This window comes from Thalassophryne amazonica, chromosome 4, assembly GCF_902500255.1.
Source record: "Thalassophryne amazonica chromosome 4, fThaAma1.1, whole genome shotgun sequence".
NCBI classification, from domain to species: domain Eukaryota; kingdom Metazoa; phylum Chordata; class Actinopteri; order Batrachoidiformes; family Batrachoididae; genus Thalassophryne; species Thalassophryne amazonica.
In genome coordinates, this window is record NC_047106.1 from 21,706,281 (window position 1) to 21,938,054 (window position 231,774).

The 231,774-nt window shown below is 41.2% G+C and overlaps 9 protein-coding genes and 1 pseudogene across 12 annotated transcripts; 5 read left to right on the forward strand and 5 right to left on the reverse strand.

The window, feature by feature from the left end:
• Positions 1-10,844: 10,844 nt before the first annotated feature.
• Positions 10,845-16,811, forward strand: LOC117508878 (annotated as a pseudogene).
• A 4,891-nt stretch (positions 16,812-21,702) lies between these two features.
• LOC117509498 (ribonucleoside-diphosphate reductase large subunit) lies at positions 21,703-29,401 on the reverse strand. The gene is made up of 4 exons (XM_034169216.1): positions 29,240-29,401; positions 23,354-25,335; positions 22,470-22,658; positions 21,703-22,390 (listed from the first exon to the last, which is right to left on the reverse strand). The coding sequence occupies exons 1-4, from the start codon at positions 29,256-29,258 to the stop codon at positions 22,205-22,207; spliced, it is 2,376 nt and encodes a 791-aa protein (XP_034025107.1). The 5' UTR covers positions 29,259-29,401; the 3' UTR covers positions 21,703-22,204.
• A 5,882-nt stretch (positions 29,402-35,283) lies between these two features.
• qpctla (glutaminyl-peptide cyclotransferase-like a) lies at positions 35,284-48,942 on the forward strand. The gene is made up of 7 exons (XM_034169217.1): positions 35,284-36,192; positions 38,280-38,426; positions 38,512-38,805; positions 39,282-39,443; positions 47,074-47,173; positions 47,263-47,379; positions 48,536-48,942. The coding sequence occupies exons 1-7, from the start codon at positions 35,977-35,979 to the stop codon at positions 48,679-48,681; spliced, it is 1,182 nt and encodes a 393-aa protein (XP_034025108.1). The 5' UTR covers positions 35,284-35,976; the 3' UTR covers positions 48,682-48,942.
• Positions 48,943-51,988: 3,046 nt separating this feature from the next.
• six9 (SIX homeobox 9) lies at positions 51,989-55,349 on the reverse strand. The gene is made up of 3 exons (XM_034169218.1): positions 54,937-55,349; positions 54,013-54,182; positions 51,989-52,416 (listed from the first exon to the last, which is right to left on the reverse strand). The coding sequence occupies exons 1-3, from the start codon at positions 55,330-55,332 to the stop codon at positions 52,263-52,265; spliced, it is 720 nt and encodes a 239-aa protein (XP_034025109.1). The 5' UTR covers positions 55,333-55,349; the 3' UTR covers positions 51,989-52,262.
• A 333-nt stretch (positions 55,350-55,682) lies between these two features.
• Positions 55,683-73,926, reverse strand: six5 (SIX homeobox 5). The gene is made up of 3 exons (XM_034169219.1): positions 73,247-73,926; positions 68,234-69,750; positions 55,683-60,364 (listed from the first exon to the last, which is right to left on the reverse strand). Exons 1-3 carry the CDS (start codon positions 73,924-73,926, stop codon positions 59,688-59,690), a joined length of 2,874 nt encoding a protein of 957 aa, XP_034025110.1. The 3' UTR covers positions 55,683-59,687.
• A 4,332-nt stretch (positions 73,927-78,258) lies between these two features.
• tbcb (tubulin folding cofactor B) lies at positions 78,259-87,315 on the forward strand. 2 transcript variants are annotated; one of them, XM_034169221.1, is made up of 7 exons: positions 78,259-78,408; positions 78,785-78,949; positions 79,156-79,299; positions 81,789-81,885; positions 84,445-84,636; positions 85,433-85,505; positions 85,589-87,315. In XM_034169221.1, the coding sequence occupies exons 2-7, from the start codon at positions 78,830-78,832 to the stop codon at positions 85,701-85,703; spliced, it is 741 nt and encodes a 246-aa protein (XP_034025112.1). In that variant the 5' UTR covers positions 78,259-78,408; positions 78,785-78,829; the 3' UTR covers positions 85,704-87,315. The 2 variants fall into 2 exon arrangements, with proteins under 2 accessions (XP_034025112.1, XP_034025113.1); XM_034169222.1 differs by having other exon boundaries at positions 78,286-78,347.
• A 4,316-nt stretch (positions 87,316-91,631) lies between these two features.
• On the forward strand, positions 91,632-130,338 carry clptm1 (CLPTM1 regulator of GABA type A receptor forward trafficking). The gene is made up of 14 exons (XM_034169220.1): positions 91,632-91,741; positions 103,515-103,657; positions 104,916-105,039; positions 105,141-105,299; positions 105,438-105,555; positions 105,651-105,736; positions 107,717-107,837; positions 107,974-108,218; positions 108,583-108,676; positions 116,250-116,440; positions 118,995-119,090; positions 119,904-120,039; positions 126,832-126,999; positions 129,393-130,338. The coding sequence occupies exons 1-14, from the start codon at positions 91,691-91,693 to the stop codon at positions 129,572-129,574; spliced, it is 1,914 nt and encodes a 637-aa protein (XP_034025111.1). The 5' UTR covers positions 91,632-91,690; the 3' UTR covers positions 129,575-130,338.
• Positions 130,339-135,056: 4,718 nt separating this feature from the next.
• On the forward strand, positions 135,057-167,768 carry relb (v-rel avian reticuloendotheliosis viral oncogene homolog B). Of its 2 annotated transcripts, XM_034169224.1 has the most exons (11): positions 135,057-135,334; positions 135,473-135,493; positions 136,533-136,702; positions 150,098-150,418; positions 152,414-152,580; positions 154,116-154,207; positions 157,139-157,270; positions 157,379-157,483; positions 159,572-159,787; positions 159,969-160,034; positions 167,014-167,768. In XM_034169224.1, exons 1-11 carry the CDS (start codon positions 135,301-135,303, stop codon positions 167,469-167,471), a joined length of 1,782 nt encoding a protein of 593 aa, XP_034025115.1. In that variant the 5' UTR covers positions 135,057-135,300; the 3' UTR covers positions 167,472-167,768. The 2 variants fall into 2 exon arrangements, with proteins under 2 accessions (XP_034025115.1, XP_034025116.1); XM_034169225.1 differs by lacking the exons at positions 135,057-135,334; positions 135,473-135,493; positions 136,533-136,702 and adding an exon at positions 144,702-145,094.
• mrpl28 (mitochondrial ribosomal protein L28) lies at positions 157,133-196,112 on the reverse strand. 2 transcript variants are annotated; one of them, XR_004560418.1, is made up of 7 exons: positions 195,978-196,112; positions 194,120-194,425; positions 193,723-193,875; positions 193,495-193,629; positions 193,289-193,375; positions 190,501-190,646; positions 157,133-157,259 (listed from the first exon to the last, which is right to left on the reverse strand). XR_004560418.1 is itself a non-coding variant. In XM_034169227.1 (6 exons), the coding sequence occupies exons 2-6, from the start codon at positions 194,402-194,404 to the stop codon at positions 190,554-190,556; spliced, it is 753 nt and encodes a 250-aa protein (XP_034025118.1). In that variant the 5' UTR covers positions 194,405-194,425; positions 195,978-196,112; the 3' UTR covers positions 190,242-190,553. The 2 variants fall into 2 exon arrangements, 1 of the variants encoding a protein (XP_034025118.1); XM_034169227.1 differs by lacking the exon at positions 157,133-157,259 and having other exon boundaries at positions 190,242-190,646.
• A 2,398-nt stretch (positions 196,113-198,510) lies between these two features.
• On the reverse strand, positions 198,511-212,789 carry LOC117509506. The gene is made up of 7 exons (XM_034169226.1): positions 212,620-212,789; positions 209,097-209,333; positions 208,730-208,996; positions 206,393-206,713; positions 200,436-200,686; positions 200,152-200,339; positions 198,511-200,033 (listed from the first exon to the last, which is right to left on the reverse strand). The coding sequence occupies exons 1-7, from the start codon at positions 212,675-212,677 to the stop codon at positions 199,730-199,732; spliced, it is 1,626 nt and encodes a 541-aa protein (XP_034025117.1). The 5' UTR covers positions 212,678-212,789; the 3' UTR covers positions 198,511-199,729.
• Positions 212,790-231,774: the final 18,985 nt, after the last annotated feature.

The following is a 231,774-nucleotide window of genomic DNA, read 5'->3' on the forward strand; positions in this document are numbered from 1 at the left end:
TCACAATTATTACAATATTCGCCAATCGTGATTATTTTTCATATTCGCGAATATTTTTCATAATCGCGATTACCGTGAAATACTTATTTTATCCACAAAGTTGCATTAACGACTCAGAATCTGACGTCATCATGCTGCAGCAGCTGCATGCAGCCTCGCTGCCTCACTCGCTCCATTTCCTCTCGTCTTGGTCGGATGGTTAGCAAGGCTCGGAGCGTGAGGAGGTTCTGGTTCCAAAGCCACGTACCACGGCACTGCTGTGGATGCATTTCGGTTTTAAGTAGGGCTGCCACGACTAGTTGACTAGTCACGACTACGCTGACAATTGAAATCGTTAACAACTAATTTAGTAGTTGACGAGTCATTTATTTTATTTAAGTCTTTGTTTTTCCTCTCAATTCATAGTTTTAGGCAGCCGTCCTGCCATCATTTGGACGTTCAAATTTTGTATAAGACGGCCGATTAAAACAGTGGCCGTTTTATTCAAAGCCATTAAAAATGGATAGTTTACCGAAGGAGCTGTGTGTATGTGTGTGTGTGTGTGTGCGTGCACGCACAGAGTCAACTCGCTACAGACTGCGATGGAGGGAGCAGGTGAGGGAATGAGATTCCTGAACGGAGGCACGAGATGTTACTTTCTGCTGTGATCCATCAGCGCGGAGCAGAGAGAGAGGATTTTAACCCGAGTGAACATGTTAAAAAATAAAGACAACAACAACAAAAAAACCAAGCCATGGAGCTGCCTTTACTCTCTGTACTTTCTCTACACGTGTGGTTCTGATGGCACCGACCTGTTCACACCATGTGCGCATCGTATATTGAATTTATGAGATCATGAGATGAAATAAACGGTCAAATATCCTTAAAAAATGAGAATATATAAATGAACTGAGCAAAAATTACACACACACGGGTTTAAAAAACCCTGCAGTGGAGATGCTGTGCAGTGATGTTCAGAGGCACAGATCACAAAAAGCTGAACTTTAACAGCTGTTTATTTTCCAAAGGTATGTATTTGTTCAGTCTTGAGCTTAATGTAGTGTTCAAGGACAAAACGTGACTGATGAGGAAAAAATGGATGACTTCATCACACTAAAATGAACTGGAGTCAGAATAAAAATACAAGCTGCTGATTTCTGTTGTTTTTCAAAGTTATTATAAGCTGCAGCTATATGTTTTAATTATTTCAAAGTGAGTTACCTCTTATTTCATTCTGATTTATTTATACAAAAAAAAAAAAAAACATGGGGAGTCTAATCAGCCTGCAATGTTTTAAGTTTATATCAGTTTTCCTGAACATGTCCAGGTGTTTTTTCCTTCTTTATAAGAGTGGCAGTTCTGCGTCATGCTGTTTGGGTTCTGCAATGCACCGGCTACATTTGAGCGACTGATGGAGAGGGTGCTGGCCAACGTGCCCCGGAGTCGTTGTGTGGTGTACCTCGATGACCTCCTGGTGCATGCCACTGACTTTGACAGAGCTCTGTTGAACCTGGGAGAGGTCTTTGCTGCCATCCGCCAGGCTGGGTTGCGGCTGAACCCAGCAAAGTGTCGCCTACTATCCAAGGAGACGGAGTTCCTGGGCCATGTTGTCAGTGCTCAAGGTGTTGCTACAAACCCAACAAAGGTGGTTGCGGTCCGAGATTGGCCAACACCTGCAAATGTCAGCAAGTTGCGGAGCTTCCTGGGACTGGCTTCGTACTACCGGCGGTTCTTTCGAGACTTTGCCACCATCGCCAGTCCACTACACCGCCTCACTGACAAGGGCCAGCCCTTCCAATGGGATGACAACCGTGCAGCAGCCTACACCCGACTCAAAACAGCCCTCAGTGAAACTCCGGTCTTGGCATATCCCAATGCTCAGCAGCCGTTCATTGTGGACACAGACGCCAGCAACGTGGGCATTGGAGCTGTCCTCTCTCAGCAGGGGGAAGGTGGAGAACGTGTGGTGGTCTACATCAGTTGAGCACTAAGCCAGGCCAAAAAGAACTACTGTGTCACCCGCCATGAGCTACTGGCAGTAGTCCTGGCACTGCGGCAGTTTCGGCCATATCTGCATGGGAGCCATTTCCTCCTCCGCACCGACTATGCCTCACTCACCTGGCTCCTGACCTTCAAGAACCCCCGAAGGCCAGGTGGCCCGCTGGCTGGAAGCCCTCCAGGGTTATGACTTTGAGATCCAGCATCGGGCCAGACGGCTTCATGGTAACGCTGATGCTCTCTCACGCAGTCCATGCGCAGCCATGGAGTGTCGGTACTGCTGCCAGCAGGAAGAACGGAGCCAGCTGGTGCAGAGGATGATGAATGCCTCTCCCATCAATGACGGGGAGGAATGCTCATACTGACCACTGAGCAGCTGAAGGAACAGCAGGAGGCTGATGTGACCCTAGCACTGGTGAAGGGCTGGTAGGAGGCAGGGCGGCGCCCTGAGTAGGCAGAGGAGTCAGCCCTGGCTCCTGAAGCGAAAGCTTATCACTCCCAGTAGGGCACCTTTGAAGTCCATAGTGGAGTGATGTATCGCAGGTGGCAGGCACCCAAGAGAGGGAATGACCTCCTGCAGCTGCTGGTCCCCCGGGCCCTACGTCTCCAAGTTCTTCAAGTTGTCCATGGCTCAGTGGGGACGGGACACTATGGGAATGCCAAAACGCTGCACCGCCTTTGGGGCAGGTTTTATTGGCCTGGCTGTCGACGAGACGTGGAGTTGCACGTATACTGCTGTGATGCCTGCACTGCCCAGAAGGGACCGAACCAGCGCTCCCATGCCCCATTGCAACACTACTTAGTGGGGGCCCCAATGGAGAGGGTAGGAGTGGACATTCTTGGCCCCTTTCCAGTCACTGACTCTGGCAACCACTGTATTCTAGTGGCCATGGACTACTTCACAAAGTGGCCAGAGGCATATGCGGTCCCAAATCAGAGTGCCACTACCATAGCAGCAAAACTGGTGGAGGAGATGTTCACCCATTTTGGGGTTCCTGATGAGCTCCACAGCAACCAGGGACGCAACTTTGAGTCCCAGGTTTTCGGCGAGGTCTGTCGGAGGTTAGGAGTGAGCAAAACAAGGACAACTCCACTCCACCCGCAAAGTGACGGGTTGGTGGAGCGGTTCAACCGCACCTTAGCCACCCAGCCCGCCATTCTCACCAGCCAACATCAGAAGTACTGGGATTGCCACTTGCCCCTGGTCTTATGGTCTTACCGGTCCACTGTCCAGGAATCTAGCCAGTGTACACCTGCTGCGCTCATGTTTGGGAGAGAGCTCCGAACACCGGTGGATTTGGTGTTTGATGCCCCGCCGGAACCTGAGGTCGCAGGGGGGAAGGAGATGGACTACTTTCACAGACTGAGGGAGCATCTGCACGCGGTGCATGACTACACCTGCCAGGTCCAAGCAAACTCCGGAATCCGGCAGAAGAGAGCCTACGACACCCGTTGCAGAGGACAGGCCTTTGCACCAGGAGACAAGGTGTGGGTGTACTGTCCTGTCCGCAAAAAGGGGATTTCCCCCAAGCTTCACAGCAACTGGCAGGGGCCGGGTGAGGTGGTGGACCGCTTATCCAAAGTGGTGTATCGGGTACGGATGCCTGGCAAGGGATGCCTAGTGGTGCTGCACCAGGACAGGCTCTCCCCATACCGCGCCCTTGTGCTGCCCACCATGAATAAGGAGGACGATGGCAGCACTCCATGTCCTGACCAATGTGACCCTTCACTAATCGCGATTATGTATGGACCTGGCTGGCCCACTCGCCGTCGGAGGCGGCCTGGACACTTGCGGGACTTTGTATTGGGTGATGGGGTCGCCGAGGACAACTGACCCCCTCAGGTGGGGGCAATGTAGCGATCGCCGGGCCGGTTGCTGAATCTGTTCACTGTAATGCTGCAGAGCATCATGGGAGTACGCGGTTTGGGGGTTTTAAAGCACTGTTTTTGTCTTTCATAGTTAGTTTAATAGTGTGGTTGGAGTTATTGATTTAGTGTGTTCAATTGCCCAGTTAGGTTAGTCAAGTTTAGTTAAGTGTTCTGTTGTCACCATAAGCAAAAAGTGTATTACGTTTGATGTTTTCCTCTATTTCCATGTTATGAGTTGAACAAAAATAAAGCAACACCTCCTGGTGGCAGAATGCAGCAAAAGTTCCAATAGTCTCATTCTTCCACACTGCTCGCCACAATATATTGCTAACACAAGCTAAGCTAGAGAGTTAAAATTTCAAAATAGCTAAATTAAGTCTACCCCTGGCAAAAATTATGGAATCGCTGGCCTCGGAGGATGTTCATTCAGTTGTTTAATTTTGTAGAAAAAAAGCATATCACAGACATGAAACAAAACTAAAGTCATTTCAAATGGCAACTTTCTGGCTTTAAGAAACACTATAAGAAATCAGGAAGAAAAATTGTGGCAGTCAGTAACGGTTATTTTTTTAGACCAAGCAGAGGGAAAAAAATATGGAATCACTCAATTCTGAAGAAAAAATTATGGAATCATGAAAAACAAAAGAACGCTCCAACACAACACTAGTATTTTGTTGCACCACCTCTGGCTTTTATAATAGTTTGCAGTCTCTGAGGCATGGACTTAATGAGTGACAAACAGTACTCTTCATCAATCTGGCTCCAACTTTCTCTGATTGCTGTTGCCAGATCAGCTTTGCAGGTTGGAGCCTTGTCATGGACCATTTTCTTCAACTTCCACCAAAGATTTTCAATTGGATTAAGATCCGAACTATTTGCAGGCCATGACATTGACCCTATGTGTCTTTTTGCAAGGAATGTTTTCACAGTTTTCACTCTATGGCAAGATGCATTATCATCTTGAAAAATGATTTCATCATCCCCAAACATCCTTTCAATTGATGGGATAAGAAAAGTGTCCAAAATATCAACGTAAACTTGTGGATTTATTGATGATGTGATGACAGCCATCTCCCCAGTGCTTTTACCTGACATGCAGCCCCATATCATCAATGACTGTGGAAATATACATGTTACATGTTCAGGCAGTCATCTTTATAAATCTCATTGGAACGGCACCAAACAAAAGTTCCAGCATCATCACCTTGCCCAGTGCAGATTTGAGATTCATCACTGAATATGACTTTCATCCAGTCATCCACAGTCCACGATTGCTTTTCCTTAGCCCATTGTAACCTTGTTTTTTTCTGTTTAGGTGTTAATGATGGCTTTCGTTTAGCTTTTCTGTATGTAAATCCCATTTCCTTTAGGCGGTTTCTTACAGTTCGGTCACAGACGTTGACTCCAGTTTCCTCCCATTCGTTCCTCATTTGTTTTGTTGTGCATTTTTGATTTTTGAGACATATTGCTTTAAGTTTTCTGTCTTGACGCTTTGATGTCTTCGTTGGTCTACCAGTATGTTTGCCTTTAACAACATTCCCATGTTGTTTGTATTTGGTCCAGAGTTTAGACACAGCTGACTGTGAACAACCAGCATCTTTTGCAACATTGCGTGATGATTTACCCTCTTTTAAGAGTTTGATAATCCTCTCCTTTGTTTCAATTGACATCTCTCGTGTTGGAGCCATGATTCATGTCAGTCCACTTGGTGCAACAGCTCTCCAAGGTGTGATCACTCCTTTTTAGATGCAAACTAACGAGCAGATCTGATTTGATGCAGGTGTTAGTTTTGGAGATGAAAATTTACAGGGTGATTCCATAATTTTTTTCCTCAGAATTGAGTGAGTCCATATACGAGGGCTGTCAATAAAGTATAGGTCCTTTTTATTTTTTTCAAAAACTATATGGATTTCATTCATATGTTTTTACGTCAGACATGCTTGAACCCTCGTGCGCATGCGTGAGTTTTTCCACGCCTGTCGGTGACGTCATTCGCCTGTGAGCACTCCTTGTGGAAGGAGTCGTCCAGCCCCTCATCGGAATTCCTTTGTCTGAGAAGTTGCTGAGAGACTGGCGCTTTGTTTGATCAAAATTTTTTCTAAACCTGTGAGACACATCGAAGTGGACACGGTTCGAAAAATTAAGCTGGTTTTCCGTGAAAATTTTAACGGCTGATGAGAGATTTTGAGGTGATACTGTCGCTTTAAGGACTTCCCACGGAGTGAGACGTCGTGCAACGCTCTCGGGCGCCGTCGTCAGTTTATTCCACTGTTAAAGGGCCGCACGTCGGGACGCAGCCGGCGCGGTGCAGCGGCACAGGAAAAACACCTCCGCGTTGATAACCATTTGTAAAGTCCAGGCGGCTTTTGATGGCTTTCAGTGGAGTGAGCATATGAGAAATTGTTTAACAGCTGGACATGTTCCAACTTGTCCTCAAGGCTTCCAACAGAGGTGTTTTTCCTGTGGCGGAGCGTCGCAGCGGCTGCGAGCCGACGCTGCAATCCGTCCGCACGTCTTGCATTAAAAAATCTCCTTTAACAGCGGAATATCTGGATAAAATGCTGAAACTGACTTCTTCTGAAACGTCTCTGTTCTCTCACGACGTCCTGGATCAATAGAGCCTGAAATGTGGAGGTTTTCAGTTTGAAACAGGTTGACGACGGCGCCTGAGAGTGCTGCACGATGTCTCGCTCTGTGGGAAGTCCTTAAAGCGACAGTATCACCTCAAAATCTCTCATCAGCTGTTAAAATTTTCACCGAAAACCAGCTTAATTTTTCGAACCGTGTCCACTTCGATGTGTCTCACAGGTTTAGAAAAAATTTTGATCAAACAAAGCGCCAGTCTCTCAGCAACTTCTCAGACAAAGGAATTCCGACGAGGGGCTGGACGACTCCTCCCACAAGGAGTGCTCACAGGTGAATGACGTCACCGACAGGCGTGGAAAAACTCACGCATGCGCATGAGGGTTCAAGCATGTCTGACGTAAAAACATATGAATGAAATCCATACAGTTTTTGAAAAAAATAAAAAAGGACCTATACTTTATTGACAGACTTCGTATTTTTCCCTCTGCTTGGTCTAAAAAAGTAACCGTTACCGACTGCCACAATTTTGTTTTTCCTGATTTCTTATAGTGTTTCTTAAAGCCAGAAAGTTGCCATTTGAAATGACTTTAGTTTTGTGTCATGTCTGAGATCTGCTTTTTTTCTACAAAATTAAACAACTGAATGAACATCCTCCGAGGCCGTTGATTCCATAATTATTGCCAGGGTTGTATAAGCAACATACTTAGGTACAAATTTTTGAAGCTACTCACCACAAAACTCACGAATTGCACCGTTCGAGGCTACAAAATCCCCGGTAAGTCCTGCAAACCCTCTTCTCGCTCCTCACAGATGGCTTACGGTTATTATAGTTTTATTAAAACAATATCACTATCTAAATGATAAAGTCTCTGCAGATGAAGAACTACATTTCCGGGTGTACGTTTGTTTTATACGTTGGTTCACACCGACTGAAAGAGGTTGTTTCCACTTTTAAGAAACTTGGTGCATTTTTCGTCTTTGGAGTCTGCAGCAGTAAGAATGGAGCGCCTTTCAGCGGACACTCTACCAAGTCTCGGCTCCATGGAAGAGGAGCTTCGTTATCATCTTCAGGTATTTTATTAACATTTCACTGTAACTTAAATAAAGACGTTTCTGCGGCTCAGAGCACCTGATGTTTTACACACGTAAATACTGAATGTTTAAAGTGGTATTTTTTACGCTGAACTTTCAGTAATACTGTGTGTTTGTTACCTTTCACTTAGTATTCACAAGGTAAACAAGTTTTTATGCTGTTTTTGTGTGATATTTATACAAGGAACGTGTGTTATTTATGCACAATGACGTGTAAACATTTTATTAACTAAACCAGTTCAAACCAAAAAATTTTACTGCAACAAACTGATGGATCTGTTGATAACCTGAAGGTTAGTTAATGTTTTGTTGATAAAATGTCAAAGTATGTAAATGAATATATTTTGTGTTCCTTGAACAGCTCTCCCAAATTAAAATGTTAGTTTATTAAAAATTTAAATATTAAATTACTGCATGCTGCCCATTCTTCCAGCATGGGTTGGAACCTCTACCCAGCCAATGCCAGGATTTCAGCAAATAATCATATATATATATATAGAGAGAGAGAGAGAGAGAGAGAGAGAGAGAGAGAGAGAGAGAGAGAGAGACTCATTATCTTATCATTTTTTGGTTAAATCCTGGCATTGACTGGGTAGAGGTTCCGACCCATGCTGGGAGAATGGGCAGCATGCAGTAATTTAAATGTAAAATTGTTGAAATAAAATATCTGAAGGGTCTGTTCACATATTGGCTATTCTTCCATCACTTCCAATTGCGCATGCAGGGAGCAATGCAAGTCAGGACCTATTGACTGTTCTTCTGGCACTAATGATTGCTTATGTGTGGCACCCCAATACGAGTCGGGACGTCTACCACGCTCCCGCACTCCCAGTTGCTCATATGCAGTGTGCCTATCACCAGTTACTACCTCTAGCACAAACCACCTAATCTTCCAGTGCTCAAGATTGCTCAGATGCAGCTGGCTCAATATCAGTCACATTTACTGTGGGCCCAGTACAGCACCAGACTGCTTCCATACATTGGCTATGCTTCCTGAGCTTGAACTGCCAGTGGGTCATAATGTCGACGAGATGTTGCCTGTTCTTCCAGCATTTGTGATTGCTCATATGCAGCAGCCCAGTATGGGTCGGGATTTATACCACTTGCTGCCTATTCTTCTGACATTTTCAATTGCACGTGTGCAGCCTCCCAGTACACGTGGGACTTCTTCCACATACTACCTGTTCTTCTGGTGCTTCAGTTTGCTTATCCACAGTGGGTTCAGTACTTGTCAGGCCTCGACCTCATATTGTTCCAGCACTTACCACTGCACATGCAGGAGGGTTCAGGACATCTAACACATGACAATTCTTCCTGCATTTCTGATTTCACCTGTGCTGTAGGGTTACTGAGGTCACAGGAATTTATCACATCCCCCCATTTGTTCAGAACTTCCAGTTATGTGTACAGTAAACCCAATATGGGTTTGGACCTCTGTTACATACCCACTAATCCTGCACATTAATTTGGCAGCTGCATAAATTCAGAGCAATGGTTTTGAGAAAGGTCTGCATCACTATCAAAACTGAATCAACCAGTCAATCCACCAATCAGTCATCTCTCCACATGATCTCATCAAAATTCAGCCTTCTCTTTTGATATATCGGTAAGTGCACAATCAGGTGTTACCATTTTAATAATGCAATGTTACCAACCTATATCTCATAAAATAATGCCATTAGGGACATTAGAAGCTATTGCTAAGGACCCTTGGGCATACCTTTATCTCTGCCCTGCTTTTTACAGTTTGGAAATGCATAAAAAACCTCAAAAATGGTGAATATATGGTGAAAAAAAAAAGCAATTTTTTTGCATGTTACCTCATTTCATGTGAAATTTGCTCATTATGTAATAAAGATGATATTTATCCTCTCGAACCTTTCAAAGAACTACACCAATCAGTGACATTCCCAGTATTTCTCTGGTCATGACACAAGTTACGGAATCAAAATATCTTCACTTGGAGCCAAGCAGCAGTCATTTGAGTAAAATAATAGGTTTGTAACCAGAATCCAAATTTGTCAATTCATTTGTGAAAACACTATGTTCTAAACATAAATCTTTTGATTTCATAATTCCTGTTTATTAGATTTGACACCTAAATGGATCCCCTACAAAACAGTGCTAGTAATTTGTTTCAGTTTTATTGCTGGAACTTCTGGGAAATTCACATAATCAGGGATGTGGATGTCCCCCAAAATATTGTAGTCTTCATAGTAGCATACTCACAGAGAGGCAACACTAGGTGCAGGAATGATACCAATATATTTCAGTAGAGTGTCTTTGTCTCAACCATGATCTAGAAATTGGAAGTGATATATTTTTTTTTTTAGTACCTCAAGAATGACAATTTGTGCCAAATGTAGTCTCCGTAGAGCCTTGTAGTCTCCGTAGTAGTAGCTCTATAGTGGAATCACTTGTAAAACTATGATGGAGGTTTTACAGCAGAAATTTTGGTCCAGTCTTTTGACTCACATTATAGGACACAGAAATAACACCATTTCAATGCTTTGGTGTGTAACTTTTTTGGAATAAAAGGGTTCTTCACAAACCTAATGTAGTCTCTGTAGTACCTGTTTTTGTTCACAAGGATCAAGCACTCAGTCTGTCACAGAAAAAAATCTAAATGGCATTTGCTCATGAAATTCTGCATGAAGATCCCTTGGGATGTTATCATTGTGAAACAAACTATTAAGCATTATACTGAATTTCATTTTTCGCCAAAAGTGAAACACTAGTGGTACACCTGATAGTGCAATTACCGATATATGTTTTTGAAGTAATCAAGATATCAGGGGTGATCACTTCACTTCAACATTTCCAGCACTGATAATAATTGACAGATACAGCACTACATTTACTGGATTACAGTTTCTCTGCTGGATTACTGCTCATGACGAGGCAGCACTCATGTTATCAAAAGATTTTGGTGAACTATTTTGTCATTATATTAAATACTTTGGACACATACTTCTTAAAATGGAAAATGTCATTCACATACTGTGAATTCTGTTTAACCTATAACCACTGTTTTCTTGTAGAGCATCTGCACAGCACCACCAGACAGTCGAGCTGTGTTTTTGAGCCTGTCAGGGTCTTATAAGGGTTTTCCTTCTCAGCAGCGACCATCATCACCCAGCATGAGTTTTTCAGAGAGCAACCATGAAGGTATTTTATTTGTATCTGTGTGCATCTTTGCTGTCCACACGCAGTGTCATGGACTGAGATTACCCCTGTACCAGATTTGTATACTCACTATTTGAGCATGCGTGAGAAAAAGAGAGTTTGTTCTGTACTGAGTTTACCCCTTTCTCGGGAAGATGCAAGTCCACGTCTTCATCGTGTTGACCCGCTGGCTGAGCAGGTCCAGATGGAGAAGCTGGAAAAGCTGCAGCAGGACTATGTCAGGATCACACACCTGCAGACACGCACAGGTAAACTAAGTCATGTTGTCATCAAAAGTGGTGAATATGAACTTCATCTGGATTCTATACAATAACATTTTTTAATATTTTAATTCTGAGCAAAAAGTGTTTCTGAATAAAATTAAACAAACTCAGTATTTCATAAACTTAGTGGAAATATTTATTTGTAACAAAGGAATTAGTCCATGAACCAGTCTTCAATTTTGATGTAATCGGGACCACTTTAGGGGAATAAAGGACACTTAGAGGCTCAGTGTACCATGACCTACCCAAAAATGTATGATAGCCATCCCAAGGTGGCAGCTGTAGCCAGGTAGGGGTCAATGAAGGGTTACACAGAGGTCAAAATTTAACAATGATTGAAACCGTTACCCTGGACCAGCTCTACACGCTCCATCGGGTGCTCGAGGGTTCATGGGAGTTCGCCCAACCAGTCCACATGTGTTTTGTGGATCTGGAGAAGGCGTTCGACCGTGTCCCTTGGGGCACCCTGTGGGGAGTGCTCCGGGAGTACGGGGTCCGGGGTCCTTTGCTAAGGGCTATCCGGTCCCTGTACGACCGCAGCAGGAGCTTGGTTCGCATTGCCGGTAGTAAGTCAAACCTGTTTCCAGTGCACGTTGGCCTCCGCCAGGGCTGCCCTTTGTCACTGGTTCTGTTCATTATTTTTATGGACAGAATTTCTAGGTGCAGCCAGGGTGTAGAGGGGGTCTGGTTTGGGAACCACAGAATCTCGTCTCTGCTGTTTGCGGACGATGTGGTTCTGTTGGCTTCGTCAAATCAGGACCTTCAGCGTGCACTGGGGCGGTTTGCAGGCGAGTGTGAGGCATCCGGGATGAAAATCAGCACCTCCAAATCCGAGGCCATGGTTCTCGACCGGGAAAAAGTGCTTTGCCCTCTTCAAGTCGGTGGAGTGTCCTTGCCTCAAGTGGAGGAGTTTAAGTATCTCGGAGTCTTGTTCACGAGTGAGGGATGGATGGAGCGTGAGATCGATAGACGGATCAGTGCAGCGTCTGCAGTGATGCGGTCGCTGCATCAGACCGTCGTGGTGAAGAGAGAGCTGAGTAGGGGGGCAAAGCTCTCGATTTACCGATCGATCTACGTTCCGATCCTCACCTATGGTCATGAGATTTGGCTCATGACCGAAAGAACGAGATTGCGGGTACAAGCGGCCGAGATGAGTTTCCTCCGCAGGGTGGCTGGGCGCTCCCTTAGAGATAGCGTGAGGAGCTTGGTCACTCGGGAGGAGCTCGGAGTCGAGCCGCTGCTCCTCCACGTCGAAAGGAGTCAGTTGAGGTGGCTCTGGCATCTTTTCCAGATGCCCCCTGGACGCCTCGCTGGAGAGGTGTTCCGGGCATGTCCCATTGGGAGGAGGCCCTGGGGAAGACCCAGGACACGCTGGAAGGATTACATCTCTCGGCTGGCTTGGGAACACCTTGGGGTTCCCCCGGAGGAGCTGGGGGAGGTGTGTGTGGATCGGGAGGTCTGGGCGGCTTTGCTTGAGGTGCTGCCCCCACGACCCGACTCCGGATAAAGTGGAAGAAAATGGATGGATGGATGGATGAAACCATTACCATATTTTTCTGTGGCTGTTTTGGAGAAACTGGGCATCAGCTTTGTCTGTTGCTTCAACAATTTAGTTTCTTAGTCGAGTGACATAAAGAACTTTGTTTAAAAAAAAGACGTGAAATTTCAGCTGCAGTGTGTCAGAAGAAACAGTGGGGACTAAAGCGTAGATTTATTTTTTAGCTAATACCACTGTACTATGAATCAGTGGACAAAAGTTACCTCGTACTTAGTTTGTCCAGACACAGGCCCAGAGTTGTCCCTGGTGTTGTGGAAGCTTCCCTCACCTGTCTGTTTTGCTTACCAAAGCTGTGTTGGAAAAAAAACACAAAATGACCACACAGCTTCTGTCCTTTTTACAATATTTGTTTGACATAATGCAGTTTCTGATAGTGAATCCAGTTGTTAAATAGTGATATGACACACATTCACGTCTACATTTCCAATTACGTTTTAGGCAAAGATTCGTGAGCTGCAGATGAAATTGCACGAGGAGGAGCACCACAGAAATCTGATGCGGGATCAGATGAACCAGGTGAGCACTTTTAGTGTTTTAATTTCACTTTGTGCCATACAGGAAGAACAGTGTATTGCTTTAAATTTATTTTTCATCTTGAATGGTGAGTACAAGCAAATGCACAGTAAATGTGTCTTATTTTTTTCAGTTATGCACGGGTTTGGAGGCCGATTGGCTCCTTCTGCAGTCCAGATCACCGCCTTTAACCACGACACAACCCAAAGAAAAGAAGTCCAATACAAAGGTAGAAACTTCACGTTTTCTCTTAAAGCTGGTTTAACTAGACTTTCAGAAAGTTTTCAGACTTTTCCACTTTGTCTTATGCCAGAATAGTTTAAATTTGTTTATTACTTTTCTTCAGAGCTCACCCCCCCCCCCCCCCCCCAAAAAAAAAAATCCTATTTCTAAACTTTTCAGGCAGTTCCTGAAAAGTCTGATAAGTAATTGTATAAACAAAATATAAGAACTATCATTAAAATAAATCACTTTCATGGGCAGTTTTCTTTAGATAAATCAGGGGATGGATTCATTTGTAGACATTGCTGTATTTTCCAGATTTTAAGTCGCACTTGAGTATTAGTAACATCTCTCTAAACATGTACCATGAAGAGTGCAAAAAATACATAAGTCAAATTTATTTTTAAAATGTGCTCCTGCTTCATGCAACAAAAAAATCAGAATTAATTTAATGTGTGCATTACCTATATCATAACCATCATACAGCAAACAGAAGCTAACAGGCTAATTCATGTTATTGCACGAGGCACAGAACAGATGAAAACATCTGTTCAGAACTGAACATGTGCACATTTACCTCACTAAATGTAATTAAATGTTTTAAACTCCTGTATGTTTTCAAAACCAAGTACTTGACATTTCCTTCAGTGTCCTGCTCGTTGTTTGTTCCATCTGTCCAACACAGCCAAAACAAGTGGAGCGTTTGGCAGTATGAAGGTTAGATTTTTTTCCCTTTATTCAAGAACGTGGTCTCTCTGTTTGAGAGCATGATTTATTAATTTCTATCATTCTCTGAGACCCAGCACATCCTTCTCTTTAAGATGTTCTTGTTTTATGGTGGTTGGAATCCAGCTTAATGGTTTATTATCGCCACAGTCTGCTCTGGAGGGTGAATCACAGTTGATTTTTTTTTTTTTTTTTCAGAAATTCGTACCTCAGCAGACGTCATCTGTGAAGCCACACTACCGACTTAACCGGAGAGATGTGGATTTCGTTGTTGGAATGGTAATGTGGACATGCATCACTTTGTAGTGTTTCAAACAGAGTAATATAATTTTTATTTCTACTCAATCTGACTCATTCGCTCTCTGACCCAACTTCAGTCTGCAGGCTGCAGCCACCCAGTCAGAGAAAACATCCCATCAATTTTATCTTCCCTCAGGAAAGCACCAGCAGCTTCTCTCCAGAAAACAAGTGCTGAACACCCCTGAGATGTCTGATCACGGACATTCCAACAAATCCTCCTCTGGAACTGATAAGCTCTCAGAATTACTACAAGCCCTGCGGGAAGAACAGCAGCTCATGAGCAGGTAAGTCTCATTCAAACATGATGAGAAGTTTCTCAGATGTCACACGTTGTTATGCTGCCCACTAGTGGTTGCACGACTTCATAATTTCAAAGTCAACAATTGCATCATGAAAGTAGAGAAGAGGACAACTTATGTTCCGCAGGGAAACACGACATCCAGACCATTTTATGAAGTTTGTAGTTTGGAATATTGTCCTTTCTCCAGTTTGATCAGTCCTTTGTAATGTCTGTGGTCCAGTTGTCGAGGACTCCACACTTGAACCCACACTTTATTTTTCCAGTGTCATCAGCCAGTTATTAACAAACGTAGTCTCCTTTTTCCCCTTTTGTAAAAAAGCCACATGTTCACACGTGCTGAAAAACACACAACAGATATGCTGATTATAACGACATTACGCATCCTGTTGGCTTTTCCAGTGTTACACCGAAATATGGATATTCACACACACACACACACACACACACACACACACACACACACACACACACACACACACACACACACACACACACACACACACACACACCTCCCCAGAAACACTGGAAAAAATTTCAGTGTTCTCAGTTATCCAATTTGACGACACGCCGTCCTCCATCATGACTGTTGTAGCAGTAATATTATAACTGCTAATTTGAAACTAATTATTTACTTTTGTATGTGATACATTTGCATTCTTTTCATATTCGTTAAGTTTCCAGTATTGCAGTTTTGGAAAAGACGAGACATTTTCCATCTTACCTACAGCAACCAGCTGGGATAACTTTCCTGCTCCATAAAAATAGCAACAATGCTCGAATACGTTACTGCGTGCGTCCATATTGTTTTTAGAGTTTGTTAAGTGATCACACATTTTTCAGAACTCAGAAGTTCTCACATTCATTTTTCTGAGTTTCCAGTTGTTTTGAACGCAGCATTATTCATCAAACTCTAATTTAGCTGCTAACTGTTAGCACCTGTGCCAGGCGCCACTGCGCACCAGTACAGAGTAACAGGAAGTGAAAGGCACTGACGCGAGGTGTTTAAAGTCTCACAGACGAATGCTGCATTCAGGCACGTAGAACATTTGCAAATCTGACCAATCGCAGCAGTGGATATTGCAAACGTTCTGCCTGAGTGCAGTCTGGGAGCGAGTCTCCCCGGTGTCGCAGACCGACAGGTCCCCCCCTAAAAACATGGTCCACCCTGCCTTCACTGTGCATGTGTCATTTTGAACCACAGCAGCACATCTGAGACTGACTCTCTACATCCAAAACAATCAAAGGGAATAATGTGATTATTAACCATCGGATGACAAGATAAAACCTCTTAAATCATTATAAAGTCAGTTTAAAGCAGTAACAAGGTGATAATCGGTGAACTCTGGCTGACACTCTGAAATGATGTCGGCGCAGCAGCAGCTCGTCTGCTGTGGTTCTCTGATCGTTTCCTCCGTCTTTTATTATGAAATCATGCTGAATTTATGTGGAAATGACTGTTGTACAAAAGCTTCAGATATCTGTTGCTGAGATAGATGATGACTGGAGTGCAGTTTAAAGCAGTAACAAGGTGATAATCTGTGAATTGTAGCTGATGCTCAGAAGTGACGCATGCGCAGTGAAGGCAGGGCAAACCGATTTTTAGGGGAGACCGTTTGGTCGGTGACACCGGCATTACCGCTCTGTGCAGCAGGCACGACTGTCATCGACACGTGATCAGTGACAAGTCGAGGTCAGTTGCACAGCAGCAAGTTTGACTTGTTATAATGTCAATGACATTTTGTTTGCACGACGAGTTCACGAGGCAGCTGGAAGAGAGCATGTCGAAAGAGGAGAGAAAAGCTCTTTACAGGGAGCAGGAAAGGCTGCTGCTGGAAATGGAGAAGAAGGGAGACCAGATCGGTAAACTCTACCAACATCAAAGACAGGTTAGTGTTCACGTTAAACACGCACACGTTCTTGCACCTGACCCTTATTTTCAGTCTCCTTTACATTTTTTGCTCTTTCTTCAAGGTTAAACGTGTCCAGAAAGAGGCCAAGACTCAGAAGGGTCGTGGACACGAGGAGAGAAGGGCTACGACAGCGGCCCCTAGAGGTCACCCTGCTGAACAGCTCAAACCCAGACCAGGAGAACTCAGCAGGAGGAATTTGGGGCTGTTGAGGGACTTGAAGGCAGTGCAGGCTTCACTAAAGACCTGAGCCTCTGTGCACCTTCAGCAGTAAAAGATGGCGTTTCTTCTGCAGTCCCTCGAATGATGGTCAACAAACGTAGCTGATTTTTAAATACTGATGAACTTTTGTGCCGTTTAATAAAAAAGCTGGTTTGTTATCTTCTGGTTTGTTATCTGGCTTGCGTCTACTGGTGGTTGGCTCTCACTGCGGTATTGTATCACTTCCTGTTCCCCCCTGGCAGATCCCGAGCAGCCGGGAAAGCAGGCTGACTGGGTGACTGTGAGGAGGAAGCGTAGCCCTAAACAGAAGCCCCGTGTACACCGCCAACCCGTTTACATTTCTAACCGTTTTTCCCCACTCGGCGACACACCCGCCGAGGATCAAACTCTGGTTATTGGCGACTCTGTTTTGAGAAATGTGAAGTTAGCGACACCAGCAACCATAGTCAATTGTCTTCCAGGGGCCAGAGCAGGTGACATTGAAGGAAATTTGAAACTGCTGGCTAAGGCTAAGCGTAAATTTGGTAAGATTGTAATTCACGTCGGCAGTAATGACACCCGGTTACGCCAATCGGAGGTCACTAAAATTAACATTGAATCGGTGTGTAACTTTGCAAAAACAATGTCGGACTCTGTAGTTTTCTCTGGGCCCCTCCCCAATCAGACCGGGAGTGACATGTTTAGCCGCATGTTCTCCTTGAATTGCTGGCTGTCTGAGTGGTGTCCAAAAAATGAGGTGGGCTTCATAGATAATTGGTTCTGTGCTAGGACCAATTTTATTGACTTTATACATGCTTCCCTTAGGCAGTATTATTAGACGGCATTGCTTAAATTTTCATTGTTACGCAGATGATACCCAGCTTTATCTATCCATGAAGCCAGAGGACACACACCAATTAGCTAAACTGCAGGATTGTCTTACAGACATAAAGACATGGATGACCTCTAATTTCCTGCTTTTAAACTCAGATAAAACTGAAGTTATTGTACTTGGCCCCACAAATCTTAGAAACATGGTGTCTAACCAGATCCTTACTCTGGATGGCATTACCCTGACCTCTAGTAATACTGTGAGAAATCTTGGAGTCATTTTTGATCAGGATATGTCATTCAAAGCGCATATTAAACAAATATGTAGGACTGCTTTTTTGCATTTACGCAATATCTCTAAAATTAGAAAGGTCTTGTCTCAGAGTGATGCTGAAAAACTAATTCATGCATTTATTTCCTCTAGGCTGGACTATTGTAATTCATTATTATCAGGTTGTCCTAAAAGTTCCCTAAAAAGCCTTCAGTTAATTCAAAATGCTGCAGCTAGAGTACTAACGGGGACTAGAAGGAGAGAGCATATCTCACCCATATTGGCCTCTCTTCATTGGCTTCCTGTTAATTCTAGAATAGAATTGAAAATTCTTCTTCTTACTTATAAGGTTTTGAATAATCAGGTCCCATCTTATCTTAGGGACCTCGTAGTACCATATCACCCCAATAGAGCGCTTCGCTCTCAGACTGCAGGCTTACTTGTAGTTCCTAGGGTTTGTAAGAGTAGAATGGGAGGCAGAGCCTTCAGCTTTCAGGCTCCTCTCCTGTGGAACCAGCTCCCAATTCAGATCAGGGAGACAGACACCCTCTCTACTTTTAAGATTAGGCTTAAAACTTTCCTTTTTGCTAAAGCTTATAGTTAGGGCTGGATCAGGTGACCCTGAACCATCCCTTAGTTATGCTGCTATAGACGTAGACTGCTGGGGGGTTCCCATGATGCACTGTTTCTTTCTCTTTTTGCTCTGTATGCACCACTCTGCATTTAATCATTAGTGATTAATCTCTGCTCCCCTCCACAGCATGTCTTTTTCCTGGTTCTCTCCCTCAGCCCCAACCAGTCCCAGCAGAAGACTGCCCCTCCCTGAGCCTGGTTCTGCTGGAGGTTTCTTCCTGTTAAAAGGGAGTTTTTCCTTCCCACTGTAGCCAAGTGCTTGCTCATAGGGGGTCGTTTTGACCGTTGGGGTTTTACATAATTATTGTATGGCCTTGCCTTACAATATAAAGCGCCTTGGGGCAACTGTTTGTTGTGATTTGGCGCTATATAAAAAAAAAAAACGATTGATATCAGATGTTTTGGTTTTTTTTTTTTTTGGCTATTGTGACAAGGTGGTGCTGTGACCCTCCATCACAGATTTTGCAATTATGGAAGATTCAACTTAAAGCACTTTCTTCTCAAACATTTTATCAGGTAAAACTGTTCAAAGTGAAAAATTAAAGAAAATCAGTGCAGCACAGGTTTTGTTGGTGGTGTCATATTCACATTGTGGATCTTCAGATTCATCTCATGACCAGTTGATGGGGTTCTGACCCACAGGTTGGGAGCCATTTCATGTCTTTATAACTTTCACAAACTTGTATATAATAAAATCTTCATGGATCGCCAGTTTGAAGTTGATCAAAGTTTCTACCAGCAGATGGCAGCATTTCTGAGGGTGAAGCTCTTGTTAAAAGGACACAAATAATGACTGAGTGCTGCACTGGGGAAAGACAAACTCGTGAAGAAGAATCCAAAGCTTCATGAGGCTTAACTTCAACAGGATGATGTTCAGCTGCACTGGAGCTGAAGAAGTTGCTGTAATGACAGTTTATGAGTAATGTGGATGCATTTAATGAGCTTCAAAAATGTATTTTAAATCAAGTCATGTTTAGTAACTAAAGTTGCATACATGTATTTTTAAAAAATGACATTTTTAACAGGTGGTAATCTGCCAAAAGGTACAGCTGAGATGCAAGCCTAGATTTAATGTTTTGGTGAAATAGAACCCTATACCACTTCATCATGAAGCTGTATAACTGGGAATACAAAATGCAAAACACACTGCACAATTTCTCCAATCACAGCCAGAGAAGCCTGTAACTTCTTCTGGGTTGTCTGGGTGGCTTTCCTCACTCTTCTCCTTCTTGCACAGTCACTGAATTTTTGAGAACTGTCTACTCCACGCAGATTTACCAGTGTCATACTGTTTTATATTTCTTCAAAACTGATGTAAATAAAGTTCAAGACATATTCAGTGACTTGGAAATGTTCATGTGTCCATCCACTGACCTGTCTGAAGAAAACTGGCAATTTAACTCATTTACAGGTATTATACCAAAGGGGCTGATTACTTATGCGACCCATCATCTTGGCTTTTATATTTTTAATTAATTTATATCAAATTGCAGCGATTTACTTTGAGTCAAAGGAAAGTAATTTGAGATTTTTATATTGAGAAGCCTGATTTACTTTTTCTATTTGAAATGCCATAAACAAATTGTGTGAAATACCAAGAGGTATGAATACTTTTGTAAGCCACTGTATGTGTGTATCCACGTACACAGATGTCTTGTCACTACAAATGTGCTGTCTGGTTACAAGAACAGCATTTGTAGATTTAGAAGTGTTTGTCACTAGATGACATGGTGGTTTAATGGTTAGCACTGATGCCTCACAGGAAGGTGGTCATGGGATCGCTTCCCGCCCTTTCTGCATGTTCTCATGTCTGTGTGGATTTCTTCCCACAAAAACATGCTTATTTAGGGTCTGCTTTCTCTGCCCCTCACCAAGGCAGTCTCTACATCAGTGCAGTGAATCCTTTCTGGATGCACTGTATAGAAGTTATTTTCAGATCTCTCCTGTTCTGGAGGACTGGGGCCAAAAAAAAAAAACCAAAACTCAGAACTGTGCAATAATTTGACTTTGTAAATACTGATCAACTACAATGATGGTTCTAACATCACTGTAGGGATTGGCTCTTTTCTTTGACAGTCAGTCAAACTGAATGTTTTGTAACATTGATGATAAAGTTTTTCTGCAGTTTTCAGGAAAGTTTGTGCTGATAGATACATGGACTTCCTCAGTGCCAAGTCAGGATGACGGGAGGAGAAAGGACTGATGAGGAATGCTGTCTGAACACCAGGTTACCTACAAAGTTTAGAATTGAGACGCTGAGATTTGACCAACTCTCTCCAAGATGCTGAGCAGCACAAAGCCAGAATGGTAAATGGACTGCATTTATATAGCACTTTTCCATCTGCAGACGACAAAGCCCTTTACAATAATGCCTCACACTCACCCTGATGTGGGGGTGCTGCCATACAAGGTGCTCGCTACACACTAGGCGCAACTATAGGATTAAGGACCTTGCCCAAGAGCCCTTATTGATTTTCCAGCCAGGCTGGGATTTGAACCAAGGATCCTCTGGTCTCAAGCCCAATACATAACCACTAGACCATCACCTCCCCTAATAGAATGTCCAGCTTCATGTTCACAACCCCTACACAGGGTCGGCACACACCAAAACTAGTAAGATCTAGTCACACTGCGACAGGATGAGTGAACCAATTTGTACAGAATGAAATTTGTCTGGTGGCAAATGTCTCCCAGTCTCCAGTGGATTTGGGGCTAATGGAATGAGTGGAAACCCACAGAATGCAGGTGTGCAGTGCTGCCGGGCAAGAACCTCTAGAAACAACTCATAAAACTGTCTACCAGACATCCACTGACAAGCTATGACTAAGTACAGGACAAAACTGCAAACATGCAACCAGCAGGAAAATTCGCAGTCTGATGTCCGCTCAAAGAGTTGAAAACACATTTCCAATGGACAGCCGAAAATTAACACATCTAAGGAATGAGGATTTTTAATGGGACAAGAACTGATCAGTTACTCATTTCCACAATCTGTCACAGTGTGACTTAAGACTAGAAAATAATTCAGTATTTTTTGCTTCCCAACTTTAATTTGCACGCATTAACAGTTTGACTTTTAATGCGGGTCGCCACAGTGGATCCACGGTGTAATTTGGCTCAGGTTTTACACAGGATGTCCTTCCTGATGACTCCAGTTCCACATCAAGTCGAACACAGTTCCTGGTCTTTCTTCCCGAGTGGTCTCCCAGCCAAGTAAGTATTCGTTAGGACGCCTGAAGCCATTATCAATAAAAACCGACACTGGCCTCAGTTAAAAAAACAAGTTTATTAGTTTTCACATCTCATCAGAAACAGGGCCTCCATGGAGGTTAAAAAATAGCAGTTACACATCTGGTAGACACCAAAGTAAAAGTAAATGATTTAACAGAGAGGAGTTGTCAAACCGAACCTGTGCCCCCCCCCCAAAAAAGGCCAGAAGACTAATTCGCAAAATTTTTCTGCCTATAAAGAGTCTGGAAGGGACGCTTTAAAAAACGCTCTGGAATTAAAAGAGTGAAGCGCTGAAAATACTTGTGCAAATTACCTTGAAAAGAGGAGTGAACGTGGCAGAGGGCCGCGCGCCACAGAGTGCTTCTGTTTCCTGCAACAAATACGGCGTCTCTACTGAACAACATTAAAACTCTTCCACACATTCAGCAGAGAATAATCCTGGAACTATCGCCGCAAAAGCATCTGCTGAAGTCGCACCATGTCTGTGACGACCTGACACCAACATGTCCCCGCCCAACGAGCAACCAGCGTCCACGCTTACGAGCCGCACATCATGCACTCGTCTCTGTTCTCCAGCGAACAAACCATGGCGGCGGTGTTGCGCTTTTTGACCTCCTGCGCCTCTTTCAGCACTTCCTTGTTCAGCGCTTCCTTGTTCAGCGTGAACTTGATGGGGTTGGCAGCCGGTTTGGTCCGCAGGTAGTACATCCCCGTCTTCAGCCCCTGGAGTCAGAGCAAGAGAGAAACGTTCAGCAGCCAGTTTTATAGCCTTCAGGTGACCATTCAGACGTTCTTTACTTACTTGTTTCCAGCCAAAGAAGTGCATGCTGGTCAGTTTGCCATAGTTGGGCTCGGAGATGTGGATGTTCAATGACTGACTTTGGTCGATAAATGCCCCACGGTCTGCCGCCATCTTGAGTACGGTCTTCTGGGAGATTTCCCACACAGTTTTATACAGCTGCTTCAGATCGGTCGGAATCCCGTTAATATCCTGGAAAAAATTAAACATCAAACACCAAACTCAAACTAGAACAATCTTGTTCTTCACAAATGACCAGGGCTGGTATGATTTAACTCAACTGATTTAAATCATGATTTGACTTGCTGGAATATATATATACACACATATACATACACACACACCCCAACAAAATATGAAATCAGTACCAATAACGGTACTTGTACATGTTGTATATGCACCTTTATGTTTTAACATGTCAATAAAGATTATAACTAATATTATTTGTGTAGTCTCAAAAGCCGATTTAAATAAATAAATCACGATTTGTTAGGAAATAAACAGCACTGCAAATGACTGCCATCATTAAAATCATACACACTCCAGCAGCATGCCAATTTTGCAAAAATTCCTACTTCAACATCTTGAGCAACTCGGTGCAGGTGAAGCATTGATTGACTCAGATGAGAGCAAGTCACATGACAAAAATTCAACCAATCATGACTATGTTTGAGTTCTCTCCCAGCCATGATCAGCCATCTCCATACAGGTGCAGTGAAAAAAGTGAAACCACAGTGAATAAAATGTGACAGAAAAAATATATAAAGCCAAGAATTAATTTGGTGTCAGAGAGTTGAAGAAAAAAAATGTTGGCATGTTAAACGATTAAACAGTAATGAGCCTCAAGTCATTTCTGTTTAAAAGCTTCCACTTCTATCTTTGCTTACTTGGATGGATCCATTGTGCTCGATCAGCTGGTTCTTCATCTCCTCATTCCACAGCCCCCTCTCAGTCAGGTCTTTCAGGAGGTGGGGATTCACTATCTGGAACTCTCCGGAGAGGACCCGGCGGGTGTAGATGTTGCTGGTGTACGCTTCGATTGACTCGTTGTTGCCAAGAATCTGGGCGGTGGAAGCTGTGGGCATCGGAGCCAGCAGCAGACTGTTCCTCACACCCTGCTGGGCAATTTTCTCCTTCAGCAGCTTCCAATCCCACAGGTCCGTGGGTGTCTTCCCCCACATGTCGTACTGAAGGATCCCCTTGCTGACTGGACAGCCCGGATACGTCTCATAGGGGCCGTGCTCAGCAGCCAGCTCGCAGCTCGCCTCCAAAGCAGCGTAGTAGATGGTCTCAAAAATATGAGTGTTCAGCAGCTGCGCCTCAGGGCTTTCAAAGGGGTACCGCATCAGGATGAAGGCATCTGCCAAACCTTGAACACCGATCCCGATCGGTCTATGGCGTGTGTTTGAGAGTCGAGCTTCAGGTACTGGGTAGTAGTTAATGTCAATAATCTTGTTCAGGTTTCTGACAATTACTTTGGTAACATAAGCTAGCTTTTTAAAGTCATAAGTCCGCTCAGGGGTGACATACATGTTGAGCGCGATGGATGCCAGGTTGCACACTGCCACCTCATCATGGCTGCTGTATTCCACAATTTCTGTGCACAGATTGCTGCATTTGATGGTTCCTAGATTCTGCTGGTTGCTCTTCCTGTTGCAGGCATCTTTGTACAGCATGTAGGGTGTGCCAGTTTCTGTTTGGGACTCAATAATGGCATACCACAACTGCTGAGCTTTAACCACACGTTTGACCCTGCCCTCCTTCTCGTATCTGGTGTAGAGCTCCTCAAACTCCTCCCCCCAGCACTCATCCAGTCCTGGGCAGTCATGTGGGCACATCAGAGACCAGTCTTGGTTGCTCTCCACTCTCTTCATGAAAAGGTCAGGAATCCACAAGGCATAGAAAAGATCTCGGGCCCTTTGCTCTTCCTTCCCAGTGTTCTTTTTCAGCTCCAGGAAGTCGAAGACATCAAAGTGCCATGGCTCCAAGTACATGGCGAAGGCGCCGGGTCGCTTGTTCCCACCTTGGTCGACGTAGCGTGCCGTATTATTGTACACTCGTAGCATAGGTACCAGCCCATTTGAGTTGCCGTTGGTACCAGCGATGTAGCTCCCTGTCGCTCTGATGCAGCTGACCGCCACACCGATTCCTCCTGCAGATTTGGAGATCAACGCGCACTGCTTCAGGGTGTCATAAATTCCTTCAATGCTGTCATCTTTCATCGCCAGCAAGAAGCAGCTGGACAGCTGTGGGCTGTTGGTTCCTGCGTTGAAGAGTGTTGGCGATGCGTGAGTGAACCACTTCTCTGAAAGCAAGTTGTAGGTTTCAATGGCTGCATCGATGTCTTTTTCGTGGATTCCAACAGCTACTCTCATGAGCATGTGCTGCGGTCGTTCTGCCACTTTCCCATTGACCTTCAACAGGTAGGACCGCTCCAGGGTCTTGAAACCGAAGAAGTTGTAGGAGAAATCTCGATCGTAAATGATGGCTGAGTTGAGGCGGTCCTTGTTCTCCAAGACAATGTGGAGAGTCTCCTTAGAAATCATGGGAGAGTGGCGCCTATTCAAGGGATTCACATAGTTATACAGATCCTCCATCACGTCGCTGAACACCTTCTTCGTCTCTTTGTGCAGGTTTGAGACAGCGATTCGTGCAGCAAGGATGGCATAATCAGGATGCTTAGTTGTGAGAGTGGCGGCGATTTCTGCTGCTAACGTGTCGAGTTCCACGGTGGTGACGCCGCTGTACAGACCCTGGATCACCTTCATCGTAATCTGAGCCGGATCCACAAAGTCTGAGTTTAGCCCGTAGCAAAGCTTCTGGATGCGAGAGGTGATTTTATCAAACATGACGCGCTCTTGGCGTCCATCTGAAAAAGAAGAAATTGTAAATTCACCCAGACACCACTCAGGATGATCAATAAAACAAAGTTGGTGTATGGCATCTAATTTGGTAATCCCTTGCTCTTCCATGGAGTTGGTAAGGTCATCACACATACTGTGACACCACCAGGCCTTATGGATGACACAGGTGTGCTAAATTGATACTACACTCGTGCTGCAGTTTTTCCGCTTCTTATACAAGGATGGCATTACGTCAAACGAGGCACAAAATTCGTGGGCAACCGTGATCTTTTCCTCCCAGTTTGCCGCAGTTATAGACCACGGCCTTAAATGAGAACAGGACCGGAAACGGTAAGGACAAGTCAAAACCTCCAGACACTGCACATAAAGCTTGAAAAGGGAAAGAGTTCAAAGCCTTGTTCTGTTCTTATGCAATTTCTTAAAAGTATTAGTTTTTTTTATACCTTGAGTTAAATCTGAAATTGTAACAATATTCACAATCAGGACCCAAAATTTAACGTAACACCTGCAAACTATGATTCACGTTAAACCGCTCTCCGTGATATAAGTGTTTTCATAGTACAGTAATTAATTTATTAGTGAAATATAACTGTATAAAGTACATAAAAAGCACATATGATGAGTGCGACTGACGCACAGGGGCTAAAATCGTATAATCGATTGACTATCAAATCAATCAAGCATTTTAAGTAAAAAAAAAAAAAAAAACTTATTTCAGCTGCTTAGATCTTTCTGCTTTTCCCTTTATTCACTCCAGTGTCACCATAGCAGAGCCAACATGAACCTGCATGTTGATCTGGCACAGGGTTTACACCGGATGCCCTTCCTGTCACAAAATGGAGAATGGGCTAGAGCGGTTTTGAACCAAGAACCTTCCACTCTGGAAACAAGCTCAATAACAGCTTGGAACCACGCTGCCAATTTTATTTTGAAGTGGCTACGGGTACATACGAGGTCTATTAGAAGAGTATCCGACCTTATTATTTTTTTCAAAAACCATATGGATTTGAATCACGTGATTGCGTCAGCCAAGCTTGAACCTCCGTGCGCATGTGAGTTTTTTCACGCCTGTCGGTTGCGTCATTCGCCTGTGAGCATGCTTTGAGTGAGGAGTGGTCCACCCCTCTCGTCGTTTTTTTCATTGTTTAGGAATGGCTCAGACTGCCGCTTTGCTTGATCAAAATTTTTTCAGAAACTGTGAGGGACATCCAAGTGGACACCATTAGAGAAATTCAGATGGGTTTTGGTGAAAATTTTATGGGCTTCAAAGAGATTACGGAGTGTTACTGTCGCTTTAAGGACGGCCCAGAGCGACTGGTGGTGCGCCGCACTCCGAAGCCGCCATCGACAGGCTGAGCGACCATTTCATTTATAAACGGATGGCTGTATGGATCTGTGACCATCGTGTGCAATTTCTCTGGTTATCACAAGAGCTGGACATCAACCATTTTCTGGCAGATTTCACTTTTAACGAGATTTTGTCATGGAAAGCCGAGCGGAGGCTTTGCGCATCGTGATGGATTTGCTACTGGAGCGAGACAAAACCACCTCCGTTTTGGTCTCACAGGACAGCTTTGAGATGGCGTTCAGACAGCTGTCGGTTTTTCCATCGAGTGATTAGCCTCCACTCTTTCCATGACAAAAACTCCTGTAACAGTGGAATGTGCCATTCATTTCCAAACTGGACGCTGTGTTTTATCCGGGATGTCATCTGGCTAGCACAGGAATTGTGAAAAGACGGACATCAGCACTTTTTCGGCACACAGACAGACGTGCGGAGGAATTCCGCACGTCGCAAAGCAACGCCGTGATGAAGCCTCACAGGACATGTTCTGGCATGTCCAGGCACATTCACAATTTCTCGGATAATCACTCGATGGAAAAACCACAGACAGCTGTCTGAACGCCATCTCAAAGTCGTCCTGTGAGACCAAAACGGAGGTGGTTTTGTCTCGCTCCAGGAGCGAATCCATCGTGACGCGCGAAGCCTCCACTCGGCTTTCCATGACAAAATCGCTTGTTAAAAGTGAAATCTGCCGGAAAATGGTTGATGTCCAGCTCTTGTGATAACCAGAGAAATTGCACACGATGGTCACGGATCCATACAGCCATCCGTTTAGAAATTAAATGGTCGCTCAGCCTGTCGATGGCGGCTTCGGAGCGCAGCACACCACCAGTCGCTCTGGGCCGTCCTTAAAGTGACAGTAACACTCCGTAATCTCTTTGAAGCCCATAAAATTTTCACCAAAAACCATCTGAATTTCTCAAATGATGTCCACTTTGATGTCCCTCACAGTTTCTGAAAAAATTTTGATCAAGCAAAGCAGCAGTCTGAGCCATTCCTAAACAATGAAAAAAAAAAAAAAGACAAGAGGGATGGACCACTCCTCACTCAAAGCCTGCTCACAGGCGAATGACGCAACCGACAGGCATGAAAAAACTCACGCATGCGCACGAAGGTTCACGCTTGGCTGACGCAATCACACGTGATTCAAATCCATATGGTTTTTGATAAAAATAAGGTTGGATACTTTTCTAATAGACCTCGTACATCCGTATCTTCTGCGGAACTGCTAAAGGTACGGAGCCGCACTGTGTTGAACACAGCAGAAGCTGTAGCAGGACGCCTCAGCTCAGCAGCTTGAACAGCGCACATCCGTGTAACTTTGAATACGGATATTTGGGAATGTGTGTGTCATAATACTTTCCTGACATAATTTAATGTAAATTAATTTTACTGGCTCGATATCCAAGTCAAAATGGCATTTTAACACGTATTTTGCGAGCATTTTTTTTGAGTGTGTGCAGTCGCAAATCCCCACTGAAAATGCATTAACATCCGGGTACTTCATCAATATTTTGCCCGGTTAGGAGACGTCATGTCGCTGTCCATGAAGGGACGTTTTCGTTTAGTGTGCAGCATTGGGAGTGTGCTCTCTAGTGCTCATATAAAGCTCCATGGGTTCACTGACGATATGGACAATGTACGGATGAGTTTTGAAGCCTTGCCAGACCTTTAGCCACATATGGTACAGACATATTTGTGCATTCTGATTGGTCGGTAAGAGACCTTCCCTATCTTTAAAATGGTCTCTGGAAATACGGGTCTGTACCCGTAGCCACTGCCATTTTATTTAACTTCTTAAAAGTGAATATTTTCTGGTTTATTGTATGAGCCATTTCCCTCCTATCTAGCTGAATATCTTTGGGCTCTGAATAACACTGAAGGACAAATTTCACCAGATTTTCTTTCTTTTTACATTTTATGGACTTAAATTAGAGTAAATAATAGATTATGAAAATAATCATAAATTGCAGCCCTACATGCAACTAAAATCTGTAAAAAACCAAAACAAGAATAATAATTTATTAAATTATGCTGGACACAAAAAAAAAATATTCTAACTACCTTTGAGATTCATATTATTGTTTGTCCAAAACTAAAATAAATCCAGCATCAACTGTCAAGTGCTTCATATCAGCTACTATTTTATACGCCTCTAAAACTTAAATAAATCACAACAACCACCACCTTTTTATTCGTGTTTTCCAGTGTTGTCAACTTTACAGATTCCTAAACTATAAAATTGACAACAAAATCTACTTTGGACCTTTTCCAACATCTCTCGTTGTTTTTCATGCTTGTACACACTATTGGAGATGAAGACGAGCAAGTTTTACACAAAATCAGAAAATGGGTAAACTTAGCCGTAGCTATGTGTTTTAAAGAATGACTGCTAACTAGGGACCAAAATCCCCAAATCATTCTCATCTATAACATCATGTAACTTTCCATCCATTTTACACTGAAAACGTGGGATTTTTACTCTTGGCTCTAGCCTTAGCTTAGCTTCCAAAGAGGCTAGTCGAGGCTGGAGGCCTGATTTAAAGATGCTATAAAACGCTCACCTCGCTTAATCACGTGCATGTCGGCGACGTCAGATGAAACTTGGCCACTGAGAAAATACGTTTGACTTTTCCACAGGACACAAAGCCGCTCCTGGTCACAAACCCGGTACCACCTTGAAGCACAACGCGCGCAAAACTCCCGAAACTCCCGCTAACGTCGCATTTGTACGGAAAACGTCACAGATGGAAACCGAGACGGACAGGCCTTTAAACCAATCAAAAGCTAAAGCGCACGGGACTAATGTCACACGAGCCAATCACACCAGTCTTAAGAACAGCTTCCGTTTTTGTTTATTTTTTTCACAGACAAATATCTGGCGGGAGAGACGTTAGCTAAGTTTAACCAACCCATCATTGTGTAACAAAAAAAAAAAAAAAAAAAAAAAAGATAATAATACAATGACTGGTATTTTTTTAACCACAATGTGGACAACAATGTAAATAAGTTTTATGCTTTATTATGCAATGGTTTATGTATTATGTGCATGTGTACTTTTATTGCCAACTAAATCTAATCTAATAGTTGTGTTTTTCTTTGTATCACATTTTTTATTCCTCTGTTACACTTACTTGTAAATACATTTTTAAAGTCATAAAACAACAGAAAACATGCTGGTGGGTGTTACAGAACAATCAGAGACAATTTCAATGAATTAAAAATAAACTAATTTTATTGAAATGTGATTTGATTGTGTAAAACAAGTCAACCCAACCATGCAGAGTACAAATTGAATTTCCATACCGGATTGGTCGAGGCCAAAAAAACGACTGCCACTAATAGCAGGAGGTGGTAATGGTAGAAAATATTTTTTTTTTTTCAAATGTGCTTACATCCACTTCAGAGATTGTGCATTGTGTAATTTGGGAGATATTTCATATAGGAAGTGGGTGTCTACCATGACAAAAAAAAAAAAACACCCCATGCAAAAAAGAAAACTGCAATATATACTGTAATTTTAATATCTTTCAAAATATTAGAATGTAATTGTTTTGACTTCATGATTAGTTTTGATGAACCCTGCATTGAACACAACATTCAAGTTTATGATATATAATGCTCCTGACTTAGTAGTACTTGATTTAGAGAAGTCACAAAAGCTACATAAGTACTGATATTATTACAGTGATCATGCAATTACACATGCAATTTCAAGTCACAGGCATGGCAAGTTGTAGTAAATCAAGTGTCATGGCCAAGCCAAAAAAAATCTCAGGCTAAAGAATGTGATAAAACCTTTGACAGTGGTTTATGTTTTAAAAGTTTTTGAAGAGCATGGCCTCCTCCTAAGTTCTGTTATTCACACAGTGTGACTGAAATAAAAACCTTTGTGAAAGAATTGTGTTTATAAAGTTTTTGAAGAGCATGGACAAACTTTACACATAGTGGAATAGCCAGATAATTGAAAATAGACCATACTTTGTTACATTCAAGGGGTGGGGGGTTATTTTCAAGATACAGGATTAATTTTGATGCCAAAATGCTGGTATTAATATTGTGAATCATTTCCCAAGTGGATGTATTGAAATTCTGACTTGTGATTTTACCACCTCCTGCTACCACTAATGTTGTTGCCCAACAGGGTGCCAGCAGAAATTGGGGTACCACTGGGTGAAGAAGAAGAGGAGGAGGAAAACGTGTCCGGAGACAGCGGGAGAAGAGGAAAACTAGAAAGGTGGGAGTGAGAGTCGAGACTTTGAATGTTGGCATTATGACGGATAAAGGGAGAGAGCTGGCTGACATGTTGGAGAGGAGAAAGGCAGACATACTGTGTATGCAAGAGACCAAGTGGAAGGGAAGTAAGCCCAGGAGCATAAGTGGTGGGTTCAAGTTGTTGTATCATGGTGTGGATAGGAAGAGAAATGGTGTTGGGGTCATTTTAAAGGGAGGTTAAGCGAGTGTCCGACAGGGTGATCAGTGTGAAGATGGAAATTGAAGGGGTGATAATACAATAACATGCTTTTGGAGGGCAGTATGCATTTTCAGAGGTCCAACGTCCATGTCCAGTTGCCCAAAATGACCGATATTCGCCCGAGTTAGACGAGGGCAAATACGACAACTGCATGTTATTTGCATTATTATCACTTACTGAGATATACAACACGTGGAATCACATTAACAATATTTAATGTCATTTCAAAATGCAAGACACCTAGCAAACGCATACATAAAAAGTCGGCTCACTTTAACTTTTGTCGTGTTGGCTGGTACAGCGCCACTCTCCAAATTTGGCAGGGTGTCCTCATCAAGCTGGCTGCTTTGGCTGCTGTTCATTGTCGTATTATCCATGATAAAATCCTCCGGAATATCCATATTGGGACCAACACACACTTCTCGCCTTTTCATGTTATCGTTTGTGGACGGTTCTTGGGTTGCGCATGATATGACGTCATCACTTTATGCACAGCAGGCCGGTATTGGGATACCCGCCCGTTACTGCGGGCAGGTATAGACGGGTAGCATAAATGTAAATCTATGCTACCAGCCCAGCAACGCTTCAGTAAGTGACAAAAATGATGAATATCATCAGTGCTTATGCCCCACAGGTAAGCTGGGAGGTGAAGGAGAAAGAAGATTTCTGGAGTGCATTAATGGAATCAGTTGAGGAGATTACAAACGCCATAGACCACAAATTACATTCAGTTGGAATATTTATAGACCTTAAAAAGGCTTTTGATACAATCAATCATGACATATTAATCAATAAACTTGAACAATATGGGATTAGGGGGTTGGTGTTGCACTGGGTGAGAAGCTACTTAAGTAACAGAAAACAGTTTGTGAAGTTGGGGGAATATACCTCATCATGCTTGGACAATGCTTGTGGCGTCCTACAGGGGTCAGTATTGGGTCCAAAACTGTTTCTAATTTATATAAATGATATTGTCAATGTTTCCAAAATATTAAAATTAGTATTATTTGCAGATGACACAAGCATTTTTTGTTCAGGGGGGGATTTGCAGGAGTTACTAAGGAGGATCAGTATAGAAATGGGAAAATTGAAAATATGGTTTGACAGAAACAAATTATCATTAAACTTAAGTAAAACAAAATACATGCTATTTGGCTATTGTAATACAGACATACAGGTTCAGTTACAAGTCGAGGGGGTAGATATTGAAAGGGTACATGAAAATAAGTTTCTGGGAGTTTCTAAGATAAACTGGAAGACTCATATAAAACATATACAAAGTAAACTGTCAAGAAGCATTTCAGTTCTAAACAAAGCGAAACATATTCTGGACCACAACTCACTCCGCATTCTTTACTGCTCACTGGTTTTACCATATTTACAGTACTGTGCAGAGGTATGGGGTAATACTTATAAAGGTACAACACAATCACTATCAGTAATGCAGAAAAGAGCTATAAGAATTATTCATAATACTGGCTATAGAGATCATACAAATCCACTATTTTTACAATCCAAATTCTTAAAATTCACAGACTTGGTTCATTTTCAAACAGTACAAATTGTGTATAAAGCAATAAACAATTTACTTCCAGCAAATATTAAAAATATGTTTTTTAACAGATCAGGGGATTGCAGTCTGAGGGGGAAATTTAATTTAAAGCATCAGTGGGCAGGAACAACATTAAAAGGTTTCTGTATTTCTGTCTGTGGGGTGAGGATGTGGAACAGATTGGGAGTGGGGCTCAAGCAATGTCCAAGCATGAACCAGTTCAAACAGCGGTACAAAAATCTGTTTTTTTCTAGGTATAGGGAGGAGGAAGGGTAATGAGGGTTAGGGTGTTTTTGTTTTTTGCTTCGGCTTGTAAATATATAGTATTTTGTATGTAAGTAGGTATGTGTAGGTGTATATTTATGTTTGTGTATATATATATATATATATATATATATATATATATATATATATATATATATATATATATATATTGATATCGGTTTAGATGTGTAGGAATCTATGTGTATATGTGGCAAAGGGTATCACTGGTTGTGGGGAAGAAGGGGTAGGGAAAAATAAGCTGATGCTTCACCCTACCCGTTTTCGGACATGTTGGGTACACAGTAGGAACTTTTTTGTTGTTGTCTTCACTGATCTATCTTGTAATTGTTGTTGTATCAAATGTTCGAAATAAACAGTTTTCATTCATTCATTCATTCATTCATTCATTCAACTTCACTCATCAGTCACATTACCTGCTGATGTTGTTGGTAGAGAGGGGAGGAAAAAAAAAAACTGCCATTTTTACATCCTCTTTGTCCTTCACTGAACCAGTTTCGGCCTGTTGCTTGGAACAGACTGAATTCCACAAGTTCTCATTCTCTTTCAAAAACCCACTTCACATTAGCATCCTGGTTTAGGCATTAGAAGTACAAATACTACACCTCAAAATATTCTAATTAAATTAACAAGAAATGTTGTGTGGGCCGCCAGAAGAGGAGGTACTGCTGGCCCACCACCAGAGGGCGCCCTGCCCGAAGTGCGGGCTTCGGGCACGAGAGGGCGCTGCCACCACGCAGGAGCCACCGGAGTGACAGCTGTCACTCGTCACCCTTACCAGCTGTCACTCATCACCACTCATCATCATCAACCATCCCATAAAAGCCAGACAACATCTCCACCTCACTGCCGAGATATCGTCTACCTCTAAAGTAATACCTCTGCCGTGATTGTGCCGTGCGCACATTACTTTTCTATTCTGTGATATTGTTTCAGGAGACTACTCACTGTTGTCGTCTGGCGGAGTGGTGACAAAGTGAAGAGCGTTCACTTGTCACACCGAACTGCAGAGACAACCGGAGTTGAACTGTGTTGTAGGTGGAGGTGTTGTTCCTACCTGGAAAGAAATACTTGCTGACTATTTACTGGGTGTGTTTTCACACACTCATTACATCTGTTTTTCTGCTTCCTGCCAGCAGTACCAGATCCAGCATCTGAAGACGGTGGCCACCTGGGGACTCAGGACTTGGCGTCTCCAGTGTGTTTCCAGATCCAGTGGCAGTGGAAATCGTGTGGGGTCCAGCTCTTCTCTGGACGGTGCTCTCCTATCCTCGAGCCTGCCCACATGTCATCTTCGTATAATTGTCTGTAATCCAAATTCTGGTTCTATCTGTATTCCGTTGTGCACATTTACAACAGTAAATTATTTATTGGCTCATCCATTGTCCGGTTCCTTTGCGCCCCCTGTTGTGGGTCCGTGTCCCTACACTTTCCCAACAAGAATAGCATTCTTCATCGATAATAACCAATTATTATTGGGGGGGGGGGGGGGGTTAGCTGTTCAACTAACTGGGTGATTTTGTTTTCAGTGCTGCTGCTTTGTCATCACAGAGGTTTGGCCAATTCTGTTTTACTGCTGCAGACAGGAAGTGAAACGTGTAAAACTGCTGCCTACAGCTCATGTTTTAATGGATGTACTGGATTATTACACCAAAGATCTGGGTCTCTAAACCCTGCACACATCTCTCCCTGCTCAGCATAGATCTAATTATCTGGATCTGGCGTGTGCTGGGTCTGGATTGGCTAAACACATTTGATAAAATCAGCTGTGGAAGAGATGGCAAACATGCAGGGCACCACTCTGGAGGAGCACAGCTGGACAGATGTAGACCAAAAGTAAGAAGAGAGGTCAGTTCTCTGACCAGTTCTCCACTTGAACAGACATTTCTGGATGGTGTTTTTGTTGATGCAGCTTGAGATTCCTTAACCAGGCAAATCAGGCCAACCAGGCCATCACAGCAGAGCTCTGGAGTTGCCGATCTGTTTTTAAATCCTGGGTGATTTCTCTTACCAGACACTGGAAGGGCAACTTGCAGTCGACATTACCGACCTCTGTGTCAAAACAACGAGACACAGTAACAGTTTCTTTCCACAGGTCATCACACTGATGAATAATTTAACCTGCCAAAAAACTCACCAGATGTTTTACGTACAACTTCAGTCTTTTTGTCTGTTTCTTGTTTGCCCACATTTTTTTGCACATTTTATTTTATTTGCACATTTTTACTGTGAATTATTCTGTTCACTGTATTTTGATGCATATGCCCATACAGAGAGTGTACAGCCCAAACCGGAGTCAAATTTCTTGTATTCTTGTTGATACTTGGCGAATAAATTCTGATGAAATGAGAGCAGCTATGAAGACGATGAAGAGTGGAAAGGCAGTTGGTCCAGATGACATTCCAGTGCAGGCATGGAAACGTCTGGTTTCTATTGTTGAGAACAAGGGTAATGTGCAGAGCTGTAGTAACTACAGAGGCAGAAAGTTGATCAGCCACAACATGAAGTTATGGGGAAGAGTATCAGAATGAGACATTCTCTTAAATCCGAAGAATATAGTTGCTGGCTGTGACTGGGACTGATTCCTGTTGGGAATAATCCTTACAAGCATCTTTCCCGACGCAGAGAGCAGTGGAATACCCAATCCGGGCCATCATCCTTTCAGTCCACCAGATGGCGACAGTGCACTCCAACCTTTTGGGAAAACTTTACATTTTTTTTCACCAAAGAAGAGGTGCAGCTACTGACCTGACGCGCTAAAATATTTTTTCTTTTTAATTTTTTTGTTTTTAAAGTGCTTCTTTTTGCTCAAATGTGACGACTTTTCTTCGCGAGCGGTGTGTCGCGGTTCTCCCGCCCCGTGACTGTTTGTCGGACAGAAAGCGGTCGCGATGTGAATCAATGGCGCTTTAAAAACACCGAGTCTAAGGTTTATAAGTTCCGCCGTCGTGTCGTTCGGCTTTGAACACGCAGCGTGAATCAGTGTGGCGGTCATGTCCCGGTCCAGCCGGCGGTACAAGCCTCTTCAGGCGGGCAGTGGCTCCTGCTCCGGCTGTGACCGGCGGAGGATGCCCCGAGCCCGTGTTCTGCTGCTGTGTCTGCTCGGGGTTCTGGTTCTGGCGGTGGTTCTGGGGATCTACCTGTCCAACGACGCCATCAGCGGCGGACCCGTCAGCCGCATGCCTGCTGCAGACCTGAGCAGAGACAGGGTGAGAGTTTTTGGCACAGTAGATGTGGTTTGGGGTTTGATCATTATGACCCGTTATAACGTGCGTTAATGTTGACGGCTGTTCTTTGCACTGCGCGTTAAACCTGGTCTGCAAAACTTTTATTGATTTAATTTATTTTTTTTAAACATGTATCATGATGCCATGAAAAACTGATCTATTGCAGAAAAAATACATGTATTTTAAAATACACAAATAGGAAACGTGTACATAAGTTGTTTCTTTAAAGCGAAACATTTATCACAAATTGCTTTCTACATCATTAGTGTGAACAGCAATGCAGTTATGCATATCGGGATACTATGGAATCGCATTGAGTGTATCTGATATGTACAGACGGTTGCCCAGTTCCGGATCACCTTTTTTAAAGCCCCGTTATAACGGAGCCATAATGCAACTGAGTATCCTTTATTGTGTATTGTTGTATTGGGCATTTAGATGTTATCTCGCTGAAAAAGTCTGGATGGGGTAGCCCTTCTATGTAAAGTGTGAAGCCACATTATGTGTGGTGCAAATATTTGCCATAAATGGATCACTTTGCCCGGTTCTGGATCACGACACTGTCACTTTGGGGGCATTCCTGGCATCTGGCTGGAGCCCTTTAATGCAGAATGATACACAGTGTGCCCGAGAATGTGTTTTGAACACACAATGATATAAATTATACTTATTAAATGAGAATTTACTTAGTTTCGAAAGGCACTGTTATACGTATTTACAAGCAAAAAATGAAGTGTGGAGATGAGATTTCTCCCGAATTAAAAAGTAAAAGCCCCCACATTCATGCCCATTCGTGATGTTGAGATGAGCCCCAAAGTACACATGGCTCACAAGTACTGACACGAGGCTGCTGCTTCAGTGATCCACAACCGGCAAATTTTTGCGTCGGAGATAAATGCGTGCAGCAATTAAACAGCAAGACATAACACACTGACATTTTCTACCCAATTAAGTAAGTATTTTTCCACTCTAGAATCAGTGACACTGAATGGCTAACTCACCTTTGCTACTTAATAGAGATCGTCACTTTCACACTTGCAGGAATGAGTGAGTCAGAAAATGCGCGCACACCACCGAGACTGGGATGTTTTGATTCCTCTGCTGATCACAAGGACGGCTGGAACCGGTCGAGCTTGTGGTTGTTTGTAGACAAAACATCAGTCTTTCCATTGGTACCAAGTATAAGCTTATTCACGCTGATTACGAGAAACGGCGGTGCAAATACTACAGCAGTGATGTGGAACCGGCAATGATACGGAACTGGGCAAGTGACTGTATCCTATCATGGAGCTATAGTGTATAATATATAGTGTAATTGTAATTCTTTATCCGTTCCAAACACTGGAACACGCCATTTATAAATAAGTCTGAATTTCTGCTGGGAAAAAAGTTTGCACAACCCAACCAGTCAAGTTTTCAGAGTCTTTAGAATTGTTTTTCTCAAGAGCCCTCACCAGTCATCATCCTGTTGGACTTGTCTGTGGTGTCTGACACTGTTACCGCCACATTCTTATGTTGACATGTTTTGCAGCTGGAGTGCTCATGAATCTTTCAAAGTGGATTTGATTCATAACCTCTTTGGGCGATTGTCAGCATATCCTATACCGATAAACTTCACAGTTTGTTTGTTGGGGTACTTCAAGGGTTAGTGCTTGGTCCCCTTGCTTTTCCTGTATAGGTGTATACAGCAGCTCTAGCTATCCTTTTTTTTTTATTTTATTCTCTCACCTCAGAGTGGTACTTGAAGAAGATGTCCTGAAGAAACCTCAAAGTGTTCCTCATTGTTGAAGTACTGAAGCTACAGCACATATTGTCTTAACAGTTTTGCAGGATTTCATGCATGCAGGTATAATATTTGTGTTTAATAGAAGAACTGAACTATGAGTTTGGAATTGAAAATCTTAGTATTATTGTCTTGGGCAGCAGCTGTTCTTACAGATGATTGCTTTTCATTGTGGTGAATCTGTCCTAAGGTCAAAGAAGATCACCAACAGTCGTTTTCTCTTGCATTTCTATCTGCTGCTGTTGCCACGTTTGACTTTTCTTTGTTCATCTTTTCTATTTTCCAGTTGTCCCACAAACCCACTAAGTCTTCTACAGCACAAATTCGCCGTCTGGCATCTTTGGTGGACGGGACTCGTTTATGGGAAACTCACTTGAGGCCCATCCTCATCGAGAGGCTCCCTGGAACACAGGGCAGCTTCACCGTACAGCAGGTGTGTTGAAAATGACTGCCGGGCTGTTGATGCGTTTTCTTATTTTCTTCCATATTTTTCATCTCCTGTATCTGTTTCACTTCAGCACATCAGGTCCACACTGTCTTCACTCTCTGCTGGCTGGACTGTTGATCTAGATTCCTTCCAGTCACCAACCCCTCGTGGTCAGGTCACTTTCACCAACATCATTGCAGCTCTGGCCCCGTCTGCCCCACGCAGGTTGGTCCTCGCCTGCCATTACGACTCCAAGGCCCTGCCTCCAGACTCCCGGGCCCCAGGGAAGGTATTTCTGGGGGCCAGCGACTCTGCAGTGCCCTGTGCTATGATCCTTGAGCTCGTCACTTCTCTGGATGCTCAGCTTCGATCATTGAAACATCACGTACGAGACTGATTTTATTACTTTAATAGATGTGATGGCACTCAGAATTCACATTGTTTAGTTATTTAAGATGAAGTTTGAAGCACCAGATAGAAGCAGCACGCACAGATGATGCTGGCAGATTATTTTTATCTGTCATGTTTTTACCTTCATAAGCTGCTCTGAATCCTGAGCTCTGACAGAAGTCTGGGTTGCTAACTGGATAAGTTTCTCTCACTTTTCCGCTCTTTCTGTGCTTCTGCCTCGGCTGCAGCACGGGGTAGAAAACGCTGACTGCAGCCTCCTGTTTTGAATCATCTGTATATAGCACTAACTCTCCAGAGGCTGTGATGTATGTAGTTAGCAAAACACACACACACACACACACACACACACACTGCGTCAACACTGCAGGAAGACTAACTGGCTTCAGTCGCTGCATTTAGAACATTGACTTTGAATTTTGAGTCTCTCGTCTCTCATTCTTTTCTTCATAGAAACTTCCAGTATCTCTCCAGCTCGTATTTTTCGATGGCGAGGAGTCTTTTGAGGAATGGACAGACACAGACTCGTTGTATGGGTCCCGTCACTTGGCTGAGCGAATGGCGAACACGCCTCACCCTGCAGGCTCCACACACACCAGCATGCTGCAGGCCGTGGTGAGGAAACCATCCATTCTGTGTTCGCTGGGGTACACATTCTTCGCAGTCAAATAGCCTTTTTGGTGGGGGGGAGGCACCATTTGCCACATGGGGCTTGCACAGCAAAAATGTGGATGAGTGGGTGCGTGAGTGGCATTTCATCTTGTACATCCCCGATTTAAAATGGCACTTAATGAGGACAAACGGATCCAAATCTGGTGAACTTTGCACCAAATCAAAGATCGGCACTATTTAACCACTCTGTAAGTCTGATACGTGGAAACCGATGACGTCCCAACACATCCCCATTATACAATGTCTATTAGAAAAGTATCCAACATTATTTTTTTTAAAAACCATATGGATTTGAATCACGTGTGATTGCGTCAGCCAAGCTTGAACCCTCGTGCGCATGCATGAGTTTTTTCATGCCTGTCGGTTGCGTCATTCGCCTGTGAGCAGGCGTTGAGTGAGGAGTGGTCCACCCCTCTCGTCTATTTTTTATTGCGAATAAATGTCTGAACGATTTGGAGCTTTGCTGCATCAATTTTTTTCCAGAAACTGTGAGAGACCTCCAGTTGGACACCGTTCGAAAAATTAATATGGCTTTCAGGGACGATTTTATGGGGATTAAACAGATTACGGAGTGTTATTGCCGCTTTAAGGACGGCCCACAACTCCTGAGAGCGCAGCGCGCTCCCAGCCCCCATCGACAGGCTGACACCCCGCTGGAACAACCAGATCATTTCCAACGTGAAAGCGTTGTTGATCCGGGACCTCGTTTGACTTTCACAAAAAGGCAGAAGATGTGGATATCAGCACTTTTTCGGCACATTCCACTGTTACAGGAGTCTTTTTCATGGAAAAAGAAGCGGAGGGACGCACCACCGTGCCGCTCATGGCGCGGCACAAAACCACCTCGGTGTTAGTCTCTCAGGACGGCTTTCAGATGGATTTCAGACGGATTCCGGTTGCTTTTCTGTCGTGTGAATATCCGAGAAATTGAGCTTGAGCTGGACATGCCCCAACATGTCCTGTGAGGCTTCATCACGGCGTTTCTTTGCGCCGAGCGGCTGCACCGCACGTCTGTCTTAATGTGCCGAAAAAGTGCTGATGTCCACGTCTTTTCACAATTCCTGTGCTAGTCAGATGACATACCGGATCAAGACAGCGTCCAGTTTAAAAATGAACGGCACATTTCACTGTTACAGGAGTTTTTGTCATGGAAAGAGAAGCGGCTCCACCGCGCATCGCGGCGGAGCTGCATGGCGCAAAGAAACGCTGTGATGAAGCCTCACAGGACATGTTGGGGCATGTGCAGCTCATGCATAATCACAATCGGATATTCACACGACTGGAAAGCAACCGGAATCCGTCTGAAATCCATCTCAAAGCTGTCCTGAGAGACCAACACCGAGGTGGTTTTGTGCCGCTTCCCTCTGCTTCTTTTTCCATTTAAAAAAAACTCCTGTAACGGTGGAATGTGCCGAAAAAGTGCAGATGTCCACATCTTCTGCCTTTTTGTGAAAGTCAGACGACGTCCCGGATCAACAAAGCTTTCACGTTGAAAATGATATGGTTATTCCAGCGGGGTGTCAGCCTGTTGATGGGGGCTGGGAGTGCGCCGCGCTCTCAGGAGTTGTGGGCTGTCCTTAAAGCGGCAGTAACACTCCGTAATCTGTTTAATCCCCATAAAATCGTCCCTGAAAGCCATATTAATTTTTTGAACGGTGTCCACCTGGAGGTCTCTCACAGTTTCTGGAAAAAAAATTGATGCAGCAAAGATCCAAATCGTTCAGACATTTATTCGCAATAAAAAATAGACTAGAGGGGTGGACCACACCTCACTCAAAGCCTGCTCACAGGCGAATGACGCAACAGACAGGCATGAAAAAAGTCACACATGCGCATGAGGGTTCAAGCTTGTCTGACGCAATCACACGTGATTCAAATCCATATGGTTTTTTAAAAAATAATAAGGTCGGATACTTTTCTAATAGACCTCGTATATTAAAAGTATTTTCATTAGGGGTAAATATTTGAAAAAAAAATCTGTCTCTGATATTTGAAAAAAAAAAAAGCCCATGAAAGTTTGCCGAATTTCTGCATCAGACTTAGAGTTGTTAATTAGCGCTGACCGTCAAAGAAGCAACTTCGTTTAGCATATGTAATATCCCATAGTGTGCCTAGATAGAGTGGCGTCAACTCAGAACATGACACCATTTTGGTTCCAAATGCACTGAGCTACTGAATGAAACTTTAATGTTTCCAGCGGGTTTTTTTTTTTTTATCATTTAACCACATACAGCAACACATCATGATACAGGTGCTATCAAAATAAATGTAAAAATAGTTAAGATATCAAATTTACAATTTATGATGATTAATTAATTCAAAGCCTGATTTATGCAGATGACGTGTGACAGTTAAAAGTTTTCCGTCTCTGGATTATGCTTTATTCTGAACTAATTTGACCCTCAACAAGCTTTTGTTTCTACAATCATCACCTCTAAATCAAAGGTAAGCTGAACAGTTTTCTCTTTTATCGACTTCATGCTGTAAAGTTGCAGACTTTTCTGATCCATTTGTAATCAGCGTGCGCACTGCAAATACTATTATGATGGCAGATGAAGGATTGAAAGCAGAAAATGTGTGACTGATTTAAAGTAGACCTGCATTGAAATAAATGCAGTCAGATCTTTGGGCCAAAAAATGATATTTACACATAAGATCCTTCTGAATGTAGCAAAGGAAATCTGCAAGCCCAGATCTGTCATTCAACGGAGAAATCTTCATTTAAAAAATGACAAATTTACAGCTAAAATTTGGCCCTCCGCAAAACTGTCATCATATCCAGGATGTTGCCGAGACGTCAGAGAGAAGACCCTATCACAGCATGCATTGCACGAGCCAACTGTAATTTTATGGATTTATGTCAGTTTGCATCTCGTCCAAAAGCACCTTTTTATTGTCTTATACGGAAGGATCAACTTTTTTAAAACTTCATATTGTCTTGCGGTATGTTTGGTGAGTACACATTTCTTTTATTTTTCTCAGAAAATTATTTTTGGGGACTTTTTCATACGCCCATTTGATTGAGTGGTGTCGCATTGAAAATCTTTTAGCCTCCGGTGTTACCATTGCGGGCCAAGTCATTAAAAAGATACAAACCTCTCTCAGTGGCCACGGAGCTCTGCGGCTGCGGTTACCGAGACCGTGTGGCGCTGCGGATTTTTCCGCAAGAAGTATATCCTTGCGGGCTGCCGGAGCGTTCCGCATCAAAACAGCGAGCGTAGTCTCTGGACTTGTTGCCAAGTTGGCCGCACCTCCATTCAGTAGACAGGGAGGTGGTACCGGAGTTGGCCGCAGCTCTGCACATCAGACACGGGGGCGGTGTGAGTGGCCCCCTGCGGCGTTTACCGAGCCGGCAGACTCGGTAAGCGTATTGGAGGCAGTGAGAGCAAGGCGTAAGGGTCGGGGAAGACCGTTGCCCGCTGTCGATGTCGCTGCTGATCTGAGCATGCAGAGCTGTATCTCGCTTTCATTGCAGCTTACTTTTGGATGTTGAAACCAGGATGTGTATAACAGTAACATTACTAACAAATAAAATCAATTTCAATTGAGAAATAGCTAGTATTGCATTCACTCAGCATGCGGGATCGGACTGAAGGCGTTAGCACTCAGTCTTCTCCCTCACATCACGGCAATGTCCCGGATGTACAAACAGTTTTTGCAGGGCCAAATTTTAGCTGCAAATTTGTCATTTTTAAACGAAGATTTCTCCACTGAATTGCAAATTTGGGCTTGCAGAATTACTTTACTGCATTCATAAGGGTCTTAGAAATACATATCAGCTATTTCTTTCTGAGATCTGACCACATTTATTTCAATGCAGGTCTACTTTAACAGGTGCACGTCAGGCTTCAGGTCCCAGTCTTTGGTGCTTTCACTGTGCCGCCTGCAACCTGAGACGAGTCTGAGCACGGTGTGAAAAAAAAATAGTCAGACTTTTAATCACGGCAATGACTCTGGTCCCACATTTTATCTGATGTGAGCGAAAATCCGTTGTACAAAATCCGTTATATGCGATGTTTATTACATGGAAAACAATACAAAAAGTTTGGGACTTGTTTTTGTCCGGTGACTGCGAATATCTGGTTTATACAATGACAGTTTAGGTGAGTTTTACTGTACATGGGACAGAACAATAAATTTACCTCTCAAAACTTTATAAATAAAATAGCTGGATTTACATGCAGAGAGATTAACAGTGAACGCTATTTTGAACCCGAGATGGCACCATGAGTCACGTGACCAATTTTTTTCCACTCCATGTCGCCACTCTATCAGGGCACACTAATATCCCATAGACATGTCTACCACCTGCTGGGTGGTTCAGGAATGTGCATCTGTATCAAAATATGAAATTAATATTTGAAGGCTACAGTCAGTTTAATTTCAATTTATTTTCATTTATGGGTGATTCTTAGACTACGGGCACTTATTATGTCCTTTGATCATATTGTATGAAAAACAGAAAAAAGGGGAAATTTCACACTTTTATAGTTATCTTTACAATGAAAGTGTGTTAAGAAATTTGTTCTAGTAGTCTACGATGACTTTTTCACCTTTTTTCAGCATCATTATATGCAAATATTGCCGTTTTGTGCTTGTCCCACACCCAGACTTTTGATCTTCAATGATAAAAATGAATGGTAAAGAAACATTTTTTCTAATGTTTTAAAATATCTCTGAATAAAATATCAGTAAAATAATCAAAACATAATTGGGGTATTCAATGTCATACAACTGTTGTGCTTTGTTTAAACAAAATGTAGTTGTCCCACACTATTGCCATAATTTCCACCGCAACAATGTAATGTCCCTTTAAACAGTTTGTATGAAAGATTGTTTGGGTAGTTTCTATGGAGATAAACAGTGACATCAGAGCACATGTATATAGTGCCAAATCACAACAAACAGTTGCCCCAAGGCGCTTTATATTGTAAAGCAATGGTGTGGTGGAAATTACATTTACAAGGCCAATAGTGCCCGTAGTTAAAGAATCACCCTTATATAGCGATAAATCACAAGAGTTGCCTCAAAGCGCTTCACACAGGTAAGGTCTAACCTTACCAACCCCCAGAGCAACAGTGGTAAGGAAAAACTCCCTCTGAGGAAGAAACCTCAAGCAGACCAGACTCAAAGGGGTGACCCTCTGCTTGGGCCATGCTACAAACATAAATTACAGAACAATTCACGGACGAATATACAAGAAATGCTATTGGCGCACAGGACAGGAGGATCGCCAACATGAATACAACTCCCATCTCTGGATGGAGCTGCACCTTAAACAGAGACAACAACAAAAAAAAAACAGAATCAGGCATCAGAGACAAAAAAATACTGTATAATTTGCCAGCATTAAACAGAGAAATACTAAGGTGATCGCCGGCCACTAGCCCTAAACTTCACTAAAAGACCCAGAATTTAGATAAAGTTGAGGCCGCGGCATGCTCCAATTACTAATAAATGAATTAAAAGAGTAAAAAGCATAAAACAAAACTGTACCAGTATGCTAGCCATATGAAAGGGAAAATAAGTGCGTCTTAAGTCTGGACTTGAAAGTCTCCACAGAATCTGACTGTTTTATTGATGCAGCAAGATCATTCCACAGAACAGGGGCACAATAAGAGAAAGCTCTATGACCCGCAGACTTCTTATTCACCTTAGGAACACAAAGTAGTCCTGCACCCTGAGAACGTAAAGCCCGGGCCGGTACGTAAGGTTTAATTAGGTCATCTAGGTAGGGAGGTGCCAGTCCATGAATAATTTTAAAGGTTAGTAGCAGAACCTTAAAATCTGCTCGCACTGGGATGAGAAGCCAGTGAAGGGATGCCAAAATGGGTGTAATGTGGTCGAACTTTCTGCTTAGTGTCAAAAGTCTGGCTGCAGCATTTTGAACCAATTGGAGACCCCTAATGCTAGACTGCATTGAATGCATGGATCAGGGTCTCGGCATCAGCCATAGACAAGATGGGACGAATCTTCACTATATTTCGCAGGTGGAAGAAAGCAGTTCTAGTAATATTTCTAATGTGGAGGCCAAAGGACAACGAAGGATCAAAAATTACCCCAAGGTTCCTCACTTTCAGTGTGATGTATGACACACGAGCCGAGGCTGAGTGTTAACTGGTCAAATTGATGCCGATGTCTCACTGGACCAAGAACCATCATTTCAGTCTTATCAGAGTTTAAAAGTAGGACGTTTTTCGAGACATCCAACGTCTCACTGCTGCAAGGCAATTTTCTAAGGATTTTATGTGAACGAGATTACCAGCAGTTATCGGCATGTATAACTGAGTATCATCTGCATAGCAGTGAAAGTCAATGCAGCATCTGTATGTGGACTAGCATGTATGTACAGATGCCAATTTTGAACCTTCAAAGCATTATTGAGGCAACCATTGTTTCAAAAATGTTTTAAAACTTTTCAGAACTTCTACTTTGTCTCCTTGGTCACATTAGCTACAAGTGACAGAGGCAAAGTGACCAGCTGCCATTTTCAATCAAGCAAGCTGTTGCTATGTCATCATCTAGGCGGGGCCAAAATACACGATAAGTCTATTATGTAAATTCTGAGCGAGGTGACATGGGAATGGCCAAAATTCATGAAAGCAGTATGACTGCAGTGTGACATACAACGGTTGCTCGCTGAAACAGAATAATCCAAGATGGCAGAATATACGCCAAAACAGCTGTATTTCTGTATAAATCCAATATGTTTATTTTTCTTTCCCTCTTTTGTAAAAGCTAGCAATAAATAAACAAATGCTGTTTTTGTCAGCAGATAACTCCTCTGCAATAATTTACGGAAGTGTTAGCATAGAGCAATGTCACCGTGAAACGGTTTACTGAAACAAATCAATGGTACTTTGGTTCCAGCAAGCAGTCAAACTCAGAGGAAAAGCTGATAGTGACTGTTTCCCCATACTTTGTAATCTCTTGTTAAACATTGTGTACAATGATGCCATGAACCATAAGCTAACCACAAGTTAACATCCACCAACCGACAAACACCAACTGTGTCTTCATTTGTAGCTGATCTGACCGCAAGGTTAAATCTGTCCACAGCCTCTTATCTTGTCAGTGCCTCATCATGCTGGTTCTATGATTGATGTTTCAAAATGCACTTTTAAAGCTCATGTCAAACCCCATGAGGCTTTTAATTAGATTAGATAGAACTTTATTAATCCATTGGGAAGGCTACCTCAGGGAAATTGAGGTTCCAGCAGCATTGTATAGCAGCACACAGGGTAAGAAGCACACAGAGTATCAAAAGTAAAAGTGAAAAACAATTTACAAAATGTAAATACAAATATAAATACCAGAAATACTGCTCACCACTGGCTACTACTGTTCCTCTCCTTCCCATCCTCTGTCTTCCTGTTACTCCTCCTCCCCGAGTGAGGAGTTGTACAGACTGATGGCCAAAGGGACAAAGGAATGGAGGGACAAAAATGTGTTTCGATATTATCTTTGAAATTGAAATTGTCGTTATTAATGTACCATAATGTCATGTATACTCAATATGTGTCAGCATTTGTAGCTTGTGTCATCTCTGTTTTGACTCTGAACTCCATTCTAGGATCTCTTGGTGCTGCTTGACCTGCTCGGTGGTCCTGATCCTCTGATTGTGAATCATTTTGATAACACAGATCGATGGTTTGGCTGTCTCATTGATGCAGGTAAACATGGCTGCAAGTGACTTAAAAAAAAATAAATTTCAGTCTGTGGCTGTTGTGCACCTTTAACGCTGACTTCGCCTGACTCACAGAGAAACGACTGCATCGATTGGGTCTGTTGGCGTCCCACCCCTCAGAGCAGACCTACTTCAGGAAGGACGTGTATCTCGGACCTGTCCAGGATGACCACATCCCCTTCCTACATAAAGGTTAGTTAAAATAAAACAGTTGCTTTAGGTGAGATAACACTAGTTTATTTAGACAACACATTACATGTCATAGTAGTGATCAAAGCAAAAACAAACAAATGCCATTGATCTTACATCATTAAGCAAATGGTGACCTAGGGCAGTGATTTTCAACCTTTTTTGAGCCGCGGCACCCTTTTTATATTTACAAAATCCTGCGGCACACCACCAACCAAAATAATACTATAATTCTATTACCTCTGGTTTTGCGCAAAACCCAATTATCGCAATGGAAAATCGATACAGAAAACACAGCATTTCGAAAATCCTCAAGCATTTTGTGCTCTGATCTCTCAAGAGTTTTTTTAGACGTGTCGACACTTTTGTTCAGAATAATCTGTCACCCTAATATTCACGGAGCGCAGAGGCTGCCTTCAGCGAACCCAGTTGTGAGCGAGAAGGCCCAAGTCTGACCACGGTGACATCAACGGAGGTCAGGCCGCCTTCCCTGCACACCTCCACAGCCAACGCGGTTTCTCCTTCCCCAGAGGAGCCATGCTCCGTGAGCAGCTGAGATTCAGGCTGTAGTCAGCAACCTGTAACCATGGAGACGCACAACGCTATGTGCAAGTATGTCTATTATACTATAGTACAGCGCTTTGCTACCATCTACTGGAATAAAAGAGCATTACATCATCTGCCACACTATTACAGTACATACACCCGATAATGGTGATATTTGATAATTGCCCACGGCACCCCTGACAATCGATCATGGCACCCTAGGGTGCCGTGGCACCCCGGTTGAGAATCACTGACCTAGTGGACATGACCAGGTACTACAGTTTGCAATTTAATGCACCACTTTATTGGACTTTGCTTTATGCAACCTCACCTATTTTTTTTCCTACCCTTTACTATGCTTTTATTAGGTTCATTTTAACCTAAAAGTATTTTGAAAAACAAGATTTGGTCTTGGAAAAAGTATTTTTCCAAAAACAGGTCTTTTTTCAGGTCAGTGTGGTAATCGGCACAAATGTCCTGGTGTGTACACTGAGTATAAACGCACCATATTCATGGACAGCTCGGTGCTCCGTCTGTCATCAAGAAGTATTTAAGACAAGTGCCAGCAGAATACCGTCATTCTTATGACACTCTTCCACTTCCACTTGCACAGGTGTGCCTGTGCTCCATGTCATTGCCACGCCCTTCCCGCAGTTTTGGCACACGTTGGATGACACGGAGGAGAACATGCACCGTCCCACTGTGGAAAACCTCACCAAGATCCTCGCCGTGTTCCTGGCAGAATATTTAGGCTTCTGAACACCAAAAAACAGCAGCCTTGGTGGACGTCTGCGCTTAGCGCCCACACGGCGGTCATCTGATGACCTCTGATTACCTCTGCACACTTTCATCCTGCACTGGACTCTTTAAAGGAAGTGATGGTAACGCAGCCGCACGTGGAACCCGGATTAAATGAAGGTGATTGAGGTCTGACTTGGAGCTCACGGACTCGTCCCCGTGGAGTCATTTGCATGAATGTCGATACGAAGAGTCTTAATTAGTGCCGGCTAATTAACACACTATCTGAAGAACAGTTGACACAAGTATCTGTAAATTTAAATGCACTCTTTAATTTTATTTTTATTTTTTTATTTTTTGCTTTATTCCTGTGGAGGAGAGAAAAAAAATATCAAGCCATTATCCTTTACTTCTTTAATCTGATAGAGATGGACCAGTGTGTTTGGAAAGACACTGTTGTCTGTAAAAGGCGGTCTCTGGGAGCAGAAATGGTGGCGACGTCTGTGAATAATCCCGTTGGCCTTACAACCTGCTGTAATTCATACTTAGCTATCAGTTTTATAACTGAGCTGCACATGTGAAGTCAGTTTAATGCCACGATTTGACTGGAAATCCAGTAGTCACCGGGCCAATGTGGGCATACGTGCGCAACACACACACACACACACACACACACACACACACACACACACACACACACACACACAGCTCTATGAACCCTATATTTTCCTAAAGCCTTAGAGTGTCCCGTTACTGAAATCAGTGTTAACATTGATCATTTTGGGATGCACTACCTGTTTTCACACCACAAATAGACATACCCCATAATAGCCATTTTTCGTAAGGCAAAAAACACCAAAATTCTTCACTGAGATATATTAGGTTACAGGTTATGCAAATCTTGTAGTTCAGATGCAACGACACAACAGCAATGTCTGCAATGTCCTGTGACACTCAGGCTGCTGTAAAAACACTACAGGACTGTCTGAATGATGTACAAGTCTGGAACCTTAACAAAAACAAAACTGAGATTTTAGTGTTCGGGCAAAGTAACCCTCTACAAGGACAAGACAGTGTTATTGGTCCTCTGTCCACCTTTTGCCACCCTTTTGTAAAAAACCTAGGGGTGATGGTTGTCCCAATGTTCAAATTTGATAAGCACATCAGTTCTGTCATCCGGGCCAGCTTCTTTCAGCTGAGGACTCTTTCCAAAATTAAATCTTATCTTACTTGAGCTGATTTTGAAAGAGCTATCCATGCATTTGTAGCGTCATGTTTGGATTACTGTAATGCTGTGTATGTTGGGCTGGACCAGCGCTCCCTGCAGCACCTACAGAGTGTACAAAATGCTGCAGCCTGCCTTTTGACTAAAACAAAGAGGCATGAGCACGTCACCCCTGTGCTCTGCACCTTACACTGGCTCCATGTTGGTATTCGTGTCAAATATAAAGTTCTGCTATTTGTTTTTAAGTGCTTGCACTGTATTGGCCCAACATATCTGAGTGAGCTCCTGCAGCCGTACACTCCACCGAGAGCTCTGAGGTCAGCTGATCAGCTCCTCCTGGCTGTCCCTAAAGCCAGGCTGAAATCCAGAGGTGATAGAGCCTTTTCTGTGGCAGCGCCCCGACTCTGAAACAGTCTTCCCCTGTCTGTCAGGTCCTCAGAGTCTGTAGGGCAGTTTAAGTCTAGACTGAAAACTCACCTCTTCTAAGTGGTGTATGCCTTGGTTTGCTATTTTGTTCTGTATTTTTAGATTTGTTATTCCTTTCTCCTTGTAAATATTTTAGTTATTGTATAGTTATTGCTGCTATTGTGAAGCATTTTGGTCAACTGCAGTTTTTAAATGTGCTATATAAATGAACTTGAATGTCTAAAGTTTTCTCAGTGTAAAACAATATTAATATGTTGACGTATTTGAATATATTGCCTCTTTTTAATAAAACAAATAGGGGTACTCCGTAATCGTCTGATTTTGTACAGTTTCAGATATTTTTGTGATGCTGCGAATCTAACAATTTGCAATTGATTATTTTTTCCAGACAGTTAAGACTTCAAATGATAGTTTAACTTGGTATGAAATAGACTGTTAACAATACGCTTTGTTTTTTTTCCAAATTACACAATGAAAAAGTCTAATACAAGACCACAGACCTCCAAAGAGACTGTCCCTCCTTCACAGCGCAAAAAACATTCAGAAAACAACCCATTATGCATTGTGCATATAAATTAAATTTCATATCATGAATTCTATTGCATGTTATACATATTTGCAGGGAGTCATATTTTTCTACATAAGAAAAAACTATTTTGATAAGAATGAAACCGGACAGTTATGGAGTACCTCTATTTGTTTAATTAAAAAGAGGTTATATATTCAAATCAACATTTTAACATTGTTTTACACTAAGAATACTTTAGACATTGCTGTTGCATCTGAACTACAATAATATTTCCATGACCTGTAACCTTATACACCTCAGTGAAGAATTTTGGTGATTTTTGCCTTAAGAAAAATGGCTGTTATGGGGTATGTCTATTTGTGGTGTGAAAACAGGTAGTGCATCCCAAAATTTTCAGTGCTAACATTCAATTTCATTCATGGGACACTCTAAGCCTTCAGAAAAATATAGGTTCATAGAGTTCTGTAGTGTGTGTTGGGGGGGGCGTATACCCATGTTGGCTCGCAGACTATAGTTGTCTGTCGTCATCTGCAATAAAGCTACTAGTGATTTATGTAGGGTTTGATTAAATTCTGTGAAGTAAAAAACAAGAATTCTGTGACATTGAGATACTTAAATTTAAATACTTAAATTATCAGTTCCATATTTAGTTTTGGTGAAAACAGTTTGGCAATATTGTGTTTAAAAGAAGGAATGTTAAAAAGTCTTAAAAATGACGTAGAACCATCTCTCAAGTATTTAGTCCAGCCACTGATGTGCAGCGTCTGTGTTCAGTCCTACAGCATCGGCAAAATCAGGTTTTTGAAGATAAACAGCTTTTGTTTTAGTCGAGTGTATAAACTTCATGTCATCATGCTGTAATTGGAGAAATGTTTCTGTGTTTGTTTTTGTTGCATTACTCCCAGATGCTCAGGTTGGTTTCCACAAAACTTGCTTGTGTACATGTTGGTTGATCTCAGATTTGCCCTTCAGGGGTTTGTTTTAGCAAAGATCAAGGTCATTGGGGTCAAATATAAAATTGTTTTTTAGTTTTCTTTCTGTCCATTTATTCCTTTAACCCTCCCAGAGCTGATTTCCACCGAACTTGATGTGTGGGTGATGGTTAACCTGAAAGGGTTTATTTTGGTCAAGGTCAAAATTCTGATTTCTTTTTGTGTGTTTTTGTTTTTGTTGTTCCCCCCCCCCACTCTGATGTGCACCAAACATGGCACACATGTAGGTCAGTTCTAGAATTTCCGAGAAAGGTCAAATTTGCCAAAAGTCTGTTGGCCTGCTGCTCCCACATACTTGTACTGATTTCTACCAGACTTGCTTTGTCGCTCTTAAATTAGTTATTTAAAAAATTATTTTTGACAAAGGTCTGTGAACTTGGTTTTCAATTTGATATGGATCAGATAAACCAGAAACTCAGATCAGGCCTCGTCACATGTGTCGTAAAGGAGGTGGTGATGGATGAGTCAGGTGAGGAGGTGAACTTCGAGGGTAGTAAAGATCAGGGCTGCCTGGAGGTGAAAGGTCATCTTCATGTGGTGGGAGGATTTCTCTCAAAGTTCCTCTGAAACCAGCTGTTTGGAAACTGAACAGATGAGAATTAGAAAAAATGGAAGAAAGAAAACAAACAAACACCTGTTATTGATGATTTATCCAGGAGAGGGCAGTGTTTCTCAATTTAGGAAGGCAGTAGACAGTTTAAACCAGTGGCCTTTTGACCCCTCAAGGGATAAGAGCTGTGTGCGACCTTTGCTCTGGATCATCCGTGGGTTACACTTTGTAAAGGAAGTTTATCATCAACATATTTGTTTTGTTTTCAATGGAAAGTTTTACTGATACTGTGTCAGAGCGTGTGGTGTTAAAATTTGTTTTGTAAAAGTTTGATTTGCAAGTCTGGAAAAAACTTAACATTATTTATTTGTGTAACTACTCTGCCAGAAGTGAATGTTCTTGTGATCACATTAGAATTTTTAAGTGTTCACTTAATCCAAACTTGGCAGGTACATTGGGTCTATGGATTGAAAGAAGTGATTTGATTTTGATCATGAACAGTCAGCAATCAAGGTCAGAGTTCAGGAGCAAGTATAGCGACAGTTTTGTTTTTTTTGTAATTTTCCTTCTGTACACGACCACAATGTAATTGAAATGACATAATCTAGATGTGTTTGTAAGTGTAGACTTTAACCTTTCATATAAATGGTTGAACAGAAATGTTACATTAGCCATTTAGTAATTGCAGCCATTTTATGCTGAGCACTTCCATTTTCTGGGGCCATATGTAATTGGATGAATGATTATTGTTCATGCAAATCATCACTTTTACAGACTTGTTTTCGTTAGTTAGATCAGGGGATGGATATATAAACATATGCGAGTCACTGAGTGTGTCTTGGACTTTATTTGCATCAATCATGAAGGAATACAATCAGTGTGGTTCTGTATGGTAAATCTATCTGGTGTAAGTGGTTCTCAAAAACTGACAGACTACAAGGAAGAGACTGATGAGGGAAGCCACCAAGACAACAATGACTATTCTGAAGGAGTTATTGGCTACTGTGGCTATGATTGGAGAACTTGCATAGTGGAACTTGTGTCTGTTACACCACTTTCATGATAAAGTGGAATAGAGAAGTATTTCCAATACATAAAAAAGAACAAACCTAGGTTTGTTTTTCTCATGTGCATTTTGACAAGTGCCAAATTTAACATCTTTTTAAGAAAGCCCTTCTCTGTGCCACTACATGAAGCACTATACCTCCCAATGACAGGCAGACTTATCACGGGTGTCTTGGTGGCTTCCCTCACTTCTGGCACAGTTACTCCGTTTTTGAGGACCGCCTGCTCAAGGTCAATTTACCATACAGTACCACCACAAGATCAGTGTTATCTGGACACACCCCAAACTGTCCTTTTGGACAGCCTCACATGGTTTAATGAAAATCATTTACTACATTTTTGCATCCACAAGATGTGTAGAAACATAATGTGGATAATGATACTTGTGTGCATGATATTCACAGGTACCCACAGAAAGCTGGATCCTCACGTAACCCTCGGCCACCTTAAACAAAGTCTGTAGCTGAACTTTTTATTACGGGTGGCAGGTTGTAATGAGTTCTGTTCTGGCAGTATTTGTTAAGTAGTAAAGCATTCAACAAGAAAGTTCTGTCCTATCACTAACCTTGTTGACGTGGTAACGGCAGTGGTTCGGTCTCTCTGCCGGCGGTTTTTAAACCAATTGCTAACCTGTGTGGTGGTCAGACCAGTGGCAGCTGCGAGCTCTCGTTTCTCCAGTGTCGAGGGATATGGATTGCGATGGTACCACTGTCTGAGTATCATCCGTGATTTTTCCTGTTAATGCATCGGCTAACGTCAAATTTGTATGGCAAACATAGAGAGTAGAGCCTTTATCATCATTGTACATACATACATACAGTGAAATGTGTCCTCTGCATTTAACCCATCCTAATTAGTTAGGCACAATCCAACCACTAGGAGCAGTGACCAGCCACAGTCTGGTGCCCGGGGACTATCGATGTAGAGACACTGCCTTGGTCAGGGGCAGAGAAACAAGCAGACCCTAAATAAGCATGTTTTGATTGTGGGAGGAGACTCACATAGACACGGTGAGAACATGCAAACTCCACACAGAAAGGGCAGGAAGCGATCCCACGCCCTGCTTGCTGTAAGGCACCAGTGCTAACCGCTAAGCCACCATGGTACATACACCAATATGTCACTGCCTGAGAACCAAATGGTTGTCTGTCCACTTTTTTATTGTTTTAATTGAAATAGTTTAAAATTTTGGATTAGTGGTTGGCATTGTTGCCTCACAGCGAGAAGGTCCCAGGTTTGTGTCCAACCTGGTCCTTTCTGTTTGGGGGTTTAGGTTCCCTCCAGGTGCTCTGGTCTCCTCCCATTTCCACAGACATGCAGGTTTGGTGAAGTGGTGACTAAAACTGACCCTAATGTGTCGGTCTGTGTCAGCCGTGGGATAGACTCCAGCTTGGTGTATTACCAGTAGATGGAGCATGGGGAGTTGGAGACCCTGCAGGATAGTGGTTCTATTTTGGAAACTTAAAATTTGTGGAAGGACTTTGCCTACCTTAAAACAGTAGCTGGTCTCCTCTCCATCCCAGATGGTGTCCGGTAGAGGGAACCTTCGTCTTACGCGGTATTTTCCCACAGCTCCCAGGGGTCTTCCCCTCTGCATTTCAGCCTCCATGTAGTGGGCTCGGAGCCAGAGCTGCTGCAGGAGCGAGTGGCTACGTGTGGAGAAGGGGAAGCCCTCCAGCAGGGTGTAGAGGTCAGAGAAACACCCCTGGTGGAAGGCCACCGCCGCTTTGGCCTTCAGCACGCTCTCCAAGTCCCCGGGGCAGGAGCAGGATGAGGTGAGCAAAGCAGGAGGCAGAGTGCAGAGGAAGCCGGCGAGATGTTCCACGCATCCGCTCTGCAGGAGGACCTCGCACACGCATGCAACCTGCTCCGCTGTGAAGATCATCGCCAAATGAAGACTGTGAAGTTGCTCCCTTACTGGAATCTGTGCTGGAAGGAGCAGCAGCCTAGAGGTTTGTGTTTGGTTGCATTTATCATTACTCATCATGCTCTGGCAGAACCAAATCCCAGGTAACCTGAGAACATAAGGGTTATAACACACCCAAACGCAGCCTTCATTCTCTTGTGCAAATACCTGTGCTGTCGTTCAATCAGAGGGAAATCATGAACTCAAACTTCATTTGAATAAAATTTTCCTGCACAGAAGCAAAAGCCAGTGACAAACTTTGCAGGCGACGATACTAGTAACAAAACAGGACGCAGGAGGGTGAAGATTAAAACCTCATACACGCCAAAGAATTTTGTAAATGTATTTTATTACAATATCACATGATATAAAAAATAGAATGCATTTCAATACAAACAAAAAGAGGAAACAAAAACCGAGTGACAAAACGACCCCTTTGAAAAATAAAGTCAAACAGAATACATTGTCTTTGGTTTGAGCTGGAGTCATGCCTGTTACATGTCGAGTAAAAGTACAAACGCATCCGGCTACAACAATACGGGTACAAATGTGCAAGAGCCCACATGGGCTTCAATGTTTACATACTTTGGTAAGAAATGGCTCATACAAACAAATGCGGGCGACCACATTTTACACGTTGGAAAAAGTTTTCCCTTTATCCCAGAAAGTTTATATGATGATAAAACTATTACAACTGTTTTATCAAAGCGGTTTCATATCCTAAGAAAAGGCCATCGGGAACAAATGCCCAAATTAAATTGTAACCGGGGACGACTTTTCTCAAACAATCACGACCTGAATACTCGTAGTCTGAGACTGCAAACCTCAGTTTGCACAAAACTGTGACCTTCGAAAAGCATCATTTCCTATGTCCGTCTTTTACAAGAACTCATCCGACGAGGCAACTGAATGATACATGCTTTAAATAGATGCAACGTATGAAAAAGACACACTAATAAAAACACAAAGGACATCACTGTTACTAGACGTTGCACTGTACTTTTTTGTACCAATGAGGTTTGACCGCTGCATGTGTTATGACAGTATAAAGTTCATTTACATTTAAATTGGTAGGATAATGCTTAGACCATCTCTTGGCTTAGCGGTTCAACTCGCTGTCAGGTGAGATTACATAGGTCCAAACATAAAAAAAAAAATTCATATAGAAAAGGAGCCCTGGTGCTGTCATAACACAGCAGCGCAACGTAAACATATACATAAATGAAATGTGCAAAATATACAAAAACGAGAAGACAGACCAATGCATCCAGGACTGTCACGTTGTCTTTGGTGATCAAACTGATAGAGAAATAAGAGCGAGAGGAACAATGAATCCTTACGGAGTGAAATCAGAATTTTGGGTGAATATATATACAATTATAAAATGTAGGTTAAGTGAAAACATAAAAAAGCACACTAAAATAAGGCACATATAATTGTAAAGGAAAAGTAATGTAAAAGGTGCAGTGGGTAACCAAGTGGGATCACGGCAAAGGATTTAGTGTAGCGTACTATTGTGCTTCCTGTGTTTCAAAGGTTAAAAATTAAAAATCTCCCAAATGAACTGGCTTTTAACATCAGCCCTTATAGTGTCCCATAAAGAACATTACATATATTGCATAGAGTATACGCCTATAATTCTAATGAAGGGCAACAAAAACTGAACATATTTATGTTATACAGCTTAGTATTAGGGATGAGAATCGAGAACAACTTCCAGACTTTTCGATCCATCAGAATTGCATGCTTCATGACAAGTCTCTGCGCTTGCACTGGTTCTGTGCTTTGCCACATCCACAATAGTGCGTAACGGCCTTGGGTCATCGATGGCAAACATTTCAACAAACATCAATTCCATCCACACCTCTTAATTAAATTCAGTTTCTTTTTTATACAGCTCCAAATAACAATACGTCACCCAGAGGTGACTAGGTGGTAACACCTATCGAAAGTATCCATCCATTTGCCTCAGCAAAGTGAAATGCACACGTCCCCTTGGCCTTCTCCAATCTGCTGGGGTCAACACTGAGGCATCTATGTGATGGATCATACCCAGGGAAACACACCACATGGTCAAAATGTTCTAGCTAACATTCCCTCACTATGCAAGTAATCCTCTGCCAAGTAACCGTTCGTTTGACACAAAGTCAGTGGGACCCAAAGATCCTCTGAAGAGACCTAGCACCCAAGACATCAAATCATTTGCACCAGCACCCTAAAGATTTAGACCTTTGTTCCCCTGCAAAGATATTGGGAGTTACCATAAGTTTTTCCAATCTTAAAGGCTAAGTGAATGTCTCTACAAGTTGAGGAATTTCATCGCTTTCAGATACACTTCCAATGGCTGAGTCCAGGAAGGAATTTATAGAACTTATCATAGTCTTGACCCAAGACAATTGTGGGTCTCACACATTATCAATTCCTCTCATCAATGATATGATGTTTTTAATGAGATTTGCACGTTGCAGAAGCTTGTGCATCCTGATGTCAAACTCTGCATCTAGCAACAAGGGAAATAGCTGCATGGACCTTGAAAAATTGGGTAAGTCTACATTTTTCCACTTGGGAAAACTATCAGAAGTTAATAAAGAATTGGACCGTTAAGTACATTCAATAATGGCATCGATATGTATAAAATCTTATCTAATCCCATCTATACTAAGATGGAGCTTTAACTAGTATGGATTAAAAAAAATTGTTCCATTTGAGAAGAATACATTCTGTGGCTGAGTTCTGGAATTCTGGTTGTAAAGCAAAATAAACCAAATTCCTTTGGTTTATCAGTTTTGTTTATGTAGTGGAACTGCTGCTGCAAACTGAACTTTGTCGAAGTTAAAAAAAAAAAAGTGATTATGAGGCATTACTAAAAGCACATGTGGTATTAAGTGAAACCTTCACTGTATGGCCTTCACTAATAATCACTGCATCAGTTTGTAAGATGATAAAATAGTAGCTGAATGACCCATGTAGCTCTGCTAATATGTAGTTAGGCCCATGTACAATTTTGACACTGACAAAGTGGAGAGTTTAGCCATTTATTGTGGCATATTTGAGTTAAGTGAAAGAAAATATGAATATGAGCTCACAGTGTGGAATGTTAGCTTTAATTTGAAGGTAATTAGACAAATATTTAAATCCAGTGATGAGCACAGTTCAGCTAATCAGCTAACAGCTAATAAGTGAAGCTAACTTTTTCTTTTGTGGATTAGCTTGTTAGCTAACTTTTAAAACCAATCAGCTTCAAATAACTTCACTACTGCTAATTTTAAATCAGATAGCTGTTTTTTTTTTTTAATAAAGTTTAAGATTAAACATAAACTCTAAAGTCAAACATATTAGTTCTTGTTGGAGTTTACACACTAATCCAATAAGTGAAATCGACACATCACATGAAGGCAACAAGCCTTCCATATTTACGCTTCAACATATTCAAATTTCAGCTGTTTAGATCGGTTTTTCGGGGGGGGAGACGCTAAATTCATATTAGAAACGTTAGCAGTTTCACAGTTAACTTTTGAGTTAGCAGATTAGCAGTTAACAAAGCTAACTTTTAGTTTAGCTGTGCCCACCACTGAGAAAAAAAAACTTGTCAATCTCAAAACATGAATGCAACTGTAAAACTCAGTGAGATTTATGTCAAAAGCAACATAAACCTTTCAAGGTGGCAACATATTTCATGTGAGCAAGCTCATGTGGAAACTTTTTTTTCAGAATCACAATTTTAAATAATTCACATCATAATTTGATATTGACAATTTTACAAGATTTTTGGCAGTAAGATTGTTTTTGCTCTTGTTATTAGATTATATAGATAGATTATATAGAACTTTATTGGTCCCTTGGGAAGACTCCCTCAGGGATATTGAGGGTTGATTGTTATCCAGTTGTCATCGATATTCTCATTTATTATCCATCTATAATAATGTAAATAAAATAAAAAAATGGGCCTTGATGAAAAAAAGGAATAAAAAAAAAAAAAAAAAAGGCACCACACCTATTGCTGTCACTGCAATTCTGCCCAATCAGTACATCAGCTTGGCATGGCTGTCCAAGCGTTGGAGTTGAAAAGAGATTTACTGTACTCTACCCAGAGTTTTTGTCATCAAAGTGGGGACTTCTGTCTCTCAAACCTATTTAAAGAGACTGTCTGACAGCATGTTGCAACCTTTATTCAGCCAAAGATCATCCTGTTACGAAAATGTCAGAGCCTAATCATTTTTGTGTGTGTGTATGCAAATAAAATTAGTTAAAACTAAAATGAGCTCTCAGAGCATGGCCATAACCTTCCACTCATTTGTTTTCAAAGAAATGGGATTGCCAAACACCAATAGAATCTACAAGCCAAGGTCATCATCCACAGGGACGGATTGGAGCTGAGTAAGAATCTTTGGATCTCCATCCATCTCCTCTGGATTGCCGAGTGGGGAACTAGGCTCAACATCTTGCTCTGGAGAAGTGCTCCCCAGAAGCAATGACTCCCCTCCAGGTAGACCTAACAGAGCCGGGTCTACGGGTAGGTCCCCCTTCCCGCGGACATCAAACAGACTGGCCGAAGTGGACAGGGGTACTGGGCTCCAACCTGGCTGGGATAACTGTGCACTGGGTGTCACTCCGCCATACATGGGACTCAAGGTGAGCATGCTTTCTGGAGTGAGAGTGTTTGGTGTTGTGAGGGCGACTGAATGGTCCAGCACGTGAGGTGAATGGACGGCATGCGTTTGGGGACTTGTAATCCCAGGTTCTGGAGCACAGTACAGTGGAGAGGAGTTGATGAAGTTCAGAGGAGATGATGCAAGGCCACTGGAAGTCAGTACTGAGGTGGTTGAAGGTTGGGAGGCTGCAGGGGGGGTGGAAGGGGTGAGAACAGGAGTCACTCCATTGGCAGTGATGGGTAAACCCTCGGAGACTGGTTTCAGGGGTACACTGGTGAGTTGGATGCCTGCTGGGATGGTCAAAATCAGCTTGCCTTGCTGGACACTCAGGTAAGGGCTTCCACTGAAGAGAATGTTGCCTACAGTAGGGATAAAGTACACATTAAAAGGTGCAACAATTTTATCTGAACTGGAGCATAATCAGCAACATAGCGACCATTTATTTTTCTACTCCACCTCAGAGACAACTGAATTTTTATGAACAAGTAATAAACTATAAACATTTGTTTGGCCGATATCTTTTTGCACCTAGGGACTGATCAGTTCCAAACTTAGTCTGTATACGTATACCCAAGAAATATTTTAAAGTGAGGTTTGCTGTTCTATTGGGGCAGATTTGTGTAAAATATCACTACAATTGTATGTTTTATGGTAAAAACACCAATTTTTGCACATACATCGTTTGGTATATCACAAAAAAATTACACCACACCAAGATCAATTTTTCCTCAGGTTTTTTTTTTAAATCAATGTAGTTGTGGTTGGAATTGGTTGGATTCAGTGTGTAAGACAATAGTAAATGACACTTGTGTCTGTGTGGCATATAGTAATAAAAACAGAGCATTCTGAATATATTTGGCAGCAATCCTGGATTGTGTTATTTATTATCCTCAAAGGAAAAAAAAACTGAGCGTGGCATATGTAATTTATTATTAGTAAACTCTAAAGTTTTTGCATATTTTGTTTTACTTTTCATAGTAGCAACTGCTTTGGTGTTTTGTTAAATTTCTTCAGCAACTTCAAACTAAATCAAAATTTGGATATTACTACGCTTTTGTATAACAATATAACATAATTCCTGAGATTGTGTATATGATACACTCACTGACCAGCCACTTTATTAGGTACACCTGTTCAACTGCTTGTTACCACAAATGGCTAATCAGCCAATCACATGGCAGCAGCTCAATGCATTTAGGCATCTAGACGTGGTGAAGACGACTTGCTGAAGTTCAAACCGAGCATTAGAATCAGGAAGAAAAGGGATTTAAGTGTCTTTGTATATGGCATGGCTGTTGGTGGCAGATGGGCTGGTCTGAATATTTCAGAAACTGTTGATCTACTGGAATTTTCACATACAACCATCTCTAGGACTTACAGAGAACGGTCCAAAACAGAGAAGATATCCAGTGAGTGGCAGTTGTGTGGAGTAAAATGCCTTGTTGATGTCAGAGGAGAATGAGCAGACAAGTTGAATAGGCGACTGCATGACGCTGTACCAACATCTCTGAGAAAATGTTTCCAACACCTTGTTAAATCTGTGCTATGGAGAAGTACGGCAATTCTGAAGGTAAAAGGGGATCTAACCTGGTACGAGCAAGGTGGACCTAATAAAGTGGCTGGTGAGTGTATGTGTAATTATATTACTAACTCACTGATTATGGCTACCAATTTGCAGACCTGGGTTTGATGAAGTAGTGTCTCACTAAATGGTAAATGGACTGCATTTATATAGCGCTTTTCCATCTGCATCAGACGCTCAAAGCACTTTACAATAAGGCCTCACATTCACCCCGATGTCAGGGTGCTGCCACACAAGGCGCTCACTACACACTGGGAGCAACTAGGGGATTAAGGACCTTGCCCAAGGGCCCTTAATGATTTTATGGTCAGGCTGGGATTTGAAACAAGGATCCTCTGGTCTCAAGCCCAACACTTAACCACTAGACTATCACCTCCCCTCACTAAAGTGTTTCAGTCTCGTATACTTTCTCTAACATGCCGTCATAACCTTTCTGTGCCGTAGGGTGAGACGGCACAAATGTGTGAAATCTGCAGTAGAACTGGAGTGAAATCTGAGAGCCGTGTGTTTGTATTAGGAATGTAACCAAGTATCGTGATAATTGCATTGTGAAACCTGTATTGAATCGTATCTTTTTAAAGCTACAGCACCTCGCTTTACGACAGTAGTTTCAAATTGCACAAAATTTTTACCTTGGAAAAAATTTTCAAGGTCAAAGTCCTGTCAGAAATGGTTTTTAAGTTAAATTATATGTGATGAAATGTCAGGAGTATGTATTTAGTTCATGCACTTGAATCAAAGTTTTTTTTGTGGTGTCAGTTTTTTTCCCCCCATCTTTTTAAGTTTCTCAATTCTTTTTTCAGATAATTTTCACAGAACATTGGTGATCGTTGCTATGCACAATTTGTCATTGTTTTTTTTCCCACTTGGTTTCCAACTTATAACTGGAAGACAAACAGGCAAATAATTGGAACCTTCATCTAATTTTGGTGCTGTAGGTAAATCCATAACAGAAAAAATGAGTGACTGAGGCACTTTTGATTAGGTTCTGTGTAGGCTCTCAGTTGTCCAGGTGGTTTCCATAGTAGAGAAACTTGAATCTTCGACTGGACTGGGTTGGTTGACGCGAGGACGTTTCGCTTCAAATCGCAGAAGCTTCCTCAGCTAAAATTCTTGCTCTGGTGGTCTGACTTCTGTCTTGACTCTTGTAGAGAAAAATAATCAAGGAGTCACAAAAGCTGGAGTTTTAAACCTAACCAGACCCCTCCTACCGAGAGGCAGACTGCTATAGGCTGGTGACTAAACAATAGCTCTAATTAGCACCTATTGTGCTCTAGTTAACACCCTCCTAATGACAGGGCAGCTGTCCCTCTCCTGATGGCTCCCTTGACGACTCTGCTGATGACGTGAATGACTCATTACCATGAACAAAAGACTGAAACTGCTTTGACCTGAGTACCTCATTGTAAACAGGGGATAAAGCGAACAGCGATCAGGATGCTTCAACACAGAGCCCTACAGGTGCCCACAACTGCAGAGGGAAGGGCTAAAAGAACAACAACTTGTCCGGAAAGCCCTCACAGTATGTGGGTACCCACGATGGTTCCTGGACAAAGTGCAGAAGTCCCAGAGAACAAAGAGACCAGATAGACAGGAGACGGAGACAAAAAGAAGAGGAGTGTCTCTCCCTTATTTAGCAGGAGTAGGGGAAAAACTACAGAGGATCTTCAGACAGCACAAAATCCCAGTTTACTTTAAACCGGTTAACACCTTGAGACAGAAATTAGTTCACCCTAAGGACAGGATCCCTAGTTACAAACAGAGCAATGTAGTGTATTCTATCAGATGTCAGGAAAACTGTAACGAACACTACATAGGTGAGACTAAGCAACCTTTACACAAAAGGCTATACCAGCACCGCAGAGAGGTCGCCAGTGGACCTCAGTCTGCAGTTCATCTCCACCTTAAAGACACGAACCACACGTTTGAGGACAAGGAAGTTAAAATATTAGCCAGAGAGAAGAAATGGTTTGAGAGAGGGGTGAAGGAGGCATTCTTTGTGAAACGTTTGAAACCCAGCCTTAACCGGGGAGGGGGTCTGAGACACGCTTTATCCCCTGTTTACAATGGGGTACTCGGGTCAAAGCAGTTTCAGTCTTTTGTTCATGGTAATGAGTCATTCACGTCATCAGCAGAGTCGTCAAGGGAGCCATCAGGAGAGGGACAGCTGCCCTGTCATTAGGAGGGTGTTAACTAGAGCACAATAGGTGCTAATTAGAGCTATTTTTTAGTCACCAGCCTATAGCAGTCTGCCTCTCGGTAAGAGAGGTCTGGTTAGGTTTAAAACTCCAGCTTTTGTGACTTCTTGATTATTCTTCTCTACAAGAGTCAAGACAGAAGTCAGACCACCAGAGCAAGAATTTCAGCTAAGGAAGCTTCTGCAATTTGAAGCAAAACGTCCTTGCGTCAAGCAACCCAGTCCAGTCGAAGATTGAAGCTTCTCTACTATTTTGATTGAGATATAATGCAAAATGCACAGCAAATGGGCTTTTCAATATTAAATTCAAATGTCCACAAAATCCACAATCCGGATCAGATCTGGATCAAACTTTGTGATAGTGCCAGTTTGCACCTCACTTTCAAATATGAGAGTGATTGGGGCACGTTTGATTAAGATACAATGTATAATATACATTAAATAGGGTTTCAATGTTAAATTTAAATGGCCACAAAATCTGTAATCTGGATCAGATCTGGATCAACTTTGTCAGTCGATAAAGGATACCATCCTACATAATGCTCTCAAATAAAAGAAAGAAAGAAATGTGATCCTTTTGACAGAGTTATGAATTTTTGAAAAATCATTCAATGTTAAAGAAAGGGATTTTTCCTGACATTGAAAATGGAATCAGTTCTTGCCTATCAGGATATGAATCTTCAGTAAAAATGTCATAATGATATATGAAAAATTGTGGGCTCCAGGTTGTTCACAAACAGACAAACAAACAGGAGCAAAAACATTAGGCTACCTGCTCCAACTTCGTTGGCGGAGGTAATAATACCTCTTGAAGAAGAATCATAACTTTATACTTAAACTTTATAACTTAAACTTTATAAAATACACAAATAGGAAATAAAGATTATAATTTATACTTCTGAATAATGTTTCTTTAAAGTTAGAACAGTCACCAGATTAATGTCTACATAATTAGTGTGAACAGTGATGTAATTATGTATCGTGATAGCTGTATCATCATGATATGTATCGTATCGTGGAGGTAGTGTATTGTTACACCCCCAGTTTGTATGCAGGTGACTGCATAGAAAATCCACCAAACATTCTGAAGCAATTGTTACTCAATTTACAGTATGCTCTCATTTTATTATTGTTACGCACAGTTCTTAATCACTGACAGTAGAATAACAATTACAAAACTCCTGTACAGACAACAGCATCGGCTGATCAGTTCTTTATCATTCATGCTTTCATCAGCTCCAGACGTGATTATTGTAATGCACTTTATTCTGGCATTAAATCAGTATTCTGTTGCACGTCTCCAATTGGTGCAGAATGCTGCTGCTCGTCTTTTAACAAACACTTTTAGACGTGGGCATATTACGCCCGTCCTGTCCTCACTTCACTGGCTTCCAGTTTGTTTTAGAATTGATTTTAAGATTTTAATGTTTGCTTTTAATGCTATTTATGACCTTGCACCTCCCTACTTGTCTGAAATTTTAACTTTGCGCACTTACAGTAGGACATTACGGGTGTCTGGCCAGCTTCACTTAAATGTTCCAAGGTCAAGATATAAACGCTGGGGTGACCATGCTTTTGCGGTAGCTGGCCCCAGACTATGGAAGAAGCTACCTCTTGAGTTACGTACTATTCCTGACCTAGCACTTTTTAAATCTAAGTTAAAGACTTATTTATTTAAATTGGCTTTTAACACCTAGTGGGGAGGTGAGATGTTCTGTTTTTACTTGCTGTTGTAAAATTTTATTGTATATGTGTTTTATTTTTGTGAATTTGTGTTTTTAACGTTAAACATTTTGGACACCAGTCAGTGCTGTAAAGCGCTCTATAAATAAATGTTGATTGATGATCTCTCTGTCTGCTTTAAACTATGTAGCAATGCCTCCTAGTGTGGTATAACCCCTCCTTGGGCAACACACTTCCTCTGCATTGTCCCAGTCCAGCCAGCTGTAATGTGGAAGTAACCTTTGGGAGACGAGCACACAATCCACCGGGAGTCATAGACTCTCCTCTGCTTCACTCTGCTGGGGATAAGTACCACTGTCGCCAACGTAATGGTCCCCCCTAAAAATTGGTCCACCCTGCCTTCACTACGCATGATCAGAGCACCACAACAGCATGTCTGAGTCTGACTCTCTACACCCAAAGCGATCAAAGGGAATAATGTGATTATTAACAAACAGATGACAAAGTAAAACCTCTTAAATCATTGTAAAGTCAGTTTTAAGCAGAAACGAGGTGATAATTGGTGAATCGCTGCTGACGCTCTGAAATGACAAATGCACGGTGAAGGCAGGGCGGGCCGATTTTTAGCGGGGAACGTTTGGTTGGTGACACCGGCACCAGTGGGCCTCAGGGCCTACATACCACTGACTAAAGACTACCATTCTATGTTGTTGGACAATACACTTTATCTGCATTGTCCCAGTCCACCCAGCTGAAAATGGGTACCACCCTTGGGTGGAGATGTAATCTGCTGTTGAGTGGCATCCCATCCCAGAGAAGTCATCCATGTCACGCAGTGATATCCAGAGATAAACACAGCACCAAATCATGCCTCAGGACCTATATAAGACTTAATCTGAGACCACTGAGGTGCACCACAGAAGGCCACAGGAAGTCTTCCCTACCTGTGGCAATTCCTCCCCTTCTGCAGGATGAATACGAGGTCTATTAGAAAAGAAACCGACCTTTTTATTTTTTTCGAAAACTATATGGATTTGAATCACGTGCGATTACATCAGACAAGCTTGAACCCTCGTGCGCATGCGTGAGTTTTTTCACGCCTGTCGGTTGCGTCATTCGCCTGTGAGCAGGCTTTGAGTGAGGAGTGGTCCACCCCTCCCGTCTATTTTTTCATTGTTTAGAAATGGCTCAGAGACTGCCGCTTTGCTTGATCAAAATGTTTTCATAAACTGTGAGGCACATCCGAGTGGACACCATTCGAGAAATTCAGCTGGTTTTCGGTGAAAATTTTAAGGGCTGATGAGAGATTATGGAGTGTTACTGTCGCTTTAAGGACAACCCACAGAGCCGGAGGGCGCGCCGCGCTCCGAGCCACCGTCGTCAGCCTGTTTCGAGCTGAAAACTTCCAAATTTAAGGCTCTGTTGATCCAGGACATCGTGAGAGAACAGAGAAGTTTCAGAAGAGGTCGGGATCAGCAGTTTATCCGGACATTCCACTGTTAAAGGAGATTTTGTAATGAAAGATGTGTGGACGGATTCACGCGTCGGCAGGCAGCCGCTCATGGCCCGGCGCCACAGAGAAACACCTCCGTGTTGATAACCATTCGTAAAATTCAGGCGGCTTTCGATGGTTTTCAGTCGAGTGAGTATCCGAGAAATTGTTTAACAGCTGGGCATGTTCAAACTTGTTCCGTAACGCTTCCAATGGAGGTGTTTCTCTGTGGCGCCGGGCCATGAGCGGCTGCCTGCCGACGCGCGAATCCGTCCGCACGTCTTTCATTACAAAATCTCCTTTAACAGTGGAATGTCCGGATAAACTGCTGATCCCGACCTCTTCTGAAACTTCTCTGTTCTCTCACGACGTCCTGGGTCAACAGAGGCTTAAATTTGGAAGTTTTCAGCTCGAAACAGGCTGACGACGGCGGCTCGGAGCGCGGCGCACCCTCCGGCTCCATGGGTTGTCCTTAAAGCGACAGTAACACTCCATAATCTCTCATCAGCCCTTAAAATTTTCACCGAGAACCAGCTGAATTTCTCAAATGGTGTCCAATTGGATGTGCCTCACAGTTTATGAAAAAATTTTGATCAAGCAAAGCGGCAGTCTCTGAGCCATTCCTAAACAATGAAAAAATAGACGGGAGGGGTGGACCACTCCTCACTCAAAGCCTGCCCACAGGCGAATGACGCAACCGACAGGCGTGAAAAAACTCTTGCATGCCCAAGAAGGTTCAAGGTTGTCTGATGTAATCGCACGTGATTCAAATCCATATAGTTTTTGAAAAAAATAATAAGGTCGGATACTTTTCTAATAGACCTCGTATGTAATGAACAGAGTTATTCAGTTACGCAATATTTGTGAACATCTTGCACAAATGTTTTCAAATGTTTTTTGCATAAATTTATTGTACGTATTGTATAAAAAATAAAGTTCTGTTTCTGTTCGGTACTCTGGCAAAATAATTTCCTTCGGGATAATAAAGTTAATCTTGTTCTTAATTTATATTATGCTATCACGCCATTATTACTTACTGAAATTAGAATGACAATTACAAAACTCCAGTAGGGTGGGTTAACTTGATACTTTTAGCTAGGGTAGTAACCAGCTATTGCTCTCTCTTTTTGTTATCAACTCTATAGCGGTGTCTCCTACTGTGGTACAGCCACACTTGGGGAGTTATCCAGTAACAGGCAAATAAATCATGCCCAAAATGTCACCCCCTTCCAATATGGCAGAAATACTGAGAAACAATAACAAAAGCAGTGTACCTGGAGAGGCCGTTGGAAGCTGAATGATCCCAGAATTAAGAAGCTGCATAGCAGGAGCCATGTTGGCTGGAGAAGACAAACTCTGAATTGGTCTGAGCTGGTTTATCCTGAGAGGTCCTGGAGTTACTGCTCCAGCTCCAGGAGCTGATGTCAGGAGCTGTAGGGGAACTCCAGCAGAGGGAACGGAGAGAGAAGAACTGGCAGGTACCACTTGTGGGAAAGACACAGTCGAAGAAGTCTGGATGGAGGAGACTGGCACCAGCTGAGGCACAGAGAGGGGGACCAACTGCGATGGAATGGTGGCTTTAGTCTGGGGCACTGGGACGACCTGTGTTGGTGATGTGATGGAGATAATCTGCGGGCCCTGTGAGGGGTTGGTTTTAGTTGTTGGGTTTGTGGGATCAGTTCCCAGTCGGTGTGTAATTTCCTGTGGAAATGGACTGTTGTCGCCCTGTGAGATGGAGACAACTGTTGCCGAACCTTCAGCTTGAGTCGCTAAAGCATCCTGCCCCTGATGCTGCTGAGGGAGCTGCTGGATGAGTCTGTGTGGGCTTTGGAATTGAGGAGATGCTTGGCGAGGTGGAGATGAAAGTGAGGACACAGGAACCAACTGAGGGCACTGGGCTCCTGAAGAGTGCTGGACCAGCTGGGACACTGGTATACCCTGGATGGACGGCACCACCTGAGGCAGTGAAAAGACCTGAGGGCTGGAGGTAACCATGGAGCTAGATGGGTTTACCTGGGAGCTAGCAGTGGCCAAAACAACATACTCCCCTTGTTGTCTGGACAGAGAAACATCAGAACTGGAAATATTCATGGCTCCAGATGCCACAGAGGATTGGATGGTGAGGGATTCTTGGCATTGAGCATTTTGTGTTAAGACTAAAGAAGGGAGACTGGTCGGGGAGGACAGAGTAGGGGAAGAGGGGGATAGAGATGAGGATGAGGAGGCTAGTGTCTGGCTGCTGCCCTCTGATTTAATCACTACATCTTCAGGAATAAAATTCAGAGCACCATCACCCTCTGTCTTGCATTCCAGAGGAAGAGAAATAACTGAAGGGGAGGCTGAGACATGTGAAGAGTTACTGCTGAGAATCCCCACTGGAACACAGCCACGTTTGACCTCTAAGCCCGAAACTTCTCGCTCCGCCACAGTCTCGCCCTGCTGTTGCATTCCAATACCTGGTTTGGTTATGACTTGAGCCCCACTGAGTATCAAAGGCGAGTTTCCTGCAACAGGACTCAGTGTGACTGTCTGACAATCACCCAAGTTTAGCCCATTGATTATGACGCCAGCACCAGCGCTGGAGATCAGAGGGTTTCCGTTGAGCAGCAACGGCTGAGAGGTTGTGAGGAAACCACCGGACCCGTTGAGGATGAGCTGGCTTCCCGTGCTACAGGGGAGGGTAGAGAGAGAGATAATCGAAGCAGTTGATCCAGCAGCCTCCTCCGACTTTTCAGGAGTATCGTCCATGGTGCTCGTCTCGTCCTCCGTGCTGTGGTTTCCATCAGATTCACTTAAATTGAAGATTAACAGATTATATTAAAATGGCATGTAACAGAGTTTGACAGCAGCTTAAATCTCATTTTACCATCAATCATCATTAACATACACTGAAAAAAGAACCAACTTACAAAGTTGGTTCAGTTGGTAACATCTACATTAATTAAGTTAAATTAATAAGTTAGATCAACACTAACTTACAAACTTAAGTTCACTCTAACTTACAAACTTAAGTTCAAACAACTTAATTCATTTAGATGTTACCAACTGAAACAATTAATTTAAGTTAGCTCAACTATTCAGTACTTTAACATTTCCCAACATCCCCTGGTGGCCCCCTGCGCTTCCCAGAATGCACCACGGCACCAGCAGAGTTCTGGCGTCTCACATATAAACATGGGTAGCGAGGATGTGGATGGCGTTGATTCAGTGAGTTCACGGGCGATTATGATGATGACACGTTCTCCCAAGTTCAGAGGATTATCTAGAGGAGGTGTAACACCTGTGATGGACTTCTGCCGTGCACCGATGTTGTCTTGTTGTCCATACTTCATGAGGTTTGTTTACATTGTGCCCTGAACTGGAACTCTGCTGAAACTGATCTCTCGTGTGAGTCACGGACCGCCAGACGGCGCGAGATTCACAACTGCGAAACAGTGAATTCTCTTTTTTTCAGTGTAAGACGACACGTTTTAAATTATGTGCACTCAGTACAGCAATAACCCAAACCTTTGAAGCACTAAATAGAGCACCATCGTCTAGTGCAGGGGTGGGCAAATAATTTTTACAAGGGGCCACATAGGGAACCTGAATTATGTCCGAGGGCCACACCATTGATAACTCGGCTGTCTCCCATTACAAATTTTTACAAAAAATGACCTATTTAATAGCTTTTATAGGTAATTTTTATTATTGTAATAATATGTAAATATTTAAATATACCTAAATAAACCTCGCTAATGATTTGCAACACACAAGCTTGACATTTTTAATATATGTAATAATAATCACAGACCTCATGAGGGCCGGACAGAGACATGCAAAGGGCCGCATGTGGCCCCCCGGCCGCAGTTTGCCCAGGTCTGGTCTAGTGGATGGACTGAACTACAAATGCTTTTAGAGGAACCAAGGACAGACAGCTCTGTCTACCCATATTTCTATTCATCTATTGTCAAATCCAGGGAAAGGCCACGGGGCCTATGCAGGACTGACTTATAAGACTTCGACTGATGGAGACATTCACATAGCCATTGGTTGTAACACAAAAATAAAATCAATAAATAAAATTCTGCCTTAGATAATCACATTGAACGACAGCCAATTATATTTTATAAAATGAAGATAAATGAGGAGTTAACTGTCATTGTATTAAAACACGGTGATTGGACTGTTTTTGAACAAGTTCAGACCTCTGCTCAGGTCCAACAAGCTTTTGGATCTCTGTCTCGATTTGATTTTTCAGGGAATAGAACCAAAGACCATCTGGCCACAATCCTGCTGCTATAACCTCAAGGCCATCACCTAAAATCTTCAAAACATTAATAGAATACAAGAAGGATTCTGCACTGTTGTTCATACAGTATATATGGTGTGTATACATACACACATTACCAGCCAAAGGTTTGACACACTTGTCCATTCAATATATATAAAAGAAAATTTGGCAGGGGGCTGTAACTGATGATTATTTTAAATATGTGATTAATTCTTGACTATTTTATCATGATTAAAATAGTATTTTAAATCAAATTTAAATAATGATCTAAAAATACAATTTAACAAATACATAAAAATGGCAACTTTGTAAATTAAAAAAAACTATTTCAAAAATTTTTCTGTATAAATTTCAAAGAATTTATTTTAGTTATAAGATCACTTATAACTATAAAATGACTGATTTGCTTCCTGACTAATTTAAATTATAAATCAAATATTTGTGTGGTCTATAAAACATCAGCATATAATTTATTGAAATATCTTACTGTACATCTGCACACCAATCATATGGTTTTGCAGAGCCCCATCCCACTACATTATATTTATATAGCAGTAAACATACTCTTACCTATTTGACTCTTTACTTCTTAAAGATGTAATTTTTCCTTTTCTTTATTATTTTTGTTATGCACCAATAACACCAGATCAAATTCCTTGTACGTGAGAACTTACTTGGCAATAAATTTGATTTTGATTCTGATTTAATGAACTCATTTTTAATTTCCAAATTAATTTTTTAAACTATACCTTTTAAAAACTAGATTGATTTATTGACAGGCATATATTGTGTTAATTAATAATGCATTATTATTTTAAAATGATATTGTAATTTTTGCATTAATAATAGTATTTATTTCGAGAGCCCTTTAAGTAGAAAATTTTACAAAGTGCTTAACATAAGATAAAAACTGTTCATATAAAATATGTAGTAGAAATACATATTAAAAACAGCAGATATAATTAAGACCAGTAATAAAACTAATGATAAACCAAAGAAAATAAATACGTTTTAAGACTTATCTTGTAAACTCATCTATATTATAAATGACGGCTAGACTAGACCTCAATTGTATTTTGCGAATCTAAATAAAAAATTACGATGATAAAGTACACCTATGGATAGACAATCACGAGATCCTGTAATATAATCTTGATTACTCGCCTTTGATCCTAAATAATGAACTTTGATCCTGATCTTCTGAATCTTGGGGGAGGTGATGGCCTAGTGGTTAAGGTGTTGGGCTTGAGTCCAGAAGATCATGGGTTCAAATCCCTGCCTGACTGGAAACTCACTAAGGGCCCTTGGGCAAGGCCTTTAATCCTCTATTGCTCCCGGTGTGTAGTGAGTGCCTTGTATTGCAGCACCCTGACATCGGGGTGAATGTGAGGCATTATTGTAAAGCGCTTTGAGCGTCTGATACAGATGGAAAAGCGCTATATAAATGCAGTCCATTTACCATTTATCTTGATTATTCATCTATGACCAGTAAACTCTAGATTCTGATTGCTTTGAGCCTAAAATCAGGATCAAATAAATCCAGATCGAAGACAGGAAGCAGCCCTTGATCTGCACCAAAATATAATGGGTTTCCTTGACCCAAGCAAGACCTATTGCTCCACCAAATTTCATTGATATCCTGCTCACAGACAGAAAAAAATGGAAAAATGGAAGTAAACAGATTCTGTCTTTTGCTGGTGCAAGCAGGTGGTCCAGACTGACAGACTACTCAAACCCTCCAGTCTGACCATAAGAACTTTGGGCCACGAGGCTTCACGTTCAGCAGCTCTGCAGCAGAGATTGAGGTGCAGGGTTTCAGGAAACTTGAGCCATATTGGACGCCTGGATCTCACATTTCATAACAAAGCAACATGCTGTGGACCAAGTCTCACTCGGGCCTGTGCGTCTTCTGACTGCACACGCTTTCATGCAGTTTGGTACTTTTTCTAGTTCTGGACCGGTCTGGACCTGCTGGAAGCAGCAGATCACCAGGCGTGCTGCTGGCACAACTTGCCTTTTGCTCTGGGTTCCAGACGGCGTTCTGTCCCTCTGCCTGCGGTTCTTGAACCAGTTGCTGACCTGCGTGAGGGACAGTCCTGTGACTTTGGCCAGGTTCTTCTTCTCGTCTGGACTGGGGTACCTGTTGCTCTTGTAGCACTCCTTCAGGGCGTTTCTGGACTTCTCTTTGAAGCAGTAAACCGTCTCCTCTCCGTCCCAGATGGTTTTGGGCAGCGGGAACTTCTTCCTCAGCCGGTACTTGTCCACGGCTCCCAGGCTGCGGCCCCGGGACCTCTCCGCCTCCTTGTAGCGGGCTTTCAGGTACAGGTCCTGCAGGAACCCATGGTTCGACGGGTGGAAGTCGTGGCTCTGCAGGATGGCGTACAGCTCGCTGAATTCTTCCCGGTGGAAAGCCACCAGTGCCTGGGCCTTCAGCAGGGTCTCGTTGCCACGTAGCAGCTCAGACGAAGGAGGTATGGTGGAGAGAAACCTCCACAGACGGTCCACATTGCCCGCCTGCAGGAGGGCCTCGCACAGACACGAGACCTGGTCGGTGGAAAAACTCAGAGCCGACTTCTGGAAACTTTGGAGCAACTCTTCCGAAATTTGATCTTTGTCCCCTTGGTGCTCGGCTGCGATGGGCTCCTCTGGACTGTTCTCAGACTGTTCTGTAGACTCCAAAGACAAGGAAGCCATTTTTACTTTAACTTTTTTTTTTTTTTTTTTTCCTCTCAGTAGTTCCTCCTCCCACCGCGGCGCTCGCTGCTCTTCTCCAGCCGACGACTCGTCAAAGTCGGCTTCATCTGTCAGCGATCACGCCTCTATTCTTTAGTTTAAACGTCTTCCAGTCGGTAAACGTCTTGGTGGTGTGAAAGAAAATCAAATGCATTTTTATTTTTCAACGTTTGTTTGCATTTCGGTCGGCGTTAGATAGAGCGATAAGGACGAGCAAGGGCGTAGCCAGAAGGGGGGTGACGGGTGCCTATCAAGCCGTAAACTTCTTTGTTTACAAGCCTTTGGAACTCAAAAATATTGCAGTTCTCTTGACTGGCCGCTTGAGGTTAGTTCCAAAACGGACCACATAACCATAGGACTCCATTTTAAAATGTCCAACTTAAAGCAGAAATAAACATGGCTGATCTTTTTTTTTTTTTTTTACTAACCTTAAGACGTTTTAAGCCATAAAGTTTTGTACATTTGCAGGTGTAGTTACTTTGTACTTTGTACTTACCTGGAATTATATGGCTTGTTCTGTGGCAAAACATTCTAACTGACCTTTTAAGACATCAGTGCAATAACCATACTGAGTAAAACGCTCATTCTTGAGGCTTCAACCTTTTTCACTTGGAGTCACCACACCAGATGTTTCATGGTGGGTGCGATTCCTGGCACAACTCCACAGTACTTGGAAAGGTCTGAATCAGATTTCCTGTTGCTCTGGAAATAAGTGCACCAACTGCTTGGCCGCCGTGCTGCCCATCATACTATATAATATATATAATAGTATATAACTACTCATATTTTTTAAAGTCCATACAGTGACAAATTAGGCACACTCAATGAGGGTTATCATGAAATATTAATTAACATATACAAAACAGCTCATAGCTTGTGATGCAACGGTTTTCTTTACAATATACATTTTGCAATGTGGACTTAATTAAATTCATAAACTTTGTTGACATTTAAAATGTGTGGTTTTTTTGTTTGTTTTTTACATGTTGGGACCCTAACAGGTCGAATAGAAGCCACATTAAATTCTCAGTCTTTTGAACAGAAATAAACATGTTTACAGCTTGGTACAAAAAGTGGTTTTGGTCTCTGTACCTAATTTACCCATTCATGTCATCTGTACGGGGTTTCAGTTTTTCTTTCTGTTATTTATCTATTTTTTTGTTTAAGCTGTTTGATGCCAATCATATGTTTTAATACCCATGCTTAAGCTATCCATTATGAAAACCATTGTCCAGAACATAACATGTAAGAACCAAAGTTAGCCTGTTAGCCTTAGCGTCACTTGTGTTCAGTCTTCATTCGTCCCACGCAGGTTAGGCTGCCCTTACCAAAAAGTAGCACATGCAAGTATGTTTCAAGTATACTTCCAGTATACTTTTTATATACTTAACAATACTATTTTTTGGTAAGGGTGGGCTTTCCCAAATTCACCTCTTTACCCATTTATGGGTATACTAAGGGGATAGTTAAGCACTGCCATGGTACCAACATCCAAAGTAATGTCACGGAAGGTTTTCCCATACACACATATATAGATATATATATACGAGGTCTGTTAGAAAAGTATTGGACCTTTTTATTTTTTTCAAAAACCATATGGATTTGAATCATGTGTGATTGCATCAGCCAAGCTTGAACCTTCGTGCGCATGCGTGAGTTTTTTCACGCCTGTCGGTTGTGTCATTCGCCTGTGAGCAGGCTTTGAGTGAGCACTGGTCCACCCCTCTCGTCGTTAAGGAAATGGCGGAATGATTTGGAGTTTTGCTGCATCAATTTTTTCCTGAAACTGTGAGAGACCTCCAGGTGGACACCATTCGGAAAATTAATATGGCTTTCAGGGACGATTTTATGAGGATTACACAGATTAAGGAGTGCTCCAGCTGGTTTAAAGACCGCCCACAGCGTCTGAGAGCGACAGGCTCAAACCCCGCTGAAACAACCAGATCATTTCCAGCGTGAAGCTTTGTTGATCCGGGACGTCGTCTGACTTTCACAAAAAGGCAGAAGGCGTGGACATCAGCACTTTTTCAGCACATTCCAATGTTACAGGAGTTTTTTTCATGGAAAAAGAAGCAGATGAATGTGCCACCGTGCCGCTCATGGCGCGGGACAAAACCACCTCCGTGTTGGTCTCTCAGGACGGCTTTCAGGTGGCTTCCGGTTGCTTTTCAGTCGTGTGAATATCCGAGAAATTGAGCATGAGCTGGACATGCCCCAACATGTCCTGTGAGGCTTCATCATGGCGTTGCTTTGTGCCATACGGCTCTGCCACGACGCGCGGGATTCCTCCACTCCTCTTTCCATGACAAAAACTCCTGGAACAGTGGAATGTGCCGTTCATTTCTAAACTGGACGCTGTCTTGATCCGGTATGTCGTCTGACTAGCACGGGAATTGTGGAAGACGTGTATATCAGCACTTTTTCGGCACATTGAGACAGACGTGCGGAGGAATCCCGCGCGTCGCGGTACAATAAACATGCTGTCTAATCAGCATCTTGATATCCCACACCTATGAGGTGGCATGGATTATCTCGGCAAAGGAGAAGTGCTCACTAACACAAATTTAGACAGATTTGTGACCAATGTTTGAAAAAAAAATAGGTTTTTAGTGCATATAGTGTAGCAAGTTGAAGATTGAAAAGACTTTCCCGCTAGCTTGGCTAATGGGGAATTCCACTTTGGCTAACCTGGTAGAGCCCTGGTCTTCAGTGCAGCCAGTCTGGGGTTCAATCCCACCTCTGACCTGGCCACAAAGGTCCTATGGTCACAATAGAAAATCTTTGAGTTCAGCTCATGAAAAATAGGAGAAAAAAACAGAAGTGTTGCATTTATATTTTTCAGTGTAGGAAACCAGGCTTGTCTACATTAATGCATAGTTGTTTAGCACCATTTTCTATTATTTCCCCTTGTTTTGTTTTTTTATATGACCCAAGTAGACTGTGAGATGGAGAAACGTTCAAAGGAAAGTAATAAGTACAGTAGGATGGACAGCCTAGTTCAGCAGTACTTTAATATGACATACATATGACATATTCCACCTTAGAATTGGAATTTTCATGTAGCTACTTAACTTCCAGTTCTGTGCTTGGTGGTTTCATTACCCCAGCAGACTGGTTTAGGTTAGGTTTTGATATGACTTAGATATACCTTTGTATACTGGCATATTTCCACCTTAGAATTGTCTCCATATTCATCAGTCAATCATAAAAAGACTCTTAGATCATTTAGTTGTCTTTACTGTGGAACTGCTAGCAATGTTGCTCACACTGGTCGAGAGAGGAGGTGAAGTTCAGTCACCATGTCATCTCTTCAGATTCAGTGGTAAAATGGTAAATGGACTGTATATATATGCATTTATATATACAAAGAACATCTGCTGCAGATGCTCAAAGTGCTTTACAATAATGCCTCACATTCACCCCAATGTCAGGGTGCTGCCACACAAGGTGCTCACTACACACCGGGAGCAACTAGGGGATTAAGGACCTTGCCTAAGGTCCCTTAGTCATTTTCCTGTCAGGCTGGGATTTGAACCAAGGATCCTCTGGTCTCAAGCCCAACGCTTTAACCACTAAACCATCACCTCCCCTATGGCAGCATTAATCAACATTTCAAATGGCAATTCTGTTTGCAGGCCAGACCTGATCAGTGAGATTCTTCAAAGCTTATTTAAACTACAACAACAGAATATTTCAGTATGTTTCATGTTGGTTCCATCTCATTTTGAAACTGAGAGTAACAAAGCAGATCAGCAAATGCAGCTCTGAAATCAGGAATACAGATCAACATTCCACTTAGTAAATCTGAAGTCATAACAGTCATCAAGACAGAAATGTACAACAAAGCATGACAGAAGCAATGGCACAGGGAATCTAAGGGTCGGTTTTAAAATAAAATTTAGGGACAAGTTGTATCAAGGAGATGAGGGAGACGGAATTGCAGGGAAAAAGAAGTCATCTCATATACATGTATAGGTCATACAAGTTTAAATCAAACTCTCGACATCATTGGAAAACTTGATCAGGTGATCACTTGGTCAGTGTTTGAGATGCAACAGAAGGGAGACTGTCGAGCACGTGTTACTGGATTGACAAACATATAACAGACAAAGAAAAATTCTGTTAGAGATGTCAAAGCGCTTGGACAGACCACTTTAACACCTCGGGGATTATTATTATTATTATTATTTTTACACTTACACCACTTGCTTGGAGACATGTAATTATTAGACTCCGTTAGTGCTCCACACCTAAACAGTTGGTGGCGGTAATGCACCGTGTCGGTTTGCAAACCGCCAATAAACTTGACAGAAGAAGAAGTCACGCTGGAGGAAGGCGCAGAAAGTGTCGTTGTAACGTTTGGCGTTAGCTTGTGTACGAAGGTGATGACAGTTTTTCATTAAACTTATTAATAAATAATAACGAAGGCAAGCATACGGATTTGTAAGTAACTTTTCTGCTTGGCGATGGATTGTTGTGTGTGCAAGGTGTTTGTGGCCCAGCTCACTGAGCTAGCATGCTACGACATGATGTGGGCGTTGTCTTCACGTTGCACGTCGTAAAAAAAGTGCAGGATTATTTGTTTTATAATGTCAGATGTTATTAATAATCCTGCAACAGCAAGTCCATTTGACTTGACTCGACGACAGTTAAAGAGTTCATCAAATAAATAATGTTTATTGAATTTACACCAAATTCTTTTTTTTGTACATGTACAGTGTATAAACTATACATACATTCACACACACACACACACGTGTGTGTGTTTGGTGATAGTACAAGATATCAATATAAAGCTTGGTGTTATCATTTCCCACAGGTCTACTTATTTCAGTGTCCCAGCTGTGCCGTGACAACCTGCATAATGGAGAATGGGGTGACCGTTGTGACGCATGCTTTCGTGGATGTGCGTCTGACAAGTACTGTTTCCTCATTTGAAGTACAGCGGCGGTACAACAGAGGGCTTACTATAGCAGACCTGAAGGTGGGTCTCACACAACTGTACGTTAGATATTATTATTACTGTTTGATTTATATAATTGTCATCAGTTGTTACAAATTGCTGCACGAGAATGTTGTGTCCACATCCCAAACAACACATTTGCATTTTTTTTCCCCTCTAAACTTAGTCCATTGTCAATTGTCAGGCTTTTGTTTTATTATCTGCAATACTGTTTCTGGTGCATCTAGAGAAATTTGGAGATGATTGTTGGTGCCAATGCTTCTTCCATGGACCTGGAATTGTTCAGCGTCACTGATAATTTTGTACAGAGGCTTGATGACAATGAAGCCTTGCTGGGTTCCTATCCAGTGGACGATAACTGCAGGATTCACGTATGTATGCACTCTTTTTTGAGGCGCTCACATTATGGCACATTTTCATAACTTTTCTATTACAAGAAGAAGTAAGTCCTGTATAGGCCCTGAGGCCTCTTGGCAAAGGTGCTTCTTTCTAGATTCTGTAGCGCAATGCAGTTAGTCTATGACCTACACTGCATAGGATACCAGTCCGATGCAAGGTACTTCTCCAGGCAAGGCCAGTACCCATTTACAGCTGGGTGTACTGAGACCATGTAGATGAAGTATCTTGTCCAAGGACACAGATGAAACAGGTAGTATGACTGGGAATCAAATCCAGGTCTTCATATTGGTAGCTCAAGTTCTTACCTACTACTTATCTTACCTTCTTACTGAACCACTGCATGGGTGGATGGTGGCACATTTTTGTCTGATGCTGCCAACTCCTTCACCTGTTCTTTAGTTGTAATCCTGAGGTCTTAATGAACCTTTAGAAGAAATTCCTGGGTATTAAATTGGGCCGCCTTCCTCAATGATATAAATCCTTTATGGTCCCAAGCTTATTATATTTTTGTGTATTAGGTTGTATAGTTGCTGGTGAGCTTGAGATGCTGCTAAGGAGAAACCAGATTCAAGGATCTCCACAATTGTCCTTCAGAAGCTTTGTCTTAATTCTTCTGATTTTTTTCTTCCTCCTTTTAAGTTATATCATAGGTAGTTTAGTGGGATATGGATTACCTTTATGTAGACCCGAGTTTGATTCCCTGGTCAGGCTACCTGTCTGTGTCCTTGGACAAGACACTTCATCTGCATAGTCTCAGTCCTCTCAATTGTAAGTGGGTACTGGCCTTGGCTAGGAACGTGACCTGCGTCGGACTGGCATCCTGTACAGTGGAAGTCAACGAGTCATTTCCTTCACACTAGAGGAGGGTAACTCCATCTTTATTGAGTGAAAGTCCTGCCATTTATTGCTTCTACCTGTGCACCTTAATAGATGATTTCACTGATTAGCTCATCTACCTGCCTGAAGAGTTGAACTTATTAAAATCAGCTGGTTTATCAGGTGGATAGAACAAATGTGTTAGGACTTGTACTCACTGGATCTGGTGTTTTCCGCATCTGCCGGTGAGCCACTGAAGATCTGACATAGTGAAGAATAACTAAAATAAATCTTGTAGCAGATAAAATTCCAACTGACTTAACGACTGCATTTACATAGCCAGCAATAATCCAATAATTACCTCTGCCAACAAAGTTAGCGGAGGTTATGTTTTTGCCCCATTTGTTTGTTGGTCTGTTTGTGAACAGCCTGGAGCCCACAATTTTTCATATCATTATGAAATTTTTACTGGAGTTTCACATCCTGATAGGCAATAACTGATTCAGTTTTCAAGGTCAAACATCAAAGTCATTAAAAAGCTTGGAAAACTCAACTATCTTTAACACTGAAGGAATTTTCAAAAATTCACGAGTGTCAAAAAAGATCAAATTTCTTTCATATTCTTTCAATGAATGTAGCGCCTTGGTAGATATGGGTGGATCTTCAGGTATTCAACACCCCCTTTACTTCTAATCTCATCTGTGAATGATTTTTATTTAATTATGTAGACATCTGTGTTGCACTGGCCTTCCTTTACATGTTTGGTCCTGACAGGGTTTCACTGGATTGTTGTGGCTGGCAGAATCACAGAGAACTTCCCCTTTTCTACTTGTATGCTATGTGCTGTTTTTAGACATATTACTCAGAGTAGAATCTCTTTTTTTTGTTATTGTTGTTTGTTTGTTTTGTGATACATATTTACATATTATGAAGGCCTGGCTTCAGTCATGAAACATTTCTATTTCATGACAGTTGTTTCTTTTTTTTTACATTGGAGACATAAATGTGTCAGGGGCCTTATCCTCAATAGCATTTGACAATAAGATAATACTGACCAAAAGGATGTACTCACTTCCTTTTATGACCTATAATAAGCATGTTACAGAAATACTATAATATTTCAGATCATGAGGGATAATTAATCCTCAAGAAATGCATGTAATATAAAAATATTTAAAAAAAAGATAAACTTGAAACAAAGTGCTGTTTGTGTTTCGTAATAAATCAACTCTTTGTTGATGTTTTTGAAACTAGAAGTAAGTCCAGTACAGTCCCTGCGGTCCAATGAGCTGGTGTGTGTCCTCGGACACTATTGAGAAAAGTGGATGAGAGTCTGACTCCCTGTGGATGTGATGCCAGTCCAAGGCAGGTTACTTCCCTAACCAAGGCCTAACCCAACCCATCGACAGCTGGTTTGGACTGGAACAGTGCAGATCAAGTGTCTTGTCCAAGGACACAGATGGGTAGCCTGAGGCACAAACCTGGATTCAAGCCCTGGATTGTATTTTGGTAGTTCCATCTAGGAGGATGAAAAAATATTAATTTATACATGCATTTGTTTGCACCGTGATAATGTGGGGCGTTAGATTTTAAACGTTTGTTTATATAGTGTATATACACACTCTAAACATAATTTATTGCACAGGTTATTGATCGAAGTGGAGCGCTGTCTGGGGAGTACAGTGATGTTTCCAAAGTGGAGAAGTTTGAAATATCAGATGATGCTTATGAGCAGAGAACAGGTAAACTCTGGCACACTCCTGTTTTACTCTCATTTATATGTTTACAGAAATTGAAAACATTAAAGGTAGTCCTTGATTTGATTCATCAGCAGAATAGCATCAGAATAGCCTTTATTTGCCAAGACGGATGGAGACACACATTTATCAGAAACATGATTGTATGGCTCATAGATCATGCATACATACAGTAGTGTTCAGAATAATAGTAGTGCTATGTGACTAAAAAGATTAATCCAGGTTTTGAGTATATTTCTTATTGTTACCTGGGAAACAAGGTACCAGTAGATTCAGTAGATTCTCACAAATCCAACAAGACCAAGCGTTCATGATATGCACACTCTTAAGGCTATGAAATTGGGCTATTACTAAAAAAAAAAGTAGAAAAGGGGGTGTTCACAGTAATAGTAGCATCTGCCGTTGACGCTACAAACTCAAACCTATTATGTCCAAACTGCTTTTTTAGCAATCCTGTGAATCACTAAACTAGTATTTAGTTGTATAACCACAGTTTTTCATGATTTCTTCACATCTGCGAGGCATTAATTTTGTTGGTGTGGAACCAAGATTTTGCATGTTTACTAGTGTGCTTGGGGTCATTGTCTTGTTGAAACACCCATTTCAAGGGCATGTCATCTTAAGCATAAGGCAACATGATCTCTTCAAGTATTTTGACATATCCAAACTGATCCATGATACCTCCTATGTGATATATAGGCCCAACACCATAGTAGGAGAAACATGCCCATATCATGATGCTTGCACCACCATGCTTCACTGTCTTCACTGTGAACTGTGGCGGAAATTCAGAGTTTGGGGGTCGTCTCACAAACTGTCTGCGGCCCTTGGACCCAAAAAGAACAATTTTACTCTGATCAGTCCACAAAATATTCCTCCATTTCTCTTTAGGCCAGTTGATATGTTCTTTGGCAAATTGTAACCTCTTCTGCACGTCTTTTATTTAACAGAGGGACTTTGCGGGGGATTCTTGCAAATAAATTAGCTTCACACTGGCGTCTTCTAACTGTCACAGCACTTACAGGTAACTCCAGACTTTGATCATCCTGGAGCTGATCAATGGGTGAGCCTTTGCCATTCTGGTTATTCTTCTATCCATTTTGATGGTTGTTTTCCATTTTCTTCCATGCGTTTTTTTTTTTTTTTTTCCATTTTAAAGCATTGGAGATCATTGTAGATGAACAGCCTATAATTTTTTTGCACCTGCGTATACGTTTTCCCCTCTCCAATCAACTTTTTAATCAAACTACGCTGTTCTTCAGAACAATGTCTTGAACGTCCCATTTTCCTCAAGCTTTCAAAGAGAAAAGCATGTTCAACAGGTGCTGGCTTCATCCTTAAATAGGGGACACCTGATTCACATCTGTTTGTTCCACAAAATTGACCAACTCACTGACTGAATGCCACACTACTATTATTGTGAACACCCCCTTTTCTACTTTTTTTTTTTTTTTTTTACTAATAGCCCAATTTCATAGCCTTAAGAGTGTGCATATCATGAAAGCTTGGTCTTGTTGGATTTGTGAGAATCTACTGAATCTACTGGTACATTGTTTCCCATGAAACAATAAGAAATATACTCAAAACCTGGATTAATCTTTTTAGTCACATAGCATTACTATTATTCTGAACACTACTGTATATACACACATACAAGCTGGAGCTGTTGCCCCCGTGACCCTATCCCGGATAAGGGGATGAAGATGTATGTATGATTAGATGGAGATGTGCGTTTATCATAAAAAAGATCAGACGGAGACGTTTTTATCATTTTAAAAAAAATGATCAGATGGAGTTGCATTTTAGAATCAATTTTAAGATTTTGTTTGTTTTGAAAGCGATTAATGGCCTTACCCCTTCTTATCTGAAATTCTAACTCTGCACTTACAGAAGTGCGCTGCAGTCATCTGGTCAACTTTGTAAGTACCCAGATCAAAATATAAATTTTGGAGTGATCGTGCTTTTATGGTAGCTGGCCTCAAACTGTGGAACAAGTTATCCCCGATTTACGCAGTATTTCTGACTTCGCACATAAATCAAAGCTCAATGTTTATTTAAAGTGGCTTTTAATACCTTGTGGCATTGACATGTTTTGCTTTTATATGTATTTTTTATTCTATTGTATGTTTGCTTTCTTCCTTGTGAATTTTATCTCTTGATTGAATTGTAAAGCACATTTTTAAGGGAGGTGACGGTCTAGTGGTTAAGTGTTGGGCTTGAGACCAGAGGATCCTCTGTTCAAATCCCTGCCTGACTTGAAAATCACTAAGGGCTCTTGGGCAAGGTTCTTCATCCCCTAGTTGCTCCTGGTGTGTAGTGGGCGCCTTGCATGGCAGCACCCTGACATCGGGGTGAATGTGAGGTACTATTGTTGTAAAGCGCTTTGAGTGTCTGATGCAGATGGAAAAGCACTATATAAATACCATTTGGTCACCTTGTGGCTGCTGTAAAGGGCTATATAAATAAATGTTGATTGAAATGTAAAGAACTTTCAGGAGTTTAAAGAATTCTGTTTTGACCACAGTCTTACCTGCTTCCCTGCAGAATCAGCAAGGTCATTCCTAAAGAAACAAGGTTTAGGCCGCTTCAATGAGGAAGAAATGGCCAAGAAGCAAGCTGAGCAAGCTGATCGGGAAAACAAACAGAAAGCTGCTGCTGATGCTATCACTGTTGGCAGCCGATGCCAAGTGCAGGTTGCAGGACAGCCCACAAAGCTCGGCACAGTTATGTATGTAGGTAAGTGTGTACAAAGATAAGTGGGTTTACCGTACCTTGATAAATTCAAGAGCTACATCATCAACAACATTTGAGTTTATCCTTTCCAACAAGTTTTATGAACTTTTTTTTTTAGTTGGGAATAACTGACTCATTTGTGTGTAACTTGAACTCATAATCCAGAAGAGGATAGACACTTGCAGTTATAGACAGAGCGAGATGCTCTATGTCAGGGGTGGGCAACTTGTTCCAGAAAGGGCCAAGAGGGTGCAGGTTTTCTTTGCAGCCACTGACTCCACCAGGTGATTTCACTGATTATCACTTTGAACAGATGGAATCAGTTAATCAGTGGAATCAGTGGCTGCAAAGAAAACCTGTACCCTCTTGGCCCTTTCTGGAACAAGTTGCCCACCCCTGCTCTATGTGGTCTAAAAGTTCATAGAGTGGGGAAACCTAGTATATGATTTTGAATATCAATTTTGTAATAGATTGGAAAAGGTGTTCATAAGTTAGTAAACATGACATACACATATGTCGATGGAGCACAATTCTGTATCCTCTGTCTCGTGTGTGTGTGTGTGTGTGTGTGTGTGTGTGTGGGGGGGGGGGGGGGGGGGGGGTCTGGTGACTGATGCATACTGTGTGGTTTTGGAAAGCTCCACCACAAGTATTACGTAACTGCTGCCCTCTTCTGTTGGTTGGTGGAAATATTTAACTTTTTTTTTTACTTACTTCCCATTTAATCATTTCTATGCAAATGATGTGAATTTATTACAAAGACAGAGTACCCAGTCTAAGTAACACTCACTGATTGCAGGTACCACAGACTTCAAATCTGGCTACTGGGTGGGTGTGAAGTATGACGAGCCCCTCGGGAAACATGATGGAAGGTAAAACCACTGTCAATTCCCATTGACCAGTTTGCCTAAATTTCCAATTGACCATGTTTTTTGTGTATGAATTCTCTCTGCAGTGTTCAGGGGAAGCGATACTTTGAATGTCAGAACAAATATGGCGCATTTGTGAAGCCGCTGAATGTGACTGTGGGAGATTTTCCCGAGGAGGACTACGGTCTGGATGAGATTTAAGACTGTATGATTTTCCACAGGCTTCGAGTTTGACTGCTTTCTACCGCTATATTTGAGCATTAAACTGTTGTACACTTGTAGCCAGATTATGGGAATTCATTTGTAAGCAGTGATTTTTCTTTTACATTCAGGGGGGAAAGAAACAAACAGATGTTGGGGGTGGCACTGATTGATTGAACTTGTGGCCTGGTATGCACATTGAAACACAAAAAATCCCCCAATTGTTCCAACCCTTTAATCTTATAATTTCAAACTTTCAAAGGGTGGAAGACGAATTTAAGATGTAAACTTCTTACCTGAATAAGACTTATATTGCAAATAATATCAGGAATGCTCTCACGAAAGCAGAAATAAAAAAATAAATCTGGGAACTAATTTTAATCTTCATTAAAGTCAAATCAGTCTGTGCCTCTCTGATCCTATAGTTCTGTACTGAATAAACACATTACGTAGAATTCTGCTGTGTCGAAGGAGAGCTTTGATGGTTGTATCAAAGTAGCTAAGACACAAGCTTTGAATTAATAAAACTTCACTGACTGTTCTGTTGTTTCCAACAAGTTTGTAGTTTTGGGGTTTTCGTGTTTGGGGCGGCCCTCTGTTAAAGACTGAATCCATCAATCATATTTCCCCACATGTTGTGGGTTTGTAAGTAGGAGAATGAAAGATTTTTTGTTATTTTGGTGCTTGTTAGCATTTTTTTTTTCATGTCCACTTCCAAGCAAATATTTGCATTTTTGTTTTTTCTTCCCAACTTTCTTTTCAATTTCTCAGTAGTGGTTTTTCCACTGGGAACTCGTTACATTTACATAAATCTGCTGAAAACAGCCACCATTTCTGTGCATTTTCTTCATCAGAGCCCACATTTCAAACAGGTTTCCGAAACCAGTTGAGCTATGTAAAGCAATGAGAAAACCTCAGACCAGTACAAATGCTGTGTGAGTCTGATGTACTTAAATCTGACACAAATAGGTGATAATTAGATCCAATTCCAGATACAGGAGAATACCCACCTGTTCTCAGAATTTAGAGTTTTGAGGAAAAATTTTGAGTAAATTGTTGGAGTTGTAATTGGAGCAGCCGATCTGCTCTGTGTAAGTCTGATCCCATCAGATCTCAGAAGCTAAGCAGTGTGGGATCTAGTAGTACTTGGATGGGAGACCTCTTTGGAACACCAGTGGCTGTGTGTGTTTCTCCAGGTAAAACTGGAGTTGCGTCAGGAAGGGCATCCGGCGTAAAACTTGTGCCAACTACCTGTGCAGATCTAGCTGTATCCGCTGTGGCAACCCCGAATGCAAAACGGGAGCAGGCGAATAGACAACAGTTGGCGTTATAATTGGAAGAAAAATCACTTTTGATCCACAGTAGCATCGCTATCTTGTGGCTCAGCGGTGCTATTCTTTTTGAGTAGATGGAAACTTTGCGATTCTTTACATTTCACCCTATCCAAACAGATTTAACTTTGTTTATAGTATATACGACCATTGCATTATTTGTTTTCCGAGTGGATGTAAAATTTAAGTTCCTACATTATTCACTGACTGAAATTATTTTGTTATAAGTGAACTGAAAGCTGCCCTGTTTACATTAAAACTATCAAACTGTTCTAAAAATCTTATTTGGCATTGTTTTTTTTTCCTCGCGGATCTTTCTCCTCTGTGTTTAAAGTCTTACAGTGAATGAGTTTTATTTGTGGACAATTGGGTTGTACAGTCAAGGCCATAAATAATTGGACAGTGACAGTTTCTGTAATTGTGCCACTGTACACCACCACAATGATGACAATGGAGTTGAAATGAAACAATGAAAATGTTCTTGTATAGTAGATTAACTTTGATTCAAAGGGTTGAAGCAAAGCAATCTTTATAAATTTCCAGAGCCCATAAGTAATTGGACAACATAACGTAATCATTTTCATAAAAATCTTAATTTTTTACATCAAGTCTTCTTTAAACAAGCTAAGGGATGGATATATGAACATTTCTGGGTGATTGAATATATCTTGTACTTAATTTACATAAATCATTGAGAAATACAAACGGTAGAGGACTGTGTGGTACATTAGTGTTCAGAATAATAGTAGTGCTATGTGACTAAAAAGATTAATCCAGGTTTTGAGTATATTTCTTATTGTTAATACGTGGGAAATAATGTACCAGTAGATTCTCACAAATCCAACAAGACCAAGCATTCATGATATGCACACTCTTAAGGCTATGAAATTGGGCTATTAGTAAAAAAAAAAAAAAAAAAAGTAGAAAAGGGGGTGTTCACAATAATAGTGTGGCATTCAGTCAGTGAGTTGGTCAAATTTGTGGAACAAACAGGTGTGAATCACTAAACTAGTATTTAGTTGTATAACCAGTTTTTCATGATTTCTTCACATCTGCGAGGCATTAATTTTTTGGTTTGGAACCAAGATTTTGCTTGTTTACTCTCTTCAAGTATTCTGACATATCCAAACTGATCCATGATACCTGGTATGCGATATATAGGCCCAACACCATAGTAGGAGAAACAAGCCCATATCATGATGCTTGCACCACCATGCTTCACTGTCTTCACTGTGAACTGTGGCTTGAATTTAGAGTTTGGGGGTCATCTCACAAACTATCTGCAGCCCTTGGACCCAAAAAGAACAATTTTACTCTCATCAGTCCACAAAATATTCCTCCATTTCTCTAGGCCAGTTGATGTGTTCTTTGGCAAATTGTAACCTCTTCTGCACGTCTAGCAGTCATTGAGTGAGAGTTGAGGTACACCCTGGACAGGATGGGACCACATACAGAGTTCTACACATTCCCATACACACACTTTTTGACCTTGTTTTGAGTTCACAAGTACATTTTTAAATGTTAACCTTTGCCTGCTGGAACTACATGCTCAGTTTCCACGTCCTGGGATTCAAACAGGGGACCCCTCACTCTCGAGGCCAGTGCATAACACTTTGACGATTGCACACCATGTGAGAGCATGCATGAAGGAAAATAATTATATATATATATATATATATATATATATATATATATATATATACGAGGTCTGTCCATAAAGTATAGGTCCTTTTTATTTTTTTCAAAAACTATATGGATTTCATTCATATGTTTTTATGTCAGACATGCTTGAACCCTCATGCGCATGCGTGAGTTTTTCCACGCCTGTCGGTGACGTCATTCGCCTGTGAGCACTCCTTGTGGGAGGAGTCGTCCAGCCCCTCGTCGGAATTCCTTTGTCTGAGAAGTTGCTGAGAGACTGGCGCTTTGTTTGATCGAAATTTTTTCTAAACCTGTGAGACACATCGAAGTGGACATGGTTCGAAAAATTAAGCTGGTTTTCAGCGAAAATTTTAACAGCTGATGAGAGATTTTTAGGTGATACTGTCGCTTTAAGGACTTCCCACAGTGCGAGACGTCGCACAGCGCTCTCAGGCAGCGTCGTCAGCCTGTTTCAAGCTGAAAACCTCCACATTTCAGGCTCTATTGATCCAGGATGTCGTGAGAGAACAGAGAAGTTTCAGAAGAAGTCGGTTTCAGCATTTTATCCGGATATTCCACTGTTAAAGGAGTTTTAATGAAAGACGTGCGGATGGGTCCGCGCGTCGGCTCGCAGCCGCCGCGACGCTCCGCCACAGGAAAAACACCTCTGTTGGAAGCCTTAAGGACAAGTTGGAACATGTCCAGCTGTTAAACAATTTCTCATATACTCACTCCACTGAAAGCCATCAAAAGCCGCCTGTATTTTACAAATGGTTATCAACACGGAGGTGTTTTTCCTGTGCCGCCGCTCCGCGCCGGCTGCGTCCCGACGCGCGGACCCGTCCGCACGTCTTTCATTAAAAAAATCTCCTTTAACAGTGGAATATCCGGATAAAATGCTGAAACCGACTTCTTCTGAAACTTCTCTGTTCTCTCACGACGTCCTGGATCAATAGAGCCTGAAATGTGGAGGTTTTCAGCTTGAAACAGGCTGATGACGCCGCCTGAGAAAGCAGCGCGACGTCTCGCACCGTGGGAAGTCCTTAAAGCGACAGTGTCACCTCAAAACCTCTTATCAGCCGTTAAAATTTTCACTGAAAACCAGCTTAATTTTTCGAACCATGTCCACTTCGATGTGTCTCACAGGTTTAGAAAAAATTTTGATCAAACAAAGCGCCAGTCTCTCAGCAACTTCTCAGACAAAGGAATTCCGACGAGGGGCTGGACGACTCCTCCCACAAGGAGTGCTCACAGGCGAATGACGTCACCGACAGGCGTGGAAAAACTCACGCATGCGCACGAGGGTTCATGCATGTCTGACGTAAAAACATATGAATGAAATCCATAGTTTTTGAAAAACATAAAAAGGACCTATACTTTATGGACAGCCATCGTATATATATATATATATAAATATATATATATATGTGTGTGTGTGTGTGTGCATGTATGTGTGTAATATTTGATTCCACATATAAACTGTTATGTTGGGTAAAACCTGGTACTCCACCACAAAAGATTTACTACCACTGATATAAAGAATACATGTAAAGCAACTGGTCATTTGGTGACATTGCTCACAGATTACTCCACCCATCCATCCATTTTCTTCCGCTTTATCCGGAGTCGGGTTGCGGGGGCAGCAGCCTAAGCAAAGCCGCCCAGACCTCCCGATCCATACACACCTCCTCCAGCTCCTCTGGGGGAACCCCAAGGCGTTCCCAAGCCAGCTGAGAGATGTAGTCCCTCCAGCGTGTCCTGGGTCTTCCCCGGGCCTCCTCCCAGTGGGACGTGCCCGGAACACCTCTCCAGCGAGGCGTCCAGGGGGCATCCGGAAAAGATGCCCGAGCCACCTCAACTGACTCCTTTCGACGTGGAGGAGCAGCGGCTCGACTCCGAGCTCCTCCCGAGTGACCGAGCTCCTCACCCTATCTCTAAGGGAGCGCCCAGCCACCCTGCGGAGGAAACTCATCTCGGCTGCTTGTACTCGCGATCTCGTTCTTTCGGTCATGAGCCAAATCTCATGACCATAGGTGAGGATCGGAACGTAGATCGATCGGTAAATCGAGAGCTTTGCCCCCCTACTCAGCTCTCTCTTCACCACGACGGTCCGATACAGCGACCGCATCACTGCAGATGCTGCACCGATCCGTCTATCGATCTCTTGCTCCATCCGTCCCTCACTCGTGAACAAGACCCCAAGATACTTAAACTCCTCCACTTGAGGCAAGGACACTCCACCGACCTGAAGAGGGCAAAGCACCTTTTTCCAGTCGAGAACCATGGCCTCGGATTTGGAGGTGCTGATTTAAGTACTGGAGAGGAGAATTGGGCCGATGGTCGAACCTCGGATTCAGGAGGAGCAGTGTGGTTTTTGTCCTGCTCGGGGCACACTGGACCAGCTCTACACGCTCCATCGGGTGCTCGAGGGTTCATGGGAGTTTGCCCAACCAGTCCACGTGTTTTGTGGATCTGGAGAAGGCATTCGACCGTGTCCCTCGGGGCACCCTGTGGGGAGTGCTCCGGGAGTACGGGGTCCAGGGTCCTTTGCTAAGGGCTATCCGGTCCCTGTACGACCGCAGCAGGAGCTTGGTTCGCATTGCCGGTAGTAAGTCAAACCTGTTTCCAGTGCACGTTGGCCTCCGCCAGGGCTGCCCTTTGTCACCGGTTCTGTTCATTATTTTTATGGACAGAATTTCTAGGCGCAGCCAGGGTGTAGAGGGGGTCTGGTTTGGGAACCACAGAATCTCGTCTCTGCTGTTTGCGGACGATGTGGTTCTGTTGGCTTCGTCAAATCAGGACCTTCAGCGTGCACTGGGGCGGTTTGCAGCCGAGTGTGAAGCGTCCGGGATGATGAAAATCGGGATGAAAAAACAGATTACTTGTCATTGTCTATTTCCTTGGCTGTGTACCACCTCTGAAGACTGACGTCGCTTCAATGACGCCACAACTCAAGTCTCGCGATGCGGAGCGCGATTTCCCAGCCAGCAGTGTGTGTGCAGAAACGAGGAAAAGATGGCGACACAGGACAGGGAAGGAACCAAAGCCACCGTGAGCAACGGCGAGGTAGAATGAATGACACACTTATTTACATCTCACATCTGTATGATGGATTCGGTGCTGTTTGTTTAGCGTTACCGTTGAGTTATTTTACCGTGGTTAAGGATGGTTGAGGGGTTGACGTTCTCGGTGCCGGGTGGCTTTAAAGTCCCCCCCCCCCCCCCCCCCCCCCCCCCACGTTAACGGAACGAGATGTTAACTAGCAGCCTGTGAACTGGTTTAACTGGAAAATGTGCGGCTGTGACAGGCACTGCTTTAGTGTTGGTGAGTTTATTGAGTCAGCCAGCTGACTGCTGTTTTCACAAAGGCCTGAATCTGTCCAACCAGGCCGAGGAGCTCGTTGCTCACCTCAAACTTACGTGTTTTCACTTCGACTGTAAACCCAAATATCCAGCTTTAACGGCCGTATGATAAATCAGAAGGGATCATCCTAGTATCTTTGGGTGTCCCACTTTAAGATTGAAAGCTTGGACCTCTGTGTCAAACCTGTGGTCCGGGGGCCATATGAAGCTCTACAAAACGTGGCATCTGGCACATTTGTCCCCCCCCCCCCCCCCCCTTTTTTTTTTGAGTGACTGTTAATTGTATGTAGCCTAACTTAAACGGGTTATGTTAAGTTTATGGTATTACATAACCCCAACCATTGTCTAAGGTGGTTGGGGTACAGCTACCAAAGCTGCAACATATACGAGTATGTTATATAGCACCTGAATAGATCATTGTCATTTTATTGGTGGTTTGTATGTCACGTGACATGGATCATTTTCCATGGTGCTCCATTTTTGCAATCAAATTTGGTTCCATATGATTTGTCCATTGCACACTTCAACCACCACTTACGCGCATACGAGCAACGACGGCACTTAGTAATTTATTGACACATCTAACACAAAAGAATAAACTAATCCGTTATGCCGTAAGCCACCTATTCCCTGGGACACATCTAGCTAAAGTAGAACTGCTGTCGGATGAAGAGGTTGACAGATTTCTGTCACAAATTTTCGCTGGACTGAGAAAAGCAGAAGTACTCGTACACGAACAAGTCAACACACGACATCAGCTACAGACTACATTGTCAGGATTGTTTTTGAACTGTTTTTGCAAGTTGACAGAGCAATTTTGGAATGGATTGGATTGGACTACTATTTAAAAATTATTGCTAGTGTTGGGAACCTCTTGACATCAAAGGACCAGTGATGCACACCAAAATGTAAGGCCCGTCTCTCTTGTTTATAAATTATCAAAATTTTAGAAGCTATATAAAACAAATGATGTTCTTTAATTTGTTCAGTGGTACAAATATTTCATGAGTTGATTGATGGAACATTCCATCTTTCACCTCATGAAATATTTGTACCGTTGCACTCATAAACATTCTTTATTTGTATAATAAAAGTGTCAGGGGCAAGGCTAACTAAATTTTGAACTGCCCTGAGCACCCACTCGTTTGGGAGTTTAATTTGCTCCCCTACCTACAACCCCTGGCAAAAATTATGGAATCACCGGCCTCAGAGGATGTTCATTCAGTTGTTTAATTTTGTAGAAAAAAGCAGATCACAGACATGACACAAAACTAAAGTCATTTCAAATGGCAACTTTCTGGCTTTAAGAAACACTATAAGAAATCAAGGAAAAAAGATTGTGGCAGTCAGTAACGGTTACTTTTTTAGACCAAGCAGAGGAAAAAAATATGGAATCACTCAATTCTGAGGAAAAAATTATGGAATCACCCTGTAAATTTTCATCCCCCAAATTAACACCTGCATCAAATCAGATCTGCTCATTGACATTGACCCTATGCCATGACATTGACCCTATGTGTCTTTTTGCAAGGAATGTTTTTGCAGTTTTTGCTCTATGGCAAGATGCATTATCATCTTGAAAAATTATTTCATCATCCCCAAACATCCTTTCAATTGTCCAAAATATCAACATAAACTTGTGGATTTATTGATGATGTAATGACAGCCATCTCCCCAGTGCCTTTACCTGACATGCAGCCCCATATCATCAATGACTGTGGAAATTTACATGTTCTCTTCAGGCAGTCATCTTTATAAATCTCATTGGAAAGGCACCAAACAAAAGTTCCAGCATCATCACCTTGCCCAATGCAGATTCGAGATTCATCACTGAATATGACTTTCATCCAGTCATCCACAGTCCACAATTGCTTTTCCTTAGCCCATTGTAACCTTGTTTTTTTCTGTTTAGGTGTTAATGATGCCTTTCGTTTAGCTTTTCTGTATGTAAATCCCATTTCCTTTAGGCGGTTTCTTACAGTTCGGTCACAGACGTTGACTCCAGTTTCCTCCCATTCGTTCCTCATTTGTTTTGTTGTACATTTTTCAATTTTTGAGACATATTGCTTTAAGTTTTCTGTCTTGACGCTTTGATGTCTTCATTGGTCTACCAGTATGTTTGCCTTTAACAACCTTCCCATGTTGTTTGTATTTGGTCCAGAGTTTAGACACAGCTGACTGTGAACAACCAACATCTTTTGCAACATTGCGTGATGATTTACCCACTTTTAAGAGTTTGATAATCCTCTCCTTTGTTTCAATTGACATCTCTCGTGTTGGAGCCATGATTCATGTCAGTCCACTTGGTGCAACAGCTCTCCAAGGTGTGTTCACTCCTTTTTAGATGCAGACTAACGAGCAGATCTGATATGATGCAGGTGTTAGTTTTGGGGATGAAAATTTACAGGGTGATTCCATAATTCTTTACTCAGATTTGAGTGAATCCATATTTTTTTCCTCTGCTTGGTCTAAAAAAGTAATCATTACTGACTGCCACAATCTTTTTTCTTGATTTCTTATAGTGTTTCTTAAAGCCAGAAAGTTGCCATTTGAAATGACTTTAGTTTTGTTTCATGTCTATGATCTGCTTTTTTTCTACAAAATTAAACAACTGAATGAACATCCTCCGAGGCCGGTGATTCCATTATTTTTGCCAGGGGTTGTATATTAAGAACTAGATGTGCCAGGGATGCTTTTATTCCTGTGGCTATAAGGGACCCAAATTCATTGTACTGACATCTCTTGAATCTTGTATACAGTATGATTTTTATTTATTTATTCCTGTCCATTTTCATGATGACAGATTTACCTGTGTACTGTCCAATTGGATTCTGTCATTGGTTTTGGAGGGAAGGAATATTTTTCTTGTTGTGCGTCTTGTGTATACAATGTTGATAGCATCGAGTGGTGCTCTTTTGTGTATGTGTCTTAGACATCCTGCTGCACACTAAATTTCCTTTTATAAGGATAAATAAAGTGAAACTTGAACAAATTTGTGTTACAGGGCTATGGTCCTTCCAGTTTAATCCCGAGTAGCAAATTGGGACACATTTTGAAGCATCATAGTAGCTTCTTGATCCATCTTGTCAGTCTTGAACTTCATATGTTTTTAATGGAGTACATGGAACAAAAGTCAGTTCAATGTGCATAGATACATTTTCACATTTCCACACCTTTTTACATTTTTATAGAAAAAAGTTGGAGAACAGTGCAAAGTAAAGATAACAACAGCGATATTTAAAGTGTGCTCAAAATATTGATACCATATCCTCAGTATACCGTTGCACTTCAATAGTATTGCACTGAAAAAAGAAAAATGTAGTCTTAATATAAAAAACAAAACTCACACACAGACAAACCCCTGTTCCCACCCCCATCCCCCCACCCAAAAAAAAGAATAAAAGTAAATAAATACAAACTAAAATAAATAATTAAATATAATTAGGTACCAAAATAAAAAGAAGGGGAAATGAAAGGAGATGTAGGAACTAATTTGAGTCGAAAAACAAAATGAATGGTCGCCACTTTGTGTCAAATTTACTCACATTTCCTTGCCTGATAAATCTTATTTTTTCTAATTTTAAGAAGGACATGACCTCGCTAATCCAGAGTTTGTTAGATGGAACATTTACTGATTTCCAATTTAGGAGGAGATGTCGTCTCACAACTAAAGATGTGAAACCCAAGACCTCTCTTTGGGTAGCTGTATAGTTATTGTAATCTTTAGGAAGGCCAAAAATAACTATATGGGGAGATACAGCAATCGTCTTCAAAAGTACTTTAGACATTGTGTCAAAATATGTCTGCCAGATATTTATTAAACTTGGACAGGAAAAAAACATATGTGTCATATTACAAGGAGAACCAGAACATCTATCACAGATGTCTGCTGTATTTGGAAATATCTGTGCCAGCTGAGTTTTAGAGTAATGGCTTCTGAACACGACCTTAAATTGTATTAGAGTTAGGCGGCACAAATAGATATCTTATGAATATCACCTAATGCCGATTCCCACCAGTGGTCTTCAAAGACCACGTCTTGTCAGTCTTGAACAAACTTGGGTTACATGGTAGTTACGGCCATTATCGGCACCAGATTTGAAATTGGATCCAGTTTTTGAACTGTTCAAAAATTTCATCCCGATTCTCGAAATTGTTGATGGCACCTGGTAACTTTGGGGTGTTTGTAGTCTTACCAGCTTCAATCATTTTCAAACTTATTTAAACAGGGTATTTGGGAATCTGTTCAAAGTTGAACAGATTTTTGGGTGTGTTGCCAGGTCTGCACTTTATAAATTAGCCTGTTAGGAGGCAAGCCGGATTAAATTGTTTGATCCCGTTTTTGAACTTGTTTGGATTTTGGGCAATCGTAGTAGAACCGCGCCCTGTGGAATAACCCTGTAACCATGTTTTGGAGTATTTTTGTAAACACAGACAATGTTTAAGATCATCACTTTGAAAAGTAACTTTGTCCCTACATATGGATTTCGATCATACAGTGGGGATAAAAAGCATTGTCCTCTTCTTCTTACAACTGCTTGCAATGCTGTCACCACCCTCCACTTTTCTTCACATATTTTTCAGTTGTCGGGCTGCAGACGTAAAATACAATTAGCGCTCATGCTCATTTCAGCAAATATGAACAAATGTCATTAACAAAGAGCAAAATGTGTTGCCAAATGACACCAATGACTAACAAAATGACATCTGTTTCCTCATGCTACTACTAGAGATGTATTGACTACCAAGCAGCAGACACCAGAAGACTGAAGCGTAAACAGTAACAGTCAGTAGTAGGGCGGCATAGCAAATCAGTTGTTCATTTTGTGATAAAAGCATGTTTATTTTCAGATATGGAGCCATCCTGGAGCTGACCTCTGATGAATCAACTCTTTACCCCTGTACAAACTAAAACTGACCTTTGTCAACATTTTCGCTGTTTTTAGCCCATAACTCCATGGAATTCAGTCATAGATAGTCCAAACTATACCTTTTTGGATTCGTTATGATCAGACAAGTAATTTGGTATAGTTTTGATATAGTTATTTCAACATGATTAGAGCATTTTTAAATTTTGACCCCTGTGTAATTCTTTGTTGACCCCTGTAGCTCATTAAAGGTCAGCTCCAGGATGGCTGCATATCTGAAAATAAACATTAGTTAATTTAGAATATGTGTGCCAAATTCAATGCTTTTATCACAAAATGAACAATTTTTTAATGGAAATTTTAGCTAAGCTGCACCACTACTTCGATTATGTGAAAAATGATAAATGTGTGTTCTGTTTAGTTGTTTGTCACATCCACTGCCACCAGCAACACTGGCACAGTCATGCTTGGGGAAACTTCTTGTAGGCTGTGGTTATTTAAAAAAAAAATCATTGTGTGGCAGTCAGAGTTTAAGAAAAAAATATACATATATAAAGTAATAAATTAACACTTTATTGTATGTCATTCCAAGTTGAATTTAATTTGTTATTTTTTTTACTTATCATTCTGCTAGGAAGTGACTCGTGTACATCACAAAGGCTAACTGATCAGGCAGGGAGACTGTTCAGACCACCATGCTTGGATATTGTTACACCTTTCCAGTTGCGCATGTGTGACTTCAAAATGTGACTTGGATAAATAAGTCGATGGCTGTTGACCAGTGTGATGTCATTACTGGTTAGTCATCTTGTGCACATGTTTTTTCCCCTCACAATAGCGGCATCTGTCTGCTGAGTTGTCATGCTTTCACAAACACATTTCTGGTGATTTTCAAGTCATGTGCCATATCTCCTCCTGTAGATATGGTTATATACGGAACACTGCTTCAGTCACTTGCTACAAAGGACATGATTAAAAAAAAAAATCACTGGCAACCAGTGTGTTGCTCTACATGACAAGTCACTTAACACCATTTCTGGATGTCTTTTGATTAAATCCGTCACTATCTCACCATTTACTTTAGATCTAAAAACAGCTGGTCACTCTTGCCTTATCTTAAGGCCCTGTCACACTTTGACAATTTAGCCAGCGTATGCCAAACGTATTAAATGCTGGCATAAGTCCAATAAGTTAAGAATAAGTTATTATATATATATATATATATATATATATATATATATATATATATATGTTAAGAGCAAATTGAAGCACGTTGAAACACGCTGAAGCTCGCTGTTGTACGTCCGAATAAGTTGAGCGCCTCAAAAAATTTTGGGCATGCTGAAAATTTTCAACAAGTGCCAGCATATGACTCATACGTCCCACACATGCAGGACATAAGATGTAAGTAAGTTATGTGATTGTTGGCAGACGTTTCTTGTAATTTACTCATAAGTCTAAATCCGTCCATTAATGCTGCAACCTGATTGATCAGGGTGATCACGCCTGATTAATGTGCTATTTAAACATTTAACGTGCTGTCGCTGTCAGTGATCACCACACTGACAGATCACATCGACAGATCACACAGAACTTCATTCAGATCGCACCTGATTGCAGTCGACTGGCGCTTTAAAAGTTTAAATCATCACAGCGTTTCATTTTTCAGGTTTGCGATGACCTGATCAGGTCCGCTGATCAGGAAGCAGCCGGCACTTTCAACATTTAGAGAGACAGCCCCCATTCATTCACGGCAACGTTTAACCACAGCCAGTCCACTCATCACTTCTCTGTACACAAGGAAAATGGTCCACCAAGAGAAAAAAATTAAAATAAAAAATAAAATAATGTTAAATTACTCTTTCTGACCCGCACCACACCGTGCAGTACCGACCCGAACCACTGGGTGGAAACGGGGCTGTCGGCATAAGCTGGATAATTGTCAAGGTGTGACAGCTGCATTAATTTATTAGACGTGTGGTAGCGTGCACCAGAGGTCGGCATACGCAGGTTAAGTTGTCAAGGTGTGACAGGGCTTTTACAGAACACCCAAACATGCCCCCTTCAGACTGACATCTAAACACTTTAATGCTAATAACACTGAGGCACATTGAGAGTAGGATACAACTATGACAATATTTCTCCTTTGGTTTATAATCTAAAAGTGTGTAAAAGTAATTGTTTGTTTTGAATACATTGTCAATTGTACTTTCAGAGACTGACCAGTTTATCAATTCAGGTGTTTCATCACAAAATATTTACTACCACCAATGTAATGCATGTATGAAACTTGTCAGTTTAATTTTGTGAGCTTGATGACAGATCTCCAGGGTTTTTTTTATGTGTGTTTGTTTTTTGCAGTCACTAACTTACACAGGCTTGAGCAACATAGTAGTGCACTTTCTGTTTGCATTTTCAAACACTTTTTTCAAACCTGTAGAATTCTTGTAGTTTACAATAAACATTAAAGCAGTTCTGTTGCAAGGGTGGTGGCCAAGTGGTTAGTGCGCTTAGTTTCAGTGTGGAAGGTTCCCGGTTCAAACCCTGTCACACTTCTCCATGCAATGTGGAGTTCCATCAAGAAGGGCATCTGGTATAAAACTTGTGCCAAATCAACATGCAGATTACATGTGACCCCTGAGTGAAAGAGAAGGGACTTACTATTAAAGCAGTTTTGTCACGGTCAACCAAAGCAGGTGGACCTGTGGGATAGGAGATAAGTGACCGGGGTTCAGTTCCAGGGGTGTGATTCAGATTACCTGTTTAATTGGACCAGACACTTCATCTCCATTGTGTCAGTCCACCCACCTGTAAAATGCACTGACATCCCATCCAGGGGGATTCGTAGGCACTGAGCCACGTGATGCTGTAGTATCTGTAGATAAGCACCTGCACCAGTTGGCCCCAGGGCCCATTTAGAATTTACTTCAATAAACTCGGGCAGCATGATGGATTAGTGGTTAGCACTGTTTGCCTCACAGTAAGAAGGTCATGGGTTCAATTCCCACCTGTGGCCTTTCTGTGTGGACTTTGCATGTTCTCCCCGTGTTTATGTGGGTTTGCTCCAAGTGCTCTGGTTTCCTCCCACATCCAAAGACATGCAGGTTAGGTGAATTGGAAACTTTATAATTGTCCAGGTCCCCCTTGTAAAAGAGGTCTCGATCTCAATGGGACTAACCTGGTTAAACAAAGGTTAGATTAAATTAAAATTGGAACACTTTTTTTTTTTATCAGCGATCCTATCAGCCTCATAGGTTCCTGCTGTGCATGCTTACTGAGGCTGTGTTGTAAAGCATTTACTCTGCACCCTGCTTGAAGATGTGGTTAAGTGCTAATCCAAGCATGTAAATTGTTAATTATTATCTTGAGCTTGACTAGATGACCTGCTTGTTGTTGAGCACCTTTTTGACCAGTATAATGATTTATAAATGTATCCTCCGTGTCTGTGAAAACATTGTTTTATCATAACAGATGATTCAAAGGGAGCTATTGTGAACCACTTCAAGGTTTTGGGTGGGTTAACTCGTGCTATTTTTTTATTTTCTTTTTTTTAAAGATATAAGTAGGCTGGCTGATTGAACACAAAAAGTATTTTTCAGCTAGAGTCCTCTCTGTGTTTAGCTGTGGATCACCATTGTGTTGATGATAAGGGGGGAGATTGGATGTTGTGATAGTGAACGAGTCTCATGACTTGGCATGTGCTTGTCCATTGTGTCATTTGAATAGAATGTGGGCCTGCTGGGGATTACGTGAACATACTGACATCTGAAAGAGCCACATAGTAACAGATTGTAGTGATTGGCCATATGCAGTTATTATCTTGACCTTTGAATCATTTGATTTCTTTGTAATTGAATCCAAACCGTGCACAGACTCCACAACACACATTAACAATATGTGGATTGTGATTTATTTATTTATTGTTTAATATAAAATCAATGTGGAATCTGTAAATAGTAAATTACGTGCTTCCTCCCTGTCCACCAAAATTGGAGAGAAATTTGCGTTGTTTTTTTTTTTTACCCCATTTTCACCGAGAGGTTCGGGTCAGTATGGCATGCTATTTTGTGCCTTTCCACATCCAGATTTAGAAACGGATACAAAAATAACCGACCCGTAGCATACCATACCACTTTTTTCGGCACCCTTTGGCTGGGGTCCCAAAATTATGGACCAGTTACAAAAGGGAGGCGTTAACCCACTGCTGTCCAGTGCTTGGCTCAGCAGCTAAAGCGAACCTGCAGGCCTCATGTGAACAGTTCAAACTGTTTCAAATACTAAAACCATTCACACACTAAAAAAATTAACTCATTTTAAAGGTTGAAAGAGTCACAGCGCCTCATTCATTCATGTCTGTGTTTACCACAGACATCAGTCGACTCTTCAGCTCTGCACATGATGAAAATAAATCCCATGAACCATTGAGACAAAAATTTAATTAATGAAATTGAAAAAAAAATTTTAATTGCACTGTGTGGATTCCATATGGAGAGGACGAGGCTGTGCGACAGTGTACATGCTCTCAATGACATGCATGTCAATATCTACGTGCTCCGCGTATCAAACAAAAGGTACTGCTGGCGGTGGAAACGCATGTCAAACCCAACCTAACCGTTCCGACTCGTACTGAACTGACCTGGTCCGCTTGGTGGAAATGAGGCTTTAGAATTCTAAATTTAACAATTAGAACTATGTATCTGCAGCTTGGGTTTAAGGGGGAAGGTAACTAACACACCCGCGTGGTTTTATGGAGGAGTCCTGATCTGTTTCAAGATGTAATCAAGTCTTCACCAATATTCTCTCTGCCACCAAATCTGCTGAAATCTGTTAGCCTTTTTGAGATATCGTGTAGATAAACGCTGGTAACTCTTGTGGTAATGCTAATTAAAAAAAAATTGTATCGCAGTGACCACTGCTCATATTTTCTGACAAAGTGACATAATACTGTATTACACCACTGCAATATGACTAAACATTTTTTTAAGCTGTCTTGTCTCTTGTTTATTTTGCTTTGTAAATTTTTTTCAGTTTCTCTTGTATAATATTTACTTTCTAACACGAACTTTGTTGAATGCAAAGTCATCTTAACTCACAAAAACAAAAATAATCAATGTAATTATCTTCAGAGGTCATTCTGTTCACTAAGTCCACTCAGCAACTTGTTGTGAGTTCTCATGTCATAATGACATACAGACCATTTGTGCATATTGCGTCTTGTCGTTGAAACGGCTAACCTTAAATGCAGCTTAAAAAAAAAAATCAAGTAGTTTTGTCTGTCAATTAAGCATTCCTTTTTTTCCCCTGCAGCTTTGTGAGGTCTAAATGCCCTGTCTAAAGATAATCCTCAGATAGCTGTGATATAAAACTGTAAAATCCAAACAGTCCATAGTTGGTAACGGACGAAAGAAGATAAATTCAACATATTTATTTGTGTGCCTGGTTTACTACTTTGAAAGTAGAAATGAAAAATTGACAAATTATTCACAACTGTAAACTGTGGTTGTCAGGATAAATTCTGTCCCTCCAGCAAACTTTTGCATCTTAAAACTCAAGAATTGTGGAATTAAAATCAAAATTTTTATACATTAAAGCTGGGAGGTCAAAGTTGTGCCTGCCAAAAAAAAAAAAAAGCCTTTTTTTTATTGACTTCACCACCCACGAGATGGTGACAGAAACTGCTCAAATTGACTGTTTATTCATTAGAGAAGTTAACTTTTGGTGAAAATAAGATTGACAGCCAGAAATGAACTTATAGTTGTGTCCTTTGACCTTATGGACAACTTAATAATAATTGATCATTGTTACAGTTTTATATATTTTGAAACCTGTGTGACATCTGTTGGGGTCTGTACTCATGGTTTCATAATCGGCTAATTATTTACGTTGTGGTTTACTAAATGTCCCACTGTCCTCCAGTGGACATAATGTCCTTACAGATGCAAAAGAATCTTGTTAACGAGATATCGCAGAACAACACATCACCTAAACATGTTCATATGTGTGCAAAAGAAGCAGAGTGTAGCGTTATATACTAGGGTGTTGCTCGTGGTGATCCTCGGGTTCTAGGTTGGGTAGTGTTTATAAAATTAGGTAGCTGACATTTTTCAAGGGTGTTGATAAATTATGCAGTTTTTCTAATAATTTTAACTGAAAGTGCAGGTAATTAACATGAGAAAGTTATTTTGAATAATTGTATTCATTATTTGGCATGTTTAGTTGATATCATATTTTACAACCGACAAGGTTGAGAGATTTCCTTTGTTCAGAGCTTGTCTGGTTACCAGGGACTGATTCATGGTGACATCAACATCCATTGTTCACTATTTTTTACCTAATATCCTTAATTTCCCTAAAAATATTAGTCTTGTCAACTTTCCATTTTTGCAGCGTTCATCCTTGACCAAAAATACATAAGCATGCCAAACAGCAAATGTCAGCTCTCCCCAGTTTCTCCGTAATCAGAGTTGCATGCACACGCACACAGAGGCCACTTGGCTTTTAATATATAGATTTTACCCACCAGTGAAGTTGCTTTGATGATGATATTAGTTTTATGTTGCTGCCTTGTCAAAGTTATTGTGACTATAAGTGTTTGTTTTGTTGCTGTAGGTGAGCAGTAATGGCACTGCTGCTGCGACAACAGATGGCCAGGCTGTGCAGACGGCTGGAAACGCACAGGACCCTCAACAGCAGCAGCAACAACAACAACAAGCACCCAATGCTTGGCAGGTCATTAAAGGGGTCCTCTTCAGGTAAAATTCAGTCTTATTTTTCTTTTTTCTTTTCATAAATCTAGTTTACAGGTACAGTAAAGGTCATTTATTTCTCATTCAAAGAGAATAAATATGCACCATAACTCACTCATGTCAGCATAAGGATGGATGGAGTGTGTCTCAAGTACATTGGCCAATGGTTACATACTACATTACAGAGCACATGTGTGCAGTAAGCATGCTGGTTAATCGGCTTCTCGATATGCTGCACTTCACAGTTGGATGAATTCTCTTGGCAAAAGGTGAAATGTTGCATAACATGGATTTGAATAAATTTGTGAACAGAGTTTGAGTGCAAGAAGCCTTTTGTGCACATAGAAGACATTTAGGATATTTTACTACAGCTCTTTTCTGGTTTGCTCTGATGCTTCAAAGTTCACCAAAACCTAATCAGTTGATTGTCATTGCATGTCCTTTTGATTTGGAGGTGTACAAGATGATTGTTTATTATTTTTGAGTTGTCGTGTTAACCTGGAGGGTGTTCATGTATTCATTCACTCTTAAGCCTTATTTATGCTTGTACAACTCCGTAACTCCATGGCTATGCAACAGCATTGACATGGGCGTGACCTTTTCGAGGTTCTCAGTCACATTCGTGTGAGTCTTACTGGAATTTATCACCAGAATAGTAGGGGGCGCAACGTGAAGAACAAGGCAGAGACTTTCTTTACGCCTACACTGCCACTGTTGCTGGTCTTTTTCCCCCTCCTTTTTCTGGATTAATTGTTTCTCAACAACCTCCAATTCTTTATATACGTAATCATCAACCTCCAAACCAAAGTTACATGCAATTTCCCCTCCATGAATTTCTGGTCATTTGAGTGTCTTCGTAATTTTTCGACTCCACGTTGTAATGTTGGTCATATTTGTGAATATTTCTGCTAAATGTTCCTCTATTTGATCCATGATTGAAATGTAATCAGTGTGCGCACTGCAAAACCTTTTAAATATGACTGGAGAGGAAGGAGTGAAACCGGAAAAGCGACCAATCACAGCCCTTGCAGTCTCTGTCGCTTCGACGTGTAGTTTTAATTTTTGGGAGGTGTGTGTCAGGGTATGGAGAGGGGCTCTGCATCGCTGCAGAAATGGGGAAGCATAAATCGGGCTTTAGCATTTTACACTGTACATGAGTAAGCTTTTGCTCAACTTGGGATATTCATCCTTTTACAAATCTGCTAATTCAAGTAAAAGTCATTATTACGCTCATTGGCTTGTTTGTTCATTTTTGCTTCTCCAGGATTTTCATAATCTGGGCAATAAGTAGTTGGTTCCGCCGAGGGCCGTCTACACCTGACCCAAATACACCTGCTGGAGCACCCAGAGTACCCAGTAGAAACCTCTTCCCTAAGGACACCCTCATGGTAAAAGTCCTTTCCTTTGTGGCTGGACTTTGTTCCCTGTCGTTCCTTCTCCTGAATGTCTAATCACGTGACCAGCTTTTATTTTCTCCCCATGGTTGCAGGACCTGTATGTGTTCGTGTCCCAGGAGGAGGTGTTCTCAGACTTCAACAACACAGAAGCTGCCTTTTGGTTCCAAAGGGACCTAGTCTATGGAGACTGGACCACAGGGGAAGATGGGGACGGCTGCTACCAGCACTACAAGGAGATGGATATTCCAGAGGTGGGAACAGCGAGGTGTTTGAGAACAGATGAGATGTAACGTCACAGCGGTCCAGTGACACAGAAAAGAAGCAGAATTTATCTCTGCCTGTTTGTGATGCAGATGCTCATTTTTCTGATTGTTTTTGTGTACTTGTAGACAGTGCAGCACAATGGTTCGCTCTACATCCACATCTACTTCACTAAAAGTGGATTCCACCCAGATCCCAAACGGAAGGGACAGTACCGCAGACTGGCAACAGTTCATGCAACACGAAGTAAGTAAGCACTTAGAGCCAACAACAACAAAAATACAATACAGTTTCTGTGTTCATTTGGAAATGTTGACTTGCTTCTCTTTATTATTTTTTAGTGTTGAATAAATTCAAGAGGCGAAAGTTTCTCAAGACCAAGAATCTGCTGACAGGAGAAACAGAAGCAGATCCTGAAATGATCAAGGTAGATTTATGTTTAATTACACATTATTTTTATGAATGTGCAATCTTGCCATTTGGCGAATCCTCTCATGAAGTTGGCAGAACTACAGGTTGCCAGCCTCGCCTTCATGCTATAGTTTGGTTTTCTGGTGTACTGTTTGACACGCTCGCGTTCCATCTCGTTAATACACTGTCACAGATTTGCAGTTCAAGGATGTTCTTCTGCCATTTCCGCATTTGTATTTTGAGTTGCAGTGACCAACTTGCTGCTGCTGCATTTATGCCATTATGAAATATAGTTAAGAATAAGAATTAACATTGTTGCAGCTAACCAACAGGAGGCTGGAGATTACTGCCCCATGTCTGTTTGTGATACCTACCAGCAGATGTCGCTGTGCAGGAGTATTGTATTTTTTTTTCTGTATTTCCATCTGTCTCTGTGTGCACGATGTAACTTGGAGTTTTGGTGCAATTTAGATAAAATGTAGTGGAGTAATTGAGTGCAAGGTAAGGACCAACTGATTTGGATTTTGAGAAATATCGGTTGAATGTCAATGTCACAGGCCAGTGTCAAAATTATAGCCCAATGTTTATACAGTAGTGTATGTCAGAGGTATTTAGAAAGGCTGCTTCAACCTAAAGATTGGTTAAAGGTTACACACCCGTGGTCACTATGAAACACTAATAGAAAGTCCTCTACTGGTTTTGTGTAGGTTAAATAACTTTTGACATTGCATGACCTTGAAAGGTCAAGGTATTAGAATTGCAGTTTTTGAGGAGTTGTTTAGAAATACAGCCACAGTTACTGTGAAACACTTAAGTTGTATATCAGTTTTCTCTGTGCTGTGGTCTTGTTTTTAACTGTGGCAGTGTTTCAAATATGTCGCCAAAGTAAAGATTAAATAATGTCAGCATCTATTGGATTCTGTGACTGACATATGTTACCCGGTAATGTGATAACGAAGCATGACACATTGTGCAAACTATTCTTTTTTTAAAACCCTGTTAATTCAACCAATAATTTGTATCACTTTTTATCAAAATTGGAGCAACTTTAACTTTTGCCCCCTGTACAAACTAAAATTGACCTTTGTCATCATTCTTGCTGTCTTTACCCCATAACTCCATAGAATTCAGTCATAGATGGTCCAAATATACCTTTTTTGAATCTTTGTTCAAACAAATAATATGGTACAGTTTTCAATTTGACTGGAGCTGTTTTAAATTTTGACCCCTGTGTAATTCTTCAGTTGAATCCTACCTGGACGCCTATTACAAATAACACTGTAATATACATCCCACAACATTTTCCACAGAAAATGACATTTCTTGAATAATTTTACTTTGGTAGCTTGTCAGACACAGCCATTATATGAATGTTGTTTTCAAGCAGAATAGGATCCAAGTATGAATTTTGTTCCACACAAATGCTTGTTTAACAATACATATCAAAACCATGCATGGAATGAGTGACCAGTTAATGAAACAAATAAAAAAACATGAATACACAACACAAAGCGTGCACAATCCTCCATTTCATCCTCATTCAAACCGTTCTGATTCATGCTCCTAATGCACAGACCTCTGGCATTTTCATGTGCATCCTTTTGTTTGATTAAAATCTTAACAGTTTGTGACCCAAACTAAGTGGATCTTACCCTGTTTCTTAAGCAGCCTTGCTTTCCTGGCAATGTCCGCATTACTCTTAGTAAGATGCTCATTTGTATAAACATTTGTCTTTCAGCTTCCTTCCCTGTTTGAGGAATTAAACTTTGTGCCTTCTGTTTGCAAAGTGGGTGATAACTGGAATGGAAGGCTTATACTTCTGAGCCTGAGTCAATAGAGTCGACATGCTTTGATATTTTCTTTATTAATGTCAATATGTCTGAGTATTTGTGCTGAATCTGGTGCTTGTTCACCATTTGAAAGATTCATCTGTAAGTATTCTGTTATCTGCTGCACTATGAATGTTAAACTTTTTGTCAAATGTCTCCTTGCACAGCGAGCAGAGAGCCATGGCCCTGTGGAGATCATCTCTCATTGGCACCCTAACCTCACCATCAACATGGTCGATGACCACACCGCCTGGGTCAAAGGTTCTGTTCCGCCTCCATTAGACCAACGTAAGCTCCTCCTCCTTACTCATTAGTCGAGCTGCAGCAGTTTTATTTGTTTCTTTGCACATCTCAGCTGTCCCAGATAATCATTAGAGGTTCTGCTTCTGTCCAACCGCATTCTACCTCCTCTCGTCACCACCAGATGTAAAATTCGATGCAGTAAGTGGTGACTACTATCCCATTGTGTACTTCAATGACTACTGGAACCTTCAGAAGGACTACTACCCCATCAACGACACCCTGACAAAACTGCCACTGCGCCTCATCTACTGTCCGCTGTCCTTGTGGCGCTGGCAGTTGTACGCTGCGCAGAACGCGCGCTCGCCATGGAACTTCCTGCCCGAGGACACGTACGAGCAGTCTGACGAAGACCAAGACTCTGTCAAGGTAAGCGGGCTGCTGTCACGGAGAAGGAAAGTAAAACTTAACAGATATGTGAGAAGCTGCTTCATGAGTCAGTCTGGAGGTGAATCATGGCTCAGATTATTTTATGTTGAAGAAATTGCAACACGTGTATTTTATTCAGTGAATAAAGTTTGATCAGTTTTTGCTTTCATGGAGCTATAGCAGGCATCGTGTGGATTGGTGTGCAATACAAGAAAAAAAAACGTGCTTTTGCGCTTTCAGGTGTGTTTATATTTTCCATGTGATGTCACTACTGCAAAAAAGTGTAAGTTTCTGATGCAGACTAAAATTGGAGACTCATGATTTTGCCTCCAGCTATGAAAAGTTAAAAACTCTCTTTGTACAGGTTGCTCTCCTGGAAACCAACCCATACCTGCTGGGACTCACCATTGTTGTCTCCATTGTGCACAGTATCTTCGAATTTCTTGCTTTCAAGAATGGTAAGTCCGCTGTAGCTGTAATCAGACACAAAGGACCACATCTTACACCCCACACAAAGCGGCACAAGTGTCATTACTAGTTTCCAGCCAACTCCTCTTTACGCCAAGCCGTGATGTTGTTTAGATAGTAGGTGTACTTGCTCTCAGTTGTTCACCTGTGTGGTCAGGTGGGGTTTTGGTGCATTGCTCTCATGAGGCAGCCGAAAGGGATTGTGCTACACACCAGCAGAAACCTGATGTTCAGGTTATGGAAGTTTTTTGCCCAGGGCTGGTGTCACTCTCTTTAGAGGAATCCTTTCTTGGACTCCTTCCACCTCTCTCTATATCTAACCAAATTTGGCCGTGCGTGTCCCAGGTTGTGGGTGATGTCATCTTATCTGTGGTCATCCCAGTTGTCTTTTCCATTCACGTGGTGTTCTTTCAGTCACTCTAACAGTCCATCTGTTATCCTTGAGGCGCACAACATGACCGGCCCACTTGTTTGTTCTTTTTATGGTCGCATTGATGTCATTTACGCCCATGTGTTGCCGGATCCAGGTGTGTTTTTTTTTTTCCCTTTTTTTTTTTTCTTTTTTCCCCCCCTGATCTCGCAGGGTGATCCCGAGCATGATGTGCTCCATCTTTCATTGTGCCACCTCGAGTTTGTTGGTGATGGGGTTGTTCAGTGGCCACATCTCGCTGCCATGTGTCATCACAGGAAGAATGTACTCATTTATTAGTTTCCTCTTGATATTTATGCTGGCCTTCACACTCCTCATGATGTTGTGTACCTTCCCAAATGTTGTCCATCCTAATGCAATCCTTGCTTGCCTCTACTGGTGGTTGGCTCTCAATGCGGTATTGTATCACTTCCTGTTCCGGAGCACAGTGGTGTTTTGCTGTATCTGTTAGCTGTTTAATCTGCGCAGTTAGATTGATCTAGTTACCTAGATAACGATTTGTTTCACAGTGTAATCTTCACGTGCCTTAACTAAAGCGCTCCCTCTGCTGAATCACCTCTAAATTATTTACACATTATTCACTTTGTGTGTTTTTAGGAATCCGCTAGCTTAGCGCAGCTACTAGCTCTTAGCCGGTTTAGCATGGCGGCTTCTCCTGTCTCTCCCGCACTTTTCTGCTCTGGGTGTGAAATGTTTAGTTATTCCTCGGCCTCCTTTAGCAGTAATGGTACTTGTAATAAGTGTAGCTTATTCGTAGCTTTGGAGGCCAGGCTGGGCGAATTGGATACTCGGCTCCGCACCGTGGAAAATTCTACAGCTAGCCAGGCCCCTGTAGTCGGTGCGGACCAAGGTAGCTTAGCCGCCGTTAGTTTTCCTCTGGCAGATCCCGAGCAGCCAGGAAAGCAGGCCGACTGGGTGACTGTGAGGAGGAAGCGTAGTTCTAAACAGAAGCCCCGTGTACACCGCCAACCCGTTCACATTTCTAACCGTTTTTCCCTAGTCGACAACACACCCGCCGAGGATCAAACTCTGGTTATTGGCGACTCTGTTTTGAGAAATGTGAAGTTAGCGACACCAGCAACCATAGTCAGTTGTCTTCCGGGGGCCAGAGCAGGCGACATTGAAGGAAATTTGAAACTGCTGGCTAAGGCTAAGCGTAAATTTGGTAAGATTGTAATTCACGTCGGCAGTAATGACACCCGGTTACGCCAATCGGAGGTCACTAAAATTAACATTGAATCGGTGTGTAACTTTGCAAAAACAATGTCGGACTCTGTAGTTTTCTCTGGGCCCCTCCCCAATCGGACCGGGAGTGACATGTTTAGCCGCATGTTCTCCTTGAATTGCTGTCTGTCTGAGTGGTGTCCAAAAAATGAGGTGGGCTTCATAGATAATTGGCAAAGCTTCTGGGGAAAACCTGGTCTTGTTAGGAGAGACGGCATCCATCCCACTTTGGATGGAGCAGCTCTCATTTCTAGAAATCTGCCCAATTTTCTTAAATCCTCCAAACCGTGACTATCCAGGGTTGGGACCAGGAAGCAGAGTTGTAGTCTTACACACCACTCTGCAGCTTCTCTCCCCCTGCCATCCCCTCATTACCCCATCCCCGTAGAGACGGTGCCTGCTCCCAGACCACCAATAACCAGCAAAAATCTATTTAAGCATAAAAATTCAAAAAGAAAAAATAATATAGCACCTTCAACTGCACCACAGACTAAAACAGTTAAATGTGGTCTATTAAACATTAGGTCTCTCTCTTCTAAGTCCCTGTTAGTAAATGATATAATAATTGATCAACATATTGATTTATTCTGCCTTACAGAAACCTGGTTACAGCAGGATGAATATGTTAGTTTATATGAGTCAACACCCCCGAGTCACACTAACTGCCAGAATGCTCGTAGCATGGGCCGAGGCGGAGGATTAGCAGCAATCTTCCATTACAGCTTATTAATTAATCAAAAACCCAGACAGAGCTTTAATTCATTTGAAAGCTTGACTCTTAGTCTTGTCCATCCAAATTGGAAGTCCCAAAAAACAGTTTTATTTGTAATTATCTATCGTCCACCTGGTCGTTACTGTGAGTTTCTCTGTGAATTTTCAGACCTTTTGTCTGACTTCGTGCTTAGCTCAGATAAGATAATTATAGTGGGCGATTTTAACATCCACACAGATGCTGAGAATGACAGCCTCAACACTGCATTTAATCTATTATTAGACTCAGTTGGCTTTGCTCAAAATGTAAATGAGTCCACCCACCACTTTAATCATATCTTAGATCTTGTTCTGACTTATGGTATGGAAATTGAAGACTTAACAGTATTCCCTGAAAACATTTACATTTACTCTGATGGACTACTCAGCAGTGGGGAATAAGTTTCATTACACTAGAAGTCTTTCAGAAAGCGCTGTAACTAGGTTTAAGGATATGATTTATTTTTTATGTTCTCTAATGCCATATACCAACACAGTGCAGAGTAGCTACCTAAACTCTGTAAGTGAGATAGAGTATCTCGTCAGTAGTTTTACATCCTCATTGAAGACAACTTTGGATGCTGTAGCTCCTCTGAAAAAGAGAGCTTTAAATGAGAAGTGCCTGACTCTGTGGTATAACTCACAAACTCGCAGCTTAAAGCAGATAACCTGTAAGTTGGAGAGGAAATGGCGTCTCACTAATTTAGAAGATCTTCACTTAGCCTGGAAAAGGAGTCTGTTGCTCTATAAAAAAGCCCTCCGTAAAGCTAGGACATCTTACTACTCATCACTAATTGAAGAAAATAAGAACAACCCCAGGTTTCTTTTCAGCACTGTAGCCAGGCTGACAAAGAGTCAGAGCTCTATTGAGCCGAGTATTCCTTTAACTTTAACTAGTAATGACTTCATGACTTTCTTTGCTAATAAAATTTTAACTTTTAGAGAAAAAATTACTCATAACCATCCCAAAGACGTATCGTTATCTTTGGCTGCTTTCAGTAATGCCGGTATTTGGTTAGACTCCTTCTCTCAGATTGTTCTGTCTGAGTTATTTTCATTAGTTACTTCATCTAAACCATCAGCATGTCTATTAGACCCCATTCCTACCAGGCTGCTCAAGGAAGCCCTACCATTATTTAATGCTTTGATCTTAAATATGATCAATCTATCTTTATTAGTTGGCTATGTACCACAGGCTTTTAAGGTGGCAGTAATTAAACCATTACTTAAAAAGCCATCACTTGACCCAGCTATCTTAGCTAATTATAGGCCAATCTCCAACCTTCCTTTTCTCTCAAAAATTCTTGAAAGGGTAGTTGTAAAACAGCTAACTGATCATCTGCAGAGGAATGGTCTATTTGAAGAGTTTCAGTCAGGTTTTAGAATTCATCATAGTACAGAAACAGCATTAGTGAAGGTTACAAATGATCTTCTTATGGCCTCAGACAGTGGACTCATCTCTGTGCTTGTTCTGTTAGACCTCAGTGCTGCTTTTGATACTGTTGACCATAAAATTTTATTACAGAGATTAGAGCATGCCATAGGTATTAAAGGCACTGCGCTGCGGTGGTTTGAATCATATTTATCTAATAGATTACAATTTGTTCATGTAAATGGGGAATCTTCTTCACAGACTAAGGTTAATTATGGAGTTCCACAAGGTTCTGTGCTAGGACCAATTTTATTCACTTTATACATGCTTCCCTTAGGCAGTATTATTAGACGGCATTGCTTAAATTTTCATTGTTACGCAGATGATACCCAGCTTTATCTATCCATGAAGCCAGAGGACACACACCAATTAGCTAAACTGCAGGATTGTCTTACAGACATAAAGACATGGATGACCTCTAATTTCCTGCTTTTAAACTCAGATAAAACTGAAGTTATTGTACTTGGCCCCACAAATCTTAGAAACATGGTGTCTAACCAGATCCTTACTCTGGATGGCATTACCCTGACCTCTAGTAATACTGTGAGAAATCTTGGAGTCATTTTTGATCAGGATATGTCATTCAAAGCGCATATTAAACAAATATGTAGGACTGCTTTTTTGCATTTACGCAATATCTCTAAAATTAGAAAGGTCTTGTCTCAGAGTGATGCTGAAAAACTAATTCATGCATTTATTTTCTCTAGGCTGGACTATTGTAATTCATTATTATCAGGTTGTCCTAAAAGTTCCCTGAAAAGCCTTCAGTTAATTCAAAATGCTGCAGCTAGAGTACTAACGGGGACTAGAAGGAGAGAGCATATCTCACCCATATTGGCCTCTCTTCATTGGCTTCATGTTAATTCTAGAATAGAATTTAAAATTCTTCTTCTTACTTATAAGGTTTTGAATAATCAGGTCCCATCTTATCTTAGGGACCTCATAATACCATATCACCCCAATAGAGCGCTTTGCTCTCAGACTGCAGGCTTACTTGTAGTTCCTCGGGTTTTTAAGAGTAGAATGGGAGGCAGAGCCTTCAGCTTTCAGGCTCCTCTCCTGTGGAACCAGCTCCCAATTCGGATCAGGGAGACAGACACCCTCTCTACTTTTAAGATTAGGCTTAAAACTTTCCTTTTTGCTAAAGCTTATAGTTAGGGCTGGATCAGGTGACCCTGAACCATCCCTTAGTTATGCTGCTATAGACTTAGACTGCTGGGGGGTTCCCATGATGCACTGAGTGTTTCTTTCTCTTTTTGCTCTGTATGCACCACTCTGCATTTAATCATTAGTGATTGATCTCTGCTCCCCTCCACAGCATGTCTTTTTCCTGGTTCTCTCCCTCAGCCCCAACCAGTCCCAGCAGAAGACTGCCCCTCCCTGAGCCTGGTTCTGCTGGAGGTTTCTTCCTGTTAAAAGGGAGTTTTTCCTTCCCACTGTCGCCAAGTGCTTGCTCACAGGGGGTCGTTTTGACCGTTGGGGTTTTTACGTAATTATTGTATGGCCTTGCCTTACAGTATAAAGCGCCTTGGGGCAACTGTTTGTTGTGATTTGGCGCTATATAAAAAAAAAAAAATTGATTGAATTGAATTATAATTTACATTGCAACAAGATTCGAGTGCAACTCCAAAAGGTGCTTTTCTGAGCTGCGAGTAATTGTTAGCCAAATAAAGATAATGAAATTTAGCAAAATAAATATTTAATTAAATATATGTACAACTAAAAATGTGGACAAAAGTAAAATGTAAGATGAGAATTATGTACAACTGTGGAATGATACTGCATGGGAAAATATTGCGCACGGTTACAGATATTGCACAAGAAACTTTGGAAAGTGCAGATTAAAGTGGTTTGTTATTGTTCAGTGCAGTGATTGCTCTGGGCAGAAAGCTGTCCCTGAGTCGGTTTGTCCTAGTTTTGATTGACCTATACCGTCAGCCCTAGGGTAGTAGGTTAAACAGGTGGTTGCTGGGGTGGGATGTGTCTTTGATGATGCTGGTAGTTCTGCTCAGGTAGCGAGAGCTGGCAGTGTCCTCCATGCTGGACAGAGAGCAACCAGTGATCCTCTGGGCCGTTTTGATCACCCTCTGCAGTGCTCTACTGTCTGCTGCTGAGCACCCCCCATACCACTCTGTGATGCAGTACGTCAGGATGCTCTGGTGGCTCTGTAGAACAACAGCAGCTTCTCCTCCAGATTGTTCCACCTGAGCACCCTCAGGAAATGGAGTCGCTGCTGGGCTTTCTTCAACACCACTGTGGTGTTGGTAGTCCAGGAGAGGCTGTCAGAGAGCTGCACTCCCAGGAACCTGATGGAGCTGACCCTTTCCACACAGTCCCCTTGGATGTAGAGTGGGGCTGGGTCAGCCCTGCCCTTCCTGAAGTCCAGGATTATTTCTTTTGTTTTTGTGGTGTTCAGCGGCAGGTTGGTAGCTGAACACCACGCTGTCAGTTGATTAACCTCGTCTCTGTAATCAGACACATCCCCCATTGAGATGAGCCCAACCACGGTGGTGTCATCCGCAAACTTTATGATGATGTTTGAGAGATGGGTCGGGGAACAGTCGTGAGTGTAAAGTGTGAACAGGAGGGGGCTCAGTACACAGCCTTGAGGGTGGTTCGTGAGGAAGTCTTTGATCCACTGGCAGATGGGGTGGAGATGCCCAGATGTGTCAGTTTCTGGACCAGGAACTGCCCACCTCCTCCTATTGGAGTTCAACACAGTGTTTTTCTGGTGTTTATATGGTGGAATATTCAAGCATGTCTTACATAGATGGGAGATTCACGACGTGTGTACTCTCTGCTTATGCAAACAGGGCTGCATGTTGAAGTGTCAAACTATAAGAAAACTGAATTGAAAAAATTGACAAAAGTCATCAGGAGATGACATATCCTCCTGGTCCCCACAAATCAGTCATATGTGTCAGGGGATCACCCAAGTACACCCTTATGCTAAAAACTGGATCTTGAGATATCGCACTAACAAGTGAAAACGGACGGACAGACGTGCTAATTGCTTTATCTGCTGTATTTCATATGGGGTGGGCATAAAAATGAATTAAGAGGAAGTGGTGTTGCAGGAATGCTGAAATTTTTCATTTGAGGGAGCTTTGATGGCTGCCCCTGTAAATGATCCGGTCGTTTTGACCGTTGGGGTTTTACATAATTATTGTATGGCCTTGCCTTACAATATAAAGCGCCTTGGGGCAACTGTTTGTTGTGATTTGGCGCTATATAAAAAATAAAAAATTGATTGATTGATTGATTGGGTGTTTTGATGCTTTGCACACAGAGCTGTTTCTTGGCTAGAAAAACCTCTCACTTGGTTCCACCATATAAATAGCAATGCACCAGGTTCCCACCCAGCCCACTCTTGGAGGTACAGATGGCACCGTTAAGTTTAAGCCATGTTATGACCAGAACACACCCCTGATTAATTAAGAGACTAAATCCAACTTGTTTGCATCCTTATTTTCTGCTCAGGTTAAATAGCAAAGAGTTGGACATGCCCCAAATGCATCTGCAGTGTGTGTGCTTTAGTCCATTAATAAATGAATGAATGAAGTGTCTTTATTTTGAACACATAAAAATAAACATATGCATGAGAAATTATCGCAAAGGACACAATAGAAATAATAATACTGTCTTCACATTGTCAAGATAGGGCCCAAAAACTGTTTGTGCAGTGGCTAAGTGCACTCATATGCACCGTGCTCCTTCCCTTCATCAGATATCCAGTTTTGGAACAGCCGGCAGTCTTTGGAAGGCCTGTCCGTGCGCTCCATCATTTTTGGGGTGTTCCAGTCTCTGGTGGTGCTGCTCTACATTCTGGATAACGAGACCAACTTCGTGGTGCAGGTCAGCGTCTTCATCGGCCTCCTCATTGACCTCTGGAAAATCACCAAGGTCATGGATGTCAGAGTAAGTCAACAGTTTGTTGAAATGTTTTCTTTAAATGTTGCTTTTAAAGTAGACGTGCATTGAAATAAATGCAGTCAGATCTTTGGACCAAAAAATGACTTATATTTACACATAAGATCCTTCTGAATGTAGTAAAGTAAATCTGCAAGCCCAGATCTGTCATTCAATGGAGAAATCTTCGTTTAAAAATGATAAATTTACAGCTAAACTTTAGCCCCCCGCAAAACTGTCAGCACATCCGGGACGCTGCCGAGACGTCAGAGAGAAAACCTTATCCCAGCATGCATTTTGCGCGCCAACTGTAATTTGTGGATTTACATCAGTTTGCATATCTTACAAAAGCACCTTTTTATTGTCTTATACGGAAGGATCGACTTTTTTTAAAACTTCATATTGTCTTGCGGTACATTTGGTGATTTCTTTGATTTTTGCTTGAAAATGATTTTTGTGGACTTTTTCATGCAGCTGTTTGATTGAGTGGTGTCGCATTGAAAATCTACCGTCTTTAGCCTCCGGTGTTACCGTTGCGGGGTACGGATGCGGGACCCGCAAAGAATTCAAGTCATTAAAAAGATATAAACCTCTCTCAGCGGCCACGGAGCTCTGCGGCTCAGATTACCGAGACTGTGCAGTGCTGCGGATTTTGTCGCAAGAAGTCTGTCCTTGCGGGCAACAGGTGTCACCGGCCGCTCCACATCAAAGCAATGAGCGTAGTCCCTGGACTTGTTGCCAAGTTGGCCGCACCGTCATTCAGTAGACAGGGAGGTGGTGCCGGCTGCACAGCAGACATGGGGGCGGTGTGAGTGGCCCGCTGCGGCGTTTACCGAGCCCACAGACTCGGTAAGAGCATCGGAGGCAGTGAGAGCAAGGCATCGTGGAAGAACGTCGCCCGCTGTCGATGTCGCCGCTGATCTGAGTATGTAGAGCTGTATCTCGCATTCATTGCAGCTTACTTTTGGATGTTGAAACCAGGATGTGTATAACAGTAACATTACTAACAGATAAAATCAATTTCAATGCGGGATCGGACTGAAGGCGCGAGCGCTCCGTCTTCTGCCGCACGTCACTGCAATGTCCCGGATGTACAAACAGTTTTCACGGAGGGCCAAATTTTAGCTGCAAATTTGTCATTTTTAAACGAAGATTTCTCCGCTGAATTACAAATTTGGGCTTGCAGATTTACTTTACTGCATTCATAAGGGTCTTATAAAAACATATCAGCTATTTCTTTCTGAGATGTGACCACATTTATTTCAATGCAGGTCTACTTTAAGGTAGTGGTTCGCTTCTTTTCCTATCAAAGCGTGTGAGTGTTTTCAGTCCATCCAAATCCTCCTTTTGTTCATTCGTCACAAAGGGAGGAATCAGCCGCTCAGTGCAACATCAAAAAGAATGTGTCTCTTTTCTGAAACTTTATTCATAACCGTGAAATAAATAGAGGCAGTATGGTGGATGGTTAGTGTGCTTTCTTCCAGAGCAGAAGGTTCTTGGTTCAAGAACACTCGTGCCCATTCTTCATGTAATGTTGAGTTGCCTAAGGAAGGGCATCCGGTGTAAAACCTGTGTCAAATCAACACACTGCTCTGTGGTGTGGCAACTCCCAGGGACAAAGGGAGAAGCCAAAAGACCTTACGATTAGTAACAGTAAAATAGAAGTTGGATCATAGTTTTTTTGTCAAACCAATGGCAGGAATAATTTGATAGCAGGAAGGATGCTGTGATGTGCTTCTGTAACCTCAAGAGCAAAACTTGCTCTGCTAACGTGAACACACAACTACATCTCCCCCCTCACACTCTGATTTAACTGCAGCTCTGCATTGAGATTTATTACTTTAAAAATTGTTCACCATGACAATAGATCTGTATTTCAGTAAACAGATTACAGTAAACTTTAGTTACTGTAATCTGTTATTCATATGTGTACCTGACCGGAGGGCTCTGTATGTTAGCTATTGTATGACCTGTTGCACCACTAAAGGTTAATGGTGCATTTTATGAAATGGCTTGAAAATTACGACAGAGACTATTAAAACCTCTGTGTACAGTTATGATCTGATGTGGATCAAATGTGCACACGGTGTTCCTCAGCGGGTCCTGCATCACATTTGTGTTCAAGGTCAAAGGTCAGATTCCATGGGCGCCCTATGAATTTCACATATTTGTACATGATGTTCCCCAGGTGGCCCTGCAGCAAGTCTGTGCTCAAGGTTGTGTTCAGTCTGAGGCCACTTCATACGTTTTGTAAAAATTGCTTCTTGTGCAGTTCCGGTCTGATTTGGATCAAACTTGCACACAGTGTTCCTCAGCAGGTCCTCTGGTCTTGAAACTACAAAGGTCAGAATTAGAGGTCACTAAAAAGATTTCATGTAAATTGGTACACGTGATTGCCAGATGGGGCTTATATGGGCTACAGCATCACTGATGCTCTAGTTTTAATTGCAATTTTTTTTTTGTTGATTATTTTGTTTGTGCAAATCTTTTTTTTTTCTGTGTATGTGCGCAACCTGCAACTGTCATATTCACACAGTAAACATTACTTTTTGTGTTTCCGCAGTTGGACAGAGAGAACAAAATTGCAGGAATAGTCCCCAGACTAGTATTCAAAGACAAGTCAACATACGTGGAGTCTTCAACCAAAATCTATGACGATGTAAGTGAAGCCTGTTCTTAACTCCTACACTCCTCAGTACATTGCTTGCACTTTGTAACACACTTATAAGACAAAGAAATCTATAAAATATTGAAAATCTTTTGTAGTTGAATATGTAGTGACAGACTCAGTATTTTGTCAATAATGAGCCCTGACAGCTCATTTTACACTTCTGCGACACACGTCACTAAAGTCCATGTCTCCCTTGTGACAGTCCTGGTGTAGTAAGCAGCAGGTCCTTCCCATTTAAAGTCGTGGACACAGAAGCGTGTCATTAAAGGGGGAACCCCCCCCCCCTCCCCAAAAAAACCAAAACACTGGTGATTATCACTTCAGGGATGTTCAGTTGTCCTAAAAGTTTTATTGGTAATTGGCTGTGTCTTAGGGATGAATTAAGTACTACACTGTCATATCTGATTAGCAAACCTTTTAATGGAGAAAAACCTGTGAACTAGTTCTGGCACACAACTTAAGCTGTCCTAATCTACATTCACTTGTCAGGCCTTACTCTTCCTCGTCTACCCAAACACTTCCTGCAGTTTGGGAGGGCAATGTAAGACTCAGTTTCCCACCTCGACCCTCTCCCTGTGAATGCAACCATTGCTGCATCAAAGTCACTGCCTGCTGTCAGCCCCACCTCCACCCCACAACATCCACCTGTGCACTCCAATAGGGGAATGATTTGTGTAGCTAATCATCACTTGACGTCAAACTCACTATATACTGCTGTTGCATTAAAGATTATTTATGTGAGTTGTCTGACTGCAGTGATTTTATTTATTTATTTATTTTAATCCCTCCCCCTGTGCACAGATGGCCTTCAGATATTTATCTTGGATTCTCTACCCTCTGTTTGGCTGCTACGCTGTCTACAGTTTGTTGTATGTAGAGCACAAAGGCTGGTACTCATGGGTACTCAGCATGCTGTATGGCTTCTTGCTAACCTTTGGTAAGTTTTTAGTTCCACTATTTAATATTATCTTGTTTTTCCTGTTTCCCTAGTACAGCTATTAACTGGTTGATTTATTTTAACTGTAACGACCTTGAGTTGTGTGCAACATTTTTAAAAACTGCTTTAAAAAGTAATCATTGTACCCTATTCTGATTCAACACAAATGTGATTTTTTTTTTTTTTTTACTGTTTAGTTTTGTGATAATCCTGTTTGTTAAGAACTGCCTGCCCACCTTTTCATATCACATTGTGGTCTGCAGAGTGCCTGGTTCAAATCCCGAGCTTGTGCAGTTGCTCCGACCCACTGCTTCGTTGGTTCTTTGCTTCACTGCTTTTCATAAGCGACAAGTCTGCTTCTTAACCTCTCTCAAAGCCGTTTAAAGATGTCAATCGTGAGTCACTTTTGTGCGGGCTGAAATCACTAACTGGAACTTTTGTCTTGTTACAAGCAAGAAACAAGAATCGTCCTCTGTTCTGTTCGCACAGCTTCAAACACTGCACCGCTGTCTGCCGAGTCAAGTTACAGTCCGGCCGGAATTAATAACTTCAAAGTGAATCACTGTTTTAAATCAAATGACACCTCTTACCAAACATTGTAACACCGACAACAAACTACAACAGACTAAAACTTTTTTTTTCCTCCCAAAATGAGATGTCCTGCGTTCTTTATGAATTACATTGATACTAATATTGATGTGCAGCACAGCCGGCTGCAAGAGCTCATGCCATTAATGTCTGAAAGGAAATGCTTTTGAGGAAAAACTACAGATTTTATTTATGTCCAGGGATCAAGGATCCAGTGATCAGTTTCATATTTATTTACTTTAAGACTCAATGAAATGTTATTGATATAGAAAAACTGTAAAGCCTACTTTTAGTACACAGAAAATTCACAGGTATCGATAAGGGAATCAATAATGGCATCTTTCGATTAAAATCTTAGCAATGCCCATCCCTCTTTGAATTAATATTATTTATGTTAAAATGTGTTAGTTATGCCAAAGACATTTAAAAACACAGAAATGTTTAGATGTTAAAAAAAACAATGTTTAAAATATGACAAAAGGTAAAAATAGAAGAATAGAAAGTTCTTTAAAAACACATGTTTAAAATGTTTACAAATGCTGTAAAATGTGTAAATGCATAGACAGTAGGCATGGGCTGGTATGAGATTTGGACGGTACGATAATCGTGGGTAAAAATACCGCGGCTTCACTGTATTATGTATAGCTTTAGAATGTGCTTTAACAACATTATGGCTATTTGCATATGAAGTGCATGTGATTCAGGCACACTAATTGACGCGATGTCTACCACTATGAGCACTATACCACTGATAACTTTAGAGAAAACCAAAATGATAGTCTCTCTTTTAGACATGTAGCATCTGCCCCGTGGGAAACATGACTTACTTGCTTAGGGAGAAACATGGCTGGAATAAGGTCCGGAACTCCGGATGCTCAATACTTGGCCCAGCATCAACAACAAAGTGCTTGGAATATATGTATTTGTCCTTCTTGACATGTTTGTGGGAGAAATTTGGTCAACCACAAGCATGACTCGAGTCCGCCGCTTGAACTTCTCAGCGGTTTCAAACATGGGATAAAGTTTACTCCTTCCATGTAATCCTTTGCGGGTATCTTGAATTGCTCAGAGTCCGACAAAGGCCATAGCTATGGTGCTTTGCTGCCACCGTTTTTGGTTTGAAGGGGTATTCCGTGGAAAATAAAACAAAAAAGCCGGTAACTTTTTACTTTTAGAAGGAGGAAAAAGTTCACTGCAGGCTTCGCCTCCTTCAGCCATGATGCAGAGCTAGCTAACGTTAGCTGCCTGTTTGTAACCAAGACAGAGGTGCACACCGGGGGGAAGGGCGGCAGCATCTGCCTCCGCTCTGCCTGTCAAGAATTCTCATAACCCTCTCATACCGTAGGGACGGTATAACGGAAAATTTTAGTGGTTTTGATACCGTGGCTTTTTCATACCGTGGTATACCGTGAAACCGGTTATCGGCCCATGTCTAATAGACAGTTCCTTTATTTTTGTGTGTGTGTGTGTATATATATATATATATATATACACATTAAAAACGCACAAATACGAAATGGGTCATTCCATGTCAATTCAACGAGGACCTCACGCACTTTGTCTCAGATTTTCTTCAAAATGTAATCAAATATTCCCAGTCTATTCAGAACAACAAATCTGACGTTTGAGGCCTGTAGGCCAAGTAGTTTTTGAGATATGGCCAATTTAGTGTGCATGGGGTCTGCTGTTTTTTTTTAAGGGAAAAATTTCTGGAGCCATGTCCAAGGTAGAATATCTCAGCAAATAATGGACTTAGAGACCTGAAATTTTCTGTGGCAGTTGTCATGGACACCCAGACTTGGACTATAGTCAAACAACAGACATTGACACTAAACTGTGACGTTTATGTATGCTCAAACTATGGAAGACATTACATTGACTATTGTGAGCATCCATGTTTGAGACACTGAAGCATACCATTACACTCAAAGAAGCCTTTCCATTTCTTGGCTCCTTAATGCCAGCTATACTGGCTATGAAATATGTAAATTTGGCATATCTGTGATAAACAGTTATTGTGGGAGAAACCTCTGAAATCTGAAAAAAACATTTTGTGGTTCAATTTTATTACAACCCCTGGCAGTAATTATGGAATCACCGGCCTCGGAGGATGTTCATTCAGTTGTTTAATTTTGTAGAAAAAACGCAGATCATAGACATGACACAAAACTAAAGTCATTTCAAATGGCAACTTCCTGGCTTTAAGAAACACTATAAAAAATCAGGAAAAAAAAATTGTGGCAGTCAGTAACGGTTACTTTTTTAGACCAAGTAGAGAGGAAAAAAATATGGACTCACTCAATTCTGAGGAATAAATTATGGAATCACCCTGTAAATTTTCATCCCCAAAACTAACACCTGCATCAAATCAGATCTGCTCGTTAGTCTGCATCTAAAAAGGAGTGATCACACCTTGGAGAGCTGTTGCACCAAGTGGACTGACATGAATCATGGCTCCAACACGAGAGATGTCAATTGAAACAAAGGCGAGGATTATCAAACTCTTAAGAGGGTAAATCATCATGCAATGTTGCAAAAGATGTTGGTTGTTCACAGTCAGCTGTGTCTAAACTGTGGACCAAATACAAACAACATGGGAAGGTTGTTAAAGGCAAACATACTGGTAGACCACGGAAGACATCAAAGCGTCAAGACAGAAAACTTAAAGCAGTATGTCTCAAAAATTGAAAATGCACAACAAAACAAATGAGAAACGAATGGGAGGAAACTGGAGTCAACGTCTGTGACCGAACTGTAAGAAACCGCCTAAAGGAAATGGGATTTACATACAGAAAAGCTAAACAAAAGCCATCATTAACACCTAAACAGAAAAAAAACAAGGTTACAATGGGCTAAGGAAAAGCAGTCGTGGACTGTGGATGACTGGATGAAAGTCATATTCAGCGATGAATCTCGAATCTGCATTGGGCAAGGTGATGATGCTGGAACTTTTGTTTGGTGCCGTTCCAATGAGATTTATAAAGATGACTGCCTGAAGAGAACATGTAAAATCCACAGTCATTGATGATATGGGGCTGCATGTCAGGTAAAGGCACTGGGGAGATGGCTGTCATTACATCATCAATAAATGCACAAGTTTACGTTGATATTTTGGACACTTTTCTTATCCCATCAATTGAAAGGATGTTTGGGGATGATGAAATAATTTTTCAAGATGATAATGCATCTTGCCATAGAGCAAAAACTGTGAAAACATTCCTTGCAAAAAGACACATAGGGTCAATGTCATGGCCTGCAAATAGTCCGGATCTTAATCCAATTGAAAATCTTTGGTGGAAGTTGAAGAAAATGGTCCATGACCAGGCTCCAACCTGCAAAGCTGATCTGGCAATAGCAATCAGAGAAAGTTGGAGCCAGATTAATGAAGAGTACTGTTTGTCACTCATTAAGTCCATGCCTCAGAGACTGCAAGCTGTTATAAAAGCCAGAGGTGGTGCAACAAAATACTAGTGATGTGTTGGAGCGTTCTTTTGTTTTTCATGATTCCATAATTTATTCCTCAGAATTGAGTGATTCCATATTTTTTTCCCTCTGCTTGGTCTAAAAAAGTAACCGTTACTGACTGCCACAATTTTTTTTTCCTGATTTCTTATAGTGTTTCTTAAAGCCAGGAAGTTGCCATTTGAAACAACTTTAGTTTTGTGTCATGGCTGTGATCTGCTTTTTTCTACAAAATTAAACAACTGAATGAACATCCTCCGAGGCCGGTGATTCCATAATTTTTGCCAGGGGTTGTAGAAGAAAAGCTCATGTGGGCAGTAAATAAAACTCTTAAAACTGATTCCATTTTGAAGGTATTGATATCTACTTTGTGTTATAAATATGGCGTTCTTTATGAAACTCCTTCCTGGTTAATTTAAGCATCCAATTATGGTTAATTTGTGCACTCGCAAATGTATTTCTAGTGCTGAAATCAAATCAATTTTATTTATATAGCGCCAAATCACAACAAACAGTTGCCCCAAGGCGCTTTATATTGTAAGGCAAAAGCCATACAATAATTACAGAAAAACCCCAATGGTCAAACGACCCCCTATGAGCAAGCACAATTTCAATGCCAATTTCATTTTAATTGTGTGCACACACTGCATTCATATGATTCATGCACACCCTAGAATGCTTGCACATAGATCTGCCAGGCGGATTCCCCAAGGTTTCCACAGTTACTAGGCTTATATCCACCTGCATGATGAGTGTGATGTGCCTATTCTGCAAAGCAGAAGTTCTCTTGTTGCATCATCTAATCTGTGATGGGCTTGAAGTGTTATTCCAAAGCATTACATGACTCTGACAAGACTGATCAGTACCAATATAAAAACTGCATTCAGTGTTTATTGGTCAGTTTAAAGAAATTTGAAATGTAGATCATCAAAATATTCACCTGCAGAAAGAAGTGTGATGACATTCACTTTCATCAGACCAAAAAGAACAGGGAGAAAGATGTGCAGCCATTCTTACTCCAACCAGACTGACAGCAGCAGCTTTGAACATGTCCAGACATGCAGTACCTCATTCACTGCATTGCTCATCATGCAGGATTAACACAGTCTGAGACTGTACCGCCTTGCCCAACTCATTAATCATGACGGACAAATGAGGGGTTGTGGTTCTGGTAGCAGCCGTCTTGCCAATTCTCTGGTAGGTCAGAGCAGCACAAAAACCAATAAGTACCAGCCCTCCCACAATGAAACCAAATATAAATAAGTCTTTGACGTCCTCCACAGAGAGTGGTACCAAGCATGCAACACGCCACTTCTCTCAGGCGTCGAGAACATATCCCACACGGTAGGTTCCATCTGGGCACACAGGGTCCCCGGGCCCTGATTTCCTTGTGAAAAAATGGTGTCAATAGCGTTCAGAGACCAGCTGATCAATTCCATGGTTAATCCAAATATAGGTTGAAGAATTTACAGTCTGGTGAAATTGGGACTTTTGAAGGTTGGAGCAGAGATAGAAAAGCACTGAGGGAGAGGAGGAGATGCGACCGCCCTCGCTGGAGTCCCAAGCTGTCCCAAGCTAATATATGACAAAGAGGATATATTTGCATACAAACAATACGGAGATTGGCTACGTCCGCAAAATAAATTCAGAGGTGTTATTAGGTTCCAAAAAATGTCATTTTCGGTTTTAGAAGTATTTATTTCTCGCTAGCTTTTCCATAATATATGAGAAAAATGTATGTAAACACACAAAACGAGCCGGTTTTGAAGAGACCAGCGACTGACGCTGCTGTACAGCTCTACTCTGAATGGCTGTCATGCCTGCCACTCAAAAACTTGAATTTCTTGAAATTCCCTCTGGGATCAATAAAGTATCTATGTATCTAAAACAAAACGGAACAGGTTCACACAGAATGTAAGTTTTTAACCTCTCAAAATAACTTGTAAAATTTGTCAAGGTTACCTGTCTTCGAACTTGTCCAAATTCTATGTCCCAAGAATGTTCCCTGTAAATCTGAGCAGCGTTAAATGATAAATGGACTGCATTTATATAGCGCTTTTCCATCTGCATCAGACGCTCAAAAGGCTTTACAAATAATGCCTCACATTCACCCCGATGTGAGGGTGCTGCCTTACAAGGCACTCACTACACATTGGGAGCAACTAGGGGATTAAAGATCTTGCCCAAGGGCCCTTAGTGATTTTCCGGTCAGGCTGGGATTTGAACCGAGGATTCTCTGGTCTCGAGCCCAACGCTCAACCACTAGGCCATCACCTCCCTCTAAAATAATTGGACTTATGCTGTACACAGACAGACGGACGGATGCCAGGTCTTCGCAATATCCGATGGCCATATGTTGGTCATCGGCTAAAACCGCATAGAAACCTGCATCTTAATATAGATAATAGTTGGTCTGAGGTTTATTCATTTATGCAGATAAAACCCTCTCACTGGGACAGTTCATAGTTTATATTTCAGTGTTATTGATTTTACTCCCACGTCTGCATTACAGATCTGTTGTTAAGTATGTAGATTATGCAGATTATTATGGTCTGTCTTAATTCCTTTGTGTCTGACTATGCACAGAGCTAATGCTTTGACTCTTGCATCAGTGTTACGTGTCCAATTCCCAGCAGACTCTGCTAATGCTCTTTTTATAGTCTTCGTCTGGCCTTATTGACCGTGGTGGTAAATTGTTTATGCCATCTAACGATTGTCTTCCTCACTCTGTTTTTGGTTTAGGCTTCATTACAATGACGCCACAGCTATTCATCAACTATAAAATGAAATCTGTGGCTCACCTCCCATGGAGGATGCTCACCTACAAGGCTCTCAATACGTTTATTGATGACCTGTTTGCCTTCGTCATCAAGATGCCCATGATGTACAGGATAGGATGCCTCAGAGACGGTATGTCAGCCCACATAATGCTTTCTTTGTATTTCAAGACAAGGTGAACGGTCATTTAGAGCAAAGACCCGCAGCAGTTGAAAGTTAAATCTGTGGCTGTGTTTGGAGAAACTGCACAGCACAACTTCTGTGTGTTGCATCGCCATTTACACAAGAGCATCAACTGCAGGATGTTCCACAGAAATGAGAAGCCTCTGCAATTGTAGGGGGTTGGGGGGTGTCCCCCTTGGAAAATTTTGGGAAAAAAGGGTAGTATTACAGTTGTGGTCGAATGTTTACATGCACTCATCATGGGTATGAATGCCATGCTAATTTGGGGCTTTTACGAATGTCCTTGAACTGTTCTTTTGCCAGGGTGCAAAGATTGTACAGCATACATCATTAATGACTCCAAAAACAAGAATTGGATGCACAAGTTTGAATTTATTTTGGATCTTGTCTAATCCACACAGGGTTAAAATTATACATACACACATTCACTTAAATCTTTTCTGCAGTGTATTTTAACATGACAAGGTTAAAATAACTCCTTGCTAGTGATCATGATTGACTACAACTGGTACTTTACCTTTGCCAGCATAAAAGGGTTTGTTTGACAGCATTCATTGGACTGACCGATACTCAGAACAGTCGTTAAGTCCAAGGAAAACTGTAGATATACACAAGTTGGAGTCAGGTTGCAAGATCACCAGTTCAAACAGTTGTACATAAGTACAAGTTAGTCAGATGTCTCACCACTTGCCAAGGTCTGGAAGAAGACCCAAAGTGTCACTCTAAGATGAGAGGAAATTGGTTATGATGTTCAGGAACCACCAAGACTCAGACATGCCATGAACTGGAAAATGCGCCAGCATCACTATCCACAAGTTTTTCATCACCATGGACTGAGAGGATGCTGATCAAGAAAGAAGCCCCTGCTCTAAAATCAAAACCTTCAAGCTAGAATGAAATTTGCTCCATCCAACATGGACGAGCTGAATACCTTCTGGAGAAAAATTGCATGGTCAGATGAGACAAAGATTGAACCATCTGTTCACAATGACAAGAGGTATGTTTGGAGGAGTTAAGGTGAGGCTTTCAAATCTAAGAACACTGTACCAACTGTTGAGCGTGGTGATGTTAGCATCATGCTCTGGGGCTGTTTTACTGCCACTGGTACTGTTAACATCGCACAAAGTGGTCCTCCTCCTTCACATAATGAAGGAGGAGGACTACCTCCAGCTTCTTCAACGTCCCCTCAAATTAACAGCTAGATGATTTGAAGTTGGCCACAGTTGGGTGTTCCAACAGGACAATGATCCCAAACACAGATCTAAACTGGTTTTGGATTGAATAAAGCAGGCTGACATTAATCTTCTGGAATGGCCTTCCCAAATCCCCAACCTAAATCCATGTTGAAAATTTGGGGGCTGTGCTTAAAAGTTGGGTTGCTGCCAGGAAGCCAAGCAGTTTTTTTTTAGCTCTACCAATTTTGCCAAGAAGAGTGGTCAGGTATCCAGCCAGAAACTTGATGGCTCCCAAAAGTGTCTGGCTGAGCGTAGCTTGCTCAGGGACATTTAATCAGAGATTAGTGGAGGTGTGTGTTTATATTTGAACCTGTGTAGAATTTTACCCCTGTGTGGATTAGAGAAGATCCAAAATCAACGCAGTATGGCCACAGGGGACCAACGGCAGCTGTGAGAGTGCAGTCACGCACAGAGAGAGGCTGCACACACACGGAGGACAAAATCCACAGCAAATTTTTTATATATAGAATAGCTGGTGGCTTTACCTGGCACACATGGTGACTCACCCAGCTGCCACACACCAAACTGCAAATGAAAAGGAGCGTTTGAGTTGTGAGACTTTATGATGTAGTTAGTTTTCTATTTACCTTATTTGTTCAGACTCTCCGGTTGGGTCCAGCTTAATAGTACGTTACCGCCACCTTAGCTCCAGAGCATGAATTGCAGTACCTATACAGGAGCAGGTCGTCGTCACTTGTCATCTTGTTGCTGTAGATCATAGGTGTCAAACTGATTCCAGAAAGGGCCAAGAGGGTGCAGGTTTTCTTTATAACCATCAACTCCACCAGGTGATTTCATTGATAAACTCTTCCCATCGGCTCAGTAATGTTAATCAGTGGTTATAAAGAAAACCTGCACCCTCTTGGCCCTTTCTGGAATCAGTTTGATACCTGATGATACTGCGGTGTTTTTCATATATGTCGCTTTGAAATAAAAGTTGGAGGACCTCCCAAACTATTATTTTTTTCAGTACATAGTCTGGAAAATCTTGTTTTTGAACTTTTTCGTGAAGGATTCTTGACTGCAGTTTCTGATCTGAGGTGGTACTCGGGACTGAAATGTTTGTTTTTAATGCCTTTTGAATGCCATGTATGTCCATTCTTGCAGATGTGGTGTTCTTCATCTACCTGTACCAGCGGTGGATCTACCAGGTCGATCTCAACAGGGTCAACGAGTTTGGCACCAGCGGAGTTGATCACACCCAGAACAACGCGGCAGAAGGAGACGCTGCTCCCTCTGCCACTGCGGCCATCACAGACAAACCAGAGGGAGAAAAGAAGAATGACTGATGTGGCCACGCCCTTATACCCCCCCCTTCACCCTCTCTTGGGGGGAAGAGGATTTGTGGAAATTACACAGGCAAGGGAGCCATTGTTTAGCTGTTGTGGATGTCACTACAAAAAAAGAGAAAAGAAATGAATAAAATAGTGGAGGTCTCCCTCTCTCTGTGCACGTCTCCACAGTTCTCTTCGGCGTAGATGTGGTGAATTTATTTTTTCCTCCCTGCCCAGCCCCGCCCTCGTTTTGCAGTTAAAGTGATGTAAAAGAATATGTGATGTACTGTATTCTGTATGATTTCAGAGGGCAAGTGTGTCGGGAGGGAGCAGCCATATCCCCCCCCCCTTTTTTTTTTTTTCTTAAACGCAAGGAAGAATGTGGCCAATTGCAACTTTAATTTCTTGTGTAGATTACTGGTGAATTTTTTTTTTTTCCTCCTTTCATTCCGTGTGAGCGTAAATTTTTTTTTTTTTTTTTTTTTTTTGGACTGCCTGTGAACTCTGGAGCAGAGCCAGAAGAAACGGGTGAAGCCGCCATGGAATCGGTTGACGCTAACGCTAGAGACGATGACTACTACCCTCGACTTTCAGCAAACGGTTGATGTTCTGAACCTGAACATAAAAAATAACAGCCTTGTTGGTATTAATATAAATATATTGATAATGTCAATTTAACTTTTGTTTTTCAGTCACTGAAACGTTCTTTTGTATGTCCTGAAACTGTACAGAATCTCTGCTTGTCATGTTCATACCGATGACTAAACTGTCTACCAATAGCTGATCTGCGAGCTCTTATTTTCCACACCTCTGCTCCGCATCTGATGGTTTTTCTTTTTTTTTTTTTTTTTTTTCTTTCTGCACTGTTTCATATTCAAACCAGATCACAGTGGACACATTCAGGTGTGCACAGGACAAGTTGGTCAGTTTTGGTTTTCATTTTGATTTGTGTAAATCAGACAGGTTCCATGTTGCTATTAAATTTTAAACGTTAATGTTTATAGTAAAACATAAGTGTGATTTAAAACGTGTACACATGGCTTATTTCTGAGTTTTTAGATGCTCAGTCCTGCTCAACGTTATTGGCACTCCTGGTTTTTTTTTTGTTTTTTTTTTATAGACATATTTTAAAAGGGTTCAGAAATGAATGAGTTCATGAATATTTCCAAAACATTCAATATCTCAGAATTCATTTAAGAAATACAAACTGTTCCGATATGGTAAATCTGTTTTCAAAAAGTGAGGTAAGCCACCAAGACATGTAGGACAACTCTGGCTGGAGAAACTGTAGTACAGCTTCATAGTGGAGCAGAACAGAAAAGGATTTTCTTAGTGAAATTTAAGTTGCAGTTTTCCAGAAGGCACATGGGAGACTAGGTTTGATCTGTTTTCTTGTAACTAAAAGGCCCATCTGTAGGCTCTGAGACCCATTGGTGCACATGCTTATCCCCACATCCTGCAACATGATGCCAGTCCATTACAGGTTACTTCTCAGCCAGGGCCAGCATCCATTTCCAGCTGGTTGGACTGGGACCATGTGGATAAAGCATCTGGTTCAAGATACAGGTTGCATGACCCTGAATCAAACCCAAGTCCTCAACCCGTTGAGGTGCATGCCTTCTAATGTAGTGTTGATGTATGAGAAGTTGCGTTATGCACAAGACTCTCCAATCACAGCTAGAGTTGTCTAACATTTTAAGAGTTGTCTTGGTGGCTTCCCTCATTTTTCTTGCACGATTGTGTTTGAAACCTGTCTACTCCAAGCAGATTTACCACACAGTACCGTACTGTTTGTATTGCTTAATGAGTGATGCAAATGAAGTCCAAGACGTATATATAGTAACTTTGAAATGTTCATTTATCTGTATCAAAATACTGGCTGTAAAAGTGATGATTTTCTATAAATTCATCACTGCCCACAACACATTTTGTTGATACATATATATAATTTCATGATATGAAAACATTTTCTGTTGTTTGGCAACTTTGACATTTTCTGAAATATTTTGACTTTGAAACATTCATTCATTTGAGTTTATTTATGGAAACTTGTTTTAATCAAAAAAAAAAAAAAAAAAAACTCCAGTGATGTCAGTAATGTTGACCAGCTCCAGAACTTAAACGTAGCCATTCTGTGTGAGCTCTGAGTGCTCATACCATACGTGTGTGTGTGTGTGTGTGTTATTACACCCCCTCTCCCCTGCAACTCAGGTCTTACCAACTAATTCAATATTTGGATATTTAAAACATTCCTCCCTCAAAATCAACAAGTGTAAACCACTTAACATTTGGAAAATAAGAGCTGTAAAGTCTCCATTTAACTTTGATGTGAGATGAGTCAATATGACTTGAGTTTTCAGGAGGAACTTCCCACTAGTCCTGGTTAGGGTGACTTTTAAACTCAGTTTGGGGTTGTAATGTATACCATCAAATAATATAAAGAGGTTAGGACCAGTGGGCCTTCCTCGTTTTCTAGTGCTGAAATCATTATTGAGGTTATTAACAGGATTTTTTTTTGTATATTTGGGCTTTTTAAACCAAGTAAAATTGCCATATTTGATTGTTTCAAGTTCTTTAATGTTGTATATAGTAAATTTAAAGCTTTAGTTGTTTTGAACTGCTGGTCAGATATTTAGTTGCAATTTTATAGAATTTATATGTTTAACTGTTTCCAACTATAGAATTTGCAGATAGCTTGGAACATCTGCAACAGCAAATTTTTATTTATAACTGCATAATTCACAAACATTTAATATAGTAGATTGGCTCATGTATTTTATATCGTTCTAATTTGTTTTAGCATTATCTGGTAGGTATTTATAAACTATAGTTTTATTGCGTACTGTCATAAGGTTTTGTTAAAAGATTATGTTGCTGTATACAAAAGATACAAACTGGATAACGTTTGATTGACTGGAAAAGGATCGAAGATCTGTGTGAACTCGAATGTTCTGAATTACTCCTCAAAATAGCTCAAATTTTACTTTCCGTTTCTTTTAAATGTTCTCTTGGCACCAGAAGGTGGCGCTGTTGCTCATGAAATAGGGCCGTTCTTAGTGGGCGGGTCTTAAACGTGCCCTGACGGTACTGGTGTGTTTTTCATCATGTGTTTATGATAAAAGGAATAATTTCCACTTACAGGAAACTGGATCGGGACCAGGATGTTAACATGATGCAACCCGAAGAAACTGCACACACGCACGTGTGTGTGATTTATTTTTTTTTCCCAGAGGCAGCACGTTTAATTTGTGCGTGTGAGGCTGATTTGAACAGATGCAAATTGTTATGCAAGTGAAAGTTGAAACTCAAAACTGCAAACCAGCAGCTCAACAATATGAAATAATAAAAAATACAACAGTGATTAAATCAACTGTTCAACAAGGGAATAAAGTCAAAATTAAAGTATTTATCATCTTAAATGCTTAAGTCAGATTCACTGTGAACAGAAATAAGGGTTTAGAGCTGAATGTTCATTGAGAAAAGATAATCATTTGTAAAAGATGGATAAGACTGACTTTTTATATTTTTACATCTTAAATTTGATTTGGTAAGTCGAGATGTTGACTTTGATAATCTTAACTTGACGTTAAGTCCAACTCAGAATTTCATCTAATAGTTTTAATTAGGGTTTTTTTTAAAACAAATGTAGCACTTAAATTGTGAAGTGTATCTGTACATGGTGAACATGTTGAACTAGTAGTAGTGGTTAGACCAGAGGATCATTAGTTCAAATCCCTGTTAAAATGGAAACTCACTTAGGCCCTTGGACAAGGACCTTAATTCCCCTGTTCCTGCTGGTGTGTTCCCTTGCGCGGCAGCACCATGACACCGGTTTGTGTGAATGTGAGGTATCATTGTAAAGCTCTAATTCAGATGAACATGCGTAATAAAAATGTGGTCCATTTACCATTTAGTAGCATCACCTCAGCACTGACAATCATGTCTCTGGGTCCTTGGCCTCTGACATTGGGAAACACCTGGGAACAGTTTACAGAGTCATGAAATCACTGAGGTGTTTGGTGATGCACGTATATTTGCAGAAGAACAAAGGCGTTTTGGGTCCTGGTACCTCCTGTATGGTTGTGAGACTTGTACACTAACCAGTTACATAAACTGATGACTTTTTGTTTACTACTAGGTCTCTTTGGAGGATCCTTGGGTACTGCTAGGATGATTTTTCACCAAACCAACAGTTACTTAGAGACACTCAGACGAGGAGCACCACTTGCATTGTGAGGGAGTTTCAGTTTGACATTTTGGCCTTTTGGCATGTTTCTCTCTGCATGATCCAGCGTGTGCCTCAGTGTTGAGAACCCCAGCGCCTGGAGAACGTCAAGGAAAACCCCACATTTCACCTGGCTGTTGCAAGAGAAGCAGTTACTTAAGGTTAATAATAAAAAAAGAGGCTAATATTGTTTTTCCCTTCACATTTTAGCACTCACTTACATACTATGAAGCTAACTTGTTTCAAATAATGTCCAGTATTGAGGTCCAACAATAGCAGCTGGTCTGTTCTGTGTCAGCCTGATCCTGTCAGATCTCAGAAGCTAAGCAGAGCAGGATCTGGTTAGTACTTGGATGGGAGACCTCTTTGGAACACCAGCAGCTGTGTGTGTTTCTCCAGGTAAAACTGGAGTTGCGTCAGGAAGGGCATCTGGCGTAACACTTGTGCCAACTACCAATGTGGATCTGGTGGTTGTATCTGCTGTGGCGACCCCGAACATACTGGGACCAGCCGAATGAACAACATTGAGGTCCAACAATGACATAATTATGGTAAATAATAGTATTTTATCTCAAGTGAATCAATCATGATTATTTTATTCTTGTACAACCTACAGTTTGCTTTCTGTCTTCTTTCGGGAGCTGTGGTGAAGTCTGGTATGAAGGAAGGGAATTAAAAAAAAAGGATCATACTCATCTGCAGATATTCAGATGTGATATTTTAAATATGTCAGGAGGGTAACGTCCTAATTTTGGCCACTTTTTTTGTGATAACTTTTTCTGTTATTTGCCATAATTCTGCACCTCATAATTGGGCATTATTTGAAACAAGTTAGCTTCTAAAAAGGATAAATAAAATTTGCCTTTTTTTTTTTTAAGGGGATGAACTGGTTGACTGCCTGGGTGGTTGCGATCCAGGACTCACCAGCACATGATGCATGCTTCCTAAATTTTAATATAAATTAATATATGAATGTCAGTTAAAAACTTGTTGACTCATCATAAATTTGACGTTACTTTATCATTTTAATGTAGATTCAAATTTCATTTTATCTGAGTCTTTAGGTCTTATTTATTTTTGGCAGTATTTTGTTTCTGTACCGCAGTGACCCATGGTTCCATTACTGAATATATATATATATATATATATATATATATATATATGTTGAATATTTAAATAGTAAATTATTATACTATCTGGCGGTGGACCCGCCCCCTGGGGGGCTTTTCCCCTGTGTGACGTAGGGGGATTTCCACACCCAGACGCCGCCTGCGCAGAATCCAGTTTGATGCGGAAACTCAAAACCGAAGCGACCGAAGCCTTCAGACGACACTCGACAAATGAGTGTTGTTCAGTAAACAGCAGCTGACAGTCTGCTGGTTTAGCCCCCAAACGGTTTGACGTTATTTTTTAATCGTTTCGAGACCTGCCGTAAACTTGTATTTTGGAGGCAGACTTCCGCCCCGATTAATCCGGATTACAGGATCCAGACCGGTTGGCGGGTTTCTCACGTGCGATGAAAGATATGAGCGTTTTCAACGGGATTTCAGGTAATAATTAAGAATGAACAATTCTGTTTGTGTCAGAGGTGACGTAATTGAGAAGCATGTGATGTGTCAATGGAAAGAGCCAACACCCATCTGTCTTTCTTTTCTCTCTCTCCCCCCCGTTATTTTTCTGTGCTCCAGGTTCAACTCTGGAGGATTTGGGTGAGTAAACTTTTATTTATTTTTTTTAGGCCACAAATATTTGTAAATTAAATCGGAATTTATTATTATTATTATTATTGTTATTAATAATAATATTATGTAAAAAGAAACGAGTGTTCATGTATTTAAAAAACATTTTTTTTAATAACTCCATATGCACAGAAGCATTTACAAACAGAATGTGCAGCTTCATATTTTATTTGGGGAAAAATAAAATATTTTTGATCACCTGTCCTGTTCTCGGGGTGTGTTTGGTAGTTAGGTGACTCCTCCCATTTTGAAAAGCAGAAGGCCCCAATTTATTTCTTTTGAACTGTCATCAGTGAATCTGCATAGAGGGCCACGGGGGCAAAAGGAACTACTGATGTGTGAATTGGAGCCATACATTTATAGAAAATTAAAATTTTAAAACTAAATTTAAAAAATAGTGGAAACACTAATCCTTAATCTAATTCACAGTAGTTTATTAATTTGCAGAGGTTGTCAGTTGATGCATTGGACCAAATCAAAATGAGTTCTGGCCACATGTGGCCCTCTGGCCTCAAATTGGGCACCATTAACTGAAGGTGTTTGAATGGACAGTCACTAAGCCCCGCCCTCTTTTACACTATCCAGTCAAATTAAAGTCAACAAAACCTGACTTTGACATCACGTCATGGACGTTAGAGATGCTTTAACTATCTTGAACTAGTTATCTTAACTAGTTAAGTGACTTCTGCACTTCAAATGCTCATTGAGGAAGAGATGTGCATGTGAGTGAGAGGGTTTAACAGCAGGATGATGAAATTCATCTGTATACAGTAACCTCGAGTTAAAAACCTTGAGTTTGATATCCTGTGTGCGCTTTAAGCTCAAGAGCCATACAGCTCTGTAGGAGACACGTGACCTTACATGACCTCATGCAGTACATCGTCATTCTTAATGTACTATTAATTGATTGTTTTGAGAAAAAAAGTGAAACTGTGAAAAAATGCCAGTGTCATTTCTGTCAAGTGCAAACTTGTATCTTACCATGTGGTTTTTATGTTCTGACTGACAGATTTCATCCAGGAGATGATCACGACAGATCTGGTTCCTCACCTGCCCGGTCCTCCGGCTCCTCCTGCTGACCTCCTGTGCCAGCAGCTTGGCACAAACCACAGGATGCTCTATCAGAGCTCCTCGCCGCCATCAGAGCCCATCCTGGTACCAAGAGGCACTGCACGCCAAGTAAGTGAAAACCAGAGATTTTGCTTTGAAAAATAAAATATGCTTTTTTTTAAGGCTTTTGTTGGATTATAGAGTGAAAGATGCAGAAGAAACAGGGAGAAGAGCCCAGCTCAGGAATCACACTGTGAACCACAGAAGTGTTTTATAGCAGATACCAGTGCATCAAGGAATTTTTTTTTTAATGAAAATTAGTGCCAATGTTGTTTGTCATAAGAGGAGACTCTTGTTACATTTTGGTGATAATCTGGATGCTGATCCAGAAGTTATTGTATTTATTTTCTAGCACACAGAATCGTGGGTTTTTTGTGGATGTTTAAAATAAAGCCCCATTCATACTGTCCACTCCTGATTTTTAAGTTCGAATTTTTAAAATATGTTCAAAAATAAATGCAAACTAGAGCACCGCACTCATAAAGCGCAAACCTCTGCCAACACTAGCTTCCAATTACACTAAATTTGACCTTGAACAAAAAAATAAGGTCAAAGTCCTGTTCGAAGTGGCTTTTCATAAGATAAGTTAGATGTGATCAAATGTCAGGAGTATGTATTTAGTTCATACACTTGAATCAAAGTTTTTTTTTTTTTTGTGGTGCTGTCAGGTTGTTCCCCCCCCCCCCCCCCCCCCCCAAATTTTTCAGTTTCTGAATTCTGTTTCAGATCATTTTCACAGAACATTGGTTATCTCTGCTATATGCAGATGATGGTCTAGTCAACTCAATCAATCAACTTTTTTCTTATATAGCGCCAAATCACAACAAACAGTTGCCCCAAGGCGCTCCATATTGCAAGGCAAGGCCATACAATAACCATGAAAAACCCCAACGGTCAAAACGACCCCCTATGAGCAAGCACTTGGCCACAGTGGGAAGGAAAAACTCCCTTTTAACAGGAAGAAACCTCCAGCAGAACCAGGCTCAGGGAGGGGCAGTCTTCTGCTGAGACTGGTTGGGGATGAGGGAAAGAACGAGGAGAAAGACATGCCAAGAAGGGGGGCAGAGATCGATCACTAATGATTAAATGCAGAGTGATGCACACGGAGCAAAAAAAGAAAGAAACAGTGCATCATGGGAACCCCCCCACAGTCTACATCTAAAGCAACATAACCAAGGAATGGTCCAGGGTCACCCGATCCAGCCCTAACTATAAGCCTTGGCGAAAAGGAAAGTTTTAAGCCTAATCTTAAAAGTAGAGAGGGTATCTGTCTCCCTGATCTGAATTGGGAGCTGGTTCCACAGGAGAGGAGCCTGAAAGCTGAAGGCTCTGCCTCCCATTCTACTCTTACAAACCCTAGGAACTACAAGTAAGCCCGCAGTCTGAGAGCGAAGCGCTCTAATGGGGTAATATGGTACTACGAGGTCCCTAAGATAAGATGGGACCTGATTATTCAAAACCTTATAAGTAAGAAGAAGAATTTTAAATTCTATTCTAGAATTAACAGGAAGCCAATGAAGAGAGGCCAACACGGGTGAGATATGCTCTCTCCTGCTAGTCCCCGTCAGTACTCTAGCTGCAGCATTCTGAACCAACTGAAGGCTTTTTAGGGAACTTTTAGGACAACCTGATAATAATGAATTACAATAGTCCAGCCTAGAGGAAATAAATGCATGAATTAGTTTTTCAGCATCACTCTGAGACAAGACCTTTCTGATTTTAGAGATATTGCGTAAATGCAAAAAGGCAGTCCTACATATTTGTTTAATATGCGCTTTGAATGACATATCCTGATCAAAAATAACTCCAAGATTTCTCACAGTATTACCAGAGATCAGGGAAATGCCATCCAGAGTAACGATCTGGTTAGACACCATGCTTCTAAGATTTGTGGGGCCAAGTACAATAACTTCAGTTTTATCTGAGTTTAAAAGCAGGAAATTAGAGGTCATCCATGTCTTTATGTCTGTAAGACAATCCTGCAGTTTAGCTAATTGGTGTGTATCCTCTGGCTTCATGGATAGATAAAGCTGGGTATCATCTGCGTAACAATGAAAATTTAAGCAATACCGTCTAATAATACTGCCCAAGGGAAGCATGTATAAAGTGAATAAAATTGGTCCTAGCACAGAACCTTGTGGAACTCCATAATTAACTTTAGTCTGTGAAGAAGATTCCCCATTTACATGAACAAACTGTAATCTATTAGACAAATATGATTCAAACCACCGCAGCGCAGTGCCTTTAATACCTATGACATGCTCTAATCTCTGTAATAAAATTTTATGGTCAACAGTATCAAAAGCAGCACTGAGGTCCAACAGAACAAGCACAGAGATGAGTCCACTGTCCGAAGCCATAAGAAGATCATTTGTAACCTTCACTAATGCTGTTTCTGTACTATGATGAATTCTAAAACCTGACTGAAACTCTTCAAATAGACCATTCCTCTGCAGGTGATCAGTTAGCTGTTTTACAACTACCCTCTCAAGAATCTTTGAGAGAAAAGGAAGGTTGGAGATTGGCCTATAATTAGCTAAGATAGCTGGGTCAAGTGATGGCTTTTTAAGTAATGGTTTAATTACTGCCACCTTAAAGGCCTGTGGTACATAACCAACTAACAAAGATAGATTGATCATATTTAAGATCGAAGCATTAAATAATGGTAGGACTTCCTTGAGCAGCCTGGCAGGAATGGGGTCTAATAAGCATGTTGATGGTTTGGATGAAGTAACTAATGAAAATAACTCAGACAGAACAATCGGAGAGAAAGAGTCTAACCAAATACCGACATCACTGAAAGCAGCCAAAGATAACGATACATCTTTGGGATGGTTATGAGTAATTTTTTCTCTAATAGTCAAAATTTTGTTAGCAAAGAAAGTCATGAAGTCATCACTAGTTAAAGTTAATGGAATACTCAGCTCAATAGAGCTCTGACTCTTTGTCAGCCTGGCTACAGTGCTGAAAAGAAACCTGGGGTTGTTCTTATTTTCTTCAATTAGTGATGAGTAGAAAGATGTCCTAGCTTCACGGAGGGCTTTCTTATAGAGCAACAAACTCTTTTTCCAGGCTAAGTGAAGATCTTCTAAATTAGTGAGACGCCATTTCCTCTCCAACTTACGGGTTATCTGCTTTAAGCTACGAGTTTGTGAGTTATACCACGGAGTCAGACACTTCTGATTTAAAGCTCTCTTTTTCAGAGGAGCTACAGCATCCAAAGTTGTCTTCAATGAGGATGTAAAACTATTGAGATACTCTAGCTCCCTTACAGAGTTTAGGTAGCTACTCTGCACTGTGTTGGTATATGACATTAGAGAACATAAAGAAGGAATCATATCCTTAAACCTAGTTACAGCGCTTTCTGAAAGACTTCTAGTGTAATGAAACTTATTCCCCACTGCAGGGTAGTCCATCAGGGTAAATGTAAATGTTATTAAAAAATGATCAGACAGAAGGGAGTTTTCAGGGAATACTGTTAAGTCTTCTATTTCCATACCATAAGTCAGAACAAGATCTAAAATATGATTAAAGTGGTGGGTGGACTCATTTACTTTTGAGCAAAGCCGATAGAGTCTAATAATAGATTAAATGCAGTGTTGAGGCTGTCATTCTCAGCATCTGTGTGGATGTTAAAATTGCCCACTATAATTATCTTATCTGAGCTAAGCACTAAGTCAGACAAAAGGTCTGAAAATTCACAGAGAAACTCACAGTAACGACCAGGTGGACGATAGATAATAACAAATAAAACTGGTTTTTGGGACTTCCAATTTGGATGGACAAGACTAAGAGACAAGCTTTCAAATGAATTAAAGCTCTGTCTAGGTTTTTGATTAATTAATAAGCTGGAATGGAAGATTGCTGCTAATCCTCCGCCCCGGCCCGTGCTACGAGCGTTCTGACAGTTAGTGTGACTCGGGGGTGTTGACTCATTTAAACTAACATATTCATCCTGCTGTAACCAAGTTTCTGTTAGGCAGAATAAATCAATATGTTGATCAATTATTATATCATTTACCAACAGGGACTTAGAAGAAAGAGACCTAATGTTTAATAGACCACATTTAACTGTTTTAGTCTGTGGTGCAATTGAAGGTGCTATATTATTTTTTCTTTTTGAATTTTTATGCTTAAATAGATTTTTGCTAGTTATTGGTGGTCTGGGAGCAGGCACCGTCTCTACGGGGATGGGGTAATAAGGGGATGGCAGGGGGAGAGAAGCTGCAGAGAGGTGTGTAAGACTACAACTCTGCTTCCTGGTCCCAACGCTAGACAGTCACAGTTTGGAGGATCCCAAAAAATTGGCCAGATTTCTAGAAATGAGAGCTGCTCCCTCTAAAGTGGGATGGATGCAGTCTCTCCTAACAAGACCAGGTTTTCCCCAGAAGCTTTGCCAATTATCTATGAAGCCCACCTTATTTTTTGGACACCACTCAGACAGCCAGCAATTCAAGGAGAACATGCGGCTAAACATGTCACTCCCGGTCTGATTGGGGAGGGGCCCAGAGAAAACAACAGAGTCCGACATTGTTTTTGCAAAGTTACACACCGATTTAATGTTAATTTTAGTGACCTCCGATTGGCGTAACCGAGTGTCATTACTGCCGACGTGAATTACAATCTTACCAAATTTACGCTTAGCCTTAGCCAGCAATTTCAAATTTCCTTCAATGTCGCCTGCTCTGGCCCCCGGAAGACAATTGACTATGGTTGCTGGTGTCGCTAACTTCACATTTCTCAAAACAGAGTCGCCAATAACCAGAGTTTGATCCTCGGCGGGTGTGTCGTCGAGTGGGGAAAAAGGGTTAGAGATGTGAACGGGTTGGCGGTGTACACAGGGCTTCTGTTTAGGGCTACGCTTCCTCCTCACAGTCACCCAGTCGGCCTGCTTTCCCGGCTGCACGGGGTCTGCCATGGGGGAACTAACGGCGGCTAAGCTACCTTGGTCCGCACCGACTACAGGGGCCTGGCTAACTGTAGAATTTTCCACGGTGCGGAGCCGAGTCTCCACTTCGCCCAGCCTGGCCTCCAAAGCTACGAATAAGCTGCACTTATTACAAGTACCGTTACTGCTAAAGGAGGCCGAGGAATAACTAAACATTTCACACCCAGAGCAGAAAAGTACGGGAGAGACAGGAGAAGCCGCCATGCTAAATCGGCTAAGAGCTAGTAGCTACGCTAAGCTAGCGGATTCCCAAAAACACACTAAGTGAATAATGTGCAAATAATCCAGAGGTGATTCAGCAGAAGGAGTGCCCCAATCAAGGCACCAAACAGGCCATGAAGCAGCACAGGCAACGCACGACAACGGTGCTAAAATAAAATAAAAATAAAACGAAAGCGTTAGCAAGCTAGTTAGCCTGCCAACGCTAATGAAAGTTAGCTGATAAAAGTGCTCCGTCGCGATGTTTCGACCGTTAGAGGTCTTCCTTAGGCGTTGGAGCACAGCAAAAAGTAAAAAAAAAATTAAAAAGTAAAAAAGTCTTGAAAAAGACTGTTAGTTCAAGTCCAAAGCAGCAGATAGCAGTCTCTGTGTAAACAGTCCCAACAGAGAGCCCTCCACAGTGATATCCAAGTGATATCTAGTGGTTAAGGCATTGGGTTTGAGATCAGAAGATCCTCGGTTCAAATCCCAGCCTGACTGGAAAATCACTAAGAGCCCTTTGGCAAGGTCATTAATCCCCTATTGCTCCCCGTGTGTAGTGGGCGCCTTGTATGGCAGCACCCTGACATCGGGGTGCATGTGAGGCATAATTGTAAAGCGCTTTGAGTGTCTGATGCAGATGGAAAAGCGCTATATAAATGCAGTCCATTTATAACTGGAAGACAGACAAGCAGGCATAAAACTGGAACCTCCATCCAATTTTGGTGGTGTAGGTAAATCCATAACAGAAAAATGAGAGTGACTGGGGCACTTTTGAATGAGATATAATGCAAAATGCACACCAAATGGGCTTTTCAATATTAAAATCAAATGTCCACAAAATCCACATTCCAGATCAGATCTGGATCAAGCTTTGTCAGGTGATAGTGAGTGTCAGTCTGCACCTCACTTTCAAATATGAGAGTGATTGGAGCACGTTTGATTAAGATATAATGTAACATATACATTAAATTGTTTTTCAATGTTAAATTTAAATGGCTACAAAATCTGTAATCTGGATCAGATCCAGATCAAACATTGTCAGTTGATAAAGGATACCATCCTACATAACACTCAAATATGAAAGAAATGTGATCCTTTTTGACAGAGTTATGAATTTTTGGAAATTTGTTCAAGGTTAACGATAGGGATTTTTTTCTGACTTTGACCTATGACCTTGAAAATTGAATCAGTTCTTGCCTATCAGGATTTCATAAAGATGTATGAAAAATTGTGGGTTACAGGCTGTTCACAAACAGACAGACAAACAAACAGGCAAAAACATAACCTCCAACTTCGTTGGTGGAGGTATTTAAGAAAATTTGGATATTCAGAATATTTTATTAAAAATGCTTTTATATCATGAAATAAAACATACATTAATTGTACACAACACATTTATTGATACAGTTTGAATTTACAGTAAATCATCATTTTTACAGTTTTCTTTAGATAGGAGACGGACAAACAAACTGTGCGGTAAGTCTGCCTGGAGAAGGCAGCTCTAAAAATCAGAGTGTGCAAAAAGGTGACGGGTGAGGGAAGCCACAAAGACAAACGTGACAACTCTCAATTAAAGGTTTCTGTAGGTCTGATTGGAGAGACTTTGTACAGTGCAGCTTTTGTCTTTTCCACCATCCATCTGGATTCACGGTGGATTGGCACAGAGAAGGATTTATAGCAGTGAAAATGGATCAAATCTAGGCTGGTCTCTCGTGTACTGTACCTTTTGGAAAATTGCAGCTGAAGCTTCACATCTTCTTTGTAAGAAAACCCTTCTCCAGTCTGCTCCACCATGAAGGCATATAACTGGTGATGCAACAGACAAAAGTTGCACCTTGCACACTTTCACCAACCACAGCCACATAAACCTATAACTCTTTCAGAATTGTCATTGATGTTTTTGATGACTTCCCTCACTTCTCTCTCTCTGTTTTCTTTTTGTAGCATCACTTAGTTATTGAGAACTCCCTACCCCAAACAGATTTAGCATCCTCTTTGTATTTTTTAAATAAGTAATGAAAACATGTTTTTTGTTGAGTAACTTTGGACATTTTATTAAATATCCAGATAATAGAAAATCACTTAATTTGCATTTACTTAACACATTTAAAAATGTGTACTTATAATTTTGAGCAGGAATGTACTCGACTGGAGAGGTTAGTGTTTAAAAAAAAAAAGCAGCGGCTATTCTTCTGTGACTGGAAAAGCTATTTGTCTGGAACACACTGTGATTGTTGGAGTGTGATGACATCATCAAGTGGTTTTAATATTTTTGTGATGCATCCCCCCCCCCCATTTCTATCCCTACCCCTTCCCCTAAACCTAACCATAACTCGCCCTGCATCACTCTCTCGTGCTCCCGTCACAGTGTGTTCCAGACAAATAGCCAAACTAAGTCCTCTTCCGGTAACAGAAGAATATCCACTTTGTAAAAAAACAAAAAGTTGTTGCTATTGATATGGTTCTGTACGCAAAACAAGAATTGCTATTTGTTGATGGTATGATTCATTCATTCATTTTCTGCTGCTTGTCTGGGTCGTGGTGGCAGTAGCCCATGCAGCTCACCCCGCATTTCCCTATTTTCTGCCAAGCCCTCTAAGAATTCCTGGGTGATCCCGAGGCATTCCTGAGCCAGCTGGGAATCATGTTTGTTATCGGATGACGTGTCAGAATACGGTATTGAATCAAAATAACCACTTTGTAAAATAAACCCCCAAAGTGTCTTTTGATATGAGATGATATTCTGCCACTTTGTACAAACTGTCTTGATTATCGCAAGGGTTGGGTTCGGGTTGTGCATGAACAGTGATGTTGTGTAGCTTTGGGTGTCGTACTAATAGCAATTTAATTTTTCTGAGTACAGTACCATATCAACAGCAACTGCCCTAATAAAAGAAAAAAAAAAAAAGAAGAAAAGATGTTGCACTGACGACTTGAGCGCTGCAGTGTGGATGTGTTGTGTTTTTGTTGACCGGTCGGTCTTTTCCTGGTAACCACATGGTTTCCAGTGAAGAGACAGATCACGTGAAGTGACCTGACATAACCTGCTCATAGAGGTGACGCTGTGTGTGTGTGGGAGGGAGGGAGAGTCTCTGCAGCACAGAGATGAACCTCAACAGGAGGAGGAAGGAGTGAAATCTGACACTTACTTTCTATTTACTAGCCAAACCCATCAGGGTGAAAGGTCAAATTCCTTGACTTTGTGTGCTTCTCCTATTGGTCGATCCATGTGGAAGTGGGGCTGACTTCCTGTTTGCAGTCTGTGCGAGGCTTTTGTGCAGCGGCTAACTAGTGATTGGTGAAGCTAAACAGGTAACTCTTAACTCGACGTGGGTCAGCCTGAAGGTTTGATTACTGATCAGTTGTGGAGCTGCAGAAATGATCTGACAGGATAAAAAAACCTTTCAAAGTGTAAGTGAGCGGAGTCAGAGGAGCACATGGTGAAGTGTATTTGAAAGCACGTGCATCAAAGTGAAGCATGACTCCGTTTTTAGTGCTTTGTTTCAGTGCAGCTCCACTTTGCATGCAGTCGGGTAGATGCAGTCTGGTCCAGAAGTATTTGGACACTATGATGTCATGTTTGCCTCTGTGCTCCACCACAGTAGAGTTGAAAAGAAACCATCACATTGTGCCCGCATGGTCTTTCTGGATCTGAGTCCAGAGGTGTACCTGTTTGTGGTGAAAGTGTTGATCTTATAGTGACATTCATGTCTCTGGGTCCTCAGATTAAGAAACACCTGGGAAGAGATGATGAAGCCAGGAGGTCGCTGGACGAAGGTGTTTTTGCCACGCAGATATATCTGCAGGAGAAAGAAAATTAAAATCTTCAGGGTCCTGGTGCTTTCTGTCTTGCTCTATACTTGGATGCTAGTACCAAAGATGGGTTGTGGTTGGTATTCGGTCACTCTAGACTGACTGTGTGTCATATTGAGTAGTTACTGAGATGAGAAGCATCACCTGCCTTGTGAGAGAGCATCGGCATCAGCAATTTGGAAATGTGGCTGTGTTTCTTTGGGTGTGATCCAGCACACAGGTGCCTCAGTTTTGAGGACACCAGCAACTAGAGAAGGACAATGAGATGGCTATGTTTCATTTGGCTGCAGCAGATAGATGGTAACACTAAAGAGGTGAGGATGGATTGGTTGTCTGTCTGGGTGGTTGCCATCCAGGACCCATGGAGTTTCTGTGGTGTGGTTTATGTGGCACCAGTACATTCTCCCAGACATGACTTGATTTGTAGTTTAGATCATCAGCTTTAATTCAAGAGGTTTAACCAAAGTATTGCATTAGCTGCGAAGTATTTAATTAAGTATTGAAGGATTACAGCCGTTGTTCCCGTGGTGCTGCCAGTGGGCTCAGTGCCGTGACACGCTACTTGTGCATAAGATAAGTTAAGTTGTACTGGCCCGATTGTCATCAGACTTGATATATGCATTACACATAGTAATCCCAAGAAGCTGATTCATTTTGAGGTCAAAGGTCAAGATCACTGGAGTGTACTACATAAAAACCTTGTGAGTGCAATAACCGCTTTCCTAATTGGGCAGCACAGTCTTGTTTGAGGGCAAGCGCTAAAGGTGTAAAATATGGCGCATATGACGTAATTTCTCTACTTACGGGGTACACACCACAGCATTTTCAGTGGGGTTTTGGGAAAATTACATGCAAACAAAGTGAAAATGCAAAGAAAAAGTTATGATTCGGTGGGAAAATGGGCATGTGTTGCGGTTTGTTTATGATCCAGAGCGCAAATGTGTCGAGGCGGTTTTGCAGGTGAGAGAACGGAGCTACTCTCGTTAGGTATGGAGGCTAACACTGACCGACAGGACGTCTCCCACCTCCTCACCTTTTCTTCTCCACCGGGGGAAAAAAATAAAAATTTGTGACTACTTCATTGATTGCAGCCGAAAACAAAACCGTACACTATTTATCTGTGTGAAGTGTTTATATACTGTGTACAGTAGTGTTCAGAATAATAGTAGTGCTATGTGGCTAAAAAGATTAATCCAGGTTTTGAGTATATCTCTTATTGTTACATGGGAAACAAGGTACCAGTAGATTCTCACAAATCCAACAAGACCAAGCATTCATGATATGCACACTCTTAAGGCTATGAAATTGGGCTATTAGTAAAAAAAAGTAGAAAAGGGGGTGTTCACAATAATAGTAGTTTGGCATTCAGTCAGTGAGTTGGTCAGTTTTGTGGAACAAACAGGTGTGAATCAGGTGTCCCTTATTTAAGGATGAAGCCAGCACCTGTTGAACATGCTTTTCTTTTTGAAAGCCTGAGGAAAATGGGACGTTCAAGACATTGTTCAGAAGAACAGCATAGTTTTGTTTTAAAAAGTTGATTGGAGAGGGGAAAACTTATACGCAGGTGCCAAAAATTATAGGCTGTTCATCTACAAAAAAAAAAACAGAGACGCGTAGAAGAAAACGGAAAACCATCAAAATGGATAGAAGAATAACCAGAATGGCAAAGGCTCACCCATTGATCAGCTCCAGGATGATCAAAGACAGTCTGGAGTTACCTGTAAGTGCTGTGACAGTTAGAAGACGCCTGTGTGAAGCTAATATTTGCAAGAATCCCCGCAAAGTCCCTCTGTTAAATAAAAGACATGTGCAGAAGAGGTTACCATTTGCCAAAGAACACATCAACTGGCCTAAAGAGAAATGGAGGAATATTTTGTGGACTGATGAGAGTGAAATTGTTCTTTTTGGGTCCAAGGGCTGCAGACAGTTTGCGAGACGACCCCCAAACTCTGAATTCAAGCCACAGTTCACAGTAAAGACAGTGAAGCATGGTGGTGCAAGCATCATGATATGGGCATGTTTCTCCTACTATGGTGTTGGGCCTATATATCACATACCAGGTATCATGGATCAGTTTGGATATGTCAAAATACTTGAAGAGGTCATGTTGCCTTATGCGAAAGAGGACATGCCTTTGAAATGGGTGTTTCAACAAGACAATGACCCCAAGCACACTAGTAAATGAGCAAAATCTTGGTTCCAAACCAACAAAATTAATGCCTCGCAGATGTGAAGAAATCATGAAAAACTGTGGTTACACAACTAAATACTAGTTTAGTGATTCACAGGATTGCTAAAAAAGCAGTTTGAACATAATAGTTTTGAGTTTGTAGCGTCAACAGCAGATGCTACTATTATTGTGAACACCCCCTTTTCTGCTTTTTTTTTTACTAATAGCCCAATTTCATAGCCTTAAGAGTGTGCATATCATGAATGCTTGGTCTTGTTGGATTTGTGAGAATCTACTGAATCTACTGCTACCTTGTTTCCCAGGTAACAATAAGAAATATACTCAAAACCTGGATTAATCTTTTTAGTAACATAGCACTACTATTATTCTGAACACTACTGTATATTTAAATGGAGGTCCCCGTACGTGGTCAAATCCCACAATATCACGGAGGGTTCAAATGAGACTACGGTCTCCTATTGCCTGATTGCCACCAAACCTGGAATGTATGTTAGATATATTGACCCCAGGAAAGGTCAAAGTTCCCAAACACTCGACTGTACTTTGTAAAAGCCTTCCTCAGGAAAGCATCACTCATCTTTTGGAGGCTTGTCAGCATTTGCCCAGAGCTCAGAGTGTTAGTGCAGACTAAAGCCTGGTTTACCCTGTATTTTCTAAGTTTTACTGAAAAGAAAACAGAGATGGCTGTTTTTGGACCTGGTAGTGTCGTTTTGGGACCCTGGAGGCATATTTTAAACCAGTTATTCTTAATCTTGGTTTTAAGATGGATGGTGATTTTAAACTGGACAGTCAAATTGCAGCAGGGATGAAATCTGGTTTTTATAACTTGCAGCATTTGCAACATTAAAACCTTTTCTTTCCAGGCAACATTTCAAGTTGGTTAGTCACGCTTCTGTATCATCTCCGTTTGGATTACTGCAATTGACTCTATGTGGGAGTAAATCAGGCACTTTTGACAGGGGCTCAGAGGAGGGAGCATATGGCTCCTGTCCTGGCCGCTCTTCACTGGTTGCCGGTTCATTTTAGGGTCCATTTTAAAATTCTTATGTTCGTTTTTAAGTCTCTCCATGGTCTCGCTCTGTCGTACCTCTCTGGGCTTCTTCAGCATTATGCACCAAGTCGGTCTCTCAGATCGGCTGACCAGCTGCTCCTGCTAGTGCCTAGGTCGAAGAAAAAGCTCAGAGGGGACAAGGCTTTCTCTGTTGTTGCTCCCAAACTGCGGAGCAGCTTGCCTTTGGGTGTTAGGGAGGCACCCTCATTGGCCATTTCATTTAAGTTAGTTTAAAAAATGTATCTCTTTTTCTTTGGCTTTTGACACAAACGAGGCTTAGTTTGATAATGTTTTAATATGCATTTTAGTGGTTCTTCTTATCTTCATTTTATTGTATTTTAATTTGTCATGTTTTTAGTGTACAGCACTATGTCCCAGTGCTGGCTGTTTTAAGGTGCTTTGTAAATAAAGTTGGTATGGTATGCGCTCGTAATGCACAGGATCTCCATTTTCAGAATATATTTATGCGACACAGTATTGAAATACACCTTCCATAGACACGTCCTTGATGTGGATACATACATACACACAACAAAACAGAATGGGGAAAACAACAATTAAATGAAATGAAAGTAAGCACTAATGAAAAGATACAAAACTTCACCTCAGGTAGCTTTGGTGGCTGCTCTCTGCTTGCATACTTTAGCGAGTTGCATGTACAGCCATTAATTCACCAGAAAACCTCTCATTTCATTCTCCTGTTGAAATAGCAGTGCACCCTGGCTCCTAAAGGGGACATCAGTCTGACTCACAATAATTTATTCAGTAACCAAATCCAACCCCTTTACGCCCTGCGCCCTACTTATTACACCCCTAAAAACAACATTGTGGAGTTGGATGTACCCAAAATGCGGTTGTGTTATGTACTATAGAGCATCAAGATAGGGCCCAGAAAGTGTTAAACATAACATTTTGACAGTTAAAATCAACTCTGAAATATTTAACACTCCAGTTTTTTCTGTCTAGAGATTAGCACACTTCCCTTTTAAGCAGAAGCTTCTTGGTTCCAGGCCTCTCCTGTGGTACATCTGGAGTAGCATCAGGAAAAGGATCCGTTGTAAAATTTGTGCCAAATCAACTTGCGGAACCACACTGTTGTGGTGACCCCACATCAATACGGAAGAAGTTAAAGTAGTCAAACGGGGGTGGGGGTCAAAGAAAGTCTGTCAAGTGACAGAGTGAATTATATTGAGCTCCGACGTTTGGATTAGAAATCATAAAGGTGTTTAATTAAATGTTTTTTTTTTTTTCTTTGCCCAGCCAACGTGCGTGTTCCCACAGCCTCTGCAGCAGCCGTGCAATTCCAGGGAAATGGCATCAGGTCATTCTTGCAGAGGAAATGCCTCCCGGCGTACTCGAGGATCCTCGCGCTCATTGCCCTCTAAGGTTCCCATCAGTTTGTCTCAGGCCCAAGCCGACACCGAGATGCTGGAGCACATTCTGGAAAAGCCCAAACTGGTGGTGGTGGAGGAACCCAAGGAACGAGGCATGAGGTTCCGCTACGAGTGCGAGGGACGCTCGGCCGGCAGCATCCTGGGCACGTCCAGCACAGAGTCCAACAAAACTCAACCTGCTGTAGAGGTACCCAAGGCTTATTGTTGTGACACACGAAAGATTCCGGGGAATTACCCGGATCTCCAGGTGTGGAATGTGCCGCTATATGTACACTGGACTGTTTTATTGACATGATGCATTTGAGCCGTATTAAAGATAACGATACTAACACTAACTGTGGTTGATATTAACTGTTGGGGACATGGATAATCCAGTAAAACAGAAAATAAAACGTTAGTCTGCACATTACAGTAGACTTGCAATCAATAATTAGCAGTCAAATTAAGAAGAAAACCATGCTCATGACTTCTTACGTAAAAAATCCAAATATTCTGAGTTTTTTTTTTAAACAATAACTTAAAACTAGGTTATTTCAAATGTAGCCAGTTGACAGAATTTAAACCAGTCTTCTGTCCCGTCACTGTGATCATAGTTCACAGGATATGATGTCATCTGTTTGACGTATTGTTTCAATCACAATAACTCAGTAGCCGTCAGGGGTAGACACTTGATTCTTACACCATAGGTGACCCATCATTAGATTTTTCAGTAGGTTTGTGCATAAATCTGAGTATTAATGAGGTTGGTGCCACATCCACCAATTCAAGTGCTTCATTTTTTTTTTAAACCAGTATGAAAACAACTGGTTTAAAAGAACAGTTGGTTCTTTTAAAAGTATTTTCAACAATCCTATTTTGACTTATTCTCACTTTAGCTACATTAAATCTAGTTTATCCATTGGTAAATGTAGTATTTTGTTTAAAGTCAGTTTTCCACCACACGGGGGGAGCTCATGTAATGCACCTGTTCTGAGGAGAACCATTGGGCAAAATGTCAGTCCATCAGTAAAGATAATCTCTTTTTAAAAATGAAACACTAAGTCATTGATCTTCCTGTGTAGGCAGAGAGACTGTTGGGTACGTTGTAATTTTGTTTGGTGTGGACACAACTGTTCCCCCCTATATTGCTGGGTGGGGTTGAGCGGATGTGGCTTTGAAGTGTCAATGAGAAAGTCCCCACAAATCCGAGCTCAACTGTGACAGAAGACAGTTTACCCCCCCCCCCCCCACACACACACACAAATGAACAAACCCTCCTCATCGAAATATTACATCACAGTGTGTCAAAGACAACATGCTGAGCCTCCACATTTTCCAAGGGTTTGCAACAGCCCAGACATGCAAATCAACAAATCTCCTCCAGATTAACACACTAATTCAAAAGCAATACATGCTTTCATCCTGTAACTCACCAAATTAAAAGGGCATATAATTAGGATAAATTGATTACATATTGAATGGGTTTGATTCAATCAAGTTTGACTACAAACCTGTCTGCCACCTGCTTGGCATGTCTGGGCTTGTTGCAGGGAATAATCTTATCACCACATGACATGCATGATGGAAATTAGGAGCAGGTGTGGTTGAAGTAAGTTACATGTAGGTTGAAATGAAATTGTATGTCATATTGTTATATTTCTAAAGCGTAGGTCTAATGGCCTTGATAGCCATCAGGCCTAGGCTTAGGAAATATTGTCATGAGTGGAAGATTCTTTGACATTGACAGATCTGTTTTCATCATTATCTGAAAAACCGAGACATATTTTTGCTTAAAACAATAATAACTATAAATTCAATACAATTGTACTGTGCTACTGTGCTACTGTCACTTATGTTTTAATTTGAGTGTATTTTTAGTTTGTATGGAAACATATTGCTGTCACAATAGTTTTTTTTTTTTAATGTTGTTTTTATTTTTGTTGTTTTTACATATTTCTGTATTATTGCAACATACAAACCGCACAATACAATGTGTGGCAGCAGTACGCTCCCATAGCTATAATAATCACTATTTGGTAAACCCCTCATTAAATGACAGTAAAATCACATGTTTCAGGCACTACATTGTGTTGTTGCCATATTTTTAATGACCTACATGTGTTGATGTTGACTTTTTTTCTTCGTCATTAATCCTGTTTTTTTTTATTCCAGATATTGTGTTTCATGACTGCTTCTCTTTCAGATTCAGGGTCCCATCGAGCACATTAACAATGTCAAAGTCACTGTTTCCTTGGTGACCAAAGACTTTCCACACCGGCCTCACCCGCACTGCCTTGTGGGTAAAGACTGTCCTGACGGTTCAGGAATATGCGTGGTCACATTTAATCCTCACAGCAACCGGCGCCACAGGTGAACAGCTGTTTCATTGTTATTATTCATAAAGCACCACATTCACTTTTCAACGTTTGTTACTTTGTCACGTAAAATGTCGTATATATTATTTACTACTTGAATGGCAAAATGTCCCAATTCAATTCTTTGCTTTTCATAAACTACGTAATAGTACCACGTACCAGTAGGCATGAAGACCGTAAGGGCTGTATGTCAATCTGACATTTGACCCTGGTGACCTTGACCTTCACGTAGATTGACCTCTGGCTGACCTTTCCCGGGAAATTCTGGACTCCACTGATGCATGTGCCATATTTGGTTTAAATTAGGTTTAAAATTAAATTTGCCAAAAGGAATTCTGTAACAGCAATTTTGGGGTCAACTTTCACAGGAATACAGAGATTAGAAGAAATCAACAAACAGGCAGGTAGACATGACTTTGAACCCAATGACTGACCTTTGGAAAATTTGACCTTGCTTTGCAATTCCAGGACCCACCTACATACATGTGCTGTTTGTTTGCATTGGAGATGGGTGGGGGAATTGACCTTTGACCCTCACAACCTTGACATTTGCTAAAATAACCTTTAAGGGCAATTCCATGCTGGACCTTTATTCACATACCAGGTGGAAATTGGACCAGTGACATGGGAGGAGTCGGAGAATAAACATTCGATGCATTTGCTGACATGTCAAATTATGACCGAGTTATAATTGTCCAAAACCCCCATTTCCTCCTCACTATACAGGAAACTGAGTGTTTTTAATATAGGATAAGTAATCAGGAGTGGTTTCAAGACTGTTTTCTGGCCATTTACATGAGGTACAGGAAAGTTGTTAGCTAGCAAGCTAGCTTTTCAGCTTGTTTTTTTATTTTATTTTAAGGAAATATTTATTGAATCTCAGCTTGGTACTAAGCTGGGAGGAGTTGGGGAATAAACAGTTAAATGTTATAGAATGACCTGTACATGAGGTTGGTGACACTTCACTTGTTGTGTAATGGCACAAACTGAGTCATAATTCCGCAAAACCTCAATTTACTGTTCACACGGGAAACTATTTATAATGTAAGATAAGTGATGAGAAGTGGTTTTAAACTGCTTTGTTCCTCATTTACGTGAGATACAGGAAAGTTGTTAGCTAACAAGCTAGCCTGTTAGCTCAGAAAGTTTTTTTTTTTCTTGCATACATGATAATAAATAAGGCGACAAATCAGGTCAATGACATGGGAGAAGTACATGAATAAATAGTGAAACGTTATATAGAATGACCTGTACGAGTGCGGTGACACATCACGTTGCATAATGGCACAAACTGAGTCATAATTCCCCAAAACCTCAATTTACTGATCACTATACAGGAAACTGGGTGTTTTTAATGTAGGATAAGATATCAGGAGTGCTTTCAAGACTGTCTGCTGCCCATTTACATGAAATTCCATAAAGTTGTTAGCTAGCAAGCTAGCTCAAAGTTTGTTTTTCTTTGCATACATGATCATCATCTCTTTAACATGACCATGAGTTGTTGTTTAAAAACCATATCTCCATTGGCAGCTTCTCTAACCTCGGTATTCAGTGTGTAAAGAGGAAGGACCTGGATGATTCACTTCAGAAGAGAAGGAGCCAAAATGTCGACCCCTTTCAAAGTAAGACCAGTCAAACCTAACACACACACACACACACACACACACACTTACATTGTGTCAGCTAACCCTCAGAGGTCACTGAACACAATTGTGACAGTTCTGTTTTCTACTTTGTTAAAGAGTTTGTGTTTTACCTGCACTTTTGTTCTAGAAGTATAACTCAGGGGCGTAGCCAGAAATGTCACTAATGTAGTCTTCAAAACCTATGGGAAATTAATCATTTTCTAAAACAAGCATGTTTTAACCACTTCATTTGGTGTTTTGAATGATTCAGAAAGGTGTGCCATTTTCAGAAACAATTATTTTTCTGCACTCGAAAATGGTGAATCATTTTCTGAAGCCATTTTGTTTGTTTTTTTCATTTCGCATTTTGACTCAGTGGAACATTTTCTGAAAGACTTATCATTTTTGCTCACTTCAATACATCGAGGTGTTGACTGAAGCAGTTTGCTCAGTTGCTGTTTGAAATGATTCAAAACCTTAAAACACTTTGTGAAATTGTTTGTTGGTTTTGTGTTTCAAAATGGTTAATAGTTTTCATGTTTTATGCATTTCAAAACAGTGACACATTCATTAAAACAATTTGTTCATTTAGTGTTTTGAGTGATTCAAAACAGTGAGCCAGTTTTCTGAAATTTCTTTAGTTTGTTGTTTTATGCTCTTCAAATCAGAGACCTTTTGTTGTGAAAAGCTTAAGCCTAAAATTGCCAAGCCAGCTCTGACTTTGTTGTAATGATTCAGACCAGTAATGTCATTCAGCTGTGTGTGTGTGTGTGTGTTTGTTTTAATAGATTAAGTGAATGGATCCTAAAATTCATAAGTACAACTTGCTCATTAAAAAAACAAACTACTCACTAAGGTCAGGCGTGACATAATCTGGGGCAAAAATGGTAAAATGACAAATATCTGTATACTACTAATTTTTTTTACCCACTGTAATTTAAACCACTAAATGATGCATCATGATGCAAAGAGATGACCAAAGAGAGTTTCAAATTACTACCTCAATTCCAATGAAGTTGGGATGTTGTGTAAAATGTAAATAAAAACAGAATACAATAATTTACAAATCCTCTTCAACCTATATTCAATTGAATACACCACAAAGACAAGATATTTAATGTTCAAACTGATAAACTTTATTGTTTTTGTGCAAATAATTGCTCATTTTGAAATGGATGCCTGCAACACGTTTCAAAAAAGTTGGGACAGTGGTATGTTTACCACTGTTACATCACCTTTCCTTCTGACAACACTCTAAGTGTTTGGGAACTGAGGACACTAATTGTTGAAGCTTTGTAGGTGGAATTCTTTCCCATTCTTGCTTATTGTATGACTTCAGTTGTTCAACAGTCTGGGGTCTCCATTGTCATATTTTGCGCTTCCACACATTTTCAATTGGCGACAGGTCTGGACTGCAGGCAGGCCAGTCTCGTAACCGCACTCTTTTACTATGAAGCCATGCTGTTGTAACACGTGCAGAACGTGGCTTGGCATTGTCTTGCTGAAATAAGCAGGGACGTCCCTGAAAAGACGTTGCTTGGATGGCAGCATGTGTTGCTCCAAAACCTGGATATACCTTTCAGCATTGATGGTGCCATCACAGATGTGTAAGTTGCCCATGCCATGGGGACTAACACACCCCCATACCATCACAGATGCTGGCTTTTGAACTTTGCACTGGTAACAATCTGGATGATCTTCTTCCTCTTTTGTCCGGAGGACACGACGTCCATTATTTCAAAAAACAATTTGAAATGTGGACTCATCAGACCACAGCACATGTTTCCACTTTGCGTCTGTCCATTTCAAATGAGCCCAGAGAAGGCGGCAGCATTTCTGGATGTTGTTGATGTATGGCTTTCACTTTGCATGGTAGAGTTTTAACTTGCATTTGTAGATGTAGTGACGACCTGTGTTAACTGACAATGGTTTTCTGAAGTGAAAAGTGAACTGAATCTTCTGATTATATTATGGACTGTAGATGATGGAATCCTTAAATTCCTTGCAATTGAACATCGAGAAACATTGTTCTTAAACTGTTGGACTATTTTTTTCATGCAGTTGTTCACAAAGTGGTGATCCTTGCCCCAATTTTGTTTGTGAACGGCTGAGCGTTTTGGGGATGCTCCTTTTATACCCAATCATGACACTCACCTGTTTCCAATTAACCTGTTCACCTGTGGAATATTCCAAACAGGTGTTCTTTGAGGATTCATCAACTTTCCCAGTTTTTTGTTGCCCCCGTCCCAGCTTTTTTGAAATGTGTTGCAGGCATCCATTTCAAAATGAGCAAATATTTGCACAAAAACAAAAAAGTCTATTAGTTTGAACATTAAATGTCTTGTCTTTGTGGTGTATTCAGTTGAATATAGGTTGAGGAGGATTTGCAAATCATTGTATTCTGTTTTCATTTACATTTCACACAATGTCCCAACTTCATTGGAATTGGGGTTGTACTCATTCACTAAGTATAATGATTTTCATGACAGTTTGTGAAAAGGTCAGGCTTGGCCTTGAATGGATAATGTCTTGGGGCAGACTGGGATAAATGGGCGGAATCAGGACATTTAAAAATCTTTTTATAAATGTTTGACTTTCAAACATATTAGAGTGGGTTCCTACTCAGAGAGTGTGGTTTTATCAGGATTAGAAATGACCATGAAAGCATCTTTACTCTAAAGATAATTTATAGAACTTTAATTGCAATTAAAAAAATTATTCATTTCTGTAAAATTTACATACTGTAAGCCAGCGTCAGTGAACACAACATCTTAAAACAGCCTGAGTGAGTCACATGAACCTTTCATATTTTTATTACTTTGGGGCATAAATAGAAAAGTCATTCTTAATCCAGGATAACACTTTGTTTGGTCTGACAGTCTTCAAACGGCTGCACCCTGATGCTTTTGGTGTCTTTTTAACCTTCAGCAGGTCACTCGAAGGGCATCGAGGACATGGACATGAACGCGGTGCGTCTGTGTTTCCAGTGCGAGCTTGAGTGGGACAACGGCAGGAAGGACTGTCTCAGTCCACTGGTCTCCAACCCCATCTATGACAAGAGTGAGAAAACACACACACACGTAAATCTACTTCCTTCCTTAAAAACATGTCCGACGCTCACTGAGTGTTGCTGCCTTGTTTATTTTTTATTCATTTTTAAATAAACAGAGGCCACAACTACATCCCAACTGAAGATCAGTTGTCTGAACCTGTATCGAGGTCCGTGCACCGGAAAAACGGAGGTTTACATGTTATGTGACAAAGTGCAAAAAGGTGAGCGAGGACACCAGCAGTTCTGTTTGTTTCCCTTCTGGTTTTATTTGCATCACACGCACGCACACAGACACATCACATTTTTGTCTCAGCTCGTATGATAGCATGACTGTGTACTACCCACGGAATTTCCAGAATGTTCTTGCCAATTAGTGTTAATGGTGTAGCAGGTGTTGCACATAGAGACTGCATTCATTTGGTGCTTTAAAAATTGCAACAAAAACAATGAGATTCTACTCGGCCTGTTTCCTGACTTTCCTAAAAAAACAAAACAAGAACAAACTTTTATTTTTCTGGACTGTATATCTCTATCATGTTTACACCTGAAACATGCTCAAAGTGCTTCACAGTGATCTCTCTCTGTCACACACACATGCTCACAACACACAGTTTTAACCTGTATCAAAGTTTTTTGTTTTTTTTTTTCTCTCCCAGAAAATTTGAATCTTGATCTTATTCATTTAAAAAAAAGTCCTTTTTAAAACAATACAAAAGGAACAAAAATATAGTGAAAAATTATTTTTAAATTGTTTAAAAAGTAAGCGACTACACTTTTTTTAATACAGTATTTTAATAATTCTGTCAAATGAAATGACTACATCCAGTACTGGATGAATGCTGTAGGCATACAAAAACAACTGGTCATCTAATGCAGTATTTACAAACTGTCTGACCATTTTCAACTTTCAAACTGCAAAATGTATTTTAGCTGTTGTTCTGGAATTCATATTTTTTTTTGGGGGGGAGAGGTTGTTTAATTAGGGAATAACCCTGTTGTGTCTGATGATTTGTGGAAGTTTATGCTGGATTTTACGGTCGCAAATTGTGTTTTACCGGCGACATGTTAGCAGAGCCAGTAAAACAGATATTCGTGACTGTAATCCAGCATTAACATCCGCAAATCATCACACAAAAGGATTATTACCATTCTAATCCAATTTCAATATTTGCACGGATCCATGTCCGCCACGGAAGGCTACTTCTTAATCCGCATAATAATAATAAAAAACTGTTCTTAGTTCATAAAACTGTTACGCAGACAAAGGGTGTGGCCAGCTCGTCAAAGCTTACTGTAACAACAGCGTCTCCATGCCAAACTGCAAATTCTGTGAGCAGAATCCACATCAATACTTTCATATGGTATCTTAAATTAATCCATTTCTGCATCGTCATAGCTACGCCACTTTCTCTCGCTCTCAGCTAACAGCGTAGCAGCGCACGTTCAGGACACGGAGTAATACATCAAATGTGAACTGGTTGAATATTTTGCCACTATCCACGCAATATTTTATGGTCTAAAATCTCACACGATTAACCAATCAGATTTGTGGAAAAAATGTCATTTGATTAGAATCAGATTTTTACAACCACATTATTAGATTGATCATTGGGAACTGTTGTTGTTGTTTTGTCATGTACCAGATAGGATTTCTTTTTTAAATGATGGTGCTTTTATCTTGCTAATTATTCACTTTCCCAGCTTTTTTTTTTTGTTGTTTTGTAGTTTCTGCAGTGTTTTGTCACTTTATGAATTTTTATTTTTAATTTAACGGGCACAAGAAAATTATTTTTGACAATCCTACAGTACCTAAAGTCTTTACAGAGTTTCTACAACTATTTATTTTTCATTCCATGATGTAGACGTCAGCATGAACAATATGTACATTTGTTCATAATAATGAAGAATTTGATTTTATGTCCGCAGTTGCTCAAGTTATATTTTTGTACTTAATGATGTACAATGTCAAATCAACAAGTCTGAGTTTGAGTATTAATGGAATCTTATTTACCAAAAAAGTCTATAAACATGAGTGATTTATAAGTATTTCTTCAATTTTCTTCCTCAAATCTTCATTGTAAGCTTTCATGTGGAAAACATCTAATGAGCCTGAACTTCAGTGTGTCCTTGTTAATCCAAAGATGCTTAAATGAGTGATTTCAAAAGTGTATCTTCATATTGTAGTGGAGTAAAAATGAAGGGTATCTGATGTATAATCTGCATTCTCAGACACGAGATTAGGTAGAATTACAACCGGCTGCATTTTTGTACTGGCTGCACTGACGCTTTGGTCTCTGAACGGTCCACAGATGACATTGAGATCATCTTCAGGCGAGGTTCGTGGAAGGCTAGCGGGGAATTCGCCCAGACAGACGTCCACCGGCAGATTGCCATTGTGTTCAAGACTCCACCTTACCAGGACCAGGACATGACAGAAGAAGTGGAAGTCAGCATCGTCCTGCGCCGCCTCTCAGATCAAATGGAAAGTGAGCCAGTGTCCTTCACGTACCTGCCGTGTAATCCAGGTGAGTCGGGACCACACGGCCTTGAGCAGTCTGCTATTTGAACCTTTTTTTTTCTTCATAAATTAACAACTTTGTCACACAATTTTACCCAATCAGTGTAAGCTGATTGGGTAAAATTTGCATTCTGTGAAACTGATGTAATAAATGTTTTGTTTTGTTTTTTTTTTCCTCCCCATTTCAGATCCATATGGGGTGAAGAGAAAAATAAAGTCAGATATCCACTTCAGAAACAGATCCTGTGTGACAGGTGAGGCCTGATGTAATATTAAATTTTTATTACTATTTTTAATGTGTAAACCACCAGCCTGTCACTATGTTATTACATATACATTCCAATTAAACTGCTTAAAATATTTAACTTACACATTTTGGGAAATACTGTGGCACAAGCAGTTAGCGCACTGCCCCCGAAACAAAGTTTCAAGGTCCTGTATGCTCCATTCTCCTCGTCTGCAAGGGCACCCGGCATAAAATTTGTGCCAAATCAATATGTGGACCCGTGTACAGTGCATCTGGAAAGTATTCACAGTGCTTCACTCGTTTCCACATTTTATGTTACAGTCTTATTACAAAATGGAGCAAATTAATTTTTCCCTCAAAATTCTACTCATGACAACATGAAAAAAAGTTGTTTTTTTTAGTTGAAATTTTAGCACCTTTATTAAAAAGAAAAATTATGAAATCACATGTACGTAAGTATTCACATCCTTTGCTCAATACTTTGTTGATGCATCTTTGGCAGAAATTACATCATCAAGTCTTCTTGAATATGATGCCACAAGCTTGGTGCACATATCTTTGGGCAGTTTTGCCCATTCTGAAAGGAATACCAGGGACTGAAAGGAACACCAGATTCTGTCCAGTTTTGGACAGTATTGATCAGATGTCAAGGCCACACAGCACTACATACAGTGCATCTGGAAAGTATTCACAGCGCTTCACTTTTTCCACATTTAATGTCACAGCCTTTTTCGCCCTCCAAATTGTACTCACAACACCCCATAATGACAACATGAATAAAGTTGTTTTTATGTTTGCAAATTTATTACAAATAAAAAACTAAGAAATCACATGTACATAAGTATTTTTGGGCAGTTTTGTCATTCCTCTCTGCAGCACCTCTCAAGCTCCATCAGGTTGGATGGGGAGGGTTGGTGCACAAACATTTTCAGATCTCTCCAGAGGTGTTCAGTCAGATTCAGGTCTGGGCTCTGGCTGGGCCACTCAAGGACATTCGTAGAGTTGTCCTGAAGCCACTCCTTTGATATCTTGGTTGTGTGCTTTTTGTTTGTTTTTTTACATTGTCATTATGGGGTATTGTGTGTAGACGTTTGAGGGGGGAAAAAAAGAATTTCACCTATTCTGGAATAAGGGTGTAACAAAATGTGGAATAAGTGAAGCGCTGTGAATACTTTCCAGATGCACTGTAGAATTTGCTGTGGTGACCCTGAGCAAAAATGGGAGCAGCAAAATAAATAAATGATTTATTTATTTTATAAACAGCTGCTTTTACAGTAAAATGCTTTTGCAGTATAGTGAGTATTAATAGTTTGCTCTGTGATTCTTATACTGTGAAGACAGTGTATAAAAACAAGTTCTCAGCACCAGCTTTACATATTTAACTTTACTATCTGCAGAGAATGATGTTCAGTTGTGTTCCCAATAGTAGCGGCGTGTTTATAAAGTGGGGAAAAGCTCAAAATCCCTAAAATAGCTTTTATTTCCATGTATGCAAATGCATTGGGAACACTGCACATTCTATTCCAAATCAAAAATGAAGAAAAATTTATCAAGTGATTACTTTACATAAAGTTTAGAAAAAGAAATATTAGGCTGTTAAACAAATAGCAGTGTCTGCATTTTTCTTTCTGTGACCCTCATTACATCCTTACAGTTGGCTGTTATTTAAGAAGGAATGCAGCAAATGTTGTACATGTGAGTTGTTGTGCATTTGTCTCCAAAAATCTGAGCAAAATGGGTCGTTCCAGACATTGTTTCGAAGAACAGAGTACTTTGATTAAAAAGTTGACTGCAGATGGAAAAAACATAGAAAAAGAAGTGCAGAAAATGATACGCTGCTCAGCTAAAATGACCTGAAATGCTTTAAAATGGCAACAACAACCAGAAAGATGTGGAAGAAAATGGAAAGCCACCATTCAAATGGGTTCACAAATAACCAGAATGACCAAGACTCAGCCAATGATCATCTCCAAGGTGAAGTTACCAGTGAGTACTATAACAATTAGAAGACACCTATGTGAAACCAAGATATGGGCAAGAAGCCCCCGCAAACTCCTACTTTTGAAAAACGTGCTGAAGAGGTTACATTTTGCCAAAGAACACACTGACTGGCCTAAAGAGAAATGGTGCAACATTTTATGGACTGATGATTGTTCTTTTTGGGTCTAGAGGCTGCAGACCCCCAAAAACTGAATTCAAACCACAGTAAACTGTGAAGACCGTGGAGCAAGCATCATGATATGGGGATGTTTCTCATATTATGGTCTCGGGCCTATTTGTTGCATACCAGGGATCATGGAAAATACATCGGAATAATTGAAGAGGTCATGTTGCCTTATGCCAAAGAGACAATCCCCTTGAAATGGGTGTTTCAACAAGACAATGACTCCAAACACACCAGCAAGTGAGAAGTATCTTGGTTTCAGACCAACAAGATTAATGTTATGGAGTGGCCAGCCCAATCCTGGGACCTTAAGCCGACAGAAAACCTGTAGGCTGATGTCAAAAATGCTGTTTCTGAGGCAAAGCCAAGAAATGTAGAGGAAGTGTGGAATGGAGTCCAGTCATCCTCAGCTGGAATACCTGTTCATAAGTGCCAGAAGTTGGTCGACTCCATACAACACAGATGTGAAGCAGTTCTCAGAAACAGTGGTTATACAACCCCTGGCAAAAATTATGGAATCACCGGCCTCGGAGGATGTTCATTCAGTTGTTTAATTTTGTAGAAAAAAAGCAGATCACAGACATGACACAAAACTAAAGTCATTTCAAATGGCAACTTTCTGGCTTTAAGAAACACTATAAGAAATCAAGAAAAAATATTATGGCAGTCAGTAACGGTTACTTTTTTAGACCAAGCAGAGGAAAAAAATATGGAATCACTCAATTCTGAGGAAAAAATTATGGAATCACCCTGTAAATTTTCATCCTCAAAACTAACACCTGCATCAAATCAGATCTGCTCGTTGACACTGACCCTGTGCCATGACATTGATCCTACGTGTCTTCTTGCAAGGAATGTTTTCTCAGTTTTTGCTCTATGGCAAGATGCATTATCATCTTGAAAAATGATTTCATCATCCCCAAACATCCTTTCAGTTGTCCAAAATATCAACGTAAACTTGTGCATTTATTGATGATGTAATGACAGCCATCTCCCCAGTGCCTTTACCTGACATGCAGCCCCATATTATCAATGACGGTGGAAATTTACATGTTCTCTTCAGGCAGTCATCTTTATAAATCTCATTGGAACGGCACCAAACAAAAGTTCCAGCATCATCACCTTGCCCAATGCAGATTCAAGATTCATCACTGAATATGACTTTCATCCAGTCATCCACAGTCCACGATTGCTTTTCCTTAGCCCATTGTAACCTTGTTTTTTTTCTGTTTAGGTGTTAATGATGGCTTTCGTTTAGCTTTTCTGTATGTAAATCCCATTTCCATTAGGCGATTTCTTACAGTTCGGTCACAGACGACTCCAGCTTCCTCCCATTCGTTCCTCATTTGTTTTGTTGTGCATTTTTCGATTTTTGAGACATATTGCTTTAAGTTTTCTGTCTTGACGCTTTGATGTCTTCCTTGGTCTACCAGTATGTTTGCCTTTAACAACCTTCTCATGTTGTTTGTATTTGGTCCAGAGTTTAGACACAGCTGACTGTGAACAACCAACATCTTTTGCAGCATTGTGTGATGATTTACCCTCTTTTAAGAGTTTGATAATCCTCTCCTTTGTTTCAATTGACATATCTCGTGTTGGAGCCATGATTCATGTCAGTCCACTTGGTGCAACAGCTCTTCAAGGTGTGTTCACTCCTTTTTAGATGCAGACTAACAAGCAGATCTGATTTGATGCAGGTGTTAGTTTTGGGGATGAAAATTTACAGGGTGATTCCATAATTTTTTTTCTCAGAATTGAGTGATTCTATATTTTTTTCCTCTGCTTGGTCTAAAAAAGTAACCATTACTGACTGCCACAATCTTTTTTCTTGATTTCTTAGTGTTTCTTAAAGCCAGAAAGTTGCCATTTGAAATGACTTTAGTTTTGTGTCATGTCTGTGATCTGCTTTTTTTCTACAAAATTAAACAACTGAATGAACATCCTCCGAGGCCGGTGATTCCATAATTTTTGCCAGGGGTTGTATAATGAAATATTAGTTCAGTGATTAACAGGAAAACTAAATCATCAAGCATTTTTCAGTTCATACAGTACATGTTTACACTTGTAAAGAAAAATGAAGACACTGCTATTTTTTTTGAACAACCTAATATTCCTTTCTTCACTTTCTGTATAATAATTCAAGGATGCTTTATTGTCATGCCATATACAGTAGTGTTCAGAATAATAGTAGTGCTGTGACTAAAAAGATTAATCCAGGTTTTGAGTATATTTCTTATTGTTACATGGGAAACAAGGTACCAGTAGATTCTCACAAATCCAACAAGACCAAGCATTCATGATATGCACACTCTTACGGCTATGAAATTGGGCTATTAGTAAAAGAAAAAAAAAAAAAGTAGAAAAGGGGGTGTTCACAATAGTAGTGTGGCATTCATCAGTTCATCAGTTTTGTGGAACAAACAGGTGTGAATCAGGTGTCCCCTATTTAAGGATGAAGCCAGCACCTGTTGAACATGCTTTTCTTTTTGAAAGCCTGAGGAAAATGGGACATTCAAGACACTGTTCAGAAGAACAGCATAGTTTGATTAAAAAGTTGATTGGAGAGGGGAAAACTTATATGCAGGTGCAAAACATTATAGGCTGTTCATCTACAATGATCTCCAATGCTTTAAAATGGACAAAAAAAAAAGACGCATGGAAGAAAACGGAAAACCACCATCAAAATGGATAGAAGAATAACCAGAATGGCAAAGGCTCACCCATTGATCAGCTCCAGGATGATCAAAGACAGTCTGGAGTTACCTGTAAGTGCTGTGACAGTTAGAAGCCACCTGTGTGAAGCTAATTTATTTGCAAGAATCCCCTGCAAAGTCCCTCTGTTAAATAAAAGACATGTGCAGAAGAGGTTACAATTTGCCAAAGAACACATCAACTGGCCTAAAGAGAAATGGAGGAATATTTTGTAGACTGATGAGAGTAAAATTGTTCTTTTTGGGTCCAAGGGCCGCAGACAGTTTGTGAGATGACCCCCAAACTCTGAATTCAAGCCACAGTTCACAGTGAAGACAGTGAAGCATGGTGGTGCAAGCATCATGATATGGGCATGTTTCTCCTACTATGGTGTTGGGCCTATATATCGCCCTTGAAATGGGTGTTTCAACAAGACAATGACCGCATGCACACTAGTAAATGAGCAAAATCTTGGTTCCAAACCAACAAAATTAATGCCTCGCAGATGTGAAGAAATCATGAAAAACTGTGGTTATACACCTAATTAATTTTGTTGGTTTAGAACCAAGATTTCTTGTTGAAACACCCATTTCAAGGGCATGTCCTCTTCAACATAAGGCAACATGACCTCTTCAAGTATTTTGACATATCCAAACTGATCCATGATACCTGGTATGCAATATATAGGCCCAACACCATAGTAGGAGAAACATGCCCATATCATGATGCTTGCTTCACTGTCTTTACTGTGAACTGTGGCTTGGATTCAGAGTTTGGGGGTCATCTCACAAACTGTCTGCGGCCCTTGGACCCAAAAGAACAATTTTAGTCTCATCGGCCCGCAAAATATTCCTCCATTTCTCTTTAGGCCAGTTGATGTGTTCTTTGGCAAATTGTAACCTCTTCTGCACGTCTTTTATTTAACAGGGGGACTTTGTGGGTGATTCTTGCAAATAAATTAGCTTCACACACGTCTTCTAATTGTCACAGCACTTGCAGGTAACTCCAGACATTTTTCCCCTCTCCAATCAACTTTTTAATCAAACTACGCTGTGCTTCTGAACAATGTCTTGAATGTCCCATTTTCCTCAAGCTTTCAAAGAGAAAAGCATGTTCAACAGGTGCTGGCTTCATCCTTAAATAGGGGACACCTGATTCACACCTGTTTGTTCCACAAAACTGACGAACTCACTGACTGAAAACCACACTACTATTATTGTGAACACCCCCTTTTCTACTTTTTTTTTTTTTTTTTACTAATAGCCCAATTTCATAGCCTTAAGAGTGTGCATATCATGAATGCTTGGTCTTGTTGGATTTGTGAGGATCTACTGAATCTACTGGTACCTTGTTTCCCATGTAACAATAAGAAATATACTCAAAACCTGGATTAATCTTTAGTCACATAGCAAAACTATTATCCTGAACACTACTGTATGTTACCCCGTAACATGATAAGTAAGGATGACAGATGGTGCAAACCATACCATTTTAGAACCCTATTGACCAAAACAATTTATCATTTTTTACTGAAATTGGAGCAACTTTTGACCCCTATACAAACTGAATGTGACCTTTGTCACCATTTGTGTTGTTTTTACCCCATAACTCCACAACATTCTGTCACAGATGGTCCAAACTATACCTTTTTGGAATCGTTATGATCAGACAAATGTGGTATAGTTTTTAACAAGATTGGAGCATTTTTACATTTTGACCTCTGTGTAATTCTTCATTGACCCCTAGCTGGCTATCATGCATTTTGTGTAGGCCATGGTACACTGAGGCTGGATTCTAAGTGTTGTTTCGACACATTAAGTGATACAGAAAACCTGCTTGGCCCATGGACTACCACTGAGATTAACGGTGTTGGTCGTCAAAGCTGTTGCAGGGGGTGGGGGCAAAGTGTGGACAATTTGATACCTGGACACGCTGCGGTAGACTGGCAGCCTGTACAGGGTGTACTCTGCCTCTTACCCAGTGACTGCTGGAATAGGCTCCAGCACCCTTGTGGTCTTTAATTGGACTAAGCAGGTTTGGAAAATGGATGGATAGCTGGACACAAGGTATCTGTGGTATTTTTCAGATGATAAAATGCAAACTGTAACATAAATTCATTATTCTCCTGCAGCTAAATGTGCAACCGAAGCAGAACCGCTGTCCTCGCAGCTGTTCCAGTTCCCACAGTCTCAAAGCATGACGTCTCCGGAGGAAAGGCTCTGTACTGCCCAACCTGGCACGTCCACTTCAGGGGACATCTGCTGCAATGATCTGGACCCTGACTTCAGCTCTGAAGATATTACTATCCTCAATCAGCTGCTTGACATGCAAGGATTATGGGATGCATTTCCCAAGGCAGCCATCAACCAACCCGTGGCTTCTGGCTTTGACCAAGGGCTTGATACCAATGCAATGTTTGCCAACGTGGACGTGAACTTTAACCCAAATTTTGAGCCATACACACAGGACTTCTCGCATTACAGTGACCTGCAGTTTAGCATGCTAGTCAATGAGAACCAGAGCTCACACTCGGAGCCTCAGGACAGCCCTTCCCATATGATTCAAGTGAAGGTCGAAGAGGAGCCATAAGGGAGCAGTTAGTTTTATGTAGTGCACTTATCTGCTCCATTTCCTGTTTAATCTGTACACATTTAGAGTCAGGATTGAACTGTTCATCAAGGCTGTCTTCGCTCTGACTACGTGATAGGTTTGCAGACTTTTTTGGACATTTTTGTGTTTGTCTGAAGATCTTGCTGGTCATGGCTTCAGCAACAAGAGTAATATTCCAGGCTGATGCATCCGGGAGCAGACTGGGTTCTCCTCCTGGTGCTGTGAGCATTAAACTCATGTTTGTAGTAAATGTTAAAAGATAAACATATGGCCAGTAAACACATCTTGGAAGACTGTGTCTAGCATAGTCCTTAAGATCAGAGTTCTACTGGTGCCACGCACAGAATGGCATCAGAATCTGCGTCTGTGAATCATAGATAAAGAAACTGGTAAAGGCTGTAGTTTAACGGATTCCACTGATGGACAAAACAGCACTGAATGCCAAAAAACCTCTATATATGGTGGCAACATGGAAGCCCAACAGGCACAAAAAACAAAAGAGCGGAGCTGTACATGGTGGCCTTTTGAGCACAAACAAACATGAGCCGAATGTGGTCCCCATATAAGGTCAAACCAGGTATGTCAGCGTGCCACGGCTCACCACATCCACTACGCCACAGTGGTAACCACCCAGGCCGATATTTTTTCCATCCCAAACTTCAGAAAAGCCATCTTTATCTGCCGGAGCCAGGTGAAACATCGGCGTACTCTTGACTTTTTCTAGGCCCAGATATTTGCGCTACCTGGCCAAAATGTCATAGCAGACATTCCATTATAATACCACCTGGGCAACTGGTTGTTTGGCACTAGGCCTCCAAAGAGACCAAGTACCAAAGACAGTTGCTGTATTAGTTTCTACACAAGAATACAGATAAAAACCCATCCTTAAATAATGGCTTCTTGATGACTAGACGTCAGCTTTTATCCTCCTTTTGAAGTATACTAGCAGATTCAGGTTGAGTTGGGTTTCTGTCTCAAATGCCGGTGGTAGCGACACCATCGAGTCAGACACCACTGTTTATAAGTAGACAACACAAACGCTTGATCTCAGTTTGATAGCAATAGCACACAAACGCAGCGCTCAAATTACTCGTCACCTGGATGTGGCCTTTTTAAGCATTTCACGGTTTGTCTCTGCATCATTCTGCACGAGTTCATTTCAACAGGACTTTGGGGAATGGGCCTGACTATTTGCTGGAAGCTGTCAGCAGTATTAAATGTATTTTAGATAATAATGCACATGTTCAGATTGTCACATGCAGCACACTGTTATAGATTAATACTCCACTGCTTTAATATTTAACCTACTGTAAGACAATAGAAACCAGTCCTGGTAATTTATACTTCCTTTTGTCCTGTGGTTTCACTCATGCTAATTATCCACATTTACAGCTTGTGTTTGGCTCCACCCTCTTGCTATCTGTCCCTGGTATTATGTCAAAGACAAAAAACATTAAATGCCTGTTAACTCTTGCTTAAGTGACTGCTTGTTTTGTGATTACATGTAGAAGATAATGTGTAAAGCGAACTGAAGAAAAAAAAAAATCGTGTTTCTGCCTTTCAAACAATTTTCACGTAATCAAAACAACGTAATGACAAACATCCAAATCCTCTGTCTTTGGCCTTCTTCAGACTGGCAGTGAAAATATGATTTATGTGCATATCAGACTTGAATCTGATTCCATGCTGCAAGTCTGGAGAGTCAAAGTCTCCATAACAAACATATTTAGCTTGAAACAAAGTACGATATACAACAACTGACAAAGGAGAGCAGTTCTTTAGAGACATTTATGGCATCATAAATTGGCTTCTTGTAAAACAAGCAGGACCCCACTAAACTGTTAAACAAAAAAAATCTGAAGCAGATATGGATCTGTACCAAAATAAAACCTGCTCTTCCCCAAATCAAAGAACATCTCCAAACACTGAAATGTTTATATATATATATATATATATATATACACACACACACACACACTTTCCAGTAAGGGAAAGTTCAACATGCTGATTGTAATCAAAACACAAAAGAGACACCTCACGGTACTCTGGATCCAGAAAATATTCACAGCGCTGCATGTTTCACATTATGCTACAGTCTTACTCCAAAATGAATGTCATTTTTTTCCCCTCAAAATTCTACACACAATATCCCATAATGACAATGTAGGATTTTTTTTTTTGCAAATTTATAAAAAAAAAAAACAAAAAACTAAAATCACGTGTACATAAGTATTCAGTCTTTGCCATGAAGCTCAAAATAGAGCTCAGGTGCATCCTGTTTCCACTGATCATCCTTGAGATGTTTCTACAGCTTAACTGGAGTCCACCTGGGGTAAAATCAGTTGATTGGACATCATTTGGAAAGGCTCACACCTGTCTACATATAAGGTCCCACAGTTGACAGTGTATGTCAGAGCACAAACTGACCATGAAGTCAAAGGAATTGTCTGTAGACCTCCGACAGGATTGTCTTGAGGAACAAATCTGGTGAAGGGTACAGAAACATTTCTGCTGATTTGAAGGTCCCAATGAACACAGTGACCTCCATCATCCATAAATGTAACAAGTTCAGATCCACCAGCACTTTTCCACGAGCTGGCTGCCCGTCTAAACTGAGGGATCCGGGGACAAGAACCTCAGCAAGGGAGAACCCAAAGGTCACTCTGTCACAGCTCCAGCATTCCTCTGTGGAGAGAGGAGAACCTTCCAGAAGGGCAAGCATCTCTACAGAAATCCACCAATCAGGGCTCTATGGTAGAGTGGCCAGACGGAAGCCACTCCTTAGTAAAAGGCACATGGCAGCCCACCTGGAGTTTGCTAAATGGCACCTGAAGGACTCTCAGACCATGAGAAACAAAATTCTCTGATCTGATGAGAAAAAGATTGAACTCTTTGGTGTGAATGCCAGGCACATCCCTACAGTGAAGCATGGTGGTGGCATCATCATGCTGTGGGGATGTTTTTCAGCAGCAGGAACTGGGAGACTAGTCAGGATTGAGGGAAAGATGAATGCAGCAACATACAGAGTCATCCTGGATGAAAACCTATTCCAGAGTACTCTTGACCTCAGACTGGGGTGACGGTTCATATTTCAGCAGGATAATGACCTTAAACACACAACCAAGATATCAAAGAGTGGCTTCAGGACAACTCTGTGAATGTCCTTGCGTGGCCCAGCCAGAGCCCAGACCTGAATCTGATTGACCATCTCTGGAGAGATCTGAAAATGGCTGTGCACCAACACTCCCCATCCAACCTGATGGAGATGAGAGGTGCTGCAAAGAGGAATGGACAAAACTACCCAAAGATAGGTGCACCCAGCTTTGGCATCATATTCAAGAAGACTTGAGGCTGTAATTGCTGCCAAAGGTACATCAACAAAGTATTGTGCAAAGGTTGTGAATACTTATGCACATGTGATTTCTTAGTTTTTTATTTTTAATAAATTTGCAAAAATAAAACTTTTTCATGTTGTCTTTATGGGGTGTTGTGAGTACAATTTGGAGGGGAAAAAATAATTTACTCCATTTTGGAATAAGGCTGCAACATAAAATGTAGAAAAAGTGAAGCGCTGTGAATACTTTCCATATGCAAGGTACTTGCATCAAAATTCTTCAAGTAAACATACCACTGTCCCAGCTTTTTTGAAATGTGCTGCAGGCATCCAATTCAAAATGAGCAAATATTTGCACAAAAACAAAGTTTATCAGTTTGAACATTAAATATCTTGTCTTTGTGGTGTATTCAATTGAATATAGGTTGAAGAGGATTTGCAAATCATTGTATTCTGTTTTATTTACTTTTTACACAACGTCCCAACTTCATTGGAATTGGGGTTGTATAATTCATGAGGTGATTACCTGGCCCAGGGTGGGTTTGATTCAGACACTGAAATGAAAACTTCATCTTCACAACAAAGCTATCACTTCCCACCTATCCCGGAGGACCGTTAGGGCATGACTAAAGTTATCTCAAGAAGAGACAGCTACTACTACTACTACTTACTACTACTACTGTTACTTGCAAAAATGAAGAGGTAAAAAGTTCAAAGGAAAAAGATAACAAAAGTATGACACCAACGTTTTAGCACACTTACCAGTGATGATACAGTGCAAGTGCCTTCCCCTTAACTACTACTAAAATGCTCAATAGCCTACGTCACTCCTCATATGTCAAAGTATATGTGTGCCAAGTTTGATTAAGTTCTGAGGTGTCATCAATCAAATCAATCAATTTTTTTTATATAGCGCCAAATCACAACAAACAGTTGCCCCAAGGCGCTTTATATTGTAAGGCAAGGCCATACAATAATTATGTAAAACCCCAACGGTCAAAACGACCCCCTGTGAGCAAGCACTTGGCTACAGTGGGAAGGAAAAACTCCCTTTTAACAGGAAGAAACCTCCAGCAGAACCAGGCTCAGGGAGGGGCAGTCTTCTGCTGGGACTGGTTGGGGCTGAGGGAGAGAACCAGGAAAAAGACATGCTGTGGAGGGGAGCAGAGATCGATCACTAATGATTAAATGCAGAGTGGTGCATACAGAGCAAAAAGAGAAAGAAACAGTGCATCATGGGAACCCCCCAGCAGTCTACGTCTATAGCAGCATAACTAAGGGATGGTTCAGGGTCACCTGATCCAGCCCTAACTATAAGCTTTAGCAAAAAGGAAAGTTTTAAGCCTAATCTTAAAAGTAGAGAGGGTGTCTGTCTCCCTGATCTGAATTGGGAGCTGGTTCCACAGGAGAGGAGCCTGAAAGATGAAGGCTCTGCCTCCCATTCTACTCTTACAAACCCTAGGAACTACAAGTAAGCCTGCAGTCTGAGAGCGAAGCGCTCTATTGGGGTGATATGGTACTACGAGGTCCCTAAGATAAGATGGGACCTGATTATTCAAAACCTTATAAGTAAGAAGAAGAATTTTAAATTCTATTCTAGAATTAACAGGAAGCCAATGAAGAGAGGCCAATATGGGTGAGATATGCTCTCTCCTTCTAGTCCCCGTCAGTACTCTAGCTGCAGCATTTTGAATTAACTGAAGGCTTTTTAGGGAACTTTTAGGACAACCTGATAATAATGAATTACAATAGTCCAGCCTAGAGGAAATAAATGCATGAATTAGTTTTTCAGCATCACTCTGAGACAAGACCTTTCTGATTTTAGAGATATTGCATAAATGCAAAAAAGCAGTCCTACATATTTGTTTAATATGCGCTTTGAATGACATATCCTGATCAAAATTGACTCCAAGATTTCTCACAGTATTACTAGAGGTCAGGGTAATGCCATCCAGAGTAAGGATCTGGTTAGACACCATGTTTCTAAGATTTGTGGGGCCAAGTACAATAACTTCAGTTTTATCTGAGTTTAAAAGCAGGAAATTAGAGGTCATCCATGTCTTTATGTCTGTAAGACAATCCTGCAGTTTAGCTAATTGGTGTGTGTCCTCTGGCTTCATGGATAGATAAAGCTGGGTATCATCTGCGTAACAATGAAAATTTAAGCAATACCGTCTAATAATACTGCCTAAGGGAAGCATGTATAAAGTGAATAAAATTGGTCCTAGCACAGAACCTTGTGGAACTCCATAATTAACTTTAGTCTGTGAAGAAGATTCCCCATTTACATGAACAAATTGTAATCTATTAGACAAATATGATTCAAACCACCGCAGCGCAGTGCCTTTAATACCTATGGCATGCTCTAATCTCTGTAATAAAATTTTATGGTCAACAGTATCAAAAGCAGCACTGAGGTCTAACAGAACAAGCACAGAGATGAGTCCACTGTCCGAGGCCATAAGAAGATCATTTGTAACCTTCACTAATGCTGTTTCTGTACTATGATGAATTCTAAAACCTGACTGAAACTCTTCAAATAGACCATTCCTCTGCAGATGATCAATTAGCTGTTTTACAACTACCCTTTCAAGAATTTTTGAGAGAAAAGGAAGGTTGGAGATTGGCCTATAATTAGCTAAGATAGCTGGGTCAAGTGATGGCTTTTTAAGTAATGGTTTAATTACTGCCACCTTAAAAGCCTGTGGTACATAGCCAACTAACAAAGATAGATTGATCATATTTAAGATCGAAGCATTAAATAATGGTAGGGCTTCCTTGAGCAGCCTGGTAGGAATGGGGTCTAATAAACATGTTGATGGTTTGGATGAAGTAACTAATGAAAATAACTCAGACAGAACAATCGGAGAGAAAGAGTCTAACCAAATACCGGCATCACTGAAAGCAGCCAAAGATAACGATACGTCTTTGGGATGGTTATGAGTAATTTTTTCTCTAATAGTTAAAATTTTGTTAGCAAAGAAAGTCATGAAGTCATAACTAGTTAAAGTTAATGGAATACTCAGCTCAACAGAGCTCTGACTCTTTGTCAGCCTGGCTACAGTGCTGAAAAGAAACCTGGGGTTGTTCTTATTTTCTTCAATTAGTGATGAGTAGAAAGATGTCCTAGCTTTACGGAGGGCTTTTTTATAGAGCAACAGACTCTTTTTCCAGGCTAAGTGAAGATCTTCTAAATTAGTGAGACGCCATTTCCTCTCCAACTTACGGGTTATCTGCTTTAAGCTACGAGTTTGTGAGTTATACCACGGAGTCAGGCACTTCTGATTTAAAGCTCTCTTTTTTAGAGGAGCTACAGCATCCAAAGTTGTCTTCAATGAGGATGTAAAACTATTGACGAGATACTCTATCTCACTTACAGAGTTTAGGTAGCTACTCTGCACTGTGTTGGTATATGGCATTAGAGAACATAAAGAAGGAATCATATCCTTAAACCTAGTTACAGCGCTTTCTGAAAGACTTCTAGTGTAATGAAACTTATTCCCCACTGCTGGGTAGTCCATCAGAGTAAATGTAAATGTTATTAAGAAATGATCAGACAGAAGGGAGTTTTCAGGGAATACTGTTAAGTCTTCTATTTCCATACCATAAGTCAGAACAAGATCTAAGATATGATTAAAGTGGTGGGTGGACTCATTTACTTTTTGAGCAAAGCCAATAGAGTCTAATAATAGATTAAATGCAGTGTTGAGGCTGTCATTCTCAGCATCTGTGTGGATGTTAAAATCGCCCACTATAATCATCTTATCTGAGCTAAGCACTAAGTCAGACAAAAGGTCTGAAAATTCACAGAGAAACTCACAGTAACGACCAGGTGGACGATAGATAATAACAAATAAAACTGGTTTTTGGGACTTCCATTTGGATGGACAAGACTAAGAGTCAAGCTTTCAAATGAATTAAAGCTCTGTCTGGGTTTTTGATTAATTAATAAGCTGGAATGGAAGATTGCTGCTAATCCTCCGCCCCGGCCCGTGCTACGAGCATTCTGACAGTTAGTGTGACTCGGGGGTGTTGACTCATTTAAACTAACATATTCATCCTGCTGTAACCAGGTTTCTGTAAGGCAGAATAAATCAATATGTTGATCGATTATTATATCATTTACCAACAGGGACTTAGAAGAGAGAGACCTAATGTTAATAGACCACATTTAACTGTTTTAGTCTGTGGTGCAGTTGAAGGTGCTATATTATTTTTTCTTTTGAATTTTTATGCTTAAATATATTTTTGCTGGTTATTGGTAGTCTGGGAGCAGGCACCGTCTCTACGGGGATGGGGTAATGAGGGGATGGCAGGGGGAGAGAAGCTGCAGAGAGGTGTGTAAGACTACAACTCTGCTTCCTGGTCCCAACCCTGGATAGTCACGGTTTGGAGGATTTAAGAAAATTGGCCAGATTTCTAGAATGAGAGCTGCTCCATCCAAAGTGGGATGGATGCCGTCTCTCCTAACAAGACCAGGTTTTCCCCAGAAGCTTTGCCAATTATCTATGAAGCCCACCTCATTTTTTGGACACCACTCAGACAGCCAGCAATTCAAGGAGAACATGCGGCTAAACATGTCACTCCCGGTCCGATTGGGGAGGGGCCCAGAGAAAACTACAGAGTCCGACATTGTTTTTGCAAAGTTACACACCGATTTAATGTTAATTTTAGTGACCTCCGATTGGCGTAACCGGGTGTCATTACTGCCGACGTGAATTACAATCTTACCAAATTTACGCTTAGCCTTAGCCAGCAGTTTCAAATTTCCTTCAATGTCGCCTGCTCTGGCCCCCGGAAGACAATTGACTATGGTTGCTGGTGTCGCTAACTTCACATTTCGCAAAACAGAGTCGCCAATAACCAGAGTTTGATCCTCGGCGGGTGTGTCGTCGAGTGGGGAAAAACGGTTAGAGATGTGAACGGGTTGGCGGTGTACACGGGGCTTCTGTTTAGGGCTACGCTTCCTCCTCACAGTCATCCAGTCGGCCTGCTTTCCCGGCTGCTCGGGATCTGCCAGGGGGTAACTAACGGCGGCTAAGCTACCTTGGTCCGCACCGACTACAGGGGCCTGGCTAGCTGTAGAATTTTCCACGGTGCGGAGCCGAGTCTCCAATTCGCCCAGCCTGGCCTCCAAAGCTACGAATAAGCTACACTTATTACAAGTACTGTTACTGCTAAAGGAGGCCGAGGAATAACTAAACATTTCACACTCAGAGCAGAAAAGTGCGGGAGAGACAGGAGAAGCCGCCATGCTAAACCGGCTAAGAGCTAGTAGCTACGCTAAGCTAGCGGATTCCTAAAAACACGCAAAGTGAATAATGTGTAAATAATTTAGAGGTGATTCAGCAGAAGGAGTGCTTTAGTTAAGGCACGTACAGATTACACTGGGAAACAAATCGTAATCTAGATAACTAGATCAATCAATCAATCAATCATTTTTTTTTTTATATAGCGCCAAATCACAACAAACAGTTGCCCCAAGGCGCTTTATATTGTAAGGCAAGGCCATACAATAATTATGTAAAACCCCAACGGTCAAAACGACCCCCTGTGAGTATCAAAAGCAGCACTGAGGTCTAACAGAACAAGCACAGAGACGAGTCCACTGTCCCAGGCCATAAGAAGATCATTTGTAACCTTCACTAATGCTGTTTCTGTACTATGATGAATTCTAAAACCTTACTGAAACTCTTCAAATAGACCATTCCTCTGCAGATGATCAGTTAGCTGTTTTACAACTACCCTTTCAAGAATTTTTGAGAGAAAAGGAAGGTTGGAGATTGGCCTATAATTAGCTAAGATAGCTGGGTCAAGTGATGGCTTTTTAAGTAATGGTTTAATTACTGCCACCTTAAAAGCCTGTGGTACATAGCCAACTAACAAAGATAGATTGATCATATTTAAGATCGAAGCATTAAATAATGGTAGATCAATCTAACTGCGCAGATTAAACAGCTAACAGATACAGAAAAACACCGCTGTGCTCCGGAACAGGAAGTGATACAATACCGCAGTGAGAGCCAACCACCAGTAGAGGTAATTGTGTGTGTATAATGGCTTGGACAGAAGAGGGACACATTCACACACACATATACAGTTGTCTCTTAGTATATGATGCATGAATCCATGCATCATATTCATGCAGATGCATGAATTGTCAGTTTGAAGAAGCATTTGCAATGTCGAAGTAGCCTGAGACTCCACGCTATGCACAAAGGTATTAACAACAGCTCCAGCTAAACGGGAAAAAAAAAAGGCGATTGTATGAGGGAGGTGATATGGAACAAATGTAGTCTACATATTTAGAATGGTGAGGTTGAAGAACTGGTTAAACATACTTCAATAACTACTACTAAACAGCCGCAGGTGTGGAATGTCCCTTCTTGTTTTGTTGTCGTCTTTGGCGGCCTGCTGTATTCCGGGTCACTTCAGGCTACGTACGAAGCACACTGAACATGTGTTTGGCTTTGTTTACAATGTAGGTAATGATAAACACAACGCGGTTAGTTAAGGTTGTCAGAATTCTGGTTGGGTGAATCGGCGTCTTATCGCCGCAACGCTCCCTCACTCTTTAAAGAAAGGTCAGTTTCAAAGCACATGGTTACTCTTAGATAAACTTAATAAGTTAAAAGAAATGACCTTTGGTCTTTGGTCACACAGCCGCTGCTCGTTTCAACACTCCTAAGAGTTTTCTTGATGGTCACAGTAACACTGTATATTTCATCACACCCACAAACCTATTTAAGTGTCAGTAACAGGAGGCGCCACTGTTGGAGCAGGTGTCACCTTTTCTGGCTCTGCCGTCACGTTTGACTTGACCTGATCTCACATCACTAAAAGCCAGTGGGAAACTCCACACAGGGCTGGTCTCCAAACACTTTCACGCAGACGCACAGTATTTCCTGTAAGATGAGATCATCAGAGCATGTTGCCAGCTCCTGTCTGGACATGTGAGCTTCAACAGACGACCGCCCTTTAATACAAACAGCAGAATCAGGATTCAGAACCCTGCTGTTGGACTGCGATTATCTCGTCTATCCTGAGCTTCTACCTCATGAACACAATTTAGGTTCACAACACAATATGTGTGAAAAATTCACAATGCAGCTCACTCTGAACTTTTCACAAACTTTTACAGGAATACTGCTGCATCATTAATTGAGCGCTTTACAGCAAATAGCAGCTAAAATTTGCAGATGGGGGGGTGGGGCAGATAGGAAAGAAAAATAAAGTATTGCATTTTCTAACTCGAGCAGTTCGAGTAATAAGTGTTTTCCTCATCTATGTATTTAACATATTCACAATTACATTATGTACTTACACTGAACTTACTAAATAAAATCATGCATGCACATTTTAATATATAGATGATTTACCGCCCCCTGCTGGAATGGTTAATCCAGAATGTAATTATCAACGTCCATTGTTCAGTGTCGTTAGTTAATATATGTAGCTTCTCTAAAAATATTAATCCTATCAACGTTTAGTTTTGGCGCTGTTCATCATTGACCCAAAAAATACAAGCATACCAAATGGTAAATGTCAGCTCTCCACTGTGCGTGTTCAAAATTACATGCATGCACAGCTTTTTGTCTGCCTGCAATCTGCTGTAAGCAGGTGCTTTTACTTTGACAAAGAGATGGTGCGGTGCCTTCAAATGTTTTGTTTGGTCCACAGCCCAAAGATATTCAATTTACTGCAAAATATGAGTAAAGCAGCTACTAAAATTAATCATAAAATATTCACCTTTAAGAAGCTGAAATCAAAGAATTTGGATTTTTTTAATGACTCAAAATAATTAACTGATTATCAAAATAGTTATTAATTTAACCAACTGCAGGGAGAGATACACACTGACGTTGCAGGACCATGTGATGTTCTCCGGCTTTTACAATTGGCTGTGAGTAACAGATCGCCTCAAGAGCAGAGAGAAACTGCAGCTAAAAAGTCGTAGTTTCAGTAGCCGATCTGCCAATTACCTGTTAGTAATGGAACAGGTCTCAGTCTCAACTTGATCTAAATTCTGGGTCTGTTTGTGAAGCTTAGAGCTAGTGGCCAGCGCTCACCTTAGTATTTTCTCTGCTTTCCTGTCATTTTAATGCTGATGAATTATACCTTAGGTGTGTTTTTTTTAGCCAACTGATTCTGCTCTTTTTTCTCTGTACGAGGTGCAGAGGAAAATGCGCGGGAGTAGCGTCTGTGGACAACAGCATGCTGGACTGACCGTGAGATACCATGCCTGAAGCTGACGCAGCAGATGTTTTTGAATTTCTGTTTTCCGTTTCTTCAGCTTAGTAAACCTTTGTAAAAAACAAACAAACAACAACAAAAAAACTGTAACTGTTAGAATGGCCTAAGCAGTGGGTCATCCCTCAGTGTCTTGTCTCCTTGAAGTTTTTTCCTCAACATCATCAGGGGGAGTTTTTCTTTACCGCTGTTGCCTGTGTGCTTGCTCTAGAGATTGGTAAGGTTAAACCTTACTGGAGTGAAGCGCCCTGAGGCAGCTTTGTTTTGATGTGGTGCTATATAAAATGTAATAAATTGAAAACTGAACTAAGTCTGTGACATTCAGTGACTGACTTTATTCATAGAAACATGACAAAAGTTGATCTGGATGCGTAAGTGCATCCATGAACCCCAGAGGATTAATTAATATATCGTGATTTAAACCATACCATGACTATAAAACTGTGATTTGTATCAAACTGAGAAGGAAGTGTGCCATGGCACTCCTATGAAAAGAACAAAGTGTAATTGGGCACGCTCCAAATGCACTTGCGCTATAGACAGGACATCCATCTATAAGAGATTCCATTTGTTATAATAAAATCTACAACTCCACGAAGCCAGAAAGTCTGTAAGCTTTTTGTTAATACGAACTAATACAGTTGTATTAAAAAAAAAAAAAAAAAAAAAAAAAACTCAGGAATTCTCTGAGACTCAAACAATTAAGAAAATTGTGATCCCGTTACATTTTCATTAAGACACTGCACATTTCTAAACCCTTGCACAGTTTGTATCGTGTCTTCAAATGTTACGGCTTTAAAATGTTCATAAATGTAATATTACTGAATACTTATTGTTAAAGAAATTGGGCGAGAGCAGTGACTAAAACTAAATCATTTTTTGGAAAATGCCTAAAAATAATCAGCTATGGTCTGTCTCAGTTATGCTTGGACACATTACAGGAAAAAGAACAACCCAGATGAACTTCCTATCTGTTTGCACACAGAGAAAAATTACCAGATTTGACAACGATGTGGTGAATTTAACTCTTGTGGATGATATGTACAGTAACGGGTAATTCCAGACTAATTCAATCACTATAAAAGGAGAAAAGTTTTTGTTTACAGATGCCAGGTATAGCGTTTTTGTAGTTGCTAGGTTTCAACACCCACGAGAATCCCCAGACCAGCTGGGACTCCCCAGCTCACAATAATAGGTTGTTGCAACCACAAACCCAGTGACAGTTTATGTCAGACACGCTGAAACTGAAACCAAGAGACAAACGGCTGTTTTATGTTTTCATAAGGCTCGTGCTCACTGGCCCGCCTCAGCATCATAATAGGATGTCTGCTAGAGCTGAGACATCGGGCGGTGTTCGGGGAGCAGGTGTGAGGTTTGTGATAACGCAGTTTGGAAGTTAGTATGGAATGCTGAGAAAAAAGACAAAAAGAAACAAGCAATTTCAGAGTTTGAAGGTCAGGAGTGGTGCCACATGTTGCCTTATCTACCACCTCAAAACCACCTGGTCTGGGTCCTTTGGCTGCATTTCGACAGACTTGAGGTCAAATGTTACCTTCTGAAAGAAGGTCATCCATCTGCTGACTCTACTGACAAACAATGGTACTGCGACAAAAGACAGTAGATGTCTTAGAAAACAAACCAAAACCACTATCATGAACAGTTTGTGAATTTCTTTAGCTGTAAAGTGTGGTAAGCAATTGTGTCTCATTTTCTCAGTAGGCAACTTTACCTATTTAAAATCACTTTGCGCCATCTAGGGGACAAATAAGGACATTACTGTACTTTCTCTAGTGCTAGTGCATCATCCATTCATCCATTTTCTTCTGCTTTATCCGGAGTCGGGTCACGGGGGCAGCAGCTCAAGCAAAGCCGCCCAGACCTCCCGATCCACATACACCTCCCCCAGCTCCTCCGGGGGAACCCCAAGGCGTTCCCAAGCCAGCCGAGAGATGTAGTCCCTCCAGCGTGTCCTGGGTCTTCCCCGGGGCCTCCTCCCGATGGGACATGCCCGGAACACCTCTCCAGCGAGGCGTCCAGGGGGCATCCAGAAAAGATGCCCAAGTAACCTCAACTGGCTCCTTTCAACGTGGAGGAGCAGCGGCTCGACTCCGAGCTCCTCCTGAGTGACCGAGCTCCTCACCCTATCTCTAATGCTGCGTTCACACCAAGCATGACGTGAGCGACAGTAGCGACAGGTTGCCATGTAATCACTATGGAACGACGCGTTTTGGGGCCAAGTCATGCAGTGCAACGCGATGGACGCGAGTGAAGCGATTTTGAGTGATTGGCACGTCATGTCACCCTCCTCCCCAAGTTGTAAAAGCTGAACTTTTTCATCTCGTCGCGATGACCAATCAGGGACTGAATATGTAGTGAAGTGGAGATGTCTGGAGTTTGACTGAAGATGTGAGCATGTCCTGTATCTGGTAGCAGCCTGTGAGCAGGACTTATGCCTCTTTTGTCCTTTATTTCACAATTATGACAGAGTTTTTGGAGTGAGCAGCAGCACCACAGCAGCGGGAGCGGAGGTTTTTTTAATTTTTATTTTGTGTGTGCGCGCGAGCAAATCGTCCATGGAGATTATTTTACTTATTAATTACACAGATGTATAATAAAGCAAATGGTGACTGGTTTCTAAAAGGGGATAGAGAATCAAAATCATCTTTTTCATGTTTTTGGTATTAGTTCAGAGTCTCCCCGCTGTGGGCAATACACACGAAGTACCAGCAACTTTCAGAACCTCTGTTTCAAGCATTTCTCCTTTTTTGAACTGCCCCTAGAAAACAGGCCAATCCGTTTTTGAGAGAAACGTTACGTCACTTTTTCACCAATAGCCCCCCACACACACACCCCCACACCCTTTCACACACGCCCCTTCGAAATTAATGATTCATAAGGTTGTGCCCACCCATTCCTACCACTGGAAGAGGAGCAATGGCGAGCTACAGGTGTGCCTTCCCAGGCTGTCATAGCGGACTACGATCTTTACATATTCTTCCCACAGAAAGCAATGTACGCGATCAATGGCTTTTATTCATTTTTAACCGAATCCCCAGTACATACAACCACCGACTATTTCTTTGCTCTACGCATTTCATGGAGGACTGTTTCACAAACCTTGCACAATTTCGAGCTGGCTTCAGTCGGCATTTAATACTCAGTAGAGGGTCAGTTCCGACTTTGCGACAAAATCAACCCCAGCAATCAGTACAGCCTGTAAGTATCAAATTTTCTTTTGTTTTAAATTTGTTTTTAAATTTATTTCGGATCGTTTTTTAAATTATCATTATTATTTTGTGACTGGACTTTATGTCACAGAAAGCGGCCGTCATCCAGACGCAGCTCGTGCAGCAAATAATGATACTCCCTGAATTGGGAACGTCTCATGACGTTTGTCAGCTTTCCACAACAACTCGCTCTGTGTGATCAAGGTCCGTCATGTTAACTTGACTGACAACCGGAGCCGGCGAGCGTAATGGAAGCTCCTCCTATTTGATGATGCACCGGGGCGAATTTTCGCAGCAAAAGCAGAGCAACACACCGGGCGAAGGAGGCACGTCCATCGCCACGCGACCCCCACAAATTTGTAGCATCTGATCGCGCCTGGTGTGAACGCGGCATAAGGGAGCGCCCAGCCACCCTGCGGAGGAAACTCATCTTGGACGCTTGTACTTGCGATCTCGTTTTTTCGGTCATGAGCCAAATCTCATGACCATAGGTGAGGATCGGAACATAGATCGATCGGTAAATCAAGAGCTTTGCTCCCCTACTCAGCAATCTCTTCACCACGACAGTCCGATGCAGCGACCGCATCACTGCAGATGCTGCACCAATCCGTCTGTCGATCTCACGCTCCATTCGTCCCTCACTTGTGAACAAGACCCCGAGATACTTAAACTCCTCCACTTGAGGCAAGGACACTCCACCGACCTGAAGAGGGCAAAGCACCTTTTTCCGGTCGAGAACCATGGCCTCGGATTTGGAAGTGCTGATTTTCATCCCGGACGCTTCATACTCGGCTTCAAACCGCCCCAGTGCACGCTGAAGGTCCTGATTTGACGAAGCCAACAGAACCATATCATCCGCAAACAGCAGAGATGAGATTCTGTGGTTCCCAAACCAGACCCCCTCTACACCCTGGCTGTGCCTAGAAATTGTCCATAAAGATAATGAACAGAACCAGTGACAAAGGGCAGCCCTGGCGGAGGCCAACATGCACTGGAAATAGGTTTGACTTACTACCGGCAATGCGAACCAAGCTCCTGCTGCGGTCGTACAGGGACCAGGTAGCCCATAGCAAAGGACCCCGGACCCTGTACTCCCGGAGCCCACCCCACAGGGTGCCCCGAGGGACACTGTCAAATGCCTTCTCCAGATCCACAAAGCACATGTGGACTGGTTGGGCGAACTCCCATGAAGCCTCGAGCACCCAATGGAGCGTATAGAGCTGGTCCAGTGTGCCGCGACCAGGATGAAAACCACACTGCTCCTCCTGAATCCGAGGTTCGACTATCGGTCAAATTCTCTTCTCCAGTACTCTGGAATAGACCTTACCAGGGAAGCTGAGGAGAATGATCCCCCTGTAGTTGGAACACACCCTACAGTCCCCCTTCTTAAACAGAGGGACCACCACCCCGGTCTGCCAATCCAGAGGCACTGTCCCCAACTGCCACACGATATTGCAGAGGTGTGTCAGCCAAGACAGTCCCACAACATCCAGAGATTTAAGGTACTCAGGATAGATTTCATCCACCCCAGGAGCCTTGCCACCGAGGAGCTTTCTAACCACCTCGGTGACTTCGGCCTGGGTAATGGATGAGTCTGCCTCTGAGTCCCCAGTCTCTGCTTCCTCTTTGGAAGATGTGACGATGGGATTGAGGAGATCCTCGAAGAATTCCTTCCACCGCCCGACAACATCCCCAGTCAGGGTCAACAGCTCGCCACCCACACTGTAGACAGTGCTGGTGGAGAGCTGCTTCCGCCTCCTGAGGCGTCGGACGGTTTGCCAGAATTTCTTCGAGGCCGACCAATAGTCCTCCTCCATGGCCTCCCCGAACTCCTCCCAGACCCGGGTTTTTGCCTCTGCGACCACACAGGCTGCGGCACGCTTGGCCTGCCGGTACCTGTCAGCTGCCTCCGGGGTCCCACCTACCAACAAAGACAAGTAGGACTCTTTCTTCAGCTTGACAGCATCCCTTACTTCCGGAGTCCACCACTGATTTTGGGGATTGCCGCCGCGACAGGCACCAGAGACCTTGTGACCACAGCTACGAGCGGCCGCATCGACAATGGAGGTAGAGAACATGGTCCACTCGGACTCCATGTCTCCAACCTCCCCCGGGATCTGGGAGTTGAAGACCTCGCTGACAGAGGGTTCCGCCAGTTGTTCCCAGCAGACCCTCACGATATGTTTGGGCCTGCCAGGTCTGACCGGCTTCCTCCCCTCCCAGCGGATCCAACTCACCACCACCCGCTCACCCCACTCCCTTCCCCCTCTGGGATGCAGCGCGGATTTAGCTGCAGCAGCTTCCCATTCCCCCCAAGCTGGCTGCATGACCACGTGTTGCTGCGGCCCCCCCCCCCCACTCACATTTCCTCAATTTGGATGACGGACTGTTTCGAAGTTTAGTGTACATAAACAATCAAGTGTATATGTGCAGTTGTTTTAATTCTGATGTGGGCCATTATTACGTTCAACTAGTAATAATTGTGGATTAATTGCTGTATATTTGTCTGAGGTAATTGGGTGTGAAATGAATTGCCCTTTTAAGGATCAATAAAGTTGTCTGAATCTGAATTTGAGAATAAGCCCTGTTCAGCATGAAGATGATGGAATCCTCCACTCCCATGTTGGGCTGGTATGTGAACTACAGGGCGTCCAGTGATGATTGGACAACTGTGCAGAGGTGCCTCAGGACGATCCTTTCAAGTGACTTCATAACATGTGATGTTAAGGCCACAGGTCTGTAGTCATTCATTGTGTTTGGGTTTTTCTTCTTGGGCACAGGAACCAGACATGAGGTTTTCCACCACTCAGGAACAACCATCTGTCTCAGGCTCAAGTTGAAGATGTGCTGGAAAATCCCACACAGCTAGATAGCACACCCCTTCAGCACTGTGGGGCTGAGGCCGTCAGGAGCGGCAGCCTTTCCCGGACACAGGCGACTAAATTCTTTTCTCACCTCCTCTGCAGTGATGGTGTTGGGAGTCGTCAAGGAGAAGTAGGGAAGAGGTAGTAGTGGCAGGAGGGGAGTGTGGGCAGGTTGGTGGGAGGAGGGACGTGGTGCTAACTGAGGTATGAGGTGAGTGCCCAGTGGAGGGGGAGCAATGAGAAGAGCTGGGGGGAGGGTGGGCAGAGTCCATGTTGTCAAACCTGTTAAAAAACAGGTTTAGCTCATTGGCCTCATGTAGGTCTCCTTACATCATCTGGTCCACCTTCTTACCATGACCAGTGATGGTAGTTATCTCACTCCATGCCTACCTCATGTTGTTCTGCTGGAGCTTGCTCTCCAGATTCTTCCTTCCCCTCTGTGATCTTCTCCCTCAGTTCAATCGGCACCTTCTTCACCTCCTCTCTGTCTCCACTCCTGAATGTAACTTTCTTCCTGTTCAGTGTTGCCTTGATGTCCTTGGTCACCCACGGTTTGCTGCTGGGATAGTGGTGCACAGTCTTGGTAGGGATGAGATTGTATGAGGTGCCCAAACAACACTAACAATCCAGCCTAAGTATATGACAGCCTACAGAAACGTGCATTATGGCCATCCCAGTGGCAGCTGTAGTCAGGTAGGGGTCAATGAAGGGTTACACAAAGGTCAAAATATAAAAATGCTCCAACCATATTGAAAAGTATACAACTTGAACTACCTATGACTGAATGTTACAGAGTTGTGGGTAAAAAGTGGTGACAGAAGGTCAGTTTCAGTTTGTACAGAGGTCAAAAATTAAGAATGCTCCAGTTTTGGTAAAAAGTGATGCAAATTAACAGGTGTACTAATAAGATCCTAACAAGGAATAGTTTATGTATAGTTATCACCTTATTGGAATAATATATGTGATTGAATCGAATGGACACTGACCCTGTTTGACAATTACTTTGTAAACCAAGTATTCAAAACTATCTCTTTTTTTAAATCCTACTGCATACCAATTAGGTCAAAACTGTTGATAAACACCAACACTAATGAGCAATCTAACTGTTTTTTTAATGAACAAATGGGAGCAATCAACAACCACAGTGAAATGCACAAAACCCTTAAAAATACTAAAAACAAGCCTAAAAAGACAAACACGAAGCGGTCCTACAATGCGGTATGGATCATACATAATTAGGCAAAAAACACCCACACATATATACCAGCCTGTTGTCCGTGGGGATCCACGGGCTCTAGATTGGGTAGTATTTATAAAATAGGTAGCTGACATTTTCCAAGGGCAGTAATAAATTATTTAAAGTTTCTATGAGTTGGAATGACTTGTGATTTCAGAATGTTTTAGACCTTAACAGTTTTATATATATATATATATATACATATACATATACATATATATATACATATACATATATATATATACACACACACACACACACTCACACGAGGGTAGGCTGAAAGGTTTTAAGGCTCGCCATGAAGGAATAATGCATTAACTGCATTATAGTGAGCCTTAGAACTTTTCAGCCTACCCTCGTATATATAGTAGTGTTCAGAATAATAGTAGTTGCTATATGACTAAAAAGATTAATCCAGGTTTTGAGTATATTTCTTATTGTTACATGGGAAACAAGGTACCAGTAGATTCAGTAGATCCTCACAAATCCAACAAGACCAAGCATTCATGATATGCACACTCTTAAGGCTATGAAATTGGGCTATTAGTAAAAAAAAAGTAGAAAAGGGGGTGTTCACAATAATACAACCCCTGGCAATAATTATGGAATCACCGGCCTCGGAGGATGTTAATTCAGTTGTTTAATTTTGTAGAAAAAAAGCAGATCACAGACATGACACAAAACTAAAGTCATTTCAAATGGCAACTTTCTGGCTTTAAGAAACACTATAAGAAATCAAGAAAAAAAAATTGTGGCAGTCAGTAACGGTTACTTTTTAGACCAAGCAGAGGGAAAAAAAAATATGGACTCACTCAATTCTGAGGAAAAAAATGATGGAATCACCCTGTAAATTTTCATCCCTAAAACTAACACCTGCATCAATCAGATCTGCTCGTTAGTCTGCATCTAAAAAGGAGTGATCACACCTTGGAGAGCTGTTGCACCAAGTGGACTGACATGAATCATGGCTCCAACACGAGACATGTCAATTGAAACAAAGGAGAGGATTATCAAACTCTTAAAAGAGGGTAAATCATCACGCAATGTTGCAAAAGATGTTGGTTGTTCACAGTCAGCTGTGTCTAAACTCTGGACCAAATACAAACAACATGGGAAGGTTGTTAAAGGCAAACATACTGGTAGACCAAGGACGACATCAAAGCGTCAAGACAGAAAACTTAAAGCAATATGTCTCAAAAATCAAAAATGCACAACAAAACAAATGAGGAACGAATGGGAGGAAACTGGAGTCAGCGTCTGTGACCGAACTGTAAGAAACCGCCTAAAGGAAATGGGATTTACATACAGAAAAGCTAAACGAAAGCCATCATTAACACCTAAACAGAAAAAAAAAACAAGGTTACAATGGGCTAAGGAAAAGCAATCGTGGACTGTGGATGACTGGATGAAAGTCATATTCAGTGATGAATCTCAAATCTGCATTGGGCAAGGTGATGATGCTGGAACTTTTGTTTGGTGCCGTTCCAATGAGATTTATAAAGATGACTGCCTGAAGAGAACATGTAAATTTCCACAGTCATTGATGATATGGGGCTGCATGTCAGGTAAAGGCACTGGGGAGATGGCTGTCATTACATCATCAATAAATGCACAAGTTTACGTTGATATTTTGGACACTTTTCTTATCCCATCAATTGAAAGGATGTTTGGGGATGATGAAATCATTTTTCAAGATGATAATGCATCTTGCCATAGAGCAAAAACTGTGAAAACATTCCTTGCAAAAAGACACATAGGGTCAATGCAATCCAATCCAATTGAAACTCTTTGGTGGAAGTTGAAGAAAATGGTCCATGACAAGGCTCCAACCTGCAAAGCTGATCTGGCAACAGCAATCAGAGAAAGTTGGAGCCAGATTAATGAATAGTACTATTTGTCACTCATTAAGTCCATGCCTCAGAGACTGCAAGCTGTTATAAAAGCCAGAGGTGGTGCCACAAAATACTAGTGATGTGTTAGAGCGTTCTTTTGTTTTTCATGATTCCATAATTTATTCCTGAGTTGAGTGATTCCATATTTTTTTCCCTCTGCTTGGTCTAAAAAAGTAACCGTTACTGACTGCCAGAATTTTTTTATTCCTGATTTTTTAGTGTTTCTTAAAGCCAGAAAGTTGCCATTTGAAATGACTTTAGTTTTGTGTCATGTCTGTGATCTGCATTTTTTCTACAAAATTAAACAACTGAATGAACATCCTCCGAGGCCGGTGATTCCATAATTTTTGCCAGGGGTTGTAGTAGTGTGGCATTCAGTCAGTGAGTTCGTCAATTTTGTGGAGCAAACAGGTGTGAATCAGGTGTCCCCTATTTAAGGATGAAGCCAGCACCTGTTGAACATGCTTTTCTCTTTGAAAGCCTGAGGAAAATGGGACACTCAAGACATTCTTCAGAAGAACAGCATAGTTTGATTAAAAAGTTGAGTGGAGAGGGGAAAACTGTCTGGGGTTACCTGTAAGTGCTGTGACAGTTAGAAGACGTGTGTGAAGCTAATTTATTTGCAAGAATCCCCCGCAAAGTCCCCCTGTTAAATAAAAGACGTGCAGAAGAGGTTATAATTTGCCAAAGAACACATCAACTGGCCTAAAGAGAAATGGACGAATATTTTGTGGGCTGATGAGAGTAAAATTGTTCTTTTTGGGTCCAAGGGCTGCAGACAGTTTGTGAGACGACCCCCAAACTCTGAATTCAAGCCACAGTTCACAGTGAAGCATGGTGGTGCAAGCATCATGATATGGGCATGTTTCTCCTACTATGGTGTTGGGCCTATATATCGCATATCAGGTATCATGGATCAGTTTGGATATGTCAAAATACTTGCCTTATGTTGAAGAGGACATGCCCTTGAAATGGGTGTTTCAACAAGAAATCTTGGTTCCAAACCAACAAAATTTATGCCTCGCAGATGTGAAGAAATCATGAAAAACTGTGGTTATACAACTAAATACTAGTTTAGTGATTCACAGGATTGCTAAAAAAGCATTTTGAACATAGTTTTGAGTTTGTAGCATCAACAGCAGATGCTACTATTATTGTGAACACCCCCTTTTCTACTTTTTTTTTTAACTAACACCCAATTTCATAGCCTTAAGCGTGTGCATATCACGAATGCTTGGTCTTCACACACATCTAACTGTCACAGCACTTACAGGTATCTCCAGACAGTTTTCCCCTCTCCAATCAACTTTTTAATCAAACTACGCTGTTCTTCTGAACAATGTCTTGAACGTCCCATTTTCCTCAAGCTTTCAAAGAGAAAAGCATGTTCAACAGGTGCTGGCTTCATCCTTAATTAGGGGACACCTGATTCACACCTGTTTGTTCCACAAAACTGACGAACTCCCTGACTGAAAACCACACTACTATTATTGTGAACACCCCCTTTTCTACTTTTTTTTTTTTTTTTTTTTTTACTAATAGCCCAATTTCATAGCCTTAAGAGTGTGCATATCATGAATGCTTGGTCTTGTTGGATTTGTGAGGATCTACTGAATCTATTGGTACCTTGTTTCCCATGTAACAATAAGAAATATACTCAAAACCTGGATTAATCTTTTTAGTCACATAGCACTACTATTATTCTGAACACTACTGTAAGTTAGGTTACAAAAGCTTGTGTGTGGACTTTATGACACATTGGTTTACATTTATTTGGAGATATAAAGGTTTGGGGGGGGGGGACTCAAACTCATGATTAAATATTAAGTTGTTTCTGTTAATATAGTAGTAGGTTTCACCTATATTTAATGTGAATCAACAAATTATCAAACTAGCAGAATGATTAGATAGTAAGTGGGAACAAAAACAGGCTTTAATTTAAAAAAAGTTTTATTTTTATTATATATCCTATAGAAAACGTGTATCTCAGTCATTCAAGGAACACACACGCATAATACGCAAACTCCAAAATACAAGCAGGAAAACACTGATCTAATGTGGTTTCTTCCTTTATGCCACTTTGGTTCAGTCACAAAAAAAAAAGTGAAGAAAGTCCTCCCGGGTGTGCATTCAGTACACTCAACATTTCAGCTGAACATTGTGAGTCCCAGCACCACGTGAAGAAGCGTGACACTATCACCTACTTCACTTTACGGTGGGAAATGCAACTCCGCCCTCCTAAGGATGGTAGTCATCATCACTTCTTTTCGAGATGCGGCTCAGAGAGTTTTTGGATCGTCAATTCCCGAACCAGCTTGTTCACGAAGACCTTAAACAACGGCTCAGGCTCCTGGAAGATTATAAAAAAAAAAAGGTCTGGAATAACAGCCTGTAAAAGTCTGAACCCTCAAACTCTTCACAAACTCTGCAGCAGCAGCCGAGAGGGTGATGATTTAACTGACAGACTCCTCCCATCTACTTAAAATGGGTCTAAATCTGTCAAATCAGCTGATGGAGTCTGTGGTTGTAAGGCATCTGTGACGACTATGAAATTCAAAAAAACTGATTCAATAATGGGAGATACTTCAGATTTTTAACCCTCTGAACATCTTTTAATGTTCAGTGAAATGAAGAAACCACTACTGTGATTAATCCTCATGATAACTTTTTTGAACAAGTTGAAAATTGATTGATTGAATTGATCAAAATGTTCTACACTGCTACCATGACAACAGATTACACAGGTTTTCATACCCTGAATGTGTATCAGATCTTTTTTTTTGCCCCCCCAAAAAGTAGACCATCACACAGGAAAGTTACTTTAATCCACAGAGATTTCAGTGTCCAGATTTCAAGCATTTTAGTCAAACAACCGAACATGTGGAAGTCGATTCATTCCAAAAAATTGGAAGGGATTAACTCCTGATACAAATTACAAAACCTAAATCTAAGGATGGCCAAGCTTCTGTTCTCCTACAAGGTGAGTGTCAGCTGTAACACTGTTTTATACGCCGTGACGTGAACTGGATGAAGTAATGTTCATGTTTTTAATTTAATTTTATTGGTTTCGTTTGATATTTGTATCTGCTAGGAGTGGAACAATACTATAATCGCATATCATGATAACTGTATCCGTATCATCTTCTTTTTTTTAAACATTTTCAATTTATTTTCATTTATATAGCACCAATTCACAACAGAGTTGCCTCAAGGCGCTTCACATAAGTAAGGTCTAACTTTACTAACCCCCAGAGCAGCAGTGGTAATGAAAAACTCCCTCTAATGAAGAAACCTCAAGCAGACCAGACTCAAAAGGGTGACCCACTGCTTGGGCCATGCTACAGACACAAATTACAGAACAATTCACAGAAACAATTCACAAAATGAATACACAGGAAATGCTGTTGGTGCACAGGACAGGAGGGTCTCCAGCACAAATACATCTCCCATCTCTGGATGGAGCTGCACCTTAAACAGAGAGAAAAAAAAAACTGAATCAGGCATCAGAAAGACATGAAATACAGTATAATTTGTCAGCATTAAACAACAAGAAAAACAGAAGAAATACAAAGGTGATCACCGGCTACTAGCCCTAAGCTTCACTAAAAGACCCAGAATTTAGGTAAAGTTGAGGCCGCAGCACGCTCTGTTTCCTAATAAAATGAATTAAAAGAGTAAAAAGCGTAAAACAAACCTATACCAGTATGCTAGCCATACGAAAGGGAAAATAAGTGTGTCTTAAGTCTGGACTTAAAAGTCTCCACAGAATCTGACTGTTTTACTGATGCAGGGAGATCATTCCACAGAACAGCAGCACTATAAGAGAAAGCTCTGTGACCCACAGACTTCTTGTTCACCCTAGAGCCACAAAGTAGTCCTGCACCCTGAGAACGTAAAGCCTGGGCCAGTACGTAAGGTTTAATTAGGTAAGCTAGGTAGGGAGGTGCCAGTCCGTGAATAATTTTATAGACTAGTAGCAGAACCTTAAAAGTTGATCTCACTGGGACAGGAAGCCAGTGAAGGGATGCCAAAATGGGTGTAATGTGGTTGAACTTTCTTCTTCATGTCAAAAGTCTGGCAGCAGCATTTTGAACCAATTGGAGAGAGCTAATGCTGGACTGCGGTAAACCAGAAAATAGAACATTGCAGTATTCCAATCTAGAAGAGATGGATCAGGGTCTCAGCATCAGCCATAGACAGGATGGCACGAATCTTCGCTTATTTCGCAGGTGGAAGAAAGCAGTCCTTGTAATATTTCTAATGTGGAGGTCAAAGGACAATGTAGGATCAAAAATTACCCCAAGGTTCCTCACTTTGTCAGTCTCATGTAAGACACACGAGCCTAGGCTGAGTGTTAACTGGTCAAATTGATGCCGATGTCCCACTGGACCAAGAACCATCGTTTCAGTCTTATCAGAGTTGAAAAGTAGGAAGTTTCTAGACATCCAGCTTCTCACTGATGCAAGGCAATCTTCTAAGGATTTTATGTAGATGAGATTACCAGCAGTTATCGGCATGTATAACTGAGTATCATCAGTATAGCAATGAAAGGTAATCCCAAAACGCCGCAATATGTGCCCAAGGGGTGCTATATAAAGGGAGAATGAATGAATGAACTGAGTATCTTGATACCACAAAAATTCAACAACTGCACAGAAGACCTTACCTTTTGCAGAAGAATCCTAATTGACTTATAAAATATACAAATAAGAAACCGATAACATCAAGGACTACAATTCATACTGCAGAACAATCTGTTTCTTTAAAGTTAATTCACCACAGATTACTTTCTACATAATTCATGTGATCAGAGGTGTAACTATGTATTGCAACATATATCAAATCCAAACAAGAGGTGCATCACAATATGTGGAGGTAGTGCATCAACTGACCCCAAGTTTTGACTTATGCACGACAGGGTCACGTTACTCTTTTTCAGTAAATTTCATGTCATTGCATCTTTAAGGCTGTTTGTGATGAAGACTTCACTACCTTGTACTCCAGCAGCCTCTGTTTCTCCACGGCCTCCTCCAGATTTAGCCCCATCCACTCTGCCTCCTCCTCCGGAATCACAAACGCCTTCTCGGGACAACAAAGGAATTGACAAACATTTAGTTTCCTCACATACGTGTAAGCATTCTTCAATATTCAGTCTTAACATAACATACAGTGCTTGATTCCTGAAACAGTTTGTGTACCTTGTACTTGTTGTAGACCGCCTCCCTCTTGACTGGGTCACTGGGGTAAAGCTCTTTATCTTTGCGTGCCAGGCGAAGCAACATGGCCCGTTTCAGGTCCATTCCCAGCTTGGAATTCAAATCTTCTTGTGGTGTCTAAAGACAGTCAAAAATGTTTTGAAAATGTCAAAACAACAAAAAATAATAACAAAATGTGTCTGTGGATGTGGATGGTGAGCCCTTTCTTACTTTGAGGATGTAATAGTCAAATCCAAAGGCGGCATCGATGAGGTCCAGAGCACGAGCCGTGACAGTGATGGTGAACTTATGATCAATGATTTCACTGTACAGGTCTCTTGTGAACAGCTGTGGTTTCCATACCTTCTTCACACGAGTGGACATCTATGTAAAGAATGATTGACAAATACAAAATCGTCACATCTGCTCAATTTTCACCCTCTTGCTAGATTGACTGAAGCTTTCTGTAGCTACTCTTTACTTGCTGATATGACAGGAGTCACTGAAAAACCAATAATGGTGACTTTTACCGAAGCATAAATCAAATTTTGAGGAAACATCTCAGCACTCTCTTTACAGACAGAACATTGTGATGTACTGGAGAAAAAACATTGTGTTACAGACTCACTTTGTCATCATGGGCATATTTATAGCCTGATATCCAGCCCTCTCCTCCCCACAGCCCCTTCTGGGACTCTGGTGGGTAGTAGATTTCAATGGGGACATCCTGGACTCGCTCCTTCTGCCCTGTGTCTGGGTTCAACCTGTACTGGACTCCCATAGGCTTCCAGTGGACTGCAGCGGGCTCTTTTGGCTCGAGAGACTTCAGATAATGTTTTGGTAGCCTGGCATAAATGCCCTCCTTCATTTTCAAAGCATTCCACATTGTTACAGGGTATTTATGAAGCGGCATATTGGATGGTGGGAGTCAAATCTGGAGAAGTAACGTGAGTGAAAAGCGTAATAATCAGGAGAAACACTGACACTCAAATTGAAAATTCACATTAAGTCATCATTTTAAATGTAGTGGTTAGGGCTACAACTTATTTATTAATCAAGTGGCAGTAATAATAAATGCCTATATTCTTCGTGAATAAAATTTCTCAGTCATCAATCAATCAATTTTCAATCAATCAATTTTTTTATATAGCGCCAAATCACAACAAACAGTTGCCCCAAGGCGCTTTATATTGTAAGGCAAGGCCATACAATAATTATGTAAAACCCCAACGGTCAAAACGACCCCCTGTGAGCAAGCACTTGGCTACAGTGGGAAGGAAAAACTCCCTTTTAACAGGTAAGGTTGGAGACAGCTTACCCTACAGCAACTGGGTATCTTTTAAAGCCTCTTCAAAATATTTAGCCACTCAACCAAGAAGAACGATCTTTCTTGTATGTACATGCACAAAATTTGTTCTCTGCATTTAACTTATCCTAATTACAGTTGGACACAATCCAACCACAATGGGTTGCAACCCCATGGTCCTGTGTTATATTCTGGTGAGCTTTTCCTAGAAAAAATGGATATCAATGTTTTTGTTGTAGTTGATCAAAAAGTTCACCCTTACTAACTTAGAAATTTTGACCCAGGGACCAACTCCAGATGTAGAGACTCTGCCACTGTCATGACCAGACCCTAAACAAGCATATTTTTGATTGTGGGAGGAAACTCCTGCAGAAACATGAACATGCAAACTCCATACAGAAAGGAATGGACAGGAATCAATCCTAGGACCTTCTTGCTGAGGCAACAGCGCTAACCACTAAACCACCATGCTGTCAAATGACCTCTAGTTTTAGGAGACAGTATCATAGTATTTGTATTCCTTAATAATTGATGTAAATTAAGTCCAAGACATATCCAGTGACTTGGAAACATTCATAACTCAAACAAAATGACTTTTCTAAAGAAATGTGGCTGTAAGCGTGGTGAATGTGTTATGTATTATAACACGAGCACATACGTATGTTACCTATACGTATATTATTTTGACCTTGATGTTTTTATTTAATTTACGTGGTGGTGTAGATATTTGTTTTCACTATGTGTTTTAAGGAAATCATTTTAGAATTTTTAATATTAAGAGGCCAGATTTTTTCACAACAAATTAAAAATGTGTAAAAACTCACATGAGGAAATAATTTTTATTGTTTGATTTACAATAATCTTTAAATGCGATAGCTTTGGGTTTTAGACTGCTGATGCACGTTATTATTACGATAAATGCTTTTAAGCACAAAATAATCAAGACTATTTTGACAATTAATTAAACATTAACCTATTGTACAAAATCTCTTATAATAACCACAATTTTACACTGAAAACAAGACAACTGTACTGTTGTGATTTTGTCTTAAATGGTGACAAACATTAAATTTATTTTCTCGTTTCATCTTCTACTGAAATATCAAACTTACAACCATGTGGTTTTATTTGCCGAGACTGGGCTTTCGAAAATCAAAAACACATTAATTCTGTATCTTACCAGTTCCACAGAATAAAACTATCGCGGCACAAGAAAAAACGAGATTTTTTGGTCGCGTCTTGAAAAATCAAGCAAAGGACTTCGCACAAATATCTACGTAGCAACAAGCTAACTTCCGCGTTGACCTTGTCGTCGAGTATCCTGATTGGACGGAGTGCTAGATATTCTCGATGATGATTGGTCTACTCGGTGTCTGTTAATATTTTTTCCGCAGGCAGAACGGAAGTGCTAAGTTGTCACCAAACCGACCAAAACAAGAATTGTATCAGATAGAAACAGCGACTTCGCAAAATAAACATCTTCGCCCGAAAGGTGGAATTGAACCACTCTGCCGCTAAGCAGCTACAGGTTTGAAGCCTGCACCCCGGACCACCGAGGCTCATCCGGGCATTTATTAAGGCTCACTTAAAGCTATATAAAGCACAAACAACATCGACTACTAACTATTATGGTACCAATTGAAATATTAAAGTTTACTCAGATTTATCATGAATATATTATATACTTAAACAAAAAAGACTGTCTTTTTTCTTGCACAATTGTGTCTTATATACATCAGATTGAACAAACGTGTACAGGCATGTACTTGTTATGCAAAAAAGTGTCACTGTGATTGGATACTTTACAACTAAAGGTTGTAAAGTAGCCAATCACGCCACTGAATGTGTTAAAAATGCTGGTTCTGGTTACAACCACAACAGTACTTTCCCTCCTCTTTTCTGTATTTAAAAAATGTTATGTTGAAGTAAAAAGGGCTTAGTCTGTTCACCAATAACTAATGTATTTAATTTTAATAAACTATCTGATTTTATGTAAGGTTTCTAGTGTGACAGTAGTGAGATGTGTAGTAGAAATGACAGATTCAGATCAAGATGGAGGTGGGATTGCATCAAGGATCGGCTGCAAGCCCTTTCTTGTTCTCGGTGGTGATGGACAGGTTGACAGACGAGATCAGTCAGGAGTCTCCATGGACTATGATATTTGCAGATGACAGTGTGATCTGTCGTGAAAGCAGAGAGCAGGTTGGCACTAGTCTGAACATGTGGTGATTCGCTCTGGAGAGAAGTGGAATTAAAGTCAGAAGGAGCAAGGCTGACTACAGTCTTGTATAAAGTACCTCAAAGTGATACTTGAGTGAAAGTACAAGTATCTTACCATAAAATTATTTTGGTAAAAGTTAAAGTCTCCTTTAAAAAATATTACTTGGGTTAAAGACTTCAAGTATCAAAAGTAAATTTCTCATATAAAATGTACTTTAAGTAAAAGTATTAAGTAAAAGTAAAATCCTATTTGAATGGAGAGTGAAACAGCAACATGAAAAGAAAGTCAGTGTGGTGTCTGGAGAAACCAGGAGGGGGCCTCAGCCCCTATAAAAGGCTGGATCCACCTCTGGTGGAGCAGTTGATGTTGGTAACAGGATGAGTGAGCAACAGGTGGATGGAAATACCTGTAAATAAAACTGAAGTCCTTTTTCCTGGGAGAGCCATACACACTTTTCTGTTAAACACAAAATCCAGGCTCTTGCGAAACAGAACAGTCATTTATAGCTACACATTTGTGCCAAATTTAAGGAAAGTTAAAAAAAAAACCTTATGCAAGCATCACCACCACCAACCACTGCAAAGCAACCAAACACAGCACTCTTTGCACTCTCAAATTGAAAACATGGTACTGCTTTTACGCAGTGCTTCTCTGTGAAAATTTCAAATAAAAGGAAACAGTCACACTGGCAAGTTTTGTCAGTAGTGAAGTTTTCCCTTTAAGTGTGTCTTAACTTTAATTTTTTGCTAGAATCAAGTGGGAGTGTGTGCGTCAGCGTGTTTTGAGTGCAGTGCGCAGATGGTTTTCACCCTCGTCTTCCTCTTCCTCAGCGGGGGGCAGATTCAACCTGTCATCTTTTATTTTTTCTTGTCTTTTAAACTTGTTTTATGTCAGACACGGCACTTGATGCTGCAGGGGTAAATGTTGCTCTTCCGAGGTGCACTCCTGTGCTCCAGCTATAGAGGACGTCTCTTCCCTTTATGGCCTACAGCTGCTTTCACCTCTGCAGGCAGACTCAATCAAATTTATTCAGCTTTTATACTGTAGTGATGAGTAATGAAGATGGTTGAAATGTATCGGAGTAAACATATACATTTTATTGAAGAAATGTAGTGGAGTAAAAGTGTCACCAGAAATATAAATAACGAAGTACAAATATGTCAAAATTATGTTTAAGTACAGTAACAAAGTATTTCTATTTTGTTATATTACAACACTGACTGAGTACGTGTGTGACTGAAAGGGACAGCTCAGTTGGAGAATTTCAAATGTCCCAGTTGTTCGGGGTCAGTGCAGGTCCACTTTGTGATTTGGGATATTTTAAGCAGGATGTGCTTCCTGACTCAACTCCAGTTACACATGGACAAACCTGCTCACAGCTCCCGGTGTTCCCAAATGGTTTCCAAGCCAAGTCGTAATTAGGACCTACATACTCTTGCTTCATTTCTGAGGTCTGACAAGATCATGTAGTTAAAAAAAAAGACACACAGTACTGTGATTATATTTTTATTTCAATAAATACACTGGATATGTGCAGGCAGCAGATATGACAGAAAATAACACCTGATACTTTAACTTTGGAACACTTGAAGAAATGCTTCACTCTCAGAGGTCTGACATTCAGATGGTGAATTAATCTAAATTGGGGAAATTTTACATCTTGTATGGATTTTTGCATCATATTTTGGTATCAATGCTGAATATTTGATCCAGTCACAGAAGTAACTCTCCTAGAAGTTTAAGAATCAACATGTGACATGTAAGCCGCACTTTGCTAGAAGGCACATTGGAAACCCAAGCCTAGATTTGATCCAGTTTCCTCTACTTCTCTGCTCCATTCTGACATGGAGCCAGGAGTTGGGGATGCAACAAGGCAATTCCACTGTCACTGACGTTACATTCAGAGAGGAAGCAGGGCTTTTCAAGTGAACAGGACTTAAAACATACAGCCCCTGAGCGTTCCTATATTGTGGAAGACATAGGGACATGGTCTACTTGGTAAGGGAAGGAAACTTTATTGGTGCTTAGTACAAGTTGGTGGTACTCAATACTATGGGCGTGACTGACGTTACAAAAAGCCATCCATTAAGAAAATTCATAAACTCCATTGCAACTTTGTCTTCAAACTATATGGGGTTAACAACTACTGCAATGAAACAAAAGTCAAAGTAAATGCAAAAAAAAAAAAAAAAAAAAAAATCACTGCTTTTTAAAAATGAATTTATTTTCTAATTTACATTTTTCACATTCTCCCAACTTTTTCTGATTTGAGGTTGGACAATTTTGATCATCAGATTTATTGATTTATGTACTGTAGCTGAATGGAAATAGATCCAGTTAAAGCAGCTATACATGATCGTCCCACAGGAAGTGAAACGTGCTATCCAACTTAAGCGCTCACATTTATAAAACGGGATAAAAAACTTTAAAATACCTTAGTTAAATTTCAGTCGCTCTGTTGTAGATCGTAAGACAGTGAAATTAGGAAAGTTTGATGTCTCTCATGTCTTTCTTTACCTGTAACGAGGTTTGCATTATGTTGTTATTTCTAACATGAGATCATTGTTCAAGAACACAAACCCACTGGAGCTGTGGTGTCCCTACTTCACCTCCAGACTTCTTTACATCAATAAAACTGACAAAAACTATTTTCCCAAAACTTTGTTTTGCTGTTTGACTGGAGATGGTCGACGTTGACCTGCTGTTGAACATCAGAGGAAGGCGTTGTTGATGACCAGCGTCTCTTTGTCTGTTTCTCCAGCCGGAGCCTCCAGTGGGTCCCTGCACTCCTCTGCCATGGCGGAACAACACATTTTCCCCCTGCAGGCGTTTCCACAGGAGAGGCTGCAGGCCAGCACTGCGGTCAACGAGAGCGCCTCTCTGTGGATTGCCGGGGAGCCGACAGCAAATTTGTCTTTGGGCGAGGAGCAGGCGGGAAACTCCGGCTGTACAGTGCAGCAGCTCACGCCTGCATTCTGCAACACCTTCGTGACCCCCGACATCACATCAGCACACCTACACGTGCATGCATCAGTAAAATATGACCCAGTGTGAATAAACCGAGCAGGAACTGACAACTTTAACATCAGTGCTGTCAGTTTTCAAATTCAGAGTTTAAATTTTGCAGCTTCACCTGTTTGCTGGAAACCAAGCGTGGCAGCGTATGTGCACAGAGGTCACTGTGCACGAATCCCTCAACTGCCAGACGTGCAGTTCGTGCACAGCCTGCACACCAGGCACACTCAAAATCAAGTGCTGGAGATCAGACACACAGATGTCTGGAGGTGTGGCCTGCATCAGTATCAGACCGTATCTGTGGAGCTGAGGAGGAAAAATCACCATGGAAACCGAATGTTATTCCAGGTTTACAACTAACATTGAAGTTTACCAGGTGTGTCACATACAGTGACGTCTGACCTGTGGAAGAGCAATGGCCAGCAGCACGACCACGGACAGAAGGGACAGTCCAGGATCCAGATAGAGCAGGTGGTCGCAGCAACCTGGACCGAGCAGCAGCATCACCAAGCTGCTGATCAGAGCCAGAACAGACGACCAAAGGTTCTGAGTGACCGTGATGAATGACGGGAGACAAGCTGGACTCAAACTGTCGGGTAATGACCTCTCAGTGGAACAAGATGACATGAAGAGTTCAGCTGTACTTTGACTTTCTGAGAGTTAAACAGAAAACATGACTTTTAGCATTTGAAACAGCTTTCATACACAGAACCATCAGAACTCATGAACAGGGACAGATGGGAAATAATGTCATTATTTTTTTTCTTAAATTGTAACTGTCTGAGGAAAAAACGATGAAAAGATGAGGTGATTCACTGCTGAGTGACTGAAAAGGCAAACTCTCAAACTAAGTGGTTCCTGATACATACTCGTATTTGATGTAATAAATGAGTCAGTTGGACTTCTGTGCCGGTGTAATAGTGCATCTTCCCCCCTGGAAGTCTTACCCCCACCATGGATATCCCTACCCCCACCCCCACCCTGATATCTTGTCAAAACATGCACGCGTACACAGTATTTATAATCATTAATATCCATAATTTTTTTCTATGTTTCCAACTGTCAAAATAAAATTATTAACTATCACTGGAATCAAATTATCCTAAAATCAATTATATGCTATAAAATTGTATCAAAATATTTTGTCCCATACATATTTTTATCTATATAGCGATAACATTTTATGATTACAGTAGTAGTAAATTGATTTTTGCAGGGTAGAGAAGGATCTGTTCTAGGGACGTTGTTGTTTTGAATACATTTGATCTTCACTTATTGTGGGCTCACTTGCCGTGTAGTTCAACACCAGTTGGGACTCTAAAGTTCGACTCATTCTTCATGCTTTCTAAAAATTTAAACCACTTTGCTGTAATATTTAGTGGATAAAAATGATTTGAACATATCTTTATTCATTCTTTCCCCTGTCAAGCTGCTCGCAGCAATCTTCCATTCCAGCTTATTAATTAATCAAAAACCCAGACAGAGCTTTAATTCATTTGAAAGCTTGACTCTTAGTCTTGTCCATCCAAATTGGAAGTCCCAAAAAACAGTTTTATTTGTTATTATCTATCGTCCACCTGGTCATTACTGTGAGTTTCTCTGTGAATTTTCAGACCTTTTGTCTGACTTAGTGCTTAGCTCAGATAAGATAATTATAGTGGGCGATTTTAACATCCACACAGATGCTGAGAATGACAGCCTCAACACTGCATTTAATCTATTATTAGACTCAACTGGCTTTGCTCAAAATGTAAATGAGTCCACCCACCACTTTAATCATATCTTAGATCTTGTTCTGACTTATGGTATGGAAATTGAAGACCCTGAAAAACTCCCTTCTGTCTGATCATTTCTTAATAACATTTACATTTACTCTGATGGACTACCCAGCAGTGGGGAATAAGTTTCATTACACCAGAAGTCTTTCAGAAAGCGCTGTAACTAGGTTTAAAGATATGATTCTTTCTTTATGTTCTCTAATGCCATATACCAACACAGTGCAGAGTAGCTACCTAAACTCTGTAAGTGAGATAGAGTATCTCATCAATAGTTTTACATCCTCATTGAAGACAACTTTGGATGCTGTAGCTCCTCTGAAAAAGAGAGCTTTAAATCAGAAGTGCCTGACTCCGTGGTATAACTCACAAACTCACATCTTAAAGCAGATAACCCGTAAGTTGGAGATTAAATGGCATCTCACTAATTTAGAAGATCTTCACTTAGCCTGGAAAAAGAGTGTTGCTCTATAAAAAAAAGCCCTCCGTAAAGCTAGGACATCTTACTACTCATCACTAATTGAAGAAAATAAGAACAACCCCAGGTTTCTTTTCAGCACTGTAGCCAGGCTGACAAATAGTCAGAGCTCTATTGAGCCGAGTATTCCTTTAACTAGTAATGACTTCATGACTTTCTTTGCTAATAAAATTTTAACTATTAGAGAAAAAATTACTCATAACCATCCCAAAGACGTATCGTTATCTTTGGCTGCTTTCAGTGATGCCGGTATTTGCTTAGACTATTTCTCTCAGATTGTTCTGTCTGAGTTATTTTCATTAGTTACTTCATCCAAACCATCAACGTGTCTATTAGACCCCATTCCTACCAGGCTGCTCAAGGAAGCCCTACCATTATTTAATGCTTCGATCTTAAATATGATCAATCTATCTTTGTTAGTTGGCTATGTACCACAGGCTTTTAAGGTGGCAGTAATTAAACCATTACTTAAAAAGCCATCACTTGACCCAGCTATCTTAGCTAATTATAGGCCAATCTCCAACCTTCCTTTTCTCTCAAAAATTCTTGAAAGGGTAGTTGTAAAACAGCTAACTGATCATCTGCAGAGGAATGGTCTATTTGAAGAGTTTCAGTCAGGTTTTAGAATTCATCATAGTACAGAAACAGCATTAGTGAAGGTTACAAATGATCTTCTTATGGCCTCAGACAGTGGACTCATCTCTGTGCTTGTTCTGTTAAACCTCAGTGCTGCTTTTGATACTGTTGACCATAAAATTTTATTACAGAGATTAAAGCATGCCATAGGTATTAAAGGCACTGCGCTGCGGTGGTTTGAATCACAATTATCTAATAGATTACAATTTGTTCATGTAAATGGGGAATCTTCTTCACAGACTAAGGCTAATTATGGAGTTCCACAAGGTTCTGTGCTAGGACCAATTTTATTCACTTTATACATGCTTCCCTTAGGCAGTATTATTAGATGGCATTGCTTAAATTTTCATTGTTACGCAGATGATACCCAGCTTTATCTATCCATGAAGCCAGAGGACACACACCAATTAGCTAAACTGCAGGATTGCCTTACAGACATAAAGACATGGATGACCTCTAATTTCCTCTAATGGAGTCATTTTTGAGATCAGGATATGTCATTCAAAGCGCATATTAAACAAATATGTAGGACTGCTTTTTTGCATTTATGCAATATCTCTAAAATTAGAAAGGTCTTGTCTCAGAGTGATGCTGAAAAACTAATTCATGCATTTATTTCTTCTAGGCTGGACTATTGTAATTCATTATTATCAGGTTGTCCTAAAAGTTCCCTGAAAAGCCTTCAGTTAATTCAAAATGCTGCAGCTAGAGTACTAACGGGGACTAGAAGGAGAGAGCATATCTCACCCATATTGGCCTCTCTTCATTGGCTTCCTGTTAATTCTAGAATAGAATTTAAAATTCTTCTTCTTACTTATAAGGTTTTGAATAATCAGGTCCCATCTTATCTTAGGGACCTCATAGTACCATATCACCCCAATAGAGTGCTTCGCTCTCAGACTGCAGGCTTACTTGTAGTTCCTAGGGTTTGTAAGAGTAGAATGGGAGGCAGAGCCTTCAGCTTTCAGGCTCCTCTCCTGTGGAACCAGCTCCCAATTCAGATCAGGGAGACAGACACCCTCTCTACTTTTAAGATTAGGCTTAAAACCTTCCTTTTTGCTAAAGCTTATACTTAGGGCTGGATCAGGTGACCCTGAACCATCCCTTAGTTATGCTGCTATAGACTTAGACTGCTGGGGGGTTCCCATGATGCACTGAGTGTTTCTTTCTCTTTCTGCTCTGTATGCACCACTCTGCATTTAATCATTAGTGATTGATCTCTGCTCCCCTCCACAGCATGTCTTTTTCCTGGTTCTCTCCCTCAGCCCCAACCAGTCCCAGCAGAAGACTGCCCCTCCCTGAGCCTGGTTCTGCTGGAGGTTTCTTCCTGTTAAAAGGGAGTTTTTCCTTCCCACTCTCGGCAAGTGCTTGCTCACAGGGGGTCGTTTTGACCGTTGGGGTTTTTACGTAATTATTGTATGGCCTTGCCTTACAATATAAAGCGCCCTGGGGCAACTGTTCGTTGTGATTTGGCGCTATATAAATAAAATTGATTGATTGATTGATCGTCCAGTGAGAATCACACTGTTTCAAATAATCAGATTTGTCAGTTTCATGCTACATTTATATTATTCTTTTGATTCCTATCTGCCACTCTTTCTTTACATACTATTATGTCTGTGTGTATGTGGTTGTGTGTGTGTGCACTGTGAATATTTTATGCAAAACTAAATTGGAGTATTTTCCATCACATCACATATTTCAGGTTTTCAGTCAGGTCCATATATTTGTAGAATATATTTGCAAGGGGGATTTAAAGATACTTCAGAATAGAAAATATTACTATAGTAGATAGCTACAGATACATACAGAAAGAATACCAATATTGTTCACCATCAATCAAACTGCTTCATCTGTGACCACAAAACATCCATAAAATATAGAGTTTAAAGGTTACTCAATCCTGATTGGCCCTTATCAAGGTTTGAGTTAATCAGTGCTGCCCTGTAGGATTTTTTTTAACCTTTATTTAATCAGGATAAAACTCACTGAGATTAAGAATCTCTTTTTCAAGAGTGTCCTGGAGTTACATACACAGTTATAATATTTACATAGAAAACAGACACTTGAATGAGATAATACATCACAAAATATATAATATAATAATAATATAATATAATACATCCACACACACACCTCCCCCAGCTCCTCCGGGGGAACCCCAAGGCGTTCCCAAGCCAGCCGAGAGATGTAGTCCCTCCAGCGTGTCCTGGGTCTTCCCCGGGTCCTCCTCCCAATGGGACGTGCCCGGAACACCTCTCCAGCGAGGCGTCCAGGGGGCATCCGGAAAAGATGCCCGAGCCACCTCAACTGACTCCTTTCAACGTGGAGGAGCAGCAGCTCGACTCTGAGCTCCTCCCGAGTGACCGAGCTCCTCACCCTATCTCTAAGGGAGTGCCCAGCCACGGGAACTCATCTCGGCCGCTTGTTCTCGCAATCTCGTTCTTTCGGTCATGAGCCAAATCTCATGACCATAGGTGAGGATCGGAACGTAGATCGATCGGTAAATCGAGAGCCTTGCCCCCCTACTCAGCTCTCTCTTCACCACGATGGTCCGATACAGCGACCGCATCACTGCAGATGCTGCACCGATCCGATTATCGATCTCACGCTCCATCTGTCCCTCACTCGTGAACAAGACTCTGAGATACTTAAACTCCTCCACTTGAGGCAAGGACACTCCACCAACCTGAAGAGGGCAAAGCACCTTTTTCCGGTCGAGAACCATGGCCTCGGATTTGGAGGTGCTGATTTTCATCCCAGACGCTCGCGCGCGAGTGCCTGGTGGTCGGGCCTTAGCCCATGGGGCCCAGCCGGGCTCAGCGACGTGGGCCCGCCCTCCTGTGGTTTCACCACCTGCAGAGGGGGCCATGGGGGTCGGGTGCAGAGAGGACTGGGTGGCGGTCGAGGGCGGGTGGCCCGGCGGCCCGGTCCATGCTCACAGCCCCTGGCTGTTGAGATAATACAATCAGGTAAAACATCTACAGGTCAGAGCCATCAATAGAGATTTAAAAGTGTTAAGTGGCACTAGTGCTTTCAGTCTAAACTCATTTTGGAGTTAATTCCAAAAGTGGAATGTTGGAATGTTGCCTGTCAAGGGTGGGGGGAAAATTTCCAGGGTGGGTGGGGGTTATACTGTTACACCGGTCATCACAAACCCCTTGTTTGAGCACCAGGGTGTTCATAAGTACACTTGGTCAAAGGTTGATGGTTGGTTTTGTAATTGTGTCATCAGACTTGCGACCAAGTCTGCATGTACACAGCAAGTTTGGTGGAAATGGGTTCAAGCTCCGAGGTGGGTGGAGGAGTGGAACAATGAAAGGCAAACAAACAAATGTTTCTCAAATTAAAATGTGATGCTACAAAGAAGCAAAAAACAGGCACAACCTTTCACATAACCTCCTCTGTGGCAGTTATGTGCTCTGGATATTTTTTTTGCAGGTGTGACTTTTTCCCACAGGGGGACTTACTGAGACATCTGATGTAGGTATTGTCTTTACACCAGGCTGACTGAAGCCCATATGTGCAGGTTTTCATATCTGAGACTCTGCTCACTGCTTCACAGTCCCAGCGGTCCCAGGTGGTTCGGGTTGGTTCTGTCTCTCCGGCTGCCTTACACAGGTGAACCCCCAGCTGTGGGTCTGGGGTTTGGGCGTTTCGGTCATGGTCACTGGATGACTCCAGGTTACAGATGGCGAGCATGCCGTTATGGAGCGAGCTGTTCACAGTGGACTGGACCTCTAGGACTCGTTCCTGCTTGGCCTGGGAGTCAGCTTCATCTTCAGCAGAGACTGTGGGAGACGAAGACAGGAATGAAAAACAAAGGCCTTGCAGCTGAATAAACACTTGCAACTACTTCAAAGTGAGAAGATGAGTTTTATCATCTGCTAGAGCTGGACAATGACACTGCAGGTTCTGTGGAGGAATGTTCTGGCAAAAACCTGTGATTGAATCCTTTGCTGCTCTGATTAGCCAGATCTCGTGTTAAGTGTCCCCGAGAAAAGCAATGAACAATCAGTCGCCCCCTAGTGTGCAGGTCAGAATCTCTCAGATAAGTTTGTGGAATCAGTGAGTGAATGTGAGTTTGAAAACGCTGCACATCGAAGGCACAAATGCACTTTTAACTACACGCTATCACCTCTATCCTGAGTTGTTTCAAGCGATACAATGCCTGCAATTCCTGCATCAACCACTGCAGCAGAGGCAGTATAATCAAGGTAGTAGCATGAGGAAAAACAGGCCAGTATCTGGCCTAAATCAGGCCGGTTGTCCGGCTATTCAAGTCCAACAAAACAAAAATTGCTATGGGTGGAAAGATGCATCTGCTCCACGATTTGATACATTTCACCATAAACCAGTAACAATACAATACATATCATGTTACATAATTGCGTTACTGTTCGCACTAATTATGCAGAAAATAATCTTGGTGAATCTTTAACTTAAAAAAAATTCTGAAATATAAACTACAATACTTGATGTTCCTATTTGTAGGGGATTGCCTGTTGGGGTGAAAAATTGTTTTGGACCTTGAGTGCCCTGTGGCTGCTACAGTAACCATGAAGGCCCAGCAGAAGCCCTGAAGACAAGATGGCAAACGGGGCTCTGGTGAAACAGGAAGTCCTCAGCGGCAGATCAGGCGGAGGAGGTGATGGCTGTGATGGCATTTAAAGGTCCTCTAACCTCATTCGTCTGGGATTTCCCAGCCATAGGACCAAGTTAAGGATCTGTCAGGGCCGTATGTTTATCGGCGTGCAACCACATTCCCACGTTAAACAAACCCATGCACAGGTGTCTCCAGATCAACACTGGATGCAGATTTCCTACGCTGCACTTTTCGGTCAGAAACAGTGTGCAAGACTGGACCTGTTCAGTCATCTCCGCTTTCACCATCCCGTCTGGTTATCAATCAAGAGACAATCTTCCTGGCCACCGAGGGATTGCCACAATGACGATTTTGCAATAAACAAATACTTCTATAATTTTTTTTATATAAATCATTTCTGATTCTTCTGAAATGGTCATTATTACATCCACCATGGATGTAATAAAATCATTGGTGTTCATTTATTTATTTGTCTGTCTTTTAGCAGGATTACATCAAACCTACAGCACAGATTGACAAAATTTTCACCATGGATAGATATTAGGGCATCGAAGAGTCCGTTAAATTTTGGAGGTGATTTCACTTTATATAGTCTTTGAAGGATTATGTCAAAAACTACTTCACTTATTCTCACCAAAGTTTCACAACAGATAGATATCAGGCCATGGAAGACGCCACTGAATTTTGGAGGTGATCTGGATCCTGGGTAAAGATTTTACTTTATATAGTCTTTGAAGGATTATGTCAAAAACTACTTCACTTATTCTCACCAAATTTTCACCACAGATAGATATCAGGCCATGGAAGACTCCACTGAATTTTGGAGGTGATCTGGATACGGATTCTAGATCAAGATTTCACTTTATATAGGCTTTAAAGGATTACATCAAAATTACTTCAAGGAGATGATCCGGATCCAGATTGGCGGACATCAGAAATCTTGGATTGCTCATTTCTTCCATGTAGTGAATGACTTTTTATGACACTGTGATCGTCATTCCAAAAACCAAAACGATCACATACGTGATTTATTGTTCCACCTCTAAAGAGCGAACAAAGCTTTGATGAGAAACTGCAAGTTTGACCTCAGTTACGTCACTGCGCAGCCCAATGGTGTGCACGCTCTGACCTGACCTGAGCGTTTGACTCATCCAGACTTGAACATGTAATTTACCATTTCACTGTTAACTTGTTACTTTACCTTTACCGCTCACTTCGAGGTCAGATTTGGTTTCCTTGTCGCCCATCTGCTGACCCAAGCTCAGCCTGAGCATCAGCATCTTCTGGAGCAGACTGAATGTTGCAATCACCACGGGGACAAGGGGGCGCTGTACTGGGTGTGGATGTTGGATGAAGCAGAGGATCTCCATACAGTAAGCAATAGACAGAAAGTTGAGGAAGAGAGCAGAAATAAAAAAACCCACAGTCTGAATCCTGGTGTTTCTGTAAGACAGACCACAGTGGAGGGCTGCAGGAGCAGGAGGAGGAGGAGAGGAGGAGCTGATGAGAAGTAGTTGGAGTGTGACCATTGAGGGTAGACCCATGTGCGACAGTGTGGATGGACAAACCAGCAGAAGAGGTGGAAGGTCGCTGTGATAAAGAGGAGTTGTCACATGGAGGAGATGGTGCAGCTTTTTGGATGCTTGCAGGAGGAGGGAGAGCCATGCGTATGAGGAGGTACAGTGTGTGGAACCCGTCCACCATGGTGATAAGGGACTTACAGAGCTGACTGATGATGACCTCACACATCAGGAGCAGCACGGTCACTCCCAGCATGCACCTGTTTAACACCCTCATATCTGCAACTGATATCCGACAGTAGCGCTTAAACCATTATTCAGTTCATTAACATCCAAACCTGCTGTGATAATTGGTTACAATTTTTTCTGCACAACCCTCTGCATCACAAATCACACCCCAAACATATTTCTGAACTGGCTGCATCACTTTGATTTTACTGTCAAAATATTTTGGACATAAAGAAAAAAAAATTGTTTTGCATCTGTTTGTCTATTTTAAAAATAAATATGTTCAATTGCTGGCCCATTACTGAAAATGCAGCTAGGAGTCACTTCTGCAGAGTCAAAACTGCAATTTCAAACTAGCTGCAGGAAAAGTTTTTAATTTAAGATCAAATGTAAAACTAGAGTTTCTGTAATTACTAGTGATTGAGATCTGAGAAGATTTTGAATTTTGTTGCTTTTGGCCTCTAAAATGATTTCAGATGTAATGGTTCGGGACAACTTGGTTGAAACTCTGTTTTATGGCATATACAATGTTTTATGACTGATCATAAACAATATGAGGGTGCTGAATTCAAATGTGACTGAGGGCACTTTGAAATTGAAATATTCAAGATGGCTTCCAAGATGGCTTCCATTACAGCTCCACATCACAAAATCACTTATATCTTGGCATCTAATTGACGTAGGAACACAATTTTTGTGTCTCCACTTAGGTTTATGTGGTCAAGGAAGCCATTGGAGTCTTTGCCCTTTACATAGAATTAATATTTTATCTGGCTGGGATATTTGGTATGTCATTATGCATTTATATACGTAAATCGAGTTTATCAGTGTACATACTTCTGCTTCAGTACTCAAAACTTTTAAGTGAACATTTTTGGTTTAACAGAACTGTAAAGACCATTCTATATTTTCTATACTGTAATATCCAGCAGAGACAAGCAACAAATATGACCAAGGCAATAACAACAAAACAGTGACTGTCCACAAAGAAGAGAAGCATTCTTACATTCAGTCAGACAATGCTGATAGATATAAACGGGAAAGAGTGGTTGGTTCATTGGTTCATTCAAAACATGCATTGCTCCATTTGATACTTCAGAAAGTGTTATTGTAAGCCATTATTGGGAAGGTGTCTCCACATGTAATCAATGTGGACAAATCTGCAGAGACTGGTCAGCAGAAAATGCGTGACTTTGAATCTCACTGTGCAAAAAAAAAAAAGAAAGAAAGGTGGCCGCAATTTCATTCTTCCAAGAACAGTGAGTGTTAAACTTGGAAATCACCACACTCATTTACACGAGAGTCGTTGGTTTGCAAAATGTCTGTGACATGAACATACAAGTGCTGTTAAAGTGCGAACTGGTTGTGTTTTGGCCATCAAATGGAACTGTTGAAACTTTCATTAAGGATATGTTTCAGCATCTAAATAATATGCTTTAAAAGTGTAGCATCTACTTGGTTTTTGATTGATAATTTGACAACAGTATTAAAGCATCCACCACCTCTGTCACTCTGGATCCCTTTACCAACTCAGAAAGTGGTTCTGACAGAAAACCCAGATAAGATCCATGCAGCTCAGAGCTGATTTGTAGCTACTGGAAAGATGATCAGACCCATTTGAGCTTAATTTGGGACACTGTAATTTGAGGCAAGACCACAAAACAACCCACGAACAAGCTGATGCCATAATTGTTGACCAAGTGCTTCAATTGACCTCTGGTGGACTTTGATAGAATCCATGAAATCTGTGATAACAAAGATGTGTTTGTTCTGCACACATTCGCTCTGGATGTGACAGTGTGTCCAACTTTTGGGGTTAGGAAAGGCGACTGTGACCAAAACCACGAGAACAGGACCTCACCTTGACAAACTGGGTAACACCAAGTCCAGCACCCATGATGTTCTTTAAATCAAATCAAATCAATTTTATTTATATAGCGCCAAATCACAACAAACAGTTGCCCCAAGGTGCTTTATATTGTAAGGCAAGGCCATACAATAATTACGGAAAAACACCAACGGTCAAAACGACCCCCTGTGAACAAGCACTTGGCAACAGTGGGAAGGAAAAACTCCCTTTTAACAGGAAGAAACCTCCAGCAGGCTCAGGCAGGGGCTTTAAGCGCCAGCATTTGTTGCTTTGTGCCACAAATCTAATCCCATGTCAGGTAGTATAATGTGAGGAACATATGATGTTTGGACGTGCAAAACCTCAAAGAAAAATCTGGCAGCGGCACAATGTAATCAGTTACTGAATACAAAATACAATACAGCTTGAACACTGCTCAATTATTTAGTGTAATCTGAATACTTTTGAAATATTTCAAAATCAGTTACAGAAAATGATGCACTTCATATTAAAAATGGTCATAAGCACAAACTGTAAATTTAATTATAAATTTAAAAAAGTACAAATTTTAGAAAATGGATGGATGCTTTTGAGATACTTTGTTTCAATTTATATTTTACAGTTTCATGTAAAAAAAAAAAATGCTTGTGGTTGTGTCCACTTTTTGTATGAAGTGCATCATTTTCAGCAATTTATTTTGAAATACCATATTTTCCAGAGTATAATTTGCATCTTTTTTCTAGTTTTGGAGGTCTTGCGGCATACTCCACAAAATACCGTAGTTCAAAAGTCATCTAAAAGGAACCCGATTGTATTGTTTTTTTGTATTCAGTAACTGATTACATTTCAGTCCAGATCCCACCCAGATTGACACTCTGAATTATGGCTGGATCCTGTTTGTATTCCATAATAATTCATGCAAATGAATTCCGAGATAGTCTTCGAACAGTTCATATGTTCACTCCCTGCCTTGTTGAAAGAAAATTCTGTAAAAGTGATAATTTGCAGTTAAAATAATCCTTATATTTAGTTTGTCTGACTTTTGAACACATCTCGACTGTTTTGCGCACAGGCAAGGCTACAAAAAGTGTCACTGTGCAAATACTTATGGACCCAAATGTAATATAACATCATACTATCTCAAAGAGATCAAAACTGAAAATGAACACAACCCAAGTGAAAATAAAACTAAATTGACAAAGAAACAAAAATCAAACCAAACACACACCTCAGGCTGAATAAAACAAAGGACAACACACAAATAATGTGAAAGAGGAGGAAAACTAAAGAGGCACACAGTCGAGTGCAAACAGAGAAAACACTCAGGATCGGACAGAACCACAAACTAAACGGGAGTCCTACAGCCTGACTGAGCATCAGTCAGCCAGTCATGCACACATAAATGACTAAAACAACATGCACATGCAAAACAAAATGCTGCACGTTCAATCACAGTCAAATCTAACAAAGTCTCAGCTTAAACCGTTTCATTACCCTGGGAAAGTGGACGAGCTCTGGCCAACCGTGAGACACGAGTGTGTGGAGAAGTCATTCAGCGTTTGTCCACACTCCTCTAATCTCAGTCATGTGAGTCAAGACAGGGTGGGCCAGAGGAGAGAAGCTTGGTGTGCCGGGATCGTCCTCACTTATCCTTCTTCACCCGCTTATCTCACATCCCAAAGCAACCAGGTCTGAAGGCAAGTCTCCGCAAAATATTCAGAGTCTTTCAGATTTATTATAATGTAGAAGGGCGGCGGAGCTGAGAAACAAACAAGACCCACCGTTGCTTTTGACAGAACATCTCGGTATCATCTGCTCTGATGGGGGGTTGGCACTTGATCCTCCTGACAATGATCTATTACTTGACCTTGAGTGTGACTAACACTCACGGGTATGATGACACTGCTCGTCTCCTTCAGAACAATTTGGATCCATCAAATGCAAACTGTCCAAAACTCACAACACAACTAAGTAGAACCTGCCTGTCTCCACTTTCCTTAACTCCCGTTTTCCATGGAAATTGACCAAAAAAGGGCCCTATCTTGATCTGTATTGCATGGGGTCAAGAGTTATCAGTGGCCAAGGCCATTGTAGCTCTTTTTTGTTTGTCACATTCAGAATTTTCTGGGACTGCATTTGCCCAGATTTGAAACCAAAAATAGTTGCCTCTAGGGACTAGTGTCTACACATCAATCAATCAATCAATCAATCAACTTTTTTCTTATATAGCACCAAATCACAACAAACAGTTGCCCCAAGGCGCTCCACATTGCAAGGCAAGGCCATACAATAATTATGAAAAACCCCAACGGTCAAAACAACCCCCTATGAGCAAGCACTTGGCCACAGTGGGAAGGAAAAACTCCCTTTTAACAGGAAGAAACCTCCAGCAGAACCAGGCTCAGGGAGGGGCAGTCTTCTGCTGAGACTGGTTGGGGCTGAGGGAAAGAACCAGGAAAAAGAGATCGATCACTAATGATTAAATGCAGAGTGATGCATACGGAGCAAAAAGAGAAAGAAACAGTGCATCATGGGAACCCCCCCACAGTCTACGTCTAAAGCAACATAACCAAGGGATGGTCCAGGGTCACCCGATCCAGCCCTAACTATAAGCCTTAGCGAAAAGGAAAGTTTTAAGCCTAATCTTAAAAGTAGAGAGGGTATCTGTCTCCCTGATCTGAATTGGGAGCTGGTTCCACAGGAGAGGAGCCTGAAAGCTGAAGGCTCTGCCTCCCATTCTACTCTTACAAACCCTAGGAACTACAAGTAAGCCCGCAGTCTGAGAGCGAAGCGCTCTAATGGGGTAATATGGTACTACGAGGTCCCTAAGATAAGATGGGACCTGATTATTCAAAACCTTATAAGTAAGAAGAAGAATTTTAAATTCTATTCTAGCATTAACAGGAAGCCAATGAAGGGAGGCCAACACGGGTGAGATATACTCTCTCCTGCTAGTCCCCGTCAGTACTCTAGCTGCAGCATTCTGAACCAATTGAAGGCTTTTTAGGGAACTTTTAGGACAACCTGATAATAATGAATTACAATAGTCCAGCCTAGAGGAAATAAATGCATGAATTAGTTTTTCAGCATCACTCTGAGACAAGACCTTTCTGATTTTAGAGATATTGCGTAAATGCAAAAAGGCAGTCCTACATATTTGTTTAATATGCGCTTTGAATGACATATCCTGATCAAAAATAACTCCAAGATTTCTCACAGTATTACTAGAGATCAGGGAAATGCCATCCAGAGTAACGATCTGGTTAGACACCATGCTTCTAAGATTTGTGGGGCCAAGTACAATAACTTCAGTTTTATCTGAGTTTAAAAGCAGGAAATTAGAGGTCATCCATGTCTTTATGTCTGTAAGACAATCCTGCAGTTTAGCTAATTGGTGTGTATCCTCTGGCTTCATGGATAGATAAAGCTGGGTATCATCTGCGTAACAATGAAAATTTAAGCAATACCGTCTAATAATACTGCCCAAGGGAAGCATGTATAAAGTGAATAAAATTGGTCCTAGCACAGAACCTTGTGGAACTCCATAATTAACTTTAGTCTGTGAAGAAGATTCCCCATTTACATGAACAAACTGTAATCTATTAGACAAATATGATTCAAACCACCGCAGCGCAATGCCTTTAATACCTATGACATGCTCTAATCTCTGTAATAAAATTTTATGGTCAACAGTATCAAAAGCAGCACTGAGGTCCAACAGAACAAGCACAGAGATAAGTCCACTGTCCGAAGCCATAAGAAGATCATTTGTAACCTTCACTAATGCTGTTTCTGTACTATGATGAATTCTAAAACCTGACTGAAACTCTTCAAATAGACCATTCCTCTGCAGGTGATCAGTTAGCTGTTTTACAACTACCCTCTCAAGAATCTTTGAGAGAAAAGGAAGGTTGGAGATTGGCCTATAATTAGCTAAGATAGCTGGGTCAAGTGATGGCTTTTTAAGTAATGGTTTAATTACTGCCACCTTAAAGGCCTGTGGTACATAACCAACTAACAAAGATAGATTGATCATATTTAAGATTGAAGCATTAAATAATGGTAGGACTTCCTTGAGCAGCCTGGCAGGAATGGGGTCTAATAAGCATGTTGATGGTTTGGATGAAGTAACTAATGAAAATAACTCAGACAGAACAATCGGAGAGAAAGAGTCTAACCAAATACCGGCATCACTGAAAGCAGCCAAAGATAACGATACATCTTTGGGATGGTTATGAGTAATTTTTTCTCTAATAGTCAAAATTTTGTTAGCAAAGAAAGTCATGAAGTCATTACTAGTTAAAGTTAATGGAATACTCAGCTCAATAGAGCTCTGACTCTTTGTCAGCCTGGCTACAGTGCTGAAAAGAAACCTGGGGTTGTTCTTATTTTCTTCAATTAGTGATGAGTAGAAAGACGTCCTAGCTTCACGAAGGGCTTTCTTATAGAGCAACAAACTCTTTTTCCAGGCTAAGTGAAGATCTTCTAAATTAGTGAGACGCCATTTCCTCTCCAACTTACGGGTTATCTGCTTTAAGCTACAAGTTTGTTAGTTATACCACGGAGTCAGACACTTCTGATTTAAAGCTCTCTTTTTCAGAGGAGCTACAGCATCCAAAGTTGTCTTCAATGAGGATGTAAAACTATTGACAAGATACTCTAACTCCCTTACAGAGTTTAGGTAGCTACTCTGCTCTGTGTTGGTATATGACATTAGAGAACATAAAGAAGGAATCATATCCTTAAACCTAGTTACAGCGCTTTCTGAAAGACTTCTAGTGTAATGAAACTTATTCCCCACTGCAGGGTAGTCCATCAGGGTAAATGTAAATGTTATTAAAAAATGATCAGACAAAAGGGAGTTTTCAGGGAATACTGTTAAGTCTTCTATTTCCATACCATAAGTCAGAACAAGATCTAAAATATGATTAAAGTGGTGGGTGGACTCATTTACTTTTTGAGCAAAGCCGATAGAGTCTAATAATAGATTAAATGCAGTGTTGAGGCTGTCATTCTCAGCATCTGTGTGGATGTTAAAATCGCCCACTATAATTATCTTATCTGAGCTAAGCACTAAGTCAGACAAAAGGTCTGAAAATTCACAGAGAAACTCACAGTAACGACCAGGTGGACAATAGATAATAACAAATAAAACTGGCTTTTGGGACTTCCAATTTGGATGGACAAGACTAAGAGACAAGCTTTCAAATGAATTAAAGCTCTGTCTAGGTTTTTGATTAATTAATAAGCTGGAATGGAAGATTGCTGCTAATCCTCCGCCCCGGCCCGTGCTACGAGCATTCTGACAGTTAGTGTGACTCGGGGGTGTTGACTCATTTAAACTAACATATTCATCCTGCTGTAACCAAGTTTCTGTTAGGCAGAATAAATCAATACGTTGATCAATTATTATATCATTTACCAACAGGGACTTAGAAGAAAGAGACCTAATGTTTAATAGACCACATTTAACTGTTTTAGTCTGTGGTGCAATTGAAGGTGCTATATTATTTTTTCTTTTTGAATTTTTATGCTTAAATAGATTTTTGCTAGTTATTGGTGGTCTGGGAGCAGGCACCGTCTCTACGGGGATGGGGTAATAAGGGGATGGCAGGGGGAGAGAAGCTGCAGAGAGGTGTATAAGACCACAGCTCTGCCTCCTGGTCCCAACGCTAGACAGTCACAGTTTGGAGGATCCCAAAAAATTGGCCAGATTTCTAGAAATGAGAGCTGCTCCCTCTAAAGTGGGATGGATGCCATCTCTCCTAACAAGACCAGGTTTTCCCCAGAAGCTTTGCCAATTATCAATGAAGCCCACCTCATTTTTTGGACACCACTCAGACAGCCAGCAATTCAAGGAGAACATGCGGCTAAACATGTCACTCCCGGTCCGATTGGGGAGGGGCCCAGAGAAAACTACAGAGTCCGACATTGTTTTTGCAAAGTTACACACCGATTCAATGTTAATTTTAGTGACCTCCGATTGGCGTAACCGAGTGTCATTACTGCCGACGTGAATTACAATCTTACCAAATTTACGCTTAGCCTTAGCCAGCAATTTCAAATGTCCTTCGATGTCGCCTGCTCTGGCCCCCGGAAGACAATTGACAATGGTTGCTGGTGTCGCTAACTTCACATTTCTCAAAACAGAGTCGCCAATAACCAGAGTTTGATCCTCGGCGAGTGTATCGTCGAGTGGGGAAAAACGGTTAGAGATGTGAACGGGTTGACGGTGTACACGGGGCTTCTGTTTAGGGCTACGCTTCCTCCTCACAGTCACCCAGTCAGCCTGCCTTCCCGACTGCACGGGGTCTGCCAGGGGGGAACTAACGGCGGCTAAGCTACCTTGGTCCGCACCGACTACAGGGGCCTGGCTAGCTGTAGAATTTTCCACGGTGCGGAGCCGAGCCTCCAATTCGCCCAGCCTGGCCTCCAAAGCTACGAATAAGCTGCACTTATTACAAGTACCGTCACTGCTAAAAGAGGCCGAGGAATAACTAAACATTTCACACCCAGAGCAGAAAAGTACGGGAGAGACAGGAGAAGCCGCCATGCTAAAACGGCTAAGAGCTAGTAGCTACGCTAAGCTAGCGGATTCCCAAACAGGGAATCCGACACTAGACAGGCTGTGGAGCAGCACAGGTAACGCACGACAACAGTGCTAAAATAAAATAAAAATCCACTAGACAGGCTGTGGAGCAGCACAGGTAACGCACAACAACAGTGCTAAAAAATAAAATAAAATAAAAATAAAAATCCACTGGACAGGCTGTGGAGCAGCACAGGTAACGCACGACAACAGTGCTAAAAAAAATAAAATAAAAATCCACTGGACAGGCTGTGGAGCAGCACAGGTAACACACGACAACAGTGCTAAAAAATAAAATAAAAATCCACTGGACAGGCTGTGGAGCAGCACAGGTAACACACGACAACAGTGGTAAAAAATAAAATAAAAATCCACTGGACAGGCTGTGGAACAGCACAGGTAACACACGACAACAGTGGTAAAAAATAAAATAGAAATCCACTGGACAGGCTGTGGAGCAGCACAGATAACACACGACAACAGTGCTAAAAAATAAAATAAAAATCCACTGGACAGGCTGTGGAGCAGCACAGGTAACACACGACAACAGTGGTAAAAAATAAAATAAAAATCCACTGGACAGGCTGTGGAACAGCACAGGTAACACACGACAACAGTGGTAAAAAATAAAATAAAAATCCACTAGACAGGCTGTGGAGCAGCACAGGTAACACACGACAACAGTGCTAAAAAAAATAAAATCAAAATCAAAATCCACTGGACAGGCTGTGGAGCAGCACAGGTAAAAATCCACTGAACAGGCTGTGGAGCAGCACAGGTAACACACGACAACAGTGCTAAAAAATAAAATAAAAATCCACTGGACAGGCTGTGGAGCAGCACAGGTAACACACGACAACAGTGCCAAAAAACAAAACAAAAATCCACTGAACAGACTGTGGAGCAGCACAGGTAACGCACGACAACAGTGCTAAAAAATAAAATAAAAATCCACTGAACAGGCTGTGGAGCAGCACAGGTAACACACGACAACAGTGCTAAAAAATAAAATAAAAATCCACTGAACAGGCTGTGGAGCAGCACAGGTAACACACGACAACAGTGCTAAAAAATAAAATAAAAATCCACTGAACAGGCTGTGGAGCAGCACAGGTAACACACGACAACAGTGCTAAAAAATAAAATAAAAATCCACTGAACAGGCTGTGGAGCAGCACAGGTAACACACGACAACAGTGCTAAAAAATAAAATAAAAATCCACTGGACAGGCTGTGGAGCAGCACAGGTAACGCACGACAACAGTGCCAAAAAACAAAACAAAAATCCACTGAACAGACTGTGGAGCAGCACAGGTAACGCACGACAACAGTGCTAAAAAATAAAATAAAAATCCACTGAACAGGCTGTGGAGCAGCACAGGTAACACATGACAACAGTGCTAAAAAATAAAATAAAAATCCACTGGACAGGCTGTGGAGCAGCACAGGTAAAAATCCACTGAACAGGCTGTGGAGCAGCACAGGTAACACACGACAACAGTGCTAAAAAATAAAATAAAAATCCACTGGACAGGCTGTGGAGCAGCACAGGTAACACACGACAACAGTGCCAAAAAACAAAACAAAAATCCACTGAACAGACTGTGGAGCAGCACAGGTAACGCACGACAACAGTGCTAAAAAATAAAATAAAAATCCACTGAACAGGCTGTGGAGCAGCACAGGTAACACACGACAACAGTGCTAAAAAATAAAATAAAAATCCACTGAACAGGCTGTGGAGCAGCACAGGTAACACACGACAACAGTGCTAAAAAATAAAATAAAAATCCACTGAACAGGCTGTGGAGCAGCACAGGTAACACACGACAACAGTGCTAAAAAATAAAATAAAAATCCACTGAACAGGCTGTGGAGCAGCACAGGTAACACACGACAACAGTGCTAAAAAATAAAATAAAAATCCACTGGACAGGCTGTGGAGCAGCACAGGTAACGCACGACAACAGTGCCAAAAAACAAAACAAAAATCCACTGAACAGACTGTGGAGCAGCACAGGTAACGCACGACAACAGTGCTAAAAAATAAAATAAAAATCCACTGAACAGGCTGTGGAGCAGCACAGGTAACACACGACAACAGTGCTAAAAAATAAAATAAAAATCCACTGAACAGGCTGTGGAGCAGCACAGGTAACACACGACAACAGTGCTAAAAAATAAAATAAAAATCCACTGAACAGGCTGTGGAGCAGCACAGGTAACACACGACAACAGTGCTAAAAAATAAAATAAAAATCCACTGAACAGGCTGTGGAGCAGCACAGGTAACACACGACAACAGTGCTAAAAAATAAAATAAAAATCCACTGAACAGGCTGTGGAGCAGCACAGGTAACACACGACAACAGTGCTAAAAAATAAAATAAAAATCCACTAGGCAGGCTGTGGAGCAGCACGACAACAGTGCTAAAAAATAAAATAAAAATAAAAACGAAAGCGTTAGCAAGCTAGTTAGCTTGCCAACGCTGATGAAGGTTAGCTGATAAAAGTGCTCCGTCGCGATGCTTCGACCGTTAGAGGTCTTCTTTAGGCGTTGGAGCACGGTGAAAAAGTAAAAAAAAAGTAAAAAAAAGTCTTGAAAAAGACTGTTAATTCAAAGAACTCAAACAGCTCAGTTCAAACAGCTAACAGATACAGCAGAACACCGCTGTGCTCCGGAACAGGAAGTCAAGACCTGCTGAAATGCTGTCAAATCTTCAACCTGACATCATAAGTATTGTCACACTAAGCTCAGAACACTCCACGTCTTCCTTTGACTTTGACCTCCCTCTCCCAAAAAACCAAAAACCACATAAGTATCAATGGACCATATCAATGGACCATATGCTAGTAAGTCCCTTCGGCTGCTCCCTTGTTTGCACTCGGGGTTGCCACAGCAAATCCAAGGTGGATCTGCATGTTGATTTGGCACAGGTTTTACGGCGGATGCCCTTCCTGACGCAACTCCACATTACATGGAGAAATGTGGCAGGGGTGGGATTTGAACCTAGAACCTTCCGAACTGAAACCAAGCGCATTAACCACTTGGCCAATTCTGAAAGTTAGAAAAGGAAATCAGAAAAGCTATCTGGGACCTCAGAAAGCCCATCTGCAATTATTGCTTGATCTCCAAAATCAGTCTATGCAAGTGAAATTATGTTCAGTATGAGTGTTGTCATTAGTGCCACTTCGAAAATTAAATTCATTATAAGTAATTTATCCTAAACTTATGATCTGTTGTTTTTTCAAACGTATGCAAAAACAAATCTTGAGAAAAAAAAAAATACAGTATGCGATAGTTAATAATTATTAAGAGCCTGTTCTTTCATATTTATGAATACATTTTACCACATTGCAGTTGTTTTTTTAATGAAAACAACCTATTATTCTTTTTGAGTTCTACACATGTGGTGATACCTTATTTACACCAGAAAATCAATGCTGGCTATTCTCAGAATAAAGTCCACAGTTTCAAATTGTATAAGTCAAATGGTGTCCACTTTATGGTCTTCTCAAAACATTAAAATTACTGTTCTGGTTGCTCAGAATGCATCTGAGCTTATCTAGAAACCGTTGGCTTCTGGGGGCCTAAAGCAGCCCCCAGACCCCGGGCCTATAGGCTTCGGCCCTGCGGGCCTCGCACTTTGTCCCCCCCAATTTTGAGTTCTAAATTGCGCCCTTGCATGTTGTGACAATCTATAAATAATATACATCTGTCCCCAGGGGTAGGCCTATTGTGTGAACAGCAGTAAAAATAAGTTGTACATATTCAATATTCAATTGCACTAAGAGAGAAACAGAGTCTGACAAATTATTACACGAGGGTTGATTAGCAATTAAAAGGATTATAGCAAGGCATGTTTCTTCAGCAATGTTCAGTCTTGAAAAAGTCATAAAGCCGACATCCATCTTACAATTACAGGCTATGAAATATTACCAGCATAAATTAGTTATTCTGAGATATTGTACCAATAATAAATACACCCATTAACAATAACTTTAAGTAACTTTTGTCTGTAGTCCTGAATGAGAACAAGGTGTAAAATGTTTTTACAGAATATTTTAAAATAAAATGCTTAATTGCACTGTGAACAGCATCATAGTGAATAATAATAATAATAATAATAAAAAAAATGGCCTTTGCCAAAAGAAAAGCAGCAAAACTGATTTGAGTTTATAACACATGGCTGCACAGGGTAGAGATGACTGACACAGGCAATTTACTTGGCTGAAAGATACAGATTTTAGAGTACAACAACTCACTGGCTGTGATGGCACACAAATTACATTTACCTGTTTAAAACCAAGTGACTCTCTGTACTTAAATAATCCACCTCGTCCTGTCTGTTCTTCTTCCTTGTTAAAGATAAAACGACATCTGATTTGTCCTTGTTGCTGTGATGAACAGCAAACGTCGCAATTTTTAAAAAAACTTTTGAGGCAAGTGCAACACAGTGTGCGGCTGCTACGGTCACAGCACATCTGGTTTTCCGTCTAATGCTTACAGCAAGTGTGAGCAGCAACATTTCTTCCAGCTCAGTGTGATTTTACCGCAACTGCATTAAAATTAACAACCATTATTTTAAAAACACATCATCATGACACAAAATCACACTTACGTAAACTTGTAAATCTTATGTAAATCTATGGTTCACATGAGGAAATCCACTATTCCACAGATCATATCCCTGAGTTAAGTGTTCTGTAATTGCACGGGAGTTCAAATTTACCAAAGGACAATCACTGGGGTCATAGATCATAATTTAAGCTTTTCACTGTGATTCGCGCTACATGTGGTACATGTATAGAGGTGGCTTCTGGTCAGTGGCGGCGCCAAATTTGTTGGGGGGGCTGGGGTAAAAGTTGGAGGAGCTCCACAAAATGCCGTCAAACAATATATAGTAAATTGCTTTATAAATGCCAAGGTATATGTTTTAGTCACCCGTGCTCCTCTAAAATGTGGTATCAATGCACACACACATCACTTAGAATGATTGCAAGTTCAGTCAACTTGCACATTGGTATAAATAAAGATAAGTGAAGTTTTAAGAGTGGCCGTAATAAATATTTAGGAAACTTAAATTTTTGGAGTATGAAGTTAAATTTGTCTCATTAATACTTGCAAATGCACAGACGGTGATTTACAAATATCATTTGATTTGTACAGGTGCTTTGTGATCCACAAACACAAATTTCTGATTTGTAACTTGTGTGTGGGTTTTTACAAATAAATGTTTATTTTCAAAACTGAAAATTCTGTTTGTGAAGGGTGATTCAGCATTGGTAGTTCACCGAACACACACATTCACCACTTTGCTCAGTTACACAATACTGAGACATTCTCAGTGCAAAACTGCAGTTGAGATCCACAAATATGTCAGTCGCTATTCACATTATTGGCAGAATTATTGGGGGGGGGCTTGGCTCATTATTGCGTGGGCTTAAGCCCCCCCAAGCCCCCCTTGGCCCCGCTACTGCTTCTGGTACTGTCCCAGCTGAGGTCAAAAGCAGTGGGCTTGTGACCAGAAGGTCCTTGGTTCAAATCCCTGTTAAAACCAGAAAATCATGAAGGGCCAAGTTGCTCTCGATGTGCTGTTGAGTGCCTGGCATGCCAGCATGTTGACATTGGTGTGTGAATGCGAGTCATCATTGTAAAGTGCTACAGATATTGTGCAGGTGACGTCATGGATCATGTGACGTGTTTACGCAGCTATACTGGACAGCAACTCTCGCATGGCATGGACGACAAATGATTGAACCTTATGCTTATCAGTTGTGCTCTTTCGCTTTATTTACGACTGTCTAGAAAAATTATATCATGTGCATACGATTGCACGAGCAGTCAGAAGGGCTCCAGGGTACATCATTATCATTTTACCGCTGATAAAGAATGGTGTGAAAAGTGGGTGACTGCTGTGAGAAGAGAGGCTCGGCACCCAACCCAGTGTTCCCATCTTTGCAGCAAACCCTTCATATTGGGTGAGTAGACAGAATTTCAGCCTTGGAGTATGACCACATTCTGCAACTTTTATATGCCTTCAGGGCTTCTCCTCTGTACGGTGATGGAGTGGTGATAAAGTAGTTGAAAATGTCTGGATATCGCAGGTCTGGTTTCCACTCAGAATCGATAAAGCTGGCCAACGTCTCAAGGGAAATATTGCAGGAATCATCACTGATTTTCTGTATTTTCTCTAAATATCTTCTGATGTTCAAGATTGAGCGCTTTTGCTATAGCAGCTGAAATAACTCGGCCGAAATAACTCAGCACTGATGATCGTGCCGTGGTGTACGCGGAGCTTACCGTCCATTATGGCTATGAAAAATACAATGAGGAAAATAAGTATTGAACATCCTGCGATTTTGCAAGTTCTCCCACTTAGAAATTATGGAGGGGTCTGAAATTTTCATCTTAGGTGCACGTCCACTGTGAGAGACATAATCTTAAAAAAAAAATAAAAAATCCAGAATCACAATGTATGATTTTTTAATAATTTATTTGTATGTTACTGCTGCAAATAAGTATTTGAACACCTGTGAAAAGCAATGTTAATATATGGTACAGTAGCCTTTGTTTGCATTTACAGAGGTCAAACGTTTCCTGTAGTTTTTCACCAGGTTTGCACACAGTGCAGCAGGGATTTTGGTCCATTCCTCCATACAGATCTTCTCTAGATCTTTCAGGTTTGGAGTTTCAGCTCCCTCCAAAGATTTTCTATTGAGTTCAGGTCTGGAGACTGGCCAGGCCACTCCAGGACCTTGAAATGCTTCTTACGGAGCCCCGCCTTAGTTGCCCTGGCTGTGTGTTTGGGGTCATTGTCATGCTGGAAGACCCAGCCATGACCCATCTTCAATGCTCTTACTGAGAGAAGGACGTTGTTTGCCAAAATCTCGCAATACATGACCCCATCCATGCTCCCTTCAATACGGTGCAGTCGTCCTGTCCCCTTTGCAGAAGAGCACCCCCAGAGTATGATGTTTCCACCCCCATGCTTCACGGTTGGGATGGTTTTCTTGGGGTTGTTCTCATCCTCTAAACATGGTAAATGGAGTTGATTCCAAAAAGCTCTATTCTGGTCTCATCTGACCACATGACCTTCTCCCATGCCTCCTCTGGATCATCACTGCCCAGCCCCACTGCCACATTCTTACCAAAACTACTACTTGAGGTATTAATGAGTGTAGGAACATATTTATTTTAACAAACATGAACATTCTCAACATGGCAGCAAAAGCATACAAGTCATAACAAATAATGGCAAGTCAGAACTCTCTTCACAGACATTCCAAAGTCATGGTTATTACCTAGTTTTCAGGGTTATAGTTCAAGTGATAGCATTAAAGCGTACCACCTAGTTTTCATTTTCACAAAGCAGTCAATCACCTGACTGACTCAACTTTGAAAGTTCTTCCTTCTCAAATGTAGGCAGCAAGATGGTGAATGAAGCCTGTCTTGTCCCATTGTGCACCTCAGCCAAGTGTGGAGCATCTCAACACAATGAATGACCTTTCACAACTCCAGCTTACTGACTGGGATTATTAATGCGATCTGAATGACCTGTGTTAGTGTTGGGAACACGATGATGTCCAGCAAGTTGAAAACACACTGCATATCCTTGATTTCAAGGCTCTTTTTGGAGGCTAGATAGTTTTTGGCCACTAAACCTCCTCTGATTTCTGACCAACATTGTAATGATCTGCCAGACAGGGGCGTAGCACCAATTTCTGAGACCTTGGTACTAGCCATATTGAAGACCCCCCCCGCCCCACCCACTGTTGTGTTCTTTTTTATTAATGCAAACACCAAATTTCTAATGCGTAGTCAAACCAGGTCTAAATCATGTATACCTTAGATTACACCTGGGAGTCAGAACCCCTTTTAAAGTTGGGGGATCAATGCACCAAATTGCACCATTTTCTAGAAAAATGGTACAATTTGCTGCATTCCTGTCTGTTAAAATGCACAGGAATACACCAAATTGCACCATTTTTCTAGAAAATGGTGCAATTTACTGAATTCCTGTCTGTTAAAATGCACAGGAATACACCAATTTGCACCATTTTTCTAGAAAATGGTGCAATTTGGTTCCCCAGACACCCCAACTCAATATAGCTAGCTTTCAAGCTCACCTCTCTTTTCAAAGAATTTGGTTAACAGCTGCTTTCCCTCAATTAGTTTTCTTTCCCTGCCCTTTTTTTCCCTCTTCTTTCTTGAAATCCAGACTTTGATTATTTTTTTTTTTTTTTAGGAAATACATTTTTTTTCCAGCCTAAACACAAGAGCTGCAACTAACGATTATTTTAGTAATCAATTCATTGGGCGATTATTTTTTCGATGAATCTTTTTGTTTTTTTACTTACTTATGTGAGTTTTGCCATTATTTCTTTAAGTGAGTTATTATTAAAAGGCCTTTATCATGCAACATCAATGTTTGAGCTTGTAACAAAGTTATGTTATATTCTCGTCAAAAACATACCTGGAGTAGTGTTTTATTTTGCACATACATCACCGGCACACCACAAAGATTTCTATCAGGTTTCACCTGATTATGAGCATTTTTAGAAGCGTATAGCAACTATCTCAACCATTGACAACATATTATAGCAAGAGTCCACAAAACCATTTTAAAGGCCTGACTAAAGTGTAATATGTGATCTTTAAAAACATATTTTCATGAAAAAAAGACACAAATGTGCAGTTAACTGCATTTTATTTTTTCTTGTGTAAAAACACAGCTTAGATATGGTTTGGCCGAAACAAATTGTCATTTAACTTAAAACAGTGGTGAAGTGGAGGTTTAAGAGTCACTAGGTGTTCACAGGAAACAGTTATTTATTTTCAATGTTAGTTGGATTTATCTTTTCTGTTGTGTTTAATCAGGTTCTTTTGTTTCTTTCTCTAAAACTGTATTGTACCATTACTGGTTATTATTACTATTATTGTTGTTGCTATTATTACTAATATATAAATAAAAAATAAATAAAAAAATATTACAATTTGTAATACATTTGACTCTTTTACAACAACAAACGCTGAGCCATAAATTATTATACAGAAAACAAAAGCACACAAATGTGCTGACAGCTGCAACAGCTTAATGCTAACTTTAACATTGAAAACGCCATAGACATGCTAATGCGTTAGCATCGGTCCCGTTTTTAAGTTCTAAAATACATCTATCAACTGTTTCAGAAGACCATAACAGGTCAGATTAACATAAAAAGGTAAATATTACTCACAGACATATGCTCTTTGGGATTTTAGTGGGGAAAAATTAAGATAAAGCAAAATAAAACAATGAATCAACAAAGCAGTGCTTCGATCTGCGAATCACTGCTTCAATAGGTTCAAGGTTCAAAGCAAAGCCACGCTGCAGAAACGGTTGGTTTATATGGAAGAAACGAAACATTTGTGGTAAAACAAGGTTATTTAACAACTAATCGATGACTAAATTAGTTAACTATTTTAATTCTGTCAGATCCTGTTTGGGATGTGTGTGTGTGTGGGGGGGGGGGCAGAGTGCCGCCTGGGCTAAACCATTGTACAAATGTGTAGGGGTGGAAGGGCCCTCAGTGATCTTTCAATATTATTGTTAGAGCAGAATTATGTTTTGCAACATTTATACATTCATTCTAATTATATTCTTTTACAACATGAATTGGATAGACATTAATAACATGCAACACAAAAATGTATTTAACGCCAGTTTTTGTGGGCTCCCCCATGCTCTGGGCCCTGGGTACATAGTACCCTTTACCCCCCCTGCAGTCCAACACCCCTGTTGCCAGTCCACTGAGGTGCTCCTCACAGAGAAAACTGTCTGATTCAGGGTTACAGGCCTGAATACCTCTGAGAATTTGCCACTGAGAGATGAAAAACACTCATCCATCTTAGCAACCATCCTGTCTAGGTAAGGCAGAAACAGGTTTCTTTTCAGCTTCTCTGAATCACAGAGGTCCACAACTAGACTCCACCACATAAACTTCTGTGTGTTTCTGCTTCTCCCTTTGTCTGTGTGTAGCACACGGCTCAGGGATTTGATTTGCTGCACAGAACACAGCTCAGCACCACACAAATTTATACTAATATAGGCATTTAAGTATGGACTTGCTAATAGTGTCGCTAAATTAGCTGGCTAGCTTAACCAGCTAATTTATCACCAGACCTTACCTCCCTCTTCCCTGTCCTTCGGCTGAAGAATGTTTCGATAGCCATCTACAGAAGTCATGCAATAATGTTTTGTTAGTATAACGTAATTTGGTTTCATAAAAACAAAACAAAAACAACAAAAAAACAACTTGTCACATCAAATCAAATCAATTTTATTTATATAGCACCAAATCACAACAAACAGTTGCCCCAAGGTGCTTTATATTGTAAGGTAAAAGCCATACAATAATTACAGAAAAACCCCAACGGTCAAAACGACCCCCTATGAGCAAGCACTTGGCGACAGTGGGAAGGAAAACTCCCTTTTAACAGGAAGAAACCTCCAGCAGAACCAGGCTCACCTCAAACTTCGCTCCTTAGAGTCCCTTGATTGAGAGAGTTACAAGTTGTAGCTGAAGCTCATGGACAGTGATATGCACTGACATATACAGAATGTGCGCATGAGCTGTATCCTGTTTGGAGCTAATACTCTTGCAACGCATTTGAGCAGGAATATATATCTTTCCCTGTCTGAAGTATCTGAATTAATGTATGATAAATATTTATTATTGAAAATTAATTGTTGCATTTATACTGGGGCATGTATACTGGGTCTGGTGTCGCCCCAGATCCAGATGGTCACTGGTGAATGTCAAACGGGCCTGGACATGTGCTGGCTTGAGCAGGGGGACCTTGCTGCCCTGCAGGATTTTAAACCATGACAGCATCATGTGTTACTAATGTAATCTTTGTGACTGTGGTCCCAGCTCTCTTCAGGTCATTGACCAGGTCCTCCTGTGTAGTTCTGAGCTTTCTCAGAATCATCCTTACCCCACAAAGTGAGATCTTGCATGGAATCCCAGGCCGAGGGACATTGACAGTCGTCTTGTGTTTCTTCCATTTTCTAATAAATAATCATAACAGTTGTTGTCTTCTACCAAGCTGCTTGCCTGTTGTCCATCCCAGCTTTGTGCAGGTATACGGTTTTGTCCCTGGTGTCCTTAGACAGCTCTTTGGTCTTGGCTTTGGTGGACAGGTTGGAGTGTGATTGATTGTGTGTGTGAACAGGTGTCTGGTGGAACAGGTGTCAAGCCAGAATGAGTGTGAGCCAGAATTCTTGCTGATTGGTAGGGGGTCAAATAGTAGCAAATTGCAGCAGTAACATACAAATAAATTATTAAAAAATCATACATGGTGAGTTTTTTTTAGATTATGTCTCTCACAGTGGACATTAACTTAAGATGAAAATTTCAGACCCCTCCATGATTTCTAAGTGGGAGAACTTGCAAAATCGCACGATGTTCAAATACTTATTTTCCTCACTGTAGCAATGTGTTGCGTGTGACGTCAGTGCACATTGTCTACATGGGTTAAAGCAACAAATTTTCATCTGACTGAATTTTTTTCCTGGCAAAAATCAATGCCAGCAATTCCCTAAAATGTGGCATAGTGGGGGCACACACTTTTTTCCTTAATAAATACAATAAACACATTATACAGTATACAAATCTATTCTAAATAGCCTCTAATGTGACTGTCCCCGCTGTCTTGTAGCGGGGCGGGCCCATAATCAGGGGCACCTGGGCCCGGTGTCCCTGTCTCTTATTTAAGTGGGCCCAACTAATTTATTTTGCTCTCTCCCTCTCTCTTTTTAGGACATCTCGCTGCGCCGACCGGTAGCAGAGCGCCTTTTTGCACAGCTGCACATCTTTGCACCTTTTAATTTATTGACTTAAACTATTGTAAATAAATACTTCTATTTTTCTAATCCTCTCGTTTGTGTCTCCTCCTTGTCACTGTCCTCTGAGCCACAGGCACATGACAAGAGTGATCCCGGTTCCCGGAGTGATATTTGGTTCTGTTTTTGTTTTGTGTTTGTGTAAAAAGAAAAAATTAATAAACATATGTAAAAAAAAAAAAAAAAAAAAAAAAAAAAAGTGATCCCGGACGAGCCCCCACTCTTGGGGGGTCTGGGGGTGCACCCCCCCCCAGAACATTTTTTAAAGACCAAGTCAAATTCTGTGTATTCTGGTGAATTTTAACAGGTATGAAGCCCTCTGAAACAAATAAAACACTTCAATCTGTTAAGTAAAAACACAGTATTAATTATGAGGGTCTGGGGGATCTTCCCCAGAAATTTTTTAAAAGAGCAAGTCAAATTTAGTATATTCTGGTGACTTTTAATGGGTATGAAGCCCTATGAAACAAACTGTCAAGTAACAATTCTTCGTCTTCTGTAGTATTTGATCTGTTCTAATCCGGTGAATGCACCAAATGGGTGCTGTGTTGCTGGCTGTACAAGCAATAAAATACAAAATTAGGGCCTAAAGCAACAGACAACGTTGTTCTTCTGTGCACAAAGTAACACTGTCACCAGTTTTGAAAATGCATGTGCACTGAGAAACTCAAAACTGGCTTATTCACACTTAATCGGTAAAATGCCCTCATGTGAGTTTTGCCATTATTTCTTTAAGTGAGTTATTATTAAAAGCCCTTGGTCACGCAACATCAACATCTGAGCTTGTAATAAAGTTATGTTATATTCTTGTCAAAAACATACCTGGAGTAATATTTTGTTTCATTTTGCACATACATACATCACTGACACACCAAAGATTTCCATCAGGTTTCACCCAATTATGAGCATTTTTAGATGCCTACAGCAACTATCTCAACCAATTACAAGAGTCCACAAAGGTATTTTAAAGGCCTGACTAAAGCGTAATAGGGTGATCTTTAATAAGTTATTTTCATGAAAAAGATGCAAATGTGCAGTTTACTGCATTTTATTTTTTTCTTGTGTAAAAACACAGCTTAGATGTGGTTTGACTGAAACAAATTGTCATTAAACTTAAATAAAACAGGGATGAAGTGAAGGTGTAAGTCACTAGGTGTTCACAGGAAACAGTTATTTCTATATTTATGTTCATTGTTAGTTGGTTTTACCTTTTCTGTTGTGTTTTATTAGGTTCTTTTTGTGTGTTTCTCTAAAATTGTATTGTAGCAATATTATTACTTTTGTTGTTGCCATTATTAATATATAAATAAAAATAAATTACAATTCGTAATACATTTGACGCTTTTATGACAACAAACGCTAAGCCATTAATTATTATACAGAAAACAAATGCACACAAACTGTGCTAAGTGAACAGCTTATTGCCAACTTAACATTGAAAACGCCATAGACATGCTAACGCGTTAGCATCGGTCCAGTTTTTAAGTTTTAAAATACATCTATCAACTGTTTTAGAAGACCATATCAGGTCGGTTTCATATAAAAAGGTAAATATTACTCACAGACATATGCTCTTTAGGGTTTTAGCGGGGGAAAATTGAGATAGAGCAAAATAATACAACAAACCATCGAAGCAGTGAGTCGGATCAATGCTTCATTGGTTCAAAGCAAAGCCACACCCTGCTCTACTTGGGGAATGTCTGCCAATGTTCCCACGAAGACAGGAAGGAGAAAGACCGTGGCTCATGGCAAGCAGTAAATAGAGCGAAGAGGAAGGAAAATTCAGTCCCTTCCTCCGCGCTGCGGCGCCATCAACGCATTGCTGCTTTGATTAGCGCAGAATGGGATGTTGCTTTGACAGTATCATATTTCGGCCCCAAAGCACGCATGACACCACGTGCGCACGCGTATGTGTGGTTAAATTTTCCAAATGACGGAAATCAGTCATGGTGATGTTGAACTTTATTCCAAGATCACGTGGTTGTTGACCTTTTGTGAATTTATATTCAACTTGGTATGTCAATGAAGGCTGACCTTGAAAATTTCCCTTAAATAATACACCTGGGTAAAGGTCAAGGATTTTAATTTCAACCCAATCTGGACCAAATGTGGCAATCATAGGTGGAGTCCGACAGAGGTCAACCATTCAGGTGAAGGCCAAGGTCAGTGTGG

Coding starts and splice junctions, on each gene's coding strand:
- LOC117509498 (XM_034169216.1), bottom strand. Junction 22,659..23,353: donor AGCACAATGGATCCATCCAA/GTAAGCAAAGAT, acceptor AATTTTTTCCAG/GATATTAACGGGATTCCGAC. Junction 22,391..22,469: donor ACTTCTTTGGCTGGAAACAA/GTAAGTAAAGAA, acceptor CTCTGACTCCAG/GGGCTGAAGACGGGGATGTA.
- qpctla (XM_034169217.1), top strand. CDS start 35,977: ATGTCCCGGTCCAGCCGGCGGTACAAGCCTCTTCAGGCGGGCAGTGGC. Junction 38,427..38,511: donor GCAGCTTCACCGTACAGCAG/GTGTGTTGAAAA, acceptor GTTTCACTTCAG/CACATCAGGTCCACACTGTC. Junction 47,174..47,262: donor TGGCTGTCTCATTGATGCAG/GTAAACATGGCT, acceptor CCTGACTCACAG/AGAAACGACTGCATCGATTG.
- six9 (XM_034169218.1), bottom strand. CDS start 55,332: ATGATCTTCACAGCGGAGCAGGTTGCATGCGTGTGCGAGGTCCTCCTG. Junction 54,183..54,936: donor AGACCAGCTACTGTTTTAAG/GTAGGCAAAGTC, acceptor ATGCATTAACAG/GAAAAATCACGGATGATACT. Junction 52,417..54,012: donor GCCGTTACCACGTCAACAAG/GTTAGTGATAGG, acceptor TCATCTGTTCAG/TTTCCAAACAGCTGGTTTCA.
- six5 (XM_034169219.1), bottom strand. CDS start 73,926: ATGGCTTCCTTGTCTTTGGAGTCTACAGAACAGTCTGAGAACAGTCCA. Junction 69,751..73,246: donor TCTGGAACCCAGAGCAAAAG/GCAAGTTGTGCC, acceptor CTTCAATTTAAG/TGAATCTGATGGAAACCACA. Junction 60,365..68,233: donor GCTTCCAACGGCCTCTCCAG/GTACACTGCTTT, acceptor TCCCTACTGTAG/GCAACATTCTCTTCAGTGGA.
- tbcb (XM_034169221.1), top strand. CDS start 78,830: ATGGAGAATGGGGTGACCGTTGTGACGCATGCTTTCGTGGATGTGCGT. Junction 81,886..84,444: donor TGCTTATGAGCAGAGAACAG/GTAAACTCTGGC, acceptor GCTTCCCTGCAG/AATCAGCAAGGTCATTCCTA. Junction 85,506..85,588: donor CTCGGGAAACATGATGGAAG/GTAAAACCACTG, acceptor TTCTCTCTGCAG/TGTTCAGGGGAAGCGATACT.
- clptm1 (XM_034169220.1), top strand. CDS start 91,691: ATGGCGACACAGGACAGGGAAGGAACCAAAGCCACCGTGAGCAACGGC. Junction 105,040..105,140: donor TCCCTAAGGACACCCTCATG/GTAAAAGTCCTT, acceptor CCATGGTTGCAG/GACCTGTATGTGTTCGTGTC. Junction 127,000..129,392: donor GATAGGATGCCTCAGAGACG/GTATGTCAGCCC, acceptor CCATTCTTGCAG/ATGTGGTGTTCTTCATCTAC.
- relb (XM_034169224.1), top strand. CDS start 135,301: ATGAAAGATATGAGCGTTTTCAACGGGATTTCAG. Junction 152,581..154,115: donor CACAGCAACCGGCGCCACAG/GTGAACAGCTGT, acceptor CTCCATTGGCAG/CTTCTCTAACCTCGGTATTC. Junction 157,271..157,378: donor CAACCCCATCTATGACAAGA/GTGAGAAAACAC, acceptor TTAAATAAACAG/AGGCCACAACTACATCCCAA.
- mrpl28 (XM_034169227.1), bottom strand. CDS start 194,404: ATGCCGCTTCATAAATACCCTGTAACAATGTGGAATGCTTTGAAAATG. Junction 193,876..194,119: donor AATATGCCCATGATGACAAA/GTGAGTCTGTAA, acceptor TTCTTTACATAG/ATGTCCACTCGTGTGAAGAA. Junction 193,630..193,722: donor TTGACTATTACATCCTCAAA/GTAAGAAAGGGC, acceptor GACTGTCTTTAG/ACACCACAAGAAGATTTGAA.
- LOC117509506 (XM_034169226.1), bottom strand. CDS start 212,677: ATGACTTCTCCACACACTCGTGTCTCACGGTTGGCCAGAGCTCGTCCA. Junction 209,334..212,619: donor AGCTCGTCCACTTTCCCAGG/GTAATGAAACGG, acceptor GTCGGATATCAG/TTGCAGATATGAGGGTGTTA. Junction 200,034..200,151: donor GCTTGGTTTCCAGCAAACAG/GTGAAGCTGCAA, acceptor ATGCACGTGTAG/GTGTGCTGATGTGATGTCGG.